At 50.3% G+C, this 278,392-nt stretch overlaps 13 protein-coding genes across 36 annotated transcripts; 6 read left to right on the plus strand and 7 right to left on the minus strand.

Moving 5' to 3' along the window:
- The first annotated feature begins 1,487 nt into the window (after positions 1–1,487).
- Positions 1,488–30,625, plus strand: SPTBN2 (spectrin beta, non-erythrocytic 2). Of its 2 annotated transcripts, XM_079930774.1 has the most exons (36): positions 1,488–1,874; positions 3,938–4,089; positions 4,522–4,695; positions 5,513–5,604; positions 5,762–5,842; positions 6,135–6,250; positions 8,078–8,190; positions 8,313–8,500; positions 9,969–10,086; positions 10,646–10,804; positions 11,139–11,441; positions 12,590–12,743; positions 12,972–13,842; positions 15,458–15,595; positions 15,935–16,691; positions 17,380–17,582; positions 17,926–18,016; positions 18,259–18,405; positions 20,675–20,938; positions 22,154–22,378; positions 22,633–22,722; positions 23,075–23,335; positions 23,416–23,546; positions 23,756–23,960; positions 24,590–24,964; positions 25,653–25,897; positions 25,993–26,131; positions 26,412–26,496; positions 26,909–27,105; positions 27,439–27,581; positions 27,671–27,746; positions 27,830–27,880; positions 28,319–28,539; positions 28,794–28,967; positions 29,423–29,465; positions 29,794–30,625. In XM_079930774.1, the coding sequence occupies exons 1-36, from the start codon at positions 1,697–1,699 to the stop codon at positions 30,025–30,027; spliced, it is 7,194 nt and encodes a 2,397-aa protein (XP_079786900.1). In that variant the 5' UTR covers positions 1,488–1,696; the 3' UTR covers positions 30,028–30,625. The 2 variants fall into 2 exon arrangements, with proteins under 2 accessions (XP_079786900.1, XP_079786901.1); XM_079930775.1 differs by lacking the exon at positions 27,830–27,880.
- Positions 30,626–36,217: 5,592 nt separating this feature from the next.
- On the plus strand, positions 36,218–64,478 carry LOC307190098 (RNA-binding protein 4B). 5 transcript variants are annotated; one of them, XR_013829406.1, is made up of 5 exons: positions 36,563–36,666; positions 37,039–37,462; positions 42,744–43,420; positions 45,315–45,383; positions 45,899–64,478. XR_013829406.1 is itself a non-coding variant. In XM_079928968.1 (4 exons), exons 1-3 carry the CDS (start codon positions 36,649–36,651, stop codon positions 43,409–43,411), a joined length of 1,110 nt encoding a protein of 369 aa, XP_079785094.1. In that variant the 5' UTR covers positions 36,563–36,648; the 3' UTR covers positions 43,412–43,420; positions 45,980–64,478. The 5 variants fall into 5 exon arrangements, 4 of the variants coding, with proteins under 4 accessions (XP_079785095.1, XP_079785094.1, XP_079785093.1 ...); XM_079928968.1 differs by lacking the exon at positions 45,315–45,383 and having other exon boundaries at positions 45,980–64,478; XM_079928967.1 differs by lacking the exons at positions 45,315–45,383; positions 45,899–64,478 and adding an exon at positions 45,067–45,192.
- Positions 64,479–64,614: 136 nt separating this feature from the next.
- On the minus strand, positions 64,615–88,299 carry RBM14 (RNA binding motif protein 14). 9 transcript variants are annotated; one of them, XM_079928961.1, is made up of 4 exons: positions 72,080–72,253; positions 70,538–70,961; positions 66,708–67,395; positions 64,615–65,030 (listed from the first exon to the last, which is right to left on the minus strand). In XM_079928961.1, exons 2-3 carry the CDS (start codon positions 70,947–70,949, stop codon positions 66,716–66,718), a joined length of 1,092 nt encoding a protein of 363 aa, XP_079785087.1. In that variant the 5' UTR covers positions 70,950–70,961; positions 72,080–72,253; the 3' UTR covers positions 64,615–65,030; positions 66,708–66,715. The 9 variants fall into 9 exon arrangements, with proteins under 9 accessions (XP_079785087.1, XP_079785088.1, XP_079785091.1 ...); XM_079928962.1 differs by lacking the exon at positions 72,080–72,253 and adding an exon at positions 71,943–72,073; XM_079928960.1 differs by lacking the exons at positions 64,615–65,030; positions 66,708–67,395; positions 70,538–70,961; positions 72,080–72,253 and adding exons at positions 72,290–79,827; positions 80,604–82,068; positions 82,311–82,378; positions 87,881–87,942.
- A 14,794-nt stretch (positions 88,300–103,093) lies between these two features.
- CCS (copper chaperone for superoxide dismutase) lies at positions 103,094–116,388 on the minus strand. The gene is made up of 8 exons (XM_079930646.1): positions 116,259–116,388; positions 115,868–115,940; positions 109,234–109,371; positions 108,852–109,029; positions 108,202–108,262; positions 103,659–103,736; positions 103,484–103,587; positions 103,094–103,402 (listed from the first exon to the last, which is right to left on the minus strand). Exons 1-8 carry the CDS (start codon positions 116,295–116,297, stop codon positions 103,249–103,251), a joined length of 825 nt encoding a protein of 274 aa, XP_079786772.1. The 5' UTR covers positions 116,298–116,388; the 3' UTR covers positions 103,094–103,248.
- A 161-nt stretch (positions 116,389–116,549) lies between these two features.
- On the plus strand, positions 116,550–120,736 carry CCDC87 (coiled-coil domain containing 87; the record flags this gene model as incomplete). The annotated part of the gene is given in 2 exon segments (XM_079929671.1): positions 116,550–119,069; positions 119,071–120,736. Coding segments are annotated over 2 exon segments (2,541 nt in total). The 3' UTR covers positions 119,092–120,736.
- A 16,303-nt stretch (positions 120,737–137,039) lies between these two features.
- On the plus strand, positions 137,040–142,334 carry CTSF (cathepsin F). Its single transcript, XM_079929236.1, has 14 exons — positions 137,040–137,577; positions 137,837–137,935; positions 138,252–138,336; positions 138,431–138,492; positions 138,619–138,694; positions 139,262–139,375; positions 139,479–139,624; positions 139,713–139,809; positions 139,890–139,970; positions 140,792–140,911; positions 140,999–141,063; positions 141,154–141,244; positions 141,656–141,714; positions 141,794–142,334. Exons 1-14 carry the CDS (start codon positions 137,365–137,367, stop codon positions 141,866–141,868), a joined length of 1,383 nt encoding a protein of 460 aa, XP_079785362.1. The 5' UTR covers positions 137,040–137,364; the 3' UTR covers positions 141,869–142,334.
- Positions 142,335–142,522: 188 nt separating this feature from the next.
- Positions 142,523–155,439, minus strand: ACTN3 (actinin alpha 3). The gene is made up of 21 exons (XM_079929621.1): positions 155,151–155,439; positions 151,595–151,709; positions 151,298–151,417; positions 150,909–150,995; positions 150,740–150,827; positions 150,184–150,262; positions 150,013–150,094; positions 149,182–149,267; positions 148,770–148,862; positions 148,098–148,328; positions 147,825–147,972; positions 146,660–146,810; positions 145,990–146,098; positions 145,753–145,893; positions 145,311–145,493; positions 144,496–144,630; positions 144,221–144,400; positions 143,650–143,796; positions 143,489–143,554; positions 142,855–143,013; positions 142,523–142,772 (listed from the first exon to the last, which is right to left on the minus strand). The coding sequence occupies exons 1-21, from the start codon at positions 155,298–155,300 to the stop codon at positions 142,614–142,616; spliced, it is 2,709 nt and encodes a 902-aa protein (XP_079785747.1). The 5' UTR covers positions 155,301–155,439; the 3' UTR covers positions 142,523–142,613.
- Positions 155,440–156,124: 685 nt separating this feature from the next.
- On the plus strand, positions 156,125–163,148 carry ZDHHC24 (zDHHC palmitoyltransferase 24). 3 transcript variants are annotated; one of them, XM_079928661.1, is made up of 3 exons: positions 156,125–156,513; positions 157,686–158,009; positions 161,571–163,148. In XM_079928661.1, exons 1-3 carry the CDS (start codon positions 156,233–156,235, stop codon positions 161,842–161,844), a joined length of 879 nt encoding a protein of 292 aa, XP_079784787.1. In that variant the 5' UTR covers positions 156,125–156,232; the 3' UTR covers positions 161,845–163,148. The 3 variants fall into 3 exon arrangements, with proteins under 3 accessions (XP_079784787.1, XP_079784789.1, XP_079784788.1); XM_079928663.1 differs by having other exon boundaries at positions 157,686–157,963; XM_079928662.1 differs by having other exon boundaries at positions 156,125–156,473.
- Positions 163,149–168,469: 5,321 nt separating this feature from the next.
- On the minus strand, positions 168,470–185,220 carry BBS1 (Bardet-Biedl syndrome 1). Of its 4 annotated transcripts, XM_079928660.1 has the most exons (17): positions 185,139–185,220; positions 184,719–184,795; positions 184,569–184,603; positions 181,319–181,591; positions 181,157–181,203; positions 180,977–181,015; positions 180,782–180,854; positions 178,691–178,822; positions 177,733–177,839; positions 176,061–176,181; positions 175,728–175,886; positions 174,551–174,620; positions 173,803–173,961; positions 171,193–171,326; positions 170,029–170,163; positions 169,132–169,218; positions 168,470–168,898 (listed from the first exon to the last, which is right to left on the minus strand). In XM_079928660.1, the coding sequence occupies exons 1-17, from the start codon at positions 185,183–185,185 to the stop codon at positions 168,812–168,814; spliced, it is 1,782 nt and encodes a 593-aa protein (XP_079784786.1). In that variant the 5' UTR covers positions 185,186–185,220; the 3' UTR covers positions 168,470–168,811. The 4 variants fall into 4 exon arrangements, with proteins under 4 accessions (XP_079784786.1, XP_079784784.1, XP_079784783.1 ...); XM_079928658.1 differs by lacking the exon at positions 168,470–168,898 and having other exon boundaries at positions 168,914–169,218; positions 184,719–184,792; positions 185,139–185,196; XM_079928657.1 differs by lacking the exon at positions 168,470–168,898 and having other exon boundaries at positions 168,914–169,218; positions 185,139–185,196.
- A 530-nt stretch (positions 185,221–185,750) lies between these two features.
- On the minus strand, positions 185,751–223,072 carry DPP3 (dipeptidyl peptidase 3). Of its 3 annotated transcripts, XM_079928460.1 has the most exons (19): positions 223,044–223,072; positions 220,902–221,001; positions 218,814–219,088; positions 210,053–210,142; positions 209,306–209,443; positions 208,650–208,724; positions 207,935–208,028; positions 204,182–204,312; positions 203,942–204,072; positions 203,809–203,867; positions 200,906–201,100; positions 200,575–200,687; positions 200,118–200,210; positions 198,579–198,641; positions 198,355–198,479; positions 198,111–198,231; positions 196,246–196,425; positions 188,880–189,042; positions 185,751–186,452 (listed from the first exon to the last, which is right to left on the minus strand). In XM_079928460.1, exons 3-19 carry the CDS (start codon positions 219,081–219,083, stop codon positions 186,280–186,282), a joined length of 2,214 nt encoding a protein of 737 aa, XP_079784586.1. In that variant the 5' UTR covers positions 219,084–219,088; positions 220,902–221,001; positions 223,044–223,072; the 3' UTR covers positions 185,751–186,279. The 3 variants fall into 3 exon arrangements, with proteins under 3 accessions (XP_079784586.1, XP_079784585.1, XP_079784587.1); XM_079928459.1 differs by lacking the exons at positions 220,902–221,001; positions 223,044–223,072 and adding an exon at positions 220,279–220,306; XM_079928461.1 differs by lacking the exons at positions 210,053–210,142; positions 220,902–221,001; positions 223,044–223,072 and adding an exon at positions 220,279–220,306.
- Positions 223,073–223,796: 724 nt separating this feature from the next.
- Positions 223,797–232,913, minus strand: PELI3 (pellino E3 ubiquitin protein ligase family member 3). Of its 3 annotated transcripts, XM_079928462.1 has the most exons (8): positions 232,756–232,913; positions 231,461–231,613; positions 230,849–230,920; positions 228,615–228,744; positions 227,917–228,018; positions 226,925–227,119; positions 226,419–226,607; positions 223,797–225,017 (listed from the first exon to the last, which is right to left on the minus strand). In XM_079928462.1, the coding sequence occupies exons 2-8, from the start codon at positions 231,610–231,612 to the stop codon at positions 224,448–224,450; spliced, it is 1,410 nt and encodes a 469-aa protein (XP_079784588.1). In that variant the 5' UTR covers position 231,613; positions 232,756–232,913; the 3' UTR covers positions 223,797–224,447. The 3 variants fall into 3 exon arrangements, with proteins under 3 accessions (XP_079784588.1, XP_079784589.1, XP_079784590.1); XM_079928463.1 differs by lacking the exon at positions 230,849–230,920; XM_079928464.1 differs by lacking the exons at positions 230,849–230,920; positions 231,461–231,613; positions 232,756–232,913 and adding an exon at positions 229,325–229,433.
- A 23,632-nt stretch (positions 232,914–256,545) lies between these two features.
- MRPL11 (mitochondrial ribosomal protein L11) lies at positions 256,546–260,266 on the plus strand. Of its 2 annotated transcripts, XM_079928148.1 has the most exons (5): positions 256,546–257,038; positions 257,414–257,509; positions 257,933–258,026; positions 258,111–258,270; positions 259,396–260,266. In XM_079928148.1, exons 1-5 carry the CDS (start codon positions 256,916–256,918, stop codon positions 259,499–259,501), a joined length of 579 nt encoding a protein of 192 aa, XP_079784274.1. In that variant the 5' UTR covers positions 256,546–256,915; the 3' UTR covers positions 259,502–260,266. The 2 variants fall into 2 exon arrangements, with proteins under 2 accessions (XP_079784274.1, XP_079784275.1); XM_079928149.1 differs by lacking the exon at positions 258,111–258,270.
- Positions 260,267–271,614: 11,348 nt separating this feature from the next.
- NPAS4 (neuronal PAS domain protein 4) lies at positions 271,615–276,377 on the minus strand (the record flags this gene model as incomplete). The annotated part of the gene is made up of 8 exons (XM_079929339.1): positions 271,615–271,643; positions 272,339–273,756; positions 273,878–274,013; positions 274,360–274,469; positions 274,651–274,924; positions 275,043–275,145; positions 275,324–275,475; positions 276,203–276,377. 8 exons carry the CDS (start codon positions 276,375–276,377, stop codon positions 271,615–271,617), a joined length of 2,397 nt encoding a protein of 798 aa, XP_079785465.1.
- Positions 276,378–278,392: the final 2,015 nt, after the last annotated feature.

Below are 278,392 nucleotides of genomic sequence, written 5' to 3' on the forward strand. Positions count from 1 at the left end.
GGGGAGGAGTTGTCATGGCAACAAGAGTGCGGCTGCCACCTGACACCACCGGCTGCGGCTGTCGTGGGGCTGAGTCACCCACACACCCCAAGGCCACCCACCTTTTTGGTTTCCCTCCTCCATGCCGCCCTTGTCTTTTCCACTGACCTGCTGGCCTCCCAGCCCAGTGCAGTGGGAGAGGTCACAGCTACTCCTTCCTGAGAGGTGGTGCTCCCAGCGTGGGTGGGGTGGCCTCCTATAAGAAGGGAGACACTGAGGGGGGTGGTTCCCAAACTTGGCCGCACTTTTTACAGGATCACCCACGGATGTTTTCACAAATACCGGTTCTCAAACCCCTTTCTGGACACACCAAATTAGAATCTTTGGACCTAAGGTCCAGGAATCGGAATTTTTAAGCTCTCCACGTAATTCTTTTCAGGCAGCCCAACACCATTCTGAGGATCCCCATGTGGTAGCCATTGCTTCTGGGGGTCCCTTATCAACTTCTGCTGGGCCTCCCTGTCCTTCCCGTTAGGTCTACACGCTGGCTTGTGAAATACTCATATTGCTGTTTCTATAGATGAGAGAAGGCAGAAGACACGGGTTATGGAGAATCTCACCTCTCTGGGGGAAAGCTTCCCTGGTACCCTGATTTTGGATAAGAGTAGCTTCTAGAATGGTCATGATGTCTGTGTGCACACGACACGTGATACCCAGGACTGTTGCAATGTTTGTGCATGCGACATATGCCACCTATGCTGTCAATAGGTGTTTATCTCCACTACTAAACGGGGCTCTCCTGAGGAGGTGTCGCTGTATGGGCCTTGCCTAGCCCTGCGCCTCGCACCAGTAGGTGCCAAATAAATACTGAATGAAGGAAGATGGGAGAAGGGCAAGAGTAGCTTGTAAGTGACAAGGGCTGAAGCCCATAGAAAGGTAAGAAGGAAATCGGGTAGATGTGCCCGGCAGTGGGTGTCCTGGGGGCCTGGGATGGCCTGGCGGAGGAGGGCCTGATGGGCCCCATGGCAGGGAAGGAGCTGATACTGGAGGTGAGGATGACAAACAAGTGAGGAAGATAACAACACCTATCTCACAAATGAAGGAATGTAAGCAAACACCTAGCACAGTGCCTGGCTAGTACTACTGAGCTGGCTTTGCCCCTTCAAGGATTTCTCTTTCTCTGCTCCCTGAGCTGGGGATCAAAGCCCACATCCTGAAGGGGGACCTCCCAGAGTCACAGAGAGGGGGCATCCTCATCACACCTGCAGACTCTGGGAAAGCAGGACTTTGCTTCGGGGGCCTCTCGCTCGGGTCTTGTGTACTCGGGGGCAACTCGGGGCCAGACGGGCAGGTCTCTAAGGCCCCGGCAGTTCCCTCCTGCGGCCCGCGGGGCCTGGCCCTGCCCCAGCCGGAAAGCTCCGCCTCCCACCCCTCCCCCGTCACTGTCCGACCTGTTTGTCTGGAGCTGCCTCCGTCTCCTCTCGCCGCAGCCAGGTGTGTTCTGACGACGGGTCCCGCAGCTCGGGGCTCAGACATCCCGTGACTCCTTTTTCCCACTCCTCGAAACTTCCACCGTCCTCGAGGCACACCCCCTGCCACCCGGGGACCCCAGGCTCGCGGGATCCCAGGCTCGAGGGGGAGCCGACCCTCGGCGCCCCGCCACGGCGCGGGCAGAGCATGGACGCTGGGCCCCGGGAGAGTGAGAGGCAGCAGCATCATGAACGGGCACGGAGTGAGCAGGGCGCACGGGCACGGCCTGAATGGGGCCGGCGAGTTTTACTACGAGGCTGTGGAAGAGTCTCAGAACCCCGGGGGCCTCCCGCTCTCGCCGGCTGCCTTCATCAGCCCGGCTCAGTACGCCAGCATGCTGGAGGGACGCTTCAAGCAGCTTCAAGGTGGGCTCCGGGGGGCGAGCGGAGGGGAGCCGCGCGGAGAGGGGGCCCCGCGGAGCGAGGGGCCCGGGGGGCGTGGGAGAGGAGCCGGAGCCAGGAACCCGGGGTCGGGGGGGAGCGTCTTCTGTGACTCAGACGTTTGTGTTGGGAGACAAAGTGCCGGGGGAATAATTACAAGTGGCCGGAAAACACGGGGATGCTGACAGAATCGGGAAAGGCTTGGACCCGCTGGAGGGGCGGTGAGAGCGAGAGCGGGTGTGACGGCGGCGTCGGGGCCCAGCTGGGCGTGTGTCCTCGAAGGCGGGGAGCGAACGTGGTTCGCTGAGACTTTCCGGCCTTTGGGAGGAGACGCCCGCTGGGGTGGTCAGGGAAGGAGACAGGGAGAGTGAGCCAGTAGGCGAGGGACCTAGGGCGTGTTTGTGCTGCCCTGGGTTTCTGAGTGGGTGTCTTAAGTGTGTGTGGAAACCAGGGAGTGTGTCAAAGGGAGCTGGTGCAGACAGGCTCAGGTATATGTCTGAGCAGGCTGTGTTCACCCTGGCGGTCATACTCCAGTGTATCTCTGGGAGCCACTGTGTCTTGTGTGTCCGTGGACGCCTTGTAAAGTTACACTTTGTCCCTGGCGCTTGGCTTTGCACATTTTTCTCCTAGCTGCCCCTGTTTCCACATCTTCCCCTCTCCTGCTACCTGTGCGCCAAAATGGCCTCACCCCTGTGTGCCTGGCATCAGGGCAGACTCCATGGGTCCAGTAATGGCTGATGTTCCGGGCAGTCCCCGGCTCGGGCAGGGCCTGTGGACCCTGAGAGAAGGCCCACAGAGCATCAGGATATCTGAGCATTTGTTAGGACCCCAAGGTTGTCCCAGGTACGGGGTTGGAGGTAAGAAAGACAGAAATAGACATGGGTGTGTCGCTATGCTTTATGGGTGAGGTGCATAGGAATGTGAGATTAAGGGGTGAGTCTTTTCGGTTTCCGAGATGCTCGTGCTGAGACGGAAGGACAAGTGACTCTTCAGGCCCTGGCCATTTGGACTGGGTCCTTGCACTGGGCTCCTCTGGGGAGAACTGGTGGAAATCCTAGTGACCGGAGCAGCTTCCGATGGCCTGAGCCTCTTCCCTCACGTTGTCATTTATAATACTTTTAATTCTTATTTTTCTGTGAAATGTAACAGCATCCCCTCATCAGCAGGTCCGCCTGTGGACCAGGCAGCAGGCACCTCCTCACTTTTTTGGAGATTGGCGCTAAACTCTGCCTGGCTTCTCCCTGCCCCCACCCCGTGTTTCTTGGACTCACCGTTTCCCCTGTTTCCTACTTTCACGATGACGTTTTCCCTCTTGGCATTGGAATATTAGTGTCCTGGGACAGGATCCCTTTGCAACCAATTGAGTCAACCCAGAAGTAGAGGAGCCTGTCTTTTCTTTAAATTATCCCAGGAGAGCAAGCTGACTCAGGAGGCCTGCAGCCTCTATAATGTCACATCCTTCTAATGACCACTTGGAACAGCGGCTGCTGTAATTTAAGTTCACACCCTCTCCTTTGTCCACCACCAAAAGGGAACAGCCATACCTCCTGCTGGACAGACCTGAGCAACTCTTACTCTTTCCTTCGGGTTAGATCATGCCTATAAACAGTAACTCATCGAGGAGCCACTTCGTGCCTCATCTTACACACATTGTCTCAGTCAACACAATGACTTGCTGAAAGAGAAAGTAATGTGCCCATTTTACAGATGAGGAAAGTGAGGCCCTGATGGGTGAAGCAACAGCATTTCACCACTGTTACATGACAGAGTCCTGATCCCAGACCTCCCCTGCATGTCCCCTGCTTCTAATTTCTTTCATCCTTTCTTCACAAAGCCTGTTTTCCATCTCTTATTTTTGTTCTTCACCTTGCTTATGAACTCATTCCGATTTCTGTATTTCCCGGCTTTTTAAGCTATGGGTTTTCCTCCCGGCCGTCTTCCTGCCCTTCCTCCTCCCCAGACCTCACTTCCCCAACCCCACCAACTGGTGTTTAGAAGCAGGTGCACGGTACTTGAAGGGCAGAAATGACCCCATGTTGCTGCCACAGATGAGCGAGAAGCTGTGCAGAAGAAAACCTTCACCAAGTGGGTCAACTCTCACCTGGCCCGGGTGACATGCCGGGTGGGAGACCTGTACAGCGACCTCCGGGATGGACGTAACCTCCTGAGGCTCCTCGAGGTGCTCTCGGGAGAGACACTGGTGAGCTGTGGTCACCAGGGAGGAGGAGGCCTGAGAGACAGTGGTCAAGGGGACAAGCTATGGGAGTGGCCCCGAACAAGAAGAGTGACACCGCAGAGCAGAAAGCAGTGGCCACCCTCTGCTCAAAGGATGGTTTCATTTTGAGAGGCTTTGCTGCGTGAATTAAACCAGGAGCATTGCTTCATGGAGACAGGAACAGTGGCCCCATTGAAAACATTCTTTTCCCACCCACTCTGGGTGTCCTTAATTCCCTTGGGAATCTTAATCTGCCTCAAGCCTCATCTGCAACTCAGCTTTAGCTCCCTGGGGCGGTCCCTGTGTTCCTGAGGGAGGTCATGGGGAAGGTGTAGGAAGCAGGGCCCCGGGAAAGCTAGGAGGGAAGGAAGAGGAGGCCCATGGTCCCATGGCTTTGTGTCCCTGGTCCCTCGACAGCCAAAGCCCACAAAGGGCCGCATGCGGATCCACTGCCTGGAGAACGTGGACAAGGCGCTGCAGTTCCTGAAGGAGCAAAAAGTGCACCTGGAAAATGTGGGCTCGCATGACATTGTGGACGGGAACCACCGCCTGACCCTCGGGCTGGTGTGGACCATCATCCTTCGATTCCAGGTACCCCGCACGGTGTTGCTCGGTGGGTGCCCTGCACACCGGTGCTGCAGCCCCCAAGGTCACTGCACACACGGAGGGCCTAGGACCTCCTACGCCAAATCAGGGGACGCTCCTCATTAAACAGGGTGGAGGCCAGCGTGGATGTTGTCAAACTTCTGTGGCAAATTCCCTGTGGCCTGGTCTGTGTACTGGTCACGGGCTATAGGACCACATGTCGCTGCACAAGGGACTGGAAATTTTACAGACTGGTCCTTCCCCACGGAGAGTTTTAGAGCTACATTTGGGGTCTGGTCACCAGCCCACTCCGCTGCCTCAAACTCTGCTCACCTCCCTCAAAAGAGAACAGCCACCCTACTCCTTCTTATGCTCTGAGCAAAGCCAGTCCAGTGTCCTTAACGCCATCACAGCTCTCCTGATTCCCCTGCCTCCTCTCCGGGTGTAACCTCCCCTGCTCCTTCCAGCCCTAAGCAGAGCTCTGTCAGCTTCACCTTTGAAACCCAGCTGTCAGGAAATGTTCACTCCACTACCTGCAGTTCCCCCACCTGCAGGAACCGCATTCTTCGCTTCAAGGCACTTCCACTCTTCTGAGTTCCCACCCCATCCTGCTGCCTCAGATCCCTTTGACCTGAAGTTTTGTGGTCACTGACCCAGGAGGAAAGGTCCCCAGGCTCTGTCCTTGGACCCCTAATCCAGGAATCTAAGGAGCAGTTTCCTGCCGTGTATCTCTGAGCATCTCTGATAATTCCAGGAGCCCCTGTTCAGGGAGTGAGGGCCTGCCTTCCTCCCTTCCTTCCTTCTGTCCTTCCTTCCTTCTTAGATCCAAGACATAAGTGTGGAAACAGAAGACAATAAGGAGAAGAAGTCAGCCAAGGATGCCCTGCTGCTGTGGTGCCAGATGAAGACCGCGGGGTGAGGCTGCCCAGGCAGCGTGGCCTTGGAGGGTTGGATGCACCGAGGCTGTGCAGAAGAGGAAGGATGGGGGCCAGGAACCACAAGCTGGAGGTCCGTCCTCGAGGCAGAGACCGGGATGGCCCTCCTCACTGTCTATCCTGGCCTCTGTTTACAGGTACCCCAATGTCAACGTGCACAACTTCACCACCAGCTGGAGAGATGGGCTGGCCTTCAACGCCATTGTACATAAACACCGGTGAGAAGACGGGGGTTCGAGAGCTTGTCTGAGTTACTGGATGGGTTGATGACCCATGGGCCCAGGCACACATAGACAAAGCAGTGAGATGAGATGAGCTACACGGCAGTTACGGGAAAGGAACGTTCGGAGAAGAGCCAGGATGTCGGGGTGCCTACTGCATGGAGGGCTTGCGATGGGAGCCCTGGGGCAGGGAGGGTTGGGGACTTAGGGAGAAAGATAGGGGTGGTTTACTTTTCCTCTTCAGAATCTCACTTGCCCTTGATACCTTCTATATTCCTTCCCCACCCAGGCCAGACCTGCTGGATTTTGAGTCCCTGAAGAAGTGTAATGCACATTACAATCTGCAGAACGCTTTCAATCTGGCTGAGAAGGAGCTGGGACTTACGAAGCTGCTGGATCCTGAAGGTGGGGCAGAGAGGCTGTGGGTTAGAGACAGAAGGTAGATGAGTGGGTGCCGGGGGCTGAGGGCGGCGAGAACGGGAAGGAACTGCAGATCGTTCAGATGGCTACGGGATTTCTTTGGGAAGTGACGGAAATGTTCCGGATTTAGATCGTGGTGACGGTTGCACAATCTTGTGAATGTACTAAAAACCGTGGAATAGTATACTTTAAAAGGGTGAATTTTATGGCGTGAAAAGTATATCTCAATATAGGAAGAAAGGCAGCCCCGTGGCAGAAAGAGCCCTGGGGTATGGTTCTATCCCAGCCCCTCTACGGAGCAGCTCTGTGACATAGAGCCAGTCGCTTGGCCTCTCTGTGGCTCGGTTTCCTCACCTCTAAAGTGAGAAGATTGGTCTCCGTGGTCTCTAAGGGCCCTTCTAATCCCAAAACTCTAGGGTTCTAAATTAAGCTCCGTGACCTTGAGGTCTCACAAAGCACTGGCCTTATGGTCAGCTGACCCTACTCATTGGCCCCTGTGGTTCTGATCTAATGCTGATGAGACTGGGAATGGCCACTGAGCTCTTGTTTTGTACCTGGCACTACACTTGACGTGCTCTAATTAATGTAATCCTCACAACACCCCCTTTGAAATCAATATCCTGCTCCATTTATGGAAGAGAAGACAGGGGCCTGTAAAGCTTGAGTGACTTCCCCAAGGTCATACGGCTGGTGGAGCTGAGATTCAAATTCAGGCAGCCTGGCTCCAGAGCCTGTTTCCTCAGTCACCTCTCTGGGAGAGCAGAGAGCCGTCTTGGTGCAGCCGGAAAAGGGAAGGACGGAAGGGCCGAGTGACTTCCTTGCTGAAAATGCTCCTTCTGAAGCTCCTTGGGCAGATTTCGGACTTGGTTACTTTCTCCCTGTCTTCCATCGCACCTGCAGTCCCTGTTCCCGTGCTTCTTAGTCCAGAGTGACAAACATCAGCTAAGTAGTGATCGAAGCAGGCCAAGTACAAGGTTGCTGGGAGAGCATTTGAGAAGCACAGCTCAATGCTGTGCTATGGTAAAGCTATGATAAAACACAGCTATGATAAAGGATATTTAAGTAAAGCCTCGTATCCCATAACTTTCTGAGATGATTTCCGTGGCTCCCGCCTGCCTGTGGGAGGTCAGAGGTGGTCAGGAGGGCTTCTGGTCTAATAGTCTTCCCTGTAGGTAGGATGCAAGCTGGCCCAATTAAGAGAACCAATTAAGAGATTTCAAGTCATAGTCAGCCTTGGTGTCCTCGTGGTAGGAGTTAATTTGGCTTGAAGGACACTCACCTCCTGGGCCCACAGCTGAACTTTGGGACTGAGGCAAGAAATAGCCATGACTGTGCCCCAAGACGGCCCTGAGAACTGGCCTCTGTCCCTGCTTCCAGGGCTCCCTGGGCCCATCCCTCTGAACATTCTGGGTTCAGGAGGCCTCGTTCATACCTTCTGTCTTGCTGCCCCTGAATTGGATGACTTCTTGGGCATCTTTCCAGCCCTTAAGTCCACGATCCATCCCCCAATGGGAATGCTATTTCTTTTCTTGTCTCTCTTCCTCCAAACAACTAATTTTACACTGGGCTTCTGGATTTTAAACTCTTTGGGCTTCTGGATTTTTAAACTCCGCTTGTTTCTAGGAAGAGGGGGAATAGAGAGGTTAGCTTTTCATGCCCTTGTAGTCCAAATAGTTTATTTGTCATTTTACTCTGAAGGGAGCTGGAAAGATATCATCAGCCTGGGAGGGCTAGGAGGCCCCTAGGATTGGGGCATACTTCTGGGAGGCAGGTTTCTAATCTCGGCCTGATCTGAGTGGTCCTTTTTCTCAGATGTGAATGTGGACCAACCAGATGAGAAATCAATTATTACCTACGTGGCTACTTACTACCACTATTTCTCCAAGATGAAGGCCCTGGCCGTGGAAGGCAAAAGAATTGGCAAGGTACTCTCCAGCATGGGGGTGGTAGGCATAAAGACCAGAGGAGGCCTGGCCTAGGGGTCCTACTCCCCTAAAGCAGGAGCAGGGGAGGACTGGGCCAGGGAACCCACAGCACGGTTTCACAGGTGCTGGACCACGCCATGGAGGCCGAGCGCCTGGTGGAGAAGTATGAGTCCCTGGCCTCAGAGCTGCTGCAGTGGATTGAGCAAACGATCGTGACCCTCAATGACCGGCAGCTGGCCAACTCCCTGAGTGGTGTCCAGAACCAGCTCCAGTCCTTCAATTCCTACCGCACTGTGGAGAAGCCACCCAAGTAGGTGTCCCTGAGCCACACCCTGCCACGGCCTGCCTGCCCCAAGCTGTGCTCACACAGCAGGAAGCCTAAATGAGGGGAGCCTTTTGGGAGGGAGATGCGGCAGCACATAAATGCAGTGGAGGCTCACTTCCCCCCGCTCAGAGCCCCATTAGCAGTTTCCAAAGTAAAAAATTTTAATGGTCACCCATTACAAGAAATCATGCTGTGGAAATGATTGCCATGGTATGTAGAGCCGGTGCGGTCTACTCAGAAGAGATTGGTCGGGGTGTCTCGGCAACCCAATCCCAGCTTAAGGACAGGGGATTGGATCCGACAGGCAGGTTGTCGCTGGCAGTACGTGCATGTGGCCGGTCACTTGCACATTGCACAGGTTCTTATCATTTATGTATTTTAGCAACTGACTGTTGAAGTATGGAATTACTACTAGATGGTTCTATACGGTACATGCTAAAACTTCTGTGTTTTTTGTTTTTGAGCTCTTTTGGTGTTAATGTGTTTCAGCCCCAAAACTAATATTAAGCCAGAAAACATCTGTTCCTGTGCATTCCAGGGAATGATTTGAGGTGTGCCCTTTGACCCAGAAAGTCCTCTTCTGGGCATTGAACAAAGAAATAGCTTCAAGGATATTCACGAACGTGACCTTTGTAAAAGAAAAACAGGTCATGGTACAGCCACTGAAAATAATATCAGAGAAATGCATTTATTCACCTGAAAAGACGTTCATGAAACATAAGAGTTACAAGACAGTTGTCTGTGGATGGCAGAGAGCAAAGGGCTAAGCGTCCAGATTCAAAGTACCTGAGTTCACATTGTGGCTCTGCCACCTACCCTTGTGAGCACTGGGCATTATTTAGCCTGTCTGTGCCTCGGTTTTCACATCTGGAAAATGGGGGTAATGAGAGAATGTAGGTAACAGTGAGAAGGAGTTAGTGCATGCAAAGCCCTAAGAACAGGGCCTGGCTCTCCGTGAGTGAGTCCTCCACAAATGTTAGCTGTGGTTATGGTATGATCCCATCTGTGTAAAGCAAAAATGCAGTACATACATGCCCAAGGGTGACAGTGGTCGTGTCTGTGTGGTTTTCAGTTGTTTTAAAATTAGGTTCTTTTTTATTTATTTTTTGCGGTATACGGGCCTCTCACTGTTGTGGCCTCTCCCGCTGCTGAGCACAGGCTCCGGACGCGCAGGCTCAGCGGCCATGGCTCACGGGCCCAGCCGCTCCGCGGCATGTGGGATCTTCCCAGACCGGGGCACGAACCCATGTCCCCTGCATCGGCAGGGGGACTCTCAACCACTGCACCACCAGGGAAGCCCTAAAATTAGGTTCTTTTTAAACGTGGTTTACCAATATTTTCACAAGCTTTTATAAGAAGGAAAGCAACACAGAACAACTTCATTCTGAAATGTAAAGAGCCCCCGGGCCCCTCGTGGCCTTTGACTCTGACCCCACCTGGCCTCCTGCCTCAGGTTCACTGAGAAAGGGAACTTGGAAGTGCTGCTCTTCACCATCCAGAGCAAGCTGCGGGCCAATAACCAGAAGGTCTACACGCCCCGCGAGGGCCGGCTCATCTCTGACATCAACAAGGTCCACAGCCTCCCTTCCATCCCTGGGACGACCCACCCTCGGCACCAGCCCCTACTGTCCCTGCTTGAACCCTCGGCCTGGCTTGAACCCACCCATCCCGGGTGCAGGCGTGACTCCCACATCCTCTCCCGAGTCCTGCACGTCCCCCTCCTCCTCCCTCGGTCTCTCCATGCAAATTATACCCCAGTCCCTTATCTTGTTCAGCATATCCTCAACTCACGGGCCCTACTTTTGTTTCATTTTTTTCACAGCATAAGATTAACAAAAGTAATAGGGTTCGCCCACAGCCCCACCACCAGAAACAAATCCAGTGATTTCCACTGTTCCCTGTCCCCCTCCCGTCTTTGTCCACCAGCAGACGTGGTTTTCATGGGGCTCCACGGCATTCACGCCACCCTGTTCCTCATATTTCCCTGCACAGGCGTCTGACCGCATTCCACAGACCCACTAGACCGAGCTTCCCTGGGACCCACCCTGCATCCCCAGCCCCGGTGACCCCTCCCCGCCCTCACTTCCTGAGCTCTGGCCCTTTAGCACTAATCCTGTCTCCACCTCGCAGGCCTGGGAGCGGCTGGAGAAAGCTGAGCATGAGCGTGAGCTGGCCCTGCGCACGGAGCTGATCCGCCAGGAGAAGCTGGAGCAGCTGGCCGCCCGCTTCGACCGCAAGGCCGCCATGCGGGAGACCTGGCTTAGCGAGAACCAGCGCCTTGTGTCCCAGGTAGGACACGGCGGGGGGCTCTTGGCCTGTCCAGGCAGGTCTGGAGACATGGGAGAGTGAGAGAGAGTGGTGGATAAGGAGCCCTGCGAGGTGGGGAGCTAAAGAAACAAGAACTCCATCACACAGACTTGGAGACCAAGAGCCCGGGAGCCAGGGGCCGGAGCGTTGAACAGGAGAAGGGCTGGTGAGACAGGATGGGGTGGGATAGAGAGGACGCTGAGAGCCACCCCGTGGAGTTGGCACCTCGAAGCAGAAGTGCTCCGGGGGTGGGGGGCAGGGAGTGAGCAGAGCGGCTCCCGGAGCTCCCAGCCCTCCCTCCCTGTCCCCGCCCCAGGACAACTTTGGGCTGGAGCTGGCCGCCGTGGAGGCAGCAGTGCGGAAGCACGAAGCCATCGAGACGGACATCGTGGCCTACAGCGGCCGGGTGCAGGCGGTGGACGCCGTGGCCGCCGAGCTGGCCGCTGAGCACTACCACGACATCAAGCGCATCGCCGCGCGGCAGCACAACGTGGCGCGGCTCTGGGACTTCTTGCGGCAGATGGTGGCCGCCCGGCGGGAGCGGCTTCTCCTCAACCTGGAGCTGCAGAAGGTGTTCCAGGACCTCCTCTACCTTATGGACTGGATGGAAGAGATGAAGGTACCAGCGGATGCGGAGGTGGGGTCAAGGTGGTCGGGACCGTGGGAGTACGAAGGGCACGTTCGCCCATCTGCTCAGCCGAACCTTTGCAGAGGATGTACCAGTCCAGGGCCCTGTCCCCGGTTCAGATGAACAGAGCAAACAGCTCCCTGTCCTCAGGGGGCTCACGTTCCAGTGGGAGGAGGCTGATGATCAAACCCGTGGGCCTGTCAAAAAACAACATAGCAGGTGGGCGTGAAACCTATGAGGAAAGGGAGACAGGCCGTGCGATGGAGTGGTCCAGGAAGGCCTCTCTGAAAAATGCCATTTAGGCTGAGAGCAGAATGTCCCAAGGAGCCAGCACAGGGAGATCTAAGGAGAGAATGTTTCCAGGCAGAAGGAACAGAAAGGCCCTTGGCCTGCTCACATGTGGCATGTTCCGGATGAGAAGGGAGGCCGGGGGGTGGGGGTGGGCTGCTGTAAGAACAGGGAGGGGACAGGGGATGACGTAAGGGAGGAAGCAGCCTGCTCGCTTAGGGCTTACAGGCCTGGTCAGGGAGTTTGGATTTTACTCAGAGTAACATGGAGCATTGAAAGTGATTAGAAGGTTTTGAAAAGGGGGAGAGACATGATTCTGCGTTTTTACATTTTTTTAAATGTCACTTTGACTGCTATTTGAAGAATGGCTGTGGGCAGCCAGAGTGGGAGCAGAGAGAGACCAGTCACAGGCTGTTGCAGTGATCTAGGCGAGAGACGGGGATGTGGATAGGTCTGCAGAGATGCTGACGATTGCTGGGGTGCTGGGGACTGAGCCACGACCATAGGAGGGTGGCGATAATTCTGGTGCTGAGATGATGAGTCAGGGCGGAGATTCCAGGAGCAGGGTTTAGTAGGAAAGTTGTTCAGCAGGAGGGGAGTTGAGTACAAAGAGGCCAGGGTGCCAGGAGAGAACTCAGGGGTCACTATGTGTGTGAGTGAGGGCTGACAGCTGGGAGCATGTGTGCTCACCTGGGTGCAACACCTGGAGCCGCCCCAAGAGGTCGGGATGTGTGGTTGATCCAGGAAGATGGGACGAGGTTAGTGCCTGTGTGTGGCGGGGCAAGAGGCCTGACTGGGAGGGAACCGGGCGGCTCTCAGACGGCCATCGACATGCTGCGTGCGCCCCGCAGGGCCGGCTGCAGTCCCAGGACCTGGGCAAGCATCTGGCTGGAGTGGAGGACCTGCTGCAGCTGCACGAGCTGGTGGAAGCCGACATTGCTGTACAGGCTGAGAGGGTGCGGGCCGTCAGCGCCTCTGCACTGCGCTTCTGCGACCCAGGAAAAGGTGAAAACCGGGAGGGGGAGGAACTGGAGAAGAGGTGGGGGGGCTGGGAAGGAGAACATTAAGAGCTGAAGCAGCAAGACTGGAAAAACCTGGGGACGGGAAAGATGATGGGTGGACGGTGGGCGACAGAGCTAAGAGGGTGGGGTGGGGGGATTCGTAACTAGGGGTGCACAGGGGGCAGGAGAGGGCTGGGCCACAGCTTTTGGCCCTCTGGTGTGACTGTTTCAGAGTACAAACCGTGCGACCCCCAGCTGGTGTTGGAGCGGGTGGCCGCCCTGGAGCAGAACTATGAGTCGCTGTGCAAGTTGGCAGCGGCTCGGCGGGCCCGGCTGGAGGAGTCCCGGCGACTCTGGCGCTTCCTCTGGGAGGTGGGCGAGACCGAGGCCTGGGTGCGGGAGCAGCAGCACCTGCTGGCCTCGGCAGAAACCGGCCGGGACCTGACCGGCGTCCTCCGCCTGCTCAACAAGCACACAGCCCTGCGAGGCGAGATGAGCGGCCGGCTGGGGCCCCTGAAGCTCACCCTGGAGCAGGGCCGGCAGTTAGTGGCCGAGGGCCACCCCGGGGCAGGCCAGGCCGCCGCCCGCACCGCTGAGCTCCAGGCGCAGTGGGAGAAGCTGGAGGCCCTGGCGGAGGAGCGTGCCCAGCGGCTCGCCCAGGCCGCCAGCCTCTACCAGTTCCAGGCGGACGCAAACGACATGGAGGCCTGGCTGGTGGACGCGCTGCGCCTGGTGTCCAGCCCCGAGCTGGGGCACGACGAGTTCTCCACGCAGGCCCTGGCCCGGCAACATCGGGCCCTGGAGGAAGAGATCCGAGGCCACCGGCCCACCCTGGACACCCTGAGGGAGCAGGCCGCGGCCCTGCCTCCCGTGCTGAGCCGCGCACCTGAGGTGCAGGGCCGGCTGCCCGCCCTGGAGAGGCACTACGAGGAGCTGCTGGCCCGCGCGGGCGAGCGCGCACGTGCCCTGGAGGCGGCCCTGGCGCTCTACACCATGCTCAGCGAGGCGGGGGCCTGCGGGCTCTGGGTGGAGGAGAAGGAGCAATGGCTAAACGGGCTCGCCCTGCCTGAGCGCCTGGAGGACCTGGAGGTCGTGCAGCAAAGGTGGGCCCCGCTCACGCCCCGCCCTCCCGAGTGGCCTTGAGTTTGGGGCCAGTGTATAGGGTGGCCCCCATGTGGTGGTGTGTGGTGGGTGCCACCATGAACTGCCTGCTCTGGCTACATCCATCCTTTGGAGTCTTGCCAGTCGTCCGGTTTCTGCTTTAATGAGAAACGTTAAATAGCCTCAGAAATAGAAACATTATGCCGCAAACTCCTATACAGCCCTCACCCAAATTCAGTCATCATCAGTATCTTGCTCTGTTTGATTAATTGTCCTTTTCAAAAGCAAATCCCCAGTATTAACGTTTCACCTCTGTATTCTCCAGGAGCACAGAAATTTGCAATATGAGTACACTATTTTGTAATTGTGTGTGCAGGCTTACACTAGCTAAGGCTTTGAAGTTATAAACCTTTTAGACAGAGACACTGATTAACCCCTCGTGAAGTAGCTTTATTTACAGAATAAGAAATCCTAAAATAATTTAGAAATGATGTTTTTCTTATCGAACCACACACAATACCATTATCACATAAAACAAAATTAGCAATTCCTTGATATCACCTACTACTCAATCTTCTTTTTCCTTCTATTGGTTTACTTATTTATTTATTTATTTTTCTTTTTTGGCTGCGTCGGGTCTTAGTTGCGGTACTCGGGATCATCTTTCGTTGTGGCGCACGGGCTTCTCCCTAGTTCTGGCATGCGGGTTTTCTCTTTCCAGTTGTGGCGCACGGGCTCAATAGTTGAGGCGCGCGGGCTTAGCTGCCCTGTGGCGTGTGGGATCTTAGTTCCCTGACCAGGGATGGAACCCGCGTCCCCTGCATTGGAAGGCAGATGCTTTACCACTGGACCACCAGGGGAGTCCCTACTACTCAATCTCTAGTCACATTTCCTGGTGGTCTTAAAAATGTAATTAAAGATGTTTTGTTGCTTTTTTCAATATATCCCATGACAGGAGTCAGAAACCCCTATGCCAGATACAGCCTCTGCCTGTTTTTGTAAATAAAGCTTTATTGGAACATAGCCATGCCCATTCATTTGCATGTCATCCCTGTGTCTGCTTTTGCACTAAAACAGCAGAGCTGAATATTCGTGATAAAGACCGAATGGCTCACAAAACCTAAAATATTTATTACGTGGCCCATTTGCAGACTCTGCTCTATGAGAATATGAAATGTTCCAGGAGAAGTTATGCTTCACATCTTTATCACTTAAATTTTTCTCGTTATCAACTCATTTTTTAACACATATTAGTAAGGTGAGACCCAGGTAGGCAGCTAAGGGGTGAGTCCCAGGAGGAATAAGGGAGGTTCTGCTGAAGGGGGAAGGCCTGTGCCAGGGATTAGTTTGACTTGTTGTCCAGCTGGTCCTCACCTTTAATTTTTACCATGTTTTTGAACCACTCTAGAGATGACAGTTTTTCTACTTGTCTGGGGGGAGTTGGGGGCTCCCCCTTGATCCACAGATGCTATGAACCATGTAGGGAAGAGGTGCAGAGGCTCCTGTCAATAAGCCTCATGTTGACGGAGAGGAGTTCTCGTGGGCATGCATCTAAGGGAGGTGGACCAGCGCACCGCTGCTTCCCACCACTCATGCCCAGCTCTTCCACCCCATCAGGTTCGAGACCCTGGAGCCTGAAATGAACGCCCTTGCAGCGCGAATTACTGCTGTGAATGACATCGCAGAGCAGTTGCTGAAGGCCAACCCCCCGGGGAAGGACAGCATTGTCAACACCCAGAAGCAGCTCAACCACAGGTGGGGTGAGAAAGGATGCAGCAGACAGGACGGCAGCTGGAAGAGAGTTCTGTAGGGCATGGGAGGGAGGCTAAAATGAGGAGGGAAAGCCATCTGAAATATGTCGGACGGGGGTGGTGATGAAAGAGATGGAAGTGGGGTAAAGGTCGTCTGAAGGGGCTGGTGCCTGGACAGGGAGCAGACAAGAGGGGTCACGGAAAGATGAGTGGGGAGCAGGCTCTCTAAACAGCAGAAGCAGGCGGTAGGTTATACCAAGGGCGAGAGAGCAGGAAGAAGCTTCCCATCTACCTGCACAGGGCGGGAAAGCTGAGCAGCTCCGGACACTCCCTCTGCCCTCAGGTGGCAGCAGTTTCGGTCCCTGGCGGACGGCAAGAAGGCAGCTCTGACGTCAGCCCTGAGCATCCAGAACTACCACTTAGAGTGCACAGAGACCCAGGCCTGGATGAGAGAAAAGACCAAGGTCATCGAGTCCACCCAGGGCCTGGGCAATGACCTGGCCGGGGTGCTGGCGCTGCAGCGTAAGCTGGCCGGCACCGAGAGGGACCTGGAGGCCATCGCTGCCCGGGTGGGCGAACTGACCCGAGAGGCAAATGCCCTGGCTGCTGGCCACCCCGCCCAAGCCCCTGCCATCAGCGCCCGGCTTGGAGAGGTGCAAGCCGGCTGGGAGGACCTCAGGGCCACCATGCGGCGACGAGAGGAGTCGCTGGGCGAGGCGCGGCGGCTGCAGGACTTCCTGCGCAGCTTGGATGACTTCCAGGCCTGGCTCGGCCGCACGCAGACCTCCGTGGCCTCTGAAGAAGGGCCGGCCACCCTGCCTGAGGCAGAGGCCCTCCTGGCCCAACATGCAGCCCTGCGGGGAGAGGTGGAGCGGGCCCGGAGCGAGTACAGTCAGCTTCGGGCCGTGGGTGAGGAGGTGACCCGGGACCAGGCCGATCCCCAGTGCCTCTTCCTACGGCAGCGACTCGAAGCGCTGGGAACCGGCTGGGAGGAGCTGGGCCGCATGTGGGAGAGCCGACAAGGCCGTCTTGCCCAGGCCCATGGCTTCCAGGGGTTCCTGCGAGATGCTCGCCAGGCCGAGGGCGTGCTCAGCAGCCAGGTAAGAGTCCGGGGGGCAAAGTCCCAACCAGGAAAAAGTGGGAAATAGGGACCAAAGGAATGTGAAGGAGTGGTGGATGAGGAGGTAAACGCAGCACATGGAGTAGGTGAGGGAACAGGATGGGCAGGGAGAACACATTAAAAAAAAAATACGGGGGCTTCCCTGGTGGCTCAGTGGTTGAGAGTCCGCCTGCCGATGCAGGGGACACGGGTTCGTGCCCCGGTCCGGGAAGATCCCACATGCCGCAGAGCAGCTGGGCCCATGAGCCATGGCCGCTGAGCCTGCGCGTCCGGAGCCTGTGCTCCGCGACGGGAGAGGCCACAACAGTGAGAGGCCAGCGTACCGCAAAAAAAAAAAAAAAAAAAAAAGGGAGTAAAAAAAAAAAAAGATGTAAACATAACTTACCAAAACTGACTAGAGAAGAAATAGAAAACCTGGCTTGTCATATAACAGAAATGTAATCAGCAGCTATAAATAAGATGGAACACGACTTGGAGTGTTAAAGTCCCTCCAGCCCAGCTCCGTTCTAACTTTCTGAGACTCCCACATAATCAGGCACCATCCCTCTGTCTTCAGAGCCAGAGTCTGCCTGTCCCTACCTGGTTGGCTTCCATGTCTCAGATGGGCCCTTTGGTAGGTTCCTTCTGAGAGGTTGAGAAATGAGCTCGGTATCTCCCCTCCCACACAGGAATATGTTTTGTCTCACACGGAGATGCCGGGGACACTCCAGGCTGCTGATGCCGCCATTAAAAAACTGGAAGACTTCATGAGCACCATGGATGCCAACGGTGAGCGGATCCGCGGGCTCCTGGAAGCCGGGCGCCAGCTGGTGTCTGAGGGCAACATCCATGCCGAGAAGATCCAAGAGAAGGCAGACTCCATAGAGAGGAGGTATGATGAGGACAGTGGGCAAATGAGGGTCCCTAAAGGGGACCAGGTGAAAACAGGATGAACGTGGCACTCAGACCGACAGATGGGGGTGGGGAGCTGACAAAAAGCAGAGGAGGAAAAACCAAGTGGTCCGAGAGGGACTGAGTCACAGGCGGGGAAGTTCCGCCTCCCCGAAGTCTCCTAGGGTAGCTGGACACTGGGCCTCAGGGTTGCTGGGTTGACTTGTAGCGCTCCCGGAAGGTATTGTCCCCAGAGGAGGAGGACTGAGGGCTTCTAGGTTAGTTAGACGGTCATAACTCTTTCATAGCAAGTTCAAGGGCTTCACAGGGGCCTGTCATTACAGACACAAGAAGAATCAAGAAGCAGTGCAGCAGCTTTTGGGCCGTCTTCGGGACAACCGAGAGCGGCAGCGTTTCTTACAAGACTGTCACGAGGTGAGGCTCTCAGTCCCCCATGTCGCCTCTGACGTTCCCTAGCCACCCTTTCCCACAACGCCCTCGCTCTCTGAGCCTGGAGTCAGTCCACTGCAGTGTCACCTGAGCATGTGAATCCCTGCCTGGCTTCTCCCCACATCCCCCACCTCCCCCGACTCACCCTCGCCCCCTTCCCGCTTCACACTTCCCTCTCTCTGAAGTGTATTCTGCCCTTCTCCATCCCTGCTCCATGATCGGTCCAGCTGAAACTCTGGATTGATGAGAAGATGCTGACAGCCCAGGACGTGTCCTATGATGAGGCCCGCAACCTGCACACCAAGTGGCAGAAGCACCAGGCGTTCATGGCCGAGCTGGCCGCCAACAAGGACTGGTTGGACAAGGTGGACAAGGTGAGCAATGGGACGGGGGCAGCAAGAAGGAAGCCTTTGGAACCTCCTCCCTTCAGCGTCCCAGCCGCAGTGCAGGGGAGGGTCCTGGCTTCAGGATCTGGTTTAGAGATCATGGAGCCCTTGGTGCCAAACTTCCAAGGTGGAAAGAAATGGTCTGGGGAGCAAATGTCTTAGGTCAATGGGACAGTGACTCCAGAACTTTGAGAAAAGGCAAATTAGTACGGAGCCAGACTGCAGCTTTGGGTCAGCACGATATCTATTCCTGGTCCAGAGCAGGAGGGCACTCTTCAGTGGGGTCATCAAACTTCTCTAAAGGGCCAGGCGGAAAATACCTTAGGCTTTGCAGGCCACGCAGTTTCTGCTGTTATTACTCAACTCTGCCAGTGTGGTGCCAAATCAGCCACAGGGAATACATAAACGAATGAGTGTAGCTGGGTTCCAATAAAGCTTTATTTATAAAAACAGGTGGTGGGCCAGATTTGGCCCTCGGGCCACAGTTTGCCAACCTCGTTTTTGAGTCTTGCTTTCCTGGTATTTGGTCTCCCACCCAGCTCTGCCTCAAGAGCTGAGCACAGGCAAAACTTAATTTCTACTCAGCAAGTATTCCTGGACAACATCCTGTGTGCTCAGCACTCTTCTAGGTGCTGCAAGGTATATAAAAAGATGCTTTCCTTCCCTCAAGGGCATGACGGTTGGGAAGAGGAAGAGACCAGTGTGGATCCAGTTTCTCCATTTGTTCAGCAAATATTTACTTTGTGCTACTCTGTACAAGGCCTTGTATTAGGCACTGAGTGGGGAACAAAGGTGATTCCATTGCAGGCTTCACCCTCGAGGAATGACACAGGAGCCAGGATATGAGACATGTACACAAACAGCTAAAGTCAATCCAAAGCAGAATATAACAAATATAATGAGAGAGCCTGATAAAGCCTGGGCACTAAGGAGAGAGGAGACGTGGGAATCCTAGAAGCAGGGGCCAGCGGGGCAGTCCATGAAGGACGAGGAGAATTTGGACAGGCAGAGGTGTTGAGGGAAAGATGTTTCTTGGTAGAGAAACCAGAAACCAGGGGTGTGGAAGTGGGGCGCCTGTCCAGGAGCAAGGGCGTAAGTCCTTCTGGCAGGAGCACAGAATGCGTGAAGCGGCCATGGAAGGAAAGGTGGGAAAAGCCTGCCAGACCGGGTCATGAAAAGCCCCGATCACCACGTAAGGACTGTGCATCAGAGTGGATTGTGCCGACGGTTGGTAAAGTTCCCCAGTGGTGCTCTTCATCCTGGCCTGAAGGCAGTGTCTTGGTTTGTGTTCCCCTGGAAGCAAGGCTTCCGGTGCAGGACACTTCCACGGGAGGTGATCACAGGAATGCCAGTAGCGGGTGGGGAGGTGAGGCGGAGAAGGGAAGGTAGTCAGTGAAGGGTCCACTGCCATGCCAGTCACCCCAGTGGGCACCTGACACTCAGTCCTCATGGGACACCTGGGCGACGGTGTGGAACATGCGTGAGTTATCCCAACCAAAGCAAGGACTCCCAGCGTTGGTCCACCAATGCCCTGGCTGTCGCTGGTTGAGGACTGCTTCTGGGGGCATAACTCCCTGGCACTTCCAGGCCACCTTGCGTACAGATCAAGTCACGCTGCCCTCACCTCCCCAGAAACCAAAGTCCTCAAGCAGAAGAGCTGGGAGTGGGGAAACCAGGTGAGTCACTTGCCGTAGTTCAGGTGAGAGGTAATGAGCTGAGAAACACAAAATGATGGCGGATAACACAATAGCACGTGCAATATGACACTGAAAACCACAAGCACCAGGGAACTCAAAATAAGGAGAGAGCGCACTGGCCTCTTAACTGAGACAAAGTTGTATTGTTTCTTTTTTTTGCGGTACGCGGGCCTACTCACTGTTGTGGCCTCTCCTGTTGCGGAGCACAGGCTCCGGACACGCAGGCTCAGCGGCCATGGCTCACGGGCCCAGCCGCTCCGCGGCACGTGGGATCTTCCCGGACCGGGGCACGAACCCGTGTCCCCTGCATCGGCAGGCGGACTCTCAACCACTGCGCCACCAGGGAAGCCCTGAGACGAGGTTTGATGGGACCTTGAGGAAGGAGTAGGGTTTACTCAGCAGTGAGGGTAGGAGAGCTTAGAAAGCTTGGAGAACACCCAAGAACTCGGTAGGATAGCCCTTACTTCAGGTCTCCTGCCCTCTAGGTCCCTGTTCTGCTATCGGCTCGTGTTCAGTGGTATCTAATTCTGACACTGACCCCTTCTTTGTCCCACACCCAGGAAGGGCGGGAGCTGACTCTGGAGAAGCCGGAGCTGAAAGCTCTGGTGTGGGAGAAGCTAGACGACCTGCACAGGCGCTGGGACGAGCTGGAGACCACCACCCAGGCCAAAGCCCGCAGCCTCTTTGATGCCAACCGAGCTGAGCTGTTTGCCCAGAGCTGCTCTGCCCTGGAGAGCTGGCTGGAGAGCCTGCAGGCCCAGCTGCACTCCGACGACTACGGCAAGGACCTCACCAGCGTCAACATCCTGCTCAAGAAGCAGCAGGTACACGGCGGGCCTTTGGTGGGACTGGTGAACAGCAGAAGAAACGAGGGGGGAGTCAGTAGCTCTTGAGATTCACGAGACCATCCTCAGCCCTCGCAGACAGCGTCTTCACTGGTATTTCTCAAGGCGACTTCCACGGGCCACCAATGTCAGAATCTCTGGGAGTGTGTGTCAGTCAGAGTAAAGTCGGGAGACAGAAACCACACTCAAACTTGAACAAGGAAACTTTAGTGAAAAGAACTACTAACTAATAAAAGAGGGTTACCTGCCAGTGGGGTAAAGAGAACTCCAAAACAGGGATCAGAAGACATTTTTCTGTAAAGGGCCAAATAGTATTTTGAGCTTTGAGGGTCATACGGTCTCTGTCACAACTGTTCAACTCTGTCCTCCTCGGGTAAAAACATCGACCATAGTCGATGCGTAAAAGACTGGTGTGGCTGTGTGCCAATAAAACTTGATTTACAAAACCCAGCCAGGGGCGGGGTTTGCTGACCGCTGGTCTAAAGAATGCAGGAATAGCACGTGTAGGGAGCAGCTACTGCCTCTAGGACTGAGGAGGGGGCGCCCAGGAAGGAATGGGATGCCCTCCCCCTACCCCAAGGCTGAGTTTCAGACCTCACTGGTGAAGGCAGAGGCCCGCTGGATGGCGTAGAAATTTGATGGAGTGTCACAGACCAGAGCAGGTCTGAATCTGGCAGGCCAAGGCTGGCCATCAGGAAGTTGCCACTGAGATGCCAGCAAAACCTGCTGGAGGGTGAGGGCCACCGGGTCTCCTGCACACCGCGGGCAGTTGTACCGTAGGAGCAAGAAGGAAAGCACACTGGAACCGTAGCTAGAAGCCTCCGCCTCGCCTGTGCATCCAGGTGTCCCTCCAGCGCCCTCTACGGACAAGGCCTAGTGTTGCACCAGCTGGCAAAGGAGAAATATTTACAGGGTCCAGTTCCAGTGACTCAAAATGGGCAAAGATGGACTTGGACCTGAGATGGATTGGGGACTGAGAGACAGTAAATTGATAGCTAGCACAGTTCTCACACCCCCTGGATTCTCATATATATTAAAGTTTGAGATCCACTGATGTAGGCCATGAAGAGATACTCTCCCTGGGCTGAGCCCCAGGGATAAGAATTCATGATTGGCTCGATATAGACCAGTGTCTCCGCTGAGTTTGAAGGTGGAGGCACGGTGATAACACCTCCTTCCTCTTCCGGTTGGCAGATGCTGGAAAGGGAGATGGCTGTGCGAGAGAAGGAGGTGGAAGCAATCCAGGCACAGGCAAAAGCTCTGGCCCAGGAAGACCAGGGTGCAGGGGAGGTGGAGAGGACCTCGCGGGCTGTGGAGGAGAAGTTCAGGGCCCTGTGCCAGCCCATGAAGGAGCGTTGCCGGCGCCTGCAAGCCTCTCGCGAGCAGCACCAGTTCCACCGGGACGTGGAGGATGAGATCGTGAGTCTCCGGCGCCTGGGACGGGGCTGCCTTTGGCTCTCTAATCTCCTTCTTGGATGCTGGGGGGAATGCCAGCAGTGCTCTGTTTTCTCTTCCCTTTGGCACTGAAAGTCAACCCTCTAGGGACACCCTCTAGGTCCCTTGGCCCCAGAACCGGGAGCCCTAGAAAACCTTCCCCCAGGAGTCCCCACTATCCAACCCCTAGCTCGGACTTTGCCCTCCGGACCTCCACTAACCCCCACTTTCGTATCCAGTTGTGGGTGACGGAGCGGCTGCCCGTGGCTAGCTCCATGGAGCATGGCAGGGACCTGCCCAGTGTCCAGCTCCTCATGAAGAAAAACCAGGTGAGGCAGAGGCTAAAGGCGGAAGAAAGGGTCCCAAGAGCCTCCCCAGACTTGAAAGTGTGTTTTCTTAAGAACTGGGGTTCCTCTGGCTCCCCCTGGTTGCTGGGTGTAACCCTAGACTTCAGTGGTTCACCTTTCCTCACCTCGGGAGGGTGGGTTCCCCTGATGGGAGATCGTGTGGACTGAAGGGGCGTCATGGGCCAGAAAAGAGGGGAGGTGAGAGGACGCAGGGAGGATGAGAAACAATGGTGTGAAGGGGGGCTTGCTGTTGAGTAAGCGTAAGGGGGGGATGTCGGGTGAGGGGGTCCCTCGGCAAGCCTTTCAGCGTCTCCTCCTCTGTCGCCACGGACAGACCCTGCAGAAGGAGATCCAGGGCCACGAGCCGCGGATCGCGGACCTAACGGAGCGACAGCGCGCTCTGGGTGCGGCGGCAGCAGGCCCGGAGCTGGCTGAGCTACAGGAAATGTGGAAGCGCCTGGGCCACGAGTTGGAGCTTCGAGGGAAGCGACTGGAGGAGGCCCTGCGGGCCCAGCAGTTCTACCGCGACGCCGCGGAGGCAGAGGCCTGGATGGGCGAGCAGGAGTTACACATGATGGGCCAGGAGAAGGCCAAGGTGAGAGCCAGACCAGAGCTCAGGCTACGGCTTTCCTCCCCCCTCCCCCTACTCTCTGCTGCCACTCTCCCCTCCCCCAGGACGAGCTGAGTGCCCAGGCAGAGGTGAAGAAGCATCAGGTATTGGAACAAGCCCTGGCCGACTACGCCCAGACCATCCACCAGCTGGCAGCCAGCAGCCAAGACATGATTGATCACGAGCACCCAGAGAGGTGAGCATAGCACCTGGACCCCCAGGCCAGTCCCTGGGGGAGAGGGGAGCCAGTTCCAGAAAGGCCCAGAGATTGCAGAGCCTTCCGTACTGCATGTGTACAGGACCATCTAGAAAGCTGGAGAAGCAGGGACTTGGCAAGCAGTTGGGGGGCAGGACTCTCTGGGATAGACTAGGGGTCAGAGCAGTGTGTCCTCCCCTCCCCCGCAGCACGCGCATATCGATCCGCCAAGCCCAGGTGGACAAGCTGTACGCCAGCCTGAAGGAGCTGGCGGGAGAGCGACGGGAGCGCCTGCACGAGCACCTGCGTCTGTGCCAGCTCCGCCGGGAGCTGGACGACCTGGAGCAGTGGATCCAGGAGCGCGAGGTGGTGGCAGCCTCGCACGAGCTGGGCCAGGACTACGAGCACGTGACTGTGAGTGCGGGGAGGACAGCGGCCACAGGTGGGCTCCGGGAAGGGTAGACTAGCACTTCATCCTGTCCCAGGTAGCATCGGGTGCTGTCTGGCTGTCCACCAGTGCCCCTGGGAGACTAGCACTTCATCCTGGGCGGAGCACCAAGGGGCAGGGGTGCAAGACCAGGTCGTGCAGACGCTGTCCTCTGGGTTCTGAGATATTTAATTGGGAGAATCGTGCAGAAAGGAGGACGTGGGGCTGCGCATAGACGCGGGCCAAAAGGAAATGACCGATCACTGTTTTCCAGTAGACCTCACCAGTACACTGGGGACTTGAGATTCCTCCCCACGGTTTGGGGGTTGGACACTCACTGGTGCCGAGATATGGACCATAGTTAGGGTATCCTTGTCTGAAGACTCAAGGTTCCAAGTACCCCTTTGCTGGGGGCTGGAGGCTGGGCGTGTCAGTCAATTCCAGGGTCAGTGGGAACCAGTTGCTTCTGCTGCCTAACTCAGCCCTGCTGAAGAAATCTGTTTTGGCCCATGTGGCCCAGGGAAAGAAGTGGGTTCTCAGTCTGGGGTGAAAGGACTTGCCCCGCAAGTCAGGGACCACATCACAGTGCTGTCCGTGCAACCGCTTCCTCTGCCAGATGCTCCGGGACAAATTCCGAGAGTTCTCCCGGGACACGAGCACGATCGGCCAGGAGCGCGTGGACAGCGCCAATGCCTTGGCCAACGGGCTCATCGCCGGGGGCCACGCCACCCGGGCCACGGTGGCTGAGTGGAAGGACAGTCTCAACGAGGCCTGGGCTGACCTGCTCGAGCTGCTGGACACGCGGGGTCAGGTGCTGGCAGCTGCACACGAGCTGCAGCGCTTCCTGCACGGTGCGCGCCAGGCCCTGGCGCGGGTGCAGCACAAGCAGCAGCAGCTTCCAGACGGGACCGGCCGGGACCTCAACGCTGCCGAGGCCCTGCAGCGCCGACACTGTGCCTTTGAGCACGACATCCAGGCCCTCAGCGCCCAGGTCTGACTCAAGCATGGGTGGAGGCAGGGGGGAGGGATGAGGGGGCTTAGAGGAGACTCCGTGGGGAACATGGGGAGGCTGGAGGGGTCGCATCCTCTGCAGGGCCACGTAGGGATGACGTTAGGATGGTTCCAGGAAACCGTCTCTGGCCAGGGGACATCTAGCCACCCCGTCCACACCTGTAATGACAAGGCTTTTTGAGGGCCCGTGACATTTTCACGTGGTCCTGGTGGGTAGAAGATTCTTCATGGTGTACTAAAACCCATCTGTTGGTCCCACTCAGGTGTTAGACCTACACAAAATAAGCATAGATCCTTCCCGCAGCCATTTAAACCCGGTCGGCCCCCCACCGAAGTCCCTTCTTCAGGCCGAAAATCTCACTCTAGCAATCTCTGAGGTCCCCCACGAGCTGGACAGGCCTCTGAAAGCTCGCCGGCTAGTGACCCTTTTAAAGGGTTGATCCCCAGGTTAAGCCCAGGCCCCCTGGTAAGACCCTACAGGGCAGAGTATGACAGGGCTTACTCTGGACTCCAGCTCTCATCTTTCCCAGCACCCCCCTCCCACTCCTCCCCCTGCTTCTCCGGCTGGTAAAATGGGCAGGAGCTGTTGAGCAGAGGTCAGGACTGAGGAAGGTTGCAGCCCCTCAGAGTCTCCCAACTCTGCCTGACTTTGACCTGGGCCCCGGCAGGCCCAGCAGGTGCAGGATGACGGCCACCGGCTCCAGAAGGCCTACGCCGGAGACAAGGCCGAGGAGATCGGCCGCCACATGCAGGCCGTGGCCGAGGCCTGGGCGCAGCTTCAGGGAAGCTCTGCTGCCCGCCGCCAGCTGCTGCTGGACACCACGGACAAGTTCCGCTTCTTCAAGGCTGTCCGGGAGCTGATGCTGTGGATGGACGGAGTGAACCTGCAGATGGATGCCCAGGAGCGGCCCCGGTGAGGCCCACAGAGCCTGGCGGCCTCCGGGGGTTATGGGCTGGTGGCCGGGATAGGGTTGTGGGCAGCGGGTGATGTGGTCTCCGTGCCCCCAGGGATGTTTCCTCCGCAGACCTGGTCATCAAGAACCACCAAGGCATCAAGGCGGAGATAGAGGCCAGGGCTGACCGCTTCTCCTCTTGCATCGACATGGGACAGGGGCTGCTCGCCAGGAGCCACTACGCGGCTGAGGAGGTGGGTGAGGCCTGGGCGTAGCCGGGCGCCCTCACGGGGGAGGGCTGAATGCTGATTTCTCCTCTGAGTCTTCCTGCTTCCTTTCATTCTTTCTTTGCAGAAACCTTTCACCTTCCCCTTAGTGCTGTTCAGGGATCTCCCCATTCTGTCTTTCTCCCAGAACTGTCTGCCTCTTGAAATCAGAAATCACTGGTTCCCCCATGTGAGACCCCCAGGGACCCTGGCAAGGCCCCTCTGGGTGCTAACTCGCATCTCCCGCCCCCACCCCGCCCCAACCCAGATCTCAGAGAAGCTGTCTCAGCTTCAGGCACGGCGCCAGGAGACAGCTGACAAGTGGCAGGAGAAGATGGACTGGCTGCAGCTTGGTGAGCCGCTGTAGGAAACTGAGGGCTCCAGGCCCTGGGTGGTGAGGGAGCAGCTGGGGGTCTTGCACCAGCTCCAGGCTCTGGGCGGTGAGGGAGCGGCTGGGGGTCTTGCACCGGCTCCAGGCTCTGGGCGGTGAGGGAGCGGCTGGGGGTCTTGCACCGGCTCCAGGCTCTGGGCGGTGAGGGAGCGGCTGGGGGTCTTGCACTCTGTAGTTTCCAGAGTAGGTGAGACCAGGAATCTGGGGCATGGAATTCAAGGCCCCCACCCTTGGCACTGCCTGGCTCTGCCCTAAGCTCCTGCTCTGGGGCAGTGGCTTTCTCTGTGCCCCTGTGCTTGAAGCTGCTGTGGCTATAATACCCTGTCGTTGCCCACCCTGATTTGCCACCTCCCTGCAACCCCCAATCCCTGCAGTTTTGGAGGTGCTCGTGTTTGGGAGAGACGCAGGTATGGCGGAGGCCTGGCTGTGCAGCCAGGAGCCGTTGGTGCGAAGTGCTGAGCTGGGTTGCACAGTCGATGAAGTCGAGAGCCTCATCAAGCGGCACGAAGCCTTCCAGAAGTCCGCAGTGGCCTGGGAGGAGCGCTTCAGCGCACTGGAGAAGCTCACGGCGGTGAGGGCTACAGGACCCCAGGAGTACCGGCCCCATCCCACTGCCCCAGACTCTGCGCGCTCTCCTGCTTGAAGAAGGCATTTCTTCTCTTCCCATTGCCCCAGCATCTCCCAGATGTGAGCCAAGAGTGCCCTGTTGTCACCTCAGCTTTAGGAGCCATCCGTTTCCCTGGGTGGCACTAAGAGACACCATCCCCCCCATAACTCCTAATCCCCGCCCTCATCTGGAATTATAGTCTCCATTCTTCCTGTTTCATCAGACTAGAGCTGAGACATTTCAGCTTTCCCCAATGCCTGGGACCTTCCATGCTCTGACCTCAGAAATTTTTGACAGCTGGAGGAGCAGGAGAAGGAGCGGAAAAGAAAGAGGGAGGAAGAGGAACGGAGGAAACAGCCCCCTGCCCCAGAGCCCACAGCCAGTGTGCCTGAAGGGGCCCTGCTGGACAGCCAGACAGCTCCCGATGCTACCTGGGACAGGTGAGAGGTGGGACACTTCGGGGAGGAAGTGGGGCCTGAGCCAGAGCAACACACAGACTTCACGTTCTCTGTCACCTCTGCCGTTCCAGAGCCCAGCCTCGCCTGCCAGCACCCTCACAGCCAGCCAGCGTGAACGGCGTCTGCACAGATGCGGAAGCCCCACAGGTGACTCCTGCTGCCCCAAGCGCCCCCATCAGAATCTGAGCCCCTCCCCTTGCACATCTGCTTACAGCGTCTTGTCCTTGTAGCCCCTGGTGGAACAACAGAGACTTGAGCAGGGCAGCTTCCCAGAAGGGCCTGTGAGTTTCTCCTGGAGGTGTGGGTATCGATAACTGGGAGATATGGGATGAAATGGGGGTGTGAGCTGGGCGGTGGGGACAGCGGGGTCAGGAGAGGGCAGAGACTCAGAGGAAACGTGGAGGTGGCAAGACCAGCTCATGGACTTCCAGCTTTGCGACCTGCAGGCTAGGTGTCTCCCATCTTATCTTTTTTGTTTGTTTGTTTTTTGCGTTACACGGGCCTCTCACGCTGTGGCCTCTGCGGAGCATGGGCTCGGGCTCCGGAAGCGCAGGCTCAGCGGCCGTGGCTCACTGGCCCAGCCGCTCTGCGGCATGTGGGATCCTCCTGGACTGGGGCACAAACCCGTGTCCCCTGCATCGGCAGGCGGACTCTCAACCACTGCGCCACCAGGGAAACCCCCATCTTATCTTTTGACACAGACACCATTTTCTTCACAGGGGTCTGGTGCTGGGGACGAGGCCAATGGGCCACGGGGAGAGAAGCAGACCCGGACACGGGGCCCGACCCCTCCTATAATGCCCCAGAGCAGGTCATCCGAGTCAGCCCGGGTTGCCACCTTGCCCACCCGCGGCCCGGAGCTCTCTGCCCAAGAACAGATGGAGGGGCTGCTGTGCCGCAAACAGGAGATGGAGGCCTTTGGCAAGAAGGCCGCCAACAGGTACCGGGTCTGGTCGTGTGGTGCCTGCGGCCTCTGCGGCTCCTGCCTTCTGGAGAGGCTTGCCCAGAACCTCTTCCTAGACTGGGGCGGTGGGGGGTAGGACTCAGGAGCAGGTGGGGCCTCAGGTGAGGGCCGGGAGGGTGTAGAGACGATGGGCCCAATGACAGCCAAGCTGTTCCCAGGACGCCTGGCCCCTCAAAGTCCAGTCGGTCACCTGCGTCCCCTCCTCGTCACCTGCACCATGTCTCTCCCAGGTCATGGCAGAACGTGTACTGTGTCCTGCGGCGTGGGAGCCTTGGCTTTTACAAGGATGCTAAGGCAGCCAGTGCAGGAGTGCCGTACCACGGAGAAGTGCCTGTCAGCCTGGCCAGAGCCCAGGGCAGCGTTGCCTTTGATTATCGAAAGCGCAAGCATGTCTTCAAGCTGGGGTAGGAATGGAACGTGCCCTCGGGATGGGAGGGAAGGTCACAGTGATACAAGGCACAGGGGAGCCACTAGGGGACAGAGAGGTCAAGGAGGGAGAGGCGGGGGATCTGGCTGTATTCCACACTAAGGGGAGCCGAAGCACCAAGACGCAGGCCTGTCAAGCTGAAAAGTTATCCTGCCTGGGAGGTCTTGAGGCAGGATGCTGGCGCTCCCCTGTCTCCAGGTACCTCCGGGGGCCTGCCCCTGCCTGCCCCTGGTCCTCGGCAGCCAATCAGGAAGGATGTGCTTTGGCACAGTCCCGGGAATCTGAAGAACGTGCAGAACATGTCTGATCTGGCTCTGAGGTTCCCGGGCATGTTCTCCAGCCTGGTCTCTGGGTGATAGTGAGCTCTCACCAGCCCTGATCTGGCCAATCAGAGTCTCAGCTCTGCCCTGAAGTTTCTCTCTCTCCCAACAGCTTACAGGATGGGAAAGAATATTTATTCCAGGCCAAGGATGAGGTGAGCTGTCCCTTCTCCTCCCGTGTCCCCCTTCTCTCTGGGAAGTCTTAGAACCTCCAGATGCACATTTCTTTCTTCCCTCGCCTCTCTCTTTTTCCTTGTCTGAAGTGTCTCATTCTTCGATATCAGACAACCCACAATGTGCCAACTGGATGTTTGTGAAGGCCACACCAAAACATGTTCCCTCCCTTAAAGGGGTCTTTTTCTCTAGTGAGATGAGGCAGTCATCTCCACCTCCTCCTCTTCCACTTCCCCACTGTGGGCGAGCCAGCCACCCAAACATAGCATCCTCCAAGCTGACCAGTTGTCTTTCCGCGCCCCACTGCAGGCAGAGATGAGCTCGTGGCTGAGGGTGGTGAATGCAGCCATTGCCACTGCGTCCTCGGCCTCTGGAGAGCCTGAAGAGCCAGCGGTGCCCACTGCCACCCGGGGCATGACCCGGGCCATGACCATGCCCCCGGTATCACCGGTCGGGGCGGAGGGACCTGTCGTACTTCGCGGCAAGGATGGCAGAGAACGAGAGCGAGAAAAGCGCTTCAGCTTCTTCAAGAAGAACAAGTAGTTGGGGGCGAGACTCCCAGGCCAGCTGCCTCCCTCTGTCCAGGAAACTGCCAGGGACCGTCGACAGGGACCACCCTCTTGTCAGGACAACTGCCTGCTGCTAGGGTCTGTTGCCAAGGTCAACCCATCACCAGGAACTGTCTCTGGAGACAAGTCAGTGTCCCCAAGGGCAACCCTTCTCTTCTGCTATTTAATTCCAGACTGGTGGTGGGGCCCAGGCAACCCCCAATTCCACTCCCCCCCTTCTTCCCTCCTCCCCTAGCCTTACGCCTCTATCACCACCACAGCACAGCACCCTCTCCATAGGCCACGTGGGGAATGGCTGCCCCTGCCTCGGGGTCATTCTCCCGCCACAGCTAGGGCACGCCATCCAGTCCTTGCCCCTGGGGACCAGCCAGGAACCTCTCAGAGCTGAAGCAGGACCTGGGGGCAAGATTGCCAGATGACAGGTCAGAGACGCCGAAGCTCCCCCTTCCCATCCTCCCTCATCCTCTGACTCAAGCAGCCCCTCCATCTCCAGCAACTCTCAACAGCTTCCGGGTGTGAGTTGTTCAGGGGCAACCACGGCCTTGAGTCTGGCCAAGGAGGTGATTAAACAGCTCAGCTTCTCTTACTGCCTCTGGGTGTCTTTGCTTTCCTGACCACAAGCCTCTCTGCCCATGCCCCTGTTCTTCCTTCTGGCCCTGGTCTCCTGTGTGTCAGGTTTCCCGCTCTGCCCCCAGCATCCCGCCAAGAACCACATTATCCTGTGAGTCTCCTCATTTCCCCATGACAATGACCTCCTCTTTGCTGGGATGACCAATGTCAAACCTCTTTTCAGACCAAAGACGTTCACCATGATATTAACAAGCAGTATGGAGGCAGTGAATGACTGCTTCCCTGGTGCACAACTTTCTTCACTCGTGATTCTCTCAACTGTTTTCAAAAATGGAAGACAGCCTAGTCTCAGCCACTGCTCAGCCTGACAGCGGAGACTGGAGCATGTAGGTGGTGATTACCGACCCCCACCTTCTGTCTCAATAGAGAGGACCCCAACAGGGGATCGAGGGAGTTCAGACAGGGATCAGATAAGTAACAGGTTCCCAATCCACTGACCAATAGAATGAGATCACCCTGGGAAGCCACGAGATACATCCTAAGTGTGTAAACGAAAACACAGGAGAATGTATTTTAGATCCAGTGAAGTATAAAAAAAAGGAGCAGGGGGCTTTCCCTCTTGTCTCTGGCTCGGCAACTGGAGGTTTCAGGGCAATAGTATTTGCCTTGGTGGCCTCCTATAGGAAAAGCTTTGTTCTTTCACTACTTCCCATATACAAACAACCATTTCTTTTTGGGGCTCAGAGGTCTTTCCAGGAAAGCAGCCCCATCTTTAGCATAATCGGCCAAGGGCCCTGGCTGAGCAGACCCTGACTGTCATCAGCCGTGACAAAGACAGGGTCAGGTGTGTGCAGGCCCAGAACGTTTCCAAACATGAGTTGTGGTAGACCAGATAGTACACAGAATAATTATCCCTTTCTCTTAAGAAGAGCAGATTCAGTATGCCAAAGTAAACATGTGGATAATGTAACTGGAATAATCTGTCGTGGGAGTAAATAGAGTAATACATCAGCACTACACAGACACCTTCTTTTGTTCTTCAGGTATAACTGTAACATCTCCACCGTATGAAGGAAGAGAAAATCACGCATTGCGGCGTGCCCAGGGAATCTGGGTATTCGTACTCCTTGGTGACAAGCCTGTGGGTTGGGAGAGAAAGCAATAACTGGAGATTTTAGAAGGAAACGTATATGGGCGTGAGGAACCAATGGAGAAGTTATCATTTTAACTTGTAAATAGGGCAGCCAAGTGAAGCAGTCCTGCAGAATGCGGTCAGACATTGTGAATGGAGACGTAATAAAAATATGGTTTGAGCATTTATGAACACATGGTAGCTGAAGCTACCCGAGTCCAGGAATCCTTAAGGACAGGACATAGAAGAGGATAAGCATAAGCATAAGGTCAGGAAGCAAGTCTTGGGAGACACCTTCAGGAATGAGTGGAAGACAGGGAAAGTTCCAGGAAAGATGACAGAATGGAACGGAGTGACGGATATGAGGCAGATTAGAGCACAAAAATACAATAATGCGGCTTCCACAAATCAATGGGGAAATAGGGACAGATAAAAATGGATTAATTATTTAGAGAAAAATGTTTGCGTTCTTACCTAACCCCACCTCCAAGGGTGAACTCTAGATCTGTGCTATCTGGTATGGTAGCCACAGGCCATACGCGGCTACTAGCCACTTGATATGTGGCTAGTCCAAATTGAGATGTGCTGTAAGTGTAAAATGTTTTCCGGAGTTTGAAGACTGAAGAGGAGAAAAAAGAATTTAAAACATCTCAATAATTTTTATACTGATTATATGTTGAGATAGTTTAGCTATATTGGATTTTGAAAATACTAAATTTAATTTCAACTGTTTCCTTTTATTTCTTAAATGTGTTTACCAGAAAATTTTGTATATGTTGTTCACATTATATTTCTGTTTGGACAGCACTGCTCTAAACGGACTACAGACCTAAATGTGAAAGGTAAAAACATTAATGTTAATAGAAGAAAATGTAGGAGAATATATTTGTGACTCAGGGGGATGGAAAAGGACATTTTATACAAAACTTCAAAAGCACAAACTTTAAGACAAAAATTGATTAAGTTGATCACATAAAAAAATTAAGGATTTCGGGCTTCCCTGGTGGCGCAGTGGTTGAGAGTCCGCCTGCCGATGTAGGGGACACAGGTTCGTGCCCCGGTCCGGGAAGATCCCACATGCCACGGAGCGGCTGGGCCTGTGAGCCATGGCCGCTGAGCCTGCACGTCCGGAGGCTGTGCCCCGCAACGGGAGAGGCCACAACAGTGAGAGGCCCACGTACCACAAAAAAAAAAAAAAAAGTAAGGATTTCTGTTCAGTGAAGGAAGGACTCCATGGACAAAGTTAATAATTTGGTGGAATGAGAGAAGATATTTGAAACCAATAAGAGATTAATATCTAGAACATACAAGAAAATCCTGCAAACAAAAAGGAGACTGTAACCTGACAAGAAACATGGGGAAAAGATACGAATAGGGAAGTTACAGAAGAGTCAACCTCCCACACTTCAGAGAAATAAGAGATGGTTGGAATCATTAGTAATCAGAGAAATGCAAATTAAAGCAACAATGATATACCACTTTATACCTATTATACTGCCCAAAATTAGACAACTGGATAATGGCAAACATTGGCAGAGACACTGAGATGCAGGGCCCCTCAGGTGGGAGGGTAGACTGGTTTCCAGAGGACAACCTGGCACTACTTGGACAAGTTAGTTCCAAGTATACCCTATGACCCAGCAACCCAGCAATCCCACCCCTGGGCTTATCTCCCCTCAAATTCTCACACCAAACCATTAGGGCGCTCAGAATTAACATAAGGATGTCCACTGCAACCTTGTTTATAGCAACACTAAGGAGTTGGGAGGCAACCTGAGTGTCCTATGCTGGGATATGGATAGGCAAAACATGGTGGCTGCACACTGTGGAGTATTACTCAATAGTTAGACACCACACAGTAACTTAGTGCTTAGTGAAAAGAGAAACAGTGAGCTATACAGCACAATTTACATAAACATTTGCAAAATTAATTAACCCAAATGAACAATGGGTGGGCTTTGTCTATATCCATATTAGGAGAAACCAAATGTAAAAAGGGATACTTGGGACAATCTAGGAAAATTTTAAATATAAATATTAGATGAAATTAGCATAGCATAGAGCTGATTCTTTAGAGGCAGTTAGTGAAAACCTTACAGGCGAATGACATTATGTCTGGGATTTGCCTTAAAAAACTCCAGCCCACCCACCCACCCACACAAAAAGTAGAGGGGCTACACAAAATAAGATCAGCAAAATGCTGATAACTGTCAATGCTGAGTAAGGGGTCCACAGGAGTGCATAATATTCTCTATTTGTGCCTTTTTGTAATTTTCCACAATAAAACTTTAAATTAAAGGGAAAAAGTAAATGTGCACTAAAAAGACATGTCTTGTAGAAAACAAACTTATGGTTACCAAAGGGGAAGGTGGGGGAGGGATAAATTAGGAGTTTGGGATTAGCAGATGCAAACTACTGTATATAAAATAGATAAACAGCAAGGTTCTACGGTATAGCACAGGGAACTATATTCAATATCCTGTAATAACCTATAATGGAAAAGAATACGAAAAATAATATACGTATATATAAAACTGAATCACTTTGCCGTATACCAGAAACTAACACAACATTGTAAATCAATTTTAAAAAAAGACGTCTTGCAAGACATTTAAAAAAATATACTTCAATTAAAAAAAAGACATGTCTTGCAAGAACACAAACAAACAAAGTAATACACACTAAACTCATTTACTGGTTGCCTATGAGGGAAGGGGAAGGGAGGTAACAGGGAATAGATAAGAACAGGGAAATAGATGGGGGAAGGAGATGTAATGGTATAGTCAGAGCTATGAGGAGGAACAGCATAAAAACACAGGAGAAAAGGATGGTGAATGAATGAAAATTTTAGAAGGGTGAAAACTGTTAAAAGGACATTAGTTTTGGTAACCTCAGAAAACTTGGGGCATTGGAGAGGAGGACAGAACCCAAAACACAGTGCACGAAGGTGGGCGACAGCAGGTTCAGACTCTATTTGTGGAAGTCTGTCCTGGAACACAGGGAAGAAACACAACTTAAAAAACCATAACAGTGGGCTTCCCTGGTGGCGCAGTGGTTGAGAGTCCGCCTGCCGATGCAGGGAACACGGCTTTGCGCCCCGGTCCAGGAAGATCCCACATGCTGCAGAGCGGCTGGGCCCGTGAGCCATGGCCGCTGGGCCTGCACGTCCGGAGCCTGTGCTCCACAACGGGAGAGGCCCGCATACCAAAAAAAAAAAAAAACCACAACAGTGAAGATGAGTGAAAGCTATTTCAGATATGGGCAAGGAGGTCCCTATACATGTTTTAAAAGTCTGAGTGTAGAGAGAAAGTGGAAACGACCAAGAGGAGAAGGAAAGGGGAGAGGTAAATAGAATTAGGTGGGAGACAAGCATGATTGTTATCAGAATTGGAAGGACAGTGCCTCTTCCGAAATTGCTGGGAAACAAAGAATTCAGTGAAAGAAACATAACAAAGTAGTTGGAGAGGAAGAGGTCAGCCTGCAGAATTTGTGCCTAACAGCATCAGAAAGCATACCAAGGAGTAATGATGATTGACAACCACCCTGGCATGCTCTACTTGGAGATAAGCTCAGTCCATCAATCTCCATAAACTTCTATTCTTTGTTCAAAGGTGACAGAGTAATCCACCTTAGTATCTTCCTTTTTACCACCAGGAGGTGCCCTTGGACCACAGCTGAATTTTGAAAGCCGGAAAGTGCTCAGGGACTCAGTTGCCCAGTCCTCCAGCAGCTTGGTGTGGACACGGAGACCTGGCCTACCCCCAAAACAAGAAACCTCTCTGGGCCTCCTTTGGTGTGCTCACCACGGATCAGGAACTCTGAAGGACACAGAATTAGAGCTTAATTCTCTAGCTAGGGAGAGAAAACCAGCCTTCATGTATATGTGACAAAACTTGACTGATTAAGTGCAGCTAGGATAGAAGGCCTCTTAGAGCCATCTCAGCTCTGCCATCTTTGGTTCTCCTTTTCCTCACCAATGCATAACGTGTTTGCAATTTAAAATTTTTAAATTATGTATAAAAGCTCTACCAAAAAAGACTAGGTTGGCTTAAAATGTGGCGCGCCTCTATTTCTAAAATGTTGTCCCAAACTGCCACAGAGGCTGGCAGGCGCTAAGAAAACCCCTTTTTAGGGGGCCCAGTGAGATAACCCTTTGTCATCTGCAGCCGCCTTCCTCCCCCACCCCCGCTCCCCCACATGGCCCAGCAGCACGATCCATTGTGATGCTTAGTGATTCTCCCGGGCTTCTGATTTCACCAAGTCAGTGGTTGCGTCCAGAAACCTTCTGACGCTTGAGCGACGACCGCCCACCTTCCAAGGTGGTGATTGGCTAGTCAGGCCAGGGGGCGGGCTGACCTCCGTCCGCAGTACCGTCACCAGCTGGCCCCGCCCCCGTATTGGGGCGACTGGGAGCAGAGCCCAGGGCAGCCATTTGTATGCGGCCGCGGGATTGGTCGTCCGGCTCCCGCGAGGGTGAGGCGGGGCAGCGCGCACTCGCGCGTGCGTGAGCTGGCGCGCGAGAAAGGGCCCGGTCACGCTGAGGCTTGAGCGGCCGTCGCCATTTTGTAGGGTTCTCTCTGACGCGGGAGCCGCCGCCGCCGTCGCCGCCACCCGGAGGTGCGAGGGGTTCTTGTGGGTGTGTGGGGAGCCTGAGAGAGGGCCGGGCCGGCCCCTGGCTGACGGGGTTGGCCCAGGGTTAGGGTTTCTCCTCTTGCTGCGGGAGGTCCGGGGAAGACACCGGGAGGAGGCGGGGCCGGGTTTCCGGAGGGGGCGGGGCAGAGGTCGGGTCGAGTCTTTGTTGGGGCGAAGGAACTGGAGTTGGGCCGCTGGGGCGTGGGTGTCCCAGGTTGGGGCAAAGGGGGCCTTTTAATTCTTAGAGTATCTTGAAAGGTGATGCGGCACGGAAGAGAGGTACACAGATTTCCCTCCAAAACCTTGTTACCAGGGACAGTAAGATATATGCCTCTTGTCCCCTGCTTGGACTCTTCTCTTACCTGCCCCCCAAAGAGTATTTTCAGCTAACCCTGTTATCTAAAATGCGCCTCATTTAACGGAGATGATGGGCTGTGCACTGCCTGCTGACACTCGACCTGTTCGCGTGTCACACACAACTCACACTACTCCTTAAGAGTAAACCTTTCCTCCCGCTGTTGAAAACATAATGAACGTCTCTGTGAGGATCTTGATGGTGCCAAGAACTTTGGAGGATTAATCCAAAATGCAATGCACTGAAATTTTTCCCTCCACCCCTAACTTTTGGAAATCTCCTTTCTTCTTTTCCAGGCTCTTGTCAGGATGGTGAAGCTGTTCATTGGAAACCTGCCCCGGGAGGCCACAGAGCAGGAGATCCGCTCACTCTTCGAGCAGTATGGGAAGGTGCTGGAGTGTGACATCATTAAGAACTACGGCTTTGTGCACATAGAGGACAAGACGGCGGCCGAGGATGCCATACGCAACCTGCACCACTACAAGCTGCACGGGGTGAACATCAACGTGGAAGCCAGCAAGAATAAGAGCAAAGCTTCAACCAAGTTGCATGTAGGCAACATCAGTCCTACTTGTACCAACCAAGAGCTCCGGGCCAAGTTTGAGGAGTATGGTCCAGTCATCGAATGTGACATCGTGAAAGATTATGCTTTCGTACACATGGAGCGGGCAGAGGATGCAGTGGAGGCCATCAGGGGCCTTGACAACACAGAGTTTCAAGGTGAACTGCTCTGGGGCCTGGGTGGCAAAACTGAGTGGGGTTTAGCTCTAGACAGAGGCAAGAACACAGGACTGTGGGGCTGGCAGGGTGGTTTCTTCCATTCCGTTTTAGCCGGAAATGATAGAAAGATTGTGTTTACCACGCTTAAGCACAGCTTACTCTTGGAGAAGCAAACACTTCTCCTTTCCAGATTTGCCGAGATGTTCCTTAGCAACTTTGTAGAATTGCAAACGGTGGGTTACTTTATCCTGCAGGCCATCATTCATTTGGGTGCTGTTGGAAGTTTAATCTGCCTGGGCAAATGAGTATCTCATGGGAGAAGGGAGGATAAAGGTCTGTGGGTTACCTGCTTTTTCTGTTATGACAAGGAAGCCTTTTGAGAGTTTCAGTGCTTAGGGTTTATACTCTTCACTGCCTTGGGTGATGGGCTGTGGTGGGAAAGAACAATGAAGACATCTCAAAGAATCCCCATATTATAAATCTGGGTGGTGAATCTGGATTTGGGGGAGTATCTTTTGAATACTCAGGTTTGTTCGGTCTGAACTATACAAGCAGAGCCAAAAGCCATGCCATGGACTATTCTGCTCCACCTACTACTATTTAACCCTAAGGGGAAAAAGGAAATTTCTAAAAATATTAGGTTGAATGGGAATGATGGTCCTGCTTCTGAGGAGATTCCAGTAAGGGTGTTGTATCGAATTACTTATGTCATTAATAAACATACATATGTTGTCATTAATACCACAAGAGGTTGACTGAAGACTCTCTAGGACTGTGCTAATATGGTGGCCACTAGCCACATGTGGCTATTAAATTGAAATTAAATAAATTTTAAAATTCAGTTTCTCAGTTGTGCTGCACACATTTCAAGCACTCAGAAGTCGTATGAGGCTAGTGGTTAGTGTGTTAGTGCAGGTATGGAACGTTTCCATCGTCACAGAAAGTTCTGTTGTACAGCGATGTTCTTCAAGTTTTTTGTTGACCCTATCATCTTGGACCGCACGTTTATAGCCGCTTTTCGGGTTCATAAATTAAGACCATTTTTTCTCTGAGTGCCACTAAAAGGGTCGTTAAGAAGTACTTAAGGGTCCTCTACTAAACCTAGAAAACAGAAAAGAGATGGAGAAGAGGAAAAATTGACCAGAAAAGGGTAAGAAAGTTTGCAAATAGTAGATTACAAATGGTGCGTCAGATATCTCTGGCCTCAGCCAGTGTTGTCTTGGCCTTTAGCTACTCTTTAAAGCACAGGGCAAAAGTTGTAGATACTTTCTACCGTGAACTTGTCGTATGACTTTGGACAAGTGTTTTAACCTCTCAACGCTTCATTCTCCCCACTTATAAAATAGAATTAATGATCCCTGCCATACCTCCTTCACAGGATGGTAGTGAGGCTAGAATGAGGTAATAAGATGTGAAAGTGTTTTAACAGTAAAAGCACTGTATGATGAAAGGTGAGTGGTGTTTGCAACAATGAGTGTTTCTGTTAAGGTTAGAAACTTACTTAAAATGTAATAGTTGGCTTTCATTATTAGCTGTTGCACTTCAGACAGCTTTAAAAATATTCTTAATTATTTTCATTTGATGAGGGAGGGGATCGTAAATGGACAGTGTTGGGGAAATGGGGGTTTTCTCTTGACAAGTAACAATTAAAATGTAAAAAGTGCAATTAAACTCAGGTACAAAGTGCAGAGGTATTCTGGTATAATACTGCATGTTCTTGCCTATTTAATATGCAATTGAATAAAAGGGTAGGGGCCAAAATAAGTATATGGAAATCGGTTAACTGGGGGGAGTAGGCTTGAAAGGAATGTTTGTTTTAATATAGTGAGTTTAATTACTTCAGGAAGCGGATATCTGAGTAACGCGATGATCCATGAGATTTTTTTTTTTAATGTCTTTATTGGAAGAAAAGGATCCTTTATTTGGTTTTTCATGTTCTTAGCCTGGGCCCCTGGAAAAAGCACTCAACGGCGTACGGTACGTACGTACAGACATTTTTATAACCAGCTCTGTTTTTTTTCCAGATGACAAGAGAAAGTTTAGCATTGGATAATAAGTTGCAGTTTTACAGAAAATACAATCTAAATACCAATTTGTCACATTTTTCCATAAAGCCTTTTCAGTCATCTCCTAATGAAGGGGGCCTCTTAAGAGTGCCACTTTGGGCATCTTTTGAACCTTTATTTGTTAATGGCTGCCATAGGCTTCCTCATTGTATGACTTCTGAAAGAAAGCAGCAGAATCTGAGTTTACCTGGGTCTTTCAGGATGTTTCCTTTCCACCGGCAGCAGTGAACTGAACCACTGTTGAGTTAGCAAACAAGTTTGCATTGGAAGACCCTAAAGAAGCTATTCCCAAGTAAAAACTCAGGCAGCTGAATTGGGAATGATATGTAAGAGTTCAGATGTTTCGTTTTTCCCCCAATATATAAACAAGCATTAAATTGGAGTACAGTTGTATATCAGCTATATCCCTTGATAGGAGCTCAGCAATGAGGACCCCAAGTTGCCCTCCTCTTTGTTTCAAAACAAAACACTTTTGTGGGGGCTGGTTTTCTGGGAAATGTTGGCAACACATCTCAGTAATGTTTTGGAGATCTCAGAAAATCTTTAAGCTTTTGGCCTCTCCAAAGCCAAAGTGTAGTAGAGTGGTAGAATTTAATCTTCTTTCAATTTTCTTTGGCCTGGATCCTTCAGGTAATAGAGAAGCACAGTATATTTCAATTATAAGAACTTTAGGGCAGGGCCCCCCCCCACCCCGGGCTCTAATGCCTGATGATCGGAGGTGGAGCTGATGTAATAATAACAGAAATAAAGTGCACAATAAATGCAATGCGCTTGAATCATCCAAACCCCTCCCCACCCATCACCCTGGTCTTTGGAAAAACTGTCTTCCACAAAAAAGGTCCCTGGTGCCAAAAAGGTTGGGAACCGCTGCTTTAGGGGATTTAAATTAAAAGCCTAGTTACAACCTCTGGAAAGATTATGTGAAAAAAAAAAAACCTGTCACTTCTGTTGCGGATCTTTTAGTTCTAGGTAAAAAATTTTTTTACCTGAATCCTTTTCACAGCTACTACAGAGGTAGATTTTGCCGCAGATGTTTATAAACTTCTGAGTTCCGCTCTAAATCAGTGGTGAAGACTGGATGTATTAATAGAAACATCAAAGTGGGGGCAAAAAAAACTGGGTTTTATTTCTCAAAAAAAATGGACCCATAATCTATAAAGGAGCAAGTTAAATATTTTCCTTAAAAGTGTACCTCTAGTTCTCTGGATTGGCTGTTTTTTAGATTGGCATTGTTACACTGACTTCAGAATTGGAGCACAGTTTGTGTCTTTCACACAGATTAATGTCACCGTGCATGTTTGAAAGCCAAGTTAACTTGTAATCCTCCAGTCTAAATTATAGGGAATTCTACATTTGGGATATAAATTGGGGCAAAAATCCGTGTGTTTCTGTTCTAAGCACAGTTAGCATTTGGCCCATAATAACTTCTAAGAATGGGAGTATCTAAATCTCTGAAAATACTGGTATGGCTAACTGCTGCTTTCAGAGAATTATTGCCATTTGGTATCTGTTGACGGTATCAGTGTTGATGGTGGATGCTGCCTCTCTACTAGCAGCTGGAAGTAAAAACCTGAGCACCTTTGTTTCTGCTAAAGAAAGGGTTTTAAGTTTGAGACGGCAACTGCTAGAAACTGGGGTGGTAGGAATGTTGGACATTGGGCAGAACTGAGCTTGACTAAAGTGATGTTACTGCACTAACCCGCTCCCCTCTCAGGGTCAGTGCATGGCGCTGTTCTGGCTGCCGTCCTGAATCGGGCTGTTTCCAACAGGATGGTGGAGCACGAGGCCTCCTATCGCATAGCTGCATCCAGAACAAGGTCTGTTAAAGAGAGAGCAACTTACTGGTCGTGGAGGGGGGATTTGTTCTGAGCCGCCCTTTAGAGTGATGTTCTCTACGTCTGTACTGGCTGCCTTTTGGCTACAATTTGTAAAGCATTGACTTGTCTCCAAAGTCTTAGGCAGTTTGGCACTAAATGCTGCCAAGAATATGCCTTTCTCAAACTGCTTTTAAAGACCTTGGATGCTTTCATTAGTAAGGGTCCCTGGGCTTGATGGTACACACGGCCAGGGCAAAGATTGTTTCTTCTCTTAGCTGTTCCTCGTTCTGGTCATTTTCTGGAAGTATGGATGTGGCTTGTTTGTATGGGTGCCCAGAAGCCTTTAGGCAAATGCTGCATTTTTCTAACAAGTAGATAATCCCCTATAAAGAATTGTAAACTACATAGTAGGATGAAATGCCGATCATTCCATTACATGGAAGCACACTGTCCCTAAGAAACCAGTACTGCTTCAAGATCTAATTCTAGCTGTTGACAGGCCTAGGTCAAGTAGTTTTCTTTTCCACAGTAGGCATGGGTTCACCCTTGCTGAAAAAAGTGGAGGTGGGGTTGAAATGTGGAGGGTCTTATAACAAACTCTTAGAGGTACTAGAGTTGAAGCAGATGATGAGCCAGGTATGATTTGTGTACCCAACATAGCCTTCTGGTGACACCTGCAAAAATGGCTGGAGGAAACAAGATGGACAGCATATTGCTGGGGTTTTTTTGTTTGTTTGTATTGTTTTTGCGGTACGCGGGCCTCTCACTGTTGTGGCCTCTCCCGTTGAGGAGCACAGGCTCCGGACGCGCAGGCTCAGTGGCCATGGCTCATGGGCCCAGCTGCTCCGCGGCATGTGGGACCTTCCCGGACCGGGGCACGAACCCCTGTCCCGTGCATCGGCAGGTGGACTCTCAACCACTGTGCCACCAGGGAAGCCCTGCTGTGGTTTTTAAGCTACAGTAAATGCTCAGGCCTTATGTGGCCCTGAGTAAATCATTGAGAGGTAGGATGCTTTCTTCTGGCATAACTGAGGTTTTGTTGGATATTTGATTTGGAAAAACTGTCAGGTTTTGAATGGTTAGAATTAATAATAGTCTTAGTAGTGAAAAGTGGAAACTTTCTCAATTTCTGTGTTGGAGAAGAAAGTTGTGGAGACGGAAGTAGGAGGGAATCCCAATCTACTGGTGTAAGTAGAGTATTGACTGGTTTCTGAGAACTTAAATTTTCTAGCTCTCGTCTGTTAAAACTTCAACTTCTTTGGGAGGGGATTGCTGAAATAGGGTTGCAGGAGTGTGCGTATGTTTGCATGTCTTTTGCCAACTAGTTCACTTTCATTTTGGGGAGGATAAAGAATGTCAATGAGTTATAATAAATCTTCTTACGTCTATTTCCTCAAGGCAAACGAATGCACGTGCAGTTGTCTACCAGCCGGCTTCGGACTGCCCCTGGGATGGGAGACCAGAGTGGCTGCTATCGGTGTGGGAAAGAGGGGCACTGGTCCAAAGAGTGTCCAGTAGATCGTACGGGTCGTGTGGCGGACTTTACCGAGCAGTATAACGAACAGTATGGAGCAGTGCGCACACCTTACACCATGGGCTACGGGGAATCCATGTATTACAACGATGCGTATGGAGCGCTCGACTACTATAAGCGTTACCGAGTCCGTTCTTACGAGGCAGTGGCAGCAGCAGCAGCAGCTTCCGCGTACAACTACGCAGAGCAGACCATGTCCCATCTGCCTCAAGTCCAGAGCACAGCTGTGACCAGTCACCTCAACTCCACTTCTGTTGATCCCTACGACAGACACCTGTTGCCAAACTCAGGCGCTGCTGCCACCTCAGCTGCTATGGCTGCTGCCGCTGCCACCACTTCCTCCTATTATGGAAGGGACAGGAGCCCCCTGCGTCGTGCTGCAGCTGTGCTCCCCACAGTTGGAGAGGGCTACGGTTATGGGCCAGAGAGTGAGCTGTCTCAGGCTTCAGCAGCTGCACGGAATTCTCTGTATGACATGGCCCGGTATGAGCGGGAGCAGTATGTGGACCGAGCACGGTACTCAGCCTTTTAAAAACTGGAGGTGAGAGTGGGGTGGGTGTGGTTAAGAGATTCCATTTAGTTCCCCAGGAGGGAGACCTGTGCCACATAGAGGAGGCTAAAGCCATCCGTTTGCTGTCAGGATAGTATCCAAAAGGTATAAATTGCATGTTAGTCTTAAGTATTTCTCTAACTTAGGCCAGGGGTTCATTTGGCCTGTCGAGGTTTTAGTTTACAACTCCAACCAACCAACTTGTTCCTTCTGAGAGAACAACAGCAACTCAGTTTGTTAGTGAGAATATTTTTCTTTAATCAAGTGTAAGCAGATCTGGGTTACAGAGACATAGTTAAGAGAACTAACATTTGTTGAGTGCCCTCTTTGTACATTATATCATTTAATTATACAGCTGGCCTTTAAGATATTTTCTTTTATGGAGAAGGGAACTAAGGCTCAGAGGGGTTAAGTCCTTTGCCTAAAGTCACCTGGTAATTGAGAGGTAGAGCCAGAATTCAAACTCAGGCGTGCCTGAGTCCAAAACCACTTTCTCTTTCCACCACAAAAGTCACTGTAGTGTACGCTGAAGAGTACAGGTTCAGGAGTTAATAATGAATGTCACCAGTGAGAATTTAAGCTGTAACTTCAGACATCCAATTTGCTAATAAAACTACTACTTCGGTCATGAGCCTTTATCAGAGGAAACTCTTCTAACATATCTATAAGCCAAATAAAATCCTCTAAATTCTAGGTGTTTAGTTCCAGGATACCTGCCTGAAAGCAGAACGTTTTGATGCCATTGTCCCATCGAGTCCCTTCCTTGTTAGTAATCCAGAGCATCGTGTTCTGTGTGGGCACTTAAGCCGTATTTCTGCATGGCTTATGATGCTGTCATTTAGAGCCTGACACTTAACATTTCTTCCAGCAAATTTTGTTTTTTTTTTGTTTGTTTGAGAGGAACATTTAAGGAGCTAGATAAAACAGGTAATTTTCTGATGTGTGTAAGTCCCATTGATGGTAACCTTGCAATTTTTCCTACTTCAGAAAATGTATAGCAAAGATGTTTGAATGTCAAGAATAACTAGGAGTATCTAGAGATTGATAAATCTCTTCATCTGAGTGGAAATTGCATTATAACTTTCTATTCTCATAGTTTTCCTTGTACCTTGAAATTGACCATCAGTAGAACTGGAGGCCTCGTAGCAAAGTTAAACTGAGTTACCACTGAGTTTTCAGGGTTCCTGAGTACCCTTTTGGTATATGTGTAGAAGAAAACCAAGTGACAGGAATTTGCCCTTTTATGTAGTGGGAAGCAAATATGATGCGAACCTGTGATAAGTTATGTCCTATATGACCATGACAAGACGGATCCCCTGAGACCGCTGTGTAGTGTGTGTTCATGTGCATGAAGAGGACAATCTTACAACTAGTGTAGTTTGCCATTTTACTTTTTTTACTTTTATTGCTGCTGGATCTGCCATGAAGTAGGATATGCCTCTAAAGTAAGGTGGTATCTTCTATCGGATAACTTATATTTCTCTCAGATATGTTCCAAAGTTAAATATTAAATTAGTGTATATTGTGGTCTTTAAAGGGTATTGCTAAGGTATTTTTTAAGTGGTTTTTGACTGCGAGCAGTGGTTGTTCAACTAACCTCTTTTTAGTGATGACTTTTAAAGAAACTTACCTTCCAGGTGTGAACCTCAAATGGACTGAATAACCTTGAGTTGGTTGCAGTCCCAGGAGCCTGATGTTAATGAGGCTGCCAGGATGAAATACTCCAGAACTGTTGGGGATCCAAATTCGGGTCTCACCCTAGCAGAACTGATTCAAGAACGTCACAACTTTTGAAGTCGATTGGCACAGATCAAGACCAAGATTTGGCCCTTTGTCTGTAATAAGTAGAGGAACTTGGTGTGAGTTAACTTTTTTTTTCCCCCAGCCATTGGTGTCTGGAGTTCCCATCATCAGTGGAAGAATTAGAGAATTTAGGATTTCTTCTTTTGATTTGGTAAGGGAGATTTGGTCAATTAAAGGAACTACTGGAATTATGGCTCTAAATCTGTGACAGTATGATATGCAGATATGTTGGAGGATGAATGAACCACTCCTTGATACCCTTTGTGATTGTGATACCCATTTCTGAAAATTTGTTCACTATGAAAGATTAAAAATGAGACAAATTTAGAAGACTGCAGTTGGCCATATTTGAGACCTTGGCATCTTCTGATTGTTCTGGATAAATTATGGTTCTTGATAATATCTGTATGCCCTTTGTTGCAGCGACAGTAGCCTTGTATCACAGAAGTAGTCTTGCCTAAAAGATTGGTGAGAAAGCGAGAAAGATATGTTTATCACCAACACAGCAGTCTTCCAGATAGACTGCTTCTTGTTCTATATATAGCTAAAAGTAAACTCCTATATATAGCCATAGAAGACTCCTAGGTAATTATATGAGTTGTAAGTTTGATCCGGTCTGACTTGGATTTGTTTTGTTCTGTTCTTTTCTTTCCCCCTGGAATACAGGACGGGACCGGGGCCCTTGTACTCGGAGCCAAGCTGCTCTCCAGGCATTGTGTAAGCCTCTTGTGTTGTGCTCTCTTTCAGGTAGGATAATTGCGGACTGAACCCTCGGGCTGCGGTCATATATGAGAACTTGCTCCGCGCGGTCCCCTTTGCCGGGATGTTTCCATTGCTTCATGTTTCAGTAAACAAAGGAGTTTGTGACCAACTATGTTTTCTTTCTTAATTTAATTCTTCTAAGTTGACTTTTCTTTCCTCCTGATACTAGTCTCTGTAGCCTTTCACTCTATTCCTTATGTTCTCAGCCTCTGAGCAGCCCTAGGTAAGGATTATGCTGGCATCCCCTTTTTCCTGTACAGTGGAATCCCTCTTATCTTGCTTTCCTTAGGAGTTGAACCCTTCTCCCTGTCTACCTGCAACATCTCCTTTCCCTTTAAAATGACCATGTAGTGGCAAGCAGCCTTTTACTCTTCTCTGTTAGCTCTGGACTCTAACATTGAAGCTAATCTTCTGAAACTGCTAGGACCATTGGGGTTTTGGTGGTTGTTGTTTTGTTTGTTTTGTTTTTTTATGTCTGACCTGTGATCATGGTACAGCATTAGCTGAAATTTAGCCTTGTTTTACTCCACTTCTCCCCCCTTTTTTTTTTTAATATTTTGACAAATAAACGTTTCTAACACTTAAGTATCTTTTTGTATTTGTGTGACTGTTATTTACCACCCATATCTTCTGGTTCTTTTTCAGTTGTGCTCAAACCACAAACTTCAGTGACAGAATAGATATCTGAAATTTAGATGTACAAGGAAGGATTTAGTGAGATAAGTAGTATGGCTGCAGCAATAAGTGGAGATAAGTGAGCCAGCATCTTGAGACATTGATAAATATGCTATACCTGGTAGTCAGCTGCTTCTCTCTAAATAACCAGAGCTGCTTTTCCCCTTTTATAGGCCAGCAAACCCAGGTTAGTAGTGATAGAAGTAAGCCCCACAGAGAGAACCCTGCATCAGGAAAAGGCTGAGCCAGAACAAAGGACCTGTCAGATTCTCACTTCGACTTCATAGTACATGTTCATTTAAATTCACAATTTAAACTAGGATTAGACTTTGGCTAAAGTGAATACAGTAGTTACGATGATACGGAGAAACGTGTATTTTGAGCAGAAAAGCAAGTAGGGTATTCATAACTGGCAGTGATAATATTCTGCAATAAAATGTGTCCTCTAGAATTTTTTTTTAAAGATTTATGGACATGCTATTTTTTTATCATTGCTTAGATCCTCATGAAACAAGTTTAATGATGGACTCAACCCCACTTAAGCTTTATTATATCCTGTATCACATGGTGATATAAATTCTGTGAAGCTTTATCTAACAATCATACAGTACTTTCCCCACATATTTTGTACTTCTTAAAATACTTTTGACATAGGTGAAGCAAAACTTCTTGATTTTTGGGGGTAGGATACAACAATCTGGAGAGGTTAATCTCTCTATGCACACACTCCAACTAGTGATGATGTATATACAATATTCATGTTAGCTCCAGTATTCCCCAAGGAGGCGGGATTGTCCTTGTTTTACAAAAAAGAAGGCAGAGATACTGGGATTTCCTTGTGATTGATCTGCAAGGCATCGGGCAGAGCAAAGAAAGTATGTACAGCTTTTGCTAGCCTCTCCAAAATCTCTGGTCCTCCTCTGTGCTAAGTTAACATAGAAATTTAACATATCTTGATTTCCATATCACTGGCAGGACAAGCTAGAAAAAAAATTGGATTCTGCAAAACAGTTTTACGTCACTGTCCAGTAAAACTTTTGGCAGTGTTGGAAGTGTTCTATATCTGTGCTGTCCAATTTGTAGCTGCTAGCTACATGTGCCTGTTAAGTACTTGAAATGTGCCTAGCGAAGCTGAGAAACTGAAGTTTTTATTTTAATTATAATTAGCCACATGTGGCTAGCGGTTACTGTATTGCACAGCACAGTTTAAATGGTAAAGTAAAGACTTCTGTTAGTACAGCTGTTAAGATTCCGCACTTCCACTGCAGGGGGGCACGAGTTTGATCCCTGGTCGGGGAACTAAGATCCCGAATGCTGTGTGGTGTGGCCAAAAAAATTAATTAATTTAGAAAATAATAAATGGTAAAATATTGTAAGTTTCTTAGGAGGAGAAAAGCCTTGAAGAAATCATATAAAATATTTCTCCCTTAGAAAATCCTTTCACTCTACCCAAAACAGATGACACTGGGAAAGGGGTTAGTTTTCAGCCAACATAAGAGGACTGTTGAATAGGAACAAATAGGTTTATTTCTAAACCTCAGTTTAGAAATTGCATGTTGTGGGTACAAAATTCCTTTTATTCACCAAGACCAAGTTGCTCATTATAGACCATTTTAGAGTCCCACTAGGCCTCTCACACTAAAAGCTCTGGAATTCATTGATCAGTGATTTGAATTGCTTCTGGGCCAAGATTTGGGTGATGAATGAGACACGTGATTCCTAGTTGAGAAGCAAACTTTGACCGCGTCTGTCATAAGCACAACAGAGGGACAAGTACAGGGTGCCTTGAAAACATGTAAATAGTGACTGACTTTGGGGGACAGGTTGTGGGGGGCAGTTGCTATTCCAGGTTGAAACAGCATATGTGAAGGATCCTGATCAAGGAAGAGTGTGGTGCCCATTAGGAACCAGAAAGGGAGCTCTGTGGCAGGAGAAATCTGTGTAGCAGAAATCTGAAGAGGTAACTTCCAGCACAGTTCACGAGAGACTTGTGGGCTGTGTTAAGGAATTTCATCTTTAAGACTAACTGGGGGACTTCCCTGGTGGCGCAGTGGTTAAGAATCCACCGCCAGTGCAGGGGACACGGGTTCCAGCCCTGGTCCGGGAAGATCCCACATGCCGCGGAGCAACTAAGCTCGTGCGCCACAACTACTGATCCTGCGCTCTAGAGCCCACGAGCCACAACTGAGCCTGTGTGCCACAGCTACTGAAGCCCGCGTGCCTAGAGCCCGTGCTCCTTGACGAGAGGCCACCACGGTGAGAAGCCCGTGCACGGCAATGAACAGTAGCCCCCGCTTGCTGCAACTAGAGAAAGCCCACGCGCAGCAATGAAGATCCAACACAGCCATAAATAAATAAATAAATAAATAAATAAAGACTTAATGCAAGCTATTAAAGGGTTTTAAGTTTGAAGGTAACAGGATCAGATTCATTTTTCCTGAAAGATCATTGTGATTGGACAGAACAAAAGTGAATAGCATTACACTCCAATGTTCACAGCAGCATTATTTACAATTGCCAAGGTATGGAAACAACCTAAACGTCCATCAACAGATGAATGGATAAAGGAAGATGTGGTATATAAATATATATAATAGAATTCCACTCAGCCATAAAAAATGAAATTTTGCCATTTGCAGCAACATGGATGGACTTGGAGGGCATTATGCTAAGTGAAATAAGACAAATACTGTATGATACCACTTACATGTGGAATCTAAAAAATACAACTAGTGAATAAAACAAAAGGAAGCAGACTTAGTGATAGAGAGAAACCAACTTGTGGTTACCAGTGGGGAGAGGGAAAGGAGAGGGGCAGTACAGGGGTGGGGGGGGGGGGAAGTGTTATAGGATTATATGAAATTGTGTGAAACTTTTGAAAATTGTAAAGCACTATTGAATTTAAAGAATTCAATTTTTAAAATACTTTTTAAAAGTTTAAAAGAAGTGAATAGTGAGATTTGCCTGATATGTAACAGAGGTCTCTCCCCTAATCATGAGGCCGATAGAGTTGATGTTTTGTTTTAAAGGAAGAAAAAATACCTCAAAGACAGGAAAACAACCATTCATAAGGAAGTGTGATTCAAGGGGGCAGCGTTTAAATCCTGAGGCTAACTGATCAAGCCTTTACAGGGATGGGTTGTGCCTCTCCCACTCTAACATTGCTGAGCACCTGTTGCGGGCCAGGCCCTACCTAAGGGTTTTACACTAGGCACCACTGAATGCTGAAGGGCAAGGGAGATGAGATAGATCTCAGAGATCTTAAGAGATGAGAAAGTATGACCAAAACAGTAATGCTATAAGAAATGTAGGGCTTCCCTGGTGGTGCAGTGGTTAAGAATCCACCTGTCAATGCAGGGGACACAGGTTCGAGCCCCGGACCAGGAAGATCCCACATGCCGCGGAGCAACTAAGCCCGTGCGCCACAACTACTGAGCCTGCACTCCAGAGCCCACAGGCCACAACTACTGAAGCCCACACACCTAGAGCCCGTGCTCTGCAACAAGAGAAGCCACTGCAATGAGAAGCCTGCACACTGCAACGAAGAGTAGCCCCTGCTTGCCACAACCAGAGAAAACCCACGCACAGCAACGAAGACCCAACACAGCCAAAAATAAAATAAATAAATTTATATATAAAAAAAGAAAAAATGTAAAAGCATTGTGAGAGTTCAGAGGACAATTATTTATGCAATCCTACCAAAACTCTATAGCTTATTCTTGGTGCCTTAAGATTAAAACTCTTTTTTTAATATTTCTCTCCTTTGAAATGAGAATACTTATCAGTAGTCCACAAAGAGGGTGAAATGTTTGTGAGGGATGAAGGCCGAGAGGACATCCCTGGCCCAGTTTGGAGAAAAGAAAAAGCTAGAATAATACCTGAGGCCTTCCATCTCCATGAATTTCTTCTTGAGCCGTCAGCTATTGGAGGTGGGGTTCTGGGCACCACTCAAGCAAGGCCCAGCCACAGCAGCAGCACTCTGAGGTACTTCAGGTACAAGGCAAAAGAAACCGCAGACTGACTCAAACACTGCAGCTGGGAGAAAAGCATCCAGATTCCCCCAGGTGGTGTCTCTGAACTCCTAGCTGTTACTCAACACCTTCCTTAGGGCAGTGGGGGGAAACAAACAGCTACCATTTGCAGCAACATGGATGGACTTGGAGCCCGTATCACTGGCAGGACAGTCTGGCAAACGCTCCAGCCTGGCAAACGCTGAGACCACTGCAGCCCAAACCCTGCCTCTTAGGCCTGTGGCAGACTCCAATCTCCCCTTTCCTCCAATCTCTGGCCACACGATGAAGTTAGACAGTGTGGCACAGAGAGATAAGACGCCCTCAGGGCACTCGATGCACTGCACAGAGCTTGTCCACAGGGCAGGAAAGGGTTTGCTGGCTGCAAGGTAGCCCAGGAAAGGGAAGCAACGTGCCTAAGATTGGCCTCATGGCTTGTCAGAATTTGGCTCACAAATCTGGGCCTGAGATGAAGTGTCTCTGGCATACCTGGGAGGAGAAAGGAGGAAATAAAAATACATTCCTAGGAAGAGCTGTCAGCTTTGTCAGAGGAATCCACCTCAAGGCTTTCTTAAGATCAGGGCTATGCTCTATTGCCAAGGAGAACCGAAGCGCAAGAAATGACAGTTCAGTCCCAGAAACCCACAAAGGAAGAGGGAAAGGTCTGGCAAGATGATTTCAGTCAGCAGTGTCTCAGGTTTGCAGGCCCTCTGAGGATCCAGGCCAAATTTAAACCGCACAACAGCCCTACAGATTTAATGACACCCATTATCTCTACTAATCCGCAAGAACCCAATGAGGTAGCATCCTTTGGCTCCCCTGGTAATTAAAGCAACTGAAGTTTAGAAAGATTAAATAATTTGGCCACCCTTCCCACAAACACACAGTGGTGAGGAAAAAAGACCCCCGATTCCTACTGCCTATTCACCACAGCAGAAAGCCAAAGAAAGAAGCTACTGAAATGGAGACAAACAGTTGGCAAAGGCACCCAGCAGTCCTAAGGCTAGACTCTATCTACCCTACTTGGGGGCGGGGTAAGCCTCTGCATTTGGCAAGGTGAACTAGACTTCCAGTGATAGTGTCCCTGGCCCACCCTTGGCTCTTATCTCAGAGGCAGGACAGTGGCTATGAGAATTAGGAAAATGAGTGGTTAGGGAAAAGGCACCCCCCACCCTAAGTACCGTTATATTCCCTCCACGTTGGGGCATGGCCAGTACACTTCAGTGGCTGTGTTTGTGAATCATACCTCGCCTCTCCATAGGGACACAAAGAGGTATTTGGGCCAAGACCACCTAAGCTGAGTAAGTGGCCAACACTCCAGAGACCATGCCACTGCTGCCACACGCCCACCCCCACCCCCACCCCCCGCACCCGGAACCACACTGCACTGAACCAGACAAGGTAAGCCAAGCTCAAGATGGGCCGGCGCAGGTCTGGCTGGAGGAAGCTCGGAGGTCCGGACCCTGCAGGGAAGTCAGAACCCCGAGTGCGACTGGGAGTGGAGCTCGCACTGCCACATGTCTCAGGACACTCACTAGACTAATGGCTGAAATTCAGGCTCCGGAGCTGGACTTAAATTAAGCCAGAACTTAAATCCAAGCCCTTTCTGTAGTCTTAGACATGCAATTTAACCTTTCAGAGCCCGTTTCCTCATCGTAAACTTCCTCTTAAGCGTTGTTCGGAGTAAATGCAAAGCACTCAATTGGCCATTATTATCACAGATGAACTGTGATGTGTGCAAGCAAAAGAGAGGGTTCCACCCTATCCATGTAGGGAGCTGGAGGGAGGAGAGCTGTCATCACTCCCTCTTCAGTTTCAAAGATTCCAGCTCCTCCTCCTTTCTTTTCCAGCTGTGGGACCTAGACACAAACCCACTCAAGCTCTGCCCTTAGGGATCACCAAATGTCAAAGCTGAAGGGCCCTCCTAGGTTATCAGTTCCGCCACCTCTGTCTTTCTTGACTGCTGACTTATGGGATGGGGCACAACACCAACCCTAACAAGGGCCATCCAGGAATCCTCCAGTCCTACCCCCGGGTCTGGTCCTATGCTGGCACTCAGTTTCTTGAATGACTGGTAACTGCTAGGGCAATGAATGGATGAGGGCAAGGGCAGAGGGTAGTATGTTCCCAGGAGGAGCACATCATTCAAATGATAGCTTACATATATACAGATTTATTATTAAAAGCCTGTTACATGTCAGGCACTGTTGCCAGGCACTGGGGTAGTTTCCTGTCCCCCTTACAATTCTGTGAGGAAAATATTCACTAAATGAGTAAGCAAAGAAACTGAGATAAGTACCACAAAATACAAAAACTGGGCAAAATGGTAGGGAAGAATAAGGGGGCATCTCTTAGAGGCTGTCAAGGAGGGTGCTCTGATGCTTGATCCTGAAGCTAAGACCTGAAGGTAAGAAATTAATCTTAAAGTGGTCAAGGGGAAAGTCCTTCCAGGTAGAAAGAAGGTCCTGAGGCAAGAAAGTTTTTGGTGAACAGGATCTGAAAGGAGGGCCAGTGTGGTTAGAGAAAGGCGGGTGGGGGGCCTGCGATGACACTGGAGTTTGGGGCAGAGGCCAGATATTTCAAGGCCTAAGGACTGGCATTTTAAACACAATAGGAAGCTGGAGTTATGGAGTGACAATCTAATTTATATCTAACAACATCATCTCGGCTACTGAATGGAGATTAAGTTGAAAGATGACCAGAGGAAAAAAAGGAAGGAGAAAAAGAGAGGCCAGAATGCCACTGCAATAGTCCTGGTGGGACTGTATGGTCTCCACTGTGGTGTGGCAAAGACATGGACAGAAGTGGCAACGTTTGATATAAAATATGCTAAGGGACAGACAAGGGGGATAAGAAATGAGGGAAGAATCAAGGATGACTACCAGGAATCTGGCTGGAGCGGCTACATGGACGGTAACACCATTTAAAGAAATAGGGAAGGTTGGAGGAGAAATTATTTTGGAGTGGGGTGACTCAGGAGTTCCATTTCACACACATCAAGTTTGAGATATTCTGTTGACAACCAAGGAGAATGCTCAAGCAGGTCTTTGGATCCCTGAACTTTGAGCACAGAGAAGAGATTTGGGACAAGAGATGTAAATTTGAGTCTTCAGCATCTAGATCAGCATTATGCAACAGAAATATAAAGTGAACTGCAAAAGCCACATGGGTAATCATTGAAAACTACTAATAGCGACATTTTTAAAAGTAAAAAGAAACAGGTGAAATTGTATTATTTTTAATAATGTATTGTATTTCACCTAATATATCCAAAATATTATTTCAACATATGATCAAAACATATGATTCAAAAAATGAGTATTTTTACATTCTTTTTCATATGAAGCTTTCGAAATCCCATGGGTATTATATACTCACAGCACCATATGTGCCTGTGGCTCTTATACTGGACAGCACAACTTTAGATGGTACACAAAGCCAAGGCGGCTAATGAAATCCCTTAGAACAGGGTTTCAACCTTGGCACTACTGATATTTGGGGCTGGGTAGTTCTCTGTGTGGGAGAGGAGGCTATCCTGTGCATCATAGGCTGTTTAGCAGCATCCCTGGCCTTCACCCATTAGATGCCAGTAGCATCCTCCCAACTTTGACAGTTAAAAAGGACTTCAGACATTGTCAAATGTCCTAGGCAAAGGGTGAAGAGTGAAGAGGGGGAATCACCAGTGATTGAGAACCACTGACCTAGACAGAGAGAGAGTGTAGAGAGCAGAGGGCCCAGGAGAACGCTGGGAACACCAGCCTTACCATCTGCCTTAGGTAGTGTGTATGGGGCATTAAAAGGTTCAATTCTCTGGTTCAATTTTTCTAGGACTGTAGGCCCTAGGGAATTGAAAGGAAGGGGTGAGGTGATTTCATGTGAAAACTTCAGAGGTCCAGTTTCTAGTACATGAAAACACCCAACCAATGTCGGTAACAGCAACAGCAAGAGGTCCTCCCCCACTGTCACTTCTTATATAATCAAGTTTTCCTCTCCTCATCTGATCCCTTCCTCTTGACAAATGGTAGCATTTACCAAGGACCACTGTCCCCAAAGAGAAACTCCACATAACTATCTGGAGAGATTGGGGGTTATCCAAATTAGAGGAAACCATGGGTATAGATTCAGTATCAAGCTTCTATGGCCTCGTATGTAGACATACAGCTTGCTTGAGCATAGAGGAGAAAGTCTGGGACTGGAATCTACATGGTGGGTAAAGCCAAGGAAACTGGTGATAATAGAGGAGCCCTAGCCTAATTGTTAACAGTCCTGAAAACTTATCAGCTTCCTTTCTACCTTGAAAACCCAAATCTGTTTTTAAAACAAACAAACCAGGCCTTTAAGGAATATCTAGAGGACTAGCTGGTGCAAATACTAAGGGAGGAAGGGCCCTGGCATTGACTAAGATGTATAAAAGGTCCGGCGTATAGTATGGCTGAAGCCAAGTGAGCAAAGGAGAGGAGGACAAAGTCAGCTAAGAGGAGGGGGCAGATCATGTAGGGCTTTACAGACCTTGGCATCTGACTCTTACTCTGACTGAAATGAAAAGCCCCTGGGGGGAGAGGGGGTTTGAGCATTTTGTGATGTTATCTGATTTCCGTTTTAAAAGGATCACTCTGGTTGTAAACAATGTAGAAGCAGGGACATTAATTAGTAAAGAATTTAGGAAATCCAGGTGAGAAATGCTGGTGGCTCTGACTAGAGTATTAACAGGGACATTCTAAGAAGTAGAGCCAATAAGATTTCCTAATGGACTGAATGTGGGTATAACCATCATTTTCAGCCAGAGTGCATCACATCATGATATTCCTCTGCTTAAAAACAATGCAAGACTATTTTATTCAGAGTAAAGACCAGAAGTGCCCCAGATGATCATTTAACTACCTGACCTCTTCTACCTACCCGACTCTCCCCCATCACTCCACTCTTGCCTCTGGCCTCCTTACTTTGAGAACTGGCCAGCTACAATCCCACCTCCAGGCCCTTGCTCAAGCTGTTCTCTCTACTTGGAATACTAGAGGGCTGTATGGCCAACTTCCACTTCATTCAAGTCTATTTAAATCTCAGTTTCTCAGTAATCTACACCCACATACGTTGCTCTAGCTCTCCCAGTCCTCCTTACGCAACTCTACCCTTTTTAATACAAAGCTCTTATTTCCTAACACACAGTTTACTTATTTACTATGTTCACTGTCTGTCTTTGGTTGGAATGGAAGTTTCAGATGGTGGAGCTTCCATTAGTTCGGGTGATGAGACTAACAAAGAGGAGAAACCACCAGCATGTCAACCATAATAGACACATGGCATGAACAAGAAATAAGCCCTGACCTTTTTTACGTTAAAAAAAAATCATTTCACGATTTAGCATGAAATCACTAGCAACATTCCTGTGGAATGGCAGGGGTAAAAGCCTGATTAAAGAGGGTTTAAGAGAAAATGGAAAGCAATCATTAGAGAAAGAAACCATATAAAACACTTCTGAGTTTTGTACAAAAGGAAGAAATAAAGTGGTGATAATTGGTAGGGGAAACAGAGTCAAGACGTTTGTAAAATGGGAATGACAGAATGTCTGTAATGCTAACAAGACTGATTTAATAAAAAGGAAAATGGATGATATGAGAGGAATAGAACTACAGGAACAAGAAGGGCCCTAAAGCGTAAGTAGAGCAACTAGCCTTAGATAAATGCAGTTAATTGGGATGCTGGAAGGTGAATAGGTGTGCTGAGAATGTTAATTCTTTTCTGATTGCTTCAGTTTCTTCTGCAAGGTGCGAAACACATCATTCATTAGGTAAATAAGCATGAGAGGAGAGGAAGTGAATGGGAGGGCAAATGGACCAAGGACCTATTCTCTAATTCTGCCTAACAGAATTATGGGTCTACACAAGATATAACGTTTGTAATAATTTATTTAAAGTGAGAGCAGTCACTGAGGTTGTTTTTCTCCAGCAACCTTCAGCCTCATCAGTCAGACAAATGAATAGATGAACTGCATTTAATCTGGGTTGTGGTTTTGCCAAGTATGATAAAGCTGGGGACTGGGTAGGCTTTGGGCTTGCAAGAAAAATGATGGGGTAGCAAAAGAATGAAAGTGATTGGCTATGGTTTTCAAGTTGGATAAGGAGGTGATAATATTAGAGGGTGAGGGACAATGAAAAGTAAAATCAATGAGCTGGGAGTTCCAATGGGATCAAAAGGATTAGAATATTAAAGAAAGCAATCTGGAATGACAGAAGATGGCTGAGTTGAAGACAAGAAATAAATTTCAAAAGACTAAGAGGATGGCATTTTTGAAGGATTGTCTTCAAACCAAAAAAACAAAACACACTTCTATATCAACTGGTGTTTAAGAATGGTGCACCACTGAGATGGTTTACCCATTTCCCCTTGATGAAGGGGGAAAACACTGCCAACCAGGTTTCTTATCCATTTGCTATCTTAAAAGACATTCAAGGGCTTCCCTGGTGGTGCAGTGGTTAAGAATCCGCCTGTCAGTGCAGGGGACACGGGTTCGAGCCCTGGACCAGGAAGATCCCACATGCCGCGGAGCAACCAAGCCCGTGCGCCACAACTACTGAGCCTGCGCTCTAGAGCCCACAGGCCACAACTACTGAAGCCCACGCGCCTAGAGTCTGTGCTCCGAAACAAGAGAAGCCACCGCAATGAGAAGCCCGCGCACCGCAACGAAGAGTAGCCCCCGCTCTCCACAACTAGAGAAAGCCCATGCGCAACAACAAAGGCCCAACACAGCCAAAAATAAAATAAATTAAAAAGAAAGAGATATTCAACACCAAAACCTAAAGGAAATTTGTTTAAAGAAATTGTTTAATGACTAAGTTAATTTATGACTGACTTTGGAGGATGCCCAGGTACTCTTTATTATTTCATTCTTCACTTTGGTAAAGCAAATCAGTATGGTTCTAACATGACTCTTTCTAAATCCAAAGTTATAGTAACTACATAAAAAATTAATCTCTGATGAAAAATTGGACCAAACAGTAAGAATGCTGGTCTATACACTCCAAGTCAGTCAAATACTTTAGTGAAACTGCAGGGAGGTGGGTGTTAAAAAAATTTTTAAAGGCTGTTCTTGTTGCAGCACGAGAATGTAGCCAAACAGGACACCAAGAGGGGAAAATAAAAACAAAAAACCCATGGCTTTGGGCACCAAGAGAGTAACATATCTGCTAATAAGCTATAGCTTGACCTACACAACCACTGCAGAAAACCAGTTGGGTAAAGTCTTCCACCCAGTAGGACATCTAGGGGATAAGATCTCCACTTAGGCCAACATAATGGCCCATAATTTTATAAGTCTAAGGTATGTCTTCCAGCCAGATAACTTACATATTGTAAAAGGCTACCTATAACCTTAAAGCCCAATTCAAGAAAAAGGCCATGGGACATAAGTAAACTTCAAAATAGCAAACATAAGAACAGGCCAAATATGGCAATGCACCTATATGAAACTGGAACAGATTTATCACCAATCAAGTAGAAGAGCTCCTTCACCAAATATGAGGTGGTTCTAAAAACCTCGAAAAAAGGACTCCCCCGGTGGTCCAGCGATTAAGACTCCACACTCCCAATGCAGGGGGCCAGGTTCAATAGGAAACTAGATCCCACATCCATGCCACAACTAAGAGCCTGCCTGCCACAACTAGAAGATCCTGCATGCTGCAATGAAGATCCCACGTGCCACAACAATTTATTTGGAGCAGCCAAATAAATAAATATTAAAAAAAAAAACAACCCTCAAATAAGCTTTGTTTTGGATTGCCAAGGGGGGATAACTTGACAAAGAAAAAAATTTTCAAAAGGGATTAAAATTTATGTATCTACCCCCAATTGTTCTGCATGCTGTCCACCAGAGATGGAAACAGTGTAAGACAGAATAGGTGAAGAGAGAAATGTCATTCTCATCCATCTTGACAAATAGAGGCACACTGGGTCCCTGTAGGTTCAATACTATTAGAGAAGTCCTGGGCATTGTCACAACTGGATTGGGGAGCACTATTGGTTGTTTGGTAGGTTCTGTAGGTTGACTCCTACAGATTGAATCCCTGGAGGACAGGCATGCCAAACCACAACAAATCCGATTTATACTCTATAAGTAAAGCCTAAATACATTATTCAGAGCACTCTAGGCACAGATTTACAACCAGGGTTGACTTTTCCCCCAAGGCCAACCCCTACAGACTGTGATTTAAAGGGTCTAAGGCAGTGGTTCCCTCTGGATAAGCAGGTTTTGTTAGAGTAGGTAGGAAGCATCTGTATCCCGTTCATTCCAGTCTTCCAGGAAAAGTGCTAAAATTTCTTGCTTCTTATAATCAGAAGAGGAAATATGATGTTCTAACACTATTTTCATTCCTTTAGTTCTACTGCAATTAAATTGAGATTTCTTTCAATTTGGTCCCCAGCTGAGTGCCCACCTAGAAAGCAAAGTCAGGTATCTACCTCATACTTTATATCAAATAAATTCCAAATAGATTAAATTTTTAGTTAAAAAATGAAACCATTAAAGTATCAGGAAAAAAGTAAGAATTTTCTTATGTTCTTCAAGTGCAGAAATCCCAAATATGATGCAAATCCTGAAGTCCTAAGAATAAAGGCTGGAAATTCAACTACCATACATTTTATTTTCTTACATGGCAAAAACATCATGAATAAAATGACAAATTGGGAAAAACACTAGCAACTCCTACCACAAAGAGCTAATTTCCTAAACATATACATTGCTTCCACAAGTTAGTTAACATGAAGACCCAATTTTTAAAAAAAGGTAAAGACTAAGGATATGAAAAGACAAAAAATGCAAATGGCTCTTAAAAATATAGAGATGATCAACCTCATTCATTATAAAAATAGACACTAAGTATAACTATAATAAGATACCATTTAACCCATCGGGTTGGGAAAGATGAACAAATGCACTGATGAGGGTTTAAAGAAACATTTGAAAAACTGGAATAAATTCTGAGAACAATCTGACATGTAGCAAAATGTAAAATGCCATTCCATCTCTAGGAATATAACTTACAGATACACTTGCACTCATGCAAAGTAACTATATTTCATCTAATCCAAATGCCACTGATTTTAAGGTCATCATTGATTTTAAGATGCATCGTTATTTTATGTACCACTAAAACCAAAACACTGCCAATTAAACTATGGATATTAAGATACAAATTTCTGATATTAAAAAATGTGGGGGAAATATATATATATATTCTATAACCTCATTAATTTCATTCCATAATTTTTTAAATTGAGGTAAATATTCAAAATCTGGTTCCCTATCTTTGCTGGGCATCCTGAATTTTACAAGATGTGCCATGCTGAAATTCTACAGGAAACCTTTTTGGGCATCTTAGCTCCCAGACTGCTTCTCTGGCTCTCCAGGGAAAACTTTTCATCATTTACTACGGAAGTCTGCTCTTCAAACCATTTCAAGTCTATAAATAAAATCAGAATGTCCTAGTCCAGCTCACGCTAGTGTGTAAAAACGATCCTCCTTCCCCTTGCAATAGGCTAGATGGAACAGGTCAGGTTGGATGGTCTATACCATTGGTCCCCAACCTTTTTGGCACCAGGGAGTGGTTTCATGGAAGACAATTTTTCCGCGAACGGGGGGCGGGGTATTCAGGTGGTAATGCGAGTGATGGGGAGCCGCAGATGAAGCTTCGCTCACTCCCTCGCCTGCCACTCACCTCCTGCTGTGCGGACCAGTTCATAAGCAGACCAGTACCGGTCCACGGCCTGGGGGTTGGGGACCCCAGGTGCTAAGGAAGCTCCAAACTCAATCTGGTTTCAATATTCCCTACATAGTGAAAATGAGAGAGGTCCCATCTCGCAGTTTAACTGAGTACGAACAATTCAGTATGTTCAGTAGAGGTACTCTACTGAACCAGCAGGCTTAGCCCTTCAAAGAACCAGCCCCAGTGGACTAAGAGCATAGTACTCAGTTTCCCTACTGGCCTTGACAAGTTAGAGAAAACATGAGCAGTAGTAACATACTCAATTCACCTTTAAGATTTACTTATCATTAGCTAAGCCCCTTCCTTCTTTGGTGTCTTATCTCCCTGACAAACTCCTAGCACCACCCCTATCCTGTATCTCAGGGGTGTTATTTACCTGCCAGTGAATAATACTAGGCCCTACTCATGTCAGAAAATTTGTATTTGGTGAGAAGTTGGAAGGTTTCCTATGTTAAGCCATCATCTCAGGCTTAAGTCAGAAAAAAGCCGTTAGCATAAAACTTATTTTTATCAAAATTATGCGCGAACGGGCTCGCCTGGTGGCGCAGTGGTTGAGAGTCCGCCTGCCGATGCAGGGGATACGGGTTCGTGCCCCGGTCCGGGAAGATCCCACATGCCGCGGAGTGGCTGGGCCCGTGAGCCATGGCCGCTGAGCCTGCGCGTCCGGAGCCTGTGCTCCACAACGGGAGAGGCCACAACAGTGAGAGGCCCACGTACCGCAAAAAAAGAAAAATTATCCACGCACATGATTTAGCAAATATAACAAGGCTTTCACGTCTCTTGCCCCATCCTCCCCAGAAGCAACAGATCTTAGCTCTTTTCAGCGTTCCTTACCTTTGTGTCTGAGTAAGATGCTCCCTGTTCTTCATTTACCACTTTAAGAAATTATCTATTTTTTTTTTGGTAATATTTGGCTGCGCCAGGTCTCAGTTGAGGCACGTAGAATCTTCACTGCTGTGTACGGGATCTTCGTTGTGGCATGCGGGATTTTTTTTTTTTTTTTCAGTTGTGTCGTGCAGGATCTAGTTCCCTGACCATGGATCGAACCCAGGGCCCCCGCGTTGGACGCCAGGAGTCCCTATCTATTGATTTCTATTATGAAATTTTGAATTTTGCTCTTACACACCCCATTACTTACCCATCCACACTTCCCTATTCTCCCAATTTAGATGAAAATTATTTTATTAAATATATAAATCATGCTGCCATGATTATGACTCGGTAGAGCTCCTAATTATATTTTGAGTTTTTGTTTACTCTGGAATTAGCATTTACATTTTTTCATTTATTTTCTATTTTCTTATCAGCAATTGAGCTAACTCTTCAAATGAACCAAAATTTCCTCAAGATATTCAAATATGCTAAGTTTCAAAATCAGTCTTAGAGTCATTCCATTCTAGAACTCAACTTTCCCTTGCTGCAACCTAGAGTACTGTTCTCCAAGCCAAAGCAGAAAAGCAGTCCTGGGACTTCCCATTGCCATCATTTCTGGGAATTCCGTTTGCCTCCGCATGAGACCACATGGAGAATTCCAGTACTAAGCAAACTCCACTTCAGTAATTTGCACCAGCATTTAATACCACAATGCAAATAGTCTACCTCTCACTACTCCACCCCCCTAGAGTCTAGCTTATTGCTGATGTAGCTCTGGGATAAGAAACCTGGTTTAATTTAGCATTCCAACTCAACCCCAATTTTGAGGGTGTGTGGATGACTTTTAAGTGAAAGTTAATCTAACACCAAATCAGTATCATCCTGAAAACTGCCCTCCTAAGCCCTCTGACTCATCCAGAATCGGGCTTGGCCACACGCCATCACAACAGAATGGTGTAACCATTCCTATCTCCACCTAACATATGTACCAGTTATTTGCACACCCAAATTGCCTATGCAGAAAGCTGCCTGTGTAGGCAAAGTAAGGACAGGCACCTAACCATCTTTATTCTCCACATGGTACTTACACGTAGCTGGTAACCAGTGAGTACTTCACAATGTGCAAAGCAAGCTCTCAGGTGGATGCCAACCACAGTTTACTCAACGGAACAAAAAGAAAAGTGGAAGGCTACATGGGAATTCCCTGGCTGTCTGGTGGTTAGGACTCAGTGCTTTCACTGCTGAGGGCCCGGGTTCAATCCCCTGGTGCGGAACTAAGATCCCACAAGACATGCAGCGCAGCCAAAAAAAAAAAAGTGGAAGGCTACAGAAAGCTAGTGTATTAAAGCATCACTCTTAAAAACCTACTGTACAACTCCTGAGGCTAAGCGTTAGCAGTATAACTTTGTCAATGACACAGGGCAGACTACGTGGCCTCAACTCGAGATACATTGGATTGGAAATACACACAAAAATAATTTCACAAAATGTAATGTTGAAATAGCGAATTCAATCATTTCAAAACACCTTTTTAAAGTTTTAGAACTACTTTTCCACTGTTCTTAACAGTGTTTTTCCTTTCAACAGTAATTTAAAAAAAAAAAGACAAAAAACCCCAACACTATAGTAGGAATACAGCATTAAACCAGCCCAGATTCTGGCAGTCATGAAAAACTCAGGTTGTCTGTTACAGGGAGATCATGCTCTCAGAGGATGAAAGAATGCTTTATCATGCAAAAATATATTACTCCCATATTTAATCCACTGTGACACGTCACCACCTTCATTGACCATTCCCATCTAAATGCTCTACTTGACATTATGTAGTCTCCCTCTCTTAGAATATAAGCTCCAGATCTAGACCTAAAACAGTACCTTGCAGAGTATCACTGAAAATTTTTATTTGTTGAATCAGTGAACGCTGCTAGTGCCCATCTTTTGAAACTTGCCAACCCCACCCATCGGACCAAGGGGTATGTTCATCAGTGCTGATCAGTAATGGGTCCATCTCTGGCGGAAAAAAGGAACCAAAGCAGGAAAACCCTCTAAGTGGCAGTGGCAGAAAACCAAGCCCGCCAGGGAAGATAAAGACAAATACAAGGACCTAGCCTAGATATTAGTCATAATCTTCTTTGTTGATCACTTCTTATCTGTAGGAGCCAATAACTCTTCCCACCCCTAATCCCAACTCCAACAGTTTTCCCAGAACTGTTGTCTTTACCACTTGACCTCTCACCAAAGACAACTTCCATATTCAGTAAAATGGTGGCTGGGAGATTAACACACAAAACGTCTCTCACAGGGTTTCAGAGAACAAATATCCAATAAATTACAAGTTGTACTGTTATCCCCATCTCAGCCATCTATGAATTAGAAACATTAAGTAGGAAAATATGAGAGACTACCCAACTAAAAACCAGCTGCTTTTTCTTACCTCCCATTACCACAACCCACCTTTCCTAAAAGCATAAGGCCCAGCATACAGTAGGTGCTGAGTATTTGTTGAATGATGCTGGGAAATGCCCTAACCAGACAGAACCCCACTATATATATTAAAACTGGAGCAAGAAGGTACAGACAAAAAACATCTGCAAGACAGTCTGTTTTGATAAAAGCATGGAACTAAGAAGCAGTGGGTCTTCCTTGTACTCACCCCCCATCCTTGTTAAATAATCTAAAGCTCACTTCTGGGTCCTTCTTCTATGCCTATCATTCTAAAGGAAATGAGGTACTAGTGGGGCCACTGAGGAATTCTTTGGATTTTGGCAGAACTGTACAAATAGATGGTGAAAGCCATCAAAAGGTGTTGCTTACTGGCCTAGGAAAATAGCAGAATGCTGTTGGAGCCACAACTTAATTTTCCACATGGCATGAAGTGAAAGCTGACCTCCTGTTCCCTCAAACCCTTCCTTATTCTAGACCTCTTCCTTGGAAAGTAAGTCAAACTAGATGTACTGATTGACTGGGTGGTTGGAATGTTAGTAGTAAGGGGTAGGTGACAATTGTTTCTCAAGCAGGGGAAAGTCCCACATCTCAAAACTCCTAGTAAGTTGATGGTTTTATAACAAAGGTGTATGAGAGACAGAAAGTCTTTAATGGAGTAAGCCTGCCTACCTGGGTTCTTCTATATAAGTCCTCTTTTACCTTTGGCACCTATAAATCCTATCTACAATAAGGAAAACAACTGCAGTGATGTTCACCCAGAACTGAATGTCAAACTTTATACCCTCCCCTTCTCTTCCAGAGACAAATAAAGAACCCAGACACAAGCCCAAGTAAGAACTCTCTCAAAGCACACATTCCCTAAGTTGAAAAACCATTTATTTCACCGGAAAGAAAAAAGTGATCCAACGCTATGTGTCTACCTGCCATAAGCCTTTAGGTCAAAAAGACTCAGGAGCAGTGACACTCTCACAACACCCACTGGAAGCAGGAGGTGGGGATACAGTACAACCCCCACCAGTTTCTGCACACAATGAGACCTGCTGGGAGAACAGAACATGATGGGAAGCTACAGAAGTATTGAAGGACAGAAAGAACACGGAAATGGGCAGGAGAGAGGAAAGAAGAGGTGGTCTGAACTTAACAAGGTAAATTAAGGTCCACGGTTCCTGGGGGACTGAACGCACAGAGCTGAGAACGTCCCGGAGATGGGGTACCACGAAGGGTGTATTCTCATGCACAACCGCAGCTCGGAATTTCAGCCCACACACATCCCACCTGAAAGAGAGCACAATACAGGGGCTTTACAGCAAAGCTCACAAGGGCTTTCCCACTTACACTTCAAAGAACATCTTTACAAAGTACGGTAACTTGACACTCCTTTTAAGTTTACTTGTATCCATCCATAGTATAATAATAATCTCTAAAAGTGAAAAGAGCTTGAAGGCCAGACAGTAACTGGGAAGGCTCAAGCAATCCCAGACTAGCCTTTCTCTAAACGAAATAGCAAATTTTCTTTCACGAGAGTAGACAGACATTGCATTTCTCTTGATGTTAGCACATTAGCATTCCTCAGAGAAGGCAATTCCACATTTACAAACTGTCACTGGAGAGCAGGAAAAAGGGAAAGGTTCCAATTAGCTCTTAGCTCTCCACAGTAAAAAGTATGTTTGAATCTTGGAGTTACAAGTTTAAGGTCTAGGAAAAAGTGGCATTAACTGAACAAGCTGTAACACCTGAGGGCGTCCAACTCTGACTAGGGAAGAAAATAAAAGAACGTACTGGAGGGCATGTGTAAGCTACACATCAGGTCACTCAAGTTTCTTCTCCAGCCCTATCAGTGATCTCCTATCCAATAACCCTGGGCAACTCACATACCTTCTGCCCTAATGGAAAAGATGACAGTATCACCCACCCTGTTACTACAGGATTACAGATCAATGGTAATGTCTGGGACACAATGGGAGCTACTCAAGACAAAGGGTGTTGTGAAACACCCTTTAATACAACAGCAGTCTCAAACACCTAGAGCCCAAAGCTGGCAAGCATCAGAAGAGAATACACTCAAGTAGAGCCAAATGGATCATGAGGCTCAAAATGTATAGGAAAAAGCCAGAGGACTCAAGGTAGAGCTGGTGGTTGAAGAGTGTTAAATGCTCATAGCTGGTGGGAAGATGAAGGGAGTGACATGCTTAAGGCAAAGCTCCCAACCTTGAATTTCAATATTACTGAAGAAGAGTAGAATTAACAGGGTGCGTACATATTTACGTTATTATGTACCTTAAAGAAGTGGAGAGAATGTCAAATCTAATACCGTGGGGACAGTTTAAAAACAAAACTGAACAAAGTAAATGGGCTCTTACAGGACAGATTCAAAGATAAAGCAATGGGGTAGGCATTCTATTCAGCTCAGGGAATGAATGTGAACTGACCAGAGAAGTTGAATTTGAGTCTACGCCCCAGACTCCTTGCTGAAATCAACTTTATAAGTTGAAAGATATCTTTTTCTACTCCTCTCTGCCCCAACTTACCATCAGACCTTTCACACAGCATGAAGCAGAACAGGAACCTTGCAGACCTTAGTAATGTCACACACCTAGGAATTTCAACGAAGGCTCTGAGAAACGGCACACCTGGGTCTGAATGTCTGGTTTCCAGGTTTGGTTCAATTACAGCACACAGGTGTGACCCAAGATTCATCACACCACTGTTTGCTTTTCCAGGCACAAATGGAATCAGATTGACTCCCAGGACTAGGAGCCCTGGAAAAACAGCCATGAGGGATAAGGATGTTTATATATTTCACAAAGTAGTTAGGACTTCTCCCTATCCTCTGAACCATTAGCAACCTTACCCTAACCCTGCAAAAGCAAGCAAGCAGGGCAGCCTAACTGGAGCCTTTAGGCTGCAGGAGGGATGGCAAAACCAGAACAAGGGACACCCCACCGCTCTCACCTCAAGCTTTAAAAGGCTGAATACCGCGCCCGATCCGCATACTGCTCCCGCTCATACCGGGCCATGTCGTACAGGGAATTCCGCGCGGCCGCCGAAGCTTGGGACAACTCACTCTCATGCCCGTAACCGTAGCCCTCTCCAACAGTGGGGACTGGGCCGCGACGCAGGGGGCTCCGATCGCGCCCGTAATATGAAGTGGAAGCTGCAGTAACAGCAGCAGCGGCTGCTGCAGCAGCAGCAGCTGTAGCAGCAGCAGCTCCTGAAGTCGGCAACAGGTGTCTATCGTAGGGATCGAGAGAGGTGGAGGTGAGGTGACTGGCCATGGCTGTATTCTGGACTTGTGGCAGCTGGGACAGGGTCTGCTCTGCGTAATTATACGCAGAGGCAGCTGCAGCAGCCACTGCCTCATAGGACCGGGCAGCACGGCAGCGCTTGTAGTAGGCATCGAGCGCTCCGTACGCGTTGTTGTAATACAATGAATCCCCATAGCTCATGGCGTAAGGTGTACGCACTGCTCCATATTGCTCATTATATTGCTCGGTAAAGTCTGCCACTCGGCCCGAACGATCTACCGGACACTCTTTGGACCAGTGCCCCTCTTTCCCGCACCGATAGCAGCCGCTCTGGTCTCCCATCCCGGGCGCAGTCCTAAGCCGGCTGGTGGACAACTGCACGTGCATTCGTTTGCCTTGAAGAAACAGACGCAAGAAGGGTTGCTATCACTCTTAGTCATAGCCCCAGCCCCTACCCCAGACACTGGTCATAGCAATGGCTTTACCTAGACAACTCTAATGCAGGATTCATTGCCATTTTTAAGATATTTTTAAAAGGTCCAGTATAAATTCAGTATAATGACCTGATTTCAGGCAAAGATCAATTAAAGGAAGAAATGTTTCAGCTCTAACACCAGTTTAACGCTTAAGAAAGAAACTACTCTAGCTCAAAAATAGGCATTTCATCCTTTGCCAAGTAACTGTGGACAAAAACTACTCTGAACGGTGGCCCAATGTCAAAAGAAACCACAATAATAGTGCTCCACAACATTCTGACACCTCCAATCTTCACTATTAAGACTCCTGAATTCAGTAAGCAGGAGAATGCAAAGGCCAGTCCCCCATACCGCCCCAAAATCAAAGAGAATAGAGTAGGACTCTAAAGTTACCATTGACAGTAATCCAGACTTGATCCGTGGCTGAGTGCGGTAGGCAAGTTTCAAGACTTTTGGGAAAAACACTCATGAATGGGGGAAGAGGGGTGAAATACGAGTTGAAGGACTGCCTTCCCCCTAAACTGGGTCCTTTAAATTGTTAGTTCTGATATTCATTCTAACAGGGATCCTTTACAATATTTAGTGACCCCTTATAACAGGGGGTCAAACAAAACAGGTCAGGCAGTTCACAAGATGCCTGAATTTTCAGAAAGAGTATTATGAAAAATGTGGAAGAAAAGAGGGGATGAAAAAAGTGGAGAATGACCAATAATGTTAGTGTATCAAACTGTTCATGTTAGCGCAAGATTAAAGTACTTTTTCTCCTCTAGAGATCTAAGATCCTAAGAACATGCGCTTGATACTAGTTTTTGCTGAAAATTACAATTTGTATTCTGGAAATGAGAAAGTTTAAATTTTAAACCTTTTCACAGGAGCAGTTTCCACCTAACATGATCTACCATTTTAATGTAAGCAAAACTCCAGCAAAACCTTTCCAATACAAATGGCTATCATGCACCCAAGCATGCAGATGGCGAAGAAGTGAATGCTTAGAACCAGGGGAGTTAACAGATAGGTCATCTACTCAAGTAACGTTATAGAAAATGGTAAATATACAATTTCACCTACAAAATTAAAGTTAGGTTCTAGAAGACTAAAAAAGGGAAAAGGGAAGGACCAAAATATCAAAAAAAAAAGTCCCAGTTCAAACATTTTATCTGATAAGTGTAGGCTGCCAGTGAAAAGCTAAGATGTACAATTAAGTACTTAAGTGCTTTAAGTGCTAACCCATGTCCCTCATTTTTTGTCCAAGTGGCCACTTTGGCACCTAACAAAACCAGAGAAAATAAGGGCAACCGAGGAACCAACCATGTCTCTTCAAGACAGAAAGGTCATTAATAAATGTCCTGACCTAAAGATTTGCCAGAAAAAATTGCAAAGTCAGAAAAAGCAGCTAAGTCTTTAAAAATATCTAAAATGGATGTTCCTTAAATGGGCAAACAATAAAAAGAATATCCCCAACACTGAGAAACTGAAAGGGAAAAAGACCATCATAATAAATACTGCTACTCTATGTACATACAGAACTGTACTAGACAATGCTAAAGAGAATGACTAACAGTAAGGAAAACAGAGCAAAAACAACTAAACCTCAGAGAGCCTAGACTTCAGATACCAACAGTTATGCTCTAAGTATGATGTGTCCTGTATCAGTTCACAATACCCTTCCCTTACATGTGTTAACTGTTACAAGGAGACACCACCACCTCTTCTATGACTTGGTTAAAGTGTAGAAGAGTATCCAAAAATTAGATATCATAAACCCTCCACCAGAGCACCCTTTCCTCCCAATTAAGTTGTTGACACAAAATAATTCTCAACTTACCAATTAAAAATGGAAAACCAGACCTGAGAGACCTGTGACATTTTTCTTTAATAATGCACAGCAATACCCATAACACAGGGCACCATTAACTTGGAAGAAATGATGATCAGACTTCCAGGTCTAAGAAGGTCCAATTTAAGTAAACATCAAAGATAGCTGAAATGACTCTTAACAAGAGGAGTGCTCAGGAGAAGCAGCAGCTACTACCTTGTTCGGGCTGAAAAAAGTTGGAATATAGATTAAAAATGTTAACAAGGAGTTGTGGGAATACTCCATAATTTAGAAGTAGTTACACTGAAGGGGAAAGGCTCTTTTCTGGCTTTGACACTGGGAACCCAAAGTGGGTGGACGAAGAGTAGAGTTAGCAACTCACCATGGTTACCACCCCCTTCACAACTGCCACCCTTGCCACAGGAGCTTAGATCTTAAACCAAGAAAACAAAATGTCTATCCACAGCATCATTCATGCTGCCTTCCAGGCACACTATTAATCTAGTCAAGGCTCCAAGGTTAACACCCATCTAAGTACTCTAATCACCAAGGATGTTAGAGCTCACTCCTCAAACCAGTGAAACGGCTTTGCCATTATCGCCCCCCAAATCCCAATACCTTCTCCTCAGAAACTCCTGAAATTAGCCTTCAGTTCTAGAGTGTCCTCGTCCTCCAAACCGAACCTCTTGGTGCAAGCGTAACAGAAAAGCGGTAAGAGCTATAACAATTTAAAGACACTAGTTCTCTCAAGACTTGTTTAACGACAAATTATATTTACTAAGAAGCCATGAATTGGGATGAGGTGGGGGAGCTTCACAGATATTTTGCTCCTAAACATGTGGCTTAAGCCAGCTTTTGCCAGGTCCTTCCACATACAAAGTAACACATGGGGTGCTGAGGCAATAAATTTCAGAGTGAAACACTGTTAGGTGCTCTACTACCCCCCCACCCCGCAAAAAAGACAAAACTGAATAAATCTTCAGAGGAAGGGATTTCTGCACTAATAGGCAAAAAAGCCTAGGGGTTCCAAACTAATGCCAAGTGGTTCTTCTCCCAAACTTGATTTGCCTAAGGTAAAGCCTCTAAATCCCATGCATTCTCCATTTAAGCCCATCACCCACACTTAATCCTCACAATCAGCCAACCAACAGCTGTATCTCTCTCTCTATCCCAGACCCCTCCTATCCAGCCTATTTTCTACACAAAACCTTGTGTTCAGCCCTCTTCCCAAAGAGGGTGGTTCACCTTGAAACTCTGTGTTGTCAAGGCCCCTGATGGCCTCCACTGCATCCTCTGCCCGCTCCATGTGTACAAAGGCATAATCTTTCACGATGTCACATTCGATGACTGGACCATACTCCTCAAACTTGGCCCGAAGCTCCTTGTTGGTACAAGTAGGACTGATGTTGCCTACATGCAACTTTGTGGATGTTTTGCTCTTATTCTTGCTGGCTTCCACGTTGATGTTCACCCCGTGCAGCTTGTAGTGGTGCAGGTTGCGTATGGCATCCTCGGCCGCCGTCTTGTCCTCTATGTGCACAAAGCCGTAGTTCTTAATGATGTCACACTCCAGCACCTTCCCATACTGCTCGAAGAGTGAGCGGATCTCCTGCTCTGTGGCCTCCCGGGGCAGGTTTCCAATGAACAGCTTCACCATCTCGGACACAGCCTGGGCGAAAAAAAATGAAATTTCTAACAAAAGACCTCAGGCCCATGTCAGTTAAAAAAAAAAAAAAAAAAAAAATCAATACTGCCATCTCCTTTGGGTCTGGCAAATATTTCCAGTTTTCCCCCCTCTCAGACGCCCCACACGCACACGCACACCCCCAGATAATAATCAAAGGGAAGTAGGAATAAGGAGGCCCGCTACAATTCCAGCTATAGAACCTACAGAAAGAAGAAAGCATCTGTGACACAGATCCTTAGCAGACACAGACAAAGGGTTTGGTAAGAGCTGAATAGTTTCAAACGGAAACGCAAATGAAAGCGGGGCATAAATGCAGCCCTAGGGGTACTGGGCTTTCTACCTACTAAATAGACAGCAAATTCCCTGGAGGTCCGGTTAGGACTCCACGCTTTCACTGCTGAGGGCCCGGGTTCAATCCCTGGTCGGGGAACTAATATCCCGCAAGCCACGCGGCGGCTCCGCCGCCAAAAACAAAAAAAGACAGTCAGAAAACAAAGGTCTAACTACTTGGCTGGCTGGACAGACTGAAATTATGAACTGGCTCTTCCTCTCGTAACCGAATTAGCCATTTCCTGAAAAAAGGACCTTATAATAGCTACATTTTAGGGTTTCCTTTGGAAGCAGTGAACCCGTGACTTAAGCTGGATAGCGAGGCGTTCGGAGAGTACAGGAAGTGCTGGAGCGGGGAACGCCTCTCTCGGGGTGCCGTCCTACGAGCTCCTGGAGAATTGGAGAAATGCATGGCCAGAGAAGGGGCCTTGAGCCTCAACGGCCAGACGAGTGTCTCGGGGCTTCAAAAATTTTCGAAACGGGGTTGTAATTCCTAAGTCTAACGGAAAAGCGGTTATCTCGGTAAAAGCCTCGAGGCAGTAAGCCGAGCAAAGTCGGATAGAGGGCAAGGTGGGGAAAAAAAGCAAGGTATTCTCGGGGGAGGTCGTGGGGGAAGGGCTGCTTGAGGCTTACCGCGCAACGCCGAGCACCGAGGTCGGCTCTCAGTGACGAGTGCGGAGGCCAGGACCACCCTAGGATACCCCTAAAGCCCAAGTCGTGAGATTTAACAGGGCAAAAAAAAGACAGTGAAGGGGCTCGGAGTCTCTCACCCGCACGAAAAGCAGCAAGGGCTCTTCCTCGCGGCGCGGACGCTTCTGACAAAACGCTAAAATGGCGGCGGCTGCAGCAGTGACTCTGGGTAGAGAGGGGGAGGTGAACCTACCACCGGATTGGCCGTTCAATAAAATAAAAGGCAGGCGTTCCCGTAGATCCTCTTCCTGATTGGTTACCACGAACGCCAATTACCTGAGGCCTGGAAGAGGTGGAAACGTCAGTAACCCCACAGAGTCTATACGAAAGCCAATGAGCACCTCTCTCGACAAACCGAGGTCACTGATTGGATGGAAGGTCGGCGTGAGGGAGGAACTACCAACGTGGGCTTCGCTGGCGGGGTTCCGCCCGCCATTAGGCGGAGCGAGCTAGGGATCCGGTGTGGCGGTCTTCAGCTTCATGGCGCCAACTTTGTTAAGCTTCCACATTTCGCCACTCCACGTGCGCTCCATTTTGCCTTCTACTCCACATTTCTCCCTCTAATCTCCCAAACGCCATCCCCCTCGCAGCCAGGGTGCTGCGGGCGGTAGCTTACGCAGACCCAGAAGCCAGGTAAGAAAAATAGCAAAGCTTCCCACCTGAAGAAACCAACCTCCTCCTTTGGCCAAGAATCCGCACTGGCGCCCTGGGAGTCCCGGAGCTACCCCCACATTGAAACTACTTTCATAGGTGGTGAAAGGAACTCTGAAAACGGTTAATGGGCTCAGCTTCAATTAGGGTATAAAGGCCCCGACGTCGGCTCGGTTGACGGCTGCATTTCTCAGGAGGCGCCGAAGAGACAAGTTCCTTGGAGGAACCAGCCTCCCGGGGTCCAAGATGAAGAAAAGGGTTCTCTGTGTGACCGTGGAGATTGCGCATACACCCCCACCCCGCCCTGAGAAAAAACTAGAGCAGCAAAGTTTTTTGTTTTATTTTATTGGGCGCCATCACAGCCACAGCTGTAGGTTTAAACTCCTAGAACCGACCTTAGAGGGAAGAGCCTAAGTCACAACCAGCTATAAGCAAAATACAATCAAAACAGCATTCTCCAGAGGGTCCGGCTTCCCTCCTCACATTTTTTTTATCATCCTTTGGCTTCTTCACATAATCCCATAATTCACTGAACAAGCAAGGCAGCTTTTGAAGAGGGAGTTTAAAAAGGGGGATGGAAGAACTTAAAACATGATAAAAGCAGTGAGGAAAGGGATCATCAGGAAGTGAAGATGACAAAAGCAGAACACACTACCGTTCAAAGCAGCCCCCCCAAAAGGGGTGGGGATCATAAAGAGAAAGGTGAAGTCAAAGTTATGGAAATAGATTTTAAAACCTGACGTGACTCAGAAATCAAACGGTGGGGAATTGGTCAATAATTTATTCTAGGGTGGGAAAAGGCAGGAATCTAAAAATGTCACATTTACAAATGTAGTGGTCACTAATCTTGGTCCGTTTTCATTGTGGATCCTGATGCTGACACTGCGGCTCTGAATAAAGGCCAAAGGATCAGTGATGAAGAAAACCAACTGCATGTTAGCCGCAAGTGTGCCCTCTGGAGGGGCCCTGCATCGGGAGGTGGTCACAACTCCTTGTGCGCAGGTTCGGAAACACATCTGGTATAGAAATCCTTTCAGCTCCTTTGTTTGATCTTCCAAAATTTTTGTCCTAATAGCCTTGGAGATAAAACTTTCTTCCAAAATACCAAAGCATATGAGATCAGCTTACTCTATGAAACTAGGAATCTCTCCAAGTCCAAAGGGGAAAAACTGGGAATAGAAATCTCGGGATCACAGTTCAGGCCAGTTTGCAGACCACCACCCACACCCACCCCCTGATCTAATTATTCTTGGTTTACCTTCTGAAAGCCCTCTAGGTCCAGTTATATTTGTTTCATTTTGCAAGCTCATCCAACTGAGTAAACCACATTAAATCATTCCCCTGCTTTTTAAATTAAAACCAACGGCAACTGGAAAAGTTTCAATTCACACTACCCAATCTGGTTGTTGCCAGAATCTCCCAATCTCTGTAACAATTCTCCCACCCCCATCCCTAACACACCCCACCCCAACTATGCTCCAGCACACTGGCCCCTTTGTCCCAAGCTCATTCAGACTGAAATGTTCTTTCTCCAGGTCCTTCGCTGGCCACCCCATCTAAACACAGCCCCCCACTCCAACGCTACACCTTGGAACTCTATCCCATGACTCCATGTTGTTTTTCCAAATACTTACCACCACTTGAAATCCTATTCGTTCATTTTCTTACTCCCTCCCAGCCCCTGCCCCCAGCAAATACTTGTTCTACAGGGGCAAGGACCTTTTCTTGTTGTCTACTATTACCCTGTGTTAAAACTAAAACTGCCCCTGGCACGTGGTAAGCACTCAAATATTTGTTGACTAACTTAACAAATAGATAAAGCATGAGTTAAAACCTCGATAACCAAGAGGAGAGAAATGACTTTGGATTTGCAGTCAGTATCAGCTTAAGAACATGGACACTTAGTACTAAAAACAAGCCCTTTTGCTCTTATCACCTAGTATACTTTCCAGTCTCCCTCAAACATAAAAAGCCCAAAAGCCAGGGGTAACTTATGCTACAGCTTCTGATCACCAGCATTACGTTTCACAAATGCTGCAAAATGAAGCTTTAGGTAGGGAGATTTGTAGCTCCAGTGTCTCCATACTGATGTTCATTTACCCAACTGTATTTTACCAAAATACTTAAAAATTAAAGGTTTTTAAATTAAGGATATCTGGTCCAAACCCTCTACCTTACCACACCAACTACAGAGAATCGGATGTTTTAAAAGCACTTTGTCTGGAACACTGAAAACGGCCACTTTGGTGATTCTTCTGATCAGGTTACCAAGCCTCTAAATTAAAAGATAAAGCAACTTGTCCAAAGTCATCTAGCCTTTCTGTCAGAGCCAAGCTTAAGTATGTTTTGGCTCCACATCTTGAAGAGATGAAAGAGGCTAGAGCCTGGACTCTTGAAAGGGAAATGAGGAACAAATCCAAATTCAGAGGGAAACACTGTTGTCAGTGTAGACCACTCAAATGTGAATAAGCAATCTATTTGTTTCAAACCCTTTCACACTCTTAGGAATGTATACAACTTATATACCTAATAACTCTGGCTCCTAATCCAGAAATGAGTTACTGGTATAATAAGGGCTCAAATTAAAAACCAGTAATCTGCAAGGATATTCAGAGGGAGCCACTAGGCCAGTCAGCAAGCTTCCTAAGCCTCCAATCCCACTGCCAACTACACACTCTAAGCCTCCCCTTAATGTCTGTGCAGGGCCCCTACTCCGTACCTTTCTTCTCCATACCTAGGGGAATCTGACCCTCAGGACACAACAGTGTTGTCTGACGCTGGAGGTGGCCAAAACTGGTATGGTCCAGTGGCCTACATCACACCTAGGTACCACTCATTACAGAAATCCCCCTTCTTCACTGTTACTCATACGTGCTGTACTCACACCTACACCCAAAGTCCTTTGCTCAGCTGTGTGCTACCCTACACAGTCCCAATCTCCCCAGAATGTTCTAACTTCTTATTTCTGAGATGGCTAGCATTTAATGAGCAGTGACTATATATGAGGCTCTACACTTGCTACATGTTATTTGCTCCAAAATGGCTGGTTCAATTCCTTGATCCACTACTTTCTAGCCATGTGATCTTCAGAAGTTACTTAACCTACAGCCTCAATTTCCAAAATAGGTTTAAAAGTACCTAATACAGGCTTCCCTGGTGGCGCAGTGGTTGAGAGTCCGCCTCCTGATGCAGGGGACACGGGTTCGTGCCCCGGTCCGGGAAGATCCCACATGCCGCGGAGCAGCTAGGCCCGTGAGCCATGGCCGCTGAGCCTGCGCATCCAGAGCCTGTGCTCCGCAACGGGAGAGGCCACAACAGTGAGAGGCCCGCGTATCGCAAAAAAAAAAAAAAAAGTACCTAATACATTTGAGTTGCAATGAAGGTAAAATGAAATATATGAAAAGCACTTTTAACAATGCTTAGCATGTGTTAAATAGATGTTAACTATTTTCCCTATCTTACAGATGAAAAAACTTAGGTAGAATTCCTGACATGTCCAAGATCACCCAGATTAAGTGGCAGAACCGGGATTCAAACTTGGGAAGCCTGATTTTAGAGCCAGTACCCTCAGTAATTCTCTCTGTGCCAAGTCAGTTTTCAAATCAAACAAATTCCATCTCCACAGTTTTCTCTAGTGGGGCTGCCCCATCCTCTCCTTCCTTACCTGTCACTTCCCTAGCATTGCTTATTAACTGTAACTAGTTCATCGAGGTAGGTCCTGCACCCACCCCCACTATCGATTTCCCAAGGTCAGCCCAAGGGCTCAGCTACCTGAACACTATTTCCAGCACTACAGACACACAATGTTTCTAATGATTTACAGCTAGACTTGAAATCATTTATTAATAAATTTTTCTTCCTGGAAAACTAGATTCTACCCTTTATGATCTTTTTAAAGGTTCCTATAGAATTTAGGTGAATAAGAATTTTCCACCTATCATATCCATCTTATCTTCTTTACCACCCAAACTCCTATTACATTACATACTAGTCCATAAATCTAGGAAATTGTTTCATTATGACCTTAGTCATCCCACATTATAGTCAACTTACTTGGCTTGATAGGACAAAATGACTGCAGAACCAACAGTCTGCGCACAGACTTTGGCAGAGCTTAACTGATGGGCATGACTAGAAAGGCAGCCTACCCATGGAGGCTGACCACTCAGTGATAGTCCCGTTACCTCCAGCACAAGGGATGGGGCCCCAGGCCTACCCCAGACAGAATCTGAAACAAGGTCCAAACCGCAGGAGAGAAGAGGCTGTAGAGGGGAGAAGCCTTTACATAGTCTTGTTCCAGGAATAAACCATCTAAAGCTTCTCCAATGAAGGTCGAGTTACAGAGGTGATAGATCAGAAGAGCAAAGATCTGAAGGACACTGGGAGCGCATATTCCCACCCACCTCTCCCAAAACACACATTAAATGTCTATCCTCCCATTCACTCAACCCAACCGTCTCCGAGTTATAGGACCCTGGAAATCAGAAATCCACAAAAAGCAAAGTATGAAGAGTGGGCTATAGGATTAACACAGGTGGCATAATTTACAGAGGGAGGGAATTTTAAAACAATCTGCAAGAAAGAGGAAAATGACAAATGATTTAGCTTTAGCTCCTTCTAGCTTAAATGAGAAGCCTGGCAGCGGAGGCAACAAGGGCATCAGGACCTAAAGATAATAAGCAGAGTGATCATCTAGGCCAGGTCAGCCTGAAGAACTTGGGCTGCAATAAAGAAATATCAGCACTGGCCCTGAGAGCACATTAGGAACCATGTACTAATGGTTTCATAGGAACCATGGGATTGGGACAGTGGCAGAACCCTCACTGGAAAGAAAGATGACAGAAAGCCACTGACAAAGAAGTAATTACAAATACGCAGGCCACAATCACAGCACTACAATTAACCAACCCTTGATTTTCCAGCGAAATAACCAGAGCTAAGCCTGTTAGCTTGGCCCTGAGATTACCCCACCCTCACTGCAGAAAAGTGACAAAAAACCTATCAAATTCGCCCTCCTCACAGTCCTGCAAACAAATGAAAAGGAGCAGCAAAGCACCTGAAGGCAAAGAAGTGAGAAGAAAGAAAAGCAAGGAAGAGCACTATGGCCTCAGTACCCCTGAGATTACCCCCAGTTTGCATCCACAAATAGGAGCTCACAGTTAAACAAAAAACATATGCTTTTGCCCACTGGGCAGAGGAAAGAGAACACCTGGGGCAAACTACTCTGTCACAGGGAAGTTCACAAGAAACCAGTGAAGGAAGCAGAAGAGAACCCACCTGAACTCCATTTGACTGATACACACACACCCCAAAACCACCCTGCCCCAACAGACTCCCAAATCAAATTTATAAAGCCCCCTTTCCCAAAGGAATGTCAGTTTCCTGTCACCACCCTACCCAACCAGTCTTTCATTCACCCATCATAAAGCCCAAGCCTCTGTCTTGTCCATGGCTGGAATTGTCTTATTTTGTGCCCAGGTCCTCTGAACCCCTAGTCCCAGAATGAAAGTATAAACAATCAATTCCTCAGCCTATCCCAGCACCCCTATTTGGTTACGCTTGCACCTCACCCACTTCCCAGAGTCTATCATAACACCTTCAAATATAAACCCAACAAGAAAACATCTGGAAACCCTAACAAATGAAGATAGGCAATTTGAGTCTCAGGTGACTATGACAGGGGTTGGCAGGACGCAGGAAGGACACTCCGTGCTGATGTTCGACGTGCGAAATACCAGGTCTATAGCCAGAATCCCCCATACCAGCTTCCAACTGTCCCGACCACAGGGCATTACCAGACAGTGACATGACCCCCCCACCCCAACTACTGGCTCCTTCCCAGTAGTTGTCCCAGCCCCAGTACTTACTGGAGCCCACTGCCTGAAGGACCTACTAGCCTCATAAGCACCAAAGCCACCCATTCCCCACTTCTCACTTGAGAAGCCAAACCCCAGAACCACCCTGCTGGAGCTCAGGATTTTCCTGAACTGGAGACAAGTCAAGGAAAATAGCCAAGCACAGGCGAGGAAAATGGGCAGTAAATTTACTGCATTTTGGTGTGATTAATTCAAGCTGAAGCAACTTGGGCCAGACTCTCCAGTCCTAAAGATGGCAGACTAGCAGAACGACGATGGGTTAAATCCCTCTGGCAGCAGGGAAATCATTCTAATTCCTACATTCAAACCCCTTTCCTCATCTGCCCTGGGTTCTCTGGCCACCCTCCCTTTAGTTGTCATGTCTTCCTGGATGTCAAACTTCCTGAAACTGAGTGCAATCAAGACAATGACAACCAGGTTTCCAAACTGCAAATCGCCCCAAGTTTTATTTGTAGTCCATACAAAAGGGAAAAAAAATTAAGGTTTTCTAACACCACCTACTTGGGGAGATGGGGAAGTGGACTGTGCCGCACAGCATCAGCTAGAACATCAGGGGTCAGTAGGGATCTGGACATATACCAACCAACTGTCCCAACAGGAACTCAGTCTCAACACAGTCTACAGAGGGACAAAGTCAGGGCCCCCTGGACAACTGGCACAGCTTGGCGCATAGGAAATGGTTAAGCTAACCCTTTCCTGGCCTCCCTCACATCTAAAAAGAAAAAGGCGCCGCCGACCTCAGCTGCAGGTTGCTTCCCCATCCAGACGACCTTAAATATCGCGCACAAAAATAAAAGGGAGCCAGGAAAAAAATAAAAACATAAAAGAAATTCCCATCCTGGGGAGATGGGAGGCAGGGGAGAGGGGAACCGCAGATCTAGAGCCAGTAGCAAGATTCGCTGCTGAGGCGAAGGAATAAAGTAGGTTACTGCCGAACACTCAAAAGGATCGTCTCCTGGGGAAGGCCCACATGGTAGAGGGGATGAAAAACCGCAAACAGGAGAGGTATGGGCCAGTGGTTACAACCTGGGCCTGCACCCTACCCCACCTCTCCTCTCCTTCCCTCCCTGTGGAGCCCTGTCCCAGGATGGCCCTACATGCGGCGCTGGTAGCCAGAGTGCATCTGAGCTGCCCGCAGGTAATCATTATAGGAGCCCGAATAGCGTGCGTAATCGGAATGGGCATCGGGCAGGCGACGGTAATCCAGCGAGGACTTTGTCGGCGAGCGGCGGAACGAAAGCTGCGACTCTGATAAACGGCGGTAATCAGAGAGCTCGGCTAAACGCCGGTCGGAACCATACCTAGTCGAGAGAAGAAGACAGTTGGTGAATGAGACAATTGAGGGGAGGGCTCCAGGTGGGCACGGGGGAGATGCCAATGGGGATAGGGAGGGTGTAATCAGATTGGTCTCCAACAAACAAGATTTTGTCAGAAGGCTCAACACCCTATCCAGGGCAAGAATTCAAGCCTGGTCCAACTCAGTGGGAAACCAAGCCCACCACTGAAGACCACCCTTCTGAACTGGCCAAGGTGGATTCTGGTCTGCATTCCCAAACCACAGACAAACTATCCCCACCCTTGGGCCCTGCAGAGAAAGACCTTGGTTGTTTACCAACAGAACGGCGGACGAAAGCAAGGTCCCCAACTTCCCAAAGAGTGGACGCACCACATACACCCTGCCTTCAGCCAGTGACTGCCAAAGGGACTACTCTTTCAAACCCACCCCCACCAGAGGCCAGGACAACCACGTAACAGGCTTAAGGATCCTTCAGACAGTGGGAAAGACTATGGGCCACAATCTTGCAGGCAGTAGCTCCAATAGCACTTGGGCTAGCCTTGACAGGTGACACTTTTCCCAGCCTGACTAGCTGGTACCACCCCAGTCTGAGCACTATGCTCCACCTGAACCCTGGTGACCAGGAAAGTTCACAGACATCACCCCCCTCAGCTTCTGGACACCCCACAGGAGTAGAGAAGACCAAGGGAGGGGCCGATGGCTCCAGTTTCCCTCCCATGCCAACCTCAGCCCCTTGCCCTGAGCCCCAGCTGGGGGCAGAGGCGGGGGGGCATACAGTACCTTTTCGACATGGCGACAGCCTTTTTGTACGGATCGTCGTAGCTGGCCCGGGGTGGGGAGAGGCGCGTACGCTCATAGGGCGGCGGGGTGCTGTTGGCGTTGGCAACGGCCCCCTGGGACATGGACAGGTAGGCTGCAGACGGCTGACCTGCCCCATCGTAGGCATTGCCCGGCTGGCCACGGTAGGAGGCAGCAGCCTGAGGATGCTGCTGTGCAGCATAGGAAGCAGCCAATGAGGCTGATGATTGAGTGCGGTAAGGAGCTGCCAGGGTGGCAGAAGGTTGGGCCCCGTAGGCAGCTGCAGCACCATAGGAGCCAGTGGCCGCAGCAGCTGACTGAGCCCCATACGAGCCTGATAGGCCCATTGATGCTTGAGCTCCATAACTATTCAGCTGGGTCTGAACAACTGGCTGGGCCCCATAGGAGCCAGCCATTGGGGTAGTGGCTTGTGCAGCATACGCAGCTGGCTGGCTAGCATAAGCAGCAGCCGTAGCTGGTTGTGCCACATAGGCAGCAGGTTGGGAAGAATAGGAAGCAGCCTGTTGTGCAGCGTATGGGGCAGACTGGGCATTATAAGAGGCCGAAGGCTGGGCACTGTAAGAAGCTGCCTGGGCCCCATAAGCTAGTGAAGAGGCTGCAGACTGGGCCCCATAGGAGGCTGCCTGGGCCCCATAGGAGCCTAGGGAGGAAGCTGCTCCCTGGGTGTTGTAGGAGGAGGCAGCCGCACGAACCCCATAGGAAGAGGCAGCCTGCGCCCCATAAGAGGATGGCTGGTTACCATAGGAGGCAAGGGAGGAGCCCTGAGCCCCATAGGAGTTGAGCGAAGAAGCCGCAGCTGGCTGACCCCCATAGGAGGAGAGGGCCGAGGCCGAGGGCTGGGCTCCACCATATGGACCAAGCGAGGAAGCTGCGGCAGACTGGGAGCTAGGGCTAGCCAGCTGGCCCCTGTATGGGGCCCCAAGGGAAACAGAGGGCTGAGCGCGGTAAGAGGCTGCCTGGGCTGTCATGGGCTGAGTCCGATAACCGACACCCAGAGAGGCAGAAGGCTGGGCCCTGTAGGCAGCGCCCAGTGACGCTGAGGGCTGGGCCCGGTAGGTGGCTGGCTGGGCCGTCAGAGGAGCCACATACGAGGCTCGGGGAGGTGAACGGCGCAGGGGGCTGCGGTCGCGACCAAAGAAGGGTGGTGTGGGCTGACGGGCTTGCCCATCAAAGCCACCAGTGCTGTTGCCAAAAGCCTGCTGGTAGTCGAAGGTGGCAGAGAAGCCACCAGTTCCGGGGAATGCCGTATCCCCAGCCCCTGGTTTCTTGGTCTTGTCCCCAGACTGGATAGCCAGGCCAGGCCCCTTCTTCTGACCCTTGGTTGAGAGTTCCACGTTGATGCGCTTGCCCTTCACTTCTTTGCCGTTGAGCTGCGCGATGGCGGCTTTGGCATCTGCTTCCTTCTCCATGTGAACAAACGCGTAGTCTGATAAAGCAGCAGACAGAGGGTTAGCAATTAGGGGGGCAGGGCATGCTACCTGATGGGTCCCAAACTGGACACACCAACAGCACCCAGCTGTTGCCAGCTACCTCCAGGCCTCCAAACCCTCCTCTCCAGGAGTAGGTCATAAAATGTGGCTCCCATATAACAAAGCTTCTGACTGTCCCAAGCAGGCAGCTTTGTCTATGGCTTTCTTCCCATTCTCCCCGTTCCCCCTGCCACCTCACCCAACTTCCTGGTGAGAGAAGAAAGAGCAAAGATGAACAGCAACACAGGATAAAAATCTTCACGTCTCCTGTAAGTATAAACGAGCAGACAAAAAGCAGAAAGCATTCCTGGATCACTCAATTATTCAGTACTGTCTATCCCAAGATTACCAAACACTACTGTTCACCTTTGAGGCTTAACTCTCAAACACTGAAAATGACCACTTATGTCTTGGAATGACCCATGTCTCAGCCCAGGGTCCAATTAAGGCAGGAGAGCTACACTGCAATGCACAGTCCATGAAATTCCTCCAGTACAATCTCCCCCTTTCCCACAGTACTTCCCCGTTTTCAAAGCACTTCCATGCACAGGACCTCATTTGGGCCTCACAACAATCCCAGGAGGCAGGCAGAGCAAAGGATCATTATCCTTATTTTACAGGTGGGCAAACACACTCAGAGAATTTATACGGCTTGCGACAAAACCATGTGTCAGACCCAGAAACAGAATCCCAGCTCTCCATGCCTCTTCACTACACCAGTCTACCCCTGAGAAGTCAATGTGTAAGGCAGGATTGTGTATTAAGACTAGACATTTAAGCTTAGAAGGGGAGAAGCTGGACCCCACGTAAGCCAATAAGATGTGAGAATGGAAACTGAGCCTCCTGGCTGAGTTCAGGCCCAAGGCACGCACACACACACACATACACACACACACACACACACACGCCCCCCACCCCCAGGCTACATTACACCAGAGGTTACTCATCAAGAGACAGAAGTATTCCTTACCCCTTGGGCTTCTGTTCACAGAAAAGATTTGGTTTCTCAGCTTCACAGCAAGAAGCTGCAATTACCACAACTAGCAGGCTCTGCTAAGCAGGTTAGCCCTCAGGTCCTCATTCAGTTCTAAATGAGCTGTGGTAGGAAAGCCTCTAAGACAGGATGTTGATCTCAAAGTCCTACTCATCTACCATATAGAACAAGAAAACTTTAGGAAAGGAAGTAATAGGAAGAAATTCTTGTTCACATCCAAACTCACAAACCACGATGGTGCAAGCAGAATCTGAAGAACAATGAAAAAGGTCATGCTGGTGGTTAAGTAAGGCCATGCACTTAACCCCATCTGGACCTGTGGCTACTTTTAAAGTCCAAGCACCAGGACCCCATCTCTCTCACATCACTTTAGGAAATGAATTACCTAGATGAAGTTACTAAGATTCCATTCTTGATAAGAAATCCTTTTAAATGGCCTCTAAACAAGTGTCCTAATTTCTAGAAACTTTCATACTGGGATGCCCTCTCTAGCTGTTCCTATAAAGCAAGCCATTTTCCTGGATGTAAGCCACCAACGTGACTCTCATACAAATAAGAATAAAAATAATCAACAGGGGCTTCCCTGGTGGCACAGTGGTTGAGAGTCTGCCTGCCAATGCAGGGGACACGGGTTCCTGCCCCGGTCCAGGAAGATCCCACATGCCACGGAGCAGCTGGGCCCGTGAGCCGTGGCCGCTGAGCCTGCGCGTCTGGAGCCTGTGCTCTGCAACGGGAGAGGCCACAACAGTGAGAGGCCCGCGTACCACAAAAAAAAAAAATAAAGTAAAATAATCAACAGGTAGAAGTCAGAAGTGTGGTATAGCAAAAGGAATCCTGGGGCTAGGCGCTAAAATGCCTCAGCTGAAGATCCAGTTCACTGACTTGCTGTAAGTTCTTACGGAACTTACAATTTATTTCTCCATCTGACAATCTGTCCTACCCACCTCAGAGTTAGAAGATTCAAATGAGATGATAAAAATGCCTTGTAGGGCTTCCCTGGTGGCGCAGTGGTTGAGAGTCCGCCTGCTGATGCAGGGGACACGGGTTCGTGCCCCGGTCCGGGAAGATCCCACATGCCGCGGAGCGGCTGGGCCCGTGAGCCATGGCTGCTGAGCCTGCGCTCCGCAACGGGAGAGGCCACAACAGTGAGAGGCCCGCATACCGCCAAAAAAAAAAAAAAGCCTTGTAAAGTATAAATAGCTATATAATGATAAAAATCATGATAATTATTCAAGCCTAGGAATAACCACAGGCTTAGTTCCCTACAGATATGATCTTTCATCTCTAATAAAACACAAGAAATACAATGTAACCTGTAAATGCAAATTTGGAACTAGCCAGAGATGATAAAGGAACAAAATGAACTATCACAACTGTCTTTACACCCCTATGGCCAGAACCTGATTCTTCCAATTGCGAAAGGCGAAAAGCAAAGCGTTCCTTTCGGCCTAGCCACAGGGCACCAGAACTGTCCTCTCATCTCTCACCTCCAGTTTGGGTACAGTGAGCTAAAAATCAATGCTGGTGGTCCCAGATCTCTTTAAAAGCAAAGGCTGAGCTGACCCTACCACCAGGAGAATGCAATGGCAAGCAGAAAGCAAGAGTGTAGGCAGATTAAAGGGAATTAAAAAACTTTCAGGCACTATGAGGGAATATTAAGGAACCATACTATATTCCTGGTTAACCTATCCACAAATTCCTAGGACTGGAATAAGCTAGGAAAAAACACCCAACAAAAACTTTCAATGGGTTTACAAGAGCAATAGGATGTCACATTATCTATTCCCTACTTAGCTCGGTTTTATTAAGAGACCAACTTGTGAAACTTGAAAATTGAGATTTCATGTGTACAATTCAATTGACCACACAGATAAGCTATATAGCTGATAAAAAGAAAGCCATCGGATACAATTATATCCAATTTATATCTGAGAGTTTCTAAGCCTGATACTGGAGGGAAGTGCGAATAGGTTGTCCAGCTGACTCCATCACATGAGGGCTAACTAACCCTTATCACAGTGAGCAGCTAAACCCAGACCCAGCCCTTCCAAAGATGCCCAGGAACCTAACTACTCCTAGGACAATAAAGAAAAACCAAAGATCTAGAAAACTCCAGGGACCCACCTGCCTGGAGAGGTAGTTCAAGGAAACGGTGACCCCTGAAGGAAATCCATCGCATTTAAAGGGACTAGCAGGCAATGATTTACAGAGCTATCCTAATGGTCTGGTGACTTCACAATTCCTCCAGTACCAAAGTTAAGAGAATCCAGAAAAATGAGTTTTCCTATTCTCAGAAGAGTAAAAAAATTCTAATTTGAAACTACAGAGCTGTATGTAGGAGGAAAGAATGGCCACCCACAACAAAGGAGAGGAAACAGTTTCCTATTCTGCCCTTCAGACTTCTCATGGAATCTAAATGGTTCCTAAAGCTGTCAGCAACTCTCAAACTTCATCCTTGAACACCCAACAGAATGTAGCTGTGGAGAGTGGTTACAATCTGCTGTTGCTATGGAAATTTTTATTCTACAAATCATATCTAAGCTCCTGGAACCAAGCAACTACGTTATTCCCCCTGTGAAATAAAACGGAACTGGCTGTCCTGTGCAATGCCAAGCTTCTGTGCTTTTCAAAGACCTGACAACCAACACAAGATGACTCAATCAAGTGCCCATTCCCAGAGCAAGAAATAAGTAAGCTATTTATAGAGCCAGAGCCAAGTCTCTTCTACTACATTCCCAACTTAAAAACTTCATTTTCCTTCACTCCAAATAGAAAGGCATCAGTGGAGAATATGATCCTCAAATCTTTACCACAGTCCCTTACCTCAAAATATTATCAGGCACTCTCTTACATATCAGCATAACTACAAACAACAACTAACCACCACTCCCTAAGGAAATCAGTGCATCTCTGCCAATCAAATGTTCGCAAAGGGACAAAATGCACAAAACTTTCACTCTAACTCTCACAAAGAAAACAGTCAAGAGTTCTAAAAACCACATGCAGTTACACACTTCACCCCACCCCCCCACTGTCACTTGGTGTCAGTCCCAAGCAAATTCAGGCAAATTTTTAGCCTTCTCTACCAACCCAAAGAAGGCTTCTTGACCAATGAGTTCCATAGAGACTGTCCCCTCAGATGCAAGTTTCTAGACTCCCAATCTAGTAGCCACCCTGTCTGAGAACCACACAAAAAAATGTAATAGGTCAATCAAACAGAACTCTCATAATGAGTCATATACATTTCCTGGCCAGGGGCCCAATCTGATGCCCTTCCCACTCTTTCACTCTAAATAAAAGCAAAAATTCATGCACCATACAGCCTGCCTCATCAGAGCACCCAGCAGGAAAGCCTGATTCCAGATAGTCATGAATTTGCATAGCCTGAGTTGAGGAAAACAAAATGCAGTATTAATGCAGAAGGAGGAATTACTCCTAGTGGTGGAGACTGCAACCCTCACACTTCCCCCAGTTACGGAAAGGATAAGGAATGACCCAAAAGATGTATCTTGGTGGAAATGAATAAGCACCTGCTCCCAAATGTATTTACTATCCTTAAAACTTCTCACACAGGGTATGAGCAGCTATGAATCCAACGCCAGGAGCAAGGGATCAGATACTCACTCCCAGGTTGCATCCCTGAAGATAGCAAGGCAAAGTTGAGTCTGATCTGTTCCCAAGTGGAACAGAAACTGGCCACATACGCAAGGGCTATACCTCCAAATCTTGCCAACAAAAAAGAAAAAGAGCTTAGGGATAAGAACCCAGACTATGAAAAAAGTCAACTAAGTCCCAAAAAGGAGGTCAGGCCTAAATTATAGTGATATATTCTTCTCGAAGGCAAACTAGGGATCTACCCTGACAATTAGAGTACTCAAGCAAAGATGACTATTAAGTCCCCACGTCCCCCTCAGAGTGTGCCCCCTTGCAAAATCACCAAGCTTCTAAAAGGATACCGCCCTAGGGCACCGGCTTGACGAGTTAGTTGCTCAGAAGAGGCCATTTCATAAAACAAGCCTTCGTCCACATGCGAAAAGTCGGGGTTTCCAGTTTATAGATGTAAAATCGATCCCAAAGGGGAAAAAAAAAAGTTTGAGGGAGTTGGAAAGCACAGAATTGCCACGCCTAACCCACCTAACAATACTGAAAGGCCAAAGTGGTTAGGAAGGGGCCCCTCCTGTACCCACGAGTAACTATACCCATCAGTAGACCCACGCCACACAATACTAAAAGATCCCAGCCCAAGAAACTTCCAAGGGCCCCGTTACCTTCCGCTCGGGAGCATTCATCGAGAGGGAACACGACGGTGGCCTTGGGGGGGGTGGGGTTCAGCCCCCACCTTTTCCCTTTTCCCTTGCTCTGACAGACTTCTGAAGAGGAAGTGGGGAAGTGGCGAAATCTTCCCCGCTCCATGATCCGGCTTGTGCCCGTCACTTCCCAATTTCCGTTCGGCGCCAGGCCCAGGAGCCCAGTGGAAGGCGCGCCCCCGGTACCCTCCCAAGTCTCTCAGGCGCGTCCCCGGCCCCGTAGCCCGGCTCGCAGTGGCCGCCGCACCCACCCAGAGCCGCTTCCTCCCATTTGGTTAATGGTGCCTGACCCGCACGGGAGGAGGGTGGCTCTACCCAACGCGCCCCCAACACCTCCGGCCTCACTCCCGCGGACTTCTCCCAGCCCCCACCGCCAACCGCGCAGTGACCGACCCCCGGGAAAGGGGCGTGGCTAACAAGCAGAGTGCCCCGAGCGCGCCCGCGCCCGCGCGCCCGTCTCCACATTACCTTTCACCACGTCACACTCGATGACGCGTCCGCGGCGCTCGAAGAGGCTGCGCAATTCCTGGCTCGTGCACGCAGCCGATACATTGCCCACGAATATCTTCCAAGTGTTAAGAGGCCGTGGGCGCGACATCTCCACCACGAGCGCGCGCCCCGGCCGCAGCTCGTGGCCATGCAGGGCCTCGATGGCGCGCAGCGCGCCCGCGTTCTCGCGCATGTGCACGAAGGCGAACTGTTTCATGACGGCGCAGCTCATGACCGTGCCGTAGGGCGCAAAGAGAGCTGCTAGCTCCTCCGGCGTCGTATCCGCCCCATCGACGTTTCCCACGAATATCTTCATTTTGCCGCCGCAGCCGCCTTCCCGGAGAGCCTGGACCTCTCCTCCAGCGACAGGCGAAACGTCTGACCCGCCGGCAGTCCTCCCCAGGAATGGCTGGCGACGGAGAACCCCGCCGCGCAGGCGCTCTGACCTAGCCAATCGGAGCCCAGATCCCGCGTGCCCTGCAGCCAATCAGAGAGGCTGAGAGAAAATGCACTCAGGCGCAGCCAATCCCAGAGGGCCTGGAGCCCGCTCGTTAGCGGAGGGGGTGGGAGAGGGACGACTGCGCGCGACCAACCGCCACTGCCGGGGGGAGGGGGAAGAAGGGCTGGAGAGGGGGATCCGCGTGCGAGGAGCGCAGTGGCTGCGGAGAGGCCTAGTCAGTGAGGCGGCCTCTGGCCTGGGTGGGGCCGAGATCGGCGGGCCCCAAGAAAAAACTTTGTTCAGTCGGAAGTCAGAGCCCCTCCCATTCTGGCAACCTAGGCCAAACACGCGCCTAGAGGTGGCAGCGAGTGTCCACGGGAAGGCCCAGCCTGGCGGGAGAAAACAGGACAGACGCCTTCCTTAAGCAAACGACTCCCAGGACTGCCGCCTGTGGTCTGAGGGGACCCTGAGAGGCATTTGCCCTGGAGAAACCCTCGTGCCATTAATTTATTCTTTGGAAACGCATTCCCTGAGGTTGCTGAGGTCCTGGCAGAGGCTGGAGACGTTGAAAAATCAGTAAGAGCCTCTCCCTTTTATGGACTTTCCAAACGAGGAATGAGATATATATCTCTGTGTATGTTTGAAATTTTCCACAATAGAAAGTTTAATAAAATAGGAAATTAAGTCAAAAGAACGGTCCTTGAGAGGGTAAAAATTGAGCCTTTAAATAGAAGAAGAAAAACTTCAAAACTGACGGTTGTACGCATGTAAATAAAAAGATTTTGCATGGCAGAAGACGTCAAAAACAAGAACATGTGACAAGTTCAGGGAAATGTTTGCTTACAAGTTCATGCTACAAATTTTATTGAGAACCTACCCTGTGGGGCAGGACCAAGGATAAAGCAGTAAACAAAAAGTGACAAAAATCCCGACCTTGGAGCTTATATTATGGTGGGGAGAGACAGATAATAACAAGTAAAACATTTAGCCTGCTAGGTAGTGATAAAGACTTGAAGTAACTGAGGGAGCAGACAAGCCATCCTCTGGGGGGAATAATTCCAGCGTGAAAGTACATGTCAGGAAGTCCTGGGGCAGGAGCATGTCTGTCCAAGGAATCACAAGCTAGTATGGCTGGAGGGGGGGAACAGAGTGAATAATAGAGCGTAAGGATGGGGAGGAGGTGTAGAACCTTGTGGGCCATTGAAGTAATTTTGGCTTTCACTCTTAGACCGGAAGTCTAGAGAGCAGAGGGGTTCATCTGATATGACTTATCTTTCATAGTTTTATAAGTATCATTCTGGCTGCTATTGAAATGGGTAAAAGCAAAGAGAAGACAGTCATTTGCTCAGAACAGTTATCACTATGGCAAAAATCCAGGAGAGAGGGACTACCCTGGAGGTCCAGTGGTTAGGACTCCACACTTCCCCTGCAGCAGGCTTGGGTTCAATCCCTGGTCGGGAAACTTAAGATCCCTTATGCAGCACGGCCAAAAAAAAATCCAGGAAAGAGATGATGGTGACATGGATCAGGGCGGCTGCAGCAGAATTCAGGGGAAGTGCTCAGATTTGGATATAGTAGTTTGAAGGTAGAGCCAACAGAATGTGCGATTGGATGTGAGTTGTGAGAAAAGTCAAAGATGACTCCAGGTAAATGGAAACATGGAGTTGCCATTTATTGAGATAGGGAACATTGTGGATGACCAGGACATAATAAGTTGTTTTTTTGGTTTTTTGGTTTTTTGTTTGTTTTTGGCCATGCATCGCCACCTGTGGGATCTTAGCTCCCTGACCAGGAATCAAACCCAGGCCCACAGAAGTGAAAGCATGGAGTCCTAACCACTGGACTGCCAGGGAGTTCCCTGGACATAATAAGTTTGAGATGCCTCTGAGTCATCAAGTGGAGATACCAATGGACAATTAGATATGTGTCTGGAGTTCAGGGCAGAGGTCTGGGCTGAAGATACAAATTTGTGAGTCTAAAGAGTTAATATCTATACTGTACAAAGAACTCCTACAAATTGATAGGAAAAAAAGATGAGATAAATATGCCAAGGATGCTAACTGGTAATTTTATAGGAGAAGAAGTACAAATAGCCAATAAACAAGAAACTTCATTGCTCGTCAGGGAAATGCAATTTCCTGAGAGAATGAGAACGTTTTCGCCCCTCAGATGTGCAAAAAATTCAGAAGATTTATATCTGTTGGTGGTAAGGGTGTGAGGAAATTACACTTACAGATTGTATCTATGAACTACATATGTAGTGTGAACTCTACATCCTTCTTGGTAAGTATTCTGCCAATATCAAAACTTTAAATGTAGTGAGCTGGGATTTCCCTGGTGGTGCAGTGGTTAAGAATCCGCCTGCCAGTGCAGGGGAGATGGGTTCGATCCCTGGTCTGGAAGATCCCACATGCCATGGAGCAACTAAGCCCGTGAGCCACAGCTACTGAAGCCCACACGCCTAGAGCCTGTGCTCCACAGCAAGAGAAGCCAGCACAATGAGAAGCCCATGCACCACAACAAAGAGTAGGCCCCACTCACCATAACTAGAGAAAGCCTGCACAGCAATGAAGACCCAACGCAGCCAAATAAATAATTATTAAATAAATAAATGTAGTGAGCCTTTAATATAGTAATCCTGCTTTGGAAATCTAGCCTACAGAAAACTCATCAATAAGGATGTTGGTATAAATTTATTTATTGTTGCATTGTTTGTAGTAGCAAGCAGGGGAAGCAACCTGAATGTCTATAAATAAGGAAATATTGACTTATGATGTAATATTATGTTGCTATTAAAAATAGGTCAGGGGACTTCCCTGGCGGTCCAGTGGTTAAGACTCTGCACTACCACTGCAGGGGGCACAGGTTCCATCCCTGGTCAGGGAACTAAGATCCCACATGCCCCGAGGCCAAAAAAAACCCTCTAAAAATAAAAATAGGTCAGAATCTATTGACATGGAAGGGTGACCATAATTTAAGAGGGAAAAAATGTAATTATATAACATTACATCTTTCTAAGCTGTAGGTGAAAAACCCTCAATATAATACGCATACATTTTTTCAGCAAAGAAAAGTAATATCGGTTACCTCAATGGGATGAGATGGGGGTTAATTTTTTTATGCTTTTCTGTATCATTAGACTTTCAACAATGAGCATCTAATTCTTTTATAATTTAAAAAAGTACACTGTAAGGGGGAAAAGAGGGGCACTCTGATACATTCACAAATCCAAACTGCTGGCACTATTCTCAGAGCAGGGTATCAGCAGGCCTCTGGACACCCAGGGCACATAGTCTTTTAAAAGGATTCGTGGTGGCAGTTCCATGTTTGTTCCAAAAAATCCTGGGTTTAGAGTCAGAACACTGCAATAGAAATATAATGTGAAACCCATATGTGCTTTTAATTTTTCTGGTATCCACTTTAAAAAATAAAAAGAAACAGGTAAAATTAACTTTAACAATATATCTTATTTAACCCAGTGTTTCTAAAAAAATATTCTTTTTTCATGTTATCAATATAAAAATTCTTGTTAAGATATTTTACATTCTTTTCCTTCAACTAAGTCTTTGAAATACATTGTGTATTGTACACTTACAGCACATCTCAATTTGGGCGGGCCACATTTCCAGTGTTCAGTATGTAGCCACATGTGGCCAGTGGCTGCCATCTTGGCTAGTGCAGGCTTAGCCCTCTTCTTGAAATGGCCTTTAGATCCTGAAGAGACATCCTTTGGAAAAGCGAAACTTCAACGTTGGGGATACATGTGATTTTTTAAAATAGCCCTATATTTTTCAGAGCCAAGTGTGAGGAATGAGGATTAGCAGGAAGATCAAGCTCAGAAATATCCATCAACAAATAGTGTCAGAGCTGCCAAGGATTCTTCAGGATGAGCCAGGCCAGGCCAGGCTGACCCAAACCCTTTAAAGATCAGAGACTCAGCGACTTCCCCGGTGGCGCAGTGATTAAGAATCTGCCTGCCAATGCAGGGAACACGGGTTTGAGCCCCGGTCTGGGAAGATCTCACATGCTGCGAAGCAACTAAGTCCGTGCGCCACAACTACTGAGCCTGTGCTCTAGAGCCCGCGAGCCACAGCTACTGAAACCTGCACGCCTAGAGCCCGTGCTCCACAACAAGAGAAGCCACTGCAATGAGAAGCCTGCACACTGCAACAAAGAGTAGCCCCCGCTCACCGCAACTAGAGAAAACTCGCACGCAGCAACGGAGACCCAATGCAGCCAATAAATTAATTAATTTAAAAAAAAAAAGATCAGAGACTCAGAGTATCCATTAAGGCTGCATCAAAAATACTTCATTGTTTATAAGTAAAATAATAAATGATAAACTAAATTAGGTTCTAATTATAAACACATTTTTCACCTACAAGGACATCTCAGTTAATTATACTAACAAACCAAAAACTTTTTGGTTTAGTTGGTGACTGTAGTAGGCCAAAGATATCAGTTCCTAATCCCTAGAACCTGTAAGTATTACCATATTTGGAAAAAGGGTCTTTTCAGATGTGATGAATTTAAGGATCTTGAGATGGCGAGATTATCCTCGATTACTTGCTTAGACCCTAAATGCAAGTACCTGTATCCTCATAAGAGGGAGACAGAGGGAGACTTGGCACAAATACACAGAAGGAGAAGGTGATGGGAAGACAGAGCAGGGAGAGTTTTAAAGATGCTGGCCTTGAAAGTTGGAGCCATTGGCCGTGAGCCAAGGAATGCCAGCAGTCATCAGAAGCTGGAAGAGGCAAGGAATGGCAAGGATTTTCCCCTAGAGCCTCCAGAGAAACTGTGGCCCTGCTGACACCTTGATTTCAGCCCAGTAGTACTAATTTTTGACTTCTGGCTTCCAGAACTGTAAGAGAATAATGATCTCTTTTAAGCCACCCAGTTTTTGGTAATTTGTTACAGCAGCTACGGGAAACGAATAGAGTTGTAAATTGTTTTTTTAACAACACAAATGAAGATATTTTCACAGCATGGACTCATATTATCTTGTTCCAAACTTTTCCCCTTTCGACCCTCTTCCTTCCTGCTCTCCACCCTGTCCTATGTAAGGGTGTGAAAAGCGGAGGCTTGGGGCTGTGGTAGCAGTCACCCTGCAACCAAAATGGGAGGGGGGTGCTAAGAGAAACGTACAGGTCAGGGTGACACAGTGTCCTGACACCACTGAGCCACTGGACCGGCTCTGAATCCTCAAACCTCCAGACTGCTTATCTTATGAGATAATTAAATGTCTTAATTGCTTTGACCCCTATTAGGACTCTTGCTACTTGCAGCAGAATTCATCCTAATATAGAATTCAACAGACAGTATCAAAACTGCAAGTAAGAAAAAGCAGTACATTTCCCTGGTGATTAGCGATAAATTGATTTGCTAATCATCAGGGAAATGCAAATCAAATCACCTTGATTTATCACCTCACACCTGTCAGAATGGATAGCATCAGAAAGAACACAGGGAATTCCCTGGCGGTCCAGATGGGTGGTGGGAATGTAATTTGGTGCAGCCACTGTGAAGAACAGTATGGAGGTTTCTCAAAAAATTAAAAATAGAACTACCTCATGACCTAGCAATTCCACTCCTGGGTATATATTGGAAAAAAACAAAAACACTACTTGGAAAAGATACACGCACCCCAATGTTCACAGCAGCATTATTTACTATTGCCAAGATATGGAAGCAACCTACGTGTCCTTTAACAGATGAATGGATAAAGAAGACACGATATATATGTACAATGGGATACTACTCAGCCATAAAAAAGAACAAAATTTTGCCATTTGCAGCAACGTGGATGGACTTGGAGGGCATTATACTAAGAAATAAGTCAGAGAAAGATGAATACTGTATGCTATCACTTATATGTGGAATCTAAAAAATACAACAAACTAGTTAATATAACAGAAAAGAAGCAGACTCACAGATACAGAGAACAAGCTAGTGGTTACGGGGGGGGGGCAGTACAGGGCTGGGGAAGTGGGAGGTACAAACTATTGGGCGTTAGACAGGCTACAAGGATGAAGTGTATAACACAGGGAATATAGCCAATATTTTGTAATAACTTTAAATGGAGTTGAGAACTAAATTATTGCCTGCCATATCAGTAAACAAAGGATTTCACAGCCATCAGCCATCACATTACCCCTGTTTCAGTGAGCCCAGACTCTCGCATCTTCCCATACATAGAAAAGTGGAAAATTTCTTAACTTGAGATATCTGGTTTTCTTTTATTATCAAGTAATCTTTTGAGGTTCTGACTACATTGGTTCTGTTGCAAAAACTCCTATATATCCTGGCTCTTCCCCCTTTCTCTTTGGAGCAGTCTCTCAGAGTTATTTGAGATGCTATCTCATGGGCTTGAAGTCCTAAGAATGTCTGCCGAATAAAATATAACTCTCAGGAATTCCTGGCGATCCAGTGGTTAAGACTCCAGCTTTCATTGCTGAGGGCGTGGTTTTGATCCCTGGTCGGGGAACTAAGATCCCACAAGCCTCGTGGTGCGGCCAAAAAAAAAAAGGAAAAACATAACTCTCAACTTTCAGATTGTGCGTTTTTATTTTATTTTTTCAGTCGACAAAGTATAACCTTTAAAAACTGTATAAAAATAAAATTTAAAAAGTATTTATATTAAAAAAAAGACCAGGGGGACTTCCCTGGTGGCGCAGGGTTAAGAATCAGCCTGCCAAGGCAGGGGATACGGGCTCAAGCCCTGCCAGGAAGATCCCACGTGCCATGGAGCAACTAAGCCTGTGCGTCACAGCTACTGAGCCCACATGCCACAACTACTGAGCCAGCACACCACGAGCCCATGCTCTGTGACAAGAGAAGCCACCGCAATGAGAAGCCCAAGTATGGCAACCAAGAGTAACCCCTGCTCACCGCAACTAGAGAAAGCCAGCATGCAACAATGAAGACCCAACGCAGCCAAAAAAAAAAAAAAGTGGTTGAGTGGGACTCCGTGCTCCCAATGCAGGGGGCCCGGGTTGAATCCCTCGACAGAGAACTAGATCACACATGCATGCCGCAACTAAGAGTTTGCATGCCGCAACTAAGGAGCCCGCCTGCTGCAAATAAAACCCAGCAGAACCAAATAAATAAATATTTTTAAAAAGACCAGTTTCACACCTTAAAAAAGAAAAAGCAATACAGTTGGGACTTCCCTGGTAGCGCAGGTTAAGAATCCGCCTGCCTATGCAGAGGACACGGGTTCGATCCTTGGTCCGGGACGATCCCACATGCCACGGAGCAACTAAGCCCGTGTACCACAACTACTGAGCCTGCGCTCTAGAGCCCACGAGCCACAACTACTGAGCCTGTGTGCCACAACTACTGAAGTCTGCGCGCCTAGAGCCCGTGCTCTGCAATAAGAGAAGCCCACGCACCGCAATGAAGAGTAGCCCCCGCTTACCGCAACTAGAGAAAGCTCGCGTGCAACAACGAAGACCCAATGCAGCCAAAAATAAATAAATTTTTTTTTAAAAAAAAGCAATACAGTCATGTTGTCTAAAAATATGGAGGTAAATTCCAGAAGAAATGGCTAAAGGAGTTGAAATCTCTTACCTCTAGAAAGTGGATTTGGGAAGAGATGGGACAGAAATTGCTCTTTTTCATTATAAGCATAGTAGTACTATTTGACTTTTTAAGTTGTGTACCTATGTTACTTAGATAAAAATCAAAATATAGGAAAAAAAAAATTAGGACTTCCCTGGTGGCGCAGTGGTTAAGAATCCGCCTGCCAATGCAGGGGCCACGGGGTTAAGCCCTAGTCTGGGAAGATCCCACATGCCACGGAGCAACTGAGCCCATGCGCCACAGCTATTTAGCCTGTGCTCTAGAGCCTATGAGCCACACAGCCAAAAATAAATAAATAAATATATAAATTTTTAAAAATAAAATAAATAAAAATTTATTAATTTTCAAAGTACTTTATTTTTTTTGCGTTGGGTCTTTGTTGCCGCGCGCGAGTTTTCTCTAGTTGCGGCGAGCAGGGGCTACTCTGTTGCGGTGCACTGGCTTCTCATCTCGGTGGCTTCTCTTGTTGTGGAGCACGGGCTCTAGGCGCGCGGGCTTCAGTAGTTGTGGCACACGGGCTCAGTAGTTGTGGCTCGCGGGCTCTAGGGCGCAGGCTACGCAGTTGTGGCGCACGGGCTTAGTTGTTCCACAGCATGTGGGATCTTCCCAGACCAGGGCTCAAACCAGTGTCCCCTGCATTGGCAGGCGGATTCTTAACTACTGCACCACCAGGGAAGCCCTCTACTGCTTTTTTAATGTAAATGATTTTTTAATATTGAGATATAGGGAATTCTCTGGCGGTCCAGTGCTTAGGGCTCCACGCTTTCACTGCTGAGGGCCAGGGTTCAATCCCTGCTCAGTGAACTAAGATCCAAGTCATGCAGCACAGCCAAAAAAAAAGAGAGATAATTCATACAACATAAAATTCACCCCTTTAGTGTATAACTCAGTGGTTTTAGTATATTCACAGGGTGGTGCAACCATCACCACACTAATTCCAGAACATTTTAATTAATCACCCCCAAAAAGAAACCCTATACTTATTAGCTGTCACTCCCCATTCTCCCCTTCACTCATACCCTGGTGACCACTAATTTTTCTGGCTCTGGATTTGCCTATTCAAGACATTTTATATAAATGGAACAATACAAATATATGGCTCACATGTCTGGCTTCTTTCACTTAGCTTAATGTTTTCAAGATTTATCCACATCGCACCTTTTTTTTGTTAATCTAAAATAATTTCAAAATAAAGCACTTTCAAAAATTGACCTTAGGGGCTTCTCTGGTGGCGCAGTGGTTGAGAGTCCGCCTGCCGATGCAGGGGACATGGGTTCGTGACCCGGTCCGGGAAGATCCCACATGCCGCGGAGCGGCTAGGCCCGTGAGCCATGGTCGCTGACCCTGCGCGTCCGGAGGCTGTGCTCCGCAACGGGAGAGGCCACAACAGTGAGAGGCCCGCGTAAAGCAAAAAAAAAAAAAAAAAAAAAATTGACTTTAGGGTCACGATTTTTAGCTAAAATGTGTAATTTTTTTTTAAAGTTCGTAAACAGTCGTAGAATAGTTTCAACGTATTTATGAGACTTAACAGGGGGACTTCCCTGATGGTGCAATGGTTAAGAATCTGTCAATGCAGGGGACACAGGTTCGAGTCCTGGTCCGGGAAGATCCCACATGCCGTGGAGCAACTAAGCCCGTGAGCCACAACTACTGAAGCCCATGTACCTAGAGCCCATGCTCAGCAACAAGAGAGAAGCCACTGCAATGGGAAGCCTGCGCACTACAGCGAAGGGTAGCTCCCGCTTGCCACAACTAGAGAAAGCCTGCGTGCAGCAATGAAGACCCAAAGCAGCCAAAAGTCAGTAAGTAAATAAATTTATTTTTTTTAAAAAGGATAAGGATGGGCTTCCCTGGTGGCACAGTGGTTGAGAGTCCGCCTGCCGATGCAGGGGACACGGGTTCGTGCCCTGGTCCGGGAGGATCCCACATGCCGCGGAGCGGCTAGGCCCGTGAGCCATGGCCACTGAGCCTGCGCATCCGGAGCCTGTGCTCCGCAGTGGGAGAGGCCACAACAGTGAGAGGCCCGCGTACCGAAGAAAAAAAAAAGAAAAAAAAAAAAAGGATAGGGACCCACATAATAGAATATTTTTAAAAGAAAAAAAGACTTAGGAAGTATGTTGAGAAGTTTACATTTAGGCTAGGAATCTGTGGTATTTAAGAAAATTAAACATATTAAATATACAAATACAATTCTTTAAAGTTTGAAGGAATTTAAGTTGCAGATGGGTATGATTATTTAAAGGAGTCCAATGTAGCCAACCAGAGTTTATCAAAGAAAAGGTAAAGATAATAACTCTTATCTTACTAGATTTATAGATAGAACAATAAACGTTGTAAAGTTAAAGCCTTAAGGAAAGCTAGGCTTTAAGTATGTTACTTTAATACAATTGAATAGTAACCTGTATTAGTTTCCTGTGGCTGCCGTGACAGATCACCAAAAAACTGGGTGCCTTAAAACAACAGAAAGTTATTCTCTCACAGTTCTGGAGGCTAGAAGTCCAAATTAGTAGCACTGGGCTGAAATCAACATGTCAGCAGGGCCTTGTGCCCTCCAGAGACTCTAAGAGATAAACTGTCCCTGCCAGCTAGCTTCTGGTGGCCGCTGGCATCCCTAGGCTTGTGGCCGCGTCACTCTAGTCTCTAAGGTCAACATCATTAAACTTCTTTCCGGACTTCCCTGGCGGTCCAGTGGTTAAGACTCCATGCTTCCACTGCAGGGGACACAGGTTCATCCCTGGTCGCGGAATTAAGATCCCGTATGCCCCGTGGTGCCGGGGGGTTGTGGGGGGGACCTCCTGGGCCTTCTTCTTGTAAGAATACCTGTGCTTGCATTTAGGGCCCATCGAGGTAATCCAGGATAATCTCATCTAAAAATCTGTAACTCAATCATATCTGCCAAGACCCTTTTTCCCAGATAAGGTAATATTTACAGCTTCCAGAGATTAGGACCCAATAATTTGTGTGTGGTAGTGGAGGCATTATGAGCCTATCACAGTAACTTTAAAAAAAGAAGTAATCACAGTCTCTTCAGGTGCACCAATACCACTAACATGCATCATAGACACAGTGACAGGATTCTCTCCTGCTGAAATTTTTAGCGGTATTATTAGGCAATTAGACCAAGGGAACCCAGAGCACTTTGCTCTTGGCCTTAAAGCTCAGCCCTCTCTCTGTTATGGTGCTTTCCATCACCAGGGTTTTTAGGTATAATCTCCTCTCTCTCTCTCTCTCTCTCTGTCTCTGGCTAAGATACCTCAAGTCCTTTTTGGAAGTACGTGACATATATGTATTTAAATTAGAGGGGAAGATGTTGGGGGCTGGAGGATAGTCCTGACTCTACTCCTAAAACACATAGCTCCAGTTTTTTTGTTGTTGTTTTTTTTGTTTTGTTCTTTGGCCGTGACCCGCAGCTTGGGGGATCTTAGTTCCCCAACCAGGGAATGAACTTGTGCCCCCTGAAGTGGAAGCCTGGAGTCTTAACCACTGGACCACCAGGGAAGTCCCTAACTAGTTTTTTTTTTTTTTGGCCGCGTTGGGTCTTCATTGCTGCCCACCGGCTTTCTCTGGTTGCGGTGAGCGGGGGCTACTCTTGGTTGCGGTGCGTGGGCTTCTCATTACAGTGGCTTCTCTTGTTGCAGAGCATGGGCTGTAGGCGTGCGGGCTTCAGTAGTTGTGGCACACGGGCTCAGTAGTTGTGGCCCATGGACTTAGTCGCTCCTCGGCATGTGGGATCTTCCCAGACCAGGGCTCGAACCTGTGTCCCCTGCATTGGTAGGCGGATTCTTAACCACTGCGTCACTAGGGAAGTCCCCCTAACCAGTTTTAAAACATGAGACTAGTAGTTCTCAAACTTTAGTATGCCTCAAAATCACCTACAAGCCTTTTTTTTTAAATTTTTTTATTGGAGTACACTTGATTTACAATGTTGCATTAGTTTCTGCTGTACAGCAAAGTGAATCAGTTATACATATACATATATCCACTCTTTTTTAGATTCTTTTCCCATATAGGTCATGACAGAGCACTGAGTTCCCTGTGCTATACAGTAGGTCCTTATTAGTTTTCTATTTTATATATAGTAGTGTGTATATGTCAATCCCAACCTCCCAGTTTATCCCTCCCCACCCCGCCAAAGGCTTTTAAAACAGATTCCTAGGCTTCACTCACCAAGTGTCTGATTCAGTAAGTCTGGAGTGAAGCTCCAGAATTTGCATTTCAAACATTTCCAGGTGTTGCTCAAGCCTCTGGTCAGGGATGACAAGGGCCCCCACTTGAGAGCCACTGGTAGTGGTAAAGCAGAGAAGACAGAGGAGGAACAGAGAGAAGGGTTTTCAGAAGCCAGAATTTCACTTACCTTCGCGTAATGGCCCCCACCTCTTCCAAGGACCCCACCTGTGGCCAGGAGCCCTTGAGCCGAGGCTCTGCCACGGCTCTGAAGAGTGACTCCAACTGGGCCCCTCTACCAGGATTCAGCTGGGGAGATCTCCCGCTTGGGAAAAAGGAGCAGCTCTACAAACCCACAGTGTGGAACCCCAGGCAGAACTGAGAATGCAATGCCGGAAGGTGAAAACCCAGGGGGAAGAGGGCAGAAGAGATAGGAGGTTTCCAAGACATGGGTTATGAGGCTGGGCACTGGCAGCCACTGAGAAAGCAGCTGCGGCAGAGGAAAGATGCTAAAGGGCAGCTGAGAGAACAGGGGGCAAAAGAAAGTATCTGGGTTCCCTGAGACACAGTGCAAAAATCCTTGGAGTTACACATGATTTTGAGCAATCTGTGGAACAGTTTTTTTTCTTTTTTTTTTTTTTGGCTGAGCCACACGGCTTGTGGGATCTTAGTTCCCCAACCAGGGATTGAACCCCTGCCCCCCGCAGTGGAAGCACCAAGTCTTAACCACCGGACCACCAGGGAAGTCCCTGAAAACTTCTACTTATGGCAAATGACTCTTGCTTTCCATACTTTACACTGAGAACCAATATAGACTTAGAACCAGACCACCTGGGTCTGAATCTAGACTTGGCCAAGTAACTAGCTGTGTGATCTTGGGCAAGTTACATAATCACCCTGTGTTCCACTTTTCTCATCTGTGACATAGGATAATAACAGAACCTACTGGGAATTCCCTGGCAGTCCAGTAGTTAGGACTCGAGCTTTCACTGCCAACTAAGATCCCACGAGCCACGTGGCGTGGCCAAGAAAAAAACAAAAACAGAACCTACCTTGTAGTATTGTCATGAGGATTCAATGAATTACTGCACGTGAAGTGTTCAGAATAGAGTCTGGCACTTAATCATCATTATACAGGTGTTAGCTAATATGATTAAATTTTCCTTTTTTTTTCCTTTTGTGGTACGCGGGCCTCTCACTGTTCTGGCCTCTCCCGTTGCGGAGCACAGGCTCCGGAAGCGCAGGCTCAGCGGCCATGGCTCCCGGGCCCAGCCGCTCTGCGGCGTGTGGGATCTTCCCGGGCCAGGGCACAAACCCGTGTCCCCTGAATCGGCAGGCGGACTCTCAACTACTGCGCCACCAGGGAAGCCCTAAATTTTCCTTTTTAAGTAAGTTTAAAAGTGAATTAATTTAAAGAATAGTATTTGGTAAATGATAGTACAGATGGTTGGTGGACATGGCAGAAGTTGAGAGAGAACACGAAAATGCCTGAATTTGGCAAAGATTTTCCACCTGTGCTCCCTGAAGCCCCAGGGTTTTTGGGACGCTTAGTCAGAGCTAAGCATCTTTGGCTGTAGTTCCACTTCTGCTTTATAGATAGGGTTTCAAGGTATTTGAACAGTGTTCTGTGATTTAAAAACGAAGTTTGAAAACCACAAGGCTGAGAGTTTAGAAGAGAGAAAAGTTAATGGGGATACTGATCCCTTAGGAGTAGAAAAAGAGTGGCAGGGGATGGTGAGCGGTCTAGCCATAAATGGGTTAAATCCAGCTAGAATTCCAGAATGAAGGTGAGAGGAGGTCAGGAGTTGGCTGTGAGCAGAGTCCAAGGGGAGTTCCTGCAATGATTCTGAGGTGGAGAAACACAGCCTGGGCCCCAGGCTTAAAAGGGCTTGGTTCCCCAGGAACCAAGGGGAGCTGGAAAGCAACCAGCATAGGTTTGGTGAGAAAAGAGCAGGGCTAGAGGCAGAGCCAGCAGTCTTGAGAGGGAAACAGACAGGGCCTGGGGAATGGGAGCAGAGCCAGGTGCCTCAAGCCAAGGCCAGCTGGCTGTTAATCCACCCACCTTGCTCCAAGCAGGCAGTGTAAGGGGCAAAGTTTGCACCCTGCCAGCCTACCATGTCACAAAAGCAGCTTCGTCACGGATGAGCAAGCATGACACAGTCCAGTGGGGGCAGGGGGCACAACAGATGATTGCGAAGCCCCAGAATTCCCGGCGCCAATTCCCCAAGGAATTCGATGTCCTTGGACATCGGCCATCCTTGTGAGAGGGGAGCCTGGCTGGGTCTGCCTCCAGGGGCCGCATTTGGCCTCAGAATCACAGGCACTGCTCCCTTAACTTACCCTGTGCCAGGCCCTGTGCCAAACACTTTATTTACTCGATTAATTAAGAGTCTTTTACTTGCGAGTAAGGAAATCAACTCAAGCCACATTAACTTTTTTTAGAAAGTGGGTGATGATGCATTGGTGGGGGGATGGTCTCTTGACTCCCAGATCAGGAGGTCGCTGGCCTCAGGAAAGGCCCAGAGTGCGGACTCCGGAGCATCTGGCATCCTCCTGCGACTCTTAGGTTCTCCCTGTGCATCTGCCTCATTCTTCCTCCTCAGCTGATGGGCTTTTTCTGATACTCGGTCCACAATGCAGGGAGAAGAGGCCCACCCACAGCTCCCATATTCCCATGTTACAGATCCAACCCCAGGGAGAAACTAAAGCTGGATCCACTTTGATTTCTCTGGGAAAGCAAGGCCCTGTGTGGGTCAGGTGTCCATTTTGGTTCCAACTGGCCATAGTGAAGGGAGGGGGACAGGTCACAAACAGAAATATGTCTGCTATGGTCCTTCACTCTGACCCTGAGGAGAAGGATACGGCCCTCAGGAACTGGTTGGCTTTGAATCCAGTTTTCTTTGCCTCTAAAGCCAAGAGGTGGCCCTCGACAGGGAGGACAGAGGCAGAGGGACTGTGGTTATTAAGCCCATTAAGGGACAACAGGACATGGACAAAACACCAAGTTCCATATGAAAATAAAATTTTAATTTGCCAAGGGAAGATCACAGCAACCCCTACATACCCCACACACTAGTTCTCCTAGGACTGGGTGAGCAGGGCCTCCCTCTGGAAGTGCTCAGCAGGGAGGACAGTGACAGACCCGAGGCTGAGGCTGTGCTCAGAGGTGGGCGGGGGGACTGGCGGGCTGCTTTCGCCCATCGCCAGCGATGGGCCGGCCTCGCTCCTCCCAGATGGTGAGCCCGTCGCAGGAGCAGATCTGCTTGGGGTTCTGGAAAAGGCCAGCAGAGCGTGCGATGATGCCACAGGCCAACCTGCGGAAGAGCAGTGCGGTTGAGATGAGCACCTGCCTGGCCCCTCCCGGTCTCCGCGGGCACTGCGGGCAGAGCACTCACCCCTCTCCTGAGTTCCCTGTGATCCTGGACAAGGGATGGCCACCCCGGCCCAGGTCGTCTTCTCCCTCATCGACGACCAGGCTTCGGCCAATCACATCACACACCTTTGAGGGGAGACAAAGACCTCAGACAGTGGACCTGTTAGGAAAGGTCCCCACCTTCTTTTCCACCTCACCTTCAGCCTCTCATCCTCTATCCTGAAGACGGCTCGGCCATCAGCTTCAGCGTGGATGTTCCCTAGGTCTCCACGGTGCTGCAATGAGACCCGGGGGGGAAAGGGCACGTGGGACATGGCTGCTAACTTCTGGCTTCCCAGTATCTGGGTCCCCTTCCTCAAAGTACCAGTGTCCTCCTATGGGTCCAGTCTGGTAGGATGAAGGGACGGCCCAGGACACAAGGAAGGAAACTGGACTCTCTCTCCCTGGAACTAAAATCCTGGGCATGCTGAATGACAGCACGCTGAAAACGGCCAGTGACTCCCTCCCTAGGAAGTCATGTCACTAGACCAGGCTGCTTCTCCTACAAGGCTGCTGCCCAGTCTGCATCCAAGCCTCAGAATCTAGCCCGGTTCCTGCTCTTTTCCAAGCCCACTTCTCCAGCCTCCGGATGACTCTGTGAGCCCCTGGTAGTCTGCAGTTCCCCTGGGCTTAAGTTGGCCAAGCTTGGCTTCTTGACCATCAGAGGCAGCCAGCATCCCTTCCCTGATGTCCGGCCTCCAGGAAAAGAAGAAACACAGGGGCAAAGGGCGTCTCCTGCCCCCAACACCTGGTTCTGCCCACCTTCTCCCTTGAAGGTAATAAAAATGTCCTGGGACTTCCCTGCTGGTCCAGTGGCTAAGACTCTGCGCTCCCAATGCAGGAGGCCCGGGTTTGATCCCTGGTCAGGGAACTAGATCCTGCATGTCGCAGCTAAAGATCCCACATGCCACCTGCACACCGCAACTAAAAAGATCCCGTGCGCCCCAACTAAGACCCGGTGCAGCCAAATAAATAAATATATATATATTTTTTAAATGTCCTAACACAGCTACTGAGCTCCGCCTACATCAGATACCCTCTGCCAGGGAGGGTGGGAGGTGATGGTCAACACCCCTCAAGGGGTTCAGAGCATGGTGAGGAGACAGACATGGAACAGACTAGTGATTACAAAACATAAGGTTAGCACAATAGTGAGTGTGTTTCCTGGTGACAAGGCCCTACTGATGAGTCCCAGAGACCCACGTCTGTCTGTGCAAATAAATTGCCCCCAACCTGACAACTTGGGCAGAAGTAAGAGCCTGAGCCAACATGGGCTGGTACACATGGCCTTGCCGCAAAGCAGGGTCACAAAGCATGTCACTGTGTGACGGGGCTGACGAGCAAGCAGCAAGAAGAGCCACTTCTGCTTTATCTTGTTTCCCTTTGGGACGTCTGCTGCTCACACCTGGCACTTTTTGCTGTGCCGGGTGTTGGGGCCTTTTGCGGTAGGAAGATAAAGGCGGGGGAGGTGTTTCCAGGACTGGGCGGAGGAGCAAGCGGCCTGGTGTGTGGCTCAGAGGCACGAGCCAGCAGCAGAGGGTCAGGAGACGCAGGCTTTCTAGTCCCTCCCCTGCACACGGGTGGGTGGAACTGGGCCAGGTGGCACTGAACGTCACACCAAGTAGCCACGTGAGATCTGTCCCCTTGGGTACTGGGGAGTTAAGAAAGGTTTCAGGCAGGGGTGTGACTTTGTCACTTCATGCTTTGGAACAATTCCTCTAATACCGTGCATGAAGGCAAAGGACTGGAGGTGGATGGGGAGAGAAGGGAAGGAAGCTTAGAAACCAGTTAGGAGATGTGCAAAGGGACAACCAGGCTTGGACGTAAATCCCCACACTGAATTCACTTCTGTCTGGACAAAACCAGACGCTGAAATCCAAAAGGAACATGCCAGTCATCATGGCTCCTTGGACATGTAGCTCTTGCTCAGGTCTTCCTCTGCCTATACCGAGGGCTCGGGTACAAGACAGCAGCTGGCTCCAGCCCCTTCAGATGCCCTCCCTGGGAGGGGCCCAGGCCAAGGCACGGGTCACGAGGGGGTCTTCGGCCCTTCAGAAACTCCACTTCCTAAGAGGCATAGGGCTGCCAGTTCCCAGACCTCCTTCTTGCCGGTTCAAGCCTCCAGGGCTTTGTCTATGGGGCGTCCCCTGTTGAGCCTCCATTCCCACTCTCCCTTCTTCACCTGCCTGATTCCTGCTCAGCACCTTTCAAGGCTTCAATGAGGAAGACTGCCTCTAAGATGCACCCCCTGGATTCACACCCTGTGTGCTCCACCACAAGGGTGGGCTGGACCTGGCGTCACCTCCAAGCTTACGTTACAAAAGGAGCGTGGCTTCAGGTTGGAAGCCTTCTCTCTCTCACTTGCTCTGACGGCAGCCAGCTGCTGTGCTGTGCACTGGCCTAGGGAGAGGCCCACCTGGCAAAGGACTGATGTCTCTGGCCAACAGCCAGGGAGGCCCTGAGGCCAGCCAACAGCAACATGAGTTCGTGTGGAAGCAGGTCCTCCCCACATCGAGCCTTGAGAGACCCGAAGACAGAGGTCCCCAGCTAAGCTGTACCCGAATTCCTACCCCAGAGAAACTGTGAGATGACAAATGCTTGTTGTTTGTTTTAAACCTGGGAGTTCCCTGGTGGTCCAGTGGTTAGGACTTGGCGCTTTCACTGCTGTGGGTTCGATCCCTGGTTGGGGAGCTAATATCCGCACAAGCCGAGCAGCTTGGCCAAAAAAAAACCCAAAGGGCTTCCCTGGTGGTGCAGTGGTTGAGAGTCCACCTGCCGATGCAGGGGACACGGGTTCGTGCCCCGGTCCGGGAAGATCCCACATGCCACGGAGCGGCTGGGCCCGTGAGCCATGGCCGCTGAGCCTGCGCGTCCGGAGCCTGTGCTCCACAACGGGAGAGGCCACAACAGTGAGAGGCCCGCGTACCGCAAAAAAAAACAAAAAACCAAAAAACAAAAAACCCTAAGTTTGGAGTAATTTGACTCTCGGCAATAGATAACTGACACACAGAACGCAAGTATGACACTATGCAATGGACCCAACAGAAAGGCTTCCCCCACTCCCCAGGGGGCGGGGGGCGAGGAGTAAAAACTTCGATCACTAGAAATGTGACAGAGCTGTCAAAAGTCCAAAAAAACAAAAATCACTTACATGAATTAAGAAACACACACCATGTTTTCATTTGTTTGCCCTCCCCTGCACACGGGTGGGTGGGGCTGTGTGACGGGGCTGACGAGGAAGCAGCAAGAAGAGCCACTTCTGCTTTATCTTGTTTCCCTTTGGGACGTCTGCTGCTCACACCTGGCACTTTTTGCTGTGCCGGGTGTTGGGGTCTTTTGCGGTAGGAAGATTAAGGAGGGGGAGGCGTTTCCAGGACTGGGCGGAGGAGCAAGCGGCCTGGTGTGTGGCTCAGAGGCTGATCCCCTCTGAATCCCTGAGGAGGGGAACACATAGCACCGCAGGCGGAGGAGACGGAATCAGGTGTGTGTGGACAGGGCGTCAGGAAACATCCCATCACTGAGAGAGAAGGCCGTCCTCCTGGCACGACATCCAGGACAAAATGTCAGCTTGGTGTTGAAACGTCTTTAACGCCTCTCTGACATTCACTAATCACCCTGACAGCGGTAAAGCAGGCCGTAGTCCCTAGCAGGACCCTAATGACACGTTTTAGGTCTGCACTGATGTACCTTCACAATGATCCTCCTCTTGGGGCTGGAAGTACTGGTTTCTTATTTTCTGTGGCCATATCAAGTTTCTTGTTAAAAATAAATCTACCTTAATTACATGAATGATGTCTTGATTTTCTTCAAAATAATGGTGGAGAAGGGCCAGGGGTGTTGATGAAGCAGGACTGGCCACGAGTTGGTAACTGGGTGACAGGGACATGGGGGTTCAGGACTCTAGTTTCTCTACTTTTAGAAATTGTTTGAAACCTTCAGTGATAGATTAAAATGTTAAAAATAACTAAATTTACCTAAGGAGAAAAAAATCAGTCAATTTAAATAAAAACATTGAGTAACTAACAGAACAAGTAGTACTCAGATAAGGCAAGAATCATTAAGGCAGCATGTGACTCACTGCTGATGGGGAAACAATTCTCTGGTGTAAAATTAAACTCCAGGGCCAGGAGCTGCAGCATCAGGGACAGCGTTTTGTTTTTTGTTTTTTGGCCACACCATGAGGCACGCGGAACTTCCCCGATGAAGGCTCGAACCCATGTCCTCCGCAGTGGAAGTGAGGAGTCTTAACCACTGGACCACCAGAGAAGTTCTGGGATGGCCTTTTTAGTTTAGGTAAAAGCTTTAACTTCCACACCATCACCTTCTCCAGGAAGCTTTCTCCCATTGCATGTGCCCCTCGGGCTGGGTCAGGAGCTTGCTCTGGGCTCCCAGGGCCTCCGGCAGGCTCCTGCAAGGATTCTCTCACTGCACTGCAACCAAGGAGTTCTCAGTGTCTCCCTCACCAGACTGTGAGTCTTAGGGAGCAGGCCTTCAACACAGAAAGTGTCAATAAATGTTTCTAAATGGAACCAAAAAAGTGAGGGAAAAAGACCCCAACAAAAAGGAATCATACTTTCAGGCCCCAAGAGCTGCGTGCCCTGCCTCTGAGACTTTGGGTTCTCTCTCAGCCTAAAAAGAATACTTACCTGGTCGGGGAGTTCCCTGGTGGCCTAGTGGTTAGGATTCTGGGCTTTCACTTACCCGGTCAGAGTCCTGGGGACCTCCATGAGACATTCCATCAGGGTTAAAGTGGTCCCCACAGCTAAGAAGGAAAGATAGCAGGTGGGCAGTGAAACAATAGCTCACAGGCCAGGTGATCCATCCTCTTACTTGACATTTGTTTCATTTATTCATTCACTCACTTATTCATTCATCCACTCATTCAACACACAGGCCCACTCTGTGCCAGGCTCTGAGTTGAGGGCACTAAGAAGAATCAGTCATGGGACCTGCCCTCAATAAGCTTCCAGGCGAGACACAGATGAGTAAACAACTAATGGCATGACAGCATGACAAACACCGTGACATGGAGACCTGACTCTCCCGTGTCCAGGAGTCACCTTCCATCTCGGAGGCAGTAAGGTGGCTATGAGCAGGAGTGTCTAGGTCAGATTTTGGTTCAAATCCCCACTCTACCATTTACATGCTCTAGGGTCTTTGACAAGTCATTTAACCTTTTTGAGTCTCAGTTTTCTCATCTGTAGACTGGGCCTTTGTGTATATGCCTCCCAGGGTACTTGTGAGGATCAAACGTGAAAGAGTGTGTGAAAAGCTGAACACAGCCCCCTGCACTTATGTGGGTGCACAACTGGGGCAATAAGGATGCTACAGGGAGGTTACAGAGGACTCACCTGTTGCAGTTCCTTGTGAGGTCTCCGAACTCATGGACGTGCAGTCCGTGCAGCCCAGGCTGCAGGCCGTCAATGGTCCCCTCAATGAGGCAGCGCTCAGGGGTCAGCTGTAGGAAGTGCACCACTCCCTGCACAGGGCCAGGCCCCCCGAGAATGGCCACTGCTGCCCCCAGATTCTCTGTAAGGTATTAAACACCAGGGCTGGCTCGTCACCTCACCCAGCCCCACCCATTTATCAACTTGGAAACGACGTGGAGAGAGCCCCCATAACTTCGCGGGGTCCCTAAAGCCACGCCAACCCGAGCCCCCAAAGGCCATGGTTGGATCTGTACCACACCCAGGCCACCTCCCTCCCAGAGAGGCCAAGGCCAAGGTTACTCACGGAACAGGCCACTGCCCATGCCCTTGAGTACCGCCTGCCTCCCAGTGCCTTCTAGAAGGGCCTGCACCTCCTGGCTGGGCAGGGTGGTCTGTACCAGGACCATCTGGTTCTCCAACTGCACCTCCACACTCTGGACACCTGGGAGAAGACAGGAGACAGTGGGCAGCAGAGGGCTGGCACCCCTGTGCTGGGAGCAGGGAAGAGAGAATCAGGGGGCCATTCCCCTTCCCCATCTTAACCAACCTTCCTATGGTTGGAGGCAAGCTCTGAAGCTGCCTTCTAGCTGTGTAAGGCCCTTAACCTCTCTGAGTTTGTTTCTTTATGAATAAAGTGGGGATAACGCCATCTTGCCCCCAGGAGTGTTGTGAATTCTTATTTCATGCGAGGCATTATTTATAACTTTTTTTTTTTTTTTTTGGTGCGGTACGCGGGCCTCTCACTGTTGTGGCCTCTCCCGTCGTGGAGCACAGGCTCCGGACGCGCAGGCTCAGTGGCCACGGCTCACGGGCCCAGCCGCTCCGCAGCATGTGGGATCTTCCCGGACCGGGGCACGAACCCGTGTCCCCTGCATCGGCAGGTGGACTCCCAACCACTGCGCCACCTGGGAAGCCCCTCTTTATAACTTTTGAAACACAGATAGTTCTTTTAAAAATGTTTCAGCACAACATTGTAAATCAACTATACTTCAATTTTTAAAAATTAAACAATAAAAAAAAATGTTTGTATAAAAGTGGGCTATCAATAGCCACATTACTCATGATAGTCAAAAGGTGAAAACAGCCCCAAAGCCCATCAAATGATGAGTGGATAAACAAAACTCGTACCCATGCAATGGAATACTATTCACCCATAAAAAGGCATTCAGCACTGATACATGCTACAATGTGGATGACCCTTAAAAACATTATGCTAAGTAAAAGCCAGTCACAAAGAGCACGTATTAGATGATGTCATTCTGGATGAAATACCCAGAAGAGGTAAATCTATAGAGACAGAAAGTAGATTAGTGGGTAGGGGAGTAGGAGGGTGATAGCTGAAAGGTACAATTTTCTTCATAAGGTGATGAAATAGAAAACTGATAGTGGTAATGGTTGCACAACTCTGTGAATATACTAAAAACCACTGAACTGTATACTTTAATGGATGAATTTTATGATATATGAACATTTCAATAAAGCTGGCACACATAAAAAAGAGGGGGCTATCACCACTATCCTGAAAGCTAACATTTACTGAACATGCACTGTGGGCTTTTTCGTACTTTACCTGTATTAATGCAGTGACCCTGTGAGTTGGGCACTATTATCCCCACTTTACGGATGAGAAAACTGAGGCATAGAGAAGTTAAGCAACTTGCTCCAAGTCACGTTGTAGTGAATGGTGGGACTGGAACTCATCCCAGGCAGCCTAGCTCCAGAGCCCGAGCACTTTACCTGAATACTGCTCACCCTGAGAAGCAGCTCCAGCCTCCAGGCTGGCTTGGCGCCCCCGCCTCCATCCTCCTGTGGCAGTTCCCACTTCTCCTATGTAACTCATGCTGCACCGATTACAATCCTCTGTGTGGGCAGGAGCTCTGTGTGGTCCACAAGGGTCAGGTTCAAAAGTCAGAGGGTCTCAACTGCCCTCCAAATCCCTGAAGCCACCCTGGTGTATACACAACCTGCGGGACGATTCTGACACATGCTCAGTTTTGAGGGCCATCGAGCCACCTCAAAGAAGGACGAGAAGGGGCTTCTCTTTCATTCAGATGTTCAGGGCTCATAAGCCTTTTAAGAGAACTCTTGAATCCTGAGCCAGAGCACAGGGGATGGCTGGGAACTCTGAGGGATGATCTCACCTGTGGAGCTTACAACCATTCTGCTCTGATCTTAGTAAGTGTGTCTGTTGCTCTGGCAGGGTAGAGCCCATGGGAGCCGGGAGCCCTGGGCAGCCCAGAAGACAGGTTAAGCGAGGCATGTCCCTCTGCTGAGCCAATGCTGTGTGAACTGAAGGCTGCACTGACTGTCTGCATTCCCTTCATCCTTGGTTCCCCCACCCACCACCACCCCCGCCCTGTATTCATTCAACAAATGTGTGCTGGGCCTGGAGGAGGCCAGGGTCAGGGAAAGCACCAGTCCTAGTCCGCAGGGAGCTCATGGGCTGTGGGAGAATCAAGACTACACCTGGATTAACCATCAGGCAGAGATGGGAATAACAGTCCCTGAGGCACACACAAGGAACCTCAGCTGTTCAGATTCCTTCCAACTCGAGGCCAAACGGGGAGATGGTACTGGGCGGAGGTAGCACCCAAGAGGCAGGACTGTTTGGCCTGTGGTTACAAAGGGTCCCACGGTCTTGCTTCTACAGATCCCCTGCCCCATCGGTGACACTGTTGGGGGAGGGGCCGAATTTGTAAACAGAAATCAGACAGACACACCCATCTCCTCCCGGCAAGTACTGGGCAATTCTGCCAGAAGAAAACCCCCCAAATAACCCAACTGCCTGTCACTTAACACAATGTCTCATCCTGGGCCACCTAGCGTGAAGCCTTGGAGCTCCAGGTCCACCCAGAGGTGCCTCTGGATGCCAAAGTGGTAGGGAGGACGGCAGGGAACTCTGAGCCTCTAGGGAATGCCAAGAGCTGTGTGCTCAGCTTTACACACATCAGGACAGTGATACTGTCCTCCTCTGGCAAGTGAAGAAATGAGGCTGGAGGGCTTCTCAACTGGCTCGAGATCGCAAAGCTCAGAAGGCAGCCTGTCCAACTCCAGAGCTGATGCTTGGTCCCCTTGCCCCACAGGAAGAAGGACTGGGCCCCAAAGGATTGATTGTCTGAGGCTCCCAGAGCTTAAGTAAGCATGCAGTGTGAGGGATTCACTTGCCTATTCATTCATTTAACAAATGTACACTAAGTGCCTATCATGCGCCCCGTTCCAGGCAGTAGGGATGCAGCAGGGAACAAGTCAGGTGATGTCTCTGCCCCATCAAGCAGCATGTGTTCCAGCACAGGAATATGGACATCAAACACATGCACAGGGAGATTCAGATAGGGCAAAGTGTGCTCAATGAAACAGGTATTGGGGAACAACCGGGGCGTGAGCCACTTAGGCTGGTGAAGGAAAGTTTCTCTGAGCCTTTAAGCATAGGCCTGAATGTAGTCAGGGAAGAGCATTCCAGCAGAGGGTACAGTTTGGGCAAAGACCCTGAGGCAGGAACAACATCTATGTGTTCTAGGAAGAGAAAGGCCCAGTGGCTGGAGCTGGAGTAAAGGGAATGATAAGATACAAAGTTGTAAGTGGAGACCAATGAAACAAAGCCCTGCAGGCAACAGGAAAGAATCTGGAATTTAATTTTAATGCAAGGGGAGGCCATTGGCAGAGGCCACAGAGTACAGTGGTTGAGGGTGTGGGCTCTGGAGTTGAAATTCTGAGTCTGCCACCTACTAGCTGTGTGGCCTTAGCTTACTCAACCTTTCTGTTTTCTTTTCAGTTTCTTCCTCTACAAATGGAGATAACAATACAACGTACTTCAGCAGGCTACTGAAGGCCTAAACGAGTTATCTCATATAGAGCACTTAGAACAGTGCCTGGCCTATGGGAAGCTCTTAAATATTAGGACTTTCACAGGATTTTAAGCAGAGCAGTGACAACATCTGATGTATGATTTAAAAAATCATTCTTAGCAATTTCCTGGCGGTCCAGTGGTTAGGCTTTCACTGCCAAGGGTGCAGGTTCGACCAGCGGGTTGGGGAACTAAGATCCCACGAGCCACGCGGGGCAGCCAAAAAATAAAATAAAATAAAATAATTGAAAATAAAAAAGGAAAAAAATCACTCTGGTTTCTATGTGAAGAACCTATCGGAAAGGGCAACAGAGAGCCCAAAGATGAGGTTCTCGTGTGGGTTGTGGTGAGGTGAGGTGGTCTGGTTTGGTGTGAAGCCCAAAGTACAGAAAAAGAGTTTTAGACACAGCAGACAAGACTTTCTGATGGACTGGCTTTGGCACAGGTAGGTTGCTGCTCTGGGGTCTCCTAAGAAGAGCTGCGTCTCTGCACTGAAAGTGGGAGGGCCCCAGTGGGAAGCTCCTTGTGACTGCAATTCCCAAAACCTTGACCTGAGTCTGAACCAAGAAGGCTGGCTCCCCAGCTGAGCAGCAGTTCGGTTTGGCTGGTGTGGAGTGTGGCCTGGCCAGTAGTACCTGTTTAGCTCAGAGCCCAGAGAGGGAGAAAAGATAAGGCTGTAGGGGACTCTAGGGTGGGTGATAAGAGTTCAAGGAAGTGAGCCTTGGGCTGGGAGGTCCTCCCACTTACCCTTAGGAGGAGAGCAGAGCCTTCTTCCCCAAAGCCCAGGCCTCCTGGAGAGGGCAAATCACCCGATCACTCTTTCTGTCTCCCTCTCTGTATCTGGGAAGCCAGCCCATGAGAAAGCGAAGCTGCTTCCAGTTACCCAGACCAGAAAATGTAGTCACCAGAAGTCTTTATCTGGCCTCTAAGAAACCTGCAGAGGGCTAAAAACTGCCCTATGTCCAACAGAAGTCCAGCTGTCTGCTCTCCCAGTAAGAATGTTTTACAGGAGGTAGAGTCCAACAGCTTTGGAAAGCTTTGGTCAGAACACTCCACTCTCAGTGGAATGGCTCAGTTTTCTCAGACACTCACCCCTCATTCCCAAACACATAGTCAAAGCAAACCCAGCTTTAGGATCTGTCCCCCTCTGCAAACATGGCACTGGAAGCCAGCACCAAGCGCTCTGGGGGCTGAGGGCAGGTGCTGCCCGGCCGCTGCGCACCAGCCCCGCTCTGCTCTCCATGCATAAGATTCATGGGCAAACATGAATGGCTAACAAAGTGAAATGGTGTTGGAACAGTGGGAATCAACAGTTTTGCACAGGACGCTTTGGGAGATGTTGTTTACTGTAGTCTGCCTGAAGTTGGGACAAAACTGAACCAACAAGAGCAGTTTGGTGCTTTGGAAAGTGTGAGAGCTGCTAGTGAACTCTAGTTTCCTCTATCAGGAGAAGTAACTGAAATGAATGAAGCTCTTGCAGAAAATCCAGGACTTGTCCACAAATGTTGTTATGAAGATGGTTGGCTGATCAAGATGACATTCAGGAACACCTCAGAACTAGATGAACTAATGGGTAAGGAAGCATATGAGAAATACATAAACTCTATTGAGGAGTGAAAATGGAACCCCTAGATAAGACAGTTTGAACAACTTAAAAAAGATCAGGGACTTCCCTGGCGGTCCAGTGGTTAAGACGCTGCGCTTCCACTGCAGGGGGCACAGGTTCGATACCTGGTGGGGGAACTAAGATCCCACATGACGCACGGTGCGGCCAAAAAAAAAAAAAAGTTTTGTCCCCTCATGCCTCTGCCCAACCAGCTTACCACCTATAAGCCCTGCCTCTCATAATTCCTAAGATTTAGTGGGCTCTCACTACATGCCAAAGACCTTTCTAAAGTGCTTTTACATGTATTAACTAATTTACTCTTCACAATGAACCTCTGGGGTAGCTTCCATTACCTTGCCCATTTAAACACTGAAGAAACAGACACAAAAAGTAACATGCACGAGGTCTTAGTGCCATTAAGTGGCAAAGGGGGGATTTGAACCCAAACAGTCTGACTCTAGAGCACATACCCCGAAGACCTAGGACACACTGCTGCCTTATACAGAGCCAAGTGCCACCAATGTCCCAGTTTCAGAAGCCATCACATGGCAGCTCCTCCAAGAACTGCTCTTCCCAGCGCAATGCTTGTGTGCTCATGTTACCTGAGGGCAGAGGCTGTGCCTGAAACATTTGTGAACACTTTTCCCTAAAAAGCCCCCAGTGTCTGGTCTATACCTGAATGACTGGATAAACATTTGACAGAATCAAAGACAGGCAGTTCCCATGGCCATGCTGGTGGCTCTGCCTTCTCAGATCTTTCCGATTGTGCCTGGTCACCTCCAGACCGGCTAGCTGGCTTTTAAGAATCAGGGCCGGACTTCCCTGATGGCGCAGTAGTTAAGAATCTGCCTGCCGATGCAGGGGACATGGGTTCAATCCTTGGTCCGGGAAGATCCCACATGCCGCAGAGCAACTAAGCCTGTGCGCCACAACTACTGAGCCCACGTGCCACAACTACTGAAGCCCGCGCCCTAGAGCCCATGCTCCGCAACAAGAAAAGCCACGGCAATAAGCCCGTGCACCTCCCCCGCTCGCCGCAACTAGAGAAAGTGCAGCAATGAAGACCTAAAGCAGCCAAAATAAAAAAAAAAAGAATCAGGGCCGCCTAAGATGGAACATGGCTAGGGCTGCTGTTTGCTTTGTCAAGATTATTTTGTTTCTCAAGCAAGAACTGCCTGTGTGCCAGGGAAAACCCCTGTAGGGGGGGACTACGCTCTGCCTCCCTCCTCACCTCCAGGCACTGGAGGTTTAAGACACCAGAAGGGCAGGCAGAGCCAGTAGAAGAATCTGGCAGGGCAGGCCTGAGACCTGCACTCTAGACTCCGCCTCTGGGTCCCTGTGTGACTCTGAGAACATTCCTTCCTCTCTCCAGGTCTCAATTTCTGCATCTGTAAATGGGAGTAGGGTTGGTCTAAGAGATTTGCCTGCCCCTCCCAGAGGCCTCCTGACTGCGCACTGAAAAGTTAATCTGGTTAAGCAGGTTCTTACCTGCTATCCCTTGCAGGGACGTGCGCACCGCGTCCACGCAGCTCTGACAGGTCATCTGCACCGCGAACTCCAGCTGCAAGGACGGGCCGATGAGAGCTAGGGAACCTTCTTGCGTGACCCTGTTTCACTACCTTCCCTGCGACCACCCCCAAAGGCCTGGAGTAACGCCCCACGTGACCCCTCCTCAAGCGCCTTCATTATCACTCACGATCATTCCAAGAGCAACACCCCTCAACATTAACGCCAAGGGCCCTGCTACTCTCACATTCCAGCCTGGATCCCAGGCCCCAACCCAGGTGTACGCTCCTTCCCCCATTCTCAAGTTAACGATCACCCCAGGGGCCGAAGCTCTCGCCCCTGCGAGGCTCCCACACGAGGCCTCGACCCTCACCGTGCAGGTAGTCCCGCGGTCCCCCGAGTCCGATGCCATCCCGAACGCAGTCACCACCGGAGGACCCGAACTGTCCAGGTCCTGTGGCGCCAACCCTGAGACGCGTCGGGAGAGGCGGAGCCCCGGAAGCCACTCCTTGCCCCGCCTCCCGCTGCGAGCGCACGCAAGGCTCTGCATCCCACCCACCCACGTCCACGCTGTAGCGGGCAAGGGCTGCGCAGGCGCACTTGGGCCATCCGGCCCCTCGTTGCCTTAGTAACCGCCGGCGCCGCCAGCGCCGCCTGGTCTAAGATGGAGCCGTATAAGCCCGAGTTCCAGCGGTTTTACCACCGGTTGCTGCGTCCGCTGTCGCTCTTCCCCCGCACGACGACGCGCACAGAGTCTCAGAAGCGCCTCTCGCAGGAGGTCCTGATGCTGCTGCCCCTACCGGTCTCACGGCTGACGGTGGCGTCGCTCTGCCGCCAGGTAGCGGAGCGGCTGGCCAACAGCGGGCTGGAGGCGCGCGCGCCTCGCAAGGTACGACTCCGTTTCACCGAGGTCATCCTGGATGAGCTAAAGTGCAGCTGGCAGGAGCCCCCCACCGAACCTGGTCTGAGCTACTTGAACAATCAGAGGCTGCGGGAGCGGCTCCTGGTCTACGTGCTGCTCAGCAGCGAGCAGCTCTTCGTACGCTACCTGCACCTTCAGAAGATCATGTCGACCCCCGCAGCTGTCTTCACCGAATCAGCCACGCTCACCCGGTTGGCCGCCAGCCTCGCCAGGGACTGCACAGTCTTCCTTACCGGTCCCGAGGTCTACCGTGGCCTGCTCGCCGACTTCCGCGCCCTGCTGAAGGAAGGGCAGGTCCAAGTCTGCTTGTCCAGACTGCGCCTCCTCGGCCCCACTGCGGCTTTCAGGCTCTGCCCTATCCCGTGGCATCACAGCACTGGCTTTGCCCAAGTGCCATATTCCAACCTCAGCCTGAACTACCTCATCCAACTCAGCCGCCCGCGAGAGCTTGTCAGTGAGCCTGAACCGGACCCAGTGAAGGAATGGAAGTCCATTCCCCAGCTGAAGAAGAAGAAGCCTCTCCGCTGGCTGTCCACCATGCAAAAGGGGAGAGAAAGCAACTTCAGTTCACAGATTGCCTCACTGCCTGGGTCCTCTGTGGCTACCCCCAACCAGGTTCCCCCCACCTCCCACTTGCCCCTCTCCTCCCAGCTCCAGAGGGGCCAGTCCATGCCCTCTCTGCGTGAGGGCTGGAAACTAGCAGATGAGTTGGGCCTTCCTCCATTCTCTCCTCGCCCCTTAACCCCACTGGTCCTGGTTGCAGAGAGCAAACCAGAGCTGGCAGGGGACACTGTGGCTGAGGACCTGAAGCAGAGGATGAAGAACATGCAATTGGGGTGGTCTCACTACTCACCGCTGAACTCGGGCCTGCCCGCACTCTTGGGGGCCCTGACCTACCGCCCAGCTGCAGCACATCACATGGAAGAGCTGCAGAGAATGTTGAAGGGCCTTGAGGAGAAGAAAGCCTCAGAGCAGTGGAGCCCCCAGTCCCCCAGATCCCATCCACTTGAACCACAGCCAGTGACTGTTACTTTGAAGCTAAGAAATCAGGTGGTCCAGGCAGCTGCTGTACAGGTCTCAGCAAGAAACTTTTTGGATTCCTTCCACGTTGAGGGGGCCGGAGTCCTATACAACCACCTGGCTGGTGAACTGGAACCCAAACTTATCGAGGAAATGGATACTGATTGCACTTTGGGCAGTAGCATCAGGGAGGTGTACAAGGAGCTGATGAGCCATGTCTCTAAGGACCACTTCTCTTTTGACCAGGGGCCCCTGGTTGAGCCTGCAGCCAATAAAGACTGGTCGGCCTTCCTATTCTCAGCCTTTCTACGTCAAGAAAAACAGCATCGTTTCATCAACACCAAGCTGGCTGGACTTTCTTCCCTGAGAGCTAACACTTTACAGTCCAACCCTGATAAGATGTCCTCCTTCACATCACTCCAAGCACGTAAAAGCTGGGAGAAGTGGTCAAACAAGGCCTCATGGCTGAACTGGTGGAAAACGACTTTGTCTGTGGGTGACTACTTCAAGTACCTCACCACCCAGGAGACAGACTTCCTCCATGTCATCTTCCAAATGTATGAAGAGGAGGTTCCTGTGGAGATCGTGGCCCCTGTCAGAGAGTCCCGAAAGATTCAGCACCCACCTCCCTTGCTAGAAGACGACGAGCCAGACTTTGTGCCAGGAGAGTGGGATTGGGACACGGTGCTGGAGCACAGGCTGGGAACTGAGAACAACAGCCTCCTGGAAGACTCTCACAAAATCCTGAGCCTACAGAAGCGTCTGGAGCAGCTGTGGTCCATGCTTGAGGTCCCTGACAAAGACCGGCTGGACATGGCCATCAAGTACAGCTCCAATGCCCGCCTGAGGCAGCTGCCGTCACTGGTGAGTGCCTGGGAGCAGGCCTTGCAGCCCATTCAGCTGCGGGAGGTATTGCTGGGGAAACTGGAGTGGTTTGAGCGACAAGCCTCCGACCCTAACCGCTTCTTCCACAAGACCGACATGGGCCTGAGTCGCTTCCTGGAGGAGAATCAGATCCGCAACCATCTCCATAAGAGGCTCGGTCTAGTGGAGGCTCCTTTGGTTCCCCTCCTGGAGGAGATCGAGTTAGTCTTCGGTGAGCCAGTGACCTTCAAGGGGCGGCGCTACCTGGACAAGATGAAGCATGACAAAGTGGAGATGCTCTACTGGCTGCAGCAGTGGCGGCGGCTCCACCACCTGGTCTGGGGCAAGAGGGCCTCCCATCAGTCAGCCCTGTCCAGGAAGCTCAGCAGCCAGCCTTTAATAGCCCCTGGGAATACGCCCATTACTCTCTGACCAGGTCAAGTGCCCTCAGGTCCCTCCCTCACCCCCATACACCCAGCAGCTCACCCAGACCTCTGGACTGCTTTGAAAGAAGAAATATCTGGGAGTGCGGGGTTCAGGAAAACTGTGCTTCCAACTACCAGGGGACTGAAATTAGCACTTTATTTTGACCATGAAGTTCTCATAAAAAAATCCACAAGCCCAGTAGTCCCATTTCTGTCAAGCCATGAACAGCACAGCCAAAAACTCATGCATCAATAGAGAAGGGCAAGAGGAAATAAAGTGTGAAGGATGTAGCTTTATTAGGGTAGTCTGTGTAGGCCTCACGGGGAAGGGGAGATTTGAACGGAGGCTTGAAGGAGGGGAGGAAGTGAGCTCCGTGGACATCTGGGACAACAGTGTTCCTGCCAGCTATTGGGAAGCGTAAGGCAGGCGGGTGCCTGGGGTGTTCCAGAAAAGCAAGGTGGCCAATGCAGGTGGAGCAGAGCTAAGGGGAAAGAGAGCTGAGTCAGAGGGGTCGTGACAAGGTGCCGGGGGCAGGTTAGATTATGTAAGGCCTGTAGGCCATTGTAAAAATGATTTCAGAGATAGCCTATGCATGTATGAACACACATGAATATGTTGTCTATACACATGTCTTTACACCAGCAGTAGCATGCTGTCCCCTGTTTTGCCCCTTTTTTTTTCCCCAATGAGCTTGCCTCAAGTTCATTCCACGTCGGTACACATAGATCTGACTTATTCTTTTTGATTGCTATCTAGTATCCCACTGGGTGTTTTTGGTTTTGGTCTTGGTTTTTTTTTTTTTTTGGCTGTGCCACGCGGCTTGCAGGATCTTAGTCACCCAACCAGGGACTGAACCTGGGTCCTGGCAGTGAAAGCGTGGAGGCCTAACCACTGGACTGCCAGGGAATTCTCTGGGTGTATTTTTATTTTGTTTAACCAGTCTCTTATTGTTGGACATTTACAAACAAAAACAATGCTCTAAAAAAATCCTTGTTCATCTCTTTAGTATGTGCAGCTATTTCTATGGTTTAAGTTCCTGGAAGTGGAATTATATCTAAGCATAAGCACTTGTAATTTTGATAGATATTACTGATTACCCTCCACAAAGGCTGTAACCATTTGCATTATTGTCAGCACTGCATGATGATAATAATAATTCCCCACTCTCATCAATAGTGTTATCAAAATTTTTAATCTTTACCATCTAATAGGTGAAAAAATTGCATCTCATTTGAGTTGTGTTCTCATCTGTCTTATGAGTGAAGTTGCATCTTTTAGATATTTAAAAGCTGGGTTATTTTCTGTAAGATTCTCATGCCCTTTGCCCACTTTTCAATTGGTTTTGACTATTCTTTTTTTTTGGCTACGTTGGGTCTTTGTTGCTGTGCGCGGGCTTTCTCTAGTTGTGGCTAGCGGGGGCTACTTTTCGTTGTGGTGCGTGGGCTTCTCATTTAGGTGGCTTCTCTTGTTGCCAAGCATGGGCTATAGGCATGCGGGCTTCAGTAGTTGTGGCTCGCGGGCTCTAGAGCGCGGGCTCAGTAGTTGTGGTGCACGGGCTTAGTTGTTCCGCAGCATGTGGGATCTTCCCAGACCAGGGCTCAAGCCCGTGTCCCCTGCATTGGCAGGCAGATTCTTAACCACTGCACCACCAGGGAAGTTCCTTACTATTTATTTAAATTAACACTAATCCCATTATGTGTTTACAGACATAATATATGTTATGAAAAACAACTTTTTTTTTTAAAGTAGTGAAGAGTGGCTATTTTACTCTTTTGCAAATCTCCTGAATGTCTGGCTTAATAGGAGACAACTGGATTCTCATGTTTCTGCTGCATCTGTTGCGATATTGCACGTCATGCAGCCTCTGGAAAACACTGTACTCAGAAACAGGGAGGGTAGAAAAGGCAAATAACGTGTCAGCAGTATTATGAAAATGTTTTTTGTTTTTTGTTTTTTTTTTTTGCGGTACACGGGCCTCTCACTGTTGTGGCCTCTCCCATTGCGGAGCACAGGCTCCGGACGCGCAGGCTCAGCGGCCATGGCTCACGGGCCCAGCTTCTCTGTGGCATGTGGGATCTTCCCGGACCGGGGCACGAACCCGCGTCCCCTGCATCGGCAGGCGGACTCTCAACCACCACGCCACCAGGGAAGCCCTGAAAATGGTTTTGATATCATGAAACCCCAGAAAGGGTCTGGGGGGGCCTATTTTTTTTGAAATAGAGGAAGGGGCACAGGTGGGAGCAAAGGCAGTAGTGAGGGTGGTGTTAAGGACTGTGAGACATGATTCGGGGGAGTGGGCAGTTGCTGGGGCAGGGGCAGTGAAAGTGGGGGAAGGGTTGGGTGACCAGCTTGTTTGCTTATAAAATGTCAAGCCAGAGGTAAAATACAACTTGAAAAAAACAATCGGCAATTCTGCAAATTGGTCATTCAGCTGCTGGACAAGCACATTGGCTTCTGGTGATCTGGCCACGCTGGGAAGCTGAGACCCACAGAGCTGAAGTCCAGTCCTGACGGTTCACCAGTGCTGGCGGGAACTGGATCTAGGCCCAGGTGCTTCTGACTTCACTAAGCCTACAGCCCCACCCCCTTGGTCTTGGGGTTTCTGTGCCTGGCCCACCTCTTCCTTGTACTGTTGTTTATCAAACCCTTTTCTTTATGTTGACTCCCTTTTTAAGAAAATTGTATTGAAGTATAGTTGATTTACCATGTTGTGTTAATTTCTGCTGTACAGCAAAGTGACTCAGTTACACACATATATACATCCTTTTTTATATTCTTTTCCATATGGTTTATCACAGGATATTGAATATAGTTCCCTGTGCTCTACAGTTGGACCTTGTTGTTTACCCATCCTAGATATACTAGTTTGCATCTGCTAACCCCAAACCCCCAGTCCTTCCCTCCCCGACCTTGGCAACCACAAGTCTGTCCTTTACGTCTCTGAGTATACTGACTCTGTTTTGTTTTTTGGTTTTTTTTTTGCGGTACGCGGGCCTCTCACTGTTGTGGCCTCTCCCCTTGCGGAGCACAGGCTCCGGACGCGCAGGCTCAGCAGCCATGGCTCACGGGCCCAGCCGCTGCGCGGCATGTGGGATCTTCCCAGACCAGGGCACGAACCCATGTCCCCTGCATCGGCAGGTGGACTCTCAACCACTGTGCCACCAGGGAAGCCCACTGACTCTGTTTTAAAACTTATTTTAAAAGGCAATTTTAATCACACTAGCTAATACTATATAGTGATTATTAAGTGCCAGACTCCATTCTAAACACTTTTCATGCAGTAATTCATTGAGTCCTCATGGCAATGCAGTGAGGCAGGCACTACTGTTATTTCAAGGCCCAGATGAGGAAACTGAGGCACAGAGTGGTTATGTAACTTGCCCAAGGTCACACAACTAGGAACATGGCAGAGTCTGGATTCAGACCCAGAGGTCTGACTCCAAGTACATTCTCTTAACCACTGTACTGTTTCTTATCATAAAATATAAAAAAAAACAGGTCTGCCCAATTGAAGTCCATGGGGAGAAGCTGAATATGATCAGATTTTCGGCTTTCATCGTTACCTGTCCCCGGAGGAAATCAGGCTTTCGGACAGCCCACTTGATTCCCAGCGGTGACTCTGAGGCCCACATCATTCTTCTTTCAGGCCCAGAGCACCGAACTCCTCCCAAGTGGCAGACACTGCTTGGTGGGGGGGGGAGGGGGGGTGGTGGGAAGCAGAGCCAGAGGAAACCAGAAAGAACCAGTCGCTGTCTCCGAGGAGTTTAAAGTTTAGTAGGGAAGATAATTTCAATAATATGGCAAGTGAAGGGTACGGTGGGAGCCCACAAAATGGACATTCAACAGAGCCGGGGCATAGGGGAAGGGTGATCTGGGAGAGCTTCCTGGAGGAGGCCACACTCAATTGGAGTCTAAATTCTAGAAGGTTGAGTGGGAGTCAGCAGGCACATGGTGGCAGAGGAGAAGAGGAGAGCTTTCCAAGCCCAGCGTGAGCAAAGGTACAGGAGAGGAGCATAGTGTATGGGGGAGAACTACAAGTACTTTGGCATTAATCAGCCTTGAAAAGGCTGGGAAGGGAGTGAGACTGGAGGCGGAGGCGGAGGCAGGGCCAGGTCCAGTGTGGGCCTTGTTCTGTAGGTGTTGGGAAGCCATGTATTCACCAGCAGATACCTACCGAGCACCTGCTCGGTGCCTGGGGCTGCTCCAGGTGCTGAGGACGCCACACTGCACAATACAGACAAGGACGCTTCGTGTTCTGGGGGAGGACACAACAGCCAGGCAGGTAAAACAAATGATACAGGGGGAAAAAGCCAAAATGGCAAGAGAAAATTCAGAGAAAAGCAATTTAAAATAGGGGATCGGGACTTCCCTGGTGGCACAGTGATTAAGAATCCACCTGCCAATGCAGGGGACACGGGTTCGGGCCCTGGTCCGGGAAGATCGCACATGCCGCGGGCCGCGGAGCAACTAAGCCCATGCGCCACAACTACTGAGCCTGCGCTCTACAGCCCGTGAGCCACAACTACTGAAGCCCGCGCGCCTAGAGCTGGTGGTCCACAACAAAAGAAGGCACCGCCATGAGAAGCCCGCACACCGCAATGAAGAGTAGCCCCCGCTCGCTGCAACTAGAGAAAGCCTGTGCGCAGCAACGAAGACCCAAAGCAGCTAAAAATAAATAAATTTATAAAATAGGGTATCATGGAATTCCCTGGCTGTCCAGTGGTTAGGAATCTGCGCTTCTACTGCAGGGCGCACGGATTTGATTCCTGGTCAAGCCGGGGCACGGCAAAAAAAAAAAAAAGAAAATAGGGGATCAAAAGAGGGAATATTTGAGCAAAGACTGGAAGGAGTGGAAAGAGAGCTGTGTGATACCTGGGAATGAACATTCTAGGCTGGGGCTAATGTAAGTTCAAAAGCCCTGAGACGGGTGTGTGCCTGGTGAGTCAGGAGGCCAGTGTGGCTGGAGTGGCACGGACCAGGTGGGGAATGCTTGGGAATTAGGTCAGAGAAATAAGGGGGTTTTATCAGGCTTTAGTCAGAGGAGTGACATTTGGCTGCCCCACGGGTGAGGGTTAGGAGGCTGCGGGTTGGAGGCTAGCAGACAAGGGTGGAGGCTGCCACGGTGGGAAGATGAGCCAGGACGGAGTGTTTAGGAGGCAAATTTGGCAGCGTTTGGTGAGGACTGACTGTGGGGAATGAGGGTAGAGAGTCAAGGGCACCTCCTCAGTGTCCTCCTGGGTGTCTGGCTTGGGCCTCTGGTGGAGCCCTTCATGAAACGAGAGGATGGAGGGTTTGGTGGGAGTGCAGTGGGGGGAGATGATGAGTTCAGCCCTGAAAAGGTTAAGTTTGCAAATTCCCTGGTGGTCCAGTGGTTAGGACTCCACGCTTCCACTGCAGGCTGGTGGGGTTCAATCCCTGGTCCGGGAAATAAGATCCCACAAACTTCATGGCAAAAAAAAAAAAAAAAAAAAGTTAAGTTTGATGTGCCTGCAGGGCATCCAAGTGGAGATCCAGAGGCAAATGTTTTTTCTTAGATGGACAGAAATTTTGCTAAAGATGGAAATCTTTAAACAGCATACTTATATCCATATGTCTTATGTCACTGCTCAGATATCACAAACTAATTTTCTAGGTCAACCTGGGGCCTAAAATATGTAAAAGAATTATTTTTTTACAATTTTACCAAAGCTAAACTTTTTTTTTAAAAGCTATTATTCACTAAATACAAAGTTCACCTAATACCACTGAGTTAGGCATTGCTATGGACTAAATGTTTGTGTCCCCCCCAAAACTCATATGTGATGATGTTCGGTGGTACTTTGGGAGGTATTTAGGGTTAGATGAGATCATGAGAGTGGGGCCCCAGCCCTTATAAGAAGCAGAAGAAACCAGAGCCCCCTCTCTTTCCACCGTGGGAGGATACAGCAAGAGAGCAGCAAATGACAAACCAGGAAGAAGGCCTTCACTAGGCCCTGGTCTGCTGGCACCTTAATTTAGGACTTCCCAGCCTCCAGAACTGAGGAATAAATGTTTGTTTAAGCCTCCAGTCTGTGGTATTTTGTTACAGCAGCCTGAGCAGACAGAGACAGGCATCATCAGGTATATCCCAGCCAGGGAGTCAGAAGTCCCAGGTTTCCCCCATCAACAGAGGGGTGGATAAAGAAGATGTGGTACATACATATTGTACAATGGAATATTACTTAGCCATAAAAAAGAACAAAATAATGCCATTTGCAGCAACATGGATGGACCTAGAGATTGTCATACTGAGTGAAGTAAGTCAGACAGAGAAAGACAAATATATGGTATCATTTATATGTGGTCTAAAATAAATGGTACAAATGAACTAATTTACAAAACAGAAACAGAGTCACAGATGTAGAAAGCAAACTTATGGTTACCGGGGGGAAACGGGGGGAGAGATAAATTGGGAGATTGGAATTGACATATACACACTACTATATATAAAATAGGGAATTCCCTGGCAGTCTAGTGGTTGGGACTTGGTGTTTCCACTGAAGGGGGCACAGGTTCCATCCATGGTCGGGGAAGTAAGATCCTGCCTGCCGTGTGGCCAGAAAATAAAATAAAATGAAATGAAAAATATAAAATAAAATAAAATAAATAACATAAAATAAAATCCTACTGTATAGGGCTTCCCTGGTGGCGCAGTGGTTGAGAGTCTGCCTGCCAATGCAGGGGACACGGGTTCGTGCCCCGGTCCGGGAAGATCCCACATGCCGCGGAGTGGCTGGGCCCGTGAGCCATGGCCACTGAGCCTGCGCGTCCGGAGCCTGTGCTCCGCAACGGGAGAGGCCACAGCGGTGAGAGGCCCGCGTACCGCAAAAAAAAAAAAAAAAAAAAAAAAAATCCTACTGTATAGCACAGGGAACTTCTACTCAATGCTCTGTAATGACCAATATGGGAAAAGAATCTAAAAAAGAGTGGATATATGTATATGTATAACTGATCCACTTTGCTGTACGCATGAAACTAACACAACATTGTTAATCAACTATACTCCAATAAAAATTTTTTTAAAAAAAGGAAGAAGAGAAAATACTTGTAGAAAGAACAAAACAAACAAAAAGAAGTCCCAGATTTCCCATTCATTGTCTGTGACCTTGGGCAATGAATTCCATCTCCTTTTCACCCATTCATTTATCGCATATTCAGTGAGCTATGGCTGTGCTTAGGCACTGAGGAGAAAGCAATGAATGAGCAAAGCTGACAGGGTTTCTGCCCTCAAGAGCGAGTAGAAGTAATGGAGAGGCCTGTGGATCACCCGTGACCTTGAGCCTCCCTTCCTGCCTTGAGAGACTTAGGAGCAGGTAGGTTATGTTCAAGCCCAACCAAGCCCTGGGACCTGGGACCTGGGCTTTATGTGCCTCATTTTATTGTACTCTCATCTCGTCCCTGCAAGACATCTATATGCTTACCCTACAGATGAAGAAATGCTCAGAGAAGCAGAGCTATTCGCTGAAAGTCTTATAGTTAATAAGTGATAGATGAACATTTAGAACTTGTGCTTCCCTGGACACCATCGAGAGAGTGGAAGACACCCCGCAGGATGGGAAAAGAGATTTGCAAATCACATATCCGATAAGGGAATTGTATCTAGACTATATAAAAAACTCTTACAGCTCAATAATAAAGACAAATAACCCAATTTATTCTTTTTTTTTTTATTTTATTTATTTATTTTTGGCTGCGTTGGGTCTTCGTTGCTGCATGTGGGCTTTCTCTAGTTGTGCGAAGTGGGGGCTACTCTTCGTTGCGGTGCGTGGGCTTCTCATTTCAGTGGCTACTCCTGTTGTGGAGCACGGGCTCTAAGCGCACGGGCTTCAGTAGTTGTGGCTCGCGGGCTCTAGAGCACAGTCTCAGTATTTGTGGCACACAGGCTTAGTTGCTCCGCAGCATGTGGCATCTTCCCGGACCAGGGATCGAACCCGTGTCCCCTGCCTTGGCAGGTGGATTCCTAACCACGTGCCACCAGGGAAGCCCCTAGTTTCAGGTTTTAAATCGCGACACCTCATCTGACCAAACTCCCCAAAATAACAACTTGCTGGCTGATTAAGGCAGAGATTGAAGTGGGTTCCACTGAGGGAGTTATTAAAATGTCATCCTCTCCTACTTCAGGACCTTGAAGGCCTCTGGTCACTTGGAGATGACCTTTCTAAATTAAAAGGTAATTCCTATGAAGGGTGTAATATGGGGCACAGAGTAAGCACTAGCTATGCGTTATTATTATTGTTGTTGCTGTTATCGGATGATTCCTAGGAGCTATACAACAGTGAGGTGAGGTCATTCTGGGATTAGGGTGTAACAAGAATCTTCAGGGGGGCTTCCCTGGTGGCGCAGTCGTTAAGAATCCGCCTGCCAATGCAGGGGACATGGGTTCGAGCCCTGGTCTGGGAAGATCCCACATGCTGCGTAGCAATTGAGCCCGTGCGCCACAACTACTGAGCCCACGTGCCACAGCTACTGAAGACCCTGTGCTCCGCAACAAGAGAAGCCTCCACGATGAGAAGCCCGCGCACCACAACAAAGAGTAATCCCTGCTCGCTGCAACTAGAGAAAGCCCGTGCACAGCAACAAAGATCCAACATAGCCAAAAATAAATAAATAAATTTATTAAAAAAAAAAATCTTCAGGGGCTTTCTGAAGCTGCTGCAGCCTGAGATCTTAGCCACAAAGCAGTGAGGATATGCATCGATTTATGCATGGAGCTCTAGAGCCCTTGGGGGTGGAGGTGGGGAAGGTCAGTACACTAACCCTAGGCCTAATGATTCAGCCAGGGAGACCTGGACGTGGACCAGAGCTGCTCACTCAAGGCTGAGAGATGTTCCCTGAGATATATTCACCTCTAGGAAAGGAGTCTGGGCTCAAGACTTTGGGCCCAGAATTTCCATCCATCCATCCATCAAATCATCGAAGAAATATTACAGTAAATCCACTAAGGGCCAAGGCAGGGTCATTTTTTGACCCTTGTTGGTCTTAGTCTGTCAGACTTTTGGGGTCCCCACCCCACATCTTCTCACATCTGATCAAATGCACCTATGTCCCACATCAAATAATATTTTGCTGTAAATTTATTTGAAAGAAATTTTATAGTTTTGCTTTTGAAATTATCTGACTTCATGTAACTTGTTTAAACTATGATTTGCTAGAAAAATGTAAAAATAAAGAAAAAACAAACAAAAAAACAGTCCAGTGGGAATAAGCAAAGTAAGGACAGGGTATGATGGATGTTGAAAGATACAGTGTTCTGAGAGAGAGGGAGGGGGCTCCTTTAGACGAGGTGGTCCTTATTCTGAAGAAATAGCATTTAGGCTGAGACAGGAGAGCTGGGAAGGAACCTGCCCCCTACAGAGCAGGGGGAGTCTCTCCAGGCAGAGGGAACAGCCAGTGCAAAGGCCCTGAACCTGGAAAGCACTTAGCTTGTGGACAGGAAGAGGGTCATTGTGGCAGGGGCTGAGTGAGGGCACGAGATTAGTTCAGACAGGAGGGCAGGGGCCAGGTGATGCCTAGCCGTACAGGCCATGGTACGGAGTTGAGATTTTGTTCTAAGTGGAGAGTGCCAGTTAGGTTTGGCTCCCTGGGGAGCAGATTCAGAGAGGGTGATTGGCGGGCAGGAGGTCCATTAAGGAGTGCTCTCAGGATCAACACGGGTGGAAGAGAGGGGAGGGAGGCAAGACTGAGCAGAGGGAGAATTTGAGCTGCGTGCAGTCTCAATGGGCACCTCCCCTGACCCAGCAGGGAATTCTGAAGCTGAGATGACCCTTCAGATTTGTCATTAGATGCAGCTGCCTGGGGGAGTGGGCATGACTCTTCAGCCGAGGCCCTGAGGGGTTGACAGCGGAGGGCAGTGAGCCAGTAGCTGGACACCAAGTCCATCCCTGAAGAAGAATCTGGTCTGTGCGTCACAGCCCACAACCTGATCCAGTTTATGTTTAAGGAGGCCCGTCTAGCTGCTGCGTGGAGAGAATTATTGGAGGGAAGAGTGGGTCCAGCCAGGCCAGCAGTGATGGTGGTTTGGCCATGAGTGATGGCTGTGGGAATACAGATAAGTGGATGATTCTTGGAGACATTGGGAGGTGGAACCAGAGCACTTGAAGATGGATTAGATGTGAGGCATGCAGGGAAGGGAAGAATCAAGGACGCTTCAGGTCTGTGGACTGAACAACCGAGGGAACAGTGATGCCATATGCTGAGATGTGGGATTCCTGAGGGAAGTGGCTGGGTGGGAGGTGAGAGAGCAGGGAGAGAGCGCCCCTCAACTTCCTTACAGGCTCAAGACCCTGGAAGTGTCCAGGACCAAGCCTCAACAGCGCCATCGTGTGGTGGTAATAAGCCATAACAGCAGTGGACTCCAGACCTCAGTTGCCTGCAAGGTGGGGAAAGAGGTCAGACCACAGGAAATACCCTCAGAAACCAGCGCCTCTTTCGGACTAAGTAAATCGCTGCAGATTTTGGACAACTCAGAGTGGGCGGGAGATGAGGAGCCTCAAAAGAAAGAGGTAGCTAGGCAACGGAGTTTGAGGAATTATGTGAGAAAGATAAAATGGTGTTACTGTACCTGTGCCATAAAGGAATCAATCAACATAATAATAATGTTGACAGCTACCATTCAGTGAGCAGATAGGAGGAGCCGCATGATCCCTTGTAATCTACACGCATCAATACAAGGAGGCTCAGAGAGGTGAAAAGATGTGTCCCAGGTTATACACTAGTAGATGGTGGTGGAGTTAGGATTAAAACCCAGGTCAGCCTACCAATGGATCTCAATTCTGTTAGATCCAACACGCCATTTTAACAGTAAATGTTTTACAATGCCCTCTTTACATCCCGACATCTGGATTGTGCCTGATGCATTACTGTGCACTCGGTCAATATTTGTTAAATGAATGAAAGAAAATTCATGGATAGTATCCTACCTAACGACATAATTTTTTAAATCAAGCAAAAAGAAAATGAAAGCAATTTGTGCTAAAGAAATCTGCATTTCCACATGTACATGCTCAGTCAGGATCACATCGGAAGACGTAACAAGGTGATTATTGTGAACTGGGATCACCCCAGATACTGATCTAGGCATGATCTTTTTCTTTTCTTTTTCTAAATTAATTAATTAGTTAATTTTAGCTGCGTTGGGTCTTCGTTGCTGCACGTGGGCTTTCTCTACTTGTGCTGAGCGGGGGCTACTCTTCCTTGCGGTGCGTGGGCTTCTTACTGCTGTGGCTTCTCTTGTTGCGGAGCACAGGCTCTAGGCGGCGCGGGCTTCAGTAGTTGTGGCACGTGGGCTTAGTTACTCCGCGGCACGTGAGATCTTCCCAGACCAGGGCTTAAACCCGAGTCCCCTGCCTCGTCAGGCGGATTCTTAACCACTGCGCCACCAAGGAAGTCTGAAACATGATCTTCTGAAATGGTGAATGTAAGGCCAACTGGCCCGAGGCAGGGGAACACAATCAGATTCACAGGTTGCATCAGACCGAAACTCGCCGGACCACCCAGTTCCAGAAACTGACCTGGGGACTTTGCACCCGGCCCAGCCTTCCCCGCCTTTCGAGGGGCGGGACTAACGGTTCCCCAGGATACCCGAAAAGACCACCAAATAAGGAATACCCTGCGCCCTCCCAGATTCACCACACCCCTTTCCCTTCTTCCCCTATAAAATCTTGCCCAACCCTCGCCCGGGTGCGACCTCTCTGGCTCCTTTCTCTCGGACCACTGAACCTCGCCCGGGAGTGCTCCTTTCGCGGTGCCGTTTGTTAAGATCCGACCTTACAGTGAATGCCCTTTGTAAAGATTTGAACTCATACAAGGAAAATTCTTCCCTGGAGTTTCATTTTAGTAGACTTCCTGGAAAATTTAGTGTATGCTATAACTGCACATAATATTACATGTTTACATATATAACAGAGTTAGGGTTCTTGGCGCAGATAATTATAAACAGGTTTTTCCTCTTACATAAATGACCAGTGGGACATTAGAAATCTGTGCAGGACACGGAACAGTTCTGTTATGTTGGACTGTCCTGAACATTGAACGATGTCTAGCATCTCTGGCCCCTGTCTACTAAGGACCAGAAGAGCCCCTATCAATATGAAAACAAAAATGCCCCTACATATTTCCAAGTTCAAATTTCCAGGGACAGTAGAGCTCGCTTGAAACCTCTGGTGTATGTGAAAGCCTAGCCACCTAAGCTTTGCTTAACTGGCCTTCTCCTCTTTCCGAACCCCCCCTCCCGTCCCCCCCACCCCCACAAGGATCTGGGCTTTCACACTCTCACTTCTCATCCCACCCTTTAGGACTCTCTCTGCAAGTGTTTGTTTGTTTGTTGCTAGAAGACTAGAACTGAGGTGATGAATGAGGTACATTTCTATCTTATTTCTGCAAATAGGCTCAGAGAAGTAAAGTAACTTGCTCATAGCCACACAGCCAATTTGAAGTGGCTAAACCAGAATTAAAAGCTAGTCAGTCTGACTCTAAAGCCTGTGATTTTTCCCTCTTTTCTAATCCCTTCTCACTTTCTCCTACCTCCCAGTCTTGGGGAAACAAGTCTTAGGAAACTGAAGTATTTCACTTACTGGGTAAAATTTTTAGAAGTGTCCACCATTTCCAAGGGTCAGGAGGTGAGCTGGAGGGATCTGGAATAGATTCAGACCATACAGCTGTTAACTACCATTTTCATAAATCAGGTGAAATTCCCAGAAGGAAACCCTGCTGTTTGCCCTACCTTGTCCTAGAAAGGGAAGTTCCATTTGGCCAGGTCCAGGGTGTTGGGCCATCTCCCAGACATTTTCATTTCTGGGTAGCATTTGCTTTAGTGTAAATGCGGACCTTCTCAAACCCTAGTGGCAGAAGAGGGCGAAATCAACCCCTTATCCTGGAACCTAGGGATGAGCTGCAAGCAACTACCATTTCATTGAAAATTCAGGTCTTTAAGGAAGTGCTGCTGGAATTCCCTGGCAGTCCGATGGTCAGGATTCATTTGGTGCTTTCACTGCCACAGCCTGGGTTCAATCCCTGGTCAGGGAAATGAGATCACTTAAGCCACTTGGCATGGCCAAAAAAAAAACAACTGTAAATTTTGCACACCATCCCTAATATTTGGGGGACATTCCAATAGAAAATAAATTTAAAATAAACTTCATCTCAGTGTAGAAATTGACATAAAAGGGCATACTTTTCAAACATAAATGTTTCTAAGATTCACCCACATATTCCAAGTTCCTTACCTAGACCTACTGAAGCAGAAGCCGGGACCATGCATTTTCAACTACTCCCCCATTCCTCACTCCACACCCCCTGGCCACTGGGTGACTGATCTTTTTTTTTTTTTTTTTTTTCTTTTCTTTTTTTTGACCGCACGGCTTACAGGATCTTAGTTTCCAGACCAAGGATCGAACCTGTGCGCCCTGCTGTGGAAGCACAGAGTCCTAACCACCGGAGGGCCAGGGAATTCTGGTGGCTGATCTATTTAGTTCATTGAGCTTACCTGGGAAAACAATGCTCTGTTTATCCTCTGGCTTTAAATGGCACCCCTCCTGTACCGCGGGGTCTGCAGAGGCCAGTTTGAGAAGCAGAATCTCTATCTGTATTAGAACTGGATTCAAACCCTGCTTCCATCTTCACCCTTTCTACAACTTGGGCAAGTAACTGAATCTCTTGTTGCCTTAGTTTCCTTATCCGCATCATAGCTGTTTTGTGGGGTTGTTGTGGGGTTCATTTGGCTAATACATATGCATGTACTGAGAATGCTGAGTGCCTAGCATGTAGTTAGTGCTCATTAAATGTTAGACATTATTTTTACTGTTGTTAGTATTTTTGTGTACCAGGCTCTCTTCTGGGGAACACGCATGCAGACAGACCTCTAAGGTGGGCCCCATGATCCCCACCTCCTGGTGTTCACATCTTTGTGTAATCCTCTCCCCTCCCCTTGAGTATGAGAGAGACCTGTGACTTGCTTCTAGCCAACAGAAAACAGCAGAAGTGTGAGACTTCCCTGGTGGTCCAGTGGTTAAGAATCTGCCTGCTAACGCAGGGGACATGGGTTCAATCCCTGGTCAGGGTACTAAGATCCCACATGCCATGGGGCAACTAAGCCTGTGCACCACTACTACTGAGCCCACATGGTCTGGTGCCTGAGCACTACAACTAGAGAGCCTGTGTGCCACAACTAGAGAGAAGCCCACACTCCACAACAAGAGATCCTGGGTGCCGCAACTAAGACCCGATGCAGCCAAAAATAAATAAATAGTTTAAAAAAAAAAAAAAAGGAAAGGAAAACAGCAGAGGTGATTGATACAAGTGACTACATGTGTGATTATATTAGCCAAGACTTTAATATCCTCGCTTTCCCTTACCTGCTTTGAGGAAACAAGCAGCCGTGTTGGGAAGGTCCACATGGCAAGGAGCTGAGGGTGGCAGACAGCCATCAGCCAGCGAACAACTGAGGCCCCAGTCTGAGGTCCCACAAGGAGCTGAGTGCTGCCAACAGCCCCGTGAGCTTGGAAGCAGATCCTTCCTCAGTCCAGCCTCCAATGAGACTGCAGCCCTAGCCATTCATTTTGTGATAATGTTCCACACAGTGATAGAAAACTGATACACCACCCCTCTCTTTGCAAACTATTGGTTCCTACAATTCTCCCCTCACTCTCCTGAATCATCAATATCTCCCTTTCTATTCCATCAACTCATAAGCATACTCCAGTGTCTCCCATCTTAAAAACACGCTTTTTGGCTGTGCTCCAAGGCATGCAGGACGTTGGTTCCCCCACCAGGGATCGAACCCCGGGCTCCTGGCAGTGGAAGCATGGAGTCTCAACCACTGGACCACCAGGGAATTCCCAACTCACCACTCTTTTTTTTTTTTTGGTGGTACGCGGGCCTCTCACTGCTGCGGCCTCTCCTGTTGCGGAGCACAGGCTCCGGACGCGCAGGCTCAGCGGCCATGGCTCACGGGCCCAGCCGCTCCGCGGCATGTGGGATCTTCCCGGACCGGGGCACGAACCCGTGTCCCCTGCATCGGCAGGCGGACTCTCAACCACTGCGCCACCAGGGAAGCCCCCAACTCACCACTCTTAATGAGGTCCCCCATGACCTACATGTTGCCCAATCCCAAGGTCACTTCTGTCTCCTCATCTTACTTGCCCTCTCTGTGGCATTTGACACAGCCAGCCACTTCCTCTTTCTTGAAATCCACTCTCTTCTACTTTCTTGACCTCATCCTCTCAGACTTCCTTCTCTCTCAATGTCCATTTCTTCTCAGTCTCCTCTGCAGCCTCCCTCTTTTCAGCTCAGCGCCTGGATGTTGCCATGCCCCTGGCTTCACTTTCCTCATGTGTAATTGTACGGTTTCTCTCTTGAAGGTTGTTGTGAGAATTGCCTGAGATAACATATGTGTGACTTAAAAAAAATTCCTCCCTTTCGTTTGTGAATTACAAGTATGCGCTCTTCCCTCGCTCTGATGAGAAAATGAGGCACCCTTTCCCCCAGACACTTGTTAGGTGGCTCCGGTGCCCAAGGAACAGACTTTGGGGAAGATGACTGTTTCCCACGAAGGTGAAATAAATACGACAGCAATGTGGATCTCTGGAAACCCAGATCTAAGAAAAGTCTCACTGCCCCTGCTGGGCCTTAGAAATTGCTAGACCTTTCAGGAGGAGGCAGTTCACGGGGCTAAGGGTCTAGGAATACAGAGGTCATGGCACTGAGCTCAACCAGGGGCAGTGGGGGTGAAACCGTGCACCTCAGATTGGGATTCGAACCCACACAGCCAGGACTCAAACCCGACCAAAAGCCTTGGTATTCCAACTGAGGCCATACACCTGCTTTCAGGACTTAATGAAGCGCAGGTTCTTGATGTCTCACTGCAGAAAGAATTCAGTGAGAGACAAAGTGATAGGTAAAAAGTGGATTTATTTAGAGAGAAACACACTCCACAGAGTGTAGGCCATCTCAGAAGGCAAGAGTGGCCCCAGGGTATGGGGTTGTCAGTTTTCATAAAGGTGGGTAATTTCTTAGGCTAATGAGTGGGAGGAGTATTCCAGCTATTTCGGGAAGGGGCGGGGATTTCCAGGAATTGGGCCACCGCCCACTTTTTGATCCCTGTGGTTGGGCTTGGAACTGTCATGGCGCCTGTAGGTATGTCATTTAGCTTGCTGACGTGTTACAGTGAGGTATACTGAGGCTCAAGGTCTAGTGGAAGTCGACTTGTCCACCATCTTGGACCCATTTGGTTCTAATCAGTTTATGTCATGTCCTCGGGCTGTGTCATTCTTTCAGAGGTTGTGCCCTGCCCCCTTCCCTCCTGTTTCAGGGGTGGGTCAGGGACGCCTTCCTGAGGAATCATCCTCTAGACCGAGAGCTGAAAGGTGTCTGGGAGTTTGGCCAAGGGAAGAGCAATGTGAAGCTTCCAGGGTGCGCAAGAGCTCGAACTTCTGCAAATAGAGTCAGACTGGAGTGTCAAGTGCACAGCACAAGGTGACAGCCAAGGTGCTTCTGGACCTGAAGGGAGCCTTAGGAGCCAGATTAAGGACCTGGGACTGTCTCCTGCAAGAGAGACAAAGGGAGCCCCGAAGAGCTGCAACTGGGGAGGGCACAAGCAGGGGGAGATCAGCCACTGCTGGGCTCCCTCAGGCCCTTCCCTCTCAGACATCAGCTGGGAGCTTGGAGCTGACTCTGGTCTGGCTCCAGCACTAAGTTTTGAGTAGCTGAAAGTCACTTCGCCTCGATAGCTCTCTGCTACCAAAAGAAGTCAGGTGTGGACCGGATGATCTTTAGGACCTGCTCTCCCCACTCTCCATGCCCAAACTAACCCTCTACCCACTTTTGGGGCTTCCCCAACTCCCTTAAAAACTCTCTTCCCTGTTTCCTGTCCCACAGCTGGTAACATCTTGGAGGAAAATTCCTTTTACTCATCTCTCTCCACTAGACTGGGAGCTCCGAATAGGCAGCACTATGCCTAGTGTATCTGTTCATGCTTCTTCTTGCTAGGCCTTGAACACAGTGGTGAATACTTGGTGGAACAAAAGAACGGTCCCAACCCTGTGCGCTGTTTGCATGTTTGTGTTTGATCCCCATGACTGCCTGAGGCAGTACCAGTGCTGGGAATTTTAGCTGCCATTTTGCTGATGAGAAGAGGGGCTTCGAAGAGCTGGTGGAGCTGTGAACTCAAGCTCTGAAGCCAACTCTCTGGGTTCAAGTCCAGCTCTTTCACTTAGCAGCTGTTTGGCAAGCCACTTAATCTCCCTAAACCTGTATTTTCTCAATTATAAGTCGGGGATAATAACATCTACTTCACAGGATTGCTACAAAGATTAAAGGGAGATGGCATATAACATGTATAATAAGCATGCAATAAATGCTAGTTATTTTTATTCTCAGGCCGGCATCCTTTCTCCTCCCCAAACGTTACCAAGTCCAAGCTCGCCCTGCTCGCCGCACGACAGGCCAATAAATCGGGAGACGAGGTGTTGAGGCAAGGAATACGACTTTATTCACAAAGCCGTCAGACTGAGAAGATGGTGGACTAGGGTCCCCCAAAAAACATCTTATCGGGGTCTGGATGCCAGTTTCTTTTATAGAACAGAGACGGGGAGGAGGTGAGGAAGTAAAGTAAAAATACCATTTATCTTGCAAAATAGGAGGGGATGTGTTAATCTCTTCTTTTGTGCAGCCACTCACAGATGGACAAGGTCAGAATGTCTCTCTGTGAGCTGAACAAAGGCACTTTAGTTTAACAGGCAGAGGGGCAGGCTTCCCTGTGGCAGGATGCTCACAGCTATAGACAGTGATTATAATAACAAAAGCAACGAAAAGCAAAGGTTAAAGTAAAAGAAACAGATCCAACAGGGAGTCAGAACTGGCTCTTCCTGCTACACAAACAGCAGCTCCAAGACGTAAGAAGATTACTTCAAGGCTGCGGCTGGGGCCACCCCTCCTCAGACCCGGCTGGTGCAAGGATGCGTTATCAGCGCGGGACTAGCGCCAGGATGCCTGCACAGCCAGCGCGACCCATGAGCCTCACGTGAATAAGCGAGCGCGCAGGCGCCCCCAACCGGCGCCCATTGGCCGGCACCCCGCCGCCCTGGAGCTGAGGGAGGGACGGAGGGAGGGACCCTCAGGGCTCCCCCAACCCACCCCACCCCCCCGACCCCCCCGACCGCGGGCTGCTCAGCCCGGTCGGTTGGGTCGCGCGTCTGTCAGAGCCTGAGGACGGGACGCCGGCTTCGCCCTCGCCATGGCGCCCTGGCTGCAGCTGCTGTTGCTTTTGGGGCTGCTCCCGGGCGCCGCTCCGGCCCCCAACGAGCCCCGAGCGGCCGGCGCGCAGGCCTGGGAGCTGGAGTCCCCGGAGCTGCTGGAGCCCGCCCGCTTCGCCCTAGAGATGTACAACCGCGGCCGGGCTGCCAGGACGCGGGCCGCGCTGAGGGTCGTGCGCGGTCGCGTCCGCCGGGTGAGGACGCGCTGGGGGCGGCGGCGGCGGCGGTGGGTGGGGGCCCGGTGCGGGGTGAGCGGGACTCTCGTCCGAGGGCTGGGAGCTTTGGGGTAGACTTGGGGCGGGGGCGTTGTACGCCTGACTTGGGATGGGGGCGTTGGACCTCTACGGATTGGGAAGGGGAACGGCACGGTGGGGCTGTGAGCCCCACGAAGGCCGGACTGAGGAGGGAGTGGCTGTGCCCGCCTCACGGCGCCCCCCTCCACCCCCCATCCAGGCGGGCCGGGGGTCGCTGTACTCCCTGAAGGCGACCCTGGTGGAGCCGCCTTGCAACGACCCCACGGTGTGCCAGCTCCGTGTGTCCAAGAAAACCCTGGTGAGTGATGGGGTTCCTGCGATACCCTGCCCCCAGACTGAGTCTGGCAGTAGTTGGGATGATCGGTCAAGTCCAGAGGGAGGGATCTGAGGCCGCAGCTACCCCACCGTGAGTCACTCCCCAGGCCTGGAAGGCCAGAGACCAAGAAGCTGTAAAAGGGAGGGTATCTGGGTGCTTACTCCCGTACTGTGCCTCGCTCTCCCCTATGGGGATGGTTGCCTTGGAGGTGGTCCTCACTTGGGGACCCTCCGGCTCCATCTTGCCAAGGCCTTGCTCCTGTCCCAGCCCCCCAACGGTCTTCCTCCTCTTCCTCCAGCTTTGCAGCTTTGAAGTCCTGGATGAGCTGGGGAAACACATGCTGCTGAGGCAGGACTGTGGCCCAGTGGATAGCAAGATTACAGGTGCTGGGATAGCCCAGGGATGCTGGGATAGCTCAGGTCAGACTTCCCTCAGGGGTCAGTCCTGATTCTTCTCTGTTCCAACTCTCTCCTCCAGATGACAAAAATGAGACTTTCAGTTCATTCCTTCCACTGTTGAACAAGGATCCCCTGCCCCAGGTGAGGAGCCTGTTTGTCTGGGGAACTGGCTGCTGCCTTATATTCCCTCTCTTCCCCTCACCCTGGCCTGGGGCTCCCGGGTCATTCTGAGAAGGACGCCTTGTAAAGACCCCTCTGCCTTTCCAGGACTTTTCTGTGAAGATGGTTTCAATCTTCAAGGACTTTGTCACCACCTATAACCGGACATATGAAACGACGGAGGGTGAGGACCTAGCCTTGGCTGTACCTGTCCCGATCAGATCAGGACCTTCCCCCCAACTTGGCACCTTGGTGTGGGAGAGGGGAAGGGCACAAGGGGCAGTGCATCCTTTCAAGGGCCCCTAAATCCCCAACTTCTTGCTCAGCCTCCCAGGACTTGGCAGCCATCTCAGATACCTGGCCCCTTCTCCCATCTGATTTTCCTAGTCAGAAACCATAGGTCTCCATCATCCTGGGTAGAGTGGGATGGGGCAAAGGCCAGATTTTCTCTGCTGGAGGACCCCTGGCATGGTGGCCTTTTCCCACAACCTCCTGTGTCAGGATGTCCTCTGGAGCCCATTTCGGTTCTGCCTTCATACCTGGGAAGTCATCACCCCGGTTTGGCCCCATTGTCACTTGCAGGTCTGGCCCCCTACCCTCACCCACCCCAGGGTTCTGCCCTTCTTGAAATAAGCTTCAGGCCTGATCCAGAGCTTACCATTCCCCGGGGAAACCTCTGCCTCTTATCCCCAAGCACCTCTCCTTTTATGATCTGCCTGGGGCCCAAGCCTCTCTTCTACTCGTTCCTCAGAAGCCAGGTGGCGCATGTCCGTCTTTGCCAATAACATGGTGCGAGCGCAGAAGATCCAGGCCCTGGACCGTGGCACAGCTCGGTATGGGGTCACCAAGTTCAGTGACCTTACAGGTAGGGTCAGAGCCGTCATGGTACCTGGAAGAGACAGGGCCTGCTCCCAAGGCCCCTGGTCAGGACTGGCTTAGAATACTCTTTTCCCATCCCCTGCCCACAGAGGAGGAGTTCCGCACCATCTACCTGAATCCCCTCCTAAAAGAGGAGCCTGGCAAGAGGATGCGCCTAGCCCAGTCCATCCCTGACCTTCCTCCACCTGAGTGGGACTGGAGGAGTAAGGGGGCTGTCACCAAAGTCAAGGACCAGGTTGGACCCCCAAGAAGTGAGGGTGGGACATGAGGACTGCACTGGCGTTTGGAAGGGACCCAGCCCTGACTCTCCCTGTCTCTTGCAGGGCATGTGCGGCTCCTGCTGGGCCTTCTCAGTCACAGGCAACGTGGAGGGCCAGTGGTTCCTAAAACGGGGGTCCCTGCTCTCCCTCTCTGAGCAGGGTGAGCATCCCACTCTGCCCACCCTGTCCCCAGCCCAGCCCCTCCGGAGGGCTCCTCGGGACCAGGCTTCTGTCTCCTAGAGCTCTTGGACTGTGACAAGGTGGACAAGGCCTGCCTGGGTGGCTTGCCCTCCAACGCCTACTCAGCCATAAGGACTCTGGGTATGCATTCATGGGCTTCAGGAGGGGCAGCAGGAGCCCCAGCTCCCTCCACAGGAAGTCACTTTGGGAGGGGAGAGGCATGAGCGTGGCAGTCACCTGAACTGGGTTCGAGTCTTATTGCTGCCCCTTACCGGCTGAAGACCTTGGGCAGGTCAGCTCTTTCAGAGCCTCAGTTGTTTCACCTGGGAAATGGGGCTCCTCATGCCCACTTCGTAGGATCGTCTTAAGTGTCAAGTGAGGAAATACATGTAAAGTTCCTGGTGCACAGCAGGGGGTCTCGGTATTTTCAGTATTCTCGGTATTGCTTGGCGGTCTGTATTTCTATAATGCTGCTAAACCAGGGAGCAGCACACCTCACCCCTGAGAGGGAGGCATTGTCCTAAATTGGCAATTCAGTTGAGCAGTGGGTCGCAGTGGCAGGAAAATAAGGGCTGAGGGATTGAGGTGGCTGTACCAAGATTGGTGAGGGAGTCTGGCAGGGGTCTGGGCCAGATTGGGAGCAAACTGTCAGGGCCGGACAAGCAAGCCAAGGTCAGGAGTCCCAGGAATGCTGGGATGAGTGAGGAGTCAGAAGCTGGGAGCTGGATTCCATCTCTGCCACATTTCTCACTGGGGGCTCCCCCATCCCTCTGGGCCTCAGTTGTGTCACCTCTAGAATGAGGCCTCCCTCAGAGAGGATGGCCTATAGCTGGGGGTGGATAGAGAACATGAGGCCTTGTGGAGGAGGGGCTTAGCACAGCCCCTGGCTGGGAGCAGATGAGTGTTATGAACTGGGGCCCACGTTTTCTCTAACCCCCAATCTGCCCCCCGCCATTCCCCAGGAGGGCTGGAGACAGAGGACGACTACAGCTACCACGGCCACTTGCAGGCCTGCAGCTTCTCTGCAGACAAGGCCAAGGTCTACATCAATGACTCAGTGGAGCTGAGCCAGAATGAGCAAAGTGAGTGAGGGAGGGGTGCGGGGGTGAGGACAGGCCAGGTGGGGCTGGGGCCTGGGTGCCCCTGACACTGCCCCTCCTCTGTCTTAGAGCTGGCGGCCTGGCTGGCCAAGAAGGGCCCCATCTCCGTTGCCATCAATGCCTTTGGCATGCAGGTAGGACCCCAGCCTCACTGCTGCTCCGGTTCTTGCTGACTCTTCCCCCACTTCTCAGAGCTGGCCCCCTACTCGTCTTCTCCCCCTCAGTTCTACCGCCATGGGATCTCCCACCCACTGCGGCCCCTCTGCAGCCCCTGGCTCATCGACCACGCCGTGCTGCTCGTGGGCTACGGCAACCGTGAGTTCCGCTGACCCTGCTCTGCCCATCCATCCACCCCAGGTCACAGGCAGAGGCTGGACCACAGCATCTCAGGACCTCTGGAGGGGGCATCAGGGGAACACCAAGGAACCTTGTCCTAAACTCTGCCTCGGTCTATGGGCCAGGCAGGATCATCCATCCTCTCTATGAATGGGAAAGCCAAGGCGCTGGGAGGTTGAGGTGTTATGAATGGATACCCTGCTAGAGGCGGGTGGGGGGTGTCCTCCCCAAACCCCAGAGCCGTACCAGGTCTCCAGGAGCGTGGTAGGTGGGCCTGTCTTGCTTTCTGCTCTTTTCCTAGTACCTGTCACACAGTAGGCCCACAGCAGATGTTTGAAGAGTGCAAAGTGCTTGAGGCCCTGACTCCCTGCTCTCTGCACTGCTCCTCAGGCTCTGCCACTCCCTTCTGGGCCATCAAGAACAGCTGGGGCACTGACTGGGGCGAGGAGGTGAGTCTCGCCCGCTTGGCCCCAGCCCTCCAGCCCCCATCCTGCCCCGGTGCCCTCACCAACCCCCCCTGTCTCCCAGGGTTACTACTACTTGCACCGTGGCTCCGGGGCCTGTGGTGTGAACATCATGGCCAGCTCAGCAGTGGTGGACTGAGGCATACCAGCTCCGGGCCTGGTGCTGACCAGAGCAGCCCCTTCCCCTGCCTGACCTGCATGACCAGGCCCCTCCCCAGGAGGCACAGCTGGCTGAGGGACGGGCACCAGGTACCTCAGGGTGAGCAAAGGCCACTGGGCTAGGGGCACAGCCCCTACTCCCACCCTGAAGTTCCCCAACTGCACCTTTGTTGAATTGTGGTAGCTAGGAGGATCTTGGGGTGAAGGATGATGTCTTGGCAGCCAAAGCTGGGGCAAGAACCCTGGGCTCGGGTAAGGAGCAGGGGGAAGAAAATATTCTGGTCTTAAAGCCAGCTTTGTCCTCTGTAGGCTCAGGCTTCCTGCCCCGGCTTTCCTCTGATGCTATAAATTTTCTGGTCCCCCCTGGATCTGGGGACAGTGTTGCCTTCCATGTCTAGAGAAACTGTTGTAACCAACCTTTTCTAACACAATAAAGAGGTGTCCTAGAGCCCAGTGTGGTGTGAATGTCGGACCCTGAGGGCAAGGAGGGGTGGTGGGGACCCCTGGAGGAGGGTCACGGTGGGGCAACTGGTCCTGCCCAGAAGCCTGAGGGCCCAGCTTCTGCTTCAGGAAGCAAAAGGAGATGGAGAGGGGCCCACCATGGCTTTTTATTGAGAAACACTTGGCCGGTCATTCTCTAGGGCCCTTGCTCCGAGGGATGGATGGGATCAGCCGGAGGAAGCATCCTCTCTCTGGACTTGCATAGAGAACCTCAGGGGTCGAGGTCAGAGGTCACTCTCCCCGTAGAGGGCGCTGGAGAAGGCCACATAGTCCAGGGCTCCGGGTGGAGCCCCGGCCCCCTTGTAGGGCGTCATGCGGCGGATGCAGTACTCGGCCTGCTCAGCTGGGAGTTCCTGCCGCAGTTCCTCAGGTGTGATGTAGTTCTGGGGAAGAAGAGGGATTGAGGGCCCACAGCTCCTGTTCCCTGCCCCCGCCCGCCAGCCCCCTGCACCACCAGGGACTCACCTTGTCTCCCGCCAGGATCTTGAACGAGGCCACAACCTGCTCAGCCGTGTCGGTCTCGGCTGTCTCTCGGGTCATGAAGTCGATGAAGGCCTGGAAGGTCACGACCCCGGCTGCGTTGGGGTCCACCATGGTCATGATTCGAGCAAACTCCACTTCCCCCTGCAGGGTTAGAGGCCGGGCACCGTGCCCGGGGGTGCTTAAGCCAGGAGGGCTCCCAGTGTCCCCCTGGCCTGACAGCTCCAGTGACAAGGTGCCCCCTTTCTCCATAGACCATCCGCTGCAGCCTTAGCTCTAGGTCTGGGAAATCCTTTCTGCTAGGCTGTGCTCTGCTTCCTGCCCGCGGCAGTGCTTCCTGCTGCCCGTCGGTCCTGACCTTTTCCTGGGCCTCTGTAGTGCTGTTTCTGTGATGTAGAAACGTTGCAAGCTCAGGCTTTGGAGTCACACAGAACAAGGTCCAAATCTAGTGTCTTTGGGCAAGTTAATTTACCTCTCTGAGCCTTTGGTAGCCCCTGTGTGAAATGGGGTAATTCTCCCCAGCCCCAGCGGGTGGGTGAGGAGGAAATGAGGTCGTGTGTGAGGTGGGAGGGACACAGGCACAGGTGGGACGGCTGGGACGCGGCTGGGGGACACTCACCAGGTCGTAGCCCATGGAGATGAGGCAGGCCCGGAAGTCGTCGGGCTCCATCATGCCATTCCGCTTCTGTAGTGAGGGAGCAGATGTCAGGCTCAGTCCCCAACACCCGCCCCCCCGCTGCCCCTAAGTCCACCACCGCACAGGGCTAAGCCCCTGCTGACCCGGTCAAAGTGGTTGAAGGATGCCCGGAACTCATTGAGCTGCTCCTGGCTCAGGCCCTTGGCATCTCGGGTCAGTATCTGGTTCTCCACCTCGTTGATGGTGCGGGCAATGGAGGTGAGCAGCTGCTCCCAGCCCACACGGATGTGCTGGGAAAGCAGAAAACAGGCTGGGTCAGTGGGTGGCCAGTGCCTGTCCACTAGGTCTGGCTCCACCCCCAATTCACTGTATTGACCCTGGGCAAGTCCTCCCCCTTGCTGGGCCTCTGTCCCCATCTGGAGGTTCCACAGAGTGACGTCCAGTGGCCCTTCCTGCCTTAAAGTTTGATGATTTATTATGTATTATGTATTGATCAACCAGCCATGGCCAATCCAGGCCTGGGTTTAGACTGCTCTGTGACTGGCCAGGTCACTTTCACTCACTGGGTCTCAGTATCCCCACAAGTACTTTGGGGGACCTGGCCACGCTGAACTGGGGAACCCCTGGGGCAGATGTGCTGTGTCCAGCTGTGGCCGCCCCAGGCTTCCCCAGCCAGTGCTGCCTCCCCTCTGTCCTGAGCGGGTATGATCCCACCTCCATGCCGTAGACGGTGTGCTTATTGTCGAACACCAGGTTCTCCTGCAGCAGCTGGTGGTCACCCTCCAGTTGGTCGATGTTGCTCTTGTAGTTGATGATGTTCTGCTCCTGCTGCCGCAGCCCCGCCATCTGCTCCTCCAGAGAGCCGGCCATTCCCGCTGCCAGGCGCCCCACTTCCTGCAGGGGGTGCCGGGCAGAATGAGGGCTCCCAGCTCCCAGTGGCCCAGCCTTGGCCCTACTCTCCCGGGCTGGCTCCATGATCCCAGCCTTACCTCCACCTTCCCCTGGATCCAGGGCCCAACGGCATTGGCCTGGGCTGCAAACTGCCGCCGGAGCCTCTCGTTCACCTGTTGCCTTGTCAGCTCCTCCTGCAGCGTCTGGTCACGGCTGGGTACCAGCTTTCGGACCTGGGAGGGAGGCTGGTTGTGCCAGGGGCAGCTCTGGGAGTGGGAGATGGGCTCCAGCCCCTCACACTGCTCCCGCTGCTCTGAGCCAAGGCCTCAGGGCTCTCTGGGGGCCAAGCTCTGAGCACTCAGCCTCTCTAGGCTCGTTTCCTTGTCTGCAAAATGGGGCCCATGACATCATTCTTAATGAACTTAGATTGTTTTATAAAGGATGTCCACACACCAGATCTAAGTCTGCTTCAATCAGGCCTGCCAGGGGCTTCCCTGGTGGCGTAGTGGTTAAGAATCCGCCTGCCGATGCAAGGGACACGGGTTCGAGCCCTGGTCCGGGAAGATCACACATGCCGCGGAGCAACTAAGCCCATGTGCACCACAGCTACTGAGCCTGCGCTCTAGAGCCCATGTGCCACAACTACTGAAGCCCGCGTGCCTAGAGCCCGCGCTCCACAACAAGAGAAGCCGCCTCAGTGAGAAGCCTGTGCACCACAACGAAGAGCAGCCCCTGCTCGCTGCAACTAGAGAAAGCCCGCGTGCAGCAACGAAGACCTACCACAGCCAAAAAAAAAGAAAGAAAAAATCACACCTCACAGGAAAATGCTGCTGTTACGGCCATTTTACAGATCAGGGTGGTTAGAATGCATCTGAGCGGGGGGAGGCAGGGAAAGGCCACAGGCGGCACTGACCGTGTCCCACTTGGTGTTGATGTCCTGCGGGCTGAGGGCGATGTAGGGGTTGGCAGAGATGGGCCGCAGCCCATATGTTTGGCAGATCTTCTGGATCTCACCCTGGATGCCCAGGATGGCTCCCCTCTCTCGGTCGGCCTCGGGCAATGTTGCTTTGAACTGCTCGTGTGCTGTCACCAGGCTCTGGGGAGGGCAGGCAGGAAGCATCAACCAGCGCCCCCACTTCCCGCAGCAACAAAGGGCAGCAGCGTGCTCCGGGCCATCCAGTGGGGCCAGGGCAGCACTGGCAGGAGAACCCAGGCCTTCCGTCTCCCAGCACTCGGGAACTGGTGTTTTTCTCTGGCCCCCCATTTCCCAGGAGCCCAAAGGGGTGGCTGACAGAAACAGGCCGCTTCCCTGTCATCCCCCCCAACCACCCCACACCTGGAACCCCTGCGCCCACCTGGGTCTCCTCCACCGAGTGCACCAGCCACACGTCCTGCAGGTCCTCCACAGCGCCATCCAGCCAGTTGTTGAAGGGTGCTACCCGCCTGGCAAACTCCAGCTGCAGCTGGTCGATGGTCTCTAGGAGCTTCTCCATCCGCTAGGGGCCACAGGGATGGCCAGTCAGCAGCCTGCCCAGCAGGCCCTCTCACCTCCTCCAGTGTCCAGCCTCCACCTCCCTGGCCCCCAGCCTCACCTCTAGCGCATCCCGCCTCTTCTGGGTCAACGTGCCCAGGTTGTCCCACTGGTCGCAGATGGCCTGGCAGCGGCTGTTCACCGAGGCCGCCTCGTGGTAGTCTAGCTCACTGGGGGCGGGAAGGGGGGCAACTTTGGGGCCAGACTCCAGCCCAGATTTCTTCCTGACTGCCCTCCAGGGGCTGGAACCTGGGCATAGTGGTGGTGAAGGCATAAGGGAGCCAGGGGAGGTGGGGGCAAAGCGGGGCTTTCCTAGCGCAGGGACTTCCCAGCGCATTCCCGGGAGAAGGGAGTCCTCAGCTCCAGTCCCTGGAGGAGCTTGGGTGGAGGGGCAGGGCCTGGAGTTTCGGGGGCCGGTTTCTAAGAGGTGGCACAAGGCCCAGGCTGCTGGTGAGGATTGGGCCTGCCTGAAGCTGAAGGGAGCCGCCAGGTTTGGGGGCAGGTCGAGCGCCAGTGTGGGAAGAACGTGGGTAGCAGAGCGAGCTCCGGAGACGGGGAGGGTTACAGGAGGAGGGCAGAGTAAGTGGTGACGGGGAAGGACATGGGTGCCAAGGCAGGGTTACCAAACCAGGGAAAGCAAAAGGTCTGGAGGGCTACGGGAGCGGGGAGAGGGGGTGGGGCCAGGTAGGGGCGTGGTCACCCCGGGCTGCCCCGCAGCAATCCGCGCCTACTTGAGCTCCTGGGCCAGCGCAGCGACGTGCTCCACGCGGTCCTGGTGCGCCGCCAGGTCGCTCTCAAAGGCCTCGTGGCGCCGCAGCAGCGCCCGCACCTCCTGCAGCGAAGCCGACTCATAGTCCCGCTGGCTCAGCATCTCCTCCTTCCCTGCTCGGAGAGAGGCCCGGCTCAGGTCACCAAGCAGCAGCTGCGACAGGAGCAGGGGGTCCAAGCCGGGCTGTGTGACCATGGAGGGTCCTCATCTGTGAAATGTAGGTGATCACACCTGCCCAGCCTACCCTCGGGGTTTGCTCTGAGACACTAGTATGATAAAGTTAAGTGAAGCTCCTGTTCCAGGGCATGGCCTGTGAGTGATGTCAGGGTCCCTTGACCCTGCACGATTTGGGGTGGCCCTTGGTACACTTTTGGTATTATTCGATCGCAAAGTGCTTTCCAATGACTCTGTGAACCCAGTGAGCCCTTGATCCATTTTCCTTTGCTTACCCAGTGCCCGGCACTTGGTAGACCTTCTATGAATATTTGTTAGATGAATGAATAATGAATGTAAAAGTGCTTTGAGAATGACAGTTACCATAATTATGCAGATAAGACCACAGTCACAGTAATTGCAGCAGCAACCATTTATTGAGTGCCTCTGCATTTTGCAGAGAAGGTAACTGAGGTTTAGAAGTTCAAAGACCTGTCAGGATCACATAAATGGCCATATATTTAAGGAATTATTCTGTCAAACCACTGCTATCCAATATGTCCATAATCCATTATTAGCGTTCATTATTTTTTTCAGCAGGACTCATTCAGTTATAGGATTAAAATCCTTGATAGAATACAGAGAGAATGTTTGCACCCAGTGATATATTTGATTCATGCAATATTTTGGCATCAGTATACTTTGGGTATAATGTAAGTGATGTTAGTGGGGGGACTCACCTTTGGACACCTGCCACATACACAAATAAAGTACTAAATGACAAATTAATCAGAGCAGACCTACAGAAGACCAGAGCCAGGAGAAAGTTAGGGGCCTGAGTTTACAGATAAAGAAACTGTGGCCCCAAAAGGGGCAGTGACTTGACTGCACAGCAAGTCAGGGTGGGACTAGAAAACAGATCTCCAGCTTCCTTGCAGAACACCAGGACAGAATCAGGCCCCAGAGGTACCTACCCCGGGTCCAGGCTTCATGCAGGGAGGCCTTCTGCTGGAACTTCTCTGCCAGGTGCTGCAGCCGCTCCAGGCGCCGGATCTCCGAGAGCAGCCAGTCTTCATAGCCCTTCTCCGCTTGCTCCAGCCCCCGCCATGCGTTGGCTATGTCCTATGGGGCAGGCAGAGGTGCCCGCCATCACAGTTCACCCGTTATACAGACGGGGACAGAGAGTCCAAGGTCACCCGGAGGATGTGGGCAGGGCCGGGGTCACCACCTCCCCTGGCCTGGCTCACCGAGACCAGCTTGCCCTCAGATGGCATGAAGGCGGGCCGGTGGCTCAGCCGCAGCTTGGTTTGCAATGTGTTGAAGTTGATCTCCAGCTGGCACTTCTCCTGCACGCGGGGCGGCTTGTGCAGGCGCCGGTAGTCCCGGAAGTCCTCCAGCTTGCGCTGCATGGTGTTCTTGCTGGGCTCGCCCGTGCGGTTCTCCAGCCACGGCACGGTGCGGCGGATCCATTCCAGCAGCTGCAGGGCCAGGCAGGGGCAGAGCAGAGAGCGCTGAGTGGGCCTGCTCACCTCGCCCACCCCTCTCCACCCACACCCAAGCTGTGGCCTGAAGGCCGGGCCTCAAGCAGAGTGGGGGTCCCCGCTCGTCAGGGCAGGAGCAGGACGGTTAACTTCTGAGTCCAGGGACCAGTGTAGGTCGGCAAAGCACAAAGGGCCAGGAGACTGCCTCAAGATGAGTGAATGGAGAAATGAACGAGTAACTGGATGGATGATGAGTGGATGACAGGAGCCTGGGTGGGCGGAAGGGGGCCGGGGGTGGGTAGAGATGGCAGGAGGAGGCTGGGAGAGGCCACGGCTACTCTGAGGAGAGGTAGGCTCTGCAGGTCCAGTCCAGGGCTCAGCTGGGTTGGGAGAGCACAGGTAGGGGAGAGGGGGAGGTCCTCTCAGCCCCAGCCTCACCTCACTGGCCAGCTTCTCGTACTCCTCCATCAGCTTCTCGTTCTCCTGGTTCACGGCCAGCACCTTGCAGATCCTGTTGGCGGCTGTCTCTGCCTGTGGTGGGAGTGGGCGGAAGGGCTGGCGTTAGAGCAAGCTGCCACAGACACCCCCGACCCAGCCTCCCTCTGTAAACCCTTCAAACCTGGGCCCATGCAACAGAGGAGAGGATGAGGGGGCACATCTTGTAGGGTAAGGATGGGCTCCCAGGCCAGAAGCCTCTGCGCCTGAGCTCCCCCAAGGATCGAGTATGTGCGGCTGGGACAGTGGCACTCCCACCCACATGGGGCCTGGCACCTCCAAACGTGGAGATGCCGCCAAGCTTGGGCCCCTGGGCCCACACGCCCAGCCCAGGCAGCAGCAGCTGAGCCCCTACCTGCTCCGCCCCCGCGAAGGCGTGGTAGAAGCAGGAAACGTAGGTCATGACGGCCTTCTCATCGGGCTTTGGGGTGTTCACGATGTCTGCGGGATGGCAGCGAGGTGTCGACTGGCCGAAGCCAGGGGTGGGGAGTGGGCTCCTGTCCCCACCCAGGCAGAGAGTTCCCTCGGGACGGTAGGGTGCACAGACATCTAGTCATGGCCACTAGCTGCCTGGTGCTCCAAACCCAGCTCTTCCCTGGAGTCCTCTCGGACCACCCCAGGGCCTAGCAACCTCCCCCGCTGTGGGGTGAGGAGAGCATGAGGGTGTGGGTGAGTGAGCAGACACTGTAGCCCTGATGAGGCGCCAGTCCGCACTGCCTGGTGTCTCTAACCATCCCATACCTTGGTCTGTCTGCCTGTCTGTCTTTCTCCTAAGTTCACATCCAGGGTACCAGGCACAGTAGGTGCAAAGAAAATGTTTGCTGGTTCAACTGACTAACGCCTTTACGGGCCCAGGGACAAGAGGCAGGACCCACCGGAGAGCAGCTCCCAGGATGGGTGACCGTCATGCCGCCAGGTGACCCAGGTTACTGGGATATGGGGTAGAAGATGGAGCCATTACATGAGGCAGAGGCGGCAGAGCCTGGTTCCACTGGGTGGAGAGGGATGGGGACCGGACACGGGCTCCTGGAGAAGGGGGCCTGTTGGCAGGGAGGATTCTGCCCAGGGAGCAGGGTGAGGGCAGAGCATTGCAGGAGGAGGGAGGAGCAGGGACAAAGGTGTGGAGGTAGGACCGTGCCGACTGGTGCGTAAGGGGAGTCCTCGCCCAGGCGAGGCTTACTCTCACCTTCTGCATCCAACATCTTGGGGATGTCCAGGTACTTCTCTGCCACCTCGAAGGCAGTGTTCAGGTTGCCGATGGGGTCATCCTAGATGGTGTGCGGGGTGGGGGGGAGAGGTGAAAGGTCAGCTGAGGGCAGAGACTGGGGAGTCGGGGCTGCGGGTGGCGGAGGCCTACCTTGCGCAGTTTGGCGTAGTCAATGAGGTCGGGGCGGTGCCGGTGGATGAGAGCACAGAGGGCCAGGCCATCCTTCCAGCTGCACAGAGAGAACAGGGGTGTGGGCGTCAGGCCTGGGTTCAAGCTGCAGCCCTGTCCTACCCTCGTCCCAGGAGCACCCCTATCAGAACGGCCTCATCTGTAAAATGGAGTAAAGTCCAAACTCCTTGGCTTGGCATTTAAGGCCCTTGATTGCCAACCTGGGACCGTTTCCTCCAAGCTCATCATGGTTCCTTCACATCCTTGTGCTTAAGCTACACCAATTTCTAGATGTTTTTGGTCTCCAGGTCTTTGCTCACAAGGTTCCCTCTGGCTGGAACACCCTTCCCGCGATGTCTCCTGTGCTCCCTCCTCCAGGAATTTCCCCCTTGCCCTCCTGGATTCGATTCAACATTGACCGAGTCCTCCTATTTTTCAGACACTGTTGCAGGAAGTTGGCTGTGACCTCTCCTGCCCTGTGGCTTATGCCAGGGCCCAGAGCCCGGCTGAGGCCCCACACGCTGATGGGCAGACGGACCTGGTGTGGAAGTTCTGCACATTGACGTTGCGGTATGGCGCTGTCTTCCGCTGACACCACAGGAGCAAGCCCTCCTTGGCCGAGGTTTCTGGGCGGGGACGGGGGTGAGTGTTGGTTGGGGAGGGCTTTGGGCCCGCCCTCTCACCCTACCTGCCTCCTTGCCGCTCACCTTCCACGGAGATGTCCTGGATGGCGAAGCGAAGGATGATGGTCCAGATCATGCCCAGGGTCATCTTCAGGTTCCCGTCGACAATCTCTGCAGGGTGGGGGGGTGGAGACACACTCCACCTGGCACTTGAGGCCTTGGCTGCCCTCCCCCTGCTCCGCCCTCTGGCCCTTGTCCCCATCCCAGGGCCGGCACCTAGTAGGTAGGTGCTCGATCATTTTCCTTCAAAATGATTCACTGAACACCTGCTGGGCGCCAGGTCCTGCGCTGGCACTTTGGGTACCTTCGCTCCGGACAGTCCCTCCTGCGAGGCACGGACGGTTATCCCCATTGTTGAGATGAGGGACCGCACCCCCAGCCCCTGCCCAGGCCTCCTCCTGCCACCGCCTCACCTTCGGCACCGATGGACACCAGCTTCACCCCCTTGCTGGCAATGAAGTCCAGGGCCTTGTTGACATTGGCGATCTTGTGGAAGCGCATCTTGCCTTTGTCTGGCCTGGGCAGCCTCTCTCCTGGGTGTGAGGGGAGAGGTCAAGGGTCAAAGGTCATGAGAGGAAGCTGAAGACATGGTCCTCAAACTTCCCCCTCCCTCAGCAATCCCCCTCCAGCACTCTGATGCCACTACTCCCCCAGCTCTCTGGGTTTTCCCCTGTGTCCTGGGGTCCCTGTGCACTGTTTGCACCCCTCACCTGAAATGACCTCCAGGAGCAACATGAGTTTGAGGCCATTGCGGAAATCCTCCTCGATGTTCTCGATCTGGGTGCCAGCCTTGCGCAGGTGTGAGTTGCACCAGGCAGTGAAGGTCTGGGGGCAGAGGACAGTGCTCAGACCCTAGTGCTAAGGACAGCGCCCTGGCTCCTCTGTCAGGGCAGATCTCAGAGCCCAAGGCCCTGGATTCAAGTACCGGCTCAGCCACTGACTTGCTGTGCATCTGGGGCCAGCCCCTTTCCCTCTCTGAGATTTAATTCTCCTGGAAAAGGAGAAATGGGGTCTGGGGCCCATTCAGGTCCCAGTTTGGACTTGGGGTGCCTCACTGCCGGCACAACAAGCACTGAAGGGGGAATTAGAAACCTGTAAAGCAGACACGCCGAAGTGTGGGGCTCTCTGAGGCACAAGAGTCAGTGCAGGTGATACTGCCTCAAATCTGAAAAATTCTGTGAAGCACAGATGGCTCTGAGGGACTGTGCACCCGTGTTTTTATTATCTCAGGCTCACCGATCCCTTAAGGCTGCTGTGAACTGGCCTTCAAGCAGACCATGAGGCTGCAAGAGCTTTCTGCAGGCTGTAGAGGCTCAGCTGGACACTCAGGCCCAGCCTGACCCAGTTTCTGGAGGAGACTGCCCTCCCTCGTGTGCTGCCGCCTCAGCCTCTGTCTGAGATGGGAGGGGTGGTATACGGCTGCGTGTCTTTGGGGGATGGCAGTGACCTAGTGCACAAGTTTCTACCAACCTACCAAGCCTCGAGGCCCTGGATTCTGCCATCAGCAGTCCTTGGTGGAATCCATACTTGGGCTCCAATCCCAGCTGAGCTACTCACTCTCTGTGACCTGGGATGTGCCCCTTGACCTCTCTTGGGCTCAGTCTCTCCATTTGCACAATTAAGGGTTCAGACTCAGTGATGTCTCAGGTCCTTCTTCCCCTGACCTTGCAGGATTCTGGAATTGAGAGCATCCCGCCGCCACCGCAAAGCAGATACTCCAGGGAGGTGGCCCTGGAAATCATTTGGAATTCTTTCCCTCCGCTGTGTAAGTGGGTGCTGGGTCGAGATAGGGCAGGAGGAAAGGCAGGACTGGGTGAGGCCTCCGTGGTGGAGGAAGGGGCATTTTTCATTTGACAAACATGACTTTTAATGAGATTTGCTCCTTGCCCTAAAGGAACTCACAGTCAGTCAAAGAGTCCTGTTGGTCTGAGAAGTGCTGGGAGAGACTAGTATTGGGGAGACTAGGGGAGGAGTTCTTCATATCAAGTGGGGGACCTCTTGGGGAAGGTTAATAATTGATCAGAACTGTGATGGAAGAGCAGGAGTTACTCAGGCAGGGAAGGGCAGGCAAGGGCATTCCAGGCAGGGGCAGCCACACGGGCAAGTGCTTGGCAATGAGAAACAGTTACTAGGTTTGCGGAGCTACAGCTATCTGGGCACTGCTCTGGGGGTGTTGGGGTATACGTGGGGAGAGGCAGGCCGGAGGGGCAGCAGAGGCCAGGTCACGCACGATCTTGAGTGCTAAGCCAGGGAGTCTGAACTTGATCTTGAGGGCAACAAGGGAAGCTTTCAGGCACAGGACAGGGAGGGGCAGCACTGTGTTTTAGAAAGCTCATTCTGGTTGCAGAGGGGAGACAAATGGCTTCGCAGAGCAGAAGGGAGAAGTGAGGAGGTGCCGACTGAGACCAGGGTGAGGGAGGAAAGGTGTCAGTGAGTGGGACAGGGCAGGATCAAGTGGATGAGATGAAAACATTTGTCCTTGCTAGAATATAAGCTCCCTGAGGCGGTGTCTTTAATTTTGTCCCCTGCTGAACTGCTGGCACCTAAAACAGTGGCTGGCACATACTAGGACCTCCCTAAGAAACAATGAATGAATGTTTGCAATGAGGTTGAATGAAGAGGACTCGGTTATCAGGTCGGGGAGGCAGGAGGGCTTCAAGACATGGAGGAGAAGTAGGCATGGGGGCGGGACCAAAGCTGAGCACAGAGATGTTCATTACATTGTAATAAACAATGTTAGATGAGAAACAACCGGAATGTCCAGCTCCAGGGGGTGCTGATGAATTTACAGAGCGTCTACTCTGGGCAATCGTTGAATGAGTCAGTGAGGTGGGTGGCTGTAAGTTGGGTTGGAAGGATGCTCCTGATATTTTAAGTGATGAAAGCAAGTTACAGACTAGCCTGTATCTTATGAGGGGCATGTGGACCTGGATCTGGGAGAGGCCTGGGTGGGTGGGTGGGGGGGATAGGAGTTGTTGCAGAGCAGATGGCAGCTGGAGCCAGGGGCAGGGATGACATCACTGGGAGATTGCTGGACCCAAGGACCACAGCCCTGCTTGGAGACAGGTGCAGGAGGAGCCTGGGGGGAGGCGTGTCACCCCGGGCACCCTAGCCGAGTCAGCTGAGCCTCCCAGCCCCTGGGGTCATCTCCTATCAACTAACCCAGAGGAAATGCTCTGATTCTAAATTCTGGGATTCTCAGATCCTGCAAATTCCACCAAACACCCCTGTTCCCCTGCCCTTTCCTGGACTCATACACTGTTGGCAAGTGCTGAGCAGGGTCTAATGACCTCGTGGTACACTCCTACCGCTGTCCTGCCACACTCCCCAAAGTTTCCTCACTCCAGCCTGGATCATTTTCTCTTTTGGGTCCCCAGGTGTCCTGCCCCCTCCACTTGGGAAAGTCTGCGAGTGAAAATAGATCGGGGAGGGGAGGCCCGAGTGCCTTACAAGGCTGGGCCTGGGCAGCAGCTGCCCATGTGCCCCTCTCAGCTCTCCAAGGTGCTGCCTCAGCACGAAGTGTCTATCTGGCCAGAGAGTCAGGTTACCTACCTGAAAGGGAACCCAGGGCTCCCCTCCTCCCCGACCTTGTGGCCTTTTCAGCAGATTTAGGGCCCCTGGGGTAAGGAGGGGTATCTTGGGAAAGAATGGGGGTGGGGCAAGCAACGGGCAAAACCCCTCAGGTTGCGGGGCGTCCTGTTTTCTGACAGCATGTGATTTGGCTCCTACCTCAGCCCCAGTTTCCTCATTTAACAGTTGGGATAGAGTGACCACGGACACCATGCTGGAGAGAACATAGAGAGGGTGGGGAAGGGGTCTGCGACGGTTACCCCTTCCCCACACTCCCAAGTCCTCTAGCTGCCTGGCTGCAAGTCCGCAGGTGGGGTCTGGGAATATTTCACTAGAGAGTGGGGTTGTGGAGACAAAGATCATTCTTCCCAACCCCACCCACACCCTGAACTTGGATCTCCCGGGCTTTGCCCAAACCATATTCCTTAGCAGAAGTGGAGCAGTGGGTCCAGGGGAATGAACCCTGTGGGGTGGGGACCCCTGAAACTCTTCTTGTCCTCCTAAACCCCTCGTGAGGGTCTCCAGCCCTCTCTTCGGGCCCTGGGGGACAGCAGAGGACTGATGGTCAGAGCCTGGGCGAGGAAGTGGCACTGAGGGTTAAGACAGGCTCTGCCCCTGATCTGCTGAGATGCCAAGGACAAACCGTCTGGCTTCTTAGGCCTCAGTTTTGCCATCAGGAAATGGGCTAGCACTCACTTTCCGCTGCTGCTTCTCCCAGGCCGGGTCCAGCAGCAGGTCGCGGTCCCAGTCCTCCTCCTGTTCCATGTACTCGCCGCCCCTGCCGCCGCCGCCCGCGAAGGGCCCCTCCCCGGTCCCCAGACCCTCGGGCTGCATAACCATCATCATCTCGCTCGGGCTCCTGGCTCCGCTCCGTTCGGCGCGCTCCAGAACACGGGGGCCGCGTTAAGTAGCACCCGGCCCAGCCCCGGATCGGATTCCTGCTAAATATGGGAGAGAAGGGAGGGGCCGGATGGGGGCGAGGCCACTCGGGTCGGGACCAGGCAGCAGGTTGTCCTGAGGCTAGGAGACTGCAGAATTTGGGGGCACTGGGATGTACCCCGTGACGGAGATCCGGGGTTCGCGTTCCGGCTCCGCAGCTTGGGCGCTGTGTGACTCTTGGCGAAAGCCACGGGGCCTCTCTGAGTCTGTTTCCTCACATGTACAACGAAGATGACGATAATAGTCTGGCTGCAGACTGCTCTAGAAGCTACCTTTTGGGCCTCATGACCCTTTTCCTGCGTCGCGCTGGTGGGAAACAGGGAGCACTATTCCCATTTCACAGTCAGAAACACCGAGGCGCCGAGCTGTTTTGAATGTTTTCTTGGGTGATGAAGGGAGACACTAGAGCATGGGGAGGGGCTCCAAGCCAGCTGGATGGGCCGAAACAGGGCTATTAATATCGGGGCGACTAGAGGGAGAGGGGGAATGTGCTGAGCCGCGAAACACCAACAGCACCCAAACTGCAACTCAATCCTCCCGGAGTGCGGGCCAGCGGGACCAGCGCGAGGAGCGTCTGCGGGAGGGGCGGGGCCTGCGCGGGTGGGCTGTAACCGCGCTGCCCTACCGGCTCTAGCGCCAACGAGATTCCAAGCATCTCTTTGGCTCGTTCGGCCGTTCAATCACATCTCCGTATCTGCGGGCCCTCCCCGTGAACCTCAACGCTCGCTCACCCACTTCAGAGCTCCTATTGGTCGTAGCAGACATCCGTTTGCCACTCTCCCCGCCCCAATACGGAAGCGGAGGGGTACCCGGGATCCGACCGCTAGTGGGTCCAGGCCATGGGGCAGCCCAGGGCTGTGGGGAGCGCGGAGGCGGCGTCCGCGCGGCTTCCTCTTGTGCTCACCGCGCTGTGGGCCGCGGCCGTGGGCCTGGAGCTGGCCTACGTGCTGGTACTGGGTCCTGGGCCGCCCCCACTGGGACCCTTGGCCCGGACCTTGCAGCTTGCGCTGGCAACCTTTCAGCTGCTCAATCTACTGGGCAACGTGGGGCTCTTCCTGCGCTCGGACCCCAGCATCCGGGGTGTGATGCTGGCCGGCCGTGGTCTGGGCCAGGGCTGGGCGTGAGTGGGGCACGGGATCTGGCGGGGGGAGAAGCGGGAGCTTTGGGCAGGGGGAGGGCCTCAGGACCTGAAGATGTTAGAACCAGTTTACAGTAAGATCCGCTTGAACCAGACGGCAGAAGGAGTATCATTCATCCACTTACAAATATTTGAGTACCTACTACGTGCAAGGTACTATTCCAGGCACTGGAGGTACAATAAAACATATTCCTGATTTCAGGGAGGGGGCAGATGATAAACTTTAGGTGTAATAAATCAGAAAATAATGTAGAATGTTAGAAGGTGTTGGTGGTAAGGAAACAGAAAGAGCAGGATAAAGGAGACTCAAATTGCAGTTTGAAATAGGGTGGTCAAGGTAGGCCTCATTGAGAAGGTGGCATTTGAGCAAAGACTTGGAGGGGGGAGAGTTAGCCACAGTCATCTGGGGGAAGAACGTTCCAGGCAGAGGGAACAGATGATGCAAAGACTCTGAGGCATTTGTTTGCCCAGCATGTTCCAGGAACAGCAAGTGTGGCCAAAGTGGAGTGAGGGGGGAGAAGTCAGAGACATAAAGACCTTGTAAGACCTCGAAGACTTTGCTTTTTACTAGAAGTGAAACGGAGAGCCATTGGAGGGTTTTGAGCAGAGGAGGGACATGACTTAGATTTTATTTACTTGATTTATGTTTTTCTTGGCCGTGCCAGGGATCGAACCTGGGCCCTCGGCAGTGAAAGCGCGGAGTCCTAAGCACTGGACCTCCAGGGAGTTCCCCTGACTTAGATTTTAAAAGGATCAGTCTGGCTGCTGGGGTGAGACTACACCAGTTGGGACAAAGGTGGAGTCAGGGAAGCCAGGCAAGAGGCTGTTGCAATAATCCAGGGGGGAGCTCATGGTGACTTGGACGGAGGTGGTAACAGTGGAGGACAGGAGAAGTTTGCTTCCAGATGTTAGAGACCAGAGAAAGGCCTCAGGACTGGGGCTCTCAGAGCTGGAAGAGCCCTCAGACCTGCTGTGCCAGGAATGGAAAGGCCTGGGAAGTGGTGTTTAGCCTGCATTTACCTGTGAAGAACCTGAAGCTTAGAGAGGGCAGGGGCTGTGCCTGCTTCCCCAGGATGGGCTCAGGGGCTGACCGGGCATGAAATGGGGCACTCAGAGCTGCTGGGGGAACTGACCCTGTGGTTCCTTCCCTGCAGTTACTGCTACCAGTGCCAAAGCCAGGTGCCACCGCGCAGCGGGCATTGCTCTGCCTGCCGCATCTGCATCCTTCGCCGGGACCATCACTGCCGCCTGCTGGGCCGCTGCGTGGGCTTCCACAACTACCGGCCCTTCCTGTGTCTGCTGCTTCACGCCGCAGGCGTCCTGCTGCACGTCTCTGTGCTGCTGGGCCCTGCCCTGTCGGCCCTGCTGCGAGCCCACACACCCCTCCACACCGCCGCCCTCCTCCTGCTGCCCTGGCTCATGCTGCTCACAGGTGGGGGGCCGGGGAGGCCTCCACAGAGAGGCAGAGGCCCATTCTGGTAGGCGATGGGATTTCCGCCTGGTTCTCCAGGCAGCGCCCTGGGGACCTAGTCCCCACGTCAATTACGGGAGGTGAAGGGAGCCTGGTATTCACTTGGGTGTGCGGTCTGGTAAAATACAGGGCCTCGGCATAGGTACAGGGTTCTGGCTGAGAGACTCAAGGGAGGAAAGACTAGTGGGATTTCACCTAGAGGGGGATGGGACGGTGAGAGAGCATTCTAAGTGAGGGGCATTCGGAGCTAGGGGAGCAGTGTGAACAAAGGCTTGGAGGTTGGGCACGGAGTAGTGAAGGCATTTGGTGGGAATTGTGAGAATTAAGGCTAGGGCAGTAAGTGAGGACTGGATGGTGGAGGGCCTTGAATGGAGTTTGAGGAGTTGGTCCTTACTTGACTGGGCAGTGGGGAGCCAGTGAAAGTTACAGGCAGGGGAAGGTCCAGTCTTTGGAAGTGGGGAGGGGATGTTTTGAATCAGGAGACTGATTGAGAGGCTGTGTTCTGGTTGACACTTTCTTCTGACACCACCCAAGGTAGAAACCCCACTGTTGTTTTTTTTTAAACATAATAATTATTATTATATTTTTGAAGATGTTGGGGGTAGGAGTTTATTAATTTATTTATTTTATTTTTGCTGTGTTGGGTCTTTGTTTCTGTGCGAGGGCTTTCTCTAGTTGCGGCGAGCGAGGGCCACTCTTCATCATGGTGTGCGGGCCTTTCACTATCGCGGCCTCTCTTGTTGCGGAGCACAGGCTCCAGACGCGCAGGCTCAGTAGTTGTGGCTCACGGGCCTAGTTGCTCCACGGCATGTGGGATCCTCCCAGACCAGGGCTCGAACCCGTGTCCCCTGCATTAGCAGGCAGATTCTCAACCACTGCACCACCAGGGAAGCCCCCCACTGGTTTTTTATACTTTGTTCTCTAACCCCCAAAATGCTTTGGGCTTGCTTTTCCCTGACTCCTTCCTCCTGACCTGTCCACGGTCCTCTCTGTAACCTTGTCCTGCAATTACTAAACTCCCTGACAACTCTGAATAGTGGCTCTGTCTCATCCTATCCAAGCCCGGCTCTGTCCCCAGGACCCCCTCCCTGCAGCCCAGGGGGCGTCTTGGGAGGCCCAGTGGGGCTGTCAGGGTTTTCCTGTGCCCACACTGGCTTCCTGAGCAGCCCTCCTCTGCCCTCCTCATGACCCCCCTGCCTCCACTGAGACTCAAGCCCTCCAGCTGCTCCTGTCTGCACGCTCCCAACCCCCGGTCATCCACAATCTCCCACTCGCTCCCCGCAGTCACCGAAGACTTGGGCTCCGGCCCCTTGTCTCCCTCTCAGCCCTGGGCCTTGCTGAAGGCATAGGTATCTGAAAGCGTGGGTGAATGGCCCCAGTCGCTCAGCTTCTTGACCTTCTCCTCCCCTCCTCCCTTCCCCTACTCCCACATCCCCACCCCAGCCGTGTCAGAATCCAAAATGTGTCACCTCCCAGAGCACCCCATGTCACCCCTCTCTCTGCCCCCACCGCCTCTCCTATCTATCTCTCATTCTGTGCTCCGCGATGCCCCTCCGGAGCTCCTGGCCCTCACCTTTCTGTCCATCAGCACCTTCCCCCTTCACCACCCCAGGTCCAGCGTAGCGCCCTCATTTCCACCAGCCTTCCGCAGCATCTCGTCTCAAGACTTTTTGCTCCGTCTTCCTTCCGCTGTGCCTTCCTGGCTTCTCTGTGTCTGCCCTTGGCTGCGGAGAGCTGCCAGAGATGCCTGGTACTATGTGGCAGTCGGTGTCACGTCACGTTCATGGCTGCTGACCTCAACAGGCCCTCAGCGGTGCCTGGCTGCCCTGGTTTCTCATAAGCTTCCTCCCCCTAATGGCTGCAGCTCAAATCTTCCCACTTTCCTGTCCTCCAAGCCCCAACCTCTCCTGAAAATACATCACAGAGGAAATTAGTCATCAGATGGCACGTCCAGAATTGGCTGTCCCGTCCTGGAGGCAGAAGCTCACTGCCCCGCCTTCTCCTGGTGCCCGACCCCTCCTCCCTGCTGGGAGCCCTCACACCGTGGGTCGCTTCTCCTCCTGCCACTCCAGGCTCCCTCCACTGGCTTCCTTTGGGTTTTCCCAGCTGGTACAAAGCCTCTCTTCACCCCACGTCCTCCTTTTCCAGCTCATGCCTTCGGGCTCTTCCATCAGCAGCCAAGTCAAAGGACTTGCCTGGGCTATAGGCTGCTTTTCCTTGCCTCCCACCCATTCCTGCCCCTGCTCCAAACTGGCTTCTGCCCCCACCCATCCTCCGAGACTGCCACAGTCCCCAGGCCTCTGTCTCCACAAAACCCAGAGGACCCTTCTGTGTTCTTTTCTTGCTTATGAGACCTTTCAGCCTCATAAAACTGCTGGCCTTCAGCCTCCTTAAAGGGCTCTACGCTTGACGTCCACGATGGCTTATACTTTGGGGTTTCCTCCTTCCTTCCTGGTTTCCCTAGATCTGATCCCTAAGGACCTGGTTTCCGGGCTGAGGTCGAGACGCCCTTCTCATCTCCCTACACACTCTGCCGGGTCTCGGAACCGCCCGGGTACCAACCGCTCACAAATCTGCGTATCCAGCCTGGGCTTCTCTCCTGAGCTTCCAGAACTGTCCACTCACTTGTCTCACAGGCACCTCTCCATCCTGCCTCAGGACCTTCACACAGAATGTGTTCTCCCCTCTTCACTTAGCAAATACCTCCTTAACCTTCAGGCATCACCCAAAATATCCCTGTCAAAATAGATGAAGTTTATTTCCCTGAGCCTCTTGATAAGTTTCCATGTCATCTCCCCACCAGTAGGCTCTCTTTTTTTATTGGAAAAACATTCACGTAACATGAAACTCATAATTTTAACCATTTTCAAGTGCACAGTTCAGCTGCGTTTAGTATATTGGCAGTGTTGTGCAGCCATCACCACCATCTAGTTCCAGACCCTTTTCATCGCCCCCAGTACCCGTTAAGCAGTCACTCCCTATTTCCCCCAGTGCCCCCAGCCCCTGGCAACCACTAATCTTCTGTCTCTATGGATTTGTCTGTTTGGGACATTTCATGTAAACGGCACCATACGATACATAACCTTTTGTGTCTGCCTTCTCTCGCTTGACATCACATTTCATGGCATCTTGTAGTTCATTAGTTCACCTGATACTTACTACCTTCTGTGGGTCAAGATGATGCAAGGTGCTGTACTTTTGCATTGTCACACACATCACAGCTGTAATTAAGTAACTGAGACATGATCTCTTGAATGTCTGTCTGTGAGCTCCCTGAGGTCGGACATGCTACCTGCCATTCATCCTGGTATTCATAGGAGGTGCTCACAAGTTTGTGATGCATGAGTGAAAGTCGCATCTAGGGCAGGGGGCTGTGTCTGCCCGTTTCACTAGTGTGTTCCCATCAGCCGGCATGGGTTGGCCAGGGAGCAACAACTCAGTGTTTGCTGAGTGGAGGAATGCGCCCTGCTTCATGGTGGAGTAGGGGACGGGAGGAGGGCAGAAGCTGGGCTCTGGGACGGCTGGGGCCTGCTGCTTCTCCTTGACCCTCTCTGCTCTCTCCTTGCAGGCAGAGTGTCTCTGGCGCAGTTCGCGCTGGCCTTCGTGACCGACACGTGTGTGGCGGGTGCACTGTTGTGCGGGGCTGGACTGCTCTTCCATGGGATGTTGCTGCTGAGGGGCCAGACCACGTGGGAGTGGGCTCGGGGCCAGCGCTCTTACGACCTGGGCCTCTCCCACAACCTGCAGGCGGCCCTGGGGCCCCGCTGGGTCCTTGTCTGGCTCTGGCCCTTCCTGGCCTCCCCGTTGCCGGGGGACGGCATCACGTTCCAGACCACAGCTGATGTGGGACTCATGGCTTCCTGACTCCAGGAAGAGCCTGAGCTGTACAAGGAGTGGGGAACAGGAGAGGGGACTCAGATAACTCATTTCAGGCCCACCCCCAGCCTCAGAAGGGGCGGCAGGCTGGTACGCTGGTACTTGATGCCTGCTTTCGGCAACTCCAGCCCCGCCCTTAGCCTTGCCCTTGCCCAGCTTGGACTCCTAGTGTCCAGGGCTTGGGCCCTGCAGCTCTGCCTCTATCAGTGGCCCCTGAGTACAGCGAAGGGTCTGGCAGGGGGCTGCTCGGCCTGCCCAGCTGCCCCTTTGCCAGGTTAATAAAGTGCCCACTTGGTTCTTGGACTCCCTCCGTCTCTGTGGGTTTCTGGACCTTCACTGTTTCCAGGGTTGCTGTTTTTGGTTCCTCTGATTGGCAGGCCTGGGAACCACAGAATGCCTGAGGGTGTGAGCAGCCAGGGCTCTGCCTCCTGCGGCCTTGGGGCGGGGGGGTGGCCAGCAGCTTACGGCAGAATGTAGTGTTCCAGGGTATGAGAATCCAGAATTCTTCCCCAGGTTCAGTGCTTTATAGTTAGGAACATTTCACAGCAACAATTTCAGTGAACTTCTCTCCAGCTAACCTGGTGCACTGGGCAGCAATTTTGTGGGTGATAAAGCTCTGAGAGTTGATGTGATAAGATCACGTGGTAGTAAATGGAGGAGTCCAGATTTGAACCCAGACCTTTGTGCTTTCTCCTTCACCCTTGAACAGCCGAAAAAATCAAGGCAGAGAGATCAGGTGGGGCTGTTCAAGCATCTGTGCTGGCTGGGTGGTGCTGAGACTGCTAAGCTCCTCCTCTCTGGACGCTTCAGGAGCTACTTGTTAAACACTTCTATTTAAATATAGTAAATAGACATTTCCAGTTAAATGTGGCAGGTTTAAACATGTGAGTTTGTTTCCTCTTAAAATCTAAAATGATAGTAAAGAAATTAAAAATGATGTAAATTTACAAAGACAAAGAAAATAGGAGGGAGACAGCACTAGACCAAAGAGCCTGACAACATTCTGAAAGATGGAAAGTGGATAGAGGCTCATTTACTCTCTTAGAGAATTAGAAGTTGAAATTAAGCGTTCCCTTCTTGGAGGGGCCAAGAGGCAGCCCGATTGCCCCCAGGAGCCCTGGAGAGGTTCACTGTGGAAGGCAAGGTTTGGGGCTGACAGTAGGGCCGGGACTGATTCAAGGTCTCTATGAGAAGCAGCTAGGTTGCCCCGCCCCCCAGGACCCACCTGACCCCTCGCTACCCCCCTGGGGTGGAGGCGGGGGCTTTTCGAAGAAGCTTTGCATCTCGGGGGGCCCTGGGGAGGGTGGGGGTGAGGGACTGGACCAAAAATGGAGTTAAGTGAAAACCTACAAGTGCTGCTGGGGGAGGGGGGTAGTCCTTCAGTGACATGGCAGGCTTGCCTTCCAAGAACCCGCAGAGAAGCCCACCCTTCTGACAGGCCCCGCCCATGCCCACAAAGGTTTGAGCTGCTAAGACTCCTTTGTTTTTCTAAACAGCATGCTCTATTACTATTTTTTAACTCTGTTAGGAACTTGGTGTACCTATCACTTTGTGCCGTACATAAGCATTGGAAGACTTCTGTTTCCTCTACTGCTTTACCCCTCACCCTCCAGAATATCTTTTCTTGTTGTTTTTTTTTTATAGTGAAAAGATAGGGAAATGTTTATAAAATAGAAACAACACCCTCCCCACCCCCATTTAAGAAATGGATACTATTTCCTTTGAGGTCCCTGCTGTGCCCCTCCCTGGTAGAGGAAACACTGTGCTGTCTTCATCATCCCCTTGCTTTGCCCTGTGATTTTATTAGCTATGTTTGTACTGGTTTTGCATGTTTTTGAATTTTATATAAACGGAGCCACGCCATGTTTATTCTTCTGTGATTCGCTTTTTCCTTCAATATTTCTAAGATTTATCCAAATTAACGTGTGTGGCTGTAGAGCACTCCTTTTCCTTGCTGTATAGTGATCCATTGAATATACCACAATTTATTTTTCTCTCTTGTCCCACCGATCATTTTATCTACCCCTGTGTATGATCTCCTAAGATCTACTTGGCCCTTGCTCTTCCATATAAATTTTAGAATCAGCTTGTCAAGTTCCACCAATAAACCCCCCACCCCCCTTGAAATTGTGACTGGAACCCAACTGAATCTATAGATCAGTTTGGGGAAAATCAACATCCACATGAAATTGAATTTTCCAGTTCGTGAACATGGTGTATCTCTCCATGTAATGTTTTCAATAAAGTTATGTATGTTTTCTCGTAAAGATCATGCCTTTATGGGTTAGATTTATTCTTATGTATTTGGTATCGTGATGCTATCATTCATAGTTTATGAAAATAATTTTATGTCCAGCAAATCTAAAACTTATTTATTTCCTTGAAAATTCTTCTGGGTTTTCTGTATTTATAATCATATCTATGAAAAAATAGTTTTGTTCTTCCTTTTTAATTTTTATATCTCTTATTTTTATTTATTTTTTTTGACTGTGCCACGCGGCTTACAGGATCTCAGTTCCCCGACTAGGGATTGAACCCAGGCCGTGGCAGTGAAAGCCCAGAATCCTAACCACTAGACCACTGGGGAACTATCTCTTATTTTTCTTGCCTCTGTCTGGATGGAAGAAAGCGTGGCTACCCTTGACTTGTTTCTCACAATAGAGGGAATGATTTCAATATTTCACCATAAAATATGTTTGCTGTGTTTTTTTATTTAATAGATGATTTTATTAGGCTGAGAAAGTTCCCTTCTGTTCCAAGTATGTTGAGTTTTGATTCTTTTACTTTCATTCTCTGCCTCTTAAGAATGGCCTGTAGACGGATTGTTTAAATCTTTGTCTTCTAATAACTGAAGTACAGTCCATTCTTTTTGGCCACGCCACACAGCATGTGGGATCTTAGTTCCCTGACCAGGGATCAAACCTGTGCCCCTTGCAGTGGAAGCACAGTCTTAACCATTGAACTGCCAGCCAGGGAAGTCCCAGTATTTAGTCATTTTTATCTATTGTAATTAACGTTCTTGGATATATTTCTACTCCTTTATTTTGTGCTGTTGTCCTATCTTGGCTAGTGTTTTACCCTTTTAAGTTATTTTTTTGCTGGGTGTAGAATTCTAGGCTAATAGTTATTTCCTGTCAATATACTGAAAATTTTATTCTGTCTTCTGGTGTCTCTTGTTGCTGTAAGTCAGCTGTCATCTATTTCATTTTTTTGTTGTTACTGTTCCTTTGAAGATACCTTCTGTCTCCAACTGCTTTTAAGATTTTTTTGTCTTTGGTATTCTACATTTTACTGTGATGTGTCCAAGTGTGGTTTTCTTTGTATTTATCTAAATGGGATTCCTTAGGTTTCTTGATTCTATGAATCGATGTCTTTCATCAGTTCTAGCACAGAGTCTTAGCCACTGGACCACCAGGGAAGTCCCCCGCCTTGTCTCTTAATAGCTCCTATTTTCTCTGTTTCTGGCATTCTGAATAATTTTCACAAATCTATCTTCCAATTAAGTCTTTCATCAACTGCTAAACCAATCTATTGAAGTTTTTTTGGTTTTTGTTTGTTTTTAGTGGTTGTACCAACTCATCGAGTTTTATGTGTCAAATGTTTTATTTTTCATTTCTAGAGGTTCTGTTTGGTTCTTTTTCAAGTTTGCCTGCTCATTTTATATACTCTTGCTTACATTTTAAGTTCTTTTAAAATTATTTATTTGTTTGCTTATTTATTTATTCATTTATTTATTTATGGCTGCATTGGGTCTTTGTTGCTGCCCACGGGCTTTCTCTAGCTGCAGCGAGTGGGGGCTACTCTTCATTGCAGCGTGCGGGCTTCTCATTGCAGTGGCTTCTCTTGTTGCGGAGCACGGGCTCTAGGTGTGCGGGCTTTGGTAGTTGTGGCTCGCGGGTTCTAGAGTGCAGGCTCAGTAGTTGTGACACATGGGCTTAGTTGCTCTGCAGCATGTGGGATCTTCCCGGATCAGGGCTTGAACCCGTGTCCCCTGCATCGGCAGGCAGATTCCTAACCATTATGCCACCAGGGAAGCCCAAGTGTTTTTTTCAAATTATTATTTGGCCATGCCATGAAGCATGTGGGATCTTAGTTCCCTGACCAAAAATGGAAGAATTATGAAAAAAGACATGGGGGTCCAGGAATTAGGGAATCTAGCCCAGAACATGGCAAACAGAACTCCCAGGAGAAGTGCTCGCTGCAGTTCTAGAGAGCCAACAGCATTCACTTAGGCGGAGGATGAACAGAAGTGTACAGAAAAAAGAGGAACCGTCGGACTGGGAGGAGGAAGAATTAGCAATCGGTATAATATGGAAAACTAAGCAAATGAAAAAAACAGGGCAATTATTAACTCCATGAAAAATAAGTACACAAAAAAGGTAATTTAATTATAGCCCAATTCTTGGCTCTGTAATAAGTAGATAACTTTCACACAGTAATCCAAACAGTATGAATTTACCTAAAAACTGGGGAGAAAAGGAGAGGGCAGGGTGCTCCCACAAGAGAGCTATAAGCCTCATCTATTACGATAGGGAGCCAAGAAATAATGTCTAAGCATAAACATATTTAAAGAATAGCTAAGAGAACTGTAGCATGGGGGCAGTACTGGGGAATGGGGAGAGGCTTGCAGGATCTTAGTTCCCGGACCAGGGATTGAACACGGGCCGCTGCAGTGAAAGCGCGAGTCCTAACTGCTAGACCACCAGGAAATTCCTGAGAGGCTGTTTTCTTGTTATAAACTGGCTAATTCCATAGTACCAAGTAGGTACATGTTTTTAGATACTTAAAAAAAAAAAAAGGCAGCACCACTCTCCTCATCCTTAATGTACAGTTTCTTGGAGCTCTAACTGGTGAGGGCATGGGGTATCATGCACAGTTTCTTGCTTTGTATTGCTTTATTTACACTGTCCAGACCAGTACAACTCACATATTTTTTAATAATAGGTACATTGTATTATATCATATAAATTCACGTTAGGTTGGGCTTAGGAATAGTTTCTCCGCTTTCATCATCATGAATAACTATGAGTTGAACCCAGATCAGACTTCTTTGTTCCGAGTTCACACAGTTCATCACTTCACTGGGGTGAAAGGGATTGTGAGGTCATCTGGCCCAGCCCCAGTGACACAGCTCCAGTGACAAGGGGCCCAATACCTGCTAGGGCAGGCCCTTCTGTCTCTGATAAGCTCTCTCAGAAGACTCTTCAGGTTAAGCTGAAATCTCTCTGACAGCGACACTCGCTCTACCTGTCTTTCCATTTCCAGACGAAACGTCCTGCTTATTCCAACTGTGCCTCAGTCAGCTCGATCTAGAAAGTCTAGACCACCCTGATCCAATTGGTTTGTTTGCGAGTGGCTGGACTCTGCAGAGAGGAGGGGGATGGGGCTCTTTCTCTGGTCCAGTCCCCTTGCTTCTCTTAACCTGGCCCCAGAATGCATTCCCTGGGGAGGACAGGGGGTGACTGTGGGCTGTCCCTCACTGTCTCCGGCACAGAGGCTGTTGCCCGGCAGAATCAATCAGCTTGGGGCCCTTGGTCTCAAGAGCAAAAGCTCTGCACTTACTCCTGCACCTACTTTCTGGAGTTGACTCCTTGTTTCCTCTAGAGGGGCTGCCAACTCTAGGATGTTAGAGCTGAATCTGGTCAAACTGCCTCATTTTACGCTTGGGGGAACTGAAGCACACAGGGATTTGGGTACTTCCCACAAGCCTGAGCTGTCTGCCACATGCTAGCCTGTACCTGGTCAGACAGAAGATATAGGTCCTTCCTCAGGCAGTAGGGTTCCTGGCTCACAAATGGCTCAGGGCGGCCCTGGTAGCGCTAACTCAAAAGAAGGCTGTGAGGCGGGCCAGGCAGACTAGCCAGGGGGCTCCAGGAAGCACCAAGGGCCCAGACTGTGGGTCTCTGACGCTTAAGGTCTAAACATGTACCTTCATTCAGTCTTCAACCTGACTCAACACCTATGGTCCATGCCTTTCCAGTGAATCTCACACTGTGGCCACTGCCCAGTGAACCTGCCACTCACCTGACCGATCTGGGCTCCGGGGCACAGAAGAGCATCTTGACTGGCAGTTCTAGGCTTCTGCCTCCCAAAGCCCCTCCCCAGGACCCCAGAGACGCCCCTCCTGTGTGCCGCGGCCCCACCTCTGCTCTGTCTCTCTGAGCCTTCCTCTCCTGGGATGCTTTCTGGGCACGAGCATCCAAGTCAGGAGCAGCAGCTGTGTGGTCTTCAGAAGCCTGGTGGGGGCTGGGGCCACTAGCTCCTGCACGGCGCTCTCTGCCCCCCGCAGCAGCTTCTCCCTTGGTGATCTTCATGGAGCATCACAGGCCTGAGACCTTGGCTGAGCCCAAGACTTCCGGTGGGAAGGCAGCTATTCCCGGGGCCCCCTGCTGAGCTCACGAGGGGAGATCAGAGGATGTGTTTTGTCTGCAAGCTGAGCTGGGAGGAGCCAAGCCTCTGGAACCCCAGGGAGCAACAGGGGGCTCAGTCTCACCCAAGAAGAGCCTCTGATTGTCTCAGGCAAGGCCCCAGCCAATTCTGCAGCAGCAGCAGAGTGACATGCCTAAGGGAAGCGGCAGACAAGGAGGCTGGGCCTATGCCCTCATCTCACCTTGAGCACTTCAGAACTCTGCCTTCAGACCTGGGAGTGGCTTCTGGGGAAAAGTGGGGAGAAGAGAGAGCCCAAAGGGCCAATGCCTGGGTTTCCCTGAGGAGGATGGAGCCCAACCTCCTGGGGACTCACTGACCTGCTGCTACAGGTCACCCAGTGGTCAGGGTGGTGAGAAAGGGGCACTAGGAGAGGAGAGGGAGGCTGTTGCCCAGCACACTGCTGCACTGGAGTGGGCCTGTGGCCGTGGACTCTGCCCGGCTCAGTGGAAGGGGCTGGAACTCCCTGGTCCTGATTCCACAGGGGCTTTAACACCGGCTCAGGCGTCAGGCAGCTGCCAGCCCCTCACTCACAGGCATGTTGATATGGGCGCTGAGCAGGGGTGCGCTCTGGCCTTCTCGGAGCACCAGCACCTATGGAGAAGGTGCCCCAGGTAGTAGGGGGCATTCCCCCTTTACCCCTGCTCCTGCAAAGGCCAAGCACGGTCTGGTCTGCACTGGCCCTAGTGCAGGGCTCTGTCAAAGGGGAGGGGGAGGCTGGGAGGCCTCTACTGGGCAGACACCCACCCCATCCTGGCAGCCACCCGGGGGCCTTGTCCGCACTCACTCACACTGACCTCCCCAACTAGTACCAACCGGCAACCCACCTTGATAATGTCTGAGATGCCCTTGTCACTAAGACTCTCCACAAAGGTCTCCAGGGGGTAGTTGAGCCCTGGCACCAGCAAGGGGACCTAAGTTTGGGGACAAAGAGGTAAAGAAGTCAGCCCTCACGCCTAGACAGTGTTTGGTAGATTCCAAAGCACTCTCACACCTGTTGTCCCAGCTGAACTTCAGTGTGCCCTGGCAGGGTGGGCAGGGATGACAAGCCAGTTTGAGGAGGATGTGGGCTCAGTGGGGGGAGAGAATGCCGCAGGGCTGCATGCATGTCCCTAATTAAAGCTAAACCTTTTTTTTTTTTTTCTTTTGGCCACACCGCACAGCAGGCGGGATCTTAGTTCCCCGACCAGGGATCAAACCCGTGCCCCCTGTAGGGGAAACGTGGAGTCTTACCCACTGGGCCACCAGAGAAGTCCCTAAACCTAAACCTCCAACCAAGTCCAGGGCTATTTCTTTCACATCCCAAAGTCTTTCTCAGTTTCTGGTCCTTCCAACTTAGGGTCAAACCTGGACCTGGGGGGAAACAAGGCTCTTCACTCTGGAAGAGTCTCCGTGGGGCTCCCATTCCTGCTGCAGGAGTGGCTAGAAAACAGGGCGGGCTCTGGGACCCCAGAGCACCAACAGGCTTCTGAGAGCAGCACCGGTGAGGCCTGGACTCTCACTGTTCTCCCAGAACCTTCGGTGTGCCTCCCTGAGACCTCTCACAGGCTGGGAGAAAAGCAGCTGAGGCAGGTCTCGGGGGCTCTCCCCAGGGCCCCTGCTGCACCCTAGTCTGGTCTGTGGCTGTAGCCACTTGCCAGCTCCCTCACCTCTGACCTGCGGACATCTAATCCGGCCCCGCCCAAGCTTTCTCACTCCAGGTCTCAGTAAGGTGGGTCCAGTACCTTGAAGAAGGCCCGGGGCAGAGCATAGAGCCCCTCGTTGTACAGGAAGCAGACCAGCAGCCCCAGGATGGGTCGGGCTGTTGAGGTGTTCTGCAGGTGAAGGGTGAGCTTAAAGGTGGGGCCCAGGCCCTGAACCTGTGCAGAGGGTGGGGTGGGGAGAAAGCCCGTAGGACCTAGTGGCCTTGGGGGCCGAATACGGCCTACCCCGGCCCTGCCCGCCCGCTCCCCCTCAGCGCCCTCAAGTCACCTTCCTCGAACCACTCTAATGCACTGTCCATCCGCCCCTCAAAAGGCACGGAGCTCAGAAGCTTGGCTCCGTGTGCAAGGGATGAGCAAAATCCCAGAGCGGAGAAGGGGCTCGACCAAGGCCACTCAGCAAGTTGGTCGGAGGCACAGTTGGCCTGGGGAAGCCGGCCCTGGCTCCCACCTGTGTCCGTGTCCGTGCCCTGCCCCACCCCGCTCTTCGCAGGGCCTGGCCCAACCTCCTCCTCTCGTCCTCTGGTGGCTGCAAGGATTTCACTTTCCTCCCTCTTATCCTCGACTGCTCTGCAGCTGCTTCCTCGCTGTATCTATCCACTTTCTTTAAGGAAAGAGATATCAGAAGCCCAATTGGATCAGACAGCACACCTCAGGGACCCATTTAGAGCCAGCTGGAGCCCTGACGACCTTGAGGTCACTTGTGTCTGAGTACAAGGGGCCCTCATCCTCCTTGTGCCAGTGTAAGTCTCAGGATGGCCCCTTCCCAGTACTGAGCAGTCCCAACTCCTTGGGCTGCCGGCAGTTACCGAAATGAACAGGTTTCTTCCCTGTACCACAGCTGTAAGAGTCCCTCAAGGCTCCTGGGAAGAAACAGCCCAAGGTGACTACCTGTGTGCCCTGCCCCAAGTCTGGGGGCTTGTCTGAGGCACCGCATGGAATAAGGGGGCTGGAGAGCGTGCCCCACTCTGCGGCCAGCCAAGGGGAAGAGGCGGCACAGGAAAGAGGTGAGAGCGCTCTCACAGGGGAGGACGTGAGACTTGGGCCCTGGGCCTGTGGGAAGGTGAGAAGGGGCACGGGGCCTAGTTGCCTTGGGATCCGCTCCTGGGCCGAGGGGTGCCCGCACAGCCCTGACCTCTGCCCTCCTGGCCCCGAGGTGGCTGATGCCCCCGCCACGTGGGTGCTCACCACAGCGTGCAGCTTGAGCGGCTCCCGCGCCGTCGCAGACACGGGGCTCAGGCTGGACTCGAGGGCCTGCGCGTAGGCGCGGGCGGCCCGGAGGCGCAGCAGGTAGAGGTCTGCCTGGAAGGCCCGGTGCATGGCTGAGGGGGCACACAGAGGGCCGGTGCTGGACGCGAGGCGGGAGGAGGGGGCAGGGCCGGGGGAGAGGGTGCTGCTCAGGCGGCCGTGGGGAGAGCGCGAGAGGAAGGCACAGTGGGCAGAGGCTGGGAACGCGGGCAACGGGAGGACTGAGGTCCCACAGCCAGCCCCTGGTGACACTGGACGCTGCGGACCACTCCCTGCTCCTGCTTCCTGGTTCTCGCACCACCTGGCTGCCCACACAACCGCAGCCTCCTTTGCTGGCTCCTTCTAGTAAGGGCTGGGGTTCCCTCGAGTTTTGTCCTTGGTCTTCTTCTCATCCTCTGTCTTCCTCGCTGCCCCATCCATGTCCTGCCCCAGCTGTGACCACCCCAAAGAGGAACAACCACGAGCTCCTGAGGGCAGGGGTGCATCAGGGTCCGGCCCACGTCTGCACCTGGTACTGTGCACTCATCTTGGGCAGCTCAGCGCCTGGCCTACCTGCTGCTTCTAACTGCCTGATGGGCACCTCCACCTGGACGTCCCATCAACCCCTGGAGCTCAACGCTGCGGAAACCAACCTCATTTCCCTAACTCCGTCACTGCATCCCCATCCATCAAGTCACCCAGGTTCACCCCTCACAGCTAATCATTGGCCAAGGTCGGATGACCCTTCCTCAGGGCCTCTCCAGAGCCCGCTCCCTCCCCTCCATCCCACTGTCCCTACTTTCCAGACTGAGCACCTTGGTCAGCCAGTCTGTCCTTGCTCCTTGTGCCTGCGAGGAGCCTTCTGCCATTCAGAAGCTTTCATCTTTATGTTACCCCATCCTTTCATCTTTCCTTTTTCCTCTAATACTTTCACAGTTCATTTTTAATTTACCCAGAATTAACTTTTGTGTTTGGTATGAGGTAGAGTTCTAACTTTTTTTCTAGAAACAAGTTGTCCTAATTATGTTTCTTGGACAGTCTCTCCTTCCCCCACTAATTTGAAATGACACATCTATCATATACTGACTTTCCACGCGTACAAGGGTGTGTTTCTGGACTTCCTAAACGTGCCACTGAGCTGTATCAATTCCCATACTGATGCCACAGCTGCTAATTCCTACAAATTCATAGTTCATTCTGCTATCTGATAGGCTGAGTCTCCTCATTCTTATTTTCCCCAAACTTCTTAGATTTACTCTTAGAATCAACTGGTCAAGTCCTCAAAATAAAACCCATAGGGATTTTAACTGTAACTTTGCTATGTTTCTAGATTAATTTCAGAAGCTGTTAACTAATCAACAGCTTTACAACTTTAGGTCTTACGACCCTGAGACTTGGTAAGTCTCATCATTTAAATATTCAGGTGGTCTTTCCTGTTCTTTAAAGCAGTTTTATAATTTTCTTTATTAGACTTTGTATGTTTTCTTGTTAAGTTTACGTCTAAGGATTTCTTTGCTATCGTGAATGGAAACTTTCTCTTTTCTAACTGGATACTGTTGGTATATACAAAAGCTATTGATTCTTGCTATTTTCATTATACCTTAGAGAACTGCTTAATTATTTCTCTAATATATCAGTTGCTTCTCTTGGGTTCTCTAGGCTACAACAGCCTGCTAGCTATTTTCTTTATCTTGTAATTTATCCTTTAAACTGTAAGCCAGATTCCTTTCAAAGACAGAGGGGGTTGAGTTACTGTATTTTTCTGCTTAACATCTTTCCCATCTCTCCACTACACGGAATAAACCAAAACATCTTAACTTTGCATTCCAGACCCTTTCGGAGCCAGCTGACCTGCTTTCCCAGCCTCCCCGCTGGCCACTGAGCCTTCCTGCACTGCACCCGCAGCTACATGACAGATGCTGCTTAGATCCAGGTAGGGCCCTGCGCCTTTTCCCAAGCCTCTTCCTAAATCGCCCTCCCCTCTCCCTCTCTGGCTGGTAGGCTTATAATCAGCTTTTGGGGCCAAATCCAATATCATCTCTCTCTGAAGCCTTTCCCAGGCTCCCAGGCAAACACACTCCCTTGTGTGTCTCAACAGCCCTCTGCAGAGACTTATTCTACACCTGTCATGCAACATGAAGTTAGTAAGGTCTACTGAGCTCTTTAGGTAGGGACTGGCCTAATTCTAGGCACCCGGCACAAGGCCTGGCATAATCATAGGTATTAAGTGAATGAATGAATGAACAAAAGAGCAGGAAAATCAAATAGGATAAGGAAGAACCTCGATCAGATTCTACTTCTCTCATGAGACTTCCTCCATCTAAAAGTGGCTGCTCCCTCCTCGAGTTCTAAGGGCTCTCGCCCTCACCCACAGCACCTTCCCCCTTGAGCTGTAGCTCTTTGTTGGCAGGGTGTACCTCCTAGGCTGTCTCTGGGCTTCCAGAGGCATGAGACCCACCCGGTTCACCCAGGTCTCCTCCCACTGCTCAGGGCACCCAGGCGGCATTCACCCAGTTCCTGCTGCTTTGGCGCAAGGGAGGAGGAAGAGGAAGGAGCCAGCCTGAATCTCACCGGTGCCGGCTTCCCGCTCTCGCAGTGTCTGATCCACGTAAAGCCGGGTCTTTCGGGGCATGTTGAGTTTCATGGCCTGGGCTGGTGGGGGACCTGCTTCACCTCCCCCCTCCACAAACACTGCTGTGCGCTTCAGGATCTTGATAATCAGGCCACCACCTAGGGAGGAGGACAGGCAGAAGCAGATTTGTCCTCCCCATTTCTACCCTACGTTCCCATTCTTTCTTCCCAAACAATCTGTCTCATATCGACCCATTTCAGTCTTCCTCCTGAGACTCTGAGTTTCTGGAAGGAATGAAGTGTGTCCTACCATTAATTCATACATTCATTTAGCAGCTGATTTACTTGTTTATTTTTGGCTGCACCACTCTGCTTGCGGGATCTTACTTCCCTGACCAGGGATCGAACCCGGGCCCCCTGTAGTGGAAGTGCAGAGCCCTAACCACTGGACCGCCAGGGAATTCCCTAGTAGTTATTTATTGACCACTGTGATGTTCCAGTTCTGCATTGTGGCGGATACTGGGGTGAACTGGAGACACAGCCAGGGCCTGGCCCCCAGGTAGTGACATCAGACTGCTGGTGAGCTGTCCCCAGTGAAGGCCCAGCCCAGACAGGACGTGTCTGCAAGCCCTGCTTTCCAAACCTAGGCCCACCAATGTTCCACATCCGCCTCCTCTTCTTTCCCAGGATCTGGCCTATCTCACTGACTCCCAACTTTAAAACCCCTGCCAGGCCTGACTTGTCTCACCTCGTGTAGTCATGATGAGGGTGTGATCTTCCCGCCCGTAGCGGCCAAAGCAAAGGCTGGTCACTGCATCCTACGGTGGCGATGTCAGAGTTTAGCTGGGAAAATGACTCAGTGAGGAGAGCAAGTCTGGGGGGAGGGGGATAAGGCTTGGAGACCCCAGATATGATGTAAGAGGTGAGATGTGAGGCGAGGCCTGGAGCCACGCTGCCTCTAATCCCAGCCCCCTCCTCACTGCCACGGCCACAGTTCCAGACTGAACATCACTGGCTTTGGGGTCAGCTTTCTAAGAGGTCTCCCAGCCTAGTCTTCCTCCCCAGTGTCTTTCACACTGCTGCCTCTGCTGCCTTTCAAAAATACAAATATGACCACACCTATTCCCTGCTGAAAAACCTCCAGTGGCTTTTGCCCTCCTTGTCAGGACATTCAAGGCCTTCCGCATCTGACGCCAACTTGCCTTTTCTATCAGTTCTCTCCCTGCCCTTTCCCCAACCCACACACCACACCGCCTGCCCTCCCAGCAGCCTGTGGTCCAAACCAGCTGCTTTCCAATTTTACATTGTGACATATGACACTTTATACATACAAGTACACAAAGTTTCACATGTGATATATTCTGAACTTCTTTTTTCTGGTTCTGTTGCTGGCCTATTAAATTGATATTGTTTGAAAAAGTCTGGTCCAGATTCATCAAACTACCTGGACTCCTTTAAAGAACACTCATGCCTCTCAGCCTTTGTTCATGTTATTTCCAGTCTGGAATATTCTATCTCCATTTATCCACTCCATTTATCGAAGCAGACTGCTTCGAGGCCCAGCTGAATTGTGGTTTGCCCTGTGAAATGGCCCCTGAGTTCCGTCCCCATTTATCCTTCACCCCCCCTGCCCCCAGTCACTGGGCTGCCTCTGTGCTTTTTCAGTGCTTTGCTCTGCTTTAGTCTGCCTTGTATTTGAATCGGCTGTGTCTCTAGCTGGCTATCACTTCAGACTGTAAGTTCCCCGACAGTAAGGATTCAGTCACTGATTTATCCTTCTAATACAGTGAGTTGTGCATATGGGATGCTCAACGAATGTTTTCAAAATGCATCAGAAGTTAAGGGTGGCAGGTGGAGTGGGGTCAGGAGAGGCAGTGAAGGGGCCCCACAGGCGGGAGCGGGGCAAGGAGGAGGCAGCAGCTCACCGGCGTGCGGACGATGCTGAGCAGGGCCTTGTCGCGGTAGATGCGGACCTCTCCGTTGGCCAGTCCGGCCATGACGGCCTGCAGGCCCCGGGAGCGCTGCTCCAGGAGGTTCATGGTCAGGATGGCTGCGGGCATCTGCACTGTCCACAGCCTCTTACCCTGCGTGGGGGGCAGGGGACGGCTAAATGTCTGCAGGGGGCTCAGGGCTTAAGAGTGGAAAGAAGGGGTGGCTGGAGTTGCTGGGAAGGGAAGGCCGGAAGGGCTCGCCTGCTGAGGGGGACTAAGGAGGCACGGGTGGAGGGGCTGGGGCTGGTGCTTGCCCAGAGGCCACACCTTGTGGGTGAAGCCATGCAGGCTGTCTTGGTTGCTGCCCACCACCAGGACCTTGTGAACCCGGACAAGCCCCACAGGCTGGGCACTCAGCTCGATGCAGTACTTGGGGCGCTTGGAGTCTCTGTGGAATAAAGACACACTCTCCCAGCCCCAGAGGAAGCCTCTCTCCTTCCCCGGCTGACCCTCCTCTTTCCAAGCCCCACAGACTACCCTGGCAGGAACCTTGGCCCACAGCAGATGACTGCGCTGTTAGTTCCACCTCTGTGACTTAGTAGCTGCACGACCTTGGATAACAGGAAGTGTGTCTTCCCTCCTAGTCTTCCTCTCAACTTTACCACAGTAATTTGTGTGATAACCTGGCACTTACCAGTTTACAGTGAGCGCACTGCAGGTTAGACAAAGTAACGGACTGACGCAGTTTAGTAATTCATCAGAAAAGCATGAGGAGTTTATTCTGTGTAAATGCACTGTTCTCAGTTTCCTGGCCTCTGAGTCTTAATTTCTCTTATCCAGAAAGTAGGGATAATTCCTGTCTGTCCATCACAGGCTCTAGCCCACCTTGCTTAAGTCTGAGCCAGAGTCATCTCCCACCTGATGACTCCTCTGAGAGCTTCCCCACTGGTCTCCGGGACTCCTTCCAATCTACCCTCCACCCAGCACGGTAATCTTTAAAAAATGTAAACGGGTCATGTCATTCTTCTGAGTAAAACCCCATAATAGTTTTCTACTGCACTTCGGATAAAATCCAAAATCTTTACCATGTCCCACCAGGTCCTGCATGAGCCGACCCTGGTCTCTACGTCATGTCTTGACACCAAGCTTGAGTGGCACAAGATAATGTCTTTCCCACCTAGAGTTCGCTTAAATTTCCTCTGCCTGTAACACTCTTGCTTCACTTTTGCGGAGCACAGGCTCCGGACGCGCAGGCTCAGCGGCCATGGCTCATGGGCCCAGCTGCTCCGCGGCATGTGGGATCCTCCCGGACTGGGGCACGAACCTGTGTCCCCTGCATCAGCAGGTGGACTCTCAACCACTGCGCCACCAGGGAAGCCCTTGCTTCACTTTCTGAACAACTGGCTCCTTCTTAACCTTCAAGTCATCTCCCCAGACAGGCATTCGCTGATCACCCTGACCCCATTGTTTTTTCCCATTGAGCCTATATTTTTCCTCCATAGCATGCATCCAGTTTGCAATATTACCTTGGTTTGTTGACCTTAATATCTATCTTCCCACAAGGGCAGGGACTTTGTTATGTTTTGTTCATCAATATATCCCCAACACCTTATACAATGCTTCATACATAGTAGGTGCTCGAAAACATTTCTTGAATTAAAAAAAATGACTGTTGAGAAATATCAAACTAATGCATAAGGAAATGTCACATACCTATAAAAGCAACAGAATAAGTATGAGAGACTATTTTCATTTCTTCTAATATCTGATTGCATCACTCGTGTTACGGCCACCCGGCCCAGTCTCTCACTTTGCCAGGCCCCATCGGACGAGCCTCCACATGTCCCCTGTGCTCAAGGGCTCTGCCTCCTATATGAAGTTCTCAGCTCTTTCCATTCCCACATTCCAGCCCCAAAGCCCCCTGCTCATCTTACAAGCCCTCAAGACCACCAGGTTTCTGAGATGTTCCTCTAGCCCCAGAGACCACGGATGTGGCTACCTTCTCAGCATATAGATGTTCCCGTTGCGGCAGGCAGCAGCAAGACGGAACTCCACATCGAACTGGCCAGAAACCTCCAGGAAGACGGGGACGCTGGGTAGGCTCATCTGCAAAGAACAGACTCAAACATCCCGATTTCCCTGGAGCCCCAGCCCTTCCCTGACCTGAAGTAATTCCTCCAAGTCCCAATCTCCTCACTCACACCCTGCTGGTCACAGTTTAAACTTGTACAATTTTTCTGGAAGGAAACTCGGCAACATGTAGCCCTTTGACTAAACTCGGCCACTTCTAGGAATGCATCGTAAGGAAGCATTTAGATAAGCACGCAAAGATGTTTGGGCAAGGAAGCCCACTGAGGTGGTGTTAATAATAGCAAAAAACTGCAGACAAATGTACAATAGGTGACAGGGTACATCTATATAATCGATGTTGTGTGGCCTTTGCAAAGGCTGATGTGGTTTTATATAGATATGGAAAGATATTGATAAGCTTCTGCTACATGAAAACAGTAGCTTACATGATCCTATGCCAAGAGGCCATATTTGTAAAAAAAAAAAAAATTATGTAAAATTATATATCTGTGTCTAAATATGAAAATGTCTGGAAAGACTTATGCCAAAGACTTATCTGTGGGTGGTAGGATTTGGGGATATATATCTTTTTCTTTTCTTCTTCTTCTTTTTTTTTTTTTTTTGTGGCCCCATCACAGGGCATGCGGGATCTTAGTTCCCTGACCAGGGCTTGAACCCGTGCCCCCTGCAGTGGAAGCACAGAGTCTTAACCACTGGACCGCCAGGCAAGTCCCTATATCTCTTTCTTTATGCTTATCTACATTTTATAATTTTCCACAGTGAACACATATTACCAAGAACTAACTGGGGGGCAGGAGATATTGGGGAACAGGGGAGGGAATGGAGCCTGGGCCACGGGTGTGCCCACGGCCAGGCCCCACACTGACCTTGGCCAAAACAGTGAAGGCTTCTGGGTCCAGTACCAGGAGCTCCTTGTTCTCAGTGCCCAGCACCAGGCAGGACACAGCGTCCTCGTCAGCCAGGTTCTTCTTTAAGGTGGTCATGGTGGTGATGACTGTCTGCAGAGGGACTGCAGGGGTCACCCAGTAGCTCCCCTCACACCATTCCCCCAGAGACTCCCAGGACGCCCCAGGAAGAAAGAGGGCAAAGGAGGAGGAAGAGTATCAGAGATGTGACAGAAGATTTATGTACAAAGGTGTTTACTGCAACAAACCTAACTTTCTAACAAAAGAGGATTGTCTAAGTCAATTATAAACTATCTGTATGATAAAAAACCCATGCAGTCATTTACAAAAATCACATTTTACAAGAACACTCAGTGACAGGGAGGATGCTTCTAACGTATTAAGAGAAAACACAGGTAAAAAGTTATGTTAGTATTATCCCAGTTAAAAAAAAAATATGAATAAAAAAACATGCTGGAAAGCTAAACCCTTAAATACAAACACTGGTTATCTCTGGACAATGAGATCATAGGTGATGTTTAATTTCTCCATTGTGCTTTCCTACAGTTTCTACAGTGGGCATATGTTCTTTTTCTAATTGTGATTGGAGAGAAAACAAAAGAGAAGGGGATGATCCCTTTTTTAGGAATTTCTCCTATGGAAGTAACTTAGCGGGACTAAAATGTTTCTTTGGATAAAGCTGTTCATTGTGTGACTATCTTTAAGATAAAAAAAAAGGAATGATCCTCAATGCCTAGTGGAAGGAGAAAAGTTATAGAAACATGGATGTTAGTGGCTCCCAATCATGTGACCATGCACATACTTGGAACGATGGCCTCCCCAAAACTGCATCTTTTAAGCAATACTTACTTCATTTACTTCCTGATTTTAAAAGTACTCAATGATAGTGACACCTGTGGACCTCAGCTGCTGCTCGGCAGGAGAGAACAATGTTTCTCACAGAATTGTCTAAGGCTAGCCAAAGGCTGAGGTATGTGTTGGTCAGTGTGTTCGGCTCACGTGGCCTCTACAGGAAGTAGCCGGTTCCCCTGCGGCTTTCTGAAATGCAGGGACAGCTATGGGAGCCCATCCCTGGGCTAGAGTCAGGAACCCCTAGGTCAGGAACCACTGGAGTTCATCAACGAATAGGATCATCAATAAAGCCATTAAAAGCATAACTAAGAAAAATATGAAGTGCATAAAAAGGAGACATTTCTTCTCCAATGACCTGCGTGTGAATAGTTACATAAACTATGAATGAAATAATGAATAATCAATGAAATAATCAAGGGGTCACTTGATTAAAAATGGAGTTCTTCAAGACTAATGCTCAAGATATAATGTTATGTACTCAAGGGAAGCAGGATATAAAAGCATATTTATAAAGGAAATGTACCAAGCTGGTAAGAGGACCTCTGAGTAGTGAGTGTAGTCACTTACATTTCTCCTTTATATTTCTCTTTATTTTCAAAGTTTTCTCTAATGAAAATATATTACCTTTACCCCCAAGATGATAAAAGTTATATAAAGCTACATAACTATATATCAATTCAAAGCTGTCACTGTGGGGCTTCCCTCGTGGCACAGTGGTTAGGAATCCGCCTGCCAGTGCAGGGGACATAGGTTCAAGCCCTGGTCTGGGAAGATCCCACATGCCGTGGAACAACTAAGCCCGTGCGCCACAACTACTGAGCCCATGTGCCACAACTACTGAGCCCGGGCGCCTAGAGCCCGTGCTCCGCAACAAGAGAAGCTACCGCAATGAGAAGCCTGCGCACCGCAACGAAGAGTAGCCCCCGCTCACCGCAACTAGAGAAAGCCCACGTGCAGCAACAAAAGCCCAATGCAGCAAAAAAATTTTTAAATGAAAATAAATACATTTGTTAAAAAAAAAAAGCTGTTACTGTTAACTGGAAAGTAGAAGCCCTGCAGCTTTGTGACTATATATGTGGAAGGGTAACTGCAAAGTAAAACTAGTCGCATTTGGCTGTAGAATTTACCACTAACGTTACATCGTCTTTTAAAAAAACTGTCCTTATTTTTTCTAGGGAAATAAGAAGAGAGGGGCAGTACCTGCCGCCTGATGGACTTGGACTTGTGCTGGTTCACAAATGCCTCCATTTCACTCAGCTCCAGCTGCAGAAACCTGGACACACAGAGCACTGACACCTGCATGCCTTGGGCCTGGCTGCTCTCCCCAGGCCACTCCAGGGCCGCTCCCTCCCCGCTGGGAACTTCTGGAGCCCTGGCCCTCCAGAGGGCCCTTACCTGAGTGACTGTACAGACAAAGGCACCTCTGCCTTCTCCCTGTAAGGAGAGGGACCATCATGGCAGGTTTAGTTAAGGAACAGGGCCTGGGGTTCAGACTGCGGGCTCTGGGATGAAGGCGTAGGGGTGGGGGAATGAGGGAGGGGTAGGAGGCATACGAAGGGGGAAGTGGGATCTCACCGGATGCCCTCCAGCATCTCCTTCAGGGTCAGGGGGTCAATCCGGTCCTGTGCCAGCATGGGAAGAAGGTACAGCCTGTGAGCACCAGAGCCAGGCAGGGAACGAGGACAACCCCAAGGCTGCTACCTTCGCCTTCTTGTTCTCATCCCGCACATCACTCACCTCTTTGGCCTGGTTCCAAAGGTCCTGTTCCAGGGGGTTTGGAGGCAACTGGGGCAGGCTGAACTTGAAGTAGGGCCTGAGATTCTTATACACATACACGCAAGGGCCTGACGCGAGTGCCAGCGCTGGTGTCCGGGGTTCGTGTTGCTCCATGAAGAAGGTGGCAGCAGCGGCTGGCAGGGCAGGTAGCGGGCTTTCGCTCAGCACTGTGGGCCCTTTAAGCACCTTCAGGCGGGGCTGCTGCCCACCTGGGCCAAGGTCCCCCACCACCAGCTGTAGAGAGAGGCAGGCTGATTCCTGGCTCAGGGTCTAAAGACCACCCCCGCTACTGCCCCTCTTCTTGGGCTTAGCTCTTTGCTGGTGCACATTCATATACGCTCACAATGCACCATGGGTGGGTGGGGGAAGGGCAAAGGCTTTGCAAGAAGGCTTGTAAGCTGTGTGACCTTGGGAAAACTGATGCAACTTCCTGAGCCACAGTTTTCCCACGTGCAAAAGGGGAATACCTACCATACGACACTTGTAGTGAAAATCAAATGAGATAATCAACTAGAGAACCTAGCGAGGAGTAGGTGGCAGCTCATGTTTTCATTGCTTGTTCAGTAAACATTTCTTCAGGGCCTGCTCCATGCCAGGCACTGTTCTAGACACTGGAACAGTTGCTGAGGTCAGTGGGGGGCCTGAAACTCATATCTGGGCTCTGAGGCCTGGCTTCCAAACAGGAACAGAGCTAAAGATGCAGAACCAGTCACGCAGAGCAGGATGTGCTCTATGGACCCAGAGAGGAGAACCCAGCTCCTCAGCCTGTCTTTTCTACCCTCCAAGCCACCGTAGCTGTCATGCAAACCCATTCTCCTGAGTGAGGCCTTCAAGGCCCCTCTGATCTGGTTCCCAACTTGTTTTCTAACACCTCCCTATCCATGCTATGCCCCAGCCAGAATGCGGGCTGCCACAGAATGCCCGGATTCTGCGCATGTAGTGTGCTAGGAGCCACACCAGTAACTTCATGCATCCTTTCATTTAATCCTAGCAACAACCTGTGAGGTAGGTACGATTATTAGCCTCATTTCACAAATGAGGAAGCTGTGGCTTAGAGATGTTAGGTAAAAGTCACCCGGCTAGTAAGTGGTAGAGCTAGGACCTGAACCTAGGTCTGTCTGTATCCAAAGCCGGTGGTCTTAACTATTATTTCATATTGGCCTCAACTTTCTAATTTCAAATTTGCTCTTTCCAAATATGTTGTGAACTTCCAAGCCTCTCTGCCTCTGCTTGTGCTGTTCCCTCTGCCTGGAATGCCCTCCTCTCTTCCATGCCTTCTTGGGACACTTCATTCATCCTTCAGCACCAGTTCATGTTACTGCCCTCTAGTGCCTCCTGATAGAGTCACTGTTCTTTCATTGGTGCTCCCGTAATAATTTCCGTATATTCTATTTTAGCATCCACTCATCTACCCCAAAAATATTTATCAATTATCTAATTTGTGCCAGGCACTGGGTTAGATGCTTGGAATCGACAGTAAGCAAACTAGCCATTGGAAAAGTTATTACACAAAAGCATTACCATTTCACATTAGTTATTGGGTCTGTGATTTCTCTACCCTTCACTGCTGTCAGCCCAGCGCCAAGCATACACTAGGTGTTCAGTCAACATCATGGATGAATTAAGGGCATTGTCTATATCTCCTTCTGACTATGGACTGGCTCATTTCTAAGTTTAGTGTGTGCACAACACCTGACACACAGAAGGGGTTCACTGTATGCTTGCCGAATTGTTGAATGATTTATGGATAGGAATTTGGGGGCCAAAGTCACCAAATCTGACTGCACAGTCCATGTAGGGTATGACTCCCTTCAAGCTGCCCACATAACACACCCATTGTGGGTTCACTGCCCTTGCTGAGGGCTGAGCTGACAGGCCCAGGTCTGCCACCTTTTACAAACTCGGTAAACTCAGCCTCTCAGAATCTATTTTCCCACTAATAAATAATATCTATGTATGTGAAACTGCCTCAAAGAGAGTCTACTCCAGACATGTTAACTTCCTTTATTTAGCCCAATATATATCTCAAACTTTTAAAAACCTGTGCCTTCAAAATTTTTTATCTATTTTTCTTCTTCTTTTTTTTTTTTTTGCGGTACACGGGCCTCTCACTGTTGTGGCCTCTCCTGTTGCCGAGCACAGGCTCCAGACGCGCAGGCTCAGCAGCCACAGCTCACAAGCCCAGCTGCTCCGTGGCATGTGGGATCTTCCCGGACCAGGGCATGAACCCGTGTTCCCTGCAACGGCAGGCGGACTCTCAACCACTGCGCCACCAGGGAAGCCCTATTTTTCTTCTTTTTTTAATATTTTCTTGACTACCCCGTGCAGCATGTGGGATCTTAGTTCCCCGACCAGGGGTCGAACCCACGCGCCTTGCATTGGAAGTGTGGACTCTTAACCACTGGACTGCCAGGGAATTCCCCCAATTTTTTATTTCTTTATTTACATTTTATTTACTTACTTTTATATTTTAAATTAAATTTAAAATTTAACCTTTTTATTATGGAAAATTTTCAGTCATATACAAAAGTAGAGAGACTCATATAATGAACCCCCAAATACACACCATCCAGCTTCAACAATGATTAGCTCATGGCTAATCTTAAAATCTATACCCTTTTCTTAAAAAAAAAAAAATTATTTATTTGGCTGCACTGGGGTCTTAGTTGTGGCATGTGGGATCTTTAGTTGGGGCATGTGGGATCTTTAGTTGGGGCATGTGGGATCTAGTTCCCTGACCAGGGATCACACCCGGGCCCCCTGCATTGGGAGCATGGAGTCTTAACCACTGGACCACCAGGGAAGTCCCTATGCCCTTTTTTTTTTTTTTTTTTTTTTTGCTGTACGCGGGCCTCTCACTGTTGTGGCCTCTCCCATCCTTTTGATAAACATAAAACTCTCACTCTCCTCCCTTCTACTTTCCCTCCAGAGTAACGCCCCACCCCCAACCAAGGGATGTGCCCTTCCAGTAAAGAATTACTTCAAGTTAACAAAATTAAGATGCTTTATCTTAGTATAATTTCCGGCAGCATTTTTGCTCTGCTTTACTTTCCGCAGTCTGTACTGTGAAATCAACAGGTTCTCTTCACTTTCCACATTAAAAATAAAATTTAACCCTAAATGTGCTTTTTCAAAGTACACGTTAATTCCAGATTATGCTGAGCTTCTTTGCAGCCATCGGGAAGTCTCACCTCTGGGGTGATATGCTTACCTTGTACTCCCCGTCACCATGCAAATCTGCCAGCTCTGGAAAACATAAAACAGCCATAAGCCAGGGTCTCAGAATTCTAGAGGCTTCCCTACAGAACCATCTGACTCCTCCGTCCCCCAAGAACCGGGGTTCCTGGTCCCAGAGACTCACGCAGGCAGGCGGAAAAGGTGTGGATGTTGGCCATGGGGTCGTAGTGTGCATCCAGCCATTTCGAACTGGCTTCACTGCTGGGAGAAGAGGGAAAGAGTTGCGGGGGGCGCGGAAGATGAATCCCAAGGAAGGGGAAGAAAACTTGCCGGAGCTGGTTTCTGAGAATGAGGTGTGTAGGCAGCTTTGAACTAGGGGTATAGAACATCTGGGTCCAAGTCCAGGCTCCACCACCGGTGCACAGCGACCTCGAGTTACCCACACGCACCCATTCACTCCTTGGGCCTCAGTTTCCCCACTTGATCTCTAAGAGCCCTTCAAGGACCGCCAGCGCTGCTGAGAACCGCAGGAGCCCAGATCCCGGGACCAGGGCACCCTCTTTACATAGGTAGGAAAAGAGGCCTCAAGGACCCCAGCCTTCACCTCTCAGCTCTGCCGCTGTCGGAATCCGACGAAGACGCAGCAGCCATCTTCTCAGGCGTCACCCTGGCAACCAGCTCCGGCAAGCCGCCGCGCAGCGCCTAATAGAGCCCGGGTTCTGGAAAGCTCGCGTATAAAGGTTCCGGGCGCTCAGCTTTCCGGCCCGGGACGCAGAGGCCAGCGAGCAGGATGCTCTGGCTTGTGCCGGGTTTCTAGCTACTGAGATGCAATCCCTCATTCCAGCTCATATCATTTATCCTTGATCCTTCCAGTAGGAGCTTTTGGGCCCTGCAGCTCAGAGTCAGCAGCAGGGCCCTCTGGCTTTGAGCCCTGGAAACGAGCCCTTGTAGTGTTTATGAACAGCAAAACTAACTCCTCCCCTCTTCATCTTCATGGTTAACCGGGTGGAAAAGAGGCCACTCCTTTTCTCCCTCCTTACTCTAGAGGTCCAGGCTCAGAGAAAAAACACAAAGGGTAAGAGATTAAATCCTAGGATTGTGGCTGAAGTTGAGGCTTTCCAGGTTTTAGGTTCCTGGAATATTTTAAAATAGAAGAAAAGCCACGAAGGAGGACGGCAAAAATTGTGCTACGTTCATCTCTTGACTCTCTGTGTATCCACATTTAGAGGTGATGTCAAAATCCCGTTGTGGATGGGAGCCTAAAAATAACCCTCCTTCTCCCTCCGCAGGCCTTGATCCCAGCACCTTGCTGGGAGCAAATGAGAAGTGAGGTAAAGGCAAGGAAGAACCACACAAATTGCAAAGATGGTGGTGGTTTCTAATATTTATTTTTCTGGTTATAAAAGTAATACATGAAGAGCACTGGACTGGGATAGGTTTTGAGTCCTGCAGGATGCCAGGTCACTTTCTCAGAACCTGCATTGCCTCATCTGGGAAGCCGGATAAGGAGTCCTGCCTTGCTCACCCCACAGAGGGCAGTGCAGATCAGATGAGATAACACAGGGGAAGCACTTGGTAAGCTGGAAAGTGCTGTCAAATGGAAGGGCTTAGTGTCGCCACCCTCGGCTGAGGTAGCACCAAGGTCCGAGCTCCTGCTCCTCCCCTAGCCCCTAAGACACGGACAAAAAGGGGGCCACTTGCAGCCTTGGTTTAATGGAGTGGGGGAAGGGCCATGCAAATCTGCCTCAAGCCTGGCCAGATGGGGTTTCACTGGGGCACTTCCAGAACCGGGCATCAGCTGTGGCCAGCTGGGTGAGGATCTCCTCCAACTCGGGCCCATCCTCTGGGAAGCGCTCAGAGAAGGATCGGATGAGGCCAGCAGCTGAGGCCTCATACTCAAGAAGCTGTACTTCTGAGCCTGGGGAGGAGATGGAGAAAAAAACAGCAGCAGGAAAAGGTCTTAATAGGGAAGCAGAATCACAATCATAAGCATAGGAGCAGCTAGTTCTTCCTGAGCTCTTACCATGTGCCAAAAATTGTGCTCAATATTTCTTTTTTTTTTTTTTTTTTTTTTGCGGTACGCGGGCCTCTCACTGCTGTGGCCTCTCCCGTTGCGGGGCACAGGCTCCGGATGCACAGGCTCAGTGGCCATGGCTCACGGGCCCAGCCGCTCCGCGGCATGTGGGATCTTCCCAGACCGGGGCACGAACCCGTGTCCCCTGCATCAGCAGGCGGACTCTCAACCACTGTGCCACCAGGGAAGCCCCTCAATATTTCTTTATCTAACTGAATCCTTAAAATAATCCTATGAGATAGGAAATATTAAAGGGGGGTATTCAGTGAATTGCTGCACTCATTCATTCCCTTAATAAAGATTTACACCAGTGCCATGTTAGGTAAAACAGACACAGTCCTTGGCCTCCAGGAATTGCCTTATCTCTGTCTACTGCTGGACCCTGGGCAAGTTTCTCATCCTCTCTAAGCCTCAGTTTCCTCATCTGTAAAGTGTGGGCAAGCACAGTACTTGTCTCAAGAAGCTGTGGTGATTAAATACAAGAATGCATTGAAGGAATGCTCACCAGGCGCCAGCTACCACGAGCATCACGACCCCTGAACCTATTATTCACCTGTTAAGTGAGGCTGTTCCCAGGGTACCCATCTTACTTATGGGGTGTTCCTGAATATTCCTGGGAAGCACTTCCCTCTAACATCCTTCCACTGCTCTACCCACTCACAGCACCTTGTTGTGCCCTGTGGCATCATGGGATGTACGCAGCTAAGAGCACAGGCTCTGAGTTCAGATGGCCCAAGTTCAAATCCTGGTCCTGCCACCCACTAACTGTGTGACCTCAAGCAAGTACATTCCCTTCTGTGTCTTAGTTTCCAGCTGAAAAATGGGGATAATAACTTCCTCATTGAGTTGTTGGGAGTTGATCCATGGAAAGTTTTTACCCAGACTCTGGCACATGGAAGTCCTCAAAAGTTAGCTACAATCATCATCAGCATCTTCATCAACATCACCACCACTACCTTTGAAAATTCAACCTGTTCTTCAGGCCTTAAAGTTTTACCCCCACTTCCTCCCCAGACCCTTCCCTGAGTCCCTCAAAAGTAGAGGTGATCTTCCCTTCTCTAAGTGTTCAGACCACTGTTTGTGTCTCTTGGGCACCCATGAACACTTCCCTTATAAGATCATTTCTCTCTCTGGCTTACTCCTAATGGGCTGTGAACTACTTGAAGTGAGTAGTCCAACCCCAATGCATGCCCAGGGCTAGACAGTCAAAGCAATGACGATATTGTCCATGTAATGAGCACTGACTATGTGCCCGGCATGATCCATTCTCTCACTCATTTGACAGGCATTGAGAGGCTCCTGTGGGCCAGGCCCTGTGCCAGGTGTCAGGGATGTGCTGCTCTTGCTGCCATGGAGATGAGCAGACGAGCAGACAGGAAAATGGCAGAGTGACAGCCGTTTGAAGAAGAGGAGGTTGGGTGATAGCTCAGGGGGTGTGCCTGTAGGGTGGGGAGCCGGGGAGAGGGTTGCCAAGGGGTGGGGGCCAAACTCCTCTATTTTATTTTTTAAATGAGGTGTATTTTCATTGTTATTAATTTTTTCTTTTGGCCGCACCACGCGCCTTGCGGGGATCTTAGTTCCCTGACCAGGGATTGAACCCATGCCCTGGCAGTGAAAGCGCCGGGTCTTAACCACTGGGCCACCAGGGAATTCCCCAGAGTAGAGTTTAGAATAAACCTTTTAAATGCTTTTTCCACACCAGGAGGAGGTAATTATTTCATTTAACCCTCACAACTGCCCGTGACTATGGCAGTGAGGAGCAAACGCTCTTAATACAAAAGCGCCTTTAATACAAGAGGTACAAGCGCAAGGCAGACAGGGCCAGGGATTCTGGCAACGGCATCATTGCTTGAGGAGGGAGAAGGACCACGGGGGTGCTGATCTCTCTGGTCTCTGCCAAGTCCTGCTGTCCCCTGGGCTCAACTCGGCCTGCTGGGTGCCAACTCTCTGCCTGAGCTGACCTCACTCCTGGGCCCCCGACAGGCCTGATTCTCCGGTATGATGCCTGGTCTCCTCACAGGCCCGGGGTCTGCCTGTTCTACTAGCCCCTGCTCTGCTGGCCTGCCTCAAACCTTCTGTTGCCGTCTGAGAAGCAGCTTGACCCCGTGTGTGTGGGGGGTGGAAGATGCCAAGGTGTGGGCCTGAGGGTTGGCATGGGGAGGAGGGCCACCCCAGGTAGCCTTTCCTGAGCCTGGGTTGGTTCCAGGCCTTCTCTGTGCTCCCAGAGGGCTCTGCACGGCCCCCATCAGTGAGGGCTCAGGAACCCATTACCTTCGAGGCGAGTGTTGGGCTGAACGATGAGCTTCCGGGCTTCCTTACGGAGCAGCACTGTGTCCCTGAGGGAGAGGAAGCACTCGGGGGGTGCATCGGTGACCGCCGCATACCCCTCATACAGGGCCCGGCCTCCAGCCACGTCCCCTGTGGACTTCAGCACCTGTGGGAAGGCAGCAGTTAGTGCCTATCATGGGCGCCCTCCCGGCATCCACGGGGCTTTGCCAGGGGCTACAGCCAACGGCGCCCAGCCCTGGACTACATCTGCTCTCTCGCAGCTTTCCTGTGCTGAATACGCGAGGAATGTGGAGCACGTGCTAGCACAGAGTAAGTGCCCACACTAAAGTGAAGCCAATTGTTCTCCTCTGCGTGTCTCACTTGAGCTGTAGACAAGGAAGGTATTATCATCACCCTCTTTTTTTTTTGAACATTTTTAGGGACTTCCCTGGTGGTCCAGTGGCTAAGACTCTGCGCTCCCAATGCAGAGGGCCCGGGTTTGATCCCTGGTCAGGGAACTAGATCCCACGTGCCACAACTAAGACCCGGTGCAGCCAAATAAATAAATAAATATTGGGCTTCCCTGGTGGCGCAGTGGTTAGGAATCTGCCTGCCAATGCAAGGGACACGGGTTCGAGCCCTGGCCTGGGAAGATCCCACATGCCGCGGAGCAACTAAGCCCGTGCACCACAACTACTGAGCCTGTGCTCTAGAGCCCGCGAGCCACAAGTACTGAGCTTGCGAGCCACAACTGCTGAAGCCCACGTGCCTAGAGCCCCTGCTTGCAACAAGAGAAGCCACGACAATGAGAAGCCCGTGCACTGCAACGAAGAGTAGCCCCCGCTCGCTACAACTAGAGAAAAGCCTGTGCGCAGCAGCAAAGACCTGACACAGCCAAAAAATAAATAAATTTATTAAAAATAAATAAATAAAAACAGTTTTATTTTCACCATGACAAATGTTCAGGCAATTATCCTTAGTGTTCAACAAATACTTCTCCTTGGCTGCATGGCATGCGGGATCTCGGTTCCCCAACCAGGTACTGACCCTGCGGTGGGAGCTCGGAGGCTTAACCACTGGACCGCCAGGGAAGTCCCCACCCTCTTTTTTTAGTAAAACATTTCACACACCCAAAATATATAGTATGTATGTTATAAAGAATAAGACACCCGTACGACCACCACCCAGCTTAAGAGTCAGTCCAGTCGCCCCCTCCTTGACTGCACCCTGTGGTCTCCCCCATCTGACGAATCAGCACTCGACCTGGTGCTCATTAGTCCCTTGTTTTCCCCGAGTTCTACTCTCAACCATAAATTTCGCCCACATCCTGTGATGTGCTTTTTCTGCTCGAGTTACATCTGAGATTCATCTGTGTTTGTGCGTGTAGTTATAGTTCACCCTTCTCACAGCTGTACGTATTCCACTTACAAACACGCCACAGTTTCATCTCTTCCACTGTTGCTGTGTAACCTGTGCTTTTTGCCCTTTGGGGCTGCTGGGGACATCCTGTACATCTCCTGATGCTCAGAGGCAGGTTTCCCCAGAGAATCAAGGTCTGGAGGTCAGGTGAATGCTCATCCTTAAAGGACGATGCCCACATTGTTTTCCAGAGTTGTTGCACCTGTTTACATTCCCAGAAGCAGGGGCTGGCAGTCCGTCCTGCTCGGCACACCAGGGTGGCGTTGACAGTTTTTCATTTTGCCAAGATGGTGGGTGGAAATCTCATGTTGTTTAAGTTGTGCTTTTCTGATGACTAACGAGATGGAATAGCATCCCACAGGTTGGTGGGCTACTTATTTTCCTCTTCTGTTCATGAGTTTTGCCTATTTTTCTGTTGGGTTGTCTTTTCCTCCCTTTTTTTTTTTTTTTTAAAGTTCTTTATATATTTAGATGCTAACCTTTTGTTAACACATATGTGGTAAATACCCTATCCTAGTTTAAGACTCATCTTCTCACCTTCTTTATGGTAAGTTTTGATGAATAAAAGTTATTATTATTGTTATTATTTTGGCTGCGCCGCATGGCTTGCGGGATCTTAGTTCTCTGACCAGGGATCAAACCCAGGCCCACAGCAGTGGAAGCACAAAGTCGTAACCACTGGACCACCAGAGAAGTCCCTAAAAGTCATTTTTAATGTAGTTAAAGGGATCGATCTCTTCCTCGATGGCCTGTGCTTCTTGTATGGGGAGAAATTCTCCTCCACTCTGAGGTCATAAAGATATTCTTTTCTCAGTTTAAAACTTTGCCATTCATGTGTAAGCCTTTAATCTCTCTGGGATTGAATTCTGTGTGTGGTATAAAGTAGAAATCCAAAGTGTCTCTCCATAAGGATAATCTATTGTCCCAAGGCCACTATTAAATGGTCCCTCCTTCCCCAGTGGTCTGCAACACCACTTCTGTCATATACCAATCAAAGCTCTTGGTTCTGTTCCACGGGTCAATTTGTCTATTCCTGCCCCAGTGCCACACTGAATTTAGAAGTCTCAGAATAAACTTTGGTATCTGGTGGAACAAGTCCCCAGCCTGTTTTGCTTCAAGCGTGTTGTGGCTCTGATTCACGGTCCTTTACGCTTCCATCTAGATTTTACCATCAGCTTGTAGAGTTCCATGAAAAACCCTCTTGGGCCTTTATTCAACCTTGCTGAACTCTTTTTTTTTTTTTTTTTTCTTTTTTTGCGGTACGCGGGCCTCTCACTGTTGTGGCTTCTCCCGTTGCGGAGCACAGGCTCCGGACGCGCAGGCTCCGGACGCGCAGGCTCAGCGGCCATGGCTCACGGGCCCAGCCGCTCCGCGGCATGTGGGATCTTCCCAGATTGGGGCACGAACCTCTGTCCCCCGCATCAGCAGGCACACTCTCAACCACTGCGCCACCAGGGAAGCCCCTGAACTCTTTTATTACTTTCAATAATTTATAGATTCTTCTGGCTTGCCTACGTAGACAGTCATATCATCTGCAAAACGATGGTTTTTTTGTTTGTTTGTTTGTTTTTTGCGGTACGCAGGCCCCTCACTGTCGTGGCCTCTCCCGTTGCGGAGCACAGGCTCCGGACGCGCAGGCTCAGTGGCCATGGCTCACGGGCCCAGCCGCTCCGCGGCACGTGGGATCTTCCCGGACCGGGGCACGAACCCGCATCCCCCGCAACGGCAGGCAGACTCCCAACCACTGCGCCACCAGGGAAGCCCGAGGTTTTTTTTTTAATTTTTAAAAAAAATTTTTGGCAGCCCACATGGCATACGGGATCTTAGTTCCCCGACTGGGGATAGAACCCGTGTCCCCTGCAGTGGAAGCACAGTCCTAACCACTGGAACGCCAGGGAATTCCCAAAACGATGAGTTTTGTTTCTTCCTAATGCCTAAACTTTTTACTTGTTTTTCTTGTTTCCTTCTAAAAGCTAGGACCTTCAGTACACTGTTGATCAGAAGTGGAAATAGAAAGTATATTTGTCTTCTTCCTGATTTTAAAAGGAATGTTCTAGTGTTTCAACAAATGACATTTACTGTACTTTCTTTTTTTGAGACACTCTTTGTCGGGAACCAGCTGCAAGCTGACAGTTCTTGCAGCTTAAAGCATGGCAAAGTCCTGCTTAATTCTTGACAGGACCTGAAAGATTATTAGAGAAGATATGAGTCTTGGCCCGTGAGGCTGCTTGCGGTTTCTCTAACTATAGTTTGTCCTTGGCATGTTTCGGTAATCACAGTCTGTTCTCATGCATGTTTATATTCTGGTTCGCAGAATGTTTTGTACTATAACTTCAACACTAAGGAAATACTGTCTGATGATTCTGTCTTGTGATTTTAACAAAAACATGTATTGCCTACTGCAATATATAAAGAGTTTTGATAGGAAATAAAGTGTGTGTGTGCTTGTACACCACCCTCCTGACCCCATCTCTGCTTAATCCCCTCACCTGCTCTCAGGACTTGTTCCTCAGTCTAACAGCGACTGACAACTCTTATCGGTTAAAGAAATTCTTTTTGACTCTGAGTTTCCTGAGCGTTTTTTATCATAAATAGATATTGACTTTCAAGAACTTTTTCTAAATCTATTGAGATGATCATGGTTTTTCTCCTTTAATAGGGTGATTTTCATAAATATATTTTATGATGTTAAATAAACCTTTCATTTCTGGGATTAAACCCAAATTGATATTTTCTGGGTTTGATCTAAGATTTTGTTTCAGAATTTTGGCATTTACATTTTCCCTTCCTGAACTATCTTCGATTTTGGTATCAAGATTAAACTGGCAACTTACAAGGAGGTAGAGAACATTCTCTCTTTTTCTATTGTATGGAAGAGTTTATATAAAATTGATACCATCTGTTACTTGAATATTTCGTAGGATTCATCTGTAAAACTCTGTGAGCTTAGCATTTTTAAAAAATTAATTTATTATTTATCTTTGGTTGCGTTGGGTCTTCGTTGCTGCACGTGGGCTTTCTCTAGTTGCGGCGAGGGGGGGCTATTCTTTGTTGTGATGCGGCAGGCTTCTCATTGCGGTGGCTTCTCCTGTTGCAGAGCACGAGCTCTAGGCACACGGGGTTCAGTAGTTGTAGCTTGCGGGCTCTAGAGCGCAGGCTCAGTAGTTGTGGCACACGGGCTTAGTTACTCCGCAGCATATGGGATCTTCCCAGACCAGGGCTCGAACCTGTGTCCCCTGCATTGGCAGGTGGATACTTAACCACTGCGCCACCAGGCAAGGCCCAGCTTACCATTTTTTGTATGAAGATTTTAGACCACCGATTTAATTTCTGTAATGGCTATAGGATTATTCAAGCTATCTATTCATGAGTCAATTTTAATGTTATTATTTTTCTAGGAATTTGTCCATTCATCCAAGTTAAAAAGTTATTGCCATAAATTCCTGCTATATTTACAGTTATGTCCCCCTTTAAATTTCTACTCTTATTTTGCCTTCACTTTTTTTTTTTGGCTACGCAGTATGCGGGATCTTAGTTCCCCGACCAGGGACTGAACCTGGGCCCCCTGAAACAGAAGCGCAGAGTCCTAACCGCTGGACCCCCAGGGAATTCCCATTCTATGATGTTTCTAGACAGGGGGTCCAATTGTCATTCTTGGTATCTCTAGAGCTTCCTGGATTTACGAATTGGGTCTTTAATCAGTTCTATAAAATTCTCAGCCATTATCTCTTCTAATATTCCCTCTCTTACCTTTTCTCTCTCCTTTCCTCTTGGAACTTCAGTTTATGTACATTAGACCTTTTCACACTATCCTCCATGTCTCTTAATCTCTCTTTCAAATTTCCTAGCTTTGTGTCTCTGTGCTACATGCTGTATAACTTCCTTTATCTTCAGCTGGATTTAAACCCTGTTTCAGCTGCCTATTTTTAGTTTCAGTGATTATAAAGATTATTGCTAGGAGGTCTATGTAGCTCTCTTCCAAATATCTGACATTTTGTGGCTCTGATCCTTACTTCTTTTGCCAATTTGCAGGTGGCAAAGTAGGATTCCTACTAGGGCACCCTCCAGGTAAGCCTCCCGCTCTTAGACCCAGGGTTAGAATGATTTTCCCTAGCTTTGGAGTAATTAAAACTGACTCGGAACTCCTGGGGGAAGGTTAGAGAGAATACCTCACCTTTCTCTCTTCTGCATGATATTTAACACCCAGAATGTGAACACACATTCATCAGGTCGACAGGTTAGACCCCAGGAGCTTAAACCAAAGAGTTGGCAACAGGGGTGCTGGCGGGACCCAGGTGTTATCATGAACAAGTGAGTAAGGCAGGTAGGTAGTGGACCTGGCAAACTGGAGAGTCACGCCATGTCCAAATGTCCAAGTGTGCAAACGCAGTGGCTGATGCTAAGTTCCAGCCCATCATTCACGTGGGAATTACGTCTGTTGATGTCAGGCCTTCAAAGAAGTCAGAAATACACATTTGTGTCTCAGCTCACCAACTTCTATAATACGGGTGGGCCAAAGCTATGACTGTGTTTGTGACCCATGGCTGAAGTCTTTCCCTATGGAAAAGCCTTCATCTTCCCTGGGGCTGGCTCCTTGCTCTGCTCTTGGCTTTTCCTGGGGGCTAATAAAAGAAACAGCAACACCAAAAATGCTTCCATATTCCGTATCTTCTGTAAAACTACTGCTGCAGACACTGTCCATTCTGCTGAATGACTCCTCTCGTACAGAGACCCACCTGCTTCAGTCTCTAGAACGGAATGCTCTGCGTTCACTCCCTACTAAGTCACAGTTCAATACTGGCTGAAGATGTGGCAGATTTGACTCCTTTATCTAGTGACTTATTATTATTATTCATAGACTGTTTTGGAATAATTTTAGATTTACAGAAAAGTTGCCAAGATAGTACAGAGAGTTCCTGTGTGGCCCTGGCCCAGTTTTGCCTGTTGTTAACATCTTACAAAATTGGTACATTCGTATTAACTAAACTCTAGACGTTATTTAGATTTCACTAGTTTTCCCACTAATGTCTTTTATCTATTCCCAAATCTGACCCAAGACACTGCACTGTGTTTTGCATCTAATGATTTTTAATTTCTAATTTTATTTTACTTTAATGGCCAAACATATCTTTTTAGGAAAAATGCCTAACATCCCTTCTGGAAATAGGTGGGAGTACAATCATAAAGAGATATTTGCTGAATTGAAGGCTGGGCCTTCTTCAGGTTGAAAAAGCCAGCAGGACCCTGTTCTGATGGAAGGCACTTCCCGGTAAGGAGTGGGTCACCATCGGTGGTCCTCCAGCTTTGTTGAGTGTCAGAATCACCTGGCAGGCTAGTAAACGTGCAGGTTCCGGGGCCCCGCACTCAGAATTTCTGAATCAGGAGCCCTGGGGTGGTGCCTTTGAATCTGCATGTCCTGGGCAATGCTGCTGCTGGTCTCTGGATCACACTTTGTGTCACACTGGCTTGGATAACACGACATTCTATCGCTCAGTTCCACATATATGTTGTTTCATTTAATTCCTACCAGGTGAGGCAGGTGATGTACCTCATTTGACAGATGAGAAAAGTGGAGGCCAGCAAGGCAAAGTATGTTACCCCAATTACATAGCTGGTTAGTACTGGCACCAGAACCCCAAAAGGTCTACTGACTCTAAACATCCCTACCTGGGAGGGACGTCAGGGCTGCAGTGACCACTGTCCCTCCCTCCTTCACTCACCAAGCTCCAGGCTTCCTCCTTCTGTCTCTCAACCCACCAAGCTCCTTCCAGTCCCAAGACCAGGCTTTACGCTTTGTTTCTTCTGCTATCAGATCTTCTAATAGCTGGTTCCTCCTTGGCACTCAAATTCCAGCTTAAATACCACCACCTCCAAGAAGCCTTCCCTGTTACAGGGTGGGGAGACAGGGTGAGGCTGGAGGGGGCCTCCAAGGTGAGAGGCCCCTGTTTACCTGGAGTCTCCGCAGGAACCTCTCCAGGGCAGGCTTGCCCACGGTCCGGATCTTGTTGCGGTCAAGGTGGACCTGGGCATCTGGGCGCCCATCGGAGCCTGTGGTGGGAGTGACGGTAACAAGTCCCTCGCCGGCCTCCAGCAAGACCCTCAGGATCACAAACCGGGCCTGCATGTGGGCCTGCCGGGGCCAAAGAGAAAGGAATCATTTGCAACCCCGAGGCAAGAAGTATCAAGAGCTCATTCCAAGGTCTGATATATCATATGTGCGCACTAATTGTCAATTATTATCGTCGTTTTATTCTTCCCCAGCCTGTGGGTCCTTTTGTGCCTATTCCTCTCCCCTCAAATGCTTCCCTTCTCCTCTCACAAGGGAGGGCAGGCTGCCCTGGTAGACAGGAAGCCCATTTCCAGGCAGGACCCAGAGCCCCATGTTCCCCCTTGTCACCCACCATCCCCTCTGCTGCTCCACAGCCCACCCTCATGACAACAGTTACCCCCAGAGGGCCCCTCGCCACCAGGACCCCGAGCACTTTCTTCTCCACAATCCTGTTTGCATTCAACAGTGGGGTCAAGAGGGCACCGTTATCCACAGTTTACAGATGACAAAACAGAGGTCCAGAGAGGTGAAGTGACTTGCTCAGGGTCACACAGCTCGTAGGAGAGAGCAAGGACTAACCCAAGTTTCCTGACTCTAAAACGTGTGTTCAGGGCTTCCCTGGTGGCGCAGTGGTTGAGAGTCCGCCTGCTGATGCAGGGGACAGGGGTTCGTGCCCCGGTCCGGGAAGGTCCCACATGCCGCGGAGCGGCTGGGCCCGTGAGCCATGGCCGCGGAGCCTGCGCGTCCAGAGCCTGTGCTCCACTACAGGAGAGGCCACAACAGTGAGAGGCCCGCGTACCACAAAAAAAAAAAAAAAAAAAAAAAAAGTGTTTTTTTAAAAAATAAATTTATTTTAAATTTATTTTTGGCTGTTTTGGGTCTTCGTTGCTGCGCACAGGCTTTCTTTAGTTGCAGTGAGCGGGGGCTACGCTTCGTTGCGGTGCGCGGGCTTCTTATTGCAGTGGCTTCTCTTGTTGCGGAGCATGGGATCTAGGCATGTGGGCTTCAGGAGTTGTGGCACGTGGGCTCAGTAGTTGTGGCTCACGGGCTCTAGAGAGCAGGCTTGGTAGTTGTGGCACAGGGGCTTAGTTGCTCCACGGCATGTGGGATCTTTCTGGACCAGGGCCCGAACCTGTGTCTCCTGCATTGGCAGGTGGATTCTTAACCACTGCACCACGAGGGAAGTCTCCGTGTGTTCTTTTGATGACACAATATTGCCTCCTCAAAACAGACTTACTTGACTTCTTAAAAGATTTCAATTGCTTGCCCTATCTCTAAAGTACATCTCATCACCGAACAGTGTAGCCTAATGGCTCTGGAGGCAGGCTGCTTGGATTTGAATTCTGGTTCTGTTACCAGCAAGTTACTTAATCGCTTTGTGCTTCAATTTCCTCATCTCTAAAATGAGGGTAATAACAGTACCTACCTCCTGGGTTGACACTGGGGACAAATGGGTTAATCACATAAAGCACTTAGAACTAAGTGGCACAGAGTAAGTCCCATGCAAGTCATCTGTTAGTGATCATAGTAAAATCATCTCATCTGATTCACCCTCAAAGGTGGGCAAGGAGATTATTACTCCCATTTCACAGACAGGGACACCGAGACTCACAACAGTGACCTGACTTGCCCTCATATGCAGTGGACTCTGGGATCAACCCAGTTTATGTGCCTCGTAGGTACGGTTGTCCCTTCCCTACACCCAGAATCCTGATCTTGGTCCCCACCTAAGGCTCTTCCCTCCTGAGGGGTCCCCTGGCCCCCACCTGTCTCCAGCTGGAGGCCTCAGGGGTGTAGAACTCCAGAGCAAGCAGCCCGGCCCGAACCATGTTGAGCCAGTTCACGTAGACCACATCTTCTGCATCAGCCCCCTCAAAGCCAAAGATCCTGGGGGAGGGAGGGGAAGTGGCAGGGGGGAGGGGGGCCAGAGGCTACCCGGGCCCTGCCCTCCCTGCCAGCACCCCCTCCATCCACAGAGGAGGCCCCCCCACCCAGGCCTGCTGCTCGTACTCCAGCACTTGGGGGTTGAGGCAGAGGTAGAGGCCCACGCTCTCTGCCCGGCACTCTTCATAGCTGGAGGCAATAGTGCTGAACTTGCTGTCCCAGGTCTCCCCGCTCCGGTACCAGCTCTGAATCTGGGAGGGGAGGCCCAGGAAGCAAGCTTAGGGGTGCCTGCCATCCCCCTGGGCCGCCCCAGTCCCAGCACCCCAAGGCTCCGCCGAGGCCACCCTCACCTGCTCCCCTGTCTCTGGGTTGATCACTGTCTCCTGGTCAAAGTTGAATGTTCCTTTCTCATCCTGCAGGAGAATGGTCATGAATGTGGGGCAGGTGAGGGCAAGGTGCCCCTGCCCTGGGCCAGGCCTTCAGCCCTGGATCCAAGTGGCTCAGAAAGGTGCCGGGAGTGGATGGCAGGAGCAGCAGGTCCACTGACACACTGCCGCCTCCAAACCTGTCCTGTGACACATCTCAGAAGCCCCGGAGGTAGGAGAACGTCAGGCACCTACCCCTGCACAGACAGTGACACTGCAGGCCAGACGGGGAGGCACATGCCCGAAGTCACATGAAGACTTGGACTCAGTATCTCCAGAGCCCAGCTGGAGATGTCCCAGTGGGTGGACCAGAAGGCCTGGCCGCTTCTCACCTTCCTGGCCCCTCTGCTGGCAGAGGAGGTCACAGCATGTGACTCTCTGCCTCAGAAGCATCACCCTCACCGTCCTCTCCATGTGCCAAGTGTCTTTCGTGCACCATCCATTTCACCCTTGCAACCACCCTCCAAGGAACATTCTATTACTACCCCACTTCACAGAGGAGGAAACTAAGGCTCAGAGACTAAGAACCCCAAAGCCGAATCAGAGCACATAATGTCTGTGCACACTGTCTCTTAACAATAACACCCATTTTCAGAGGGCCTATCGAGTGCCAAGCAAATCCCAGGGCTTTGCCTTTATTCCTCACAAAAGCCATACCATAGGAGTCAGGAACCCCATTTTACAGATGGGCCAACTGAGGCTCAGGGAGGGGAACTGTCTTGTTGTGCAAGGCCATCGAGGGGCCACATGTGTCCCCGCTTCCCTGGGACTTCAAAGCCTGGACAAAGCCCAATGCCAAGCTGTGCCCCCATCAGCTGCTCTCTGGATCCTCCTGACTTCCAGGCCCAGCCCATCCCCATTTGGAGAGGCAGCTCCACCCCACAAGGAGCAGGCCCAACGCTGCACTCTCTGACAGCCCTGCCCCACCCACCCCCAGTCATGTCATCCATGCAGCTCCGGGCTGGGGGTCCACAATGGGCTCTTCCCGGCCTGCCAGAAAGGCTGTCTGTCTTCTCATATTCCCTGAGTGGGTGCTGAGGGCGCTCCAGTCACTCTGGCTGGCCAGGAGGAAGGGGCAGCTCTGGGGAGAAGGGGCCCCCTTCAATACCTGGAAAGGTACAGGCTCCAGGGAACAGCAGTGCAAAGACAGACAGTGCTGCAGCCTCAGGACTAGGGGCTCCAGACACTGCCCCCTCCTGGCCTCTCTAGCCCTGGGGCTGCCTGGGTCACACCCTCAGGGCAGGCTTCCCTGGCCTGAACCAAGCAATTCTTCCTGTGGGGGGACCTTAGCTGGATAGTCCTGCAGGTCCCACTCAATCCTGGGACATCTTGGGGGAGGCTGAGACACTGAGGGCCAAGACTGGAGCAGCTTCACCTCTGAGGGGCTGACTGTGGAGGAGGGGAGCCATAGGCCTGGCTCTGCAGAGGCTCCTGCGGGCACCACGGCCAGCCCCGTGTTCTTACCTGCACAAAGAGCTTGCCGCTGCCATGGCCCAACAGCTCGTGCAGCCCCACCTGCACGTCAAAGGAGGGTCCCTTCCAGCGGATGTACAGGTCCTGCCGAGACAAGCAGAGACCCATGCTGCCCACTGTCCCACCACGGCCACACGGCCTGCCCACACCCCCCGTGCCAGGCCGAGGGCCCATCGTGATGCACACATTTGCTAAAGGCCTACTACACTGGGCACCGCAAAGCCCATCCCATCCTTGCAGCAACCTGCGAAGAAGGGTCTGCCTCCACTGTTTGCCAGCTGGGGAAACAGGCTCCAAAGACACAAGGTCAAAGGTCACAAGCGGGGAAGCAGCAGAGCCAGGCCCGAAGCCACGTTCTTTCCTCTCCTCTGCGCTGGCCTGTCCGCCTTCCTGCATCAGCTGAGGTCAGGCCAGGCCCAGCGCCGGCCCTTGGGCTGCCGGTGCCCACCTTGTCCTCCTCCTCCAGGAAGGTGAGCTTCTCCCGCTGTGTGGCATAGGCCACGGCCAGCACGTTCCCCAGCGACACGTTCTTAAAGCCTTCCGTCTGCCTTAGGTCGTCATCTGGAGAAGGTGAGGGTGGGGACCAGGGAGAAGGGGCAAAGGTCAAGGGTCACAGACGAGGAGTCTGGACAAGAGGGACAGGCCGGGATGGTGAGCGGAGCAGGGTGATTTGTGGTCAGGGTGAGTGTGTGGAGGCGGAGGGTGCGACTCTCAGTGGGGTCTCCTGGGGGTTTGGGCCATCCTGTCGTGTTCGAGGGGCAGGGCCCACGGAAGCTCACAGTTGGGGATGTTGATGCCGGCAGGGATGCCGGAGCCGGCGAAGGTGAGAACATCCAGGGAGGTGAAGTCGGGGGTGAGGAACTTGTCCTTCTCGAAGGCTGGGGGCCAGGGAAGCTCCTTCAACAGCTGCTCCGCACTTGCCACTAGCCGCTCAAACTTGGCACTCATGGCCTTGTTCACCATGGCCACGAAGCCTGTGGGGGGACAGAGTGGGCTGTGGGTTGGCAGGGTTTGGAAGGGATCTCACACCCTCCTCAACCCCTCTAACCCTCCAGCCGTCATGCAGGTATTGAATGCCTGCTGTGCACAGTGACCCTGTGCTGGCCACTCGGGAGGACGGTGACCCAGGCCTGGGCCCTGCCTCCACGAGGTCACTGTTTTGGGATGGGTGGGGAACAGAAAGAAGGCTTCGCTGAGTAACACCTGAGGTGGATCTTAAAGGAGATTGTGGGGAGTACATAGGGGATGATGGGGAAAGGATCAGATGCCCAGTGGAAGGGACGACGTGAACAAAAAAAGATGCTCTCCTTTTTGGGGGAACTGTGAACTGTCCTGCACGGCTAGTGCACCTGGCTTATGCGGTGGTGAGTGAGGCTGCCGCACAGGCGGCTGGGACTGATCCTTTCAGATTCAGTGCAGTTAGCGTTCCTGGCTCAAAGCAGTACAATTTCCAAAATTGTACTCCATAGAACACATTTTCTATGAGAGCCTTCATAAAGAAAGAGCTCCCTGGTCAGATAAGTTTGGGCAAAACTATACACTCTACCTCCATCTTCTTAAAGGTTCGCAATGCACATTTGCACGTTAAAGAGTCCTGCAAGCAGAGACTCCCTGCTGCTCAGCAACAAATCCTTCTTGATGTAATTCCTGCTAACCCTGCAGGGACTGTGCGCTGGAAAGGCCTGACCTAGACCGAGGAAGGGGTCAACCTTAACCTGGCCGAGGGATGGGCTTGGCAATGCCTCTCCATCTGGATTCGCTCTGTCTGATGAAATCATCACACCAGGGCAGGAAGAGAGGATGATTAAAATAGCAAAGAAGGAAAAGCGACCTAAATAAATGTCCAATGATTGGGGATTATTAAATAAATCAGGGGGCAGCTATGTGATGGCATGCCACGCAGCTGTTAGATATGTAGTACAATATCAAATGCTGTGGGGAATTATTTATGATATATTGTGAATACTATACACCTATTAAAAAGAATGTGGTAGGTCTATATATACCGATAGGAAAAGTATCCACTATACATGATTAAGTGAAAAAACCAAGTGACAGAACAATACATAGAATATAAGCTCATTTACCTAGATGAGTTAAAAGGAATGTGTGGGGACGTCCCTGGTGGCGCAGTGGTTAAGAATCCGCTTGCCAATGCAGGGGACACGGGTTCGAGCCCTGGTCTGGGAATATCCCACATGCCACGGAGCAACTAAGCCCGTGTGCCACAACTACTGAGCCTAGGCTCTAGAGCCCGCGAGCCACAACTACTGAGCCCACAAGCCACAATTACTGAAGCCCGCGTGCCTAGAACCCGTGCTCCGCGACAAGAGAAGCCACCGCAATGAAAAGCCTGTGTGCCACAATGAAGACCCAATGCAGCCAAAAATAAATAAACTTATTTAAAAAAAAAAAAAAAGGAATGTGTGTGTGTGTGTGTGTGTGTGTGTGTGTGTGTGTGTGTGTGTGTGTGAATGCTTCGACAAAGGCCTGGAGGGACCTGTACTCAACTGCGAGCTGTGGTGATCTCAGGAGGGGTGTGACATAGGAGAGGATAGTAAAGGAGGGATTTCACATTTTATCCTACATACGTCTGTACTGTTCCAATTACTTGCAACAAATGCAGATTTTAAATCACACACACGTTTTTAAGCACAGCACTATATAAAAACAGAAGACAAAAAGTACATTCCAAATTTTAACCTTGGGGTGGGTACAATCACAGTTGATTTGTTTTGGTCTGTATTTTCATAATTTTTGACCACGAACAGAGACTACTTTTCTAATAATCACAATGAGTTGTGTAAAAAGGGGGGGACCTCTGAGACTGAGGCTGCTGAGGAGGCCCTGGGGTCTTGGCCCTCAGAGCAGGCCTGGCAAATCAGGACCCAGGCAGGAAACCTGTCTCACCCTCCGGCCCCTGGACTGCCTGTCCCTTCTGCCGTGTCCCTGGGCCTGGATCTCTGGGCTCAGATCCAAGCCCTCATGGGCTGTCGGGGCTTTCCTCTCTCCTCCAAGGCTAATCTCCCAGGCTTTTGGCAGCTGGATGCTCCAGACTCTCCATCCAGGGGCTGGGGAGGATAAAGCTTGGCAGAAACAAGTCTAAATCCTCAGGCTGGATGCCCTGCCCTGCACTAGTGGTTCCCATGGGGGCTTGGACACAAGGGCCGAGGCAGCCTGCCACCTGTCCTGAGATGACAGCAGCCGAGTCAAGTTCACAGTCCCAGTGTTAATTCTGCTCCCATCAACTCAGCACCATTTCCACGCCTGGCATTGTGCTGAGCTGTCTGCATATAATACCTCACTTCCCACGACACCCAAAAAGGAGTGACGGATGCGCAGAGGTGGGGTTAAGTGGCTCAAGGTCACACAGCCATTAAGTGACAAAGCTGGAGCCTATGCCTGGACCAGACATGAGAGGCAGCACAGCAAAGTGGCTCAGAGCCAAGGTGCCTAGACTAGGCCACCCACGACCTGTGCCTCAGTTCCCACAACTGTGAAGTGAGGAGAGACATTCTCATAGGATGATGGTGTCAAAATGAGCTACGTGTCCAGTACATGGCAAATCATCAATGGCTGTTGTCATTGTTATTATTACTGCTGAGGGAGGAGCGGGGAGGGGAGAGTCCTCAGGGGACAAGGGTAAGGGTTTCCATCCGACCGCCCACCTCCCAGAAGTTACCTTCAAACTCTCCGCGGGAGCCAAAGGGGTCTCGGTAGCTCTCGATGAACCCGATGTAACTGGGGGAGAGAAGGGCTGAGATGGAGGCGGGGCGGGGGGAGGGGGCAGGGTGGGGTGAAGGCTGGCGCCTCACCTCTCCACGATGGGGGCTTTGTCCTGGATCCAGAAGCGAGAGCCCTTCTTGTGGGCCTCGATAGAGCCGTGGGTGAAGCTTTCTATGTACTGGGCCAGCATCTGCTCCTGGTGGCTGGTGGCTGCATAGGCCTGGGGGTGAGCAAGGGTTGGTCGACCTCAGGCTACCCACCCATCCCCATACCCACCTCTGCTGCCCAGAGGGGCCTGGAGAAGCACCTCAGCCCCTAGCCAGCCCTACCTTGGCTTTCTCCAGGTGCTCCACTACCTTCTGGAGGATGGGTGCATAGTCTCCCCGGGTCACCCGGAAATTGCTTCCCTGGAATTCATAGCTCTTCAGCTTGGAATTCATTTCGGAGTCCAGAATAGGCTCTGAGGGAAAAAGGATGGCTCAGGGAAAAGGCTAATACAAGACACCCCAGCAGGCTTCTCGCTGTGACACTCCTTTACTCGAAGATCTTCAATGGCTCCCCACTGCCCACAGAAATTAGTATAAACTTTCATCTTCAAAAATATAGATATTGGGTTGGCCAAAAGGTCGTTCGGCTTTTTCCGTACCACCTTACAGAAAAACCCAAACGAACTGTTTGGCCAACCCAATGTTATGTTACATGAAATGTTCTGAGTGATTTACATGTTAACTCATTTGAGCCTTGTATCAGCTCTGTGGGGAGAGGGAAATTATTATCTCTGTTCTACAGATGGGGGAGCTAAGGCACCGAGAGGTTAAGTCAGTTTTTGAAGGTCACACAGCAGCAAGTAGCAGAGTCGGATTCAAACCCAGTGTGGCAGATTGTATTTAAAAAGCTAGCCATACCCTAGATGTAATCACAAGAGTCCTTATAAGGAGGAGACAGGAGGGTGAAGGGAGGTAGGAGATGTGATGAGAGAAGAAAGAAGAGGGAGAGATGTGAGGAAAGGGCCACAGGCCGAGGAATGCAGGCAGCTTCTAGAGACAGAAAGAGGCAAGGCAACAGATTTCCCCTGAAGGCTCCAGAAGGAACTGGAGTCTTCTTTTAGACTTTGGACCTCCAGAACTGTAACAGAATAAATTTGTGTTGTTTTATGCCATTAAATTTGTGGTGATTTGTTACAGAAGCAATGGGATATTTTTTTTTAAAGGATTTTATTTTTTTCGCTGTGTTGGGTCTTTGTTGCTGCACGTGGGCTTTCTCTAGTTGTGGCCAGCCTTCGTTGTGGTGCGCGGGCTTCTCATCGCGGTGGCTTCTCTTGGTGCAGAGCATGGGCTCTAGGCATGTGGGCTTCAGTAGCTGTGGCTCGCAGGCTCTAGAGCACAGGCTCAGTAGCTGTGGCGCACGGGCTTAGTTGCTCCACGGCATGTGGGATCTTCCCAGACCAGGGCTCGAACCCATGTCCCCTGCATTGGCAGGCGGATTCTTAACCCCTGCGCCACCAGGAAGTCCGCAATGGGATATTAACACTGTTGTATTTTGCCTGTTGTCTCTGATCCATACAACATACTTCTAGCTTATATTTAAGAAAAAAGAAAAGATGGCCACAGTATCTCCCATCTCCCAAAGTGACTTCTCCTATCAGGACTTCTCCTCTTGAAGCGGGGCAGGCAGGCTTGTGGCTACAGCAGAAGTGACGCCATGTGACTGCCGAGGCTAGGTCACAAACGGCGACACGGCGTCTGCCTGGCTCTCTTGGGGTGTTCGCTCTGGAGCCCAGCCACCACGAGCAATATGAAGATGCTGTGTGAGGTGTTCTGGTTGACAGCCCCAGCTGAGGTCCCAGCCAACAGCTAACATCTACCACTGGACGTGTGAGTCGGTGAGCAGGCAGAGGATGCAGCCCCTAGCTGTTGAGTCGCCCCCCACCTCTAAGTCTTCCCAGCTGAGGCCTCAGACATGGTCAGCCAGAGACATGCTGTTCCTAGCGTGCCTCATCCAAATTCCTGACCCACAGAGCCCAGGAGCATGAAAAGGTGGCTTTGTATCACTAAACAAATGGGGGCGCTTGTTACGTCAGGCAGCCTGGCTCCAGAGCCACACTCTTAACCACTGTCCTCTGCTGCATCCTAGAGGCCCAGCTCATACTCCCGTGCGATCCCCTCCTATGCCCTGGAACCCTTATCCTCTTCCCTAGTCAAATCGCACTACGTACATGCTGCTCCCTAAACCTTCCCACCACCTTGCTTTGGCTCATGCTGTTCCCTCCACCAGGAGTGCTGTTCCCGACCTGTCCTCCTTTGCTTGGTATCTGAGGATCAACGAAGGGAGAGCTGCTGGGAAGGCACCGGTGAATGAAACACAGAGTTCCTCCTCTCAAGGAGCTTGAAGTCAACAGAAAAATAACTGGGAAATTACTGGGCGTGCTGATGAGCAAAGAGGCTGTGGGAAGACAGGGACAGGTCCAGGGAAGGTGAGGTCCAAGCCTGGCCTACAGGACGATTAGGGTTCATCAGTGGAACACCTAGAGAGGAGGAAGGACATTCCAAGCGGCAATGGGGAACAGACCGTGCAAAGGCCTGGAGGGGGTAGCCGAGAACATGGGGTTTTCAGGGAATTGGAAGCTGCTGAGCGTGGCTGCAGCCCAAAGTCTAAGTGGGATGCTGGGGCTGGGAGGTGGGAGGTGGGTGTGGAAGGGAGGACGGGGTTACAAAGGTCCTCACAGGGGCCTGGATGCTTCTCTTAATGCTGCATCTGTATCCCCCTCACCTGGTAACAGACGCCAGTTTTCTTTTGAGAACCACCCCCTCACAACCACCCCGAGTCCAGGTGGTGGGTCCACCTGGCTGTGAGTCCACCTGGCTGTGAGGTAGGCTTGGGACCAGGGTCCCTTAACCACAAGGACCCGAAACAGAGAAACCTGAGCCACTCCCAGACGTTAAGACACTACTTCGGGGAGAAGAGGGCTCTCTTTGCTGGAATGGCCCAGCTGGTGGGCCAGGCTGTGTGTTTTGGTTGACAGCCCCAGCCGAGGCCCCAGCCAACAGCTAACACCTACCACTGGACATGTAGATGGGAGCAGCCTGCTGTGGGTGAAGTCAAAGAGAGCTGAGCCAAGAGACAGAGAGAGAAATTTCTGAGAATACTGTCTGAGCAGCTGGATCCAGCTGTGCCTGAAGCTACTATATTCTGGGCTTCTTAATTACTCAAGCCTACGAAGTCCCCTTTGCTGTAGGCAAATTTGAAATAGGTTTCCTCACTTATAACCAAGAAATTCCAAATGATGGAGCCCTTAGAAGTGCATCTGGGCTTTGCCTTGAAGGTACTTGGGGAGATATTTAGGAAGTGGATTTTAGTAAGTTCACCACCCCCACCTTTCTGTATTGTCCCCAACCTCCAAGACACACGTGGTCACCTTTTTTTTTTTTCCTGTACGCGGGCCTCTCACTGCCGTGACCTCTCCTGTTGTGGAGCACAGGCTCCAGACGCGCAGGCTCAGCAGCCATGGCTCACGGGCCCAGCCGCTCCGCGGCATGTGGGACCCTCCCAGACCGGGGCACAAACCCGCGTCCCCCGCATCGGCAGGCGGTCTCTCTGCGCCACCAGGGAAGCCCAGGTGGTCACCTTTTCCATTAAGCCTTCACTGATGTGCAGCTTGGATTTCTCCTCTAGGCTGTCATGGGACATGTGGTCCAGCCTCTGCTTCCATTGTTTACATGGATTGGTATCTTCTGCGCCACTGCCTGGAGGATGAGGACCATGGCCGACACGTGGCCCCTGTCAGAGGCTTGCAGCAGTGATGTTCGCCAGGTGGAACAAAGGCCCTTCCCCTGCCCTTGAGCCTCCTCTTAGGTTTACATCACCACCAGCAGCACCGGGGCTGGGGACGCTCACCTCACAGGAACACCATTTGCTGAGCACTAGGGCTTGCACCTAGCAAGCCTTCGATCAACGTGCGCCGTAACTATTACAACTGTGGTTACTGCCTGCAGCTACCATAGTCGGCTAACCCTGTCCTGGGTTCTGGCCCCCTCCACGCTGGTCCAGGAACACAGGAAGGAGGAGAAGGGGCGTGAGCTCACCTGTGCTCAGCACAGAAGCCAACCGCACCTCGTAGCAGGGCTTCCCATCCTGGCCGACCTCCTTGAAGAGCCGTGTGTTGTAGGCACTGAGGTTCTGGAAAAGACCAGGGCAGGGGTTTGGGGGAGAGTAAGTCCAGAGCGGGCTGTGGGGTGGGGGGAGGGAAAGTGGGTCACACCAGAGAGAGAAGATACACAGGTAAAGCAGTCCGGGGCCTCCGGTGGACGTGCCTGAGTTGTCTGCGAGGGGAGAGAGCAGGGGCAGGCCAGGGCAGACTCTCGCTCTGCTCAGTACACTAAGCGCTAACTTTTACTAAGCGCTGTGCAAGACACTTCGTGACCTCAGCTAACCCGGGGTACAGGAGGCAGGTGCCATTCCACAGATAAGGAAATGTCGCTGTGCGGCTGAGCTGGGAGGTGAAAGTGACACATGGATGCCCCAGCCCAATCCAAGCAGCTCTGATGTTCTGTGTCCTCCTGCCCTGAGGCTGTCACAAGGCCCTTCAGCCCAGGGTGGGGCAGGGGCAGCTCCATCAGGGCACACACGGGGACATCTTCATTCACGCCAGGCTGACCCTTAGACGAGGATTCCCAAGTCTTCTCCACCTCAAGGACCCAAGATGCCCATGCCTCTGGGCCCAAGCTGAGACACAGGAGTGGGCGCCAGTGCCAAGGGGATCCCAACAAACCACCACCCCAAGTTCCCCAACCCCCAAACCTGTGAGTCCAGAAAGTCTTGGGCTAGTTTGGCATCTTCCATGGTACAGTTCCCAGAGAAATAGGTGGTGATTCCCTGTCGGGGAAGGGGCAGATGGGAAATAGGAGTTGCTGAGTTGGGTTGGGGAAGCTGGTGAATTCCTTCCCAGCCACCCTCTCCAGCCTCTGGCTTCCTCCACTTCCTCTCAGCAGCCTCCACTGTCCCTCTCCAACTCTTTCCAGGGGGAAAAAATTACAACACAAACAACAAACAGAGGCCCAAGTCCAGCCTTCCTGAAGCTCTGTGCCAGCCTCTCGCGGGCCCGCCCCTACGGTTTGCTGCATCCCTCACCCCACGCAGCTCCCAAGCAGCCTCCAGAGGTGGGAAGCTTTGGCCCCCTCCTTTCCCATGCCCCCTCCTCAGCTCCCTCCAGCTCTCAGCTTCTCTCCTTCCTTCCTCCTGCACATGGCATCCCAGGATGTCAGAACTGGGAGGGCATTCAGAAAGCGTTCCATCCAACCTGCTTACAAATGATGGCGCTGAGGCCTGCAGTGGAGGGCAGCTTGGCCTCAGGCGTGACGGACAGCCCGCTGCCTCCCCATCGGGTGCCCCTCCCTCCATACCAGGCGGCCCCCAAGGATGCCCTCCACTCCCCAGTGTGGTTGGGGGGGCCTCACCTCCTTCCCCAGCCCGAGGTGTCGAAGCCTCGATTCCAGAGAGAACATGAGCTCCCCGCAGGTCTGCCAGAGGCCCCCGACTTCCTCCGGGTGCTGCTCCGCAGCCTTACTACCCAGGATCACACGTTCCAGCTTCTCCTGCAGGGGAAGGGAGGCCCGTGGCCTGGCCACACCACCCGAACCTGCCTCCTGGAGTGCCCCCCTCCCTGCCCCCATCGACCCCCAAACTCTTCTCCCACAGTCTAAGACCTTCTGGCCCAGAGTGCAGTTGACAGACCGGCAGCACTGACTTTGCCCGAGAAATGCAGACCCTCACGCCCCACCTGCTCAGGCCTGCTGGGTCAGAAGCTGCATTTCAACAAGCTCGCCAGGCAATTCGTGCACTCAGCAGGGGCTGAGAGCCCTGGTGTAAGAGCTGCCTCTGCCCCAGATGGGCCTGAGCCCCGTGGTCCCAGAGAGGGGCTCCTCATGCCCAGGCTCCTCCGCTGTCCTCAGTGGTGACAGGCAGGCTCCACCTCTGCAGCACCTAACAGCGCACAGAGCCCTTTCACAGCCTCCGCTCATTCGTCCCTCGGGTCAGCAGGGTCAGGAGGTGGCTGCAGCACCCAAGGCCGTGCAGTGTGGTAGTGACAAGGTCAAAGCTCCTCTCAGGGCCCGACTCCCACTGGGGCTCCATCTGCTGCATGCCCCGCCCCCCCATCCCACCGGCCCCAAACTGCCCACCTTTCCCAGCCGTCTTCAGCTCACCTTGGGCAGGTTGGGAACAAACTTGGTGTCACCAAAGGACTTGTAGTTGCCCATGTTGGAGTAGACACCTGCAGTGTAGACCAGGAACGCCTGGGGGAAAGGGGGTCAGAGGAAGCACAGCCTCCCTACCCCACGGAGGTTCCCTCCTGGGATATTAACACCCCAGAGGAAGCAGTATGGGTGAGGCTGGGAGACTGGCGGGGCAGGACCCACATCCTGGGAGGCCCCAGTCTGGCCACAACATGCTTTCACAGCCCAGTCTTCACACACTCATCGTCCAGCCAAACTGGTCTTCTCAACAGCTACCAAATACATCCAAGCCCTCATGCACCTTGTTCCCTTTACACCAGCACCCTCCCAGCCACCTGCCGCCCTCTCATGTGACCCCCGAGGCCCAGTGCAAACACCACCTCCTTCTGCAGGAAGGGCTGTCCACAGCCCTCACCTGGCAGGCAGCCAGCACCGGAAGCATCAAACGTTAGGGCTGGAGGGGCCTTGGTCAACTACTCTGTGGTTTTTGCCGGCCCCAAATCTAGGCTCCCTTCCTCTGGCAATAAGGCCTCACATTTTCCTTTTGGGATAGGGCGAAATCTCCCTTCCCCAACTCCAGGGCTGGACACAGGCCCAAGGTGGCCAATGAGAGCCCAACCAGGACATTTCCCAGTGGCAACGAGCCTCCGGTTTATACCAAGACTCATCAGGCCTGAGTCCCCTGGAGCTCCCCTACTGGGGTGACGGAAGAAAGCAAAGCTGAGAGGTGAAGACTGCATCACCATGGTATCACCGAGCCCCTGAATCTGGTCGTGCCTGAAGCCTCCCTGGCCCTGGACTTTTCAATTATGTGAGCCAGTAATTCTCTTTTTTTAAATAGACTTTATTCTATAGAGTAGGTTTAGGTTTCCAGCAGAACTGAGCGGCAGGCACAGAGATTACTCCAAAGTCCCCTATCCCCACACAGGCACAGCCTCCCCCATTTTAATAGCCCGCACTAGACTGGTGCATTTCTTACAACTGATGAACCTACATTGACACCTCATCACCCAAAGGTCATAGCTTACATTAGGGTTCACTCTTGGCGTTGTACATTCTATGTGTTTAGACAGATGTATAATGACATATATCTACCATTATGTATGATACATTACTCTGTATTATACAGAGTAGTTTCAGTGTCCTAAAAATCCTCTGTGCCCGTCCTCCCTCCCAACGCCTGGCAACTACTGATCTTTTTACTATCTCCATAGTTTTGCCTTTTCCAAAATATCATATAGTTGGAATCATACAGTGTGTACCCTTTTCAGATTGGTTTCTTTCACCCAGTAATAGGCATTTAACTTTCTCCATGTCTTTTCATGGCTTGATAGCTCATTTCTTTTTAGCACTAGATAATGTTCCATTGTCTGATGTACCACAGTTTGTTTATTGAGTCAGCTACTGAAGAACATCTCAGTTACTTCCAAGTTTTGGCAGTTATGAATACAGCCGCTATAAAAATCGTGTGCAGGGGCTTCCCTGGTGGCGCAGTGGTTGAGAGTCCGCCTGCCGATGCAGGGGACACGGGTTCGTGTCCCGGTCCGGGAAGATCCTACGTGTCGCAGAGCGGCTGGGCCCGTGAGCCATGGCCGCTGAGCCTGCACGTCTGGAGCCTGTGCTCCGCAACGGGAGAGGCCACAACAGGGAGAGGCCCGCGTACCGAAAAAAAAAAAAAATCGTGGGCAGGTTTTTTTGTGGACATAAGTTTCACTTCAAGTTTTCACTTTGGTAAATACCAAGGAGCATGACTGCTGAATCGTATGGCAAGAGTACGTTTAATTTTATAAGGAAGTGCCAAACTCTCTTCCAAAGTGGTTGTACCATTTTGCATTCCCACCAGCAATGAACAAAAGTTCCTATTTTTGCACATCCTTGCCAATATTTGGTGTTGTCAGTGTTTTAGATTTTGGCTGATCTAATAAGTATATAATGGCATCTTGTTTTTTAAGTTTGCAATTCCCTAATGACATACAATGTGGAGCACCTTTCCATACGATTATTTTCCATCTGCATATCTTCTTTGGTGAAATATCTGTTAAGGTCTTTGTCCATTTTTAAATCAGGTTGCTCATTTTCTTACTGTTGAGTTTTTTTTTTTTTTTGCGGTACGCGGGCCTCCCACTGCCATGGCCCACGGGCCCAGCCGCTCCGCGGCACATGGGATCCTCCCGGACCGGGGCACGAACCCGCATCCCCTGCATCGGCAGGCGGACTCTCAACCACTGCACCACCAGGGAAGCCCTTACTGTTGAGTTTTAAGAGTTCTTTGTACATCTTGGATAACAGTCCTTTATTAGACATATATTTGCAAATATTTTCTCCCAGTCTGTGACCTATCTTTTCATTCTCTTGACAGTGTCTTACACAGAGCAGAAAACTTTAATTTTAATAAGTTCAGCTTATCAATTATTTCTTTCATGGATCATACTTGGTGTTGTATCTAAAAAGTCACCTGCATACCCAGGGTCATCTAGATTTTCTCCTATGTTATCTTCCGGGAGTTTTATAGTTTTGTATTTATATTTAAGGTTGTGATTCATTTTGAGTTAATTTTTGTGAAGGATGTAAGGTCTGTGTCTAGATTCTTTTTTTTTTTTTTTAACATATGGATGCCCAGTTGTTGTAGCATCACCTACTAAAAAGACTATTTTTATTTCATTGTACTGCCTTTGCTCTTTGTCAAAGATTTGTTGACTATATTTATGGGGGTCTATTTCTGGGCTCTCTATTCTACTGCACTGATCTATTAGTCTATAATTTTGCCAACAGAACACTGTCTTTTTTTTTAATTAATTAATTTTTATTTTTGGCTGCATTGGGCCTTTATTGCTGCACGCAGGCTTCCTCTAGTTGCGGCGAGCGGGGGCTACTCTTCATTGTGGTGTGTGGGCTTCTCACCGCAGTGGCTTCTCTTGTTGCGGAGCATGGGCTCTAGGCACATGGGCTTCAGTAGTTGTGGCACGTGGGCTCAGTAGTTGTGGCCCACAGGCTCTAGAGCACAGGCTCAGAAGTTGTGGTGCACGGGCTTAGTTGCTCCATGGCATGTGGGATCTTCCGGGACCAGGGCTTGAACCTGTGTCCCCTGCATCAGCAGGCGGGATTCTTAACCACTGCGCCACCAGGGAAGCCCCAGAACACTGTCTTGATTACTGTAACTTTATAGTAAGTCTTGAACTAGAGTACTATCAGTCCTCCAACTTTGTTCTTCTGCTTCATTATTGTGTTGGCTATTCTGAGTCTTTTGCCTCGCCATATTAACTTTAGAATCAGTTTGCCGGTATCCACAAAACAACTTGCTGGGATTTTGACTGGGATTGCATTGAATTTATAGATCAAGTTGGGAAGAAGTGACATCTTGACAATATTGAATCTTTCTATGCACAAACATGGAATTTCTCTCCATTTATTTAGTTCTTCTTTGATATTTTTCATCAGAGTTTTGTAGTTTTCCTCATATAAGTCTTGCACACATTTTGTTGGATTTACGACTAAGTATTTCAACATTTTTGAGTGCTATTGTAAATGGAATTCTGTTTTAAATTTCAAATTCTACTTGTTCATTGCTGGAATATAGGAAAGCAATTGGCTTTTGTGTATTAACTTTGCATCCTACAAACTTGCTATAATCACTTATGAGTTCTAAGAGTTTTGGGTTGATTCTTTCAGATTTTCTACATAGACAATCATGTCATCTGTGAACAAAGACAGTATTAAGTCTTCCTTCACAATCTGTGTACCTGTTATTTCTTTTTCTTGTCTTATTGCATTAGCTAGGACTTCCAGTACAATGTTGAAAAGTAGTGGTGAGAGGGGACATCCTCGCCTTATTCCTGATGTTAGTGGGAAAGTTTTTCACCACTAAATATGATGTTAGCTGTAAGATTTCTGGTTTTCTGACAGTTTTTATCATGAATGGGTGTTGGATTTTGCCAAATGCTCCTTCTGCATCTATTGATATGATCGTGTGATTTTTCTTCTCTAGCCTGTTGATGTGATGATTTACATTTATTGATTTCTGAATGTTGAACCAGATTGGCAGGATAAATCCTACTTGGTCATGGTACATGATTCTTTTTATATGTTGTTGGATTCAATTTACTAACATTTTATTGAGGATTTTTGCATCTATGCTCATGAGACATATTGGTCTGTAGTTTTCTTTTCTTTCATTGTAATTTTTGTCTGATTTTGGTTTTAGGGTAATACTGGCCTCACAGAATGAGTTAGAAATTATTCCCTCTGCTTTTCTCTTCTGAAAGAGATTGTAGAGAATTGGTATGTTTAGTATCAATTAAGTTAGTACTACTAACTTAAATGTTTAGTAGTGAACCTATATTGGCTTGATGTTTTCTGTTTTAGAAGGTTGTTTATTAATTATTGATTCTATTTCTTTAATAGATATAGGCCTATGTAGATTATCTATTTCTTCTTGTGTGAGTTTTGGCAGATTATGTCTTTCAAGGAATTGGTCCATTTCATATAGGTTATCAAATTTGTGGGCATAAAATTTTTCATAGTATTCCTTGATTATCATTTGAATGCCCATGGATCTGTAGTGATGTCCCTTCTTTCATTTCTGATATTAGCAGTTTGCGACCTCTCACTTTTTTTCTTAGTTAACCTGGCTAGAGGTTTATCGATTGCTATGATCTGAATGTTTGTGTCCCTCCAAAATCAGTATGTTGAAACCTAACGTCCAAGGCCATGGTATTAGGAGATGGGGCCTTTGGGAGGAGATTAGATCATGAGGGAATAGCCCTCCTCATTGAGATGAGTGCCCCTACAAAAGAGATCCCAGAGAGCCAGCTCAAATGATCCATCATGTGAAATCACAGTGAGAAGTCAGCAGTCTGCAACCCAGAAGAGGGCTTTCACCAGAACCCAACCGTGCTGGCACCTGTCTTCCATTCTTTTTCTGCCTTCTGTGGTTTTAACTGAGCGTTTTATATGATTCCATTTTCTCTCCTTTCTTAGCATATCAGTTGTACTTCTTTTTCTAGTTTTTTCAGTGGTTGAGTTTGCAATATACATTTACAACTAATTCAAGTCCACTTCATGGGCAGTTTGAGTACCTTATAATAACAAAAGGATCCTAATTCTTGCCTCATCTCCCTCATATCACTTCTGTCATTCATTTCACTTCTACATAAGCATACATAAGCATATACATACATGTACACATAAGCACACATAGTTGGATATGTTGCTGCTATTATTATTTTGGACAAACTTATCTCTGAGATCAATTAAGAATAAGAAAAATAAAAGGTTTTATTTTACCTTCACTTATTCCTTCTCCAGTGCCTTTCCTTTTTTTACTGTACATCTGAGTTTCTGACCTATAACATTTTCTTTCTCTCTAAAGAACTTTTATCATTTCCTGCAAAGCAGATCTATTGGCAACACATTTCCTCAATTTTTGTTTGTCTGAGAAAGTCTTTATTTCCACTTTACTTTTGAAGGATAATTTCACAGGGTATAGAATTCTAGGTTGGTGCCTTTTTATCTCAACACTGTAAATATTTCAGCCCACTCTTCTTGCTTGCATGATTTCTGAAAGGTCAGATGTAATTCTTCTCTTTGTTCCTCTGTAGATAATTTTTCCTTCTGGGTTTTTTCAGGACTTTTTCTTTCTCTTTGATTTTCTGTAGTTTAAACATGATATGCCTACATGTAGGTTTTGTTTGTTTTTCTTTTTTGTTTTGCACTTACTATCCTACTTGGTGTTCTCTGAACTTCCTGGATCTGTGGTTTGGTATCTGACATCAATTTGGGGAAATTCTCAGTCATTATTATTTCAGATATTTCTTCTGTTTCTTTCTTTCTTCTTCTGGTTTTACCACTATATATGTTACACTGCTTATAGTTGTCCCAGTTCTTAGATATCTTATTCTGTTTTCTTCAGTCTTTTTTCTCTTTGCTTTTCAGTTTTGGAGGTTTTTATTGAGATACCCTCAAGCTCAGAGATTCTTTCCTCTGCTATGTCAAGTCTACTAATAAGCCCACCAAATGTGTCCTTCACTTCTATTAGTGTTTTTTTGATCTCTAGCACTTTTTGGATCTTTGTTGGAATTTCCATCTCTCTGCCTACATTGCCCATCTGTTTTTTTTTTAATTGAAGTATAGTTAATTTACAATATTGTGTTAGTTTCAAGTATACAGCAAAGTGATTCAGATATATATATGTATATATCTATATATGGATTTTTTGGGTTTTTTTTTGCAGTACGTGGGCCTCTCACAGCTGTGGCCTCTCCCATTGCGCAGCACAGGCTCCGGACACGCAGGCTCAGCGGCCATGGCTCACGGGCCCAGCCGCTCCGCGGCATGTGGGATCTTCCCAGACCGGGGCACGAACCGTGTCCCCTGCATCAGCAGGTGGACTCTCAACCACTGCGCCACCAGGGAAGCCCTATATATGTATTCTTGTTCAGATTCTTTTCTATTATAGGGTATTACAAGATACTGAGTATAGTTCCCTGTGCTATACAATAGGTCCTTGTTGTTTACCTATTTTATATATAGTAGTGTATATATGTTAATCCCAAACTGCCCATCTGTTCTTGCATGCTGTTTCCATTAGCACCCTTGGAATATTAGTCATAGTTGTTTTAATTCCTGGTCTGATAAGTCCAACATCCCTGCCATATCTGAGTCTGGTTCTGATACTTGCTCTGTCTCTTCAAGCTGTGTTTTTTGCCTTTAAGAATGTTTTGGAATTTTTTTCTTGATAGCCAGACATGATGTGCTAGGTAAAAGGAACTGTCATAAATAGGCCTTTATTAAGGTGATGGTAAGGTGTGGGGGCAGGGGAAGCATTCTAGAATCCCATGATTAGGTCTCAGTCCTTTAGTGTGCCTTTGCTGCTGGACTATGAACTTCACATGTGCTTCTCAGTCCCATGTTCCCACCACTCCTCTTAGGTGGGACAGATGGTCAGAGCTATGGAGCTGGGTATTTCCCTTCTTCCAGATCAGTTAGGCTCTGATAAAACCCTAGCAGGTTTGGTTCTGGTTAAACAGTTTTTCCTGAGGGCAGACTGTGTTAGGAAGAACAGAATGTTCTAGCATATTTCAAAAATGGTTCCTTTTCCTCTCCTCCTGTGAGGAGCATGAGGGACTTTTTCTCTGAAATTCATTATGAGAACCAGGTCAAGCTCCTGGACGTAAATTCCCCCAAACTGTGGGCCCCCCTTATGACTGGGTCCCCTTGGAGTTTTTAACTCTTAGAATTGTCCACATTGAGCCTCCAGCAATTCGTCAGTTACAGTTCAGGTTTTCCTACCCCAGCACTGGTTCTGTGGAGGTTTCTGCTCGTGAATTTTTGCTCTGGTAAGTTGTGATTCTCTGTACCTGCCTGTCTGTCTCTCCAATTTTGGGGGCAGCAGTTTGCCCTGTGACCTCACTTCTCTTAAGGATCTAAGAAGAGTTGTTGATTTTTCAATTTCTTCAGCTTCCTTACATGCCAGACCAGACTGGGAGTCAAGGTTTTTTTTTTTTCTTCATTTAAGCCAATTTGAGGTGGGTTTCTGTTACTTACAAACAAAAGAATCCCACTGAAAATAATGAATACTTGGGTAGCACTTTTCCATTAATAAGTACTTCCCCAGCTATTAGCTCTTTTAATGAGTAAATCAAGGCCTAGAGACGGGATGTGATTACTCACAGTTCAAAAAAACGTAGAAGAAACAGCCTGGGCCTCAGCGCAGAGATAAGCAATCCAATCCCTTTATTTTACATATAGAAAGACAGACCATATCCTCATACATTCTTGGTGAAGCTTTTTCAGAGGATGATTTAACAGCACCAATCAATTGCCAATGTACAGAGCCTTTGACCCAGCAATTCTACTTCTACAAATAGATCCTACTCACACATGTGCGTAAGTATGCTCATCGTGGTATTGTTTGTAAGAAGAGTAGAGAAAAACCTAAATGTCCATCAATAAAGAAAAGATTAAATTGATTATAGTGTACATTGCTGTGGAATGCTTCACTGCCAATAAAAAAGAATGAGGTGGATTTATACGTACCCCATGTAAGTTCTCCAAGACATGGTGTTCGGTGAAAAAAGCAGAACTCATAAGCATACATAGAATGTGATCTCATATGTAAAAGAGAAAATAAGGAACTAATACATGTGCATATGTACATGTACAGGTATGCAATACAGGCAGAGGACTGAAAAGGTTATATATCCCACCATCTTCAGTGGTTACCTCTGGGGAGGACACTGAGAACAAATGATCTTTTTGCTTTGTTTTGTGTCTTTCTGCATTTCTGTAATGCACTAAGAATGCATTAATGTATTCCTTGGCCAACAGACCCACAGACAGACAAAAACAAGGGGACAGGCAGAACATTCTGCCCAGGGACACACAACACGGTAGAGGAAGATATGGTCAGAACACAGACCTCCTGATTCCTACACTGGACTCATTCCTCTACCGCCTCCGAATCTCCACAGCTGTTTCCTTTACTCCACAGCCCTTGTTATAATCACAGCAGCCACCACTTATCTTGGCATCAGGTTGCTACAACCCTAAGAGGTACAGACTATCCTCACGCATATCTTGCAGATGAGAAGACTGAAGCTCCAGGAGGGGATGTCCCTGTGTTTGAAACCTTTCGTCTAATGCAAAGAGACAGAAAGTCCTTTGTACCCCTGCTTCCTGGCCTCTCACACCCAGAAGCCACTCAGGAAATGCAGGCTGGCCTGAGAGAACTGACCTGATATTCCTCTTCGGTAAGGCCCTCAGCCAGGGCATGCTGGCGCAGCTGGTCGGGGTCCTGCGCACGGAAGAGGCGGCTGAGCAAGGCATAGATGTAGGGGGCCTCAGGGGAGGTCTGCAGCAGCACGGCCAGGCCTCCATACCAGGCAGCCCGTGACAGGTGGTGGGCATAGAGGCGCTCTGTGGGTAACAGCAGGCGGAAGGCCTCGCGGCAGTCCAGGCTAGACACGCCGATGTCATTGGGGAGGATGTACTGGGTGTCCGCCATGGGCCCTGCTGAGAACCATCACCATGATCACAGCCATCATTTATCGCACGCCAACTGCACACCTGACTCTGCACTCTCACAGTCTGATTTAATCCTCTCCAAAGTCCATGAGGAAGGGAATACCACTGTACCCATGCACCAGATATGCTAACTGAGGCTCAGCCACGGTTAGGTGACTCACCCAAGGAGATTACAAAATATTCTGGTAGGCAATGTTTGGCCCATGGCCTCTCAAACTTAAAGACTGAATCCAACTACCTAGTATTACAGTTGGGGAAACATGTCCAGAGAGGCTAGAGCTTTGCCTAATAACACAAGGGAGAGGTCAGAAGCAGAGATCTGCATCTCTGGATTCCCAGCCCCAGGCCTCACTCCTCCCCTCCTCCTTCTCTGACCTCCTAGCCTCCTCCTTCAGAATCATCCTGCAGGTTCTTCAATTCTGCCCACCACTGTGCTCATAAGGACAAAGTCCCAGTTGGAAGACCCAGGTTCCAATCCTGGCTCAGCCCCAGACTCCTAATATCAAGTCAATTGTTTTACTTTTCTGCCCCTCCATTACAGCCTCTGTAAGATGAGATTGATAGTAACCCCAGCCTCACCAGGTGGGTATGCAAATTAGATGAGGTCACGAGGTCACAAGGTCACCCCTATCGAATGGAATGTACCTACAGCAGTAAATGATTTTCCCTGAACTCTTCCTCTCTCACTGATCCCAGGATCTGTCCCACCCTCATCCCTCTGCCTTTTCTTCGGTCCTCCGTCCTCCTGTCCTCTCCCTGTACTGAGCCAGGGGAGCTACCCTAGCTACAGAAATTCAGAGTTGGGAGAAAACTCATTTTACATTTAGGGAGATTGAGGCCAAGCAACTTACCGAAGGTCTCACTGCCCGGTTGGGATCCGGGTGTCTCCCAACCCAGAGTATACTCCACAAAGCCCTCTCTTACTAGGAATGAGTTTCCAACCTCCCCCGCCCCTCCCGATGCTGCTCCCCAATAGCACAATCCCCTGGGCTCTAAAAGGAGTGTTAACCCTTTGCTGCCTGGAGCATTCCTTGGCCTCGGGGCCGCGATGAATTTGGCAGGGGTACGGGATGGGGGGCAGAAAGAGAATGATCTTGCGCTCGGCCCAGACTCGCCCTGTCCCCCGAGGATGACACATTGTGACCCTGAATCCCGGGCGCCGCGCCTCACCTCACCTGCAGCAGCTGCTCCGATCGCAAACTCACTTCCTGCTTCCGGCTCCCCCCCATTCATTGGGGCTCCGCGAACTCCGCCCCCACCAGCCAATTGCCGGGCCTCGGGGTCCGGACGGGCATCGCCTTCAGCCAATAGGCGCGCCGAGGCGAGCTTCGCCGGCATGCCGGCTCCCCGCCCCAGGCACCACGGCGTCGTAAGCAGAACGGCCCCTGTGGCCTTGGCCTTTTGTCGGCAGGTGGCGCCCGCGCGGGGGTCAGGAACCTCAGTGGCCTGGCCGGTGGCGGCCTAGTTCCGGCAGACGGGGCTGGCAAGGGACCCCGAGTCCAGGCGGGGACTGTGGGGATTACCCCCCCACAGTCCTGACCTCCGCTCTCCTTTGGGGTTTCTCCCAGTCCCCCGAGCTCAGTTTTGTATGGGGGAACCTGCACCGTGGGAGTGATGTGGTCCTTCCTCGGTGGAGTCGAGGGCCAGGGGGCGGAGACTCTTCCGAGACTGCAAAACCCTTCGCGCAGGGAATCGAGGCTACAGGTGAGCGGGCTCCTGCCAGGGCTGACATGGTCCTACCGTGTGGGGGGCGCGGAGAAACGCCCCCAAGTACTTCCCTGCACCGCTACCGACTTACCGTGGGCCTGATGGGGGCTGCAGCTGAGTATCTTAGAGCCTCAGTTTCCTCAGCACAAAGGGGCGAGGGGCCTGGCAGTTCCCTGGTGCTTGCCGGGTGCCTGACGGATGAGAAAGCCGCCTGTGACCCCAAAAGGCTGCCCAGGGCAGAGCCGAGCCTTGGATGTCTGGAAAGACTCACAGGAGGATGGCCTGGGCGGGGAATGGCATGTGGAAGGGCCAAGCGCCCAGCCTGGGCGACGTGGGGAACATGGTGAGGGTCCCAAGTCAGAGGTGGGGCAGAGCCAGGCCATCTACGGTCCAGTCAGTCCTCCCCTGCCTACTGGCTGTGTGTCCTTGAGTGGGACACTTTACCTCTCTGAGTCTTGGCTTCCTCAGCCAGAGAACCAGGCTAAAAATCGTCTTTACTCGGAGGGATGTTGTAGGCTTGAGTGAAGTGTTGACAGGGTAGTGCTGCCCCCTAGTGTTGTGCAGAGAGGGGTGGAAGAGAGGGGATACCCTTCTTGCCAGCCTTGGCCACACCTGTGTCTCAGCCCAGAGCAGCAGCTACCCACGAGTGGCACCAGTTTCTCATTCACAAAAAGTGCCCAAGGCCCTGCTTGGCACAGTGGTGTGAACTGTTGACTCTGATGGTGATTTTCATTGTAGGGAGGAGCTCAATAAATTGGTCTGTGTCCTTAGAAAATCACTTTTCTTCCCTGTGCCTCGATTTTCATTGTCTTTAACATGCGTGTAAAGTCTTCCTTGACTTGGGAGAGGTTGAAATGTACACAGATAAAGAAGGAAGTGCCTTCCATGGACACCAGTGGGCAGCTCAGGCCAAGGAAAGATCCCAGTACTCCTGGGAAACCCCCAACCGAGCTGCATTTTTATCTTCACAGCTAATATGAGCACTTCCTGAGGGTCTGTGCTAGCAGCTTGACATGGAGGATCCCATTTAATTCTTGCAGAAACCCTGAGATAGGATATCATTTTACCTGTTGCACATATGGGGAAATGGAGGCTGATGGATTCATTGACTTCCCTAAGGCCACCCAGGAAGTCCTCAGGTGTCCCTGAACTGGGGTCTAGCCTTCCACCACATTGTCCCCTCCACCTGTCCCAACACACACACACACACACACACACACACACACACAGTGTCACATGCAGCAGTCTAATCCCTGGAGTCATGACCATCCCCAACCTTGGCTCTTGCCCATGGGAATGAAGGAGAAGGTGAGGAAGTAATATTAAGTACATACTATGTTACAGGTGTCCTCCATACATTCACAACCACCTGGCAACATAGGGACTGTTATTCCATTTAACAGCTAAGGAGACTGAGGCTCCAAGAGTTGGAAAGGGGTAGAGCTGAACCAAGACCAGGGCTGTCTGACCCCCTCCACCAACACCTCTGAGTTCTCCCTCGTGTGGCACGTGTGCCTTTTGCTTGCCTCTCCTCCTAGAGAGTCTGAGGTTCCCTGATAGAAATGGCATGGGAGTGTTCCCCCGTTTGGTTCTCAAAAGAGTGAGAAGAGAGGAACTGGAAAGAGTTGGATTCTTACTGCTCTGGCTGTGTGTGTGTGTGTGTGTGTAGTTGCAATGCTCCCAAGTCCACCCCAGCATCCCCATCTGGGCTCCCCCTCTGTGACAGTGTGATGCTCTAGAAGCAAGAGTCTGATCACCTCCTCTCACCACCAGCAAGTGCCCTCTCTCCTCTCAACAGTCCCCGGTCTGGTCTCTGTGGCTCCAGCCCACCGTGTGGATTAGGGCAGGTCCCTCCCCTTGGAATCTGTACTCCCTAAGGCTCTGTCTTCCACTGGGGATGATGCCCAGGTCAGGCTGGTACTCAGAGCCTCTTCTTCAGATTTTTATATTTCCAGAACCTCCATCTACCTGTCTTTCCAACTTGCTTGCCCCAGGAAAGCTCTGGGGCAATCCCAGCAGCACCCCGAGCTTGCCTTGGCTCTCAGGAAGAGGCGACACTTAGCCAAGATGAATAGGGATCCAGTTCAGACTTGGCCTCTATGGCAACCAAGGCCCACCAGACCCCAGCCCAACATTCCCAGCCTTCATTCCTCTTTTCTGCCTCCTCCACACCCACCTCATTGGTCATCAAGCATTTTCCCTGCCACACCTTTGCCCATGCTGTTCCCCTTACCTGGGTTGCCCTCCAGACCCCTCCATCCCTGTCCAAGGAAAGCAGCCCAGTGTGATGGGGAGAGGGCAGGCTCTGAGGCTAGGCAGTCAGCTGCGGATTCGAATCTGACTTGGCCACTTTCCAGCTGTGTGACTTGGAGCATGTGTTTTAATCTCCCTGTAAACAGAAATGGTAACACCTCCCTCCCTGGGTTACTGGGAGGATTAAATAATAAAACCTCTGAGAAGCAGAGCCTGGTGCCTGGTGAGTGCTCAATGAACATAGTTATTATTACCATTAGCACAGTGCAGGGCACACAGTGGGCATTCGGTGATGGTAGCCCTTGTGTCACAGCCAACACTCTGGAACCACGAGTCCTCTCCCCGCCCCCCCGCCCCTGCTCAACTCCTGACTGTCCAGAAATGAGAATCGGAACTTTCACCCAGCATCTTCCCTGTCAGCATGGCGCCAGCATCTCGTTCCAGCCACCTTTCTGCCCCCTGAAGCCCATGCTCCAGCCACTCTGAACCTCTCACTCAGTTCCCTGCATACTTACACCTGAGCCTGTGCTCGGCCTCCCTTCTGCCTTAAGTACCCCCCCACCACTTCCTGTGGATCCTTCCTGTGGGGATTCCCAGCAGTCCAACGAGGCGGAGCCCTTATGCGCCTCCTCAGTGAAGCCTCTCTCACTCCTCACTTTTCTACCCTCCAGTGAGACCAGCTTCACAGCTCCTGGTGATTCTCTGATCCCAGCACACAGGAAGCCATGCTGTCCTTCAGTAATTGGTCTGTCATCCACTAGGCTGTGAACTCTACCAGGCAGGGAACCAGGTCTGACTGTCTCTGTGTCCCCAGATCCCACTTGGCAAGGAGTCCTGCCCACAGTAGGTATCCGCAGATGTCGGTCCCAGCCTGCTGCCCACCCGGCACTCCCTTAGGGGCTGGAGGCGTTGCACACATGCAGGACACGAGGGATTTGTGAGGGCAGCTGAGCAGCAAGGTTTATAGAGGAACCCAGGGCAGCAGCAGGGTGATTATCTGGAACTGGGTCGGCAGGCTCAGGGCACAGCCAGCCTAAGCTGGGGGTCAGGGGCCCATGGCCCCTTCATTCCCCCAGGGGCACAGTGTAGGTGGCATGATGTGGGATGCCCCAGGAAGGGCCAGGGCGTAGGGGTGAGCCTCCCTCCATCAGCCCGGGACAGAGCTGGTGCTGAGGGCCCCATCATTCTGACCAAGGTAGGGGTCCCAGAGACCCCCCTTTGGAGCCAGAGTTAAGAGGGGAAGGGCACCATCCATCCAACCCGTCCATCTGGTGTGGCGATGTGCCAGCAGGTAGAGTCCCACATGCAGAGCTCCCTCTGGGCTGCAGGAGGTGGGGGACCTGGGTGGGCAGGCGGGCGCGGCAGCAGGGGGCCCCCAGGGAGCCTAGTCCAGCGGCCCCTGGAAAATGAGGCGGACACAGCCATGCTCGCCGGTGAGCCAGGCCCCGCAAAAGGGACAAGCAGCGTGGAAAGCGTGGGTGCCATGGGGCAGTGGCGTCTGAGCCCAGTAGCGGGCAGTCTTCTCAGAGCAGACGTGGCCACAAGGTGCGAAGGCGTGGCTGGGCGGCCCGGGGTCCAGGCAGAGGCCGGCCTCCTGGCCGAGCCACAGGGGCACGTAGGGCCCCACGAGGCGGCAGAGAGGACACTCGCGCTCCTGGGGGCCCCGCTCGCGTCGGCAGCCCCAGCCGTGGTAGCCGTGGACGTGGCCACAGCGGACGTAGACCCAGGGCTGCTGCTTGTCAGGTGCCGTGCGGCCACGGGCCGGGCTGGGGAAGGCGAGGGTGCTGAGGCCCACGGGACACTGGGGCCGCGCTGCATTCGCCTCCTGCCTCTGGGCCTCCAGCTGCTTCAGCGTGGGCGCCCGCAGTAGCCCCGCCGGCGTGCGCCACAGCAGCGTAGCTCCACACAGGTCAATGAGGGAGCCGTCCTGCAGCACATTGGACTCGTTTTCCACCTGCAAGGGCAGCAGAAGAGCCTTATTGCCCAAGAGGCTCCTGAACCCCCTGCCACTGGGCCGCCGTGACCCCAGTCAAGCCACCCATCCATCCCACTGAACCTCCCTAGAGAGAGCACTCTGGACCCATGGGGTTGGCTGGGGCAGAGGAGGGGGTTGGACTGGGGCAGAGGAGGGGGGAGGGTGGGGGCAGAGCAGCAGAAAAGACTGAGAAGCCACGTGGGAGGGGAGGCAAGTGGTCCCAGGCAGGCACTGTCCGAAAAAACAGCAACAACAAAAAACACCCAGGCAGGCACCATTCCTTACACTCAGTGGAACGTGGGCCTTGGTCACCTCATCTGTCAAATCAGAAGGCCTGGACCAAAATGGGAGTTTTCTAAAACATTTTCCCAGGCTCTCCCCTAATGGCAGAGGCCAGAAACTCCTCTGTCCAAAACGCTGGGACTTAGCCCAAAGCAGGGGTCCTAAGGGTTGAGGTTAAAAGCAAGGACTCTAGCGCTAGATCATCGGGGTGTGAATGCTGGCCTCAGTATTGACTAACTCTGTGTCCCTGGTCAAGTAACTTATCTTCTCTGTGTCTTAATTTCCTTATCCTCAAGATGGATTTTACTTCCCTGTATAGCAAGTGGTTTTCATGAATGTAAACACTTGGAACGATGCCCAGAACATAGTAGGTGCTCAATAAGTGTGTCCTAGTGAAACGTTCAAGAGCATAATTTTAAAAAGTAATGTTTCCCCAGATCTCCCAATAGAATTGATGCTCTGGAAAGATAAGCCTTGCTTTTCCTCGAGGTTTGGCATCTCCTTGCCCGAGGTGCTCATACCTAGGAAAAGCTCTGCGTGGCCCATTTGAGGATCTTCGCCACATGACGTTGGGCAAAGCCCCTATGTCTCTCTAGGACTCTCCCAGCCCCTAGCATTAGTTCTCTGGTCTGTACCACATGGAGCGTTCACTGTCACCTGTGTCAGAACTACTCCAAGGCCCTTTCCTGCTGGGAGAGAATAAAGCTAAACCCGTGTGAACGCGACAGACATGTTACAAACTGCCAACATTTCAGGCTACAAACTGCTCACACACAGGCCAAGTGTCACCCTCATAGGAGGGTGTGAACTTTTCAGCTGCTGGCATCCTCAAAGCCACTTGGTACTGCATGGTGTGTTTGTGTGGGTGCCACTTCACATCACCCCAGGGACCTCCGGTAGTATGTGGGCTACACTTGGAGATGCTGGTCTGTTCCCCTCTGTGGTGCAAGCGGCACGTGCCCCCAGATGGACCCTGTTGGGGATCCCTTGTGCAGCAGGACTGGAGATCATCTGTCCTGGCTTGGGAAGGGGGAAGGGGAGATTGGGAGGACCCAGGAAGGATGAGGGGGTGGGGAGGAGGGTGGACAGGCCACCTACCAGCTTCCCCCGCTGCTGTGCCGAGCGGCTGTCCCTCAGAGTATATACATTCCCACAGACCGAGATCTCCCGCCAGACACCCGGGGCCGAGTCCTCAGAGAAGCCGCCTGCTGGGTGCATCACCAGGACCCCGTTGGTGGTTAAGCCGTCCATCAGGCCGTCAGGGGTCCGCCATTTGGCTGCCCGCTCCTGGGACCACACGTGGGATCAGATCACATCCCCGAGTGTCCCCCAGCAGGCTGCGAGCCAGGAGTGCTGCCCCTCTACCCTCGAGCTCAGAGGTGGCCCGGAGAGGACTAGAATTGGCGCTGCGTGACCTTGGGCATCACCTGACCTCTCTGAGCCTCGCTTTGCTCATTTGTTAAGTGGGGCTGCTAATCCCCGCATAGGTCATGGTTATGATTACTGCAGGCTGGTCCATCACCCCAGGATGCTGCCCCTCCCCAGCCTACCCCTCGGCTCACTCTCAGATGTAGTGCTGGTCCCTGCCCGGGGGGCTCACTCACTCCAAGGAAGATGTTGCTGGAGGCATCGAAGCCAGCGGCATAGATGCGGGCGGTATAGGGCGGCCGGCGGTCACAGAGGATGCGGCAGGCATAGCGGGAGATGGTGCTCTGGGCAGAGGGGCCCTCGGCAGCCCCTCCTCCAGGGGACGTGTCTGTTACCACAAAGTCGATCATGTTCTCCGTGGAGCGGCCAATCTGTGAGGGAGGGGAGGGCAGGCACAGGAATGCTGTGTGCACAGGTCAGTCCTGCGGGCTTCCCATCCCAGGGTTCCCAGCAGCTGCTCTGTGTGCAGGGTCAGCAAACAAGGAGGGGACAGCACCATCCCAGCTCCCTGGGGGTCTCCACATCCAATCACTGGTGTCTGTGTTTCTCCTTCTCTGTCTCCCGCCCAGTTCCTGGAAGCACCCCACTCAATTAAAAACTAGCTGATTCGCGGATAGAACAGTGAAAGGGTAACGGACACCCATAGTCTGGGAATGTTCAGATGTTAGTAGAAAATAGTGAATTTTTGGTAAATATTTACTATATATCATGTTAAGCATTTCGTGTGCAATATCTCAGTTAATCTTCCCAACGATGCCCTGGGGTGGGACTATAATGGGCCCCACTTTATAGATGAGGAAACCAAGGCCCAGAGAGGTTAAGCGACCCTTGCCCAAAGTCATCCAGCTACTAACTGACGGAGCTGGGAGCAGAAGCCAGGCAGTGCGACTCTCACAACACACTCTGAACTCCTAAACTGTATGCCTCCCGCAGGTGGGAGTCCAGGCTTGGGTCTGAATCTTGATCCAGCCACTGACTTCCTGTGTGACTGGGAAGTCAACAACCCTCACTGGGGTGTCCTGCTTCCTCATCTGAAGAGTGATCCACTGCACTGAGGACACAAAGTACCTGCCCCGTGGCCACGAGCCACCCCCTGGAACGCCTGCAGAGCTGAGTGTCCAGGCCTGGTGGTCCAGTGGCCAAGGCTTGTGGAGGCACCCGAGCATACCTGGAACATGTCTGTGTCACTGTCATGTGTGTACTCGACTATGACCGAGTGGCTCCGGGACAGTGTGTACGAGATGCTGTGCTGGCCACGGTTGCTCAGTGCCTGGTGACAGAAAGGAGAAGTCACTTTCCCGGGCATGTGGCCAGGAGAAGGGTGAGCCTCTAAGCCAGAAGCTGGAGCCCAAGGCCCAGTGGCCACTTCCTAGGGAAGGGGCGGCTCCACCCTTTGCAGAGGGTGTATTGTGCAGTTGACACTTTACACAGGTTACCTTGTTTGATCCCTAAAGCCACCCGAAGGAGGCATGGTTATCATTTCCGATTTACAGTTGAGGGAACTGCAGCTCCAAGAGGAGAAGAAACTGGCCTAAGTTCTAACAGCTGGAAACAGCAGAGCCCGAATTCTAACCCAAACCCTCTGCAGCCAAAGGCCTTTCCTTTGTCATTGCTGTGTGACTGTCACATCCCCTCTCTGAGCCTTGGCCGCCTCTAAAATGATGCTGACCACTTCCATCCAACGAATGGGGTCTGGTGGTCAAGGAAACACTGTGCAGACTGTAACACATGGCAAGGGATCTCCCACCAGCACCATTTCTCTGGGGCAGTGAGTGAAGACACAGTGGGCTCCCCTGCTCCAGCGGGGCTGTGGGCAGGTAGGACTGGGAAGACCAGCACCCAGGACTGCTAGGACAAGCTGCTTGCCTTGGACACAAGCGGTGTGGAGATATGGTGCATGACGTCCGGCTTCACTCCATTGGCGTGTGGCCGGCGGTTCAGTGCCAGGCGGCTTCGGCGGCGGCCCTTGTCCCCACTTGCCAGACACCCATTGTAGCTGTGGATGTGAGGGATAAGAAGAAAGGGTTGCAGGGAGAGAGAGAGAAAGTGAGCCCCTGAGAGACTAGGAGGAACTGCCAACTTCTGGGCAGATCCTACCTTAATAAACAAGCCCTAGAACCACCCACAACTAGAAGACCCTACTCTATCCAATTGGTGCCTTCGGGGAGTGGGGTGGGGGTCAGAATATCCTCAAAAGGCCTTGCATCCAATTAACCAGTGTTTTCTGGATTCCTGAACCATGCCTGGCCGGGTGCCAGGTGCTGGCATGGTATAGTGACACACCACAGTCAGTTCTGTGCCCTAAGTTTTTCAAGAAACCTGGGTGCCACCTGCCATGATCCAGGCACAAGCCAAGTGTGCCCCAGGCCCAGAGACAGGAGAAGGGAATTCTGGCCCCAGGATCAGGTTTCTAAGAGAGGGGACACCCATACTGGGCCTTGAAGAACTAGAAAGGATTCACCTTTAGCAAACTGTCATTAATTATATCACAAGTACTACCGGAAACCAGAATGAAAGAAAAAAAACAGACCCACAATGCCACTACCTCCATATCGCCACACACATCAAATTTCTACCTTCCTTTCCAGCTCTCGTCCGGAGGGAATGATTGTGGAAGGCAAAGATGGAGTGAGTCATAACCTTGATCGCTGCCATGTACCGGAGCCTCCCGTGTTCTTGGTGCTTCGCATTATTAATTACCTAATGGAACGTGTGCAACGTCCTGCCAGGCAAGTATCTTTCTTCTCATTATACGAATGAGGAAAATTGAGGCTCAGGGAGATAAAATGACTTGCCTGAGGTCCCAGGCTAGTCAGTGGGAAAAGTCTAGATGTGAACTCGGGTCTGTCTGACTCCAGCCTCTTCTGCAGAAGACTTTCTGTAGGAGGGCTCACCCTGAGCAAAGGCCTTGAGGCTGGAAGGGTTTGGTGAGATCACAGAGTGATGATTTGGGTGGTAAAGTGCAGCAGGGGAAAATGAACTTGGTGGGAGGGCCCTGAACACCAGGCTGAGGATTCCGGACTTTATTCCATAAGCAGTGGGGAGCCATGGGAGGTTTGGCGGCAGGAAGTGAAAAGGATGAATAGCTGGCAAATACAGCTGAGGACCACTTGAATCAGAATCTTCCCCGGCCTCACACATGGAGATTCTGATTCTGTAGGTTTGGGATGGGCCTGTCAATGGGTATTTTCCAATGTGCTCGCCAGGTGGCTCTGATGTCCAGCCAGTGTGGGGCTTCACTGCCCTGCAGAGAACAAATGGCAGTCAAGAGGGCCTGTCCCCTTAGGTCTGAGCTCTCCCTCATCAGTGGCCTCACCCTCAGCTGCAGTGCCAGCTCTTCCTTTGGGACATCGAGCAGCTGCTTTTTTTTTTTTTTTTTTTGAAAGTGTGGAGTCCTAACCACTGGACCACCAGGGAATTCCGAAGCAGCTGCTTTTCTAATGCAAGCACCCCTGAGAGGGGCATCACTTTTGCCCTTGTAAGCTCTTCCCACATATGGGGGGTGGGACAGTTCAGGACACAGGCTGGGGGCTCAGACTGGCCTGGCTTAAATCCTGGCTTTCCCGCTTATCATATGACCTCTGTAACATGGGGTTAATTTATCAGGACCTACCTCACAGGTTCATTGTGAGAACTAAAGGAGATAAAGCATTTAAAAATGCTTGGCACAGAGTTTGGCATATATATAGCAAGCCCTTGGTAAGTGTTAGCTATTATTATTATTATTACTGAAAAAAAAGTACATGGCATGTACATGTCAACAAACAGTAGCCATTATTATTTCTAAATAATCATCACAATGATAACATAGCTTATCATATACTTTCTTTGGGGTAGAGAGAGAGGCCAAAAGGAGGTACAGACAGGGGAGGAAGGAGAGGAATTTTTGCCTGGGGCAAGAGCTAGGTGGGTGGTGCAGAGATCCTGGTCAGGTGAAGACCAGGAAGGGATGAGCTCTACTCAGCCACCAACTCATGTCTCTTCCTCTCTCCTGGCCTCAGTTTCCTCATCTGTAGCATGAGGGTCAGCTGTAGCTTAGCAAAAGTTCACTAGACCTAGAGTAAAAAGCCCTGGGTCCAAATCCCAGCCCTGCCACTTACCAGCTGTGTGCCCTTGGGCCAGTCACTTCCCCTCTCTGAGCCTCGGTTTCCTCACCTCCTTCCTCACAGCATCTTTGTGAAGATTGAAATGAAATAATGTCCATGAAAGGGCTCGGCACAGGCCTGCCTCCCAGAACACTTGGTGTGTGCCAGGCACTGTCCTACGTGCTTTACAGAAATCACCTCATTCATTCCTTCCAACAACCCTCTGAGGTATTATTATTAGCATCCCTATTGGGAAATGGGAAAACAGAGGCACAGGGAAGTTAAGCAACTTGCAAGGCAGGATTTGAACCAAGCAGTTTTGCTGGAGAACCAGAGTTCTTCACCTCAGACTACACACACTAGGTGCTTTATGAAAGGCAGCTGGTGTTACTTTCTTCTGCTCAGAAACGTGGGTGGGCAGTTAGAGTTGTCTCAGTAATTTATGAAAAATGGGAAGATAAAATAATAATTATGAATTGAGGTGGGCTTGGTCAACTTTGTCTCTCAGCTGGGAAGGTGAGGAGGGACAAACAGCAGAAGGCCCTAAGTGGGGAGAGCCGGGGCCCTTGGTCTGGCTGTCCTGTGGGGTGCCTGGTGCCCCGCCCCACCTGAACCAGGGAGGCTCACCCCAGAACGATGAGTTCACCATACTTGATGGGCTCCTCCCCTGGCTGTGCATCTTCACTGGGAGAAGAGAGGACACAAGAGTCCTGGTTCTCTGGGTGCTGGAGGTCTGAGGTTCGGGGGGAGCCCACTTCAGGGTTTCCTTCCAACACCATTCTGGGCAGAGTGGGAGAGGAGAAAAAGAGCTTTGCAGCCTTCCACCCCAGCCCCCTCAATGCCAGCTCCAGCCTGCTGCAGGCCACCTAGGCTAACAACAGAGTGACCTTTCACCCACTCTGTTGCTATGGCAACCACTTCACTTCTGCCTCCCCTAAACTGACAGGATTGCTGGGATACCAGGGAAGGGAGATGGATGGGATGGAACCAAGAGGGTGGGGCTGCACAGAGGGTCAGAATATTTGGCAGGGGCAGAAGGATGGACCAACTTGGGGTGGCCAGAAGCTTCTTTTTGGCCAGGACCTCAGTCTGGGATGTGCTTGGAAGAAAGTCACCCCAGGAGTTGGGGGCCCTTACTGCTCATCCTTCACTCAGTTCCTGGGTTTGGCTCTCAGCCCCAGGACCTCTGAGTAACACTTCTGTCAGGTTTTTGGAATCTACCTGTCCATCTTAATCTTTCTGCCCCTTTGCCGGTCTAGGCCTCTGTCTGTCTGTCTGTTTTCTCAGTGACTCTCTGTCCCCGCCGCTGTCCTTTTCGCCATCTCTCTACCCACGCTCCTCCCCATCTCCGCCTGTCTGGCCACCTCTACCTCCCCATCCATCTGCCCCAGTGTCCCCATCTTGTCCTCGCCCTGCGGGCAGGCCTCTGGACCCCTCCCCGGTGCACCCCCCTCCCTCCCTCAGGTGTCAGTCTGCAGTCCCCGGGCCGCCCGGGTCTCTGGAGGCCTGTGGGGGCGGCGCTCCCCCCTCCCGCTCGGGCTGCAGCAGAGCTGGTCCCCGCAGGAAGCCTGTTTGGAAAATATCCCAGCGCAGGAGGGACTGCGCCGGGGCAGGCCGGCGCCCCGCGCCCGGGGCAGGCACAATGACAGCCCAGCACATACGCAGATACACACCCGGCGGCCCCTCCACACAAACACGCGCGCTCACACACACAGTCCAGCACAACCCGAGCCCCGCGGGCAGTGCCCGGACGGGCGCAGAGTCCACCCTCGACCCGCCACAGCAGGCGCGATCGCGCAAAGAGCCACAGGCGCCCGCCCTCAGACCAAGTACCCCTGCCACCCAGACACTCAAACACGCCCCCAGCGTCCGCTGGGGCCCGCCCGGCGAAGCCCCCGCCCCCTCCGCCCCGGCGGCCTCACCTGGCCGAGCTCCGGCCTCCGCTCGGCGCCTCTCCCTCTGCGCCTCCCTCCTGCTCGGCCCTGGGGCTGCCGCGGCGGGATGGGCCCGGCCCGCGGCGGCTCCGCGCTGCCTCGTCACGGAGACACCCGGAGCCGAGGGAGGGGTACGGGCGCCAACAGCCACGCTCCGCCCCCTGTCCTTATGCCCCGCCCCGTGTAAGCCCCGCCCCACTCAAGACTCCGCCCCTTGCGGCGAAGCTCTTCCCCAGTCGGCGGAGCCCCGCCCTTTCGCAGGAAACCACGCCCCTTATGTGGCCCCGCCTTCGGGCCTTGGAAGCCCCGCCCACCACTCTATTTTAGGAACTCCCCCGCCCAACTTCGCCAGCTCTGGGACTCTTAGGTAGTATACGAGACCCCTCCCCCAGTTTGGGCTCCCCTGACCCCGCCCTCATTTCTGGGGACTCCCGAGTTCTCCTTGAGACCCTGGCGCCCCCTCCCCCACCGCGGTCTAGGACCTTCCCACTGGGCTGGAGGCCCCTTTCCCCACCTTAGGCCAGGGACTCTCCACCTCCTGCCCGAGAACTCGCCTCCCAGATGGGGAAGCTGCGGAATTAGAGGAGAGAGGCAGGGGCGGGAAGGAGAGAGAAGGAAAATACTAGAGGAGGCGGAGGAGGGGGTGTGCGTCAGCAGGAAGGAGAGGAAAGCCGCCGCGTTTGACTCCAGTAGCAGACCTGTCTTCCCCCACCAAGCTCGGCTGCTTTCTCGCTGAGCAACCTCCGGCTGACTCGGGGCCCCCCAGGTGTCTAGGAACTCCTCTCTCTCTCCCGCCAGCTTGCACACACTACCTGAGATGCCGCAAAGGGGATGGAGACCTTTGGGGATTTGCAGTCCCCTCCGGTCCTGGGCTTGCAAGAGATCTCGTCTATCAGTCTGTGCCAGGTGCTATGTGCTGTGCTTTGAACAAAATAAGCCCTTTAATTCTTGGGAGACAGGCACTATAATCACCCATTTTACAGATGAGAAAACAGAGATTTAGGAACCTGACTTGGTCGTGGTTATTTTCCTAGAAAGGGCCCAAGAGTGGATCTCAGCTATGTGACTCCTAAGTCCGGACTCCTAACTTCTATACCTTGTTGTTATGACTTGGGAAGGCTGGACAGCACTCAGAGGTGCAGAGCCAGAGAGACCCAGAGATGCATCAGATAAGATCCCTAAAGCTCATTATCTCTTGGTCTGTTTGGAACTATAACCAAGAGCTGGGGGAAGCCCAGAGGGTGGACCTTTAATTTGCATCTTTGGAGTGCATGTTTTATTGAGGAAATCAAGGAAGGCTGCACAGAGGAGGCCACCTTTGGCCCCAGTCAAGAAGGATAAGTGAAAGTTTGCCCACACATTCCTGAGAGGGGGCACACTTCCCCTCCGTCTCCCCAACTTGTTGTTTATGAAGCTGCCCGTCTCCAAGACTCCTCCTGGGCCCCACCACATCTACACACCCCACTAACTCCGCCACCTAAAAATAGTCCAAGATACCAACTGCTTTGCCAACTGTTCTGGGGCCCCAGCAGCCAGATGAAACAGGAAAGCAGCTGACAGCACACCCTTTGAGGACAAAAGCAGTCATTAATCAAAGAGAAACTCCCTGAGAGGCCACCACAGGGCAGGCTGGACTGCTGAGCTGCCGGCAGCAGGTCATACAAATCCTGCACCACAGGGTAGCTTCCATCCCTGACTGCCTACAGTATGCCCACCTGCATGCCAGGTATGCACAGCCATAATAGATCGCAGGGACACTGCGACAGTCTTACTCCCCTTTGCACTCCCAGCTTCCAGCACATTTTCTGCCAGAGCAGGCCCTCTGTGAACACGTACTGAATTACTGTTAGAATTCCCAGTTTACAGATGAGAAAAGTGAGGCTGGGGTGGGGGTGGGCAGCCAGGTCACACAGCCAGGCAAGTATGGAACTGACGTTTGACCAGAGCCCCCGTGCTATGACCCGACACCAGACTGCAGGAAGGGCTAAGAGAGGTTCCAAGGCTTTGTCCCAGGAGGCAGAGATTTCTCCTGTGGTAGAGCACTGGGCTTGGAGCTGCATGGTGGGTACAGCCAGACCAGGAGGGACCTCTGGGAGCACGTGATGAGCCTGATTGAAGCATTGCATTGTCCAGGTCAGGGAGAGGAAGGGTGAGTTGGAACACCACCAACAGACACAGAATCTCAAGTCCCAGCCTTGGCTTCTGGCTCTAAGGCCCATGCTCTGTCCTAAGAACTCCAGCTTCGGGACTTCCCTGGTGGTCCAGTGGCAAAGGCTCCGCGCTCCCAACGCAGGGGGGTCTGGGTTTGATCCCTGGTCAGGGAACCAGATCCCACGTGCCGCAACTAAGACCTGGTGCGGCCAAATAAATAAATAAATATTAAAAAAAAAAAGAACTCCAGCTTCTTAATCTCTCTAGACATCACTTCCTGTATTTATAAAATGGGAATAATAATAGTACCTTCCTGAAGTGGGATAAAAATGTGCAGTATTGTTTTGAAAACCTTTTTGTTCAGCCCCTCCCCTCTCTCTTCAATCTAGATCTTGACCCTATTGCTTCTTTTTTTTTGGCTGCTTTGGGTCTTAGGCGAGTGGGGGCTACTCTTTGCTGCGGTGTGCAGGCTTCTCATTGTGGTGGCTTCTCTTGTTGCAGAGCACGGGCTCTAGGCATGTGGGCTTCAGTAGTTGCAGCATGCAGGCTCATTAGTTGTGGCACGTGGGCTCTAGAGCGCAGGCTCAGCAGTTGTGGCGCACCGGCTTAGTTGCTCTGCGGCATGTGGGATATTCCCGAACCAGGGCTCAAACCCGTGTCCCCTGCATTGGTAGGCAGATTCTTAACCACTGCTCCACCAGGGGAGTCCCAACCCTATTGCTTTTTAAAAAGGGGACAAAGAAAGGAACAAGATACAGCCCGTATTTCTTCAATTCTTGGGTTCAAGTGCCCAGAGATAGGGGCTGGCATAAACAGTTTGGAAGAGTATTTGTGCATCTAGTTGAGAAAGGATGTTGAAAACAAACAAACAAACCAACAACAAACGCTTTCTGGGCTAAGAGATTTGCAGAGGAATGGATAAGGAAGAGCTAAGATGCTGAGCTGTGCCTTTGAGGCCTTGTTGTAGATAGAAGCGTGGGGCTGGGAAAAGACAGACCCCTCAGATAGATTTAGGGATCCAAACCCTATTCCTTCAGAGTCCAAACTTGATTGGATCAGCTTGTGGAACAATTTATGTTCTAGGACATTGTTGAAAACAATAGAGAACTCAGCTGGCAATGAGTGGAGTTTAACAGCTGGGTGTGGTCAGGGAGAGTCAGTCAAGGAGAGCTCTGCCCAAATCAGTCATCCTAGGTGACTGCGGTGGGCATGCAGACTGAGGACCAAGGACAGAGGCTTTAAACTCAGGCTGTGGGAAAGGGGGATGGACTTTACTAAAATAATCCACCCAGTCACTAAACAAGCAAATAACAATAGTAAGCCCTTGGGGGGTGGCAAATGCAAAGGTGCCACAATATATTATCTAAAATCTTCAGTTTCCAACAGGAAAGGATGACACATAGACTAGGAAAAAACCAGGCAGATGTTGTCAGGATGTGGGGAAATCGGCACCCTCACACACTGACCGTGGGATTGTAAAATGCTGCAGCCACTTGGGAAAATAGTCCAGCATTGCTTCCGACAGTTAAACATAGTTACCATGTGACCCAGCAACTCCACTCCTAGGGATAGGCCCAAGAGAAATGAAAACATATGCCCACACAAAAATTTTTACACACATATTTATGGTAGCATTATTCATAATAGCCAAAACGTGGACAACCCAAGTGTTCATCAATTGTTGAATGGATAAACAAAATGTAGTATATCTATACAATGGAATATTATTCAGCCATAGAAAGGAACAAAGTACTGATATATGCTACAACCTTGAAAACATTATGCTAAGTGAAAGAAGTCAGTCATAAAACACTGCATATTGTATGATTTCATTTACAAGAAATATCAAAATAGGAAAATCTATAGACAGAAAGCGGATTAGTGCTCATTTAGCCCGGGAGGGATGGTGGAATGAGGGGTGATAGCTAAAGGGTATGAGTTTCTCTTTGAGGTAATGAAAATGTTCCGAAATTGACTGTGGTGATGGTTACATGTATCCATGAACATACCCAAAACCACTAAGCTGTACACTTTAAATTGGTGAATTGTATGATATGTGAATTATATCTCAATATAGCTTTTACTAAAAAAGAACAAAATAGAACAAAACAAAACAAGCAAAAAATAATAACATTGAGTAGAAGAAGCTAAACAGCAGAATTCATACTCTATAATTATATAATTATATTGATTATATTAATTATATAATCATACTCTATAATTATATTGATATAAATCTCAAAAATAGTCCAAACTAAGCTGTGTCAGTTCAAGATGCTTACTTTGGTGGTAAAACTAATTAGAAAGGCAAGGAAGTTAACACCCTGAAAATCAGGCTGGAAGGAGAACAGCGGGCGCTCTGGGGTGCTGTCTGGGGTGCTGTCCAGGTTGCTGTTTGGTGTCTTGACAGAGTGGCACTCACCTGAGTGCTCGTTTAATGTTTGTTAAGCTCTACATTTATGTTGTGTGAGCTTTTGGTTTGTTTATTGTATTTTATAATAAAAATGTTAAAAATAAGATGAGTTGGTTCAGGGGTGTCCCTGGTGGCTCAATGGTTAAGAATCCACCTGCCATTGTAGGGGACATGGGTTCAAACCCTGGTCCGGGAAGATTCCACATGCCGCGGAGCAACTGAGCCGATGCGCCACAACTACTGAGCCTGCGCTCTAGAGCCCGTGAGCCACAACTACTGAAGCCCACGCACCCAGAGCCTATGCTTCACAACGAGAGAAGCCACCACAATGAGAGGCCCATGCGCCACAATGAACAGTAGCCCCCGCTCGCTGCAACTAGAGAAAAACCTGCACACAGCAACGAAGACCCAACACAGCCAAAAATGAATAAAATAAAATAAATAAATTTATTTTAAAAAAGAAAGAAAAAAGAAGAGTTGGTTCAATCAAACCCTCACATTCTGTAATTTGAATGGGTAGGGAGTTGTTCCAGCTGAAAAGTCAGGATGTAGAGGAGGCTGGTGAGGCTGAGATAGCCATGGCCAGAGTGAGTGAAGAGGAGCTGAGGAAGCCAGTGACAGCAGGTGCACAGACAGAAGAAAAGCTATGGGAAGGGATAAGAAGGGCCCCTAGAGCTTCAAATGTTGATAGCTTGATTTATTCATTTATTTACCCACTGATCAACAGTGTTATTAAGTACTTGCTTTGGGTCACACCAATGAACCTACTTCTCCCTAATCCCTTAATCCCCAGTGCTGCATCCCCAGAAATCATGTTTATCTTTGTGATATCATTCCCTGGCCACAGCTAAAGGGAATAGGGGTGCCAACGTAACCCAGGCTGGGCCAATCACCTTATGTCTGTTGGGAATTTGGAATGGAGACTCAGAGATAGCTTTTTTCTGCTGTAGAGTTGGAGAATCATGGAAAACTGGTTTTGCTATGCCAAAGCTTCACCCTTGGTGGGCACCTGACCTAAGTCTCAAGAGACACTGGGGGATAATTGAACTAACTGCTTTGCCACTGGATACAAGAACTGCCACTTCCATCCTAGGTCATGAAAATTATCCCTACTTACAACTCAGCCTCTACCATATTTGGACAGTTCCATAGTTTTTATGATTGTTACTTTCAAACCCCACTCCTGGCACCAATTTCTGTATTATTTATGGGTTGTATATGGAGGAAAAAAAAGAGGAGAGATTCCATAATTAGATGCAACAGGGTATTACAGAATCCTAGTGTGAGAGACATTTGATATATTTTTGGCTGTCCATAATCTGAAACCTTTTCCTGTGTGTGTGTGTGTGTGTGTGTGTGTGAACCCAACTTGATGAGACAGAGACTAGTTCCAACTATAAAGGTTGAAAATGCCAGGTATTCCCTTTCCCAGCATCCCTTGCATCTAGGGTGCAGACACATGTCTTAGATTCTTCCAGGCAGAGGCATCTGCTTCAGACTGAATCAGAGGCTATTTCCTAAAGAAGCAGATGTGGAGGAGACAGTGGCTATGTCCAATTTCAGAAGTAGCAGTAAAAGTATTTCCAACGGCAGAATCTGCAGCCCTCCGCCAGCGGTGCCAGTGGTGAAGATGCTATGCCCAGCGTGGGCAGTGGTGTATTCTTAGGACCAGTTCTGTGTCACGATTTTGGGTGTGTTCCCACTTGCCTAGCTACTGTGCCTAGTTCCCTGAACAGCCTGGAGATCCTGTGAGTTACTGAGTATCCTTCATAAATTTTCTTCCTGCTTAGGTTGACCAGAATTGGCTTCTGTACTTGAAATTAAGAACCTTGACAGACACCCTTAGAAACCTGAAAGCAGTTCTTCCTGAGGAGTGGCAACAGACAGCAGGAACCTGAAAGGAACCGTCTCTCCCCACTTTTTGTCTCTTTGTCTCTCTGTATGTTGGCATCACTCTTCCCTCCCTTCAGACCAACATACTTGTTCTGAGGTAGGAAGTGGCTGCTCCACATCTCCCAAGTTTTGATATCTTCTCCTTTCAGGAAGCCAGTCCAAATTGAGAATAGAATTCCTAACTTTTGATGAAAAATCACAAGGGGAGGAACTCTGGCCCAGCTTGGGTGAGATGCTCGCTCCTGGCCAGTCAACTACAGATAGGCAGGATCACGTCATATAAAAATAGTTGCTGGGTCCAACCCCATGGATTGGAGGTGCATTTTCAGAGAGTGGGGGAACATCAAGGTCATGGATTGGACCTAAATGTGTCCACTACAAAAGGCAGTTGCGGGCTTCCCTGGTGGCGCAGTGGTTGAGAGTCCGCCTGCCGATGCAGGGAACACGGGTTCATGCCCTGGTCCGGGAAGATCCCACACGCCGCAGAGCGGCTGGGCCCGTGAGCCACGGCCGCTGAGCCTGCGCGTCCGGAGCCTGTGCTCCGCAACGGGAGAGGCCACAACAGTGAGAGGTCCGTGTACCACAAAAAAAACAAAAACAAAAACAAAAACATATGATCATCTCAATAGATGCAAAAAAATCTTTTGACAAAATTCAACACCCATTTTGATAAAAACTCTCTGGAAAGTGGACATAAATGGAACCTACCTCAACATAATAAAGGCCATATATGACAAACCCACAGCAAACATCATTCTCAATGGTGAAAAACTGAAAGCATTTCCTCTAAGATCAGGAACAAGACAAGGATGTCCATTCTCACCACTATTATTCAACATAGTTTTGGAAGTCCTAGCCACGGCATCAGAGAAGAAAAAGGAATTCAAGTGGGAAAAGAAGAAGTAAAACTGTCACTGTTTGCAGATGACATGATACTATACATAGAGAATCCTAAAGATGCCACCAGAAAACTACTAGAGCTAATCAATGAATTTGGTAAAGTTGCAGGATACAAAATTAATGCACAGAAATCTCTTGCATTCCTATACACTAACAACAAAAGATCAGAAAGAGAAATGAAGGAAACAATCCCATTCACCACTGCAACAAAAAGAATAATATACCTAGGAATAAACCTACCTAAGGAGGTAAAAGACCTGTACTCAGAAAACTATAAGACACTGATGAAAGAAATTGAAGATGACACAAACAGATGGAGAGATATACCATGTTCTTGGATTGGAAGAATCAATATTGTGAAAATGACTATACTACCCAAAGCAATCTACAGATTCAATGCAATCCCTATCAAATTACCAGTGGCATTTTTTACAGAACTAGAACAAAAAAATCTTAAAATTTGTATGGAGACACAAAAGACCCCGAATAGCCAAAGCAGTCTTGAGGTAAAAAAACGAAGCTGGAGGAATCAGACTCCCTAACTTCAGACTATGGTACAAAGCTACAGTAATCAAGACAATATGGTACTGGCACAAAAACAGAAACATAGATCAATGGAACAGGATAAAAGCCCATAGATAAACCCACACACCTATGGTCAACTAATGTATGACAAACGAGGCAAGGCTATACAATGGAGAAAAGATAGTGTCTTCAGTAAGTGGTGCTGGGAAAACTGGACAGCTACATGGAAAAGAATGAAATTAGAGCACTCCCTAACACCATACACAAAAATAAACTCAAAATGGATTAGAGGGCTTCCCTGGTGGCGCAGTGGTTGAGAGTCCGCCTGCCGATGCAGTGGACACGGGTTTGTGCCCCGGTCCGGGAAGATCCCACATGCCGCGGAGTGGCTGGGCCCGTGAGCCATGGCCGCTGAGCCTGCGCATCCGGAGCCTGTGCTCCGCAACGGGAGAGACCACAACAGTGAGAGGCCCGCGTACCGCAAAAAAAAAAAAAAAAGGATTAGAGACCTAAATGTAAGACTGGACACTATAAAACTCTTAGAGGAAAACATAGGAAGAACACTCTTTGACATAAATCACAGCAAGATATTTTTTGATCCACCTCCTAGAGTAATGGAAATAAAAACAAAAATAAACAAATGGGACCTAATGAAACTTAAAAGTTTTTGCAAAGCAAAGGAAACTACAAACAAGACAAAAAGACAACCCTCAGAATGGGAGAAAATATTTGCAAACGATTCAACCGACAAAGGATTAATCTCCAAAATATATAAACAGCTCATGCAGCTCAATATTAAAAAAACAAACAACCCAATCCAAAAATGGGCAGAAGACCTAAATAGACATTTCTCCAAAGAGGACATACAGATGGCCAAGAAGCACATGAAAAGCTGCTCAGCATCACTAATGATTAGAGAAATGCAAATCAAAACTACAATGAGGCAATGAGGTATCAGCTCACACCAGTTAGAATGGGCATCATCAGAAAATCTACAAACAACAAATGCTGGAGAGGGTGTGGAGAAAAGGGAACCCTCTTGCACTGTTGGTGGGAATGGAAATTGATACAGCCACTATGGAGAACAGTATGGAGGTTCCTTAAAAAACTAAACATAGAATTACCATATGACCCAGCAATCCCACTGCTGGGCATATACCCAGAGAAAACCATAATTCAAAAAGATACATGCACCCCAATGTTCATTGCAGCACTATTTACAATAGCCAGGTCACGGAAGCAACCTAAATGCCCATTGACAGATGAATGGATAAAGAAGATGTGGTACATATATACAATGGAACACTACTCAGCCATAAAAAGTAATGAGATTGGGTCATTTGTAGAGACGTGGATGATCTAAAGACTGCCATACAGAGTGAAGTAAGTCAGAAAGAGAAAAACAGATATCTTATATTAACGCATATATGTGGAACCTAGAAATATGGTACAGATGAACTGGTTTGCAGGGCAGAAATTGAGTCACAGATATAGAGAACAAACGTATGGACACCAAGGGGGGAAAGCGGCATGGGGTGGGCGGTGGTGTGATGAATTGGGAGATTGGGATTGACGTGTATACACTAATATGTATAAATTAGATGACTAATAAGAACCTGCTGTATAAAATTCAAAAAAAAAAACTTTAAAAAATAAAAAGTTTCCACAACCTACTCCTTGGGTTCCATCATTTGCTAAAACTGCTCACAGAACTCAGGAAAACAATTTACTTATACGATTGCAGTTTATTACAAAGAATATTTCAAAGGGTACAAATGAACAGCCAGAAGGAAGAGATTGCACAGGGCAAGGTATGGGGATGGGCCATGGAGTTTCCAGAGACAAGACCCTCCCAGCAGCTGCACACGTTCACCAAAAGGAAGTTCTCAGAACCCTGTCCTTTTGGGTTTTTATGGAGGCTTCATTAAGTAGGCATGATTGATTAAATCATTGGCTATCAGTGATTAAGTCAACTCTTTATCCCTTTTCCCCTCCCCAGAGGTCAGAGGTTGGGGGATGGGTCTGAAAGTTCCAATCCTCTAGTCACGTGGTTGGTTTCCCTGGCAGCCAGTCACCATCCTCTGGTTACCTAGAGGTTTTCAGAAAATCACCTCATTAACATAAAGTCACCAGTTGTTGAAAGGGAATTATTATGAATAACAAAAGGCTCTCCTTTCACCTTTATGGCTCTTATCACTTAGGAAATTCCAAGGGTTTTAGGAGCTCTGTGCCAGGAACAGGGACAAAGACCAACCTGGATTCTACATCGAATCTGGAACTGAAAATATTTGTTTTTTAGAAATTCCAGAAAGTTCCAAAAAGCAAAACTTAAATTAGCCTTGCACCAGCAACTATTTACATACTATTTACATTGTATTTACAACTACTTGTAAGGCCAACTGGCCCGAGGCAGGGGAACACAATCAGATTCACAGTTTGCATTAGAAAGAAATTCTCTGGACCACCCAGTTCCAGAAACTGCCCTGGCGACATTCCGGACCACCCAGTTCCAGAAACTGCCCTGGAGACATTCCGGACCACCCAGTTCCAGGAACTGACCTGGGGACTTTGAACCCAGCCCAGCCTTCCCGCCTTTCGAGGGGCGGGACTAACGGTCCCCCAGGATACCCGAAAAGACCACCAAATAAGGAATACCCTGCGCCCTCCCGGATTCACCACACCCCTTTCCCTTCTTCCCCTATAAAATCTTGCCCAAGCCTCGCCCGGGCGCGACTTCTGTGGCCCCCTTTCTCTCGGACCAGTGAACCTCGCCCGGGAGCGCTCCCTAATAAAGCTCACTTGAGGCTTTCCTCTGTTTCGTGGTGCTGTTTGTTAAGATTCGACCTTACATTTGGTGCCGAAACCCGGGAGGGGGTACCAAGCCCCGCGGGTTACCGCGCGGGCCGCTCCTCCCCTCCCCCAGGAGACAACCAGGGAACCTCTACTCATCCACCCGATCCGGCAGAAAACGGGGTAAGTCCCCCTCCCTTGTTCCCTCCGACCCTCAGAGTGCCTGCCCACCGGACTCCCTGTCTTTAATCGCGGCCGCGTCAGGGATTCCTCCGTCCTCTCTCCGGGCCTCGGGCAACTGTGGAGACGTCCCAATTGCCTGACCGCTCTCCGACCCGCCGAGCCTCGGGTGATTGTGGAGACGTCCCAATCGCCTGACCGCCCTCCGACCTGCCGTGAATTGGAGACTGAGACCAGGGACGCCTCTCTCCCTCTCCATTCACTCAAGGACAGACTGGGGGTCATGGGAACCTCACAATCGAAACCAGATCCTAAGACGCCCCTGGGGTGTCTCCTAGCCAATTTTACAGCCCTCGGCTTCTCCCAATATCTCCGTCGCCGACGGCTTATTTTCTATTCCACTGTGGCCTGGCCACAATATCCTCTAGACAATCAATCCAAATGGCCTCCTGAAGGGACTTTCGATTTTAACATCCTCCGTGATCTAAATAATTACTGCCGCAGGACGGGCAAATGGTCTGAGGTCCCCTATGTCCAGGTTTTCTGGTATTTGCGCTCCCGCCCCTCCCTTTGCGTCAATTGTTCTACCTCTCAAATCCTCCTTGCCAAACAAACATCTCCTCCATCCAAAACCTCAATCCCCTTGGATTCCTCCCCACTAACCGACCCTCCTGAATCTCTTACCACTCCCCCCTTCAGAACTCCTCTCCAACCTCCACCCTACCCTGAAGCGGTCCCTCCTCCTCCCGAACCCGCTCCGGCCCCTCCAACCGCTCCCCCGCCTCCCTCAACGAGTTCTCTTCCCACGCCCCTTGCTTACACGCTCTCAAGACTCCCAAGATCCAAATCTCCTCTGCCCTCTGAGAGGAGCAGGAGCGGAAGGACTGGTCAGAGTCCATGTCCCTTTTCCTCTCCAAGATCTCTCTCAAATAGAAAAGCGATTAGGCTCCTTTTCTGCCGACTCTTCCCGCTACATCAAAGAATTTCGCTATTTATCTCAAGCTTACGATCTAACCTGGCACGATATCTTTGTGGTTCTGTCCTCTACCTTAACCCCTGACGAAAGGGAAAGAATTCAAACTGCTGCCGGAAACCATGCAGATCAGGTTCCCCTTACCGACAGCTCCATGCCTGTCGGAGCCACTGCCGTACCCGGCACCGATCCAGGCTGGACTTACCAGGATGGCCAAGATGGCCGCTGTTAATGCGACCTCATGATCCAATGCCTCCTGGCTGGCATGCAGGCTGCCGCTCATAAGGTAGTCCATTTTGAAAAACTAAAAGAGATAACCCAAGAACTTAACGAAAATCCAGCTATCTTTCTCAATCGCCTTACAGAGGCCTTAACTCTCTACACCCGGCTGGATCCCGACACCCCGGCAGAGTAGCGGTCCTAGCCACCCATTTTATCACCCAATCAGCCCCGGACATCCGAAAGAAATTAAAACAGGCAGAAGACAGTCCTCAGACCCCTATTCGAGATCTGGTAAGGATGGCCTTTAAAGTCTATAATGGCCGTGAGGATTTGGCGAAATCCAGCCGACAGGCTCGGACGCACCAGAAGGTGGCCCTCCAAACCCAAGCTCTTGTAGCCGCCCTAAGGCCGGCCATCTCCCATGGATCACAGCATCCACGGGGTCCGCAAAAGGCAACCCTGCCAGGGGCCTGCTTCAAATGCAGAAAAGAAGGCCACTGGGCTCGCCAGTGTCCCAATCCCCGACCACCTTCTAAGCCCTGTCCCAGCTGCGGGCTAACGGGCCACTGGAAGAGTGACTGCCCTACGACTGGCCCTCCCTCAGCGTCTCCACGCGGGGGGCAGGCGGACCCAACGGCATTACCACTCGAACTGCTGGGATTGGCTGACGACTGACGGCGCCCGGACTCGAAGACCCCCATCACCCTCGCCGAGCCCAGGGTAACGCTACAGGTAGCGGGTAAGTCCATCTCATTTCTGGTGGACACGGGGGCTACCTATTCGGTCCTGCCTACTTATTCCGGGCGAGTTTCTCCTTCCCAGATCTCGGTCATGGGTATTGATGGCAAACCATCCTTCCCACTCCAGACCGGTCCACTCCCATGTCATATCGAAGGACTCCCTTTTACTCATTCTTTCTTAGTCATACCATCCTGCCCAGTTCCCTTGCTAGGCCGAGATGTCCTTTTCCACTTAGGGGCCTCCCTCCAGCTGGTTAGACTTGACCCTAAGGTCCCCTCCTCCCAACTCCTTCTTCCTCTTCTCGGCCTGTCTCTAGAACCCTCCGCCTCCTATCCCCCTCTTCCAATCACACCGAACCCCAATCAATCCCCAAGTTTGGGATACTTCTAAGCCCATAATAGCAACACACCATTCCCCCATCCTCATCCGCCTAAAGAACCCCTCCAAATTTCCATCAAGGCCCCAATTTCCCATCTCTGAGACTCACCTTAGGGGCCTACAACCTATTATCACCAGACTCCTAAACCAGGGACTCCTTATCCCCACTGACTCTCCCTGCAACACCCCCATCCTGCCTGTCCGCAAGGCCTCTGGGGATTATCGCCCGGTCCAGGACCTCCGAATAATCAATGAGGCCATGATTCCTCTCCAGCCAGTAGTACCAAACCCATACACCTTGCTCTCCCATATCCCCCCATCCACAACCCACTTTACGGTTCTGGATCTCAAAGATGCCTTTTTCACTATCCCCCTACATCCCAACTCCTATTTCCTCTTCGCCTTTACCTGGACGGATCCGGATACTCATACTTCCAGTCAGCTCACCTGGACAGTTCTTCCCCAGGGCTTCCGCGACAGTCCTCACCTCTTCGGTCAGGCGCTGGCACGGGACCTCGCTTCCTGCTCCCTTACCCCCAGCACACTCCTTCAATATGTAGATGACCTCCTCCTTTGTAGCCCGTCTCTCAGCCTCTCAAGACAACATACTGCAGATCTCCTCAACTACCTTGGCTCTCGAGGTTATCGGGTCTCCCCAGCCAAGGCTCAGTTATCTGTATCTTCTGTAACCTACCTGGGGCTCCACCTTACCCCTACCACAAAAGGTCTAACAGCCGACCGCACCCGGATTATCCGTGAACTCCAGCCTCCGGAAACAGCGGAACAAATTCTCTCCTTTTTGGGCCTTATAGGATTTTTCCGACACTGGATCCCTAACTTTGCTCTCCTCGCTAAACCCTTATATTTAGCCGCTAAAGAAACCCCTCAAGGACCCCTCACCTCTCCTTCCGCCGTTCGACAGGCCTTTCTCACCCTCCGTAACGCTCTGATATCTTCTCCTCCCCTTTCTCTGCCCAACCCAAACCGACCTTTTCACCTTTTTGTGGATGAACGGGCCGGAATAGCCACTGGACTCCTTGCCCAGCCTTGTAGGGCCTTCCTACCGCCCCGTGGCTTACCTCTCCAAACAGCTAGACCCAACCATGCGGGGATGGCAACCATGCCTTCGGGCCCTAGCAGCGGCAGCCGAACTGACCAAACAAACACTCAAACTGACTCTGGCCCACCCACTAACCGTGTTTTCCTCCCACCGGCTGGTCGACCTCCTAGGCCACAAGTCTCTCTCCCTCCTGGGCCCCTCCCGCATCCAGGAGTTCCACCTACTATTCACTGAAAACCCAGTTATTTCTCTTGATCTCTCCCCTCGCCTGAACCTGGCTTCCCTCCTGCCTATCTCTGGCACCGGGGGTTTTCCATCCCATTCCTGCCCTCATGTCATAGAACCCTTCAAACCACCAAGAGAGGGACTCTTTGACACCCCTCTTTCAAATCCGGACCGCACTCTCTTTGTGGACGGTAGCTCAATACTCGGTCCTGACGGACTCCGACGGGCAGCCTATGCGGTGGTAACTATCTCAACTATTATCAAGGCTAACAGCCTCCCAGAAGGGACAACCTCTCAAAGGGCTTAACTGATAGCACTCACGCGGGCCCTCGACCTAAGGGCCAAAGGGCCATCTTTCTCCCTATGGTCGCAGGCATTTCCCTAGCCTCCTCTTGTTGCTGCGGCCATCGGGGGAGGAGCCCTAACACACACAGTGTACCTAGAACAGAAACTCCAGCTAGCCATTGAGGCTTCTGCCGCCTCCATCACCTCCCTCCAGCGCCAGATCACCTCAGTAGCCCAAGTTGCCCTCCAAAATCGACGAGCCCTTGATCTCCTGACGGCCGACAAAGGAGGTACCTGCCTCTTCCTACAGGAGGAATGCTGCTATTACATCAATGAAACAGGATTCGAAGACAACGTAAGACATCGTAAAAGCCCTCCATCGCTTAAGAGAAGAACTCCAACGCAAACACCAACAGTCTGCCTCCCCAGTTCCCGATTGGTGGCGATCCACCCTCTATACCTGGCTAACACCAATCTTAGGCCCCTTAATTCTCATCTGTATCTTGCTCACGTTTGCTCCCTGTTTTCTTAGGTTCCTTCGCAGGCGCATGGAGGAAGTCTCTCAGGTGGCCACAAACCAAATGCTCCTCGGTCCTTACACCTTGCTTCCTACAGAACCCCCCACTGGTCTCCCCTAAGCCTCGGACCTCTGGTCGCCCGACTCCCCTTTCGACGCCCCCATTCAGCATGAAGTAGCCAGAGATCAGAACGCCGCCCCATTACACCAAAGATGTCAGGATGTAAGGCCAACTGGCCCGAGGCAGGGGAACACAATCAGATTCACAGTTTGCATCAGAACGAAATTCTCCGGACCACCCAGTTCCAGAAACTGCCCTGGAGACATTCCGGACCACCCAGTTCCAGGAACTGACCTGGGGACTTTGAACCCAGCCCAGCCTTCCCGCCTTTCGAGGGGCGGGACTAACTGTCCCCCAGGATACCCGAAAAGACCGCCAAATAAGGAATACCCTGCGCCCTCCCAGATTCACCACACCCCTTTCCCTTCTTCCCCTATAAAATCTTGCCCAACCCTCGCCCGGGCGCGACTTCTCTGGCCCCCTTTCTCTCGGACCAGTGAACCTCGCCCGGGAGCGCTCCTTAATAAAGCTCACTTGAAGCTTTCCTCTGTTTCGTGGTGCCGTTTGTTAAGATCCGACCTTACACTACTTACATAGCATTTACATTGTATTAGGTATTATAAGTAAGTTAAAGCATATGGGAGGATGTGTTACATGCAAATACTATGCCATTTTGTATAAGAGACTTGAACATCCTTGGATTTTGGTATCTGCGGAGGGGAGGGTGAGGTAGGGTGGAGGGGGCCTGAAACCGTGGATGCTGAGGGGCGATTGTATATATTCATCATAAATCACAGTATCACAAAGAACAAGGAGGTCAGTGTGGCTGGAGTGGAATGAGGGAGGGAGGGAGGAGAAGGGCCTTATAGGGCAGATAAGGAATTAGGATTTCAATTGGGTTCCAGTGGGAAGTCACTGGAGTAGGTGAGTGGCATGATGACTTTGGGGTGACAAAACCTGACAAGCTTTAGAAAGACCCCTTTTGGCTGCTGAAGGAGGGCCTGCAGAGGAGCCAAAGTGGAAGCAGACACCTGTTGGAGGCTGTTCTCATCCAGGTGAAAGATTTTGGTGCTGAGACTAGGGTCACAGAGGTGGAAGTATTCGAACAGGCAGTTAGCTAGATATGAACAGAGAAAGGGGAGCACAGGCCAGGTCCAGGAAACCATACATCTTGTGAACGCCAGGGGTCCTAGAGGCCAACAAAGAAAGGTGGTAAAAGGCAGGAATCTCCAGCATCTGAATGTAACCTTTTGCTCACTACCCTCTCATTACAATAAAATTAGCCTTGCAAATAAGAAGTACCCATCACGCACCATGACACCTGTGTTGCACCAAGAAATACCCATGAAGACTCCATGACACTTGTGATCAAGACCAAATAAGGGTAAAAATCCCTCCTCCCCTTGGGAAGGTGGAACTGGGATGAGATTCAGGCAATATGAACCAAAACCCCTCCCTCCTCAATGAATATTCTGCCCAGTCATTTTCACACCCCATATAACCAGCTTGCCAAAGAAACTCAGGGCAGCTGCTCACCTGAGCCTGCCTGCTCTCCCTCCTGACAGTGTACTATTGTACTCGCTTTGCTTTGTTGGCCTCCGTGTCTCATCTCTGAATTCTTTCTGTGACGAGACAAGAACCTACTTTCTTGGAACCAAAATAGAGGAGGTAATATATGCAAGGATCATTGCACTTGCCCCACAAGTATTTCCCAAAGACCTAGCCACGTAGACCTGCCAGGTGCTAGGTCGGGCATTGGACTTGTTTGAAAAACAAGACAACAGGCCCAAAGTGGAGTCACTTATGCTAAGTCTCACATCACCAGACTTAATTACAATATCCACTCTCCCAGAATCTTAAACCAGTCAACAGAAATCACCTGACCAGCACTAGTGAGACCCTTGATAGATCCCTGCCGTCCCCTAAAGGAAGGTGACCTTGCAATAACCAACCCACTTTTTTGCCTCTTATAACCTCCTTGTTCCTGCTCCCTTTTGCCTATAAAAGTCCTTCATTTTGTACTGCTCCTCGGAGCTCCTTTCTATCTGCTAGATTGGATGCTGCCCAATTTGAATGATATTATGCTCAAATAAACTCTTAAAAATTTTAATATGCCTTAGTTTATTTTGCAACAGAAACACAGAAATGAACAAGGTAGGTGCAACATTATTTTTGAGGGTCACCCAGGCCACTGCAATGACTTTCTATATATTTTGGCCATGAGCATGTAAGAAATACATATTCAGGAATTCCCTGACGGTCCAGTGGTTAGGACTCTGTGCTTCCACTGGCCGGGGCCTGGGTGTGATCCTTGGTAGGGGAAGAGCAAGGCCAAGAAAAAGAAAATGAGTTACAACTAACTTTTAAAAAAAAAAGGGCTTCCCTGGGGGCGCAGTGGTTAAGAATCTGCCTGCCAGTGCAGGGGACATGGGTTTGAGCCCTGTTCCGGGAAGATCCCACATGCCGCGGAGCAACTAAGCCCGTGCGCCACAACTACTGAGTCTGTGCTCTAGAGCCTGTGAGCCACATCTACTGAGCCTATGTACCAAAACTACTGAAGCCTGCATGCCTAGAGCACATGCTCTGCAACAAGAGAAGCCACTGCAATGAGAAGACTGCGCAGTGCAACAAAGAGTAACCCCCGTTCGCTGCAGCTAGAGAAACACCGTGCAGCTACGAAGACCCAGCGCAGCCAAAAATAAATAAATTAAAATAAATAAATTAAAAAAAAAAGAAATACATTTTCATTGTGGCCCAACACACACACAAGGGAAACACAGGTTCCATGAGATAACATGTACCTTTACTCCATGTGATGTACTCTGCTGTTTTCTGTTTTGTTCTTTTTTGTTAAAAATGCTGGTTGAGGGCTTCCCTGGTGGCGCAGTGGTTGGGAGTCCGCCTGTCGATACAGGGTACACGGGTTCGTGCCCTGGTCCGGGAAGATCCCACGTGCTGCGGAGTGGCTGGGCCCGTGAGCCATGGCCGCTGAGCCTGCGCGTCCGGAGCCTGCGCTCTGCGGCGGGAGAGGCCGCGACAGTGAAAGGCCCGCGTACCGCAAAAAAAAAAAAAAAAAAAAAAAAATGCTGGTCGAACTCACTAAATCAATTCCATAACCCACTTATAGGTCACAACCCTAGTTTGAAATAAGCCCTGCTTAAGATCAAGAGGTCAGCAGGTCTGGTTTCTCCTGAGGCCTCCCCGAGTGACTTACAGGTGGCCCCCTTCTCCCTGCATCTTCACATAGTCTTTTCTCTGCACACACATCTCTGCTGTCTCTCTACATGTCCAAATTTCCTCTTCTTAAAAGACACCAGTCAGATTGGATTAAGGCCTCATTTTGACTTAATCACCTCTTTAACATCCCTATTTCCATATACAGTCACATTTTGAGGTAGTGGGGGTTAGGCTTTCAACATATTACTTTCAGGGGGAGATAATTCATCCCATAACAGTCACCTTCCTGAGGTGGAGGCAGGCAGAGAAGAAAAGGGGAGAAAGAGTATCCAGGTACGTATATGCACAGACAGGAGGGCACAGGGTGACAGGGAAGGGTGTGCTCCCTGGTGTGACTGGATGGTAGATGGGAGGTAGGGAGCAGCAGGTTAGAGAGGTTAGTGGGGCCTTGAATCCCATCTACACCAACAAGTGTAGACTTTAGCTTGTAGGGTAAGGAGTCTCAGCGGGGTCCCCTAGGCTCTGTGAGAAGTACAGGTATCCCTGGATGGAGAATCCCAGGAAGATGCACGTTAATGAGTGTCTCAGATGGACTGAGATCTACACTGCAGGGAAAAGAAGCCGTAGGTGCCAATGACAAGCTTTACACAAGGGCCTGACACTGGCCAAGTTGGAGAGGCTAGATTGGAGGGGCAAGAATGGAGGCAGAGAGCCCATAGAGGGGCCCATAGAGCATCCAGCCCAGGAAAGATGAAGGCTGAACTGACAATAATAATCGTTAACTTCCATAGAGTGCTTACCATAGGCCCTGTGCCAGCCGGAGCTAAGCACCCAACCTGGTTAATCTCACTGAATTCTCTCAACAGTCCTGTCTGGTAGGTATCTTCATTATTCTTCTTTCACAGCTGAGAAAACTAAGGCCCAGAGAGGTGAAGTGACTTGCCTGAATTCACACAGCTGGCGAGAAGTGTGTGTGTATGTTGGGAGAGTGAGAACCTGGCTGTCAGCCCTACTTTCTGGGCAGTCATGGAGGGGATGGCAGAATTGGTGGGAGCTGTAGGGACATAAGTGGGCGAGACTTGTGGACAATTTGAATGTGGGGCCTTAGGGAGGGGGTGCACTATATGCGGGTAGTTCTAGGTCCCTAACTCCCCACGTCTGCAATCAAAGTTGACAGGAGCCCTGGCAATTCTCTGGCAGTCCAGTGGTTAGGAGTTTGTGCTCTCATTGCCAGGGGCCTGGGTTCGATCCCTGGTCAGGGAACTAAGATCCCTCAAGCTGCGCCGTGTGGCCAAAAAAAAGAAAAAAGGAAAAAAAAAGAAGTTGAAGGGAGCCCAGCCAACTCCTTCTCTCGCTGCCTTCCCCCTTCTTTGGCTGCTCCTCCATGATGCCTCTGGGCGCCCCCAGGGTACCAGGCATGGGGCCAAGCGTTGTTTGTGTGTGACAGGTACAGATCTCGGTCCATACTTCCTGCGTGTAAAATGCAGAACTTTACTTTTCTTTAACTCAACTTCATCTCTGGTTCCATTGATGGAAATTCAGAATCCCTTCCCTTTCCCCCAGCAGGATGCACCCGGCACCCAATGCTGTCTGTTCACACAGGTCCCCATTGAGATGGGCTGATGGGACCTGTACCCTGAGAAGACTTCTACATTGTCAGCCTTTGCCTGCAGGACTGGTGGCTTCCTGCTCTCTTCCTGTCATGCTTCAAAGCATAGGAGCTTTTCTGCCACACAAGGACGCAGGCATTTCTGCTGAGCCTTCCATGGTCACCGCACAGCTGCTCCCTCCCCGGGTCTTGCTGCTTCCCTGGGGAATGCGAGTAGCCACCCCCTACTCCTGCCCTCACCTGCTTTTCTGGGATTCATTAACCCACCTGAGAAGCAGGCTAGGGGCTTTTCCAGCTGGGACCTTCTACATCCCTCCTCTTGTCACTCTATCCCTCTTTCCTCTTGCAGCCCAGTGAATCTTTGATACTGTGTACTTTGGGGGTCTGCAAAACCCCCACCCACAAATATATTGTCTAGGCTTTTCCATTTTCCGTGGGATACAGGCTCAGTTTTAGCTTGATCTCCACCTTCTCATTTCCTTTTTCTCTGACTCTTCTCCTGCAGCTGCAGATGCCTCACTCTCCTGCTCTTCCTCCCAGCTCCGTAACTGCTCCTTTTCCGTTTCCTCTGCTCACTCCTTCTTCTCTTCTTTTCACTCTTTATTTATTTTAATTAATTTATTTATTTTTGGCTGTGTTGGGTCTTCGTTGCTGCGCGTAGGCTTTTCTCTAGTTGCGATGAGCGGGGGCTACTCTTCATTGCGGTGCGCGGGCTTCTCATTGCAGTGGCTTCTCTTGTTGCGGAGCATGTGCTCTAGGCACGCAGGCTTCAGTAGTTGTGGCACACAAGCTCAGTAGATGTGGCTCACAGGCTCTAGAGCGCAGGTTCAGTAGTTGTGGCGCACGGGCTTAGTTGCTCCGCGGCATGTGGGATTTTCCTGGAGCAGGGCTCGAACCCGTGTCCCCTGCATTGGCAGGCGGATTCTTAACCACTGCACCACCAGAGAAGTCCCTTCACTCTTTATTTTGTTTTATTTATTTTTTAAAAATCTTTGGCCGCACCACGCAGCATATGGGATCTTACCTAGTTCCCCGACCAGGGATCGAACCTGTACCCCCTGCAGTGGAAGTGAGGAGTTTTAACCGCTGGACTGCTGAGGAAGTCACTCTTCTTTTCACTCTTTAAATGTGAGTTCTCTTCTCGTCTCTTCTCTCCACCCCAGGCAATCTCACTCCTGGCCCTGGCCTCAAAGACTGCTAGTCTCTGTGTTACAGAGGCCAGTGTTCCTGTCTGCTTCTCTCCCAGATCATACCCTTCAGACGGGTGTCGCACAGACACACCCAAACTCAACTCATTGTCTTCTACCTGAACCTACAACTCCTGTGTTTCCAGCATTCAAAGTGAAAGGCCTAATCATTCATTTGCATGATTATTCAGGCCAGAATTCTGGGCATCACTCGTGATGCTTCTCTCCCCCTCCTTCCACAAATTACCCATCAAGCACTAACTTCTGCTGATTTGTGTGGCAGCCTAGGGAATGGTCAAGTGCATGAATCCTTACAGCCAAACAGTCTGGGTTCAAATCCTGACACTGCCACATTCTAACAGTGTAAGTTTGGACAAGTAACTTAACCTGTCTGTGCTTCAGTTTCCTCATCTATAAAGTGGGCATAATAATAGCACCTATACCTCAAAGGATTGCAATGAGATTTAAATGAGTTACTCTTGGACTTCCCTGGTGGTTCAGTGGTTAAGAATCTGCCTGCCAATGCAGGGGACATGGGTTCGAGCCCTGGTCCGGGAAGATCCCACATGCCGCGGAGCGCGGAGCAACTAAGCCTGTGCGCCACAACTACTGAGCCTGTGTGCCACAACTACTGAAGCCCACGTGCCTAGAGCCCATGTTCCGCAACAAGAGAAGCCACCGCAATGAGAAGCCCACATGCCGCAATGAAGAGCAGCCCCCATTCACCGCAACTAGAGAAAGACCACGCGCAGCAACGAAGACCCAACGCAGCCAAAAATAAATAAATTTATTTTTTTAAAAATGAGTTACTCTTCATAAAGATGTACACACTTCATACTACACAGGCATTTGTTGACTAAAATAAACTCTATATTCTAAGTATCTCTTGGACTGGTCCCAAGCTACCATTATCTCTGCACCGTCTTACTGCCCTGACCTAATCGGTCTCGCTGCATCAAATCCCTGCTCTCCTCCAATCCCTCTACACATCCAAGCCAGGGTCACCTTTTCAAAATGCAAATATGATGCAAATACTTAACACTCTTCAATGGCTTCCTACTGTATAGCCCGCACTCCTTAGCAGGCTGGCAAGGCCTGTGAGATCGGGTCCTCACTCGCCTGTCTGGGCTCATCTTCGCCACTGAACAGTCTGGCCTCCCACATATCCAAACGCAGACTAGGGAGTTGCTTCCTTATCATCTGTAAGAGCTGAGTAATCAAAACTGTCCTTCCATTGACAGCAAGTGGAAATTGCACCCAATGGAGCCCAGTTTGTGCCAGGCCACATTCTTGGCTCCCTGAGCACCTGCCATGCCCATTTGCTTCCTGATTCCTTCATTCAGGAAGGATTTATTTCTCTATTTGTAAATAAATTTGTAAATATAGGTTGAGTGATGTGGGGCACCCAGAGATAAATCCTACCCAGCTTGGCTTGCTCTGGGCCAGGCCCTCTTCTATGTGCTTTACCTGAATTAACTAATTTCCTGTGAGGTAGGTATTATATTCAGCCCCATCTTACTAGTGAGGAAACGGAAGCACAGGGAAGTTAACTACTGTGCCCCAGGTTTTACAGCTAGTAAATCAAAGAGCCTTCTTGGTTCCAGAGTCTTGAGAAGGTTTATGAGGCTGAGCGTTACAAGAACTTGATAGACTTCAGAGACAGGAGCAATCACATTTCCTTAGTGGGAGTCCAACGCGAATGCAGAATAAAAAGTTTATGTGTCTCACAGTTTACAGTGTGGTTTCACATGGATCATATCATTTTACATGGATTATATCATTTAACCAGGGATTACAGCAGTACAGACTTGTGGCAAACAGAACAAGGTCTAGAATCAGATAATCTCATATTTCTTTCCCAGCCCTGTCACACACAGGGTAGGTGTTTTAGGGCCTCTTTTTGTGCCTCAATTTCTCATTTGTAAAGGGGGTATAATAAAACAATATATGTCATGCCATTGTGAGGATTAAATGAGATAATAATGCCCTTAGCACAGTGCCTGGCAAGTAGCAAATGCTAAAAATAATAATAATAACTACAATAAGAAGAAGATGCTGGCTTATTTTATTGGACACAGGTGATGTATCAACTACGTTCTGGGCCTCTTAAGCCTCACAAGAGCTCTGCAAGGTTTTGTCCTTATTGTACAGTGAAGAGCACGTGCTGACTAGGTGTCAGGTATTGTTCTAAAGCACTTTGCTGACTCAATCCTCACAACAATCTCAGGGGTAGGTACTACCTATTATAATCCTCTTTGTACAGAGGGGGAAACTGAGCATAAATTAAATAAGTTGATCAAGTTCACAGCCAGCAAGAGAAGCAACCAGGCAGTTTACTTCCAAGGTCCTACTCTTAACCATCTTCCCTTTCAACAACAGGTGAAGAAACAGGCTCAGAAAGTGAAGAGATCCCCACTCCTAAAAAGGAGCGCTAAACTATTTTCCAACCCAGGGATTATCACTATGTCCAGCAGATGGCGCCCCAGGACATAGCAAGCTGTGGGATTCGCATACGCGGTCAAAACTACCATACCCACAATGCAGTGCGGATATTAAGGGCCACCTGCCAGTTTAGCTGTCTGAGGCACTGCCTGTGTGCTCTCCAGGAGGAACGTGTGTGTCTGAGACATTCGGGTCCTTCCTCAATCTTAAGGTAGCAAGTTAAAAGTTTTTTCCGCTTCATCTCATCTTCCTTGTCTTACTAGTTGGAGAGCGGAAGGATGAATCCACGCTGCTATTGGTTGGCTTCATCTGCCTTACCCTAACGTGAGGACCCTTGACCTTTAACCCAAGGTGGCGGCGCCAGGAGCCTTAGCTCTTGCTGTGGACCTGAGATGATCTAAGGCCGGGGACTCCGCCTCATGTCGAAGCTAAGCCGGGCCACTCGGGCCCTCAGGAAGCCCGAGGCCGGCGGCGTGATCCGGACCATCGTGCGGGCAGGCCAGGCCATGCCCGGGCCCCCACTAGGCCCCGTCCTGGGTCAGGTGCAGCCGCAGCAGGAACCTGGCGTGGGAGGCGTCGGAGGGTGGGAGCTAGAACCCGGGTGGCGGGTGCGGGCTGGGCCAGAGCGGCCTCGGTTTAAAACGCGGCTCTGCTGCCCACACGTTGTATGTCCTTGGGTTAGTTACACAGCCTCTTCAAGATTCAGCTTCCTCTGTTCTTCGTCCACGAGCTGTTGTAAGGATAGAGAGGCGTGAAACATACGAATCATCTGGCACATAAAATGGTAGTTGGATCTGGGTAGAGAAAAGAGAATGGGAGCTTAGGGAAGTGAAGACGGAGGAGAGAATGGATGGAGCCTCCGGGGGAAAGGGAGCCGTCCCTTCCTCCGCACGCTGACCCCTATGCCTGCCTCACAGCGAGGCGTTTCCATCAACCAGTTCTGTAAGGAGTTCAACGAGAAGACCAAGGACATCAAAGAAGGCATTCCTCTGCCTACCAAGATTTTTGTGAAGGTGAGGAGTCGGGACTCTGATCCCCAGTTTCCTTCTCATTCTCCCCAGGCCCTGGAGCTGGTCACCTGGGGTTGCTACTCTGCGCATAACTTGGGGCAAGTGTTTTCCTGTTACCCGGCCCCACTTTCCCCATTTATACAGTAGGGACTAGGCCATATCTTTCCTGAACCCACGCTGCCATATTGCAGATCTTTCCTTTGTTCCTCCAACTTGCTGGGGCTTCCAGAGCAGAGTTGGACCTGGAATAGAAGTGACAGGGACGTTTGTTGCAGATTTGTTTCTTCTGTGGTTTTGTTGTCAGTTAAAGGGAAGGAAGGTGAGCTGAGGGAAGGGGGGACAGGAAGTTAGAAGTTCCCTGGGCTGGGGCAGCAGGGGTTGGGGGAGGTGGGAAGAAAGATTCTCATGTGTCTTTTTTCCTTTCAGCCTGACAGGACATTTGAAATCAAAATTGGCCAACCCACTGTTTCCTACTTCCTGAAGGCAGCTGCTGGGATTGAGAAGGGGGCCCGGCACACAGGTAAGGGGCAGGGTGGGCATCTGGGCTTCTGGGCTCTGGAAGGAAGCAGTGACACCTGAAGGGCTATTTGTTCCTTGCTCCCAGGGAAAGAGGTGGCAGGCCTAGTGACACTGAAGCACGTGTATGAAATCGCCCGTGTCAAAGCTCAGGATGACGCCTTCGCCTTGCAGGATGTGCCCCTGTCCTCTGTTGTCCGCTCCATCATTGGCTCTGCCCGTTCCCTGGGCATTCGTGTGGTGAAGGAGTGAGTTTCCGGGGAAGCTCAGTGTGAGGGGAGGGCCTGGAAAGTTCTTGACTCTGGGACAAAGCTGAGGGCCCACTGAGTGGGAGAGTCAGCTTCTGCGTTAATGGATCTTAGATTCTTGGGAGTGGGGAGCCTCGTTCATTCATTTGGAATATACTTGTTAAGTACCTATCACGTGTTAGGCATTGTTCTGGACACTGGATGCAGCTAGGAAGGAGGTAGCCGTGCTTGACCTTGCTTTCTAAGGAACTCAGAGTCCAGAGATGGAGGCAGATCCATAAATGGAGCAGTATACTGCCAGATGGTCAGTGTTGATAAAAGGAACTACAGGTATCCTCAGAACAGGGAGCAGAGCCCTGGGAAGTGAGGTCAAGGACTGGGGCAAGCATTGCAAGAAGTAGAAAAGTCCCTGTGAAGGATGTAAGGTGAAGGAATGGAGCAAAGAAGTTCAGTGTGATCTGGGTATATAATACTAGAGGCAGAATGGGACATAGTAGGACGTGAGCCAAACGGACTAGTTGGTTCTCAAATTCGGACTTGATCCTGAGGCCAGCAGCAGGCCCCCTCATGGGGCTTCGGATGGCCTCAGAAATTGTTTCCTCGAAGTGAGATGTAGGGTGGGAGAGCCTCTGGCCAGATGACAGCAGGGGCAACACTCAACCCTTTGCTGGCCTCTTGCTGCTGGTGTCACACCCCATGCAAAGGCTTACGGTTGGTTGTTTCCCAAGAGGAGTGGGGTTAAGCGTGGAACAGGGATAGACTTTACTTTGCTCAGATCTTTACTTGTATTGGGAGTACAGAAATGAGTGAATCTGATCCTTGCTCTGAAAGAGATATGCATGCACCACCTGATGACTTCATTTTACAAAATGTTTTGGGGCGCAGAGGAAGGGCAGGTTAATTTGGACTAGGGTGTAGCTGTGCTCATCCTCAAAAGGTGAGTAGGGCTTTAAGAAAGGAGTAAAAGGCAGGGGTGATAGTGGGGTGACAGTTCTGGCAGAGGAAACAGATGAGCAGAGGTATGGAGGCAGGAGGGGAGAGGGGTTCTGAGACAGTGACATGGTGCTGTGAGCTCCCCACCAGTGACCGGCCCTTCACTTACCGTCTGTTTTTCTGTACCTGCAGCCTCAGTTCAGAAGAGCTGGCAGCTTTCCAGAAGGAGCGAGCCCTGTTCCTGGCTGCTCAGAGAGAGGCAGACTTGGCAGCCCAGGCAGAAGCTGCCAAGAAGTGACCCCTGTCCCCCACCCTCCAGGATTTTGAAGGGGCCAGTTGGGAAGGCGGGGCCAGCGGGGAGGAAGGGAGGTCACATCAACCTGATTATATTTTTCTGACTTTAAATTATGTATGCATGTGTGGTTATATCAAAAGGATCAAATGTGAATAAACATCTTTTGTCACCCACTCTCAGTTTCTGCCTTGGGACCCCAGAGAAGGGGACCTCATCCACGCAGAGCGACTGCCCAGGATCTGAATTGGCAGGGGTAGCAGAAAATCCTGTGTTTTCCCATTTTCCAGGGGTGAGAGAAAGGGCAAGGTAGGTGGGGGCATGGCTGCTGGACTTGGGTGTACAGAGGCAGCAGATGTTGTTTCTGCTTCCATCAGAAATGCCTCCTATCTCTTGGGGACTTGCCACCTCAACAGAGACAGAACCCTTTGGGGACTTCAGGTCACAGCCCCAAGCAGGGTTGCTACATGGAGTGCCCTGGATCCCAAGGGCTACTTCAGGCCCCTCTATTAAGCTGACCCTGGCTCTGAGTCAGGTGATATCTGAATGTGAATTATTGTGGGGTTTATGGCTACAGACCCATGGAAGAAGCAAAGCATCGGTAGGTACCTGCCCATGGTGGGAGGAGTCCTTGGGAAGCCCTGGCCTTTTGTTTTCCCATTAGTCATAATATCAAGGACTATTGTCCCCTCAGAGAAAAGAGGAGGAGTTGGGGGGAAAATGGGATTCACATTTACTAAGCACCTGTTGTGTGCTAGGTACTTGGTTTTACACCGAGAAGATTTGGAAAGCATAGGAAAAACCCTACAAGAAAAGAAAAGCCTCAAGTAATCCCCTCACCTAGATGAGATTCCTGGCAATATTGTGGTATATATCTTTTCTGCTTGTTTTTTTTTCTTTGTGTTTATATATAATACTTTAAGAATAAAACAAATTTGGGTCATACTCTAGATACTGTTGTATTCTACTTTTACTTGTAACTTGGCAATGATTTAGAACATTTTTTCATTATTAATCATCTTCCTAAAACAATTTTTAATGGCTACTTAGTATTCTGTCTTATGGGTAGACCATTATTTAACCAAGTCCTCAACTGTTGGGTAGGTTTGTTGTTTGCATTAAAAAAAAAAAATACACACAACCCTGTGATGAACATCATTTGGTCCTCTGCTTCAGGGTCTCCCAAAACTTCAATCAAGGTGTCAGCTGGGGCTGTGGTCTCATCTGAGGCTTGACTGGGGAAGGATCCACTGTCAAACTCACGTCGTTGTTGGCAGCATTTAATTCTTTCTGAGCAGTTGCATGAGGGCCTCAATTTCTTGCTGGTTATCAGTCAGAGGCCATACTCATTTCCATTCTCTCTAGCTGTGTTGTCTTGGGCAAGTTACTTAACTACTCTGTGCTTTAGATCCATCATCTATAAGATAGAGAAAATAGTGCTTATCTCAAAAGGTTGAAGCAATAACTGCATATATGGCCAGTTAATTTATGGCAAAGGAGCCAAGAATATATATACAATGGGGAAAGGACAGTCCCTTCAATAAATGGTGTTGAGAAAAGTGGACAACCACTTGCAAGAGAATGAAACTTCAAAAATTAACTCAAAATAGGTTAAAGACTTGAGCATAAGACCTGAAACCATAAAACTCCTAGAAGAAAACAGACTCCTTGACATTGTTCTTGGCAGTGAGTTTTTTTATTTGACCGCAAAAGCAAAGGCAACAAAGCAAAAATAAACAATGGGACTGCATCAAACTAAAAAGCTTCTGCACAGCAAAGGAAACCGTCAACAAAATGAAAAGGCAATGTACAGAGTAAGGGAAAAAGATTTATAAATCGTATACCTGATAAGGAGTTAGTATCCATAGTATATAAAGAACTCATACAACTCAATAACAAAAACAAAAAAAAAACCAAAAACAAAAACCCAGAAAAACAACAATCACACACACACACACATATACTCTAGTATCATTCAAGAACAAGCAATTCTCTTGCTTCGCATCGCCCTTTAGCCACTGCCCCATTTCTCTGGGTTTTTTTTGTTTGTTTGTTTTTTTGTTTTTTGTGGTATACGGGCCTCTCACTGTCGCGGCCTCTCCCGTTGCGGAGCACAGGCCCTGGACGCGCAGGCTCAGCGGCCATGGCTCACGGGCGCAGCCGCTCTGCGGCATGTGGGATCCTCCTGCACCGGGGCACGAACCTGTGTCCCCCGCATTGGCAGGCGGACTCTCAACCACTGTGCCACCAGGGAAGCCCCCATTTCTCTGTTTTCTTTCACTGTAACAGTTAAAAGAATTGTCTAAACAGACTCTATACTTTTCATCTCCCATTTACTCTTTGCTTGTAATGTTTTTTGTCTCAAAGTCTGTTGTGTCTGTTATTAAATATACCTACACCAATCTCTCTTTTGTTTAGAGTCAGCACAATATATCTTTTTTTTTACATCCTTTCCACCTTTTCCTATTATGTTTTAGATGCTCTTGTAACAGAATTAGTTGGTGTGGTAGCCACCTTCCAAAATGGCTCTCGAACCCTACCTCTTAGTAATTAACACTCCCCCACATTGTGCTGGGGTTAGTCTATGTCACCAAGACTGGCAGAAGTGCTGTCATGTCACTTCCAAGATTAGGTCATCCTAATCCCCACAGCTCCCATCTTGGTTACCTTCTCTCCTTTATAGTTGCACCCACCCACCTCTCTCCTAGTATCCTAATCCCTGGCAACCACTTTTCTGTTCTCTACCTCTATTATAGGGAGGTCTTTGTCCTCATTTCTAGAATGCTATATGAGTGAACTCATACAGTATATGTCCTTTTGAGGTGGTTTTCTTTTCTCACCCAGTCTAATGCCTTTGAGATCCATCCAAGTTGTTGTGTGTATTAATAGTCTGTTCCTTTTTCATTGCTGAATAGTATTCCAAGGTATGGATGTACCACAATTTGTTTAATCATTTATCTATTGAAGGGCATTTAGTTGTTTCCACTTTTTGGCTATTACAAATACAGGGATTATTCTTGAAAGATGTAATTTTCATTCCTCTGGGATAAATGCCCAGGAGTGCAATTGCTGGGTCATATAGTAATTGTGTTTTCAGTTGTTTAAGAAACCTCAAAATTATTTTCCAGAATAACTACATTACTTACACTGCCCCAGCAATATATGAATGATCCAGTTTCTCTGCAGCCTCATCAGAACTTGATGTTGTTGTTATTATTTTAGTTGTTCTAATAGGTGGGTTGTGATATCTTGTTGTGGTCTTAATTTGTGTTTCCATAATGTCTAGGGTTGTTGAAAATCTTTTCATGTGCTTATTTGCTATATATCTATGTTCTTTGGTGAATTGTCTCCATTTTTTGGTCCATTTTCTTCTCTTTCTTTTTTCTTTTTTTTTGGCTGCACTGTGTGGCTTGTGGGATCTTAGTTCCCCAACCAGGGGTTGAACCTGGGCCCTTGGCAGTGGGCCCAGTGAAAGTGCCGAGTCCTAACCACTGGACCGCCAGGGAATTCCCTTTTGTCCATTTTCTAATGAATTGTTGTGTTTTTCTTTAACTGCTGTGTTTTGAGAGTTTTAGGGAGGAGCTCTTTGTCAGGTATGTGGTCTGCAAATATTTTCTCCCATTGTGTAGCTTGTTTTTTCATCCTCTTAACAAGATCTTTCACAGAGCAAAAGTTTTCAACCTCAATAAATCCAATTTATCAATTATTTTCTTTTATGGATCATGCTTTTGGTGTCATGCCTAAGAACTCTTCACCAAACCCTTGGTACCTAAGATTTTCTCCTATGTTTTTTCCTAAAATGTTATATTTATGGCTTATTTTTAGCTCTCTGTCCACATCATGAAAACTTTATTATAGCTGTGTCTTCTTTTGTTTATTTATTTATTTATTTATTTTTGTGGTACGTGGGCCTCTCACTGTTGTGGCCTCTCCCATGGTGGAGCACAGGCTCTGGACGCGCAGGCTCAGCAGCCATGGCTCACGGGCCCAGCCGCTCCGCGGCATGTGGGATCTTCCTGGACCGGGGCACGAACCCATGTTCCCTGCTTCGGCAGGCGGACTCTCAACCACTGCGCCACCAGGGCAGCCCCCCCCCTTTTTTTTTATTTGATAAACAACTTTATTTATGAATGACCTGGGGAAATTTGTTAAAATGCAGAATTTAATTTAATATCTGAGGAGGGACTCACGATTTTGAATTTCTAACAAGCTCCCAAGGTGATGTCGGTGTTGCCGGTTTTTGGACCAAAACTCTGAATACCAAGGTGGGGAGAGGTGAGATAGAAATATAAAACAGAAGAAAGGAGAATGATGAGGTGAGGCAAAGAAAAAATACGGTTTGTTTGAGGTCATGGCTAGGGATGCGCCACTTTACATGGACCATGGAGATCAGTAGACTTTCTTTAAAAACTATACCTATTCTGCTATATCTTGGTTAGTTTCTAGACGGCAAAAAATTTCTGCTTCATTTACAGTCTTAATAGTAATTTTTCAGAGGGAGCTTGAAGTTGCTACTGGTAGAAAAAAGAGTAGGAAAAGTCAGACATGTACAATGTTTTGAAGGACCAAATGTTACTCTTCCATTTGTGTTCTCAGGTAGCTTCCAAAATCCTAGCATTTCCCCAGCTTGGTTATCCAGCCTGGCACATACTTTCCTCCTCCTTAGCTAGATATAATCTCCTTGTATGTTTGATGGAAACTCAGTTGGCCTTAGGGAAAGCATTTAATTTGCTGAATTCCCATGAATTTTTAACAACAATCATGCATCTAATCCTATTGGGGCACTCGCATTTTAGAGGAAGGACTGCTTATTCAAGAACAATAAATCTTAAATAGTGCATCATATTTGGGTGAGTCTAACTTTCCTAATCCTCATAAATCACCTCATGGACCACTGTTCTTCTAGGAATGGGAGATGTAACACTTACTCTCCTGGTGCTCTTACATGCAGTCTTCTCAAAGGATTATAAAAAATCATTCTGAAGTGTTACTTTTTTATAACAAGAGTGCAAAGAAGTTAAGATCTTGTTGCCTCTCACTCTCAATATATATATTATGTATAGGTTCAATTCAACCTAGGTTTTAAGAAAAAAAGCCATGGCCATTTCTTTTTGAAAAATTTATATATTGTTGCATTTTATTCCAAGTTTCCTATTTGAGTGATGTGAATGAGGTCTGCTGTCACCCCCTGCTTCTGATGATATTAGTGACTTCCATACTGCACCTTTTATATTTTTCAATTTTTGTTGTACTTCTGCCACAGCTCCATAGTGAGAGGAGCAGATGATTTCTAACTATTGTGTGGCTACTTCTTCCCCTGGACTATCTGGGTGTGCTCAGTTACAGCACTGTGTCAGATGTCTTCCAACTAAACGATGATTACGTTGCTTTTTTCATCTATTCTGTAGATAATCTTAGTCACTGGCCTGCAGCAAAGCTGGAATGAAGTCTCAGAGGTATATTTCAACTTGCAAAACAATCGTGAAGGTTGGCCTTGCATTTTCATAAGGCAGTTTGTGTTTTCTTAAGGAGTTCTTATCCTGTGCCTAAATGGCTTTACTTGCCTTGTGAGAATCAGCTGACTTTTTTTTTTTTTTTTTGGCACTACGCGGGCCTCTCACTGTTGTGGCCTCTCCCGTTGCGGAGCACAGGCTCCAGACGTGCAGGCTCAGCGGCCATGGCTCACGGGCCCAGCTGCTCCACGACATGTAGGATCTTCCCGGACTGGGGCACGAACCCATGTCCCCTGCATCGGCAGGTGGACTCTCAACCACTGTGCCACCAGGGAAGCCCATCAGCTGACTCTTTATGTGTGTGTGACTTCATCGAACCTTTTAAGAAACTATTTCTTGTTATTTTCAACTTTGGCATTTCCAGGCAAAAATTTGCATAGATATTTGCATAGAAAATATGAGTCTGCTTCCAAGCCTTCTAGCAGGGACTTTGTATCAAAAGTGAAAAGGAAAGAAGATGAAGCTAAAATCCTTATACATGGCTACTTGGGTGTAACTAAGAAGCAATCTAGTCATCCTGGTTTGCTTGTAAGCACATCGTGGGTATATAGTGCCAATCTTACATTTGAAGAAGTTTGCAATTAGCTATGTCTTCTTAAGCACCATGTCCTCTTAAACCATATCCACAGTATAGTTATGTTTTACATTTAAGTCTGTGACCCATTTTGAGTTAATTTTTGTATAAAGTATGAGGCTTAGGTTGAAATTCTTTTCTCCCCCGCCACGGACGTCTAATTACCCCAGTAGCATTTGTTGAAAACGTTATTCTTCTTGCATTGAATTGCTTCTGCACTTGATTTTCTTCAGCTCTGAAAATCTGGGGAAATTCAGTTCTGCCCCTCAGAGGTTTTGAGTTTAGCTTTCATCCCCGTGCAGATTTGAAATCTGGCTGATGTCTCGATGGGGAGACTGGTCCTGAGTTTCTGGCACTGTGTATGACATAATTATACTCCATATGCAGTATATGCCACCAATTTTTATTTCAAATGATGATTTTTAATTACATGTGTTCATTATATCAATAGGGTGATTTTATTTTGCTCAAATAACTGAAATAGAAAATAATATTTTGGATTGTGTACTTTTACTAAAACTTGGCCTAGTATAGATTATAGTAGCCTGTGATATATTAAGATACCCACATGGTTTTCAGACAATGTACAAACAGGCCACTCAGCACATTGTTTTATAATTTTTTGCCAAAAAAACCCAAAAAAAACCCTTGATACGGGTTCCAATTTTCTATTTCCAATTGTTTTCCAATTGAATTTTTAATTTCAGTTTTCATCTTTTTTATCGTATTTCTAGAAAATCTATTGGTTCTTTTTCAAGTCTGCTTATCACTGTTTTCATTTCGTGTTCCCTGTAAATGTTCCTTTTTTTTAAACTTTGCATATTTGAATCATTTCTTATTTATTTATTTATTTATATACTTGCCTTGTGGACTTTATTTTTTTTAATTAATTTTTATTGGAGTAGAGTTGATTTACAATGTTGTGTTAGTTTCTTCTGTACAGCAAAGTGGATCAGTTATACATATACATACGTCCACTCTATTTTAGATTCTGTTCCCATATAGGCCATTACAGAGTATTGAGCAGAGTTCCCTGTGTTATACAGCAGGTCCTTATTAGTTATCTATTTTATATATAGTAGTGTGTATATGTCAATCCCAATCACCCAGTTTATCCCCCTCCCTTTCCCCCTTGGTAACCCTAAGTTTGTTTTCTATATCTGTGACTCTATTTCTGTTTTGTCAATAAGTTCATTTGTACCATTTTCTTTTTAGTGAGTTACTTAAGTTTTTAAAGTGTTTTTTTGTTTGTTTGTTTTTCATCTTTTTGGCCACGCCACACAGCTTGCGGGATCTTAGTGAAACCGGGCATTGAACCCAGGCCCTCGGCAGTGAAAGCACTGAGTCCTGACCACTGGACTGCCAGGGAATTCCCCATGTTCCCTGTAGATGTTCTTGACTTGGTAATTAACTGCTTTAAACATGAAAACGTATAGTTGTTTTAAAGTCAGTAACTGACTCCTCCGATATACACACTGTGTGTATCTGTTTTGCTAGTTCCTGCCCGTATTGTCTTGCTTCTTTGTGTGTCTGGTTATCTTTGACTGTGTCCTGCTCAATGCCTGTGACACGTTATTTATGGAAGCTCCTTGAGGCCTAAGATGGATATGCCCTCATCCAGAGAGGTTTTCAGTTAGTCCTGCCGGGCACGAGAGGAGACTACAAAAGTCCTGATATTCATCTCATCCCAGGCTAAATACACAGCAACTCTTCACCCGGTTACTAAAGTCAGAGACACAAGACTCCTCTCTTTTCCTCACCCCCCTCTAAACACATTAGCAAATCATGTTAGTTCTGTCTCCAAAGTATCCCCAATCCAGTCACTCACCCCCGTCTGTGCCTGGTGAAAGCTCTCATCCCCTCTTGCCTGGACCACGGCAGGAGCCCAGCTGGTCTCTCGGCTTCCACTCCTGCCTCCACTAATCCTTTCTCCACACACTGTCAGAGGGATGGCTTAAACATGTGAATTAAATCATGTCATTCCCCTGCTTAAATCTCCTCAATCAATTCCTATTGCATGTGAAATAAAATCTAAGTTTCTTATTGTGGTGTAAGGCCCTGAGTAATCTTTTCCCTCCTCTCCAACCACTCTTCCTCTCGCTGGCCTTGATCCAGCCACACTGATTTCCTTGCTCGTCCTTAAACAGGTCAAAGCCTTTCCCATTTAAATACCTCTACTCTTGCTTTCCTTTGGCCTGGAACATTCTTACTCCTGTTCCTCGTCTTTGATATCTTAGCTCAATGTTACCTTCTAGGAAAGGGCTTCCTGTCACCCCACTCTACGTTAGGACCCTCTGAACCAGAGCTGTGGTTCTCTACCGTAGCAGCCTGGCTCTGTCCCTTACTGCATATTCTGTATGCTCCTTTGAGACTTTACTTACTTTTTGTTACATCTCCCCACAACTAGAATGTAAGCTCTGTGAGCCCAGAGATCTTGTCTGTCTTGTTCACTGCTGCGTCCCCAGCACCCAGAAACGTTCCTGGCACATGTAGTTACTGTGAATATTTCCCACATAAAAAAAATGAGGCTGCAGAGCCAGCCCTTGGGGTCAGTCTTTATGACCCCAAAACTTGTGCTCTTTCTCCTACATTCTGCTCTCAGGGCAGAGTCTGGAATCCGTGGGAAGGGAACTGGCTGAGGGTCAGATCTGGCTTCTGCAGCGACTCTGGTAGTGCCATCGGACAAGTCCTTTCCTCCCCGCTGGCCTCCGTTTATCCACCAGTGCTAAGGTATGACGCTCTGAGCCACAGGGACCTTGCCAGTGAGAGGAACAGAAGCAGATCCCTCTCTGTCCAGCAGGTAGAGCCATTGGCTCTTTTGAACTTGGCTGCCGGGATCTCTCATTCAGAATGTTGAGATGTCTTCTCATCAAAACGCACACTCTACTATCACCTACCGCCACCACCAAACACCAGTGAGGTGTTCATTTTTTTGCTCACATTTTAAAATTTTTTAAATGTTCATTTATTTAGTTTTACTTGTTAAAGAAACTTTTTATTTCGGAATATATTTAGATTTACAGAAATGTTATGAAAATACTAGTTTCCATATACTCCACACCTATTATTTCCCCTGTTATTAACATCATACACATATGGCACATTGGTCACATTTATGAACAAATATCGATACATTATTATTAACTAAAGTCCACACTTTATTCAGGTTTCCTTAATTTTTTATTTTATTTTTTTGGCCACGCCAGGGGTCTTAGTTTCCAGACCAGGGATCGAACCCATGCCCCCTGCAGTGGAAGAACAGAGTCCTAACCACTGGAGGGCCAGGGAATTCCTGGGTTCCTTTTGTTTTTAACCTATGTCTATTTTCTGTTTCAGGATCCTATCTAGAACACGTTACATTTCGTCATCATGTTTCCATAGGCTCCTCTTGGCTGTCCCAGCTTCTCAGACTTTCCTTGCTTTTGATGACCACCAGGGAGGTTTTAGGTTTTTTTTTTTCAGTTGATGAACAGTTTTACTAGAAAATGAACAATTTTTCCCAGTGTTTGAGACATAATGGACATATAACACTGTATAAGTTTAAGGTATACGACATAATGATTCGATATGTGTATATATTTCAAAGTGATTGCCACAGTAAGTTTAGTTAACATACCAGGGGTGGTTTGTAGATGGGACTCCAACATGTGTCTTGAGCTTATGGTCACTTAAGGTTCAAAGCTGAAAGATACAATGCTTGGCCCTCTGGGGAACTTAGGCACAAAATTCTTGTGGTAGAAATTGGTAACTTCCTACTCAGGTTCTTATTAGGCTGACCTTCAGAAGTGGTCCTCTCGATAAAATGTTTCTAGTGTGCCTGCCGTGTGTTTGGCCCTGTGATCGGCACCAGTGGGGGGTGGAGCAGAGACAGGGTCGTTTTGGGGCTTCCAGTCCAGTTCTTTTGTTCAAGTTGGAGAATAGACGCACAGGAAGGCAGAAGGTAACACTGCACCTTCCTGTTTCACCCAAGGATGTATCCAAGGTGGAAAAAAGGTGACAGGTCCCTGGAATGCCTTCCCATAGGACCTCTGAAGGGCATGGCCTCAGAACTGGAGGATTTGGAATGAGAGGAGGTTTAGGGAATTCTCAGTGTTGTGCTCTCAGCTCCTGGAATCCAGCCCCCGTATTTCAGTGGGCTGGGGTGGGGGAGACTGGGGCCTGGAGTTTCCTTCCCCACCTTGAGAAAGAAACTTGTAAGCCTTCGTGGTCACCATTGCTTTCTAATTCAGTTTAATAACTTAAGTCCTTTCTGTGCTCCTCAGCTTATAAGAGGCCCCATCACGTCCTAGCAGCATCTTTGGGAGGTCAGGGCCGTTTCTTTCAGCCCCATTTTACCTGTGAAGAAACTGAGGCTCACGTCCTACTCGGCAGATAGTGGAGGTGGAATTTGAATCCAGCTCTTTCTGGCTCCTAATTTTCATTTCTGCCCCCACCATATCCTGTGGTGTATGGCCCTCAAGCTTAGAGGAAGACAGTGTTTTGGGAAACTTTTCCTCTTGATCCACTAAGTTATATTCTGCTCAGAAGTTTGGGGTCTGCTCTAGTTTGTGGACTGGGAGGGGAGGAGGCCCCTGCTCCAGCCCAAGCCTGCCCTTCCTGGGGAATCTGGCAGAGGAGACAGGCCAGGGCTTGGAGGCAGAGGACGTGGGTGTATTGCCCACCTGTGGCTCTCACTAACTGTGGGAGTAAAAAAATCACTTTTTCCTTGTGATCCTCAGTTTCTTCATCAATGAAATGGTGCTTATACACCTGTCCAGAGGCTTTATTGCAGCGACTAAGTGATATAAAATTGTTTGTCAGCTGAAAGCCCCATTCAGGGATAAAAGAGGTGGTTATCATTTCCAGTGAGAGATCCAGGACCCTAAATCCAGGGAAGCTGCTTGCCTGTAGGGCCAGGCTGAAGAAAGAAACTCATGTTCTGAAACTCCAAACTCATGTCCAGGAAAATGCCAAGCTGAATCCCCTACCCATCCCCAGACACTTCTGCTCCCTCCCACACTGGAAGCACTGCAAGCCCGGAGCAGAGAGGAGACTCCAGTACCCTTTAGCATTGGATGTCAAAGCATCTTGAAGCCAAGACGTAGCATCTGTTTCAGCTCCAAACTCTCAGCTTCTAGAACAGGGTGGGCCACACACAGAACACTCAGGTGTTGAGTGAATGAATGAATGAGTGCATGAGTGAATGAAGAAATGCCAGGGCTGTCAGCAGGTCCAGAGTTTACCTCCTAACCTCCAGGCTCCCGTTGGGACCTCTCAACCTTCTCAGGTCACCACCCTTCCCTTTTCACAGAAGTGCATGACACCAGGTGTACCAAAAAGGCAAACTGGACTTTATTATAAAGTTGGCTACAAAGTCACCGCAGCACCACGAGGTGACCACCTGGGTAGTCCCAGGCAGTTGGGCAGCCGGGTGAGTCCCGCACCAGGTACACGCACTCGTGCAAGCACACGTGTGACGGCGGCAGGTCTGCCTTCCTCCATCGGAAAGGAACGTAGCGTCTCTTCGCGCCCCCCACCCCAGGCGCGGGGCGCAAAAGTCACAAGAAGGGCCGCCAGGGCGGCAGAGTCCATCGGAATTGAAATCCCGTTACTGGTGTGTAGAGAATTCTACGTGGGTGTCAAGAGCCCCTCAGGGCACAGGCTGGCCCAGGTGGGCACTGCCTTTCCCCCACCAAGGCCCAGGGGTGGCTTGGCCCCCCGGAGTGGAGAACTGGCCCAGGCCCATGGGGCAGCGCGGGGCGGGGGAAGTGAGACTCCCCCATTCTCCGCTTGAAATCCCATTCAAGGAAACTCACTACGAGTGAATACAGATTGAAATGGAAACTGGGATTGCTTGATGTCTCTAAATTTTAAAAAGAAGCTCCCCTCCCTTGCCCTCCCACCTCCCCCCCCCAAATCCTGCAGGGCCTAGGGAATCGGATCTATCCCCCTCTGGCCCCCAGAATCCCCCCAACAATCCCGGGGGGGTGGAGAGCGGCTCCATGTCTTGATGACAATATGCCATACTTGACGACGTTAAGTCACAGACTTATTCAAAACGTTGGTTCCCCTCCACTTCCATCTGCAGAGAGAGAGAGAGAGAGAGACAACAGTCAGTTAGGCCTATTAGGAAAGACAGGCTGAGGATGTGGTGCACTGTTGGCACATAGTATGGGCTTCCAGTACGCTGGTCCAATGACTGAATGATCACCAGAGGCTCAGAAGATACGGGAGTAGTTTGGATGAATGGAGTGAAATTATGTCTGTGGTTTTGGAAAGGATGGAGCCATAGCAGGGACACTCTGTCGGGGCCAGGGGCTGAGCCCCACTCTCTTTCCCAAACTCCTATAAGCTCTCACTCTGTATTCCCTTTGGGGGACAAAGAATACTGAGATAGAGCTCTAAACCCGCTTCCATCAGTTTGTTGTGCAACCTCAGGGGAGTTTCTTTAACTTCGGGATCTTGACTGTCTTCATCTGTAAAATGGGGTGGGATGGCTGATCTAGGTCCCTCGTAGAGTTAAGAAGCACAAACCGTTACCCAAGATTCTCTTGCATCTTATCCCACACCCCTAATCTCTGCCCCCCAGGCCTACTTGTCCAGAACTTCCATATTGTTTTCATTAGTTCTTATCCTAACCGCTATCCTACACAGCAGGTGATCTTATCCTATTAGTGAAACTGAGGAACAGAGAGGGCAGTTTACTCATCTAACTCCACCCAGCACCTCATTGGCAGGAGAGGAACTTGAGTTCTTGAACATTTTAGCTCAACTCACCTTCATGGAAGCTGTCTTGAACTTGGCTCTGGAGTTGATGCAACTCATCAGTAAACCCATCGTAGGGGAATGCTGAGACACCTGTCTCAAAGGCGGTTTCGTATGTGGCCAGGTCCTCCAGGAAGCTGCTATCTTCTGGGGACAGGTTGTTGCGAGGTGATGGGGCCCCTCCTGGGACTGCTGCCTCAGGATCCTCTGAACTCCATTCCCCATTGGGGTCTGGGGTAGAGAGATCCATGAAGATGTCTTCCACGGGCGTCTCTTCCAGGAATATATCAGGGTCAGTCAGGAAATCCAGGTCCTGGCATTTCCAGGGTTTTAGGTCCAGGCTGAGCACAGGGGGGCCAGCTCCTGCCAGGGAAAGGTTAGGGTCCAGGGGCTCCAGCCCGCCAAGTGGCTCTAGCCCACCCGTGCCAGCCTCTGCTGAGAAGGGCCTGTCCATGCCCTGAGCCAACTGGCTGATCTGCTGGATAAGACGGTCTATCTCATTCTGCTCCTTCTCCGAATAGTGGAAGAAGCTCTGCTTGACTGGAGAGGCCTCAGGTGTAAGCAGGCCTTCGGGCACCAGGGGGACATCCACAGAGAGGGGGCCCCGGAGCTGGGCTAGGGCCAGGAGTGTGCAGTCCCCATTACCAGGGCTGCTAGGACTTGGGGGCAACTTCTCATAGAGAAAACTGCATCCCTCCTGGGCGAAGTAAGTCTTGGTGGGATTAGGGCTCAGTTGCTCTGGGAAAGTTTGGCTGGGGCTGTTCAGGTGTGCTTGGAATGCTGTGCTTGGAGAAGTCACCTGCTCATGGGCAGGGCTGTTCAGACGCTCTGGGAAGGTGGCAGTGCTGGGAAGCAGCTGATCTGGGAAAGTGGAGGTGCAAGGATCTTCATAGCTTCTGGCTGAGGTTTCAGTCAGTTGGCCTTGTAGTGGGCTAGTCAGTGGATCTGGGAAAGTTGCACTGCTGGGCGTCAATTGATCAGAGAAGGTCACAGTGCTCGGAGTCAGCTGTTCTTGGAGAGAGCTGGATGGAGTGGGCAAGTGGGTCTGGAAGGGCTCATGGAGGCTGAAGAGGAAAGCACAGCCTCCCGGCTGGTGGGGCGTGTAGGGTGGGGTGCACACAAGATCCTTGCTCAGGTCTGCTTGAAGAGAAGGCTCAGGGCCAGATGGGAATGTCAGGTAACTGAAGCCAAGCTCTTTGGGGGGTCGGGGAAGCTCTTCTGGTGTTGAGACAGCACCCAGCTCAGGAGCACTGGGGAAATTGGTGCTTCGGGGAGGCCCCATGGTGAAGAGTGGATTAGGGCCAGAGCATTGCTCCTGCGAGAGGATGCTCTCCGGGAATGAGGGCAGCATGGTCGGGGTGCCCAGGACATAGGCTGCCTGGGTTTCTTCAGAGTTTAACTGCTGGCGGAGGCTCCAGGCTTCCGTGTCACTGGAGAGGAGAGAAGAGGCAGCCGGTAAGGGTGTGGTGTCCATTCCCAGAGAAGTTCTCTGATTTGTATCTCCTCCATGTCCACCTCAGCTGCCTCCCAGGCCCCTGGCTTGCAGCTCACCTGATTGGGTAGTTATTGGCAGTAATGGGACCCTCCGGACCTTCTGAATATAAAAGGCAATAAATCCATGCCCAGCCTCCAGGCTTGGCCAGCAGTCTCACCACCATCTCTGCTTGAATATCTCCACTCTCAGCCACTGAGGAGAAAGAAGAGATGCAGAGTTAGGACGCCCATCAGACAGCACCACCTATTCTCCCCACTCTCTGACCTCTCCACTGAATTGGGGTATTCATGACATCCTCTTTTCTGACTACCTTAACCTGCACCATTCAACTCCCCACTTTGACCTCACCACTCAGAGTCCCCCAGTTCTGATTCTATTCTCACCTTGACTCCTTACCCTAGTGTTCACCCTATAGCATCCAAAGCTGTTAGCCTCTGATATCTCCCCGACATCAGTCTTGATCACAGCCCTTCTTGGTCAGGTTTCCCATGCCCTTTCCCAACTCCCTGTCTTGTCCTCAGCCTCTCTGGACACTCACACAGGCGGTAGTGTTGAGCAGAAGCGTGGCCCAAGTCCTCAGGGTGCAGCAGTCCATACCATGATTTACAGAGCAGTTCACTGCGCTCAAAGCCCAGGTAGATTAGGACACTGGGAAGGTGGAAAGGATGAGGTCAGCTTTCTGTTTTCCCTGCTTGATACCCAGGCATCTCACTCCCTCCCAGGTCTTCTGCACCCTTAGATCCCATCCTCCCTGTCCCTGACTCCAGAATCTAGGGTCCCCTCACCTCTGACCTGCCTTTTCCCTGGAGTCTGAACACTCTGGGCTTACCTCTCTGAGATGTCCAGCAGGGCCAGGTCCTTAGCGTGATGGCTCTGGAACATGGCCAAGAAAAGTGAGGCAGGGCCAGGACCAGGGCCAGGGCCAGGGCCAGGGCGGGGTCTTGTCTCCAGTGGAGCACAGAAAGCTGTGAACACAGGATTTCCTGCCCAGTAGGCCCCAGGTGGGTGAGCGTGGAATCGGCCTCGAATAAGCACCAGTTTGTTGCCTGCACTCTGGCGCCTGAGGGACTTGGAAGTGTTGAAGCGACAGCGGAAGAGGCGATCTAGGTGAGTGAAGAGAAAAACTGGTAAGAGAGTGAATGGCTGAGAGAGATGGCAAATGGGAAGGAGCAGGGCAGCAGGAGGCATATTGGATTGAGGAAAGGAGAAAGGAGTTCTCACCATTATCCAGAGCGGAGGGCAGGGTGAGTTGCTGGCGCACAGTTAGGTGGTCAGCTGGGTCAATGATGTCGTAGATACTGTCACCCTGGGCAACCAGGTCCACCTGGAGAAAGGTAAAGGAGAGATGACCATTAATGAAGGCAGCAAGAGCCAATCCTTGGCACATAGCATCTTGTAGGCTATAACTTCCTCCCCTGTAATTCCCAGATTCTCAAAAGTGGAAAACTCATTGTGTTCCCATCCGTGCTGCAGTCCAAGCTGAAACGGTCCTCAGCACTCACCATGGAGTGGCCCAGATGCTCGCTCACACTCTCAGAGAGATATAGCAGCTTCCCCTCCGCCGTGAACACAAGCAGGAATCCAGGTAGTGCTGCCACTATGTCTTCAAGCTCTTGAGCTGAGAGAAGCCCTGTGGGGCCCGCCAGAGGAGTGCCTGCAGAGTGAGAAGACAGGGTGAGTCAGGAGGAAGACTGGGAAGCAAAGCAGAAGTGAGAAAGACATGGAGCGGGTTTCAGAAAATTCTGAGGAATTTCTCATGGACCTGCTTCTGCACACACCTGTTGACCTGCTGCCCACAGCTCTTGCCCGGGGAACCTGTTGCTGGATCTCTCCAGCCAGCGAGCCCTTCGACTTCTAAGTCGGGGCTGGGGCTTTGGCGGGTCTGTGTTTCAGGACCACGGACAGCGCTCCAAAGCCGACCGAGCGTTCAGCACCGCGGGCAGTGCCTTGCAACCCGGTGGTGCTGTCAGCACCGCGGGCAGCGCTCCACCGGCTGCAGAAGAGCCCTTCCAGTATCGTGAACAGCATCTGTGCTTCCCCAGGCTTTGGCGGCTCCGTCCCTGTAACTTCCCGGGTTTGCCTTCGCTGGCTCCCCGGAGCGCCTCTACGCTGGTGGGGACTGGGGCCATTCCGTCCTGGCTCTCCCCCTCCCATAAGTCTGGCACCAGGGACACTATCCAGGCTCTCTAATCCTCATTCAGAACTAAGGTGAGGTTTGGACAGAACTCAGGAGGAAAAGTGGGAATTCCTGAGTTCTCCTAGTTCCTTCTCACCCCAGCTCGCCGACACGCTGCCCTAGACCTGCGGCAGTCCCAGTGGGTTCCCTCTGCTTCACTCTCCCCGGCGCGCGCCAGCTCGTGTCTCCGCCCCAGTTTGCTCACCTCCAGCGAAGAAGACGCCCTTGCGAGTGTAGATGCAGGCAAGACTCATAATGTGCAGGTAGGACAGCCGGACCTTGTCCGCTTCGGCCAGCGGCAGCAGCTCCTTGAGGTTCCGGATCTCAGCGTTGATCTGGTCGCGGCGCGCCTTGGAGGCGCCCTTGGTGGAGCGATACATGACTAGCGGCTGCGGAGCTCCAGCTCGGGCGCTCCGAACACCTGCGTTCCTGTCCCGACGCACCGGTGGCTTCCTCCTTGCTTCCCCGTCTCTCGCTCAGGCTCTTTCTCTCTCTGTCTCCTCTCCTGGGCTCCGCTCGGCTGCGCTGCCCCCCTTGCCTGCCTTGTTCCGCCTTATATAGCTCCTGTCAGGCGTGGGGGGCTCGCTTTAGAGAAAGGGGGGGCGGGAGGCTGGGCTAAGCAAGCTGCAGCGGGAGCTGCTGGCTGGGGTTGGGGGGGCGCGCTCCTCCTCCCTCCCAGGCTTCCGACGTCATCCCATGACGTAGAACGAGAGCGGGAGGGGTGCCGGGAGGAGGGGGGGAACGCAGGCTGCGGAGGGGGCCGCGGCTGGCGGCAGCTGCGCCGAGAGGCAGGCGCTGCTTTAGGAAGGCCTGAAAGGGGGTGCAGGGACCCAGGTATCCTAATGTATTCAGCTGAGGGAAGGGACAGGGCAAGGGTTGGGGCGGTCTGAAGCCCCTGGCAGGAGAGTCTGTAGAGGGGCTCGCTCTGACAATGATTTTTCTGAAGAGATAAGGGAAAGGGGAGGAGCAGGGTCGTACACAAATCCCCCCTCTCTATTTGCCAAAGGTCAAGTTCGTCTGGGGCGGGGCGATGGGGGTGGGGAGAAGGACCTTCCTTGGCCTCTGTGGGATAGGTCACAGCTGGGGTTTCTCTCTAGGGATTACTCAATCCGGGATTCCCTTAGTCACTTTCAAAGAACATATCTCCTCCTCCCCCCTTTCCAAAGCCGGGCCTTGCTGATTTAGCAGGGGGAGGCCGGTGGGGCTCTATGTCCCTAGGATGGGTGGGAAAAGGGTCCTGAGGGAGAGGAACCAGATGAATCTGGCCTTGGTTCTACTTTCCCACAGCCAAGAATAGGAACACTTGCACCAACGCCGCAGTCGGCAGTGACTCTTCGTTTCTCTGTCAACTAATTAACCTCAGCCACTGACGGGGGAAACTGAGGCAGGGTCCCAGGGCCTGGTGAGGATCTGGGTCTACACCAAAGTATCCCTTCCCCCATTGCCAGCCCTCAGAGCCAGCGGCTCCCCCCGCCACCACCCCCATATCCCTCCACCCCCCCGCTCGAGTGCAAGCCTCGTCTCCCCGCGGGCCGGGGGCGGGGGCGGGGCCGGGGGAATCCCAGCTCCATATTAGGACAGGAATCCTCCGGCGGCTGCTGCGGCGGCGGCAGCGGCGGGCGGGGCCTGGCTGCCTCCGCCACGCTCCGGAGGGCTCCCCCCTGCCTCCAGCGGGGAGGATGGGGACGCAGCAGAGAAGCGAGGGGGCCGTGCTGGACCCTCTGCACGATCCAGGCACCTACCAGAGACCCCTTAACTCCGTCGGGCTGTCCACACTCCCCTCCAACCCCCTCCCCGTCATCGGCGGTAGGATTCCTCGCTGTCTCTCCATCTTCAACTCTCCACATACCCCCCACCGCCCCGCACCAGCTAGTTTCTTTATCTCATTGCCGGCTTGGTGGTCTATCTCAACTTTGTGCGCCCTCTGCGCCCCCCCCCCCCAACGTCCCCCTTCTGCTCTCTGTCGTCTCTCTTCTTTGTCAATTTTGTCTCCACATCATATCACTTTGCCCTATCATTTCCCTCTTTCTTCTTGCTCTTTTCTGCACGGATGGTCACTCTCTACTGGGGTTGAAGGGTGCCTTTGTTTCCCCCAAACAAAGGGGAAAGAAATGGGCTAGGGGACATTTTATCTGAAATCGAATTCTGTGGGGTAAGGGTGTGTGTGAAGTCACGTGAGGGGCTGGGGATGGGACCACTTAAAATTTGGGGGAAAGGGATTGGCCTGATTGTAGAAAGCCACGTAGGAGGGGTGGAGATAAACTTTGACACCAAGAAGCAAAATTTGGGGTCTTCACTCCTCGTGGAAAAGGGTGGAAGCAAGAGAGGTAGAGTGGGAGGAGGAGAGACAGCTGAGAAGAAGGCTGTCTAAGAAGGGGGTCTCTGAGGGCCCAAT

Source organism: Stenella coeruleoalba, assembly GCF_951394435.1.
Source record: "Stenella coeruleoalba genome assembly, chromosome: 8".
NCBI lineage: Eukaryota > Metazoa > Chordata > Mammalia > Artiodactyla > Delphinidae > Stenella > Stenella coeruleoalba.

Coding starts and splice junctions, on each gene's coding strand:
- SPTBN2 (XM_079930774.1), top strand. CDS start 1,697: ATGAACGGGCACGGAGTGAGCAGGGCGCACGGGCACGGCCTGAATGGG. Junction 22,379..22,632: donor GGGACGTGGAGGATGAGATC/GTGAGTCTCCGG, acceptor TTTCGTATCCAG/TTGTGGGTGACGGAGCGGCT. Junction 27,881..28,318: donor GCAGCTTCCCAGAAGGGCCT/GTGAGTTTCTCC, acceptor TTTTCTTCACAG/GGGTCTGGTGCTGGGGACGA.
- LOC307190098 (XM_079928968.1), top strand. Junction 37,463..42,743: donor TGACAACACAGAGTTTCAAG/GTGAACTGCTCT, acceptor TATTTCCTCAAG/GCAAACGAATGCACGTGCAG.
- RBM14 (XM_079928958.1), bottom strand. CDS start 88,217: ATGAAGATATTCGTGGGAAACGTCGATGGGGCGGATACGACGCCGGAG. Junction 82,069..87,880: donor CGAGTGTGACGTGGTGAAAG/GTAATGTGGAGA, acceptor CTGCTTTATCAG/ACTACGCGTTTGTTCACATG. Junction 79,828..80,603: donor GCTGTCGCCATGTCGAAAAG/GTACTGTATGCC, acceptor TCTCTCGACTAG/GTATGGTTCCGACCGGCGTT.
- CCS (XM_079930646.1), bottom strand. CDS start 116,297: ATGGCATCGGACTCGGGGGACCGCGGGACTACCTGCACG. Junction 109,372..115,867: donor GTCCCTGCAAGGGATAGCAG/GTAAGAACCTGC, acceptor GTCTTCTCCCAG/GTGTCCAGAGTGTGGAGGTG. Junction 109,030..109,233: donor CATGGGCAGTGGCCTGTTCC/GTGAGTAACCTT, acceptor AATACCTTACAG/AGAATCTGGGGGCAGCAGTG.
- CTSF (XM_079929236.1), top strand. CDS start 137,365: ATGGCGCCCTGGCTGCAGCTGCTGTTGCTTTTGGGGCTGCTCCCGGGC. Junction 138,337..138,430: donor AGTGGATAGCAAGATTACAG/GTGCTGGGATAG, acceptor TCTCTCCTCCAG/ATGACAAAAATGAGACTTTC. Junction 139,810..139,889: donor GCTCTCCCTCTCTGAGCAGG/GTGAGCATCCCA, acceptor TCTGTCTCCTAG/AGCTCTTGGACTGTGACAAG.
- ACTN3 (XM_079929621.1), bottom strand. CDS start 155,300: ATGATGATGGTTATGCAGCCCGAGGGTCTGGGGACCGGGGAGGGGCCC. Junction 148,863..149,181: donor CCTTCGCGGGGGCGGAGCAG/GTAGGGGCTCAG, acceptor CTCCCACCACAG/GCAGAGACAGCCGCCAACAG. Junction 146,099..146,659: donor GCGCTGGCCCAGGAGCTCAA/GTAGGCGCGGAT, acceptor TCCCGCCCCCAG/TGAGCTAGACTACCACGAGG.
- ZDHHC24 (XM_079928661.1), top strand. CDS start 156,233: ATGGGGCAGCCCAGGGCTGTGGGGAGCGCGGAGGCGGCGTCCGCGCGG. Junction 156,514..157,685: donor GGTCTGGGCCAGGGCTGGGC/GTGAGTGGGGCA, acceptor CCTTCCCTGCAG/TTACTGCTACCAGTGCCAAA. Junction 158,010..161,570: donor AGAGGCAGAGGCCCATTCTG/GTAGGCGATGGG, acceptor CTCTCCTTGCAG/GCAGAGTGTCTCTGGCGCAG.
- BBS1 (XM_079928657.1), bottom strand. CDS start 185,185: ATGGCTGCTGCGTCTTCGTCGGATTCCGACAGCGGCAGAGCTGAGAG. Junction 178,823..180,781: donor CCAAGTCCATCAGGCGGCAG/GTACTGCCCCTC, acceptor GTCCCTCTGCAG/ACAGTCATCACCACCATGAC. Junction 177,840..178,690: donor CCTTCACTGTTTTGGCCAAG/GTCAGTGTGGGG, acceptor TGTTCTTTGCAG/ATGAGCCTACCCAGCGTCCC.
- DPP3 (XM_079928460.1), bottom strand. CDS start 219,083: ATGGCGGACACCCAGTACATCCTCCCCAATGACATCGGCGTGTCTAGC. Junction 204,073..204,181: donor AGCACCTGGAGAAAGCCAAG/GTAGGGCTGGCT, acceptor GCTCACCCCCAG/GCCTATGCAGCCACCAGCCA. Junction 186,453..188,879: donor GCCCAACACTCGCCTCGAAG/GTAATGGGTTCC, acceptor TCTCCTCCCCAG/GCTCAGAAGTACAGCTTCTT.
- PELI3 (XM_079928462.1), bottom strand. CDS start 231,612: ATGGTGTTGGAAGGAAACCCTGAAGTGGGCTCCCCCCGAACCTCAGAC. Junction 228,019..228,614: donor CCACACCGCTTGTGTCCAAG/GCAAGCAGCTTG, acceptor TTCTGTCACCAG/GCACTGAGCAACCGTGGCCA. Junction 225,018..226,418: donor CACAGCAGCGGGGGAAGCTG/GTAGGTGGCCTG, acceptor CTGCCCTTGCAG/GTGGAAAACGAGTCCAATGT.
- MRPL11 (XM_079928148.1), top strand. CDS start 256,916: ATGTCGAAGCTAAGCCGGGCCACTCGGGCCCTCAGGAAGCCCGAGGCC. Junction 257,510..257,932: donor CTACCAAGATTTTTGTGAAG/GTGAGGAGTCGG, acceptor TTTTCCTTTCAG/CCTGACAGGACATTTGAAAT. Junction 258,271..259,395: donor GGCATTCGTGTGGTGAAGGA/GTGAGTTTCCGG, acceptor CTGTACCTGCAG/CCTCAGTTCAGAAGAGCTGG.